The 288358-nt window shown below is 44.6% G+C and overlaps 3 protein-coding genes and 1 pseudogene across 5 annotated transcripts; 1 reads left to right on the top strand and 3 right to left on the bottom strand.

Moving 5' to 3' along the window:
- Positions 1-17602: 17602 nt before the first annotated feature.
- On the bottom strand, positions 17603-18753 carry LOC139274790 (protein FAM181B). Its single transcript, XM_070891486.1, has one exon. The coding sequence runs from the start codon at positions 18671-18673 to the stop codon at positions 17603-17605; it is 1071 nt and encodes a 356-aa protein (XP_070747587.1). The 5' UTR covers positions 18674-18753.
- Positions 18754-117179: 98426 nt separating this feature from the next.
- On the bottom strand, positions 117180-219092 carry prcp (prolylcarboxypeptidase (angiotensinase C)). 3 transcript variants are annotated; one of them, XM_070892060.1, is made up of 9 exons: positions 218850-219092; positions 214889-215029; positions 181218-181319; positions 178614-178795; positions 177114-177271; positions 157536-157705; positions 155902-156066; positions 151856-152043; positions 117180-123301 (listed from the first exon to the last, which is right to left on the bottom strand). In XM_070892060.1, the coding sequence occupies exons 1-9, from the start codon at positions 219006-219008 to the stop codon at positions 123088-123090; spliced, it is 1479 nt and encodes a 492-aa protein (XP_070748161.1). In that variant the 5' UTR covers positions 219009-219092; the 3' UTR covers positions 117180-123087. The 3 variants fall into 3 exon arrangements, with proteins under 3 accessions (XP_070748161.1, XP_070748162.1, XP_070748163.1); XM_070892061.1 differs by having other exon boundaries at positions 157536-157702; XM_070892062.1 differs by having other exon boundaries at positions 157536-157651.
- LOC139275433 (U2 spliceosomal RNA) lies at positions 217569-217799 on the bottom strand (annotated as a pseudogene).
- Positions 219093-224059: 4967 nt separating the features above from the next.
- ddias (DNA damage-induced apoptosis suppressor) lies at positions 224060-282329 on the top strand. Its single transcript, XM_070891293.1, has 5 exons — positions 224060-224105; positions 236362-236482; positions 252258-252419; positions 278184-278301; positions 279675-282329. Exons 1-5 carry the CDS (start codon positions 224090-224092, stop codon positions 282327-282329), a joined length of 3072 nt encoding a protein of 1023 aa, XP_070747394.1. The 5' UTR covers positions 224060-224089.
- Positions 282330-288358: the final 6029 nt, after the last annotated feature.

Below are 288358 nucleotides of genomic sequence, written 5' to 3'. Positions count from 1 at the left end.
TGCTGCCCCTCAGCAACATCATTCAAAAGCACGACATCAAATTTCACATGTACGGTGACAACACACTACTCTACCTCAACACCACCTCTTTCAACCACTCCACTTCCTTAATATTGTCAAACTGCTTGTCCAAGATCCAGTCCTGGAGGAGCCAAAATTTCCTCCAATTAATCATTGGGTTTACTGAAGCCATTGTCTTTTGTTCCAGCCACAAACTCTGTTCGTTAGCCACTGTTTGCATCCCCCAACCTAGCCACTATCTCGGGCTGAACCAGATCATTCACAACCTTAGTGTCCTATTTGTCACCATCACATAGACCTCCTACTTCCATCTCTGTATTATTGCCCATCTATACCCCTGCCTCAACCTATCTGCAATTGAAACCCGCATCCATGCATTTGCTACCTTAAGATTCTACTATTCCAATGCTCCCCTTGCCGGGCTCCCCTGTTCCACCCTCCATAAACTTAAGCTCCTCCAAAACTCTGTTTGTATTCTAAGAGATGGTATTGGGATGGTAAGGCTTTTCCGACCGGAGGCAGGCGGATGGTCTGATCCATCCGAAAGTGCCCCCAGGCGGGGGTTGGCGAAAACAGGTTTCTGCCCCGCCCGCTTGCTCGCCCCGTTGGGCACGTGCCGACCCCTTACCAGCAGACAACGTCCCCTTTCCACCCTGCAAGGGAAATTTCCCTGCAGGAGCGGAGCCACCGCCACTCAGTGCCCCCGACAGCTTTTCCTGGCAGGAAGCTGCCAGTGGCTGGGTGGCGTATCTGCCCTTAATGAGGAGGGTGCACTGCCGTGGTTGCCATTTTATTTTAATTGCCAGCCGACTCTCACGTTGGCTCAACAATAGCATCCACGGGTTCAGCCAGGCCGCCAACAGGCAGTGTTCAGCGTGCCAACGGACATGCTCAGCGCGGTGCTGATGATATTGCCCGCCTTCCGCCCCGCTCTTGATGCACTTCCGCCCCTCAGCTGCCGCAAACACTGCCGCAACTATTTTTAAAAGTTAAAGAGGCCATTTTCCCTGTATTCTCCACCCCATGGAGTCTGACGGAGAATATTTATTTAATTGGGGCGGAGGGCAATTTCTAGCCCTAAATGTCTTATTCTCTTATTCAAATCCCTCCATGGCCTTGCTCCTCCCTATCTCTGTAACCTCCTCCAGCCGTACAACCTTCTGGGATCTCTGCAATGCTCTAACTCTGGCCTATTGTGCATCCCCCACTTTCTTTGCCCGACCATTGGCGGCCATCTCCTCAGCTCTGAAATTCCCTCCCTAAACCTCTCCGCCTCTCTACTTCTTTCTCCTCCTTTACCATGCTCTTTAAAATCAACCTCTTTGACCAAGCTTTTGCTCACCATCCTAATGTCTCCTTCTTTGGCTCAGTGTCAATTTTTGTCTGATTATGTTCCTGTGAAATGCCTTAGGACATTTTACTTCGTTAAGAGCATGAATTTGCAGTACTTACCCAATAGATACCGATTAACCATGTCAGAAAAATTTAAGGCTTGTCCATTCAAGTGTAAGTGAATTATAATGTTGCAAAAAGTCTTAATTGCTGCCAAACAACCTCTCTGGCCCTGAAAATTTACTTTTAAAAGAATGGAATCTCATTCCTTCAAATTTTAATTATTGAAGATTTTTTTTAAATTCAAGTAATAATATATTTGTTTTACTTTTCCTTTCTGTCTCTTTTATCTCTCCCTTAATTCCATCCTTCTTTCCCTCTCTTTATTTTGCTTTCTGTGCATGATTTGGCATTGAATTAAATATTTTACTTACACTTCCTGGTTTAGACACCAGGGGGCAGAAATTGCCCCGCGGCTCGTCCGGGGGGGTGGTAACCTTCCGGGCCCGGGTCAGTTAACCCTGGGGTGGAAGTCCTGCCACCGGCGTGGAATTGCCCTTTGCACCCCTCAAATGAGGCATGGCGCTGTCTCAGGTGCTCCAGCTCGTTGGAGGGGCGCTCCCGAGGCATCAACGCCGCACCGAGGTCAGTGCCACACTGAACAGGTGAGCAATAGGTGGCTGCTCCGCTGCATGGCCCTTTGCTGGCCACCACTGGGCCACCAAGGACAATCTCGACCGGGCCAGCAGCCCAGCATGCAAAAAGGAGTGCTGGGCTGCATGATTGACGGCCCAATCGAGACGAGGGCCAGCATTGTTGGGCTGACGGAAAAATGGCAGCCCAGGGTGCCCATGGCCTCCTCTTTAAGGGGTACTCCGGCTGGATGTCCGTGGCCCACAGAACAGGCATGGACATCGGCCCGCGCCAGCCTCGCGTCCCGTGAGGCAATTTCCTCAGCAGAGCGCAAAGAGATCATTGCGGGGCGGCGAAGGGTCGCCATGCACGGCAATGATGTCATCGCTCGGTGTGCACCAGCCCAGGGCGCAAATTGCAGGATGTGCACAAACTCCAAATCACCCCCAAGATCTCGGGGACAATTTCACTTCGGGCACCATCGCCATCCGCCCACAGGCGAAAAGGCAATTGCACCCCATTAGTGCTTACCGGCAGTGCTAACGGGGCAATTTTGGCCCTTAGGTGTCTCAGTAAGGATTCTTCAACCTGATTGGTTAAGGAGACACACTATTGCTTGCCCTGTTCACATGTCCCAAATTCCCAGCAGAGGGTGGCGCACTATTTTTACTCTTGAATAACCTCAAGTTGCCGTGTAAAAGCGCGCAGAAAGTCTGTGGGTTAGTCTAAGTTTAATGAATGACGAGTGCCATTCGTTCGCTGCTGACCGCAAAATCAGGGTCAATGCTACTGTAAATGCAAGTTGTTGTTGTACTGGTGACCTGCTTAATGGAGCTATGGACGGCGCACTGGGATATGTGGGAGATGACTCCTGTAGCAGCCTGCGGCAAAGACGTTAAATGCTGAGGTAACTTTGTGTCATGTATGTACTTTTAGGATCACTAGATAGCATCACTGTTGGAGACCATTGGGCTGCACGCCCAATGTATGTTAGTCACTTTGGGCCTTAATAAAGCAGAGCCAAGGTCATATCTCTTGGAGTCAAACAGTACTCAGTCTAACAGTTATTGCATACATAACATTTGGCGATGAGGCAACAAGAACGTTTGCATGCAAAAATGAGCACAATTGGATTGTTGGAGCAACTCATGGAAGGAGAAGATTGGGCAGACGTTATGAGCCATTTGAGCCAGTTCTTTGTGGCCAACAAAATGGAGGAGGTCGGCGACGCAGATCGGCGTCGCAGAATTTGCAGTCCAAAAATTTATGGTCTGTAAAAGAATCTACTCCTGCCTGTGAGTCCAACTGAGAAGATGTATGAAGAATTGTGTACACTGGTACAGGACCACCTTAAGCCAGAAGAAGGCATCATCATCTCGAGATACAGATTTTACATGCAAGTTTGCTCAGAGGGTCAGAATGCGACAGAATTAATTGCCGACCTTAGACATCTAGCGGGACCGTGTAAGTTCGGGGCTGTCTTAGCAGACATGCAGCGGGACATCAATCACGAGGTGTTCCTGTGTAAATAATTGGAATTAAACAGGGACATCACAATCGCTCAGTCATGCATGACGATGAATAGAAGTATAAAGCAGATATCTGTGAAAAATCGAAACTCGGCAAGTACTGTAAATATGATTGATTTGACATTCGGCAAAGCGGCACATGGCAGAGCCCACCTGACTGCGTACACGAAACCTGTGGCTGCCCAAAGTCCGCCAGCGGGAATGCATCCGATTTCTCCGTATTGGCGTTGTGGGGGAAATCACCGGAACCAGCAGTGGTGATTTAACCAATATAGTTGCAAAGGCTGTCTGAGAGTGGGGCATCTACAGCGCAAGTGTCTGCAGATGAGCAAGCGTGCTGCGACACACCACATGGAGGATGATGGTCAGACTAGCGCGGATCCAGATACGCAATCCTAGATACCAGAGGAGGAAGTGAATGGACTGTACTCGTTCCTAACTAAGAGCAAACCAATAATGATCAAATTGTGAAATTTAGTGGGGTGCCAGTATTGATGGAACCGGACACGGGGGCGAGTCAATTGATAATGAGCCAGAGGGCATTCGACAAGCTGTGGGATACTAAGGCTGTGAGGCCCAGGCTGAGTCCAGTCAATGCCAAGTTGCGTGCGTACACCAAAGAACTCATAACGGTGATTGGCAGTGCCACAATTAAAGTGTTGTATGATGGTGCGGTTCACGAGTTACCGCTATGGATTGTCCCAGGCAATGGTCCAACGCTGTTCGGCAGGAACTGGCTTGAAAAAATCAGATGCGATTGCAACAACATCAAGGCGTTGTCGTCAGAGAAAGATACATGTGCCCAAGTACCGAGCAAGTTCCCCTCACTGTTCGAACCAGACATCGGCAACTTCACGGGAGCCAAGGTGCAGATCCACGTGGACTCGGATGCAAGACCCGTCCATCATAAAGCTCGGGCAGTTCCGTATATGATGAGGGAGAAGGTCGAAATAGAACTGGAAAGACTCCAACGTGAAGGGATCATAGCACTAGTTGAATTTACTGAATGGGCTAGCCCCATTGTTCCTGTGCTGAAAAGTGATGGCACAGTCAGAATCTGTAGAGACTACAAGGCTACGATCAACAGGGTTTCAAAACAGGATCAGTACCCGTTACCGAAGGCTGATGACTTGTTTGCCACGCTAGCCGGGGGAAGTTGTTCACCAAACTGGACTTGACGTCGGCCTACATGACACAGGAGCTGGTCGAGACATCAAAGAGTCATGCATTAACACGCATAAAGAACTGTTTATTTATCACAGGTGCCCTTTTGGAATTCGCTCAGCTGCAGCAATATTTCAGAGGAACATGGAGAGCCTACTCAAGTCCATTCACAGAACCGTCGTGTTCCAAAATGACATCCTAATCACAGGTCATGACTCCGAGGAAGATCTGAACAACCTAGAAGAGGTTCTACATCATCTGAACAAAGTGGGACTCAGACTGAAATGCTCAAAGCGCGTCTTCATGGCACCAGAGGTCGAATTTCTGGGGAGGAAAATTGGTGCTGACGGCATCAGGCTCACGGACGCAAAAACCAAGGTCATCAAGAATGCACCCAAGCCGCAGAATGTGACGGAGTTGCATTCGTTCCTGGGTCTACTCAACTACTTCAGTAACTTCCTACCTAAATTTAGCACCTTATTAGAACCACTGCACATGCTGCTAAGAAAAGGATGTGGGGTGCGTCTCAAGACAGAGCTTTTGAGAAAGCCACTAATCTGCTTTGCTTTAATACGTTGCTGGTACATTATGACCCATGTAAACGTTTAGTATTGGTCTGTGATGCTTCATCATATGGAATTGGTTGCGTACTCCAACAAGCTAATTAGTCGGGTAAACTTCAACCAGTCGCATTTGCTTCAAAAAGTTTGTCTAAAGTGGAAAGAGCCTACAGCATGGTAGAGAAAGAAGCACTAGCCTGTGTGTATGGGGTTAAAAAGATGCATCAGTACCTGTTTGGTCTTCGGTTTGAACTGGAGACAGATCACAAGCCGCTCATTTCACAGTTCTCTGAAAACAAAGGTATCAATACCAATGCTTCAGCCCACATCCAGAGGTGGGCGCTGACATTATCCGCTTATGATTATGTTATTTGCCATAGACCTGGCACCGAGGATTGTGCTGATGCTTTGAGCCATCTGCCGTTGCCCACACTGGAGATGGAAACGCCACATCCGCGGACCTATTGTTAGTTATGGATGCTTTTGAGAGTGAAGGAACCCCTGTCATGGCTCAACAAATTAAGACCTGGACCAGCCAGGACCCGATTTTATCGGTGGTGAAGAGTTGCATCCTGAAAGTTGATTGGTCTGCCATACCCAAGCAAATGTGCGAGGAGACCAAACCTTACATTCAGTCGGATTGTATACTGTGGGGCAATCGTATTGTTATGCCCAAGAAAGGAAGAGAGAAATTTGTACGGAAGCTACATAGCACACATCCCGGCATTGTAATGAAGAAAGCCATCGCCAGATCTCATATATGGTGGCCGGGAATGACTCTGAGCTGGAATCATGTGTGCATCAGTGCAACACTTGCATGCAGCTCAGCAAAACACCAGCAGAATCGCCGCTGAGTCTGTGGTAGTGGCTGTCCAAACCAAGATCCAGGATCCACATAGACTTTGCAGGTCCCCTCCTGGGGAAGATGTTTTTATTTGGGGTTGAATGCATATTCGAAGTGGATAGATTGTATAATCATGTCATCCAGCACATCCACAGCAGCCATTGAGAATCTCAGTGTCATGTTAGCGACCAATGGTCTGCCTGACATCGTTGTTAGCAACAACGGATCGTGCTTCACCAGTCACGAGTTCATGAAACTCAATGGTATCAAACATGTAAGGTCAGCACCATTCAAACCTGCATCCAATGGGAAAGCAGAACGTGCTGTCCAAATCATAAAGCAGAGTATGAAGCGAGTAACCCAAGGGTCACTGCATACCCACCTGTCATGCATACTGCTGAGTTACAGGACAAGACCACACACGCTTACCGGGGTCTCGCCTGCTGAACTAATGATGAAGAGAAGTCTTAAGACCAAGCTATCTCTTGTACACCCTGACTTGAATAATCATGTTGAATATAGAAGACAAAGTCAGCAATGGTATCACGATCGCGCAGCTGTGTCACGCGATATTTCTGTAAATGATCCTGTATATGTTCTGAATTATGGTCAGGGTCCCAAGTGTATTGCTGGCACTGTCGTGGTCAAGGAGGGCAACAGAGTATTTATTGTCAAAGCTCAAAAATGGGCAATCATGCAGGAAACATATGGATTAGATAAAGCTGCGGCACACAGACAAACCGGAACAGTCGGAGGAAGAGACAATCGACGACCAACCAACCTACCCCCCAGTCATCAGAGGACTCAGTGGTCATCAGTGAATCGGGACTTTCAATCACTGACATGTTCAATGAAAATGGACTTTAATCCCTGACATGGCCATTGTCACTCCCACCAGGTCAGCCACCCAGCCACCAGTCACAACAGACTCTGAACACTCACCCAAGGCTGGAGTTGAACTGAGATGGTCAACCCAGGAATGTAAAACACTGGACTGTTTCAATTTGTAAAAGACTGTGTTAATATCTCAGAGCGGGGTATTGTCATGTTTGTACTTTTGGGATCACTAGCCACTAGATGGCGTCACTGTTGGAAGCCATTGAGCTGCACGCACGTGTATGAAGCCCAAGTATAAAAGGCAAGCCATTTTGTATATTAGTCACTTTGGGCCTTAATAAAGCAGAGCTAAGGTCATATCTCAGAGTCAAACAGTACTCAGTCTAACAGTTATTGCATACACAACACTTTGAGAGCCACTGGCATAGCATGCCCACCTGGTCCTGTAGGCAGCAGAGGTCTGGAGCAACCTGCTTGGCGAAGCATGGCCTCCTGATGCAGTACTCTTCAGACATCCAGAAAAGTAACTCGGCCCATAGACCCTGTGTGCTAAGTTTGGCCTCCTTCGAGCAGCCCCCTCACCTGCTGTCTTTTATTAGGTGCAGTTGCTACCGGTGCTGGTTGCTAAGGCTTCTGCTGTTCCTGCTGCTGTTCCTCTTCCTCCATTTGAATCACTGTGGCTTTAATGGAACCCATGATAAGCTGCGAAATTTTGATTAGGGTAAATAAGGCAAAAAAAAATCTCAGAAATAAGTAATCTGGAAGCTGGAATCTCTCCTGGAAATCAAAACAGCACAATGGCACACAGATCCCTAATATCCAATTCCTGCAGCTAAGTGTCCTTTTAAACAGTGATTCCAGTGGTCCTGAGAGCCCAAGAGTTAGATTTTACTAGCGGGTTGGGCATTGGGCAGGACTTCAGCAATTTTGTGTTAAAATTACATTGGTATCCTAATGACCTCATGAATTCATAAAGCAGCCACCTGTTTCTGGTAGGCGTCTCAGCCACGTAAATAAGGTACGCAATTAAAATGGTGGCATCATGACAACTGCCTGGGAACCTTGGGTAAACTTGCATTATCCTGTTTCTGTGATCAGAGATGAGCTGCACATAAATTGAGTGGCAGTGGGAGAAAACCCCATGGCAGAACAAGCCGATAAGTACACTAAAGCAAGTATACCAGGCCCGGCCCATTCCCACCAGGCAGACATAGATGTTCAATGCACAGCTTACTGACATGGAAGCCTAGATTGCCAGTGTTATATATGTAAACTTGAATTTACTCTGTACAGCCACCAGAGGGCTCATCCCCTGGAGTCCCAATGGATCCCATAATCCCTTGGGAGCACAGCTATTTAAGGAGGCCTCACAGGTTGGAGAGGCACTCTGGAGACCTGCAATAAAAGACTACGGTCACACTTTACTTTGAGCTCACAATGTTCAGTCTGACTCTTTCTCCATACACAACAACTGGCGACGAGATACAGATAGCGAACCCAAAGATGCAGAGAATAGTGGGCATTCTGGAGAAATTCTCGGAGGGAGATGATTGGGAAACTTTTGTGGAGCAACTCGACCAATATTTTGTAGGCAACGAGCTAGATGGAGAAGAGAACGTATGGCCTCATGAAAAATCTGCTTACTCCAGCGAAACGCATGGAAAAATCATACCATGATTTGTGCACACTGGTCCGAGAGCATCTGAACCCAAAGGAAAGCGTTCTGATGACGAGGTACCGGTTCTACACCTACAAAAGATCTGAAGGCCAAGAAGTTATGTCGCCGAGCTAAGACGCCTTGCAAGACATTGCGAATTTGAAGGACATTTGGAGCACATGCTCAGAGACTTTTTCGTACTTGGCATTGGCCACGAAACCATACTTCGCAACCTTTTGACTGTAGAGACCTCAACCTTGAGTAAGGCCATAGCGATAGCCCAGGCGTTCATTGCCACAAGTGACAACACTAAGCAAATCTGTCAGCATACAAGTGTTGCTTCAAGTACTGTGAACAAAGTGATGTTGCTTTCAAATCGCAACACACAGGACAGATCACACATGCCTGCAGCTGCCCGTCCGCAGATGTCTCTGAGTCCACCATCAAGGGTGATGAATGCAAGGCCATTAACACCTTGTTGGCGCTGCGGGGGTGATCATCATTTCCATTCATGCCGATTCAAAGGGTACCTTTGCAAGGGCTGTGGAATAATGGGACACCTGCAATGAAGTCCTTACTACTAGGGGGATCAAGGGGTATGGCGAGAAAGCAGGAATGGGGTACTGAAGTTGCATGTTCAGCCATGAACTCATTGAATGGCGGTGCAAGCTAGATGGGCCGAATGGCCTACTCCTGCACCCATTTTCTATGTTTCTATGTTTCCAATGTATGTGCAGGCGAGCTGCAAATCCTGTTAAACCTGCAAACCACCATGTTGCAGAAGAGGACAGATCCATGCAGGATCACAACGAACCAGAGCCTCAGACAGAGGAGGCAGAGGTATATGGGGTGCACACTTTCACTACGAATTGTCCCCCGATAATGCTGAATGTTGAACTAAATGGACTCCCGGTGTCAATGGAGCTGGACACGGGCACGAGCCAGTCCATCATGGGCAAAAAGACTTTCGATAAGTTGTGGTGCAGCAAGGCCTCAGGGCCAGTCTTAACTCCAATTCGCACGAAACTAAGAACTTACACAAAGGAACTGATTCCCGTAATCGGCAGTGCTACCGTAAAGGGGCACAAGTTACCACTCTGGGTGGTACCGGGCGATGGTCCCACGCTGCTCAGCAGGAGCTGGCTGGGAAAGATACGCTGGAACTGGGACGACGTCCATGCGCTATCGTCCGCCGACGACACTGTGTGCCCAGGTCTTAAACAAGTTCCCTTCGCTATTTGAATCAGGAATCGGGAAATTCCAAGGAGCAAAAGTGAAGATCCACTTAATTCCGGGGGCGCAACCCATCCATCACAAGGCAAAAGCAGTACCGTACATGATGAGAGAAAGGGTAGAGATCGAGCTAGACCGGCTGCAAAGAGAAGGCATCATCTCAACGATCAAGTTCAACAAGTGGGCCAGTCCTATTGTCCCAGTCCTCAAGGGAGATGGCACCATCAGAATCTGTGGCGATTACAAAGTAACCATCAATCGTTTCTCCCTGCAGGACCAATACCCACTACCAAAGGCCGACGACCTCTTTTCAACATTGGTGGGAGGAAAGACGTTCACGAAGCTGGATTTGACTTCAGCCTACATGACGCAGGAACTGGAGGAATCATCGAAGGGCCTCACCTGCATCAACACGCACAAAGATCTTTTCATTTATAACAGATGCCTGTTTGGAATTTGATCAGCGGTAGCGATATTCCAGAGAAACATGGAAAGCTTACTGAAGTCGGTCCCGTGCACCGTGGTCTTCCAGGACGACATCTTGGTTACAGGTCGGGACACAGTCGAGCATCTGCAGAACCTGGAGAAGGTTCTTAGTCGATTCAACCGCGTGGAGCTCAGATTAAAACGCTCGAAGTGCATTTTCCTGGGGCCTGAAATGGAGTTCCTGGGGAGGAGGATCACGACGGACGGCATCAGGCCCACCGATTCGAAGACGGAGGCAATCAAGAACACACCGAGGCCACAGAATGTGACGGAGCTGTGGTCGTTTCTCGGACTCCTGAAATACTTGGTAACTTCTTACCGGGTGTCAGTACACTGTTAGAACCACTGCACGTCTTACTGCATAAAGGGGATGAATAGGCATGGGGCAAAAGCCAAGAAAATGCCTTTGTAAAAGCGAAAAAATTGTTATGCTCAAATTGCTTGTGTTGTATGATCCATGTAAGCGTTTGATACTAGCATGTGATGTATCGTCATATGGCGTCGGGTGTGTATTGCAATAAGCTAATGATTTGGGGAAATTGCAACCGGTTGCTTATGCATCCAGGAGTCTGTCTAAAGCTGAGCGAGCCTACAGCATGATTGAAAAAGAAGCGTTAGCATGCGTCTATAGGGTAAAGAATGTACATCAATATCTGTTTGGGCTAAAATTTTAATAGGAAACTGACCATAAGCCACTTATATCCCTGTTTTCAGAGAGTAAGGGGATAAATACCAACGCATGGCCCGCGTCCAGAGATGGGCACTCATGTTGTCCGCACACAACTGCACCATCCGCCACAGGCCAGGCACAGAAAACTGCGCCGATGCTCTCAGTAGGCAGCCATTGCCCATCACAGGAGTGGAAATGGCGCAGCCCACAGATCTAGCCATGGTTATGGAAGCATTTGAGAGTGAGCAATCGCCCGTCACAGCCCGGCAGATCAAAACCTGGACGAGCCAGGACCATTTATTGTCCCTAGTCAAAAACTGTGTGCTTCACGGGAACTGGTCCAGTGTCCCAGTGGAAATGCAGGAAGAGATAAAGCCGTTTCAGCGGCGCAAAGATGAAATGTCTCTCCAAGCAGACCATCTTCTGTGGGGTAATCGAGTAGTGGTTCCCAAGAAGGGCAGAGACACCTTCATCAGTGACCTCCATATTACCCACCCAGGCATTATAATGATGAAAGCGATAGCCAGATCCCACGTGTGGTGGCCCGGTATCGATGCAGACTTAGAGTCCTGCGTGCACAGATGTAATACATGCTCGCAGTTAAGCAATGTACCCAGGGAGGCGCTGCTAAGTTTATGGTCTTGGCCCTTCAAACTGTGGTCTAGGGTACATGTCGACTATGCAGGCCCGTTCTTGGGTAAAATGTTCCTTGTGGTTGTAGATGCGTACACCAAATGGATTGAATATGATATAATGTCAGCTAGCACGTCTGAAAGCCTGCGGGCCATGTTTCCCACACACGGCCTACCCGATGTGCTGGTGAGCGACAACAGACCATGTTTTACCAGTGCTGAGTTCAAAGAACTCATGACCCGCAACGGGATCAAACATGTCACATCTGCCCCGTTTAAACCAGTGTCCAATGGTCAGGCAGAGAGAGCAGTGCAAACCATCAAGCAAGGCTTGAAGAGGGTAACGGAAGGCTCACTGCAGACTCGCCTATCCCAAGTCCTGCTTAGCTACCGCACAAACCCCATTCGCTCACTGGGACCCCACCTGCTAAGCTGTTCATGAAAAGAGCACTTAAGACAAGGTTCTCGTTAGTTCACCCTGATCTACATGAACAGGTAGAGAGCAGGCGGCTTCAAAAAAATACATGCCATGATAGCGCAAATGTGTCACGCGAGATTGAAATCAATGATCCTGTATTTGTTTTGAATTAGTCCCAAGTGGCAAGGTCCCAAGTGGCTTCTCAGCGCTGTCGTGGCCAAAGATGGAAGCAGGGTGTTTCGGATCAAACTTTCAAATGGACTCATTCACCAGAAGCACTTGGACCAAATCAAACTCAGATTCACAGACTATCCTGAGCAACCCACTTTGGACCCTACCTTTTTTGGCCCCCCAACATACACACCAGTGGCAACCGGCACTGCGGTTGGCCATGAAGCAGAACCCATCATCCACAACAGCCCAGCAGAACCCACCACACCAGTCAGCCCAGCAAGACCAGCTGCACAGCAGCCCAGCGAGGGTCCAACAATTGTTCACCAATACCAGCTTTCACACTGAGATGATCAACCAGGGCAAGAAGGGCCCCAGATCAACTCACCTTGTAAATAGTTACACTGTTGACTTTGCCGGGGGGGGTGGGGTGGGGGGGAGTGCTGTTATATATGTAAACTTGTATTTACTCTGTACAGCCACCAGAGGGCTCATCCCCTGAAGTCCCAAGTGATCCCATAATCCCTTGGGAGCACAGGTATTTAAGGAGGCCTCACAGGTTGGAGAGGCACTCTGGAGACCTGCAATAAAAGACTAAGGTCACACTTTACTTTGAGCTCACAGTGTTGAGTCTGGCTCTTTCTCCATATATAACAGCCAGCAGAAATGCCTAGCCTGCCACTAAACCCACCAAAGTTTTGGGGATCCACCAAATTTAACATTTTGGGGCGAGATCCTGGTGTTATTCCCATTTATGCTTGAGAAATAACTGCTGCAGCAGGTAATGGATGCTTTCATTAACTTAAGCGGAAACGTTTCAAGGACACCCTCAATGCCTCCTTGATAAAGTGCAACATCCCCACTGGCACCGAGGAATCCCTGGCCAAAGACCACCCAAAATGGAGGAAGAGCATCCGGGAGGGCGCTGAGCACCTTGAGTCTTGTCGCCGAGAGCATGCAGAATCCAAACGCAGGCAGCGGAAGGCATGTGCGGCAAACCAGACTCCCCACCCACTCTTTCCTTCAACCACTGTCTGCCCCACCTGTGATAGAGACTGTAATTCCCGCATTGGACTGTACAGCCACCTGAGAACTCACTTTTAGAATGGAAGCAAGTCTTCCTTGATTTCGAGGGTCTGCCTACGAATGGAGCAGAGGGCCTCAAAGATTAAAAAAATGTTTGCTGGCTCCGATGCAGTGGCACATCCTTCCAATGTAGAACTATTAATCTATTGCCCCTCATCCTCCTTAGGCAATTTAAATTATTTGTGATGTGTGTCGCTTCTGAGTGCTGTAATTCCTAAAATCCACGGTTAGCAAGGCATTAAGAATGCTTGTATAACAACAGGAACAAATGACAGATGATATCAATCTATCATTAGCACTTCATTAGTATATTTAGATATGGACAGGTGCTTCTGGTTGAAAATTGGATGCATACAAAAATGGATAGGAATCTGATGTAGTGAGTCCCCATCCTATTTCCTGCATGGACTTACCTCAAAATACATTGGAGAATCCTGCCTGGAGTCTCCAGAGGGCACAAAGAAAGCTTTAGGACATATGGATGCAGGGTAACAATGAGAAATGAAGCAAATAAAAGGAATTAAGCAAAAACTACCTTGTAGTCTTACTGGATTAAAAATTTAAATCCCTGTTTGGGGAAAAATTTTATACATGTATCATATCCTCCCGTAACTTTTCCCTCCTGGCTGGTTTCCCTCCAGTGGTGCAAATTCTCCAAAGGCAGTGGGCCCAGTAGCACACCAAAAATGCAGCTGTTTCTGTCCCGGTCTGGCACATAATATTTACATTTTAATTTACCCTCCCAATTTCCTAACTACATTCCAGACACCAACTACTGGTTTAAAATGGGAGCATGCCCAGCAGGTGGCTAGAGGAAGATGGGCTTTAAAATCAGTAGTGGGCAGCCAGACAGAAGTTGGGAGGAAGAGTGGCCAATGGAGGAGTAGAGCAAGAGCTGATAGAAATGTACTAGAAAGAACAGAGAAAAGAGTATTTTTGGATGGCAGGGACATGAAGATGAGTATTTTGATTAATAAAATTTTAATGGTAACAACTAAAACTAAGGATCATTGGGTTTCTGCAAAGATTGGCATGCAAATATATTATAATATTAGTCTGTTCTACTGAAAGGAAAGTGATGGATCAACAGATCAAGTTGACCCGGTCTTATATCAGCGTTATGGTTTGGGGTGGAATTTAGGGTTCATCTTGTACTGACTTGCCCTAAACATACAAAATTATAGTAAGAACTATTGTTTCTGTTACAGCATGGGACAATTACAAATTGGACAAACTAAACTCCATTACTTCCCTAGTTAGCTTGTCACTCCACGCTCAGTCCCATCCCTCCTTTCATTTAATTGTTTACTTGCTGTTAACTTTCTTCACATTGGTGCAATTTACCTTCATGGTTTGGTTGGGCCTCATTAATGTTTTTAAAGCTTTGTTTCAAAATAATATTGCCAGAGTTGCATTCCAGAGGCAATCCTGAAACTTCCGCTGGTAGTATGAGTTTTTATTATTGTTACGATTTCCAATGTGTTTTTAACTTTTAAATAATTTCTCGAAATATATTGGTGTTTGTATATAAATACCGGAACTCAAAGCTACCTTTACTACAATGCATTGCACACGATGTGCAAGTATTTTTACAAAGCCTCAAAAACTCGGAAGAAACAAAAATTAAAATAACAGATACACGCAATAATGGGGGCATGGTTTGGCACTGTTTGCGGTGGGGACAGCTGTCTTTGTGCTGTAACAACAATATTGTCGTTCTGGGAAAATTTTAATTTTTAACTGCCTCCTTATACTTTGTAATTATACTCACCTTGTGTGAGAATTTAATAGCGCTCATTTGCCAAATGTCACCTTATCTGTGAACGTCTTATTTCCATCGCAAAACTTTTTCAGAATACTAAATTTAATTTAAAATGGTGACGTTGAGTAGCGTTCCAAATGCTGTACTAACAGGGAAATAACTGCACTGGGAAACGTACTGACTTTGTGGTACATTCCAGAGGGGAAAAAAACAAGATAGACTGTAATGTCACCATTCAAAAATGGGAGATGTATTGTGACAATTCCTACCCAGTAACAGAACTCTGGGGATCTGTCCAGATTGTCTCAGCAGTTTAATGTACCCTCCGTTCGGAAACTCGTGGTGGAGACGAATGTGATTTCCTTCTGAAACCCCTACCTCCAGTAAACGAGCGATCCCTGGGAATATAAACCTCGAGTGAAGTGCATTGATCGAGGACGTTCTTTGGAAAATCTGAGTAAAAAATGAAACTATTAAATAAGTTTTAAACATGTGTGAGCATTGGCGATGATGACGGTCACCCGTTGATACATGTTGGACTCGGAGCTATAGTTGGTCAAACTGGTTTTAAAACGTGGCAAAGAGAAAATGAGGTCAAGAATGCAACATTCTGAAAATATGTATTTAAAACTGCAGTACTGTATTAACGTCGGTAATGTTCTGCAAAATATTTTAACTGCATTGGTTACCAGAAGGAAATGGCATCCAGAAAACCATTCCCATCTAAAAAAAATGGAAACCTTGATATAAAGTCAAATATGGATTTAACTTTACTATCGCACTTTCTCAGCAACAGTCTAACGAAGCTCACTAAGCAGAAAGGATGACTTTTTATGATTCGTATTATTCTTCTAAAATGACCTTTCGAAAGTTGCCATTTCGCTTCGAAAGGGGTTTTAATTATTTTATGAACACATTATATTATTGGTGTGATATGACATTATATGACATTATAACATGGTGATACTTTAGTTAATAACATTTATTTTAATTACGTTTATTTTATCTTAATGTTTTCCTCAGTGAGGCGATTGACTGATGCAGAAAAACGGCTGTGATAAACGGGGCAACGCCTACATCTTTCCAAAGTAAGCCCCTGAACAGTGATAAGTCTTTGTGTGACCACGCACAGGACTGTGTTCGTTTTCCCACGATAGACTTGCAAATACATTATTATTTTGTTATGCAGTTAGTCTTATTCCACTAAAAGGAAAAACATATTGTAAGCGAAAATATCGAAAAAGCTGAGTAAAGTGTGTCTGATTGGTGAGTGTTACTTGACCTAAGTGTGGTACCCTCGCTCTGAGGTTGGTTGGTAGTGCATGGGAAATGTGGGGAACGGACCATTTCACCCAGCAGGTTTGCCGCTTCCTGAAGTCCTGTGTGACTTTTTTTCGGGAAAAGAAAACAAACTTCAAAACAGACCAGACGGTTTCCGAAAATAAAGACCAGCTTTATTTTGTCTGTTGACCTTTCACTCGAGACGTAGCTGCAACTAGTACCTTTCTCGATATAACACACAGATCAAGTGCTTTCTAAAAAGACAGAACACTAAAAACCAAATCACAGCAGGTACTAGGAGAAGATGAATATCCTGGTGAACAATTCTTGACACAGTTGTTTGTCTCTTTGGGAACTGAACAAAGATAACATCGGCAAACTAATATTGTAATCAGCAGGGTGCCAGGAATTTAGATTTATAAAATGGAAACCAAGACATAGAACAAACAAATATTTACGGTTAATGCGGGTGTTTGGCATTAACTAGTTTGCCTTTCATAACTATAAATAACATAATCTAGAAATGTTTATTTATTCAAAATCAGATGCTATTATGGTTCACTGTTAACCGTGTCGTATAATCTTAGTATCCTTTACATTATTTCAGCATGTTGTGTTTAGCTCCCCAGCATTTTGGTATATGCGTTCAAATTTATATCGTTTAAAACAGATTTTAACTACAATATACCTTATTATGTTGTTTGTGTCCTGGCAATGCGGGACTTGTCGTCCGTTGTCACGTACTGAATCAATAGAGAGTTACTCAGTCAAATCTTTCAATCCACAAAGTGCAATTGCATCTAAACGCCGTTTGAAAGGCAGCGCCCGTCTTAAAGTAGAAGTTTTTCTTTTTGACTTTCATGCAACATTGAAAGTTGAAATGACCCGTTTCGCACTTCAGCACGAGATTTATACATAATTACAGTGTGCTTGGTTATATTTTAGACAGCCTTTCTTGGACTAGACTAATTAATACACAATTATAACGGACCATCATGTTTAACCTAAAAAAGTAAGCAACCAAAATACTCCCTATCATCTGGTGCATTCAATGTAAAACACAGCGGAGGTGTGTGATTTATTTTTATAATGAATTAAAGCCGCCGTGCCTTATTCCAAAGTAATGCATACCTCGAGTGGATGCACGTTAGCGCCTGGTGTTCGGAAGCCCAAAAAGGGCCCATTGCCGATCTCTCTATCTGAACAGTTCACCTGTAATACTGGTCAAATAAAACAGGACCGAGTTCCAAAGTCTTTGTGTAGTAAGTACTGTTTCTAAAAGGGAATTAAAGACTCGGGAAGTTTTGTCTGCTGCAATTATACCCTGGGCTGTATTCGTAAGAGACCTGTGGCAGTGAACATTCAGGGAAAAACTGCGGGAAGGCTGCTAAACTGACTGGAGGCTCCTCCATGGGCGAAGTGTTTGCGGGCTGGTTGTTGGAGTAAAGCGGTGTCTGTACGGGCACTGTCCTGGCGTTTTCGCTGATGGCGAGGTTGCAGCCGGCTGTGGGGCTCTTTTTCGGGGGGTTGCATGCAAGCCAGGGATCCGGGAAGTGGGAAAAGCTCCCACTGAGAGCGGCGATCCCGCGGTACGAGTCGTAGGAGCCGAGATCGCAGCTGCCCTCCTGCTGGGTCCGCAGGGAGGAGCCCAGGAACGGCTCCTGTCCCGAGATCATGTTGCTGTAATCTGGCCCCAGCAGCTCGAAAAACTCGGCAGCCTCGGGATTGCCCCTCTCCAGGTCCTTGAGGGACATCCCGGAGGTGGAGGTGATTTTAACGTTGGCCGGCTCGGTGAAGAAGGACGGCGGCAGGTTGCGGTTCCTCAGCGGCACCTTCCTGCTGCTGCCCGCCGCCGCCGCCGCCGCCAGGGCTCGGTCTCCGGCCGCCGACCGACGGAGATCCCGGACCGAGTCGAAGAGAGCCGCCAGGGACTTGCTTTGAAGGCTCGACTGCGATCCGTCCTTCTTTGGCGGCGGTTTGCATTGGAAGTGTCCGGTGGTGGAGGAGGAGGAAGGGGGGGAAGCCTGTCTCTTGTTGGCTGTCTCTTGCCCAGGTCCGGGGCTGCTGCTGCTGCCGGAGATTATCCCCGTACACCTCTTGATCTGTTTCTGCAGGTATTTTCTGTGGTTGACTTTCCTCTTGGATTTGACGGGCTTGTCTAAAGCCAGCTTGATGTTGCTGGAGGCCGAGTCGATGAAGTTGAGGAGGGCGCTGGTCGTTTCCTTGACCTCCCCGGCGCTCTCCATCTCTCCCAACAGAGCCCCGCTGTAAGCACTTTCCATCTCGTACTCCATCGAGGAGCCGGGGAAACAGAAATGGATGAAGTGAGGATTCATGATGGCAGCCTGCACAGCCATCTCCCGTCCCCTTGTCTCGAGTGATAATAGTGACCAGTCCCTGTCGCTGCAAAGTGGCTACAAAGTTTTCGAGCGCATACTCCAGGTGGGAATCCTTGTCTGTGAGCCACCGCACGGTCCGCGGGCTGAGACTGGGGCGCGGAGGGAAATCCCTGTAAACGATCGAGCTCTCAAGCTTAAATCCAGCCCGGGGTTCAGTTCCTTAAAGATTGTTCCAAATAAACTGGGCAATACATCATCGCAACGTTTTGGCCGCACCCCGCCTCCCAAGCCCCTCGTGAATAGTGTTTTAATGAATGCGCTTCGCTATAGGCTCCGGCTGGAAAGAATATCCGTTTCCCGTCAGTCGAATCAGTGAGTCAAAAGCGTCCCAGATCCTATTATAGAGCTGTGAATTCATTAAATCGGACAGCTTAAGGAGGTTGGACACGGTTTGGAGAAGCACTTCATTACAGCAGTATAAAGTTCAACACCTACAAACTTCAGCCTCGGGAACAGAGATAAAAAAGTAGTTCATGTAGAAATATGTTGGATTTATTTGTGCAATTTTAACCTTGGATTTCCTATTCTAAATTATCCTTTTAATGTATTTAGGAGGATTGACAGTCTTAAGAAGATTCCATTATTCTATTACTCTATCTTGAATCGCTCTCTACGCTATTTCTTTCTAGGAATTCGTCCACCCATACAATTTTATGCCCTGTCTCCAAAGTTACAAAAATAGTGGGGTATGCGATCATTTATTTAAAAAAAACTTCTAAAACCATATTTATATCTCTAATGCAATCTAAACCCCGCGAATTTCAATTCATTAAAAGTCTTTTAACAGCGACAAATGTATTTTATAATTCAAGCGTGTTAATGAATAATGAATCTAAAACAGTTCATATTGTGGCATAAAGAGTCTCGTAAAGCTAGATTTAAAAAGAAGCTTCCTCTTGTATTCAGAGTACGGTGCAGCTTTGGAGAAGAATAAATTGTATTTTTATTATTGTCATGGGCCAGGAAGTTTAAATGAAGCTCGTGGCATTCCGGGAAATGTGACCATCCCGCCAAACTGCTCCAAATTTAGCAGAAAGGCCTGGACGGTACTCAAGAGCGGCGTCAAGTGTTCGCTTCTTGTACCCGGTTACCTTCAGCAGGTGCCACTGTGTTGCACATTAGAAGTCTGTCGCCTTATTCTGTCTACCTGCTATTTCGTAAGAGTTGATTTCTTAGCTGCAGGCGCAAATACACATTCCCATATCAGTGGGAATTTTCCCCAGCTTGACAAGTATTATGGTTAGCCTTTGACGTACAGCCGTAAGGGTCTAAATAGAGTCTATTCTTCCCTCCTCTGAAAGGACGCTTTGTGCCAAGGATTCATTAAAACTCACCACACAGCTCCGTAAATGGTGCTAAATAATGAACAGTCGATTTAACTGAAAAAGCTTCTGGAGCTATTAAGTTAAAGGAAAAGTCCAGTTCGGGCTCAATCTGCCAGAAGAAAATTTGACCTTAAAATGTTTCTTTTTAGTTTAATTTGGCAAATAGTTTTCACGTTATAGAAAACATTCGCAAAAGTTGGAAAATAGATTCCAATGAACACATTGGCTAAAACAGGTTACAGTCGCTTTTAATGCCCATTTCCTATTGTGTTTAATAATAGCGCTGGGAGAAATCCTGTAAATGTGATCTAATCGCCCGATGGGTATGACATGCCCAGTGGACGCTCTCCGTCGGGTGATAACATTATGTAAACAGCTCTATTTTGGATAAAGCGGCGATTTGTTTTCCCCAAGGGTCTGGGTATCCTTGCCAGTACATGGCAAGGTGATGTACTGAATCATTCACTGTTGAAGAAAGTGGAGCATCTAAAGGGAAACAGCAACCAGCATAAACTTCCTTTATCATGTAAATAGTAGTGAGAAAAAGGACAGTGAAACTGATAGCACTGATCTAATTATCTCAGCCCAATACAGCAAAGCCACTGAAAGAGACTCACAGAAAGGCTGACCTTCCAGCACAAAAACTGCGAGAAAACAATAAGAACCTTAGCAACAGTATAAAACGCGCTTCTTTTCCCGTACAAAGGGCGATTTTATGAGCATTTGGGGTTCGCATTTATATAGACGAATTTTGGAGTGTGTGATTTGTTGCTACAGGGTTGACTAAAATATGACTGTATTCATTTAAAATTGATTAATATACAATATTAATTGTTATCAAACTAAACGCTTAAGTTTAAAATATTGATATATGTAGATATGGATTATCATTTTTTTTCTCTGCGAGCAATAAATAAATATTGTTTTCCCAGGGAAACAGATGCAGTGAGTATCCAGTGAGCTTAGCCCATATTTCTAATATTTTCTTAACCGCAGTGTAAATGAATTCTGCTTCTGTTTTATTGACTATGTAAAACACGTCCTTGCCGCTTGTTAGCATGTTAGTAGTTTCCCATCAATTCGGTCCAGTTAAAATGACATCATCAGTGAAATATCTGACATCTTGGCTGCTCTAAATTCAAAGTACACTCTCTATTGTAGTGAAGGGCCAGAGGTGACTGACACTTACAGACAACTGCCAAATGCTACAGGGGGCATCAAGTTTCCCAATTCAGAAAAGTGTGCTTTTAAGCAACTAGGGACATCATTTAAGGACATAGGCATCTTTTCTAGTTACCTACAGGTACATGGTTTAAACCTCCTCCTCTTTTACCAGTATTAATTGTTAACTACTCTAACCACCACCTCCCACACAGACAGGCCGACACACACACACACACACACATAGTATTAAGTAGCTTGAGTGTTTGTGCACAACCCTGTTTTAGTGACAGTTTTAAATTGGCGAATATTAAAATGCTTCGGAACTGACTAATTCTGACAGGTTACTGTGAATAGGTGTTCAACTTTCCCAAAACATCAATTCAAGCTGTTGTATAAATCAATCAATAACTTAAAATTATGATCTGATTGTTTAAAATAATAAACTCATGCGTCTGGCTCTTGGTCCTAATTGATAGCTTTAGAGAAAATCAATTCAGGTTGTAGCTGTCTATGTTGCAGCATTCTGCAAAACATACAGAGTAAAAATGTTAATTTACTGAACAGCTCACGCGGTCAAGTGTATGGGCTGTGGTTAAGAAAGGAAGCAAACAGCTTATCTGATGTACTTAGAGAGTAAGAGTGAACAAGCGGTCAATCCGAGTAAAGGAATAGAGAGAACGAGCTTAGATTTACTAAATGACCTTCTGTAGTTGCATTTTGAATCTGAGACACGATTCTTCACTGATCCTAAAGACCCCAATGAGTTTATAACACCCCTTGAGAAACAGTAGACGAGCTGCTTAGTGCTTACAGTTGTAAAACGTCAGTCCCAACAGTACACATAGACTTAAAGGCCCGAAAATTACTCGGGTCAGACCAGGGTCACTACAGTGGGAGGGCACAACATTTGCATGGGTCAAGCAGGCAAAAACTTCACTTTGGGCCAATGTCTGGTGCCTACCAGCTTGGGCATGCCAGAAACTCCAAAATCTGGGCATGGCAACTGTTGGTGGGGTAGGTGCTAGGGGTTGCGGGGGTGCCTAGGTCACCACCAACTCCCCCCCCCCCCCCCCCCCGAGCAATGGAGATGATCCAGCAAAACATTTATGAATTGTTTTTAAATCCAGTGTGGGGTTAGGGGGCTCTGGGCTGCTTATCTGTTGGACACATGCCCTTGTAGAGTCATCCCACTACGGGCTACCACAGAAACACCCAGTCATAAATGGGCATCAGGAGTGGGACTCCCAGCTTAGGGAGTTCCAGCTTTGTAAGGGTCATTGGGAAACTTCCAGAAAATAGAAAAATAGGCACATGGTGCTTAGGCCACTACACCTTCCTCGAATTCAAAAACACATTCCTGAAAATCAACACAGCTCCTGCAGAAATAAACCTGAACCCCTACATGGTGCCTGCAACAGCACCTCCTTGTAACCCCACAGAGTGCCTGCAACAGCACCTCCTTGTAACCCCACAGAGTGCCTGCAACAGCACCTCCTTGTAACCCCACAGAGTGCCTGCAACAGCCTCCTCCCTGTAACCTCACAGAGTGCTTGCAACAGCACCTCCTTGTAACCCCACAGAGTGCCTGCAGCAGCTTCCTTCCTGTAACCCCACAGAGTGCTTGCAACAGCACCTCCCTGTAACCTCACAGAGTGCTTGCAACAGCTTCCTCCCTGTAACCTCACAGAGTGCTTGCAACAGCACCTCCCTGTAACCCCACAGAGTGCCTGCAACAGCACCTCCCTGTAACCCCACAGAGTGCCTGCAACAGCCTCCTCCCTGTAACCTCACAGGTGCCAGCCACCAAGATCTGTAGACCCAGGAGCACTTTCTAAGACCTTTACCAGGAGCTCTGTCTCAGGAGGTTGTGCTGCAGTTATGAAACTTTGGAGGAGCCGTGTTTGATGTTGCAGCCAAATCTGCAAGCAGGATGCATAGCATACACAGCTCTGACTGCGGCACAGAAAGTCACCACAGCTCTCAACGTTTATGCCACAGGATCATTCCAGGGAGCCACAGGGGACTATAGGTAGATCAGTCAATTTACAATAAGGCAAGTCACTAATGCTACCTTTGTCAGAGTAGCTCAATTTATATAATTCAACAGGGTTCCCATACAGTTGACTGAGAGGGCCAGCAAATTTTTCAGAATTGCTGGATTGCCCAGGGTTGTGGGGGTTATTAATTGGGACATGAGTTGCATTTCTCAAATGTAAACCTGGATATTTATATGAACCACAAAGACTTCCATTCCTTAAATGTGCAGATCTTTTTCCATGATAGACACAGCTTCCTGTACATGAATTCACAACATGCTGTGAACTATCATGGTGCATCAATCCAGTGTCTCAGCTCTCACAGCAGATGGAATGGGCAGGATGGCTGCCAGATGATAAGAGATACTCATGACTGCCATGGCTCATGATGCCTCTATGTAGGATTATCTGGGCTGCATGGAACATAATAATGATACACATTTGAAGACAAGAATAAGAATCGAGCAAACCATTGGGATGCTCAAAGAAAAGTTCTATGTCTAGTTAGGTCCAGGGGTGCCTTGCAGTGAACACAAAGCACAGTCTTCTGAATTATGGTAGCATGTTGTGCGCATCACAATTTTGCAATCAGGAAAGGGTTGATAATAAATGCCCCAGAGAATACCAGAGAGCCTGATGATGACACTGCTGATGCCGTAGATCTCATCTATTAAGAACATGAAGCAGGGTTAATGGCAATATCTGCTTGACATCTGCAAGACATCTGGGATGTTTTTCTACATTAAAGGCGATATATAAATGCAAATTGTTGTTGTTGTTGACAGAATCATTTGGCATAATTGTGAAGGAGTCCAAAACTAGTAGTCATAAATATAAGATAGTCACCAATAAATTCAACAGGGGATTCAGGAGAAACCTTTTTACCTGAAGAGTGGTAAGAATGTGAACGTGCTACCCCAAGGAGTAGTTGAGGCAAATAGCATAGATGCATTTAAGGGGAAGCTAGATCAGCACATGAGAGAGAAAGGAATAAAAAGATATGCTGATAGTGTCAGATGAAGAGGGATGAGAGGAGGCTTGCGTGGAGCATAAACATCGGCTTAACCAGTTGGGCCGAAAGGCCTGTTTCTGTGGTGTAGACTGTATGGGGGCAACATTGAGCTCAGTAGTACCTATTTTTATGGTGCTACAAGGGCCCTTGAGGTTCCAAAAATGGCATAGACAGCACATGCATGCACTTCTGATGTGAAGTACGGCAGACACTATATTGGTAAAGGGGATAGTGTGCATGCACTTAACGTCCGCCGGAAGTATGCAGAGCACACAGATCATGACATCAGTAAGCATGTAACTACCTGGGGAAGTTGCAGTTCTTGGGTAGGTGAAAGGAAAAAGAGCAAGAGTAGGTTTTTGGTGAGGGGAGAGGGGAAAGTAAGAAGTGCATGCTTACACCAACAGCAGCTTCTCCGTCAGAAGAGACTGTAGGATGAGGGAGAAGTGTGATGAGAGAAGGAGGATTAGGTATGCGGATACCCTCATCTTCAATGGCTTCAGTCCTGCTGGTGACCACTGTCTCAGCAATGGCCCGTCCCATAATGGCCAGCACCCTCTCCTCCATGGGGCTTAGAACATGCAGGCGCACCTCTCCCCCTCTGGTTAGTTCCTGCTGCCTCTGGTAGTGCACCACCTTCTCCTGAAAGAGAGAGGGAAGTGTGTCAGTGAATGTTGTGCAATCTGTATGGGTGATGTGGCTGTCATGGTTGAATAGCTGGCAGTGTGTGCATGCTGTGAGATGTGGACCTGAGACTTGCAATGTTGCTGAGTGTGTGAGGGTGAGGTGAAGCATATGAATGTTAGGTATGAGTCCTGATTGATAGAGGTTGTTGGTAGATGAGTGATGGTGGTGTGGTGATTTAACCAGTCGCTGAGACTAGTGGTGCAGTTGGTAGAATATGGCATTTGAAGATGCATTCATGGACCTTGACCACTCATGTGAGTTCATTAAACTTCCTCCTGAATTGAATCCATGTCCCTGGAGCTAAACTCCTTGCATTGACTTCCTCTGCTATCTCTTTCCACTACCTTCTGAGCCTGACTCCATCCTCAGCTGCACTTGGGCGGCAAGCACCTTTGCCGTCGAGATCGGGAGCTCCTGCCCGCTGCCGCCCAGATTGACGGCATGGGTCCCTCTTTTGCCGCCGGGCGCCCTTTCAAGGACCTTTTTGCCAAAACTCCTGCCCAAAGTACCGTCAGGTATCTCGGCGGCCCTTTGGGCGTCACTTAGGCGGCCCTTGGCCGTCAACAATTTTGGCCCCATAGGGTCTAAGATGTAGACAGCTGCTGCAAAATATTATGAGGCTTTTGGGGTGGTGGCCCTTCTCTTAGGATCCCCAAGTTTTGGGATGGACAGGGGACACATTGAATCTTTGTCATGGGCTCCTTGGCAGCTTGGTCCATCAAAGATGAAGGCTTCTCTGGTGAGCTGATGGAGTGCTCCTCTATGCTGCTTCCTTGAGGAGATGCAGCCTCTGAGGCACGCATGCTAGGTTCTCCACTGGTACTGGGGGCAGAATTCTGGGCGAGATCGATTATTGGGACAATGGACCTCACAGACGCAGAAAGTTCCTTACATCCCTGGAATAGAGTCAACTGAATATTCTTTAGTCCCTTTGAGATGCTGCTCTGTATACTTTGCAATCCAATTGACATTAACCTCTCCAGAATATCCCCATAATATCTGCACTCCTTCATTCAATGGGAAGTGGGAAAGCTTTACAAATGCTCCAGCAGCTGTCACTTTCTCCAGGCTGTCCTGTTATGAGTTGAACCCGTCTTGGATGTTGGTGCATTGCAAGGCAGTGAACTCCATCACTATTCCAGCCATTTTGCTGCACATCTTGGGAGTAGTCATGCAGAACCTCCATACGCCTAGTGCTGAGGTAGTGTCTGTTTTTTCATTGCAGGATCCCTGAGATCATCACTCATTTGCTCAGGACTTCAGAGTGCAAGGGAGAGGGTTTATGATGGGATGGGTGAGTGTGTGCCAGTGTTGCCAGAGCTAGAAGGGACTGCAATGGTCTTACTCTTCAGAAATAGAGATTATGGAGGAAAAATAACAGCACTGTTAATTGTATTGTGTTTGGACAGTATTCTATCATAATCAGTTAGTTAGTAGATTTTTTTAAAGGAAAAGTGGTAGCTGGTGAAGAAATTGAAGAATACATACAACATAAACAAGCTTTATACGTTTACACAAACCCAGTGAAGGCATAACGAGATTCCCATATCTCCATCCCCAACTGCCAGGCCAGAATGACCGCTGCTTCCTCTTCATCAGTTGTCAAATGCCACAGGTTGGCAGGTAGCCTGACATTCCCTGACATTGCATGTTGTCTGCTCCTGCAGGAGGAATGCATCGTGTTAATTGACTGCTGCAGTCTCCAGATCCTGCAGTCGCAAGCAGTCAGGATTCATCAAATGGATGGTAATAATGATAGTTGTAAAGGATCAAGGACCTAGGTTGTGAGACTTCAGTGTATTAGCATGCATTACAAAATGTGAAACACTGAACATGAGTACTGTCAAGAGACATTTCTTTTGGGAGAAGGGATATGATGCTGTGCAATAATCTAAAGTACAATGCTTAACTATTGTTCTAAGGAATACCAATATACTTCTCTCTAATTCAGTTATCTGTCCTGTTATTCATTTGAAAACACTCTTACCTGTGCTGACCTAGTGAAGTCATTAAACTTCTTTCGAGATAGCAGAGGGGGTCCTTGGAGTTATGGAGGTCTCACTCACAGCCGTAGCCTGCTCCTCCCATGTGGCCCAGGCTGCTGCACATGATGGTTTCTTCCCTGGTATTCCAACAATGGCAACCCTCTTCTCTCTAATTTGTGTAAGCAACACTTTCACCTAAGACTCTTAAATTAGAAGCTCGCCTTTTTTTTTTAGCTCCAGCCAGTTCAGTCCCTCTTCCAAGAGCCTGCTCATCCCTTTAATGGCATAGAGCGCTTTAAATAGGAAATTTACACTTTAGCTCCGCCCCTTACTGAATTTTCTGAGTTCCCTCTCTCCCCACCCCCCCTGCTCCCAACTCTCTCCTCCATGGTATCTGCCCCCTTGCCAGCAGGACTCCCATCCATATCCTGCCAGCATAATTTAACTGAGCTGGCATCAGGATTTCTGACAGGGTCAGCCTCCTCTGATTTCAGGGGCATAAATATTGCTCTCCATCATTACACTAAGAGTCTCCAGGCCAGTAACTTGCAAGGAGATACACCAAGAAAAGCAATGTATCTTTGAGAGCAAGGACCAAACTGAAAAAAAGAGGACTCCGTTATATATGGACACTTTATATGGACTTTTATTCTGAGGGGTGTCGTTCATGTGCTACTCTTGCATTATGGGCATATCCTCTCATTTGCATTGGAGTTAGGGTTTTACTCAGGCTAGCACTCAACTGACACACAAGTTTCAAGTACCTCAAGTACTTCAGGGTTGCATTATTGAGCAACATATACACTGGGCATTCCAAAGGCTCCAACGTCCCATAACATAGGGAGCTAGTGCCCAATGTGCAATAGCACTTTGGATGTTTGGATCACATTATCAGCTACTCAGCATTGATCCAAATAAAAATGCTGGCAATGTTATTCTGTAACTACACCATTTGAGCTCTCACCTGTAAGATGTTCAATTTGTCTACTTTGAGCACAGGAAAAAACAATTCCTTACAACATCCAACACAGCTTCCTTTTCTAATTTCTGCTTTTCTCCCCTATTTATATATTAATAAACCCTTCTATTTGTCCCCTATGCTCTATTTGGCATTCATTTAGAAACATAGAAACATAGAAAATAGATGCAGAAGTAGGCCATTCAGCCCTTTGAGCCTGCACCACCATTCAATAAGATTATGGCTGATCATTCACCTCAGTACCCCTTTCCTGCTTTCTCTCCATACCCCTTGATCCCTTTAGCCGTAAGGCCATATTTAACTCCCTCTTGAATATATCCAATGAACTGGCATCAACAACTCTCTGCGGTAGGGAATTCCACAGGTTAACAACTCTCTGAGTGAAGAAGTTTCTCCTCATCGCAGTCCTAAATGGCTTGCCCCTTATGCTTAGACTGTGTCCCCTGGTTCTGGACCTCCCCAACATCAGGAACATTCTTCCTGCATCTAACCTGTCCAGTCCCGTCAGAATTTTATATGTTTCTATGAGATCCCCTCTCATCCTTCTAAACTCCAGTGAATAAAGGCCCAGTCGATCCAGTCTCTCCTCATATGTCAGTCCAGCCATCCCGGGAATCAGTCTGGTGAACCTTCGCTGCACTCGCTCAATAGCAAGAACGTCCTTCCTCAGATTAGGAGACCAAAGTTGAACACAATATTCCAGGTGAGGCCTCACCAAGGCCCTGTACAACTGCAGTAAGACCTCCCTGCTCTTATACTCAAAACCCCTAGCTATGAAGGCCAACATACCATTTGCCTTCTTCACTGCCTGCTGTACCTGCATGCCAACTTTCAATGACTGATGTACCATGACACCCAGGGCTCATTGCACCTCCCCTTTTCCTAATCTGCCACCATTCAGATAATATTCTGCCTTCGTGTTTTTCCCCCCAAAGTGTATAACCTCACGTGTATCCACATTATACTGCATCTGCCATGCATTTGCCCACTCACCTAACCTCTAAGTCACCCTGCAGCCTCTTAGCATCCTCCTCACAGCTCACACCACCACCTAGTTTAGTGTCATCTGCAAACTTGGAGATATTACACTTAATTCCTTCATCTAAATTATTGATGTATATTGTAAATAGCTGGGTCCCAGCACTGAGCCCTGCGGCACCCCACTAGTCACTGCCTGCCATTCTGAAAAGAACCCGTTTATCCCGACTCTGCTTCCTGTCTGCCAACCAGTTCTCTATCCACATCAGCCCATTACCCCCAATACCATGTGCTTTAATTTTGCACACCAATCTCTTGTGTGGGCCCTTGCCAAAAGCCTTTTGGAAGTCCAAATACACCACATCCACTGGTTCTCCCTTTCCACTCTACTAGTTACATCCTCAAAAAATTCCAGAAGATTTGTCATGCATGATTTCCCTTTCATAAATCCATGTTGACTTGGACCGATCCTGTCACTGCTTTCCAAATGCGCTGCTATTTCATCTTTAATAATTGATTCTAACATTTTCCCCACCACTGATGTCAGGCTAACTGATCTATAATTACCGTTTTCTCTCTCCCTCCTTTTTTAAAAAGTGGTGTTACATTAGCTACCCTCCAGTCCATAGGAACTGACCCAAAGTCGATAGAAATGATCACCAATGCATCCACTATTTCTAGGGCCACTTCCTTAAGTACTCTGGGATGCAGACTATAAGACTCTGGGGATTTATCGGCCTTCAATCCCATCAATTTCCCTAACACAATTTCCCGTCTAATAAGGATATCCTTCAGTTCCTTCATATTAACATTTTTGTTCTGAGTGATCTTTTTGCTTCTCACGAGTATGAAGTGTAATTAAATGGTTTTTAAGAAGGTTTCCTTTAAAAAATAATGGACATTATTCTTCCTTTTGCTAATTTTAGCAAAAAAGTAGACACAACAACAACAAATTACATTTATATAGTGCCTTTAATGTACTAAGACATCCCAAGGCACTTTCACAACGAAACAATGAAACAACATGGGTAGAAAGTGGTAAGGGATTAAGATAGATTTTCCTCTATGGATACCCATTGGGTACCTGACAGAAACAGTGCAGCCTGAGAGGACGCATATTTCGTCTCCCCCAGGCTATCTGCATAGCTTGGGTAGATTCCAAACACAGTAAGGACAGTATAATAGGTGAGTGATCTTGATCTTTTATCCTCTCCTTCAGTCATCTAACCTATTTTAAGTATCACAATCTAATACGAGCCTATTATTAATTTATCACCTGAAAACATTCCTTGCACTTAATTTGAAATTAAAAATTACACACACCATCTTTCAGGATTTGCTGGAAGTTTGAAATCTTTCCACAATCATTCTGCTAGGTAAGCAGTACTACCTGAGGAATACTGACACTGCAAACTATCTTCTGTATACTCCACCTTGTGACTGTAATATCCATGGCCTCAGAATAAATAGAGGATTCTGCTCCTTATTCAGTTGCACTTTCAGCTGTCAGAGGATGTATTTGGGTCAGTTTCAGTGATTAGAATCAGAAAGCTGTACAAGTAAAATGAATGAAAAATAAAAACAACAGTTTATGCATGTCAGGTTATGGTAAGCATGTTCTGGGAAGAATCAACTTATTTGCAATGGTGTACATAGCAAGCAATCAATAAATGATTACAAAAACGGGACCTGCATATGCTGTAATGTTTTAAATAGGCCAGTTATCCAGCAGTTTCTGTATCAGTTCAATATAGTTTTCTGCCTTTTTAAGTCAGTTATCTGAAAATGTTTCCAACTTTATCAACTCGTGCAAGATCACCTTGAAGAGGCAATCTCACAAAGCTTGGGTTTCATATTAACTGCAGTATTACTGGATACTGCTCGTTCACACTGTTCTAAAGCATATACCTTTAATTGGCAGTATAAATGGACCATACTTCAAAATAGACTGCTGCTGAAGTCTGTCTGTTAGTTCCACCAGATATAGAATGACCAGCAAAAAATGACTAAGAAAGCAATAAAGAAAGGAAAGATAGATTACAAAGGTAAACTTGCGCAAAACATAAAAACGGATGGTAAAAGCTTTTACAGATATATAAAACGGAAAAGAGTGACTAAAGTAAATGTTGGTCCCTTTGAAGATGAGAAGGGGGATTTACTAATGGGAAATGTGGAAATGGCTGAGACCTTAAACAATTATTTTGCTTCGGTCTTCACAGTGGAAGACACAGAAACCATGCCAGAAATTGCTGGTCACAGGAATGTGGGAAGGGAGGACCTGGAGACAATCACTATCACTAGGGGGATAGTGCTGGACAGGCTAATGGGACTCAAGGTAGACAAGTCCCCTGGTCCTGATGAAATGCATCCCAGGGTATTAAAAGAGATGGCGGAAGTTATAGCAGATGCATTCGTTATAATCTACCAAAGTTCTCTGGATTCTGGGGAGGTACCAGCGGATTGGAAAGCAGCTAATGTAACACCTCTGTTTAAAAAAGGGGGCAGACAAAAGGCAGGTAACCATAGGCCGGTTAGTTTAACATCTGTAGTGGGGAAAATGCTTGAAGCTATCATTAAGGAAGAAATAGCGGGACATCTAGATAGGAATAGTGCAATCAAGCAGACGCAGCATGGATTCATGAAGGGGAAATCATGTTTAACTAATTTACTGGAATTCTTTGAGGCTATAACGAGCATGGTGGATAGAGGTGTACCAATGGATGTGGTGTATTTAGATTTTCAAAAGGCATTCGATAAGGTGCCACACAAAAGGTTACTGCAGAAGATAAAGGTACGCGGGGTCAGTGGAAATGTATTAGCATGGATCGAAAATTGGCTGGCTAACAGAAAGCAGAGAGTCGGGATAAATGGGTTCTTTTCAGATTGGAAGTCGGTGGTTAGTGATGTGCCACAGGGATCGGTGCTGGGACCACAACTGTTTACAATATACATAGATGACCTGGAAGAGGGGACAGAGTGTAGTGTAACAAAATTTGCAGCTGACACCAAGATTATTGGGAAAGCGGGTTGTGTAGAGGACACAGAGAGGCTGCAAAGAGATTTAGATAGGTTAAGCGAATGGGCTAAGGTTTGGCAGATGGAATACAATGTCAGAAATTGTGAGGTCATCCACCTTGGGAAAAAAAACAAAAAAAGGGAATACTATTTGAATGGGGAGAAATTACAACATGCTGCGGTGCAGAGGGACCTGGGGGTCCTTGTGCATGAATCCCAAAAAGTTAGTTTGCAGATGCAGCAGGTAATCAGGAAGGCAAATGGAATGTTGGCCTTCATTGCGAGAGGGATGGAGTACAAAAGCAGGGAGGTCCTTCTGCAACTGTATAGGGTATTGGTGAGGCTGCACCTGGAGTACTGCGTGCAGTTTTGGTCGCCTTACTTAAGGAAGGATATACTGGCTTTGGAGTGGGTACAGAGACGATTCACTAGGTTGATTCCGGAGATGAGGGGGTTACCTTATGATGATAGATTGAGTAGACTGGGTCTTTACTCATTGGAGTTCAGAAGGATGAGGGGTGATCTTATAGAAACATTTAAAATAATGAAAGGGATAGACAAGATAGAGGCAAAGAGGTTGTTTCCACTGGTTGGGGAGACTAGAACTAGGGGGCACAGCCTCAAAATACGGGGGAGCCAATTTAAAACCGAGTTGAGAAGGAATTTCTTCTCCCAGAGGGTTGTGAATCTGTGGAATTCTCTGCCCAAGGAAGCAGTTGAGGCTAGCTCATTGAATGTATTCAAGTCACAGATAGATAGATTTTTAACTAATAAGGGAATTAAGGGTTATGGGGAGCAGGCGGGTAAGTGGAGCTGAGTCCATGGCCAGATCAGCCATGATCTTGTTGAATGGCGGAGCAGGCTCGAGGGGCTAGATGGCCTACTCCTGTTCCTAATTATTATGTTCTTATGTTCTTAAACATAGAAACATAGTAAATAGGTTCAGGAATAGGCCATTTGGCCCTTCGAGCCTGTACCACCATTCAATAAGATCATGGCTGATCATTCATCTCAGTACCTCTTTCCTGCTTTCTCTCCATACCCCTTGATCCCTTTCGCTGTAAGGGCCATATCTAACTCCCTCTTGAATGCATCCAATGAACTGGCATCAACAACGCTCTGCGGTAAAGAATTCCACAGGTTAACAACTCTCTGAGTGAAGAAGTTTTTCCTCATCTCTGTCCTAAATGGCTTACCCCTTATCTTTAGACTGTGACCCCTGGTTCTGGACTTCCCCAACATCGGGAACATTCTTCCTGCATCTAACCTGTCCAGTCCCGTCAGTATTTTATATGTTTCTATGAGATCCCCTCTCATTCTTCTGAACTCCAGTGAATACAGGCCCAGTCGATCCAGTCTCTCCTCATATGTCAGTCCTGCCATCCCAGGAATCAGTCTGATGAACCTTCGCTGCACTCCCTCAAGAGCAAGAACGTCCTTCCTCAGATTAGGAGACTAAAACTGAACACAATATTCCAGGTGAGGCCTCACCAAGGCCCTGTACAACTGCAGTAAGACCTCCCTGCTCCTATACTCAAATCCCCTAGCTATGAAGGCCAACATGCCATTTGCCTTCTTCACCGTCTGCTGTACCTGCATGCCATATGAGCACAATATTCCATGTTTAGCGTTGCATTCTAATTTAAAGTGGGCAATGTAATTTTTGAATTTTACCTAAAATGCACAGATTATGTTAGGATTGTTCTTTATAATCAGAATAAATAATTACCGTCCCAGAATATAAGCATAAACAAAGAAAATAACACAATTGAGTTTATCCAAAAACGATTATATATAATGATGACAATATGATTAGAACTATCCTTTCCCACTTTCATCTTTCATCACCCTTTGCTACAATTTTTGATTATGGAGTCATCATCTAATATTACCTACAGTGGTTAACTTTTAATTCTGTGTGTTTATTCAATAATTCATGTTTGTTTGCTATTCATATGGTTGTGTCAAAGTCAGATTCCAGTAATAATTCATTCTTTTAATTGCCAGTTAGAATAGTAAAAGAAACATTGCATGTTATGGTTTCAATCTAGAATCGTCCAATAACATTCTTCTATTTTTAAACCTTGGAACCAAGCCTGGCTGCTCTGCAAAAGAAAGAATGAATCAGCCCAAACACAACAGTGATCATGTTTGCCTTTGAAGTCCCTCTGTGGTTGTTTGGAAAACTTGGTATTACAGGGGTGGTTTCTTCCAAAAATAGGAGTGGTGCAACCAGGAGCTTCCTTTAAAAGGACCCTTTAAACGGGCAGAAGTCATTAATTAACTGACACATTATTCAACTGACACTTTCATCAATCAGCTTTCTTATTAGTATTCTGCTGATCCCCTGACCCTGTGTCTCAGTACTGTCTGCATGAAGCTGCAGAAAACAGACCACACACCAGAGCAAGGAGATTATTCCTCAACTTATCCTGTATGGGACAAGGGAATGAAGTAGAAGACATGGGGGAAGGGTAAGACTGCATTTGTTTTTATTGAGCTTCAATAGCCAGGCATTCTTCCAACAATTGACATTACTATAGTCTTTAAGTTTACCATCCTTAATTTTTATTATATTGTGAAGCTGAATTATTAATAGATGCAATGTTTTGTGCAATGGTTTAAGTAATGGCGCTATCCTTTACAAACAACTCAAGTTTGTATCAAGTATATTGCAGAAAGTTTGTGGCAAACTTGAGACAAACTGACTTACCTTGTACAAATTTATTCTAAGCTACATTACCTTGCAGAAGTATGTGCTTATTAGTTCTAAATATCAGCTTGCTGGTAGCTTCCTAATTCACTGAGAACCTATGGTGCACTATCGTTATTATGAATTTATTTTTGATGGATTATGTAATAGTTTTTTTAACATTCTGTTAAAGACAATTAACAGATTAAAGAGCATGGGTTAACACCAACAATAAGAAAAATTTTCATTGCTCAATGTTAATAAGAAGATTCTGAAGTTAGACTTGCAGGTTACACACAGAGTTGTCTGTAATGGTTACATAGAATTACACAAAATATACAGCACAAACAGGCCATTTGGCCCAATTGGTCTATGCCGATGTTTATATTCCACACAAACTTCCTCCCACTCTAATTATCTTTTCGCACCCAGCCCCATTTTCCTCTATTCCCTTCTCCCTCATGTATGCATCAAGCCTCCCCTTAAATACATCAATGTTATCTGCTTCAACCACTCCATTTGGCAGCGAGTTCAACATTCTCTCCAGTCTCTTTGTGTAAAGAAATTCCTCCTAAATTGTTTACTTGATCTATTAGTGTCGATTTTATATTTATGCCCCTTTGTTCTGGGCTCATCCACAAGTGGGAACAATTTTTCCACATCCATCCTATTGAACCCCTTCATAATATTGAAGACCTCTATCAGGTCGTCTCTGGGTCTCTTTTTCAGAGAAAAGACCCCCAGTCTACTCGATCCTTCCTGATCATTGTATCTTCTCACTTCTGGTAACATCCTTGTAAATCTATTCTTCACTTTTTCCAGTCCTTTAATATCTTTTTGTAGTATAGAGATCAACTGCACACAGTATTCACAAATGTGGTTTAACCAAGATTCTGTGGGGGAGAATTTTGGCTGCTTTGCGCCCCCCGTTAGCACCTGTGGGGGGCAGTAACAGAGCACTAAGGGGTTACCGACCTGGCGCGGCAAATTCACCAACGCCCACGAACTTCCCTGGTGGTTTTGCGCTGGCGCCAACACTCACCGCCTCTCCCTCTTGCGCTCCATAGATCGTGATGTCATCATTCGTTGCGCAGCACTCCATTACCGCCCCAGATATGATATTCGATCCCGCCCCCTGCTACATCACCAGGCATTAACAACAGCAGCTTCACGAGGCATTGTCATCTCGGCTGGCTGCTTGGGGAGCGATATTTAAAGGCAGTGGTGGTCAGGTAGGGCAAAATTTATTCTTGGCACCAGTCTGGTGCCTGCTGATTGCTGCACAATTCCTCAGCCCTCCACTCTCTTAGAGTGCTTGGGACTGTAATGGAAGTCACGCATGTCCTGTGACTCCCCAGAAATAATAAGAATGTTGGAACCCAACATAGGCCCTTCCCTTTAAGCTATAGAAGGAGCCTGTGATGCCGGCAGCGCTGCACTGAACATTCTTCAGCACTCTGCTGCTACCGTCCCCTCACACACCTTAGCGCCCTAAGACAAGTGGCAGCGCTTGATTTAGCACTGCACTTCCCACTTGGTGCGCTAAAACTGAAGTTCCCAGGATGAAAAAAGGATTATTGCTTGGCGATACTTTTCTCACTTTTCAAAAGTTATTGCCCTAAATGGGGCGCAATGAAATTTCTAGCCCTATATAAATTTAGCATTACTTCCATGCTATTGTATCCTCTAGAAATTAACATCAGTACTTTGTCTGCACTCTTTATAGCCTTATCAACTTATATTCCCAAATCTTTTGTTCCTCAACCACTTTTCATTTCTTACCTTCCAAGGAATAAATGGCCTCCTTATTCCTCCTACCAAAATGAAACACCTCACACTTCGCTAGATTGAATTTAATTTGGCACTTATGTGTCCATTTTGCAAGAGTGTTTATGTCTTCCTATATTTTGACACATTATCAGCTATACCCCCTCGCCCAATTTGGTATCATCTGCAAATTTCAACATTAAGGGCCCAAGTTTCCACACGATAAAAAACGGGCGCCCCTCCGAGCTGGGCGCCCGTTTTTCGCACCTAAAACGGCGCCTAAAAAAAAACCTCGCGATTCTGGAGTGTTCTGCAGCTCCTTGTCTGCCTGGCGCGGCGCCCAGGGGGGCGGAGCCTACACTCGCGCCGATTTTGTAAGTGGGAGGGGGCGGGTACTATTTAAATTAGTTTTTTTCCTGCCGGCAACGCTGTGCGTGTGCGTTGGAGCGTTCACGCATGCTCAGTGTGAAAAAAACATTGGCACTCGGCCATTTTTGTAGTTTTTTGTAGCTATTTAATTTTTGAACATTTTTTAATAAAAGCACATTGCCATCAGCACATCAGCACTTGCAGCCTTCTTACTGTCTCCTTCCCCCCTCCCCCGCGGGAAGAACGGGCGCCTCCTCCCCCACCCGCGGGAAGAACGGGCGCCTCCCCCCCCACTCACGGGAAAGAACGGGCGCCTCCTCCCCCCCCCGCGGGAAGAACGGGCGCCTCCTCCCCCCCCCCCCGCGGGAAAGAACGGGCGCCTCCTTCTCCCCCCCCCCCCCCCGCGGGAAGAACGGGCGCCTCCTTCTCCCCGCCCCCCCCCCCCCCTGCGGGAAGAACGGGCGCCTCAGGCTGACTGCAGCATTCTCTGTGCCTGAAGCACTTTCACACAGGTAGGAAGATGGTTTATTTAATCTTTTCTTTGCTTATAAATGTTTATTCAGGTTGGATTTATTTGTATAATATTTGTAGAAGTATAAATAAGGATTTATTGTAGAATTTAATGACTTCCCTTCCCCCCCCCTCATTCTGGACGCCTAATTTGTAACCTGCGCCTGATTTTTTAATGTGTAGAACAGGTTTTTTCAGTTCTACAAAAATCTTCACTTGCTCCATTCTAAGTTAGTTTGGAGTACGTTTTCACTGTGGAAACTTTGAAATCAGGCGTCAGTGGCCGGACACGCCCCCTTTTGAAGAAAAAATTCTGTTCCAAAGTAGAATTGTTCTACCTGACTAGAACTGCAGAAAAAAAAATGTGGAGAATTGCGATTTCTAAGATAGTCCGTTCTCCACCAGTTGCTCCTAAAAATCAGGCGCAAATCATGTGGAAACTTGGGCCCCATATCTCTAATTTCTGAGTCCAAGGGCTAGACTTTCCACTTTTGTGCACATCGCCCAAAAATGAGTGTTATTTCCAGCGTGGGTGGTAAAAATGGGTTTTGAGATCGCCGGATTATCACCCATTTTCAAAACTCTATCCATTTTTGAAAATGGGCGTTACTGCGAGCAATCTGAAATGGGTGTTAGGGTTACATTTTTTTGACCTTCTGCCTTAAAGTGTCGCCAACCATAGCAACAGCATGGCAATGCTCGTTTCCCGCGTTTCAGGAGGTTAGGGGTCATCATTACATGCGCATAAGAGGGGACAGAGAGAGCGGGAGCAGAGAGGGACTGAAGGCATATGTGGGTGTGGTGTGTGCTTGTTTGGCTGTTGTGGGAGGCACGAGGGAGATTCACCAGCAGCAAAAAGCCTACTAAGCACAAAGAAGGTAGTTGGCACCTTCTTTTGTGGAAAAAAATAATATTTAGCATGGAAGGGATAGAGGAGACTGAGGACGCTGGCGAAAGCAATGAGCTGGAAGAAGAGCAATTGGGAGGACAAAAAAGAGCGAGGAGGTTCTCGGACGAGGCAAATGCCTCCCTCATGCAGGAAGACGAGTCACGCTGGGGTCAATTGACCCAGGGAGGGTGTGGGAAATCCACCCCAAAGGCCTACTCGAAGATAGTGTGGCATCTATTGACTTTACATCACGTAATGGTGTAAGCTTTAGTCACATGGCATCACGTCAGGGTCTGCAGATGCGTCTGTGGCTGTCCAGGGTTGCTTCCCCACGAGTGCTAGCACCCGCTCCTCCAGGTCTGTGATGTCGCTGGGGACTGGTGGCCCCCCACCTGTTCGCCTCTGCATGGACCTCATCGTCGAGAGCTTCTTCAGTAAAAGGTGACAGGACGACATGGCATAAGATCATTGCGTAATATCATTGCTAGGTACTGTCACAGAGACTGATACAACATATAACCGACAGATGTAATCATGATTATTATGATTATTATCCTTCTTTACCTAAAGATGTACACCGTGACCGCAGGCTTTGAGTAAAACATTCCCAGTAAAAGTGCAAGACCTCACATCTGCTGATAGTCACTCATGACTGTTACAAATCAAATTATATAAATATATAAGTACATGTAAATCAATGTAATACTTACTCTTGCAGATCCCACAAGGACGTTCTATTATTTGCGGCATTAGTTGCCCTCACGCACCTCATTGGGCGCCAACGAGACCACCTCTGCTACCTCGGTCCATATCCTCTGGTAAGCCTTTGGGGAGGGTTTCCCATGCCCTCTCTATGTCAAATCACCCCAACGTAACTTAACCTCCGGCAGGAGGGAGGCATTTGCCTCGTCCGAGAACCTCCTGGCTCTTTTGCAGCCTCCAATGTGCTCCTCTCCCACCTCACTGCTCTCTCCAGCGTCAGTCTCCACAGCGTGCTATGATGCCTTCTCCTCTCTCTCTATTATAGGGCAAATTCGGGCAAATATGTGGCTGTTAACAGATAATTTTTGTTTGCCTACTTGCTATGAAGCTCTAAAGTCTCCCTCCTTCCTCCCAAAGCAGCCACATCACACCCAGCCACGCTTTCAATCCCTCTGAGCTCCCTCTCTCTCTGTCTCCTCTTCTGCGCATGTCATGGTGACCCTTGACCTCCAGAAGCATGGGAATCGAGCATTGCCATGCCGTTGCTTAGGATGGTGACACTTTACAGCAGAAGGTCAAAAAGATTTTATGCTACCGCCCATTTGATATCGCTCATGGTAACGCCGATTTTTAAAAATGTAAACTAGGTGTTTTGAGAATGGCGAGAAGCCGGCGATCTGAAAACCCTTTTTTGCCAAAAATAACATGGAAACATAGAAACATAGAAACATAGAAAATAGGTGCAGGAGTAGGCCATTCGGCCCTTCTAGCCTGCACCGCCATTCAATGAGTTCATGGCTGAACATGCAACTTCAGTACCCCATTCCTGCTTTCTCGCCAAACCCCTTGATCCCCCTAGTAGTAAGGACTTCATCTAACTCCTTTTTGAATATATTTAGTGAATTGGCCTCAACAACTTTCTGTGGTAGAGAATTCCACAGGTTCACCACTCTCTGGGTGAAGACGCCAGAAATAACGCCCATTTTTGGGCAATAAGCTCAAAAGTGGAGGATCTAGCCCATGAAAACAGACAGTAAGAGCTTCTACAGGTATATGAAAAGGAAGTGAGTAGCTAAAGTAAACGTTGGTCCCTTAGGGGATGAGACTGGGGAATTAATAATGGGAAACAGGGAGATGAAAAAAATTTTACCAAAAATTTTGTATTGGTTTTCACGGTAGAGGATGCTAAAAACATCCCAATAATTGATAATCAAGGAGCTATTGGGTTGGAGTGGTGGTGGGGGGGGGGGGGGGCAGCTTAAAACTGGCTGTAGAAATAGTGGATACATTGGTTGTAAGCGATCAAAATTCCCTGAATTCTGAAGAGGTCCCAGCAGAGTGGAAAACCACAAATGTAACACCCTATTTAAGAAAGGAGGGAGACAGAAAACAGGCAACTATAGGCCAGTTAACCTAATATCTGTCATTGGGAAATGCTGGAGTCAATCATTAAGGAAGTAGTAGCAGGGCATTTAGAAAATCATAATGCAGTCAAGCAGAGTCAGCATGGTTTTCTGAAAGGGAAATCATGTTTGACAACTTTGCTGAAGTTCTTTGAGGATAGAAACATAGAAACATAGAAACATAGAAAATAGGTGCAGGAGCAGGCCATTCAGCCCTTCTAGCCTGCACCGCCATTCAATGAGATCATGGCTGAACATGAAACTTCAGTACCCACTTCCTGCTTTCTCGCCATAACCCTTGATCCCCCGAGTAGTAAGGACTTCATCTAACTCCCTTTTGAATATATTTAGTGAATTGGCCTCAACTACTTTCTGTGGTAGAGAATTCCACAGGTTCACCACTCTCTGGGTGAAGAAGTTTCTCCTCATCTCGGTCCTAAATGGCTTACCCCTTATCCTCAGACTGTGACCCCTGGTTCTGGACTTCCCCAACATTGCGAACATTCTTCCTGCATCTAACCTGTCTAAACCCGTCAGAATTTTAAACGTTTCCATGAGGTCCCCTCTCATTCTTCTGAACTCCAGTGAATACAAGCCCAGTTGATCCAGTCTTTCTTGATAGGTCAGTCCCGCCATCCCGGGAATCAGTCTGGTGAATCTTCGCTGCACTCCCTCAATAGCAAGAATGTCCTTCCTCAAGTTAGGAGACCAAAACTGTACACAATACCCCAGGTGTGGCCTCACCAAGGCCCTGTACAACTGTAGCAACACCTCCCTGCCCCTGTACTCAAATCCCCTCGCTATGAAGGCCAACATGCCATTTGCTTTCTTAACCACCTGCTGTACCTGCATGTCAACCTTCAATGACTGATGTACCATGACACCCAGGTCTCGTTGCACCTTCCCTTTTCCTAATCTGTCACCATTCAGATAATAGTCTGTCTCTCTGTTTTTACCACCAAAGTGGATAACCTGACATTTATCCACATTATACTTCATCTGCCATGCATTTGCCCACGTACCTAACCTATCCAAGTCACTCTGCAGCCTAATAGCATCCTCCTCGCAGCTCACACTGCCACCCAACTTAGTGTCATCCGCAAATTTGGAGATACTGCATTTAATCCCCTCGTCTAAATCATTAACATACAATGTAAACAGCTGGGGCCCCAGCACAGAACCTTGCGGCACCCCACTAGTCACTGCCTGCCATTCTGAAAAGTACCCGTTTACTCCTACTCTTTGCTTCCTGTCTGACAACCAGTTCTCAATCCACGTCAGCACACTACCCCCAATCCCATGTGCTTTAACTTTGCACATTAATCTCTTGTGTGGGACCTTGTCGAAAGCCTTCTGAAAGTCCAAATATACCACATCAACTGGTTCTCCTTTGTCCACTTTACTGGAAACATCCTCAAAAAATTCCAGAAGATTTGTCAAGCATGATTTCCCTTTCACAAATCCATGCTGACTTGGACCTATCATGTCACCATTTTCCAAATGCGCTGCTATGACATCCTTAATAATTGATTCCATCATTTTACCCACTACTGAGGTCAGGCTGACCGGTCTATAATTCCCTGTTTTCTCTCTCCCTCCTTTTTTAAAAAGTGGGGTTACATTGGCTACCCTCCACTCGATAGGAACTGATCCAGAGTCAATGGAATGTTGGAAAATGACTGTCAATGCATCTGCTATTTCCAAGGCCACCTCCTTAAATACTCTGGGATGCAGTCCATCAGGCCCTGGGGATTTATCGGCCTTCAATCCCATCAATTTCCCCAACACAATTTCCCGACTAATAAAGATTTCCCTCAGTTCCCCCTCCTTACTAGACCCTCTGACCCCTTTTATATCCGGAAGGTTGTTTGTGTCCTCCTTAGTGAATACCGAACCAAAGTACTTGTTCAATTGGTCTGCCATTTCTTTGTTCTCCGTTATGACTTCCCCTGATTCTGACTGCAGGGGACCTACGTTTGTCTTTACTAACATTTTTCTCTTTACATACCTATAGAAACTTTTGCAATCCGCCTTAATGTTCCCTGCAAGCTTCTTCTCGTACTCCATTTTCCCTGCCCTAATCAAACCCTTTGTCCTCCTCTGCTGAGTTCTAAATTTCTCCCAGTCCCCGGGTTCGCTGCTATTTCTGGCCAATTTGTATGCCACTTCCTTGGCTTTAATACTATCCCTGATTTCCCTTGATAGCCATGGTTGAGCCACCTTCCCTTTTTTATTTTTACGCCAGACAGGAATGTACAATTGTTGTAATTCATCCATGCGGTCTCTAAATGTCTGCCATTGCCCATCCACAGTCAACCCCCTAAGTATAATTCGCCAATCTATCCTAGCCAATTCATGCCTCATACCTTCAAAGTTACCCTTCTTTAAGTTCTGGACCATGGTCTCTGAATTAACTGTTTCATTCTCCATCCTAATGCAGAATTCCACCATATTATGGTCACTCTTCCCCAATGAGATTGCTAATTAATCCTCTCTCATTACACAACACCCAGTCTAAGATGGCCTCCCCCCTAGTTGGTTCCTCGACATATTGGTCTAGAAAACCATCCCTTATGCACTCCAGGAAATCCTCCACCGTATTGCTTCCAGTTTGGCTAGCCCAATCTATGTGCATATTAAAGTCACCCATTATAACTGCTACACCTTTATTGCATGCACTCCTAATTTCCTGTTTGATGCCCTCCCCAACATCCCTACTACTGTTTAGAGGTCTGTACACAACTCCTACTAACGTTTTTTGCCCTTTGGTGTTCTGCAGCTCTACCCATATAGATTCCACATCATTCAAGCTAATGTCTTTCCTAACTATTGCATTAATCTCCTCTTTAACCAGCAATGCTACCCCACCTCCTTTTCCTTTTATTCTATCCTTCCTGAATGTTGAATACCCCTGGATGTTGAGTTCCCAGCCCTGATCATCCTGGAGCCACGTCTCCGTAATCCCAATCACATCATATTTGTTAACATCTATTTGCACAGTTAATTCATCCACCTTATTGTGGATACTCCTTGAATTAAGACACAAAGCCTTCAGACTTGTTTTTTTAACACCCTTTGTCCTTTTAGAATTTTGCTGTACAGTGGCCCTTTTTGTTCTTTGCCTTGGGTTTCTCTGCCCTCCACTTTTCCTCATCTCCTTTCTGTCTTTTGCTTTTGCCTCCTTTTTGTTTCCCTCTGTCTCCCTGCATTGGTTCCCATCCCCCTGCCATATTAGTTTAAATCCTCCCCAACAGCACTAGCAAACACTCCCCCGAGGACATTGGTTCCAGTCCTGCCCAGGTGTAGACCGTCTGGTTTGTACTGGTCCCACCTCCCCCAGAACCGGTCCCAATGCCCCAAGAATTTGAATCCCTCCCTGCTGCACCACTGCTCAAGCCACGTATTCATCTGCGCTATCCTGCGATTCCTACTCTGACTATCACGTGGCACTGGTAGCAATCCCGAGATTACTACTTTTGAGGTCCTACTTTTTAATTTAGCTCCTCGCTCCTTAAATTCGTTTCGTAGGACCTCATCCCTTTTTTTACCTATATCGTTGGTAGCAATGTGCACCACGACAACTGGCTGTTCTCCCTCCCATTTCAGAATGTCCTGCACCCGCTCCGAGACATCCTTGACCCTTGCACCAGGGAGGCAACATATCATCCTGGAGTCTTGGTCGCGGCCGCAGAAACGCCTATCTATTCCCCTCACCATTGAATCCCCTATCACTATCGCGCTCCCACTCTTTTTCTTGCCCTCCTGTGCAGCAGAGCCAGCCACGGTGCCATGAACTTGGCTGCTGCTGCCCTCCCCTGATGAGTCATCCTCCCCAACAGTACTCAAAGCGGTGTATCTGTTTTGCAGGGGGATGACCACAGGGGATCCCTGCACTACTTTCCTTGTACTACTCTTCCTGCTGGTCTTCCATTCCCTATCTGGATGTAATGAGCAGAGTGGATAAAGGGGAACCAGTTGATGTCGTGTATTTGGATTTCTGGAAATCATTCGATAAGGTGCCACATAAAAGGTTGCTGTACAAGATAAGAGCTCATGGAGTTGGGGGTAATATATTAGCGTGGATAGAGGATTGGCTAATGAACAGAAAACAGAAAGTCAGGATAAATGGGTCATTTTCAGGTTGGCAAACTGTAACTAGTTGGGTGCCACAGAGATCTGTTGTGTATCTGTAAAGCATGCACTCCCATGTTCCGCCACCAGGAAGTGCATCCCCTGAAGTCCCAAGGGATCCCAGCATCCCTTGGGAGCACAGTATATAAGCCGGCCCCTAAGGCCTGTTCCTCACTCTGGAGTGTCTTATTAAAGACTGAGGTCACTGTTACTTTAACCTCCCTGTGTGCAGTCTCGTCTGTGTTCGAAACACAATAACTGGCGATGAGAATATGAATCCAACGCAAAGATGCAGCAAACTGTGGGCATCCTGGAGAAGTTCTCAGAGGGTGAGGACTGGGAAGCCTATGTCGAACGGCTAGACCAGTACTTTGTAGCCAACGAGCTGGACAGAGAAGGAAGTGCTGCAAAAAGGAGAGCGGTCCTCCTCACAGTCTGAGGGGCACCGACCTACAGCCCCATGAAGAATCTTCTGGCTCCGGTGAAACCCACAGATAAGTCGTATAAGGAGCTGTGTACACTAGTTTGGGAGCATCTTAACCCGAGGGAGAGCGTGCTGATGGCGAGGTATCGGTTCAACACGTGCCAGCGATCTCAAGGTCAGAAAGTGGTGAGCTACGTCGCCGAGCTAAGGTGACTTGCAGGACAATTTGAGTTTGATGGCTACCTGGAGCAAATGCTCAGAGACTTTTTTGTACTGGGTATTGGCCACGAGACCATCCTACGAAAACTTTTGACTGTAGAGACACCGACTCTCAGTAAGGCCATTGCGATAGCACAGCCGTTTATGTCCAACAGTGATAACACCAAACAAATCTCTCAGCACACAAGTGTTAGCAATGTTCATAAATTAACTGGAACTGTGTTTGTGAGCAGAAATGTACAGGGCAGAAACCACGAGTCTGCAACTGCCAACAGGCCTCAGGTGACCCAGATGACTCAGAGTCCCCAACAAAGGATGAATGCAAGGCAATTCACACCTTGTTGGTGTTGTGGATCCTTCCATTCAGCCTTTTCATGCCGCTTCAAAGGGTATGTTTGCAAGCGCTGTAGAACAATGGGGCACCTCCAACGAGCTTGCAAACGAGCTGCAAGCTCTGCAAAACCTGCTAATCACCACGTGGCAGAGGAAGATCGGTCCATGGTGGATCAAAGCAATTTCGACCCTCAGAGAGAGGAGGCAGAAGCTGAAGTACACGGGGTGCACACATTTTCAACAAAATGTCCACCTATAATGCTAAACATAAAATTGAATGGCTTACCCGTAGCCATGGAACTGGACACTGGCACTAGCCAATCCATCATGAGTAAAAAGATGTTTGCGAGACTGTGGTGCAACAAGACATTCAGACCAACCCTGAGCCCCATCCACACGAAACTGAGAACTTATCACTGTCCTGGGCAGCGCCATGGCCAAGGTCACCGATGAGGGCACGGTGCATGAACTGCCGCTCTGGATTGTCCCAGGCGATGGCCCCACACTGCTTGGAAAGAGCTGGCTGGGCAAAATCTGCTGGAACTGGGATGGCATCCGAGCGTTATCACATGTCGATGGGGTCTCATGTACCCAGGTTCTTAACAAATTTCCTTCCCTTTTTGAGCCAGGCATTGGAAACTTTTCCAGGGCGAAGGTGCGGATCCACTTGGTCTCAGAGGCACGACCCATTCACCACAAGGCGCGAGCGGTACCTCACATGATGGGGGAGAGAGTGGAAATCGAGCTGGACAAGCTTCAACGTGAGGGCATCATCTCCCCAGTGGAATTCAGCAAGTGGGCCAGCCCGATTGTTCCAGTCCTCAAAAGTGATGGCATGCTCAGGATTTGCAACGATTATAAAGTAACTATTAATCGTTTCTCACCACAGGACCAATACCCGCTACCTAAGGCAGACGACCTATTTGCGACGCTGGCAGGAGGCAAAATGTTCACCAAGCTCGACCTGACTTCGGCCTACATGACGCAGGAGCTGGAGGAGTCTTCAAAGGGCCTCACCTGCATCAACTCGCACAAGGGACTGTTCATCTACAACAGATGCCCGTTTGGAATTCGGTCTGCTGCAGCGATCTTCCAGAGAAACATGGAGAGCCTACTCAAGTCGGTACCACACACGGTGGTCTTTCAGGACGACATATTGGTCACGGGTCGGGAAACCTACAAAACCTGGAGGAGGTCCTCCAGCGACTGGATCGCGTAGGGCTGCGGCTGAAGAGGTCAAAATGCATCTTCGTGGCAGCAGAAGTGGAGTTTTTGGGGAGAAAGATCGCGGCGGACGGCATTCGGCCCACAGACACCAGAACATCACGGAGCTGCGGTCGTTCCTGGGACTCCTCAACTATTTTGGTAACTTCCTACCAGGGTTAAGCACCCTCTTAGAGCCCCTACATGTGTTATTGCGCAAAGATGAGAACTGGGTATGGGGAAAAAAACAAGTAATTGCTTTTGAGAAAGCCAGAAACATTTTATGCTCCAACAATCTGCTTGTATTGTATAACCCGTGTAAAAGACTTGTGCTAGCATGTGACGCATCATCGTACGGAGTCGGGTGTGTATTACATCAAGCTAACATTGCGGGGAAGTTGCAACCTGTCGCCTATGCTTCCAGGAGCTTGTCTAAGGCCGAGAGGGTCTACAGCATGATTAAGATAGAGGCATTAGCGTGTGTGTTCGGGGTAAAGAAAATGCATCAGTACCTGTTTGGCCTCAAATTTGAGGTGGAAACCAATCACAAGCCCCTCACATCCCTGTTCGCTGAAAACAAGGGGATAAATACTAATGCCTTAGCCCGCATACAAAGGTGGGCACTTGCGCTCTCAGCGTATAACTATACCATCCGCCACAGGCCAGGCACCGAAAACTGTGCGGATGCTCTCAGTCGGCTACCATTGCCCACGACGGGGGTGGAAATGGCACAGCCTGCAAACTTGTTGATGGTGGCACAGCCCGCAGACTTGTTGATGGTCATGGAAGCGTTTGAAAATGATAAATCACTTGTCACAGCCCGCCAGATTAGGACTTGGACCAGCCAAGATTCTCTGCTGTCTCTAGTAAAAAACTGTATACTGCATGGGAGTTGGGCCAGCATCCCCGTTGAAATGCATGAGCTAATCAAGCCATTCCAGCAGCGAAAGGACGAGCTGTCCATTCAGGCAGACTGCCTGTTGTGGGGTAACCATGTAGTGCTACCAAAAAAGGGCAGGGAGATGTTCATCTCGGATCTCCACAGCACACACCCGGGTATAGTAATGATGAAAGCGATAGCCAGATCCCATGTATGGTGGCCCGGTATCGACTCTGACTTAGAATCCTGTGTACGGCAATGCAGCATATGTGCTCAGTTGAGCAACGCGCCCAGAGAGGTATCACTAAATTTGTGGTCCTGGCCCTCCAGTCCATGGTCGAGGATCCATGTCGATTATGCGGGCCCATTTCTCGGTAAAATGTTCCTGGTGGTGGTGGATGCTTTTTCAAAATGGATTGAATGTGAAATAATGTCGGGAAGCACCGCCACCACCACCATTGAAAGCCTGAGGGCCATGTTTGCCACCCACGGTCTGCCTGACATACTGGTCAGTGACAACGGGCCATGTTTCACCAGTGCCGAATTTAAAGAATTCATGACCCGGATTGGGATCAAACATGTCACCTCGGCCCTGTTTAAACCAGCCTCCAATGGGCAGGCAGAGCGGGCAGTACAAATCATCAAACAGAGCCTTAAACGAGTCACAGAAGGTTCACTCCAAACCCACCTGTCCCGAGTACTGCTCAGCTACCGCACGAGACCCCACTCGCTCACAGGAGTGCCCCCGGCTGAGCTACTCATGAAAAGGACACTTAAAACCAGACTCTCGCTGGTTCACCCCAACCTGCATGATCAGATAGAGAGCAGGCGGCAGCAACAAAATATAAAACGATGGTCGCGCCACTGTGTCACAGGAAATTGATCTGAATGACCCTGTGTATGTGCGAAACTATGGACATGGTCCCAAGTGGATCGCAGGCACGGTGATAGCTAAAGTAGGGAATAGGGTATTTGTAGTCAGCTGTGGAGGCTGGGTCTTTGAATATATTTAAGGTGCAGATAGACAGATTTTTGAATGATAAAGGAATCAAGGATTATGGGGAGCGGGCAGGGAAGTGGAGTTGAGGCCAGGATCAGATCAGCCATGATCTTATTGAATGGCGGAGCAGGCTCCAGAGACTAAATGGCCTATTCCTGCTCCTATTTCTTATGATCTTATGACAAATAATAGTATTTTTTTTGTCACTCAGTGATATTAGTTGTAAACTAGATCAGTAACGTATTTATTTATTTTATAATAATTCCACACCATTGCATTTATATGGCAACTTTAACATAGAAAGATGTCTCAAGGCTCTTCACAGAGGATAAAAAATTATACTTAGCATAAATGGGGGAGTCAGGAGAGGTGCTCAAAAGACATGGTCGACTCAAAAGATATGGCCAAGACAGCTGAAAGCTCTACCAACAGGAGGGAGGAGATGCATAGGAGGCCAACGTTAAAGAAACAAGTGGCTCAAGATGGGGTAACAAGGTGGAAGAGGTCATGGAGGTATGTTGGGGGCAAAGTCATGGAAGGATTTATAGATAAGGATTAGGATTTTGATATATTGAGGATAGGCAACCAATGTCGATTGATGAGAATTGGAGTGATGAGCAAGCAGAATTTTGGACAAGTTGAAATTTGTGGAACATGGAGCTTGGGAGACTGGTGATGACTATGGTGGAGAAGTTACTTCGGAGGTAACAAAAGCATGGTTCAAGGTTTCAGCTACAGTGAGAATGAGACAGGAATGGAGAAGGGCAATGTTGCAGAACTAGAAGTAAACAATTTTGCTTTGTTTGATTCCTCATCTATTTTTCTATTAATCTTTACTCCTACAAAATTGTTTATCAAAATCCAGATTATAAAATAGTTAAGATCAAAATATTTTTACTCCGCTAAAGACTTACATTATTAGAATTCAGTAGGTTAAAATCTCTAATATCGAGCTTGTGACCACAGCTTTCCCTATGAAGAATTCCCTGCACTGGATATGAGTCAATTTTTTCGAACTTTCTTTCCAGTAGGGGGGAAAATCAAAGAGATTATTTATGGTTACCCATCACTGAGCAGCATTGTTACAGAAAGCAGAGGAGTTAGTCCATTTATGTCAAATAAGACAACCCACTGATGTGTGGTACCATAGCATATTCATTACTATTAAGTTATTACACCAAGGTAAGTCGTATATATTGAACAAAGTGAACCTGATCATAAATATTGCTTTGTACATCCACTTTTACTGTGGATAAAGCATTTTAATGATTCAAACTAAGCCTCACCTTTTTTACATTTAGGGTCAGCTATGGCTCAGTAGTCGCACATTCACCTCTGAGCCAGAAGGTTGTGGGATCAGTGCTGGGGCCTCAACTATTTATAATCTATATTAATGACTTGGATGAATGGACTGAGTGTAATGTAGCCAAATTTGCTGATGATTCAAAGATAAGTGGGAAAACAAGTTGTGAGGAGGATGCAAAAAATCTACTAAGGGATATAGATAGGCTAAGTGAGTGGGCAAAAAATTGGCAGATGGTGTATAATGTGGGAAAATGTGAAGTTACCACATTGGTAGGAGAGATAAAAAAGCAAATTATTATTTACATGGGGAGAGATTACAAAATGCTGTGGTACAGAGGGATCTGGGGGTCCCTGTACATGAAACACAAAAAGTTTATATGCAGATACAGCAAGTAATTAGGAAAGCAAATGGAATGTTGGCCTTTATTGCAAGGGGGATGGAGTATAAAAGTAGGGAAGTTCTGCTCCAACTGTACAAGGCATTGGTAAAACCACACCTGGAGTACTGCGTACAGTTTTGGTCTCCTTATTTCAGGAAGGATGTACTTGCATTGGAGGCAGTTCAGAGAAGGTTCACGAAGTTGCTTTCTGAGATGAAGGGGTTGTGATAAGAAGAAAGGTTGAGCAGGTTGGGCCTCTACTCATTGGAGCTCAGAAGACTGAGAGGTGATCTTATTGAAATGTAGAAGATACTGAGGGAGCTTGACAGGGTAGATGCAGAGAGGATGTTCCCCCTAATGGGGGAATCTAGAACTAGAGAGCATAGTTTCAGAATAAGGGGTCGCCCATTTAAAACGGAAACGAGGAGGAATTTCTTCTCTCAGAGGGTCATGAATCTTTGGAATTCTCTATCTTAGAGAGCTGTGGAGGCTGGGTCATTGAATGTATTTAAGGTGCAGGTAGACAGATTTTTGAATGATAATGGAATCAAGAGTTATGGGGAGTGGACGGGAAAGTGGAGTTGAGGCCAGGATCAAATCAGCCATGATCTTATTGAATGGCAGAGCAGGCTCCAGGGCCAAATAGCCTACTCCTGCTCCTATTTCTTATGTTCTTATGTATAAGTCCCACTCCAGAGACTTGAGAACATAATCGAGGGAGTTCTGCACTGCTGGTGGTGCCATCTTTCAGATGAGACATTAAACCACGGTCCCCTCTCAGTAAAAGATCCCATAGCACTATTTGAAGAAGAGCAGGAGAAGTTTCTTGATTTCCTGGCCAATATTTATCCTTCAACCAACATCACTAAAAAGCAGATTATCTAGTCATTTATCTCATTGCTGTTTGTGGGACCTTGCTGTGGAGAAATCGATTGCTGTGTTTCCCTACATTACACTACCTTCCATGTAACTGCACTTCAAAATTGGCTGTAAAGCGCTTTGGGATGCCTCAGGGTCATGAAAGGCTCTATATAAAAGCAAATTCTTTATTCTCCCTCTTTCTTTGCTGTTAACTCAGTCCACCTTTTAAGAGATTAAAGAAATATATGCGCGAGTGACATGGATATCTGGTTCGGGTCACAAGGTGGGTTCCAGTGTTATACTCCCGGGATCTGCTACCGTAAATGTAGGACTGTGTGAGTCAACTCACATAAAAGTAAGGCACTCAGACGCCTTACCTGAGCATCAGACATCACTTAATCTGAGAAGGCATCTACAGCAGATCCATATTTGTAATAATTGGTGGCAGCTACCTGGGATACTGAATTACACAGGTGATGAAGGCGATTTGAAATGGTTAACATTTAAAGGTGAACAGAACAGAAACCGTGATATCAAAAAATCTAAAGATTCTGATCTCACATCCATCACTGTGTGTAGCATTGAAAGACCAACAGAAAGAAAAAGAAGAAAATAATAAATAGCTTCCAATTGCTCAAAAATCCATTAGCTAGGATAGCGATGGACAGGTGATATTTCATCTGGGGAAAACAGTTTTTATTTCACTGATGTGGAGTGTCACCATCAAAGAATGAAAAAATAACAGCATGCCAATAAAATAGAAATAAATCTCAATTAACAGTCAGATTTCATTGGCCTGGTCACTCTCATGGGCATTCATGAATGGCTCATTGTAATTCCCCCCACAAATGGTAAATTAAGCTGGAAGACAATTAGGACTAAGCTGATTGTGCCAGAAACAGTATAAAACTCTAAATTTATCTCCAAAATAAATAATTCTGTTTATCCCAGTTTATTTAAATATGAATGCGTCACATGGAGTTGTAGCTATAATGGGGAGATATCAGCAGCAACATCTGTGTGTAAGTACAAAAGCAGAATGTATTCCACTGCTAGGTTTTTATCATTTTCGTGGTGATAATGTCAGTCTGTGTGCCAATGCCAAACTGCTGATGCAGATGCTGGCTCAGTAAATATCATTCCTGCCCATAATAAGCAAAACCACCAGGACATAGTGTGCTTCAGCCTGTAATGAAAAAAGCTCTCTTGCTGTGACAGTTTAAACTGCTACGCATATAAAAGACTGTGCCATGTTTTAAGTTTTGTTTTGAAGCAGGCTATTTAACAATATTAAGCTTACATCAACAAGTGGTAAAATTATGACCAGTAAACATGCCAGTTAATGGGACTGTTTGTTTAAAGAGGGTATTTGCTCTTGCACTGATTCATTCTCCATGCATTCAACAGTGTTTGCTTAATGGGGAACAATAGGAATGATTGAAAAACTGGAAGGTTTTCTTGGTTGAAGGGAGAATTAAGAGATGTCTACTGCATTTTACCATTATGGGTGCTTATGATCAGTCCTATGCATTGCTATCTTTTATATGTCCTTTATATTACAATGCTGTTCCCAATAGCAGACCTGACTTCGATAGCAGTGCTACAATATAAATGCAGTGGTACTGTTGCTGTCTCTGGCACCAAGAATCACCTCAGCCGTTTCTTTTCTGAGGCTCCTGCAGAGGCATCACTCATTTGTTCAGGAAATGTTGCTGATGCAGAGTACTCTTAAATTGCAATTTAAACTGCACATGCGCATGTGGGGTGATTTCTCAGTTACTTCAGTGCTCTGAATTCCACCCATTTTTCTAATGGGTAAATTCAAAGCATTGGAAGCCAACACAAATTGCCAAACTACGTAAAGCAGAACTGTTACTAGAATATAAATAAAGCATGGTATATGCAACCATTATTCTAATGCTATTTTTCATAAATTCATTCAATAGCACAACCATTCTGAGCTTTGAGAAAACTCACAATTATGATGCCGTTGGCTGTCTAAGGGACACAGACTTGAATGGATGTGGCAGACAACTGGTTTAGCCATTCACTTCCAGATCTGGCTGAACCATGTAAAGCAGTATCGGGTCCTGCTCTCATCTGCCAACATTGCTCACAATTCCAGAATCATTCTGGAATGTAAAGATAAACCCCAGCTTCTATTCTCCATTGTTAACCGTCTTTTTAAACCCCTCTCCCCAGTCTCCACCTTCACTTCCGACAACAAGTGTGAGGAGCTCATAGACTTCTTTGTCTCAAAGATTGAGACCATCCGTTAGGCCGCCTCTGCCTCTTCCTTTCCTTTCCCTTAGCCCACCGGACCAAACTTCCTCTAAGGATCCTCCCAGCCCAAGCCTTGACCTCACATCTTTCTCTGGTTTCTCTCCGATCTCCCATCATGACCTTTCCGAGCTCATCGAGTCCATGAGAGCCACTTCCTGCTCCATTGACCCTATTTCCACCAAACTGCTGACTACCCAACTTCTTTTTCTGGCTCCCATGTTAGCTGACATTGCTAACGGTTCTCTCTCCTCAGGTACTGTCCCCCTCTCAACTCAAATCTGCCATCATCACCCCTCTCCTCAAAAAAACAACCTTGACCCCTCCATCCTTGCAAACTACCACCCATCTCAAACCTCCCTTTCCTATCCAAAGTGCTTGAAAGTGTTGTTGCCTCACAAATCCATGTCCATCTTTCCCACAATTCCATGTTTGAATCCCTCCAATCCGGTTTCCACACCTGCCACAGTACTGAAATGGCTCTCATCAAAGTCACAAATGAAATCCTTTGTGAAAGTAGGGACCTGAGGAGGGAGAACCATAGGGTAGTAATAGTAGGGGATTTCAACTATCCTAATATTAACTGGGATAGAATTAGTCTGAAACGTATAGAGGGTGCAGAATTCCCAAAATGCATTCAAGAGAAATTTTTTAGCCAAAATGTAGCAAGCCCAACAAGGGAGGGGGCAGTTTTGGACATAGTTTTCGGCAATGAAGCTGGGCAAATGGAAGGGGTATCAGTGGGAGAGCATTTTGGTGCTAGTGATCATAATTCAGTTAGCTTTAAGGTAGTTATGGAAAAGGACAAAGTTAGACCAGGAATAAAAGTTCTCATTTGGGGGAAAGCCAATTTTACAAAGCTGAGATGTGATTTAGCCAAAGTGGACTGGAAACAACTACTTGAAGGTAAATCAGTGTTAGACCAGTGGAAGGCATTCACGGAAGAGATCTGGAGGATACAGAGCATGTATGTTCCCTTAAAGAAAAAGGGTGGTACGAACAAATCTAGAGCCCTCCCTCTGGATGTCAAGGCTGTAAAGTCCTGTCCCCTCAGTACAGATTCACACGAGGCATGTAGTGAAGTCAAGATCACTCTGGACCTGCACCTTTATTTCACAGCTCTGGAATGCTGCACTTGCCTGAGACCTGTCCTTATATACCTGTCTCTTGCAAGTGCACCCCTGGTGGTAAGGTATGCTGGTGGTTACAGGTCATATCTTATTACAGTCATGTATAGCATGTTAGGATACAGTTATATATAATAATGTAAGATACATGACATCAACGTCCTCCAAGGTCTTATTGTCTTTATAGGTTCAGTCTCTCAGGTGGTCTACGCTCTCGCGTGGAGCGTCTGAGTTGTGGTTCAGTTGTTTGCCTTGGTGTCTGTTTTTCTTTGGGTGTGGTTGCTGGTATCTCGCCTGGGCTGTCTGTTGGGATTTCCCTTTCCTCAGGTTGTTCCCTCTGTCTGTCCACCAGGTGTGGTACGAGTTCCACATTGTAGTCTGCCTCTGGTTCTGTAGTGTTGTTGGTAAATCTGCTTTTGACTTGGTCTACATGCCATCGGCAGGTTTTGCCATTGTCCATTTGTACTACCAGTAGCCTGTTTCCTTCCTTGCCCGTTACTGTCCCTGCAAGCCATTTGGGACCCCTGCCACAGTTTAGTACAAACACTTTGTCCCCTATCTCATTCCATCTCCCCCTCGAATTTCTGTCATGGTATTCAGACAGCTTACGGCACTTTGCCTCAACGATTTTGTGCATGTCTGGGAGGATTAATGAGAACCTTGTTTTTAAAGTCCTTTTCATCAACAGTTGCGCGGGGGGGGATCCCAGTCAATGAGTGCGGACGAGATCTGTATGCCAGCAGCAGTCCCGACAGGCGACCCTGCAGCATGGGACCTTGGATTTTAAGCATGCCTTGGTTAATGATTTGCACTGCTCTCCCCGCCTGGCCATTGGAGGCTGGCTTGAACGGTGCTGTCTTGATGTGATTTATGCCGTGGTCAATTATAAAGTCTTGGAATTCTGCGCTGGTGAAGCACGGACCATTGTCACTGACCAAAATGTTAGGGATTCCGTGCGTTGCAAACATGGTTGTGAGGCTCTCCACAGTGGTGGAGGTTGTGCTCGAGTTTAAAATGGTGCATTCGATCCACTTTGAAAATGCATCTACAACTACGAGGAACATTGTGCCCATGAATGGGCCCGCATAGTCGACGTGCACCCGCGACCACGGTTTGGTAGGCCAGGGCCAGGGGCTCAGTGGAGCCTCCCTGGGAGCATTGCTGAGTTGGGCACAAATGGTGCACCTTCGGACGCAGAGCTCCAAGTCCGCGACAATACCAGGCCACCAGACGTGGGATCTGGCTATGGCCTTCATGAGAACGATCCTCGGGTGCTCGCAGTGGAGCTCCCGGACAAATGCCTCTCTGCCTCGCAGAGGCATGATTACTCGGCTGCCCCACATCAGGCAGTCTGCTTGTAGTGATAGCTCATGCATGCGCCTGTGAAAGGGTTTTAATTCCTCGGGGCAGGCATCGCGAGCCTCTGCCCAGTCACCAGTTAGGACACATCTTTTTACTAAGGACAACGTGGGGTCGCTGGCCATCCAGGCTCTGATTTGGCGAGCCGACATGGGCGAACCTGTGGACTCAAAGGCATTGATTGCCATGACTATCTCACAGTCCTGTTCATCAGACCCTTCCGTGGTCGCCAGGGTAGCCTGCTGAGCGCGTCGGCACAGTTGTCTGTGCCTGGTCTGTGCCTTATGGTATAGTCGTAGGACGCCAGCATGAGTGCCCACCGTTGAATTCGCGCCAAGATGTTGGCATTTATTGCTTGCTCTCGGATAGGAGGGACGTGATGGGCTTGTGGTCGGTTTCTAATGCGAAATTGGCCCCGAAAAGGTATTGGTGCATCTTTTTGACACCGTACACGCACGCAACGCCTCCTTCTCTACCATTCCGCACCCGCGCTCCGCCCGCGAAAGTGACCTGGAGGCATAAGCTATGGGTTGTAATTTGCCCGCACTATTGACATGTTGCAAAACGCACCCGACCCCATATGCTGACGCATCGCATGTGAGAACTAGCTTTTTACCTGGGTCAAAGAAAGTCAAAACACTGTTGGAACACAGAAGGTTGCGTGCCTTATTGAAGGCGCGGTCCTGGGCGTCCCCCCAAAACCAATCGCACCCCTTCCTGAGTAGCACGTGGAGAGGCTCCAGCAGCGTGCTTAAGTTCTGCATGAAGTTCCCAAAGTAATTGAGTAGCCTGAGAAAGGCGCGCAGTTCTGAGACATTCTGGGGCCTGGGTGCCAGGCGAATTGCTTCTGTTTTGGACTCTATTTGGGCGGATTCCATCAGCGGCAATCCTTCTGCCCAAAAATTCAATCTCGGGTGCGAGAAACAGGCACTTGGATTTCTTGACTCGTAGGCCTACCTGATCCAACCGCTTTAGTACTTCCTCCAAATTACAGAGATGGGAGTCGGTGTCCCTGCCCGTGACAAGTATGTCATCTTGAAATACAACCGTCCCCGGGATGGACTTGAGCAGACTCTCCATGTTGCGCTGGAATATGGCAGCTGCTGACCTGATGCATTGATTGTACATGAAAAGGCCTCGATGTGTGTTGATGGTGGTGAGTAGCTTGGATTCCTCGGTCAATTCTTGCGTCATATACGCAGATGTGAGGTCTAGTTTTGAGAAAAGTTTACCTCCAGCCAATGTGGCAAATAAGTCCTCCGCTCTGGGCAGCGGTTACTGGTCCTGTAGGGAGACTCTATTTATGATAGATTTGTAGTCCCCACAGATTCGTACGGATCCATCAGGCTTCATGACTGGGACGATGGGACTTGCCCAGTCGCTAAATTCCACAGGTGATATAATGCCTTCCCGCAGAAGCCTGTCTAGTTCGTGTTCAATCTTTTCCCTCATCACATAGGGTACAGCTCTGGCCTTGTGATGGACCGGTCTAGCATCCTGTGTGATGTAGATTTTGACTTTGGCCCCTTTGAAAGTGCCCACACCTGGCTGAAAGAGATGTTCAAATTGCTTTATAACTGTTGAACAGGAGGTCCGTTCCTCTAATGACATGGCATGGACATCATCCCATTTCCAGTTTAGTTTGCCAGCCAGCTTCTCCCCAGCAGTGTTGGGGGGTCTCCGCGGACAATCTACAGGGGAAGTCGGTTCACTGTCCCTTTGTGTGTGACAGAGAGCATGGCGCTGCCGAGGACTGGTAAGATTTCTTTGGTATAGGTCCTTAGTTTGGTGTCAACCCTTGTGAGTTTTGGTCTGTCTCTTTTATGCGGCCACAGTTGTTCAAATTGTTGAGCGCCCATGAGAGATCGACTCTCTCCCGTATCCAGCTCCATGTTGACAGATATCCCGTTGAGCAGGACCCTCATCATTATGGGAGGCGTCCTGTTGTAGGAGCAGCGGCCATTGATCGTGTTGACCCGCTGTACATCGGTGTCCCGGGTACTGTCCCCACCATCTTCTGGTCCGCTTTCTGACCCATCCGATTCGTATACCAGCCGAGCTGCCATTTTTTTGCAAATGCGGGCCAGATGCCCTGTATATTCACAATTTCTGCAAACAGCCTGCTGAAATCGACATCCCCTTAACGAGTGCCCACCCCCACACCTCCAGCACAGACCTGTTCCATTGTTCAAAGTGTTGTCAAAGAATGAGCTGCGTCTGGCTGATCTCTCTTGAGCTTCTCTCAGTTTGTAGTTGATTGCTCGCAATGTGGGCTGATGAGGTGTGAACGGCCGTTCCTGTGGCCCTTGATGGCTTCTGCCTGCTGTCGAGAGCCTGTTCTCCCGGTTTTGTCTGTGTGTGGGGGTAGCAGCTTGTTTAGTGCTGTGAACTTCTTGTTCCAATATTTCGTTAGTTGTCGTACCTGCATTGTAAATCAACCTCGTTTCTTCTTCCCCTACCAAGAATGTCTGTGCAACCAGTGCTGCTGCCTCTAAGGTCAGGTTCTTGGTCTCTACGAGCTTTCGGAATATGCCTGCGTGGCCTATTCCTTCAATGAAAAAGTCTCTCAGCATTTCTTTCCTCAGTTCATCGGAGAACTCACATAAACTAGCCAACCTCCGAAGTTCCGCCACGAAGTCGGGTATGCGCTGGCCCACACAGCGTCTGTAGTTGTAGAACCTGTGTCTGGCCATGTGTAGGCTGCTCGCTGGCTTCAGGTGGTCTCTTACCAGTGTGCTCAATTCTTCAAACGACTTGCTTGCTGGTTTCTCGGGTGCCAACAGATCCTTCATTAAAGCGTATGTTTTCGAGCCACAGCTGGTCAAGATATGGGCTCTTCTCTTGTCTGCCTTATCGTGGCCTAACCAGTCTTTGGTTACAAAGCTTTGCTGGAGCCTTTCTATAAAGTCCTCCCAATTGTCTCCCGCATTGTACTTTTCATCTGATCCGTTGTTCGCCATTCTGTGGATTCTGTGATCCCGTAACTCGTCGCCACTGTAAAGTCCTGTCCCCTCAGTGCAGATTCACACGAGGCATGTAGTGAAGCCAAGGTCACTCTGGACCTGCACCTTTATTTCACAGCTCTGGAATGCTGCACTTGCCTGAGATCTGTCCTTATATACCTGTATCTTGCAAGTGTACACCTGGTGGTAAGGTATGCTGGTGGTTACAGGTCATATCTTATTACAGTCATGTATAGCATGTTAGGATACAGTTATATATAATAATGTAAGATACATGACACTTTGTGACTGTAGGGACCTGAGGAGGGAGAACCATAGGGTAGTAATAGTAGGGGATTTCAACTATCCTAATATTAACTGGGATAGAATTAGTCTGAAACATATAGAGGGTGCAGAATTCCCAAAATGCATTCAAGAGAAATTTTTTAGCCAAAATGTAGCAAGCCCAACAAGTTTTGGACATAGTTTTCGGCAATGAAGCTAGGCAAATGGAAGGGGTATCAGTGGGAGAGCATTTTGGTGCTAGTGATCATAATTCAATTAGCTTTAAGGTAGTTATGGAAAAGGACAAAGTTAGACCAGGAATAAAAGTTCTCATTTGGGGGAAAGCCAATTTTACTAAGCTGAGATGTGATTTAGCCAAAGTGGACTGGAAACAACTACTTGAAGGTAAATCAGTGTTAGACCAGTGGAAGGCATTCACGGAGAAGATGCAGAGGGTACAGAGCATGTATGTTCCCTTAAAGAAAAAGCTTAGTACTAACAAATCTAGAGCCCTCCTTCTTGATGTCAAGGTGCATAGAGGGTAGGATAAAGAAAAATAGGGAGGCTTATGACAATACTGCAGAAACCCTTGAGGAGTATAGAAAGTGCAGGGGTGAAATTAAAAAGGAAATTCGGAAAGCAAAGAGAGAGCATGAGAACATTTTGGCAAGTAAAATCAAGGAAACCCCAAAGATGTTTTGTAAATACATTAAGAGCAAGAGGAGAAGTAAAGAAAGAGTAGGGCTTATTAAAGACCATGGGCTAGACTTTCCATTATTTTTGCATGCATACCGCCCACTAAACGTCCATTTTACTGCTGAAATGAGATATAATGCCCAGATATCGCCCATTTAGCCACAAAATGGAAATTGATGCCCATTTTTCGGATGCTTATCATCGAGCGTTACTTTACCCATGTACGTAACGCCGTAATCATCAGAATGGGCGAAACCAATGCCCATAATATCGCCCAGCATTACTTTCCGCACGTAATTAACGGACAATACAATAATACCAACCGTCCACTTTATTTTGTCGTAAAGATCAAATTTGTCGAAACTAACGCCCAGGAGGTCGCCCCGCGTCACTTTCACCACCTCGCACACATCTCGCCCACAATATCACTCGCCCAAAACACTGCTCTGAAAAATTGGAACTGTTCTGAACGAATCACAGCGGTGTGGGCACCATTTTTCAAATTGCAGGTCGCTTCATTGAAAAGGCTGCTTCAACTTCGGGGGAGTTTGGATTGACTCTGGAGTTCTTCTCAGGTGAAGTGGCCATCTCGACAGACATCTTTTCAGACTCTGGATGATCGGGGTTTACTGTAGATGTATTTTATTGCTTCTGATCAATCGCTATTATATTTTCATTGGAATGGGACCAGCCATTTCTCAGCCTGCATCGATTAATACGCAGATGCAGTAGAGTGCAAATGGCACAACATCTAATGCACATCATTATGTGCCCAATCTAAAACGTGTCAGAATGAGGAGGAGGTTCAGACCATACACACCCCGCACTTACAGGGAGAAGGGATCTTACCTCGACGTGTCCGAGCACACCTGCCTTCGGAGACTGCGCTTCCACAAGGTGATGATCACTGAAATATGCGAGCTCATCAGGCCAGATATGCAGCCTGCCATCAGGACATCACTGTCGGTCGAGGTCAAGTTCACCGCAGCACCGTCTTTCTACGCGTCCGGTTCCTTTCGGGCCTCCGCGTTGGGGTTTCCCCTCTGTCTCATCATACCACACATCGCTGCATTAGACAGGTCACAGAGGCGTTGTACACGCGTAGGATGGACGTTATCAGCTTTCCCATGACCACGGAGGCTCAGACTGACAGGGCTGGAGCATTCTACCGCATTGCTAAGTTCCCCAGGGTGCAGGGAGCAATACAGTGCACTCACATCGTCATGCAGGCACCTTCTCAGGACCCGAACTTTTTCGTAACAGTAAAGGATTTCACTCCCTGAAGGTCCAACTAGTTGTCGACCACAACCAGATAATAATGGCAGTGAATGCCAAATGTCCGGGCAGCTTCGATGAGGCTCACATCCTGCATGAGAGCGCTGTCTCTGACATGTTTAAGAGTCAGCCACAAGGACAATGCTGGATGCTTGGTGACAACCGATATGGCCTAGTCACCTGGCTGATGACCCCCCTGCATGACACCTACACTGAGGCCGAGAAGTGATACAACCAAAGCCACAGAGACACACGCAAAGTGGTCCAGAAGACAATAACTGTGCTTAAGCAGCACTTTAGATGCCTGAAGCACTCAAGAGGGGAGCTACAATACAACCCTGAGCAAGTAGCTCAATTTGTGGTTGTGTGCTCCATGCTGCACAACCTGGTTATCAGGAGGAGACAAGAATTGCCAGAAGGGACTGATGGTCCACCTCAGGAGAGAGAAGAAGAATAGGACGAGGGGCTGGACGCTGAGCTAGGGCCAGACAATCAGGCTGATTATGCAACAATGCCCACGCCCCCCCCTCCAGACCACAGGAAAGGGCCCATAGTTGCTACATAGCTGCAAGACTCTTATGTCAGGAGTTCATAACTGAACGATTTGCCTGAAAGAACATTGCTGTGATTGACAAAGCTGACACACTGCTGTGTGTGCAGCTCAGACATCAATGGTGGGCATCACCTTGGTGCCAGTTAAAGTTTAAGTTGTTTCAAGTTAAGTTTTATTTAATCCTTTCATGTTAAGGAATCACCAGTGTGTAATGGTCCAGCTATCTGAGACAATGCGTAACAAGGTTATGTTGAATAAAAAACATTTTATACGACCATTGGTCTGAAATCATAAGTATCACGGGCAAAAACACTCCAACACCACCCCACTTTTCCGACCATTGACATCAATCAAATGGTCAACATGTCCAGCAACACAGAACACAAAAGCAAACCAGGAGGGTGGCCCCCAGCCCCCCCGCCCCCCCCTATACATTACAACAAATTGCATTCACCCAGATGGAGATATAACACAGCCATCACCTGCGGACATACACCTCACTTTCCTTCCCCCCTCCCCTTCTTCTCCCCACCTCTACCCCTTCCCCTCCTCACTCCAAGCCGTCTGGCCAAAGAGCTCTTCAGGCGGTGCCTCATTGGGGGGGATGAAGGCAGAGGAGGTGGTTGCACGGGTACGGGAGCAGGGGGTACCGAGGTGGGAACATTCTCGGATCCAGAAGCAGGATCTTGGACCTGCCTCTCATCTGTCATTGGCAGTGGTGGTGCGGAACCTAGGGGTGAAGTGTCGCGCTCTGGGACCACTGGGAGGCCTGTGCCAGCAATGTTCCTGTCTATCGCCTCCAGGGCTTTCGCTATCCGTGGAACGTACTCAGTCATGGTGGCCAGCTATCGGGATATGCGCCCCAATGCATCAAGGATCTGGTCACCAATGTCTACAGTTTTCCTGGACAACTTTATTATCTCTCTGCTCTCATCTGGCGCTCGTGGACCAGACCTGCCGCGCCCATGAAAGCTCCGCGGGGTCGGCGCCGTCCTGGGGACAAATGGGGTGCCCTGTGGTGAGGTGCTTGGACCTGGTACCTCCAGAGTGGAGGCGGGAATGGCCGGAGAAGCACTAGATGGCCTTGGGGTGGAATGGTATCTGGAGCATGATGATGCAGGTTCCTCGAAGTCCCGCTCACATCTGTAGAGAACAGACCCAGCGGATTGACGGACAAGAATCAGACCTCCTCAGCACCAGGTGTAGGATTGTCCGGCCCCACGACCCCACCTTCTGGCCTCTATGGTCTTGCCTGGGGCCGCGCCACTGGCTGAGCTACAAAACACAAATGAAGTTATTCGAGGAGAAGGGGCTGCTAGTGTCACGAGGTGATTCCAGCGCTACACACAGCATATGCACAACAAAAGCACCACCGCTATCAAAATCATCACAGACATCACATTTCATGACCATCAACACATTGTGCATTGCAATGATTTTCATTAGGCCAGCATTATTTATAGGACAATTTTAGAAATCATCGATCATATATTATTGTTCGGATATGAGTGAGCGTGGCATCTATTGACTTTACATCACGCAATGGTGTAAACTATACTCACGACACTTCAGAGTCTGCAGATGCTTGTGTGGCCATCCGGGGCTGCTTCCCCACGAATGTGAGCACCCGCTCCTCCATCTTAGTGATGTCGCTGGGGACTGGTGACTGGTGACTGGTGGCCCCCCCACCCGTTCGCCTCTGCACAGACCTCATCGTCGATAGCTTCTTCTGTAAAAGGTAACAGGTCAACATGGCATTAGATCATTGCATGAGATCATTGCTAGGTACTGTCACAGAGACTGAGACAACACATAACTGACATATGTAATTGTTATGTTCAGAATAACTCCACAAGACTGTAAACTGTAAGCTCAAACTGTTGTGACCTTGGTCTCTTTAATGTAACTCCAGATTGAGGAAGCAGCATGGTAGACTGCCTTTTATACCTGCTTGCCTGGGGTGTGCAGGTAATCCTTGGGTCTCCCACAGGTACACCCCCTGGTGACAAGTCTTACACACTAGTAAAGTTTACATACATAACATCACTCCCCCCCCCCCCCACCCCCAAGTCTTAAATGCAAGTTATTTACAAGTTGAGGCGATCCGGGGCTCTATGTTCCAGATTGATCACCTGAGTTGAAGTCCTGGCATGTGTGAGTTGGTCGGATCCTTGCTGCACTGCAGTGCAGCTGGTCTGATCGGACTGTCGGGCATGGTGGGTTCATCCTCATGATTGACCGCAAGGTCGGTTGCTGGTTGGGTGTGTGTTGGTGGATCAATGATGGTAATGTCCTCTTCAAACTGTTCTTGGTTGTCAGTGAATCGCAGTTTGGTCTGATCCAAATGCTTTCTGCATGTTTGCCCATTCAGAAGTTTGACAACAAACACTCTATTCCCCTCCTTGGCTAAAACAGTACCTGCAACCCACTTCGGACCATGACTGTAATTAAGAACAAACACAGGGTCATTAACCTCAATATCACGTGATACAGCCGTGCGATCATGGTACACGTTATGCCTGTGACGCCGGGTTTCTACATGATCGTTGCGATCTGGGTGGACCAAGGAGAGCCTAGTTTTGAGTGCTCTCTTCTTGAACAATTCTGCAGGAGAACACCAGTAAGTGAGTAGGATTGCATCTGGTAGCTGAGCAGAATCCGAGATAAGTGGGTCTGCAGGGAACCGTCCGTCACGCGTTTCAAGTTCTGCTTGATAGTTTGGACTGCCCGTTCCGCTTGACCATTGGATGCGGGCTTAAATGGGGCAGATCTGACATGCTTGATGCCATTGCGGGTCATGAACTCATTGAATTCCGAGCTGGTGAAACATGGTCCATTGTCACTAACAAGGACATCGGGCGAACCATGCATGGCGAACATGGCCCTGAGGCTTTCAATGGTGGCAGTGGACATACATGATGACATTATTATACATTCAATCCACTGAGAGTAAGCATCCACTGCTACTAGGAACATCTTTCCTAGAAAGTGTCCAGTGAAATCTACGTGGACCCTGGACCACGGTTTGGAGGGCCATGACCACAGGCTCAGTGGGGCCTCTCTTGGTGCATTGCTCAACTGTGAGTAAGTGTTACATTGGTGTACGCATTGGTGTACTCCAATTCCGAGTCAATGCCGGGCCACCAAACATGCGACCTGGCGATAGCCTTCATCATGACTATGCCTGGGTGGGTACTGTGTAGGTCGCGTATAAATGTTTCTGTCTTTTTTTGGCAAAACTACGCATTTCCCCCATAGGAGACAGTCCGAATGGATGGACATTTCATCCTTGCGTCGGTAAAATGGCTTAATTTCATCTTGCATTTCCCTGGGAACTTTTTACGAGTGATAGCACAGGGTCCTGGCTAGTCCAGGTCCTGATTTGGCGAGCCATGACAGGTGACGCCTCGCTCTCAAAAGCATCCATCACAAGGAGCAAGTCTGCCGGTTGTGCCATTTCCACCCCAGTGGTGGGCAATGGTAGCCGACTGAGGGCATCAGCACAGTTCTCAGTGCCTGGTCTGTGGTGGATTACATAATCATACATAGATAACGTTCGTGCCCATCTTTGGATGCGGGACGAAGCATTGGTGTTAATACCTTTGCTTTCTGAGAACAACAAAATGAGAGGTTTGTGGTCGGTTTCGAGCTTGAACCGGAGTCCAAATAGGTATTGGTGCATTTTCTTAACCCCATATACACATGCTAATGCTTCTTTCTCAACCATACTGTCGGCTCTTTCAGCCTTAGATAAACATCTGGACACATAAGCAACCGGTTGCAGTTTGCCTGACACATTGGCTTGCTGTAACACACAACCGACCCGTACGAAGATGCATCACAAGCTAGTACTAAATGTTTACACGGGTCATACAATACAAGTAACTTGTTAGAACATAGCAGGTTTCTGGTCTTATTAAAGGCTGTCTCTTGAGATTTATCCCAAACACAGTCGTCACTCTTGCATAACAATAAACGCAAGGGTTCCAGCAAAATGCTCAAACCCAGTAGAAAGTTACCAAAATAGTTGGAGTCCCAGGAACGAATGCAGCTCCGTCACCTTCTGTGATCTGGCTGCATTCTTGATGGCCTCTGTCTTGGAGTCCGTGGGTCTGATGCTGTCTGCCACAATCTTTTTCCCCAGAAATTCAACCTCTGGCAAAAGGAAAACACACTTGAAGCGTTTCAGGCTGAGTCCCACTCTGTCCAGTCGCTTTCGAACCTTTTCCAGGTTTTGCAAGTGTTTGTTGGTGTTGCGACCAGTGATCAGGATGTCGCCTTGGAACACCACTGTGCACGGAACTGATTTCAGCGGACTCTCCATGTTCCTCTGGAAGATGGCCGCAGCCGAGCGAATCCCAAAGGGCATCTGTGGTATATAAACAGTCCTTTTTGCGTGTTGATGCGCGTCAATTTTTTCGAAGGTTCAGCCAGCTCCTGTGTCATGTAAGCAGAGGTTAGATCCAGCTTGGTGAATGACTTCCCCCCTGCTAGCATTGCGAACAGGTGATCCGCTTTGGGTAGTGGGTACTGGTCCTGTAACGAGACTCGGTTGATCATTACCTTGTAGTCCCCGCAGATTCTGACCGTCTCATTGCTTTTCAGCACCGGAACAATTGGACGGGCCCACTCATTGAACTCGACTGGCGATATGATCCCCTCTCATTGAAGTCTGTCCAGCTCGATCTCGACTTTCTCTCGCATCATATATGGAACCGCTCAGGCCTTATGATGAACGGGTCGTGCATCAGGGACTAGATGGATCTGCACTTTGGCGCATGTGAAGTTGCCGATGCTTGGCTCAAATAACGACGGGAATTTGTTTAGCACCTGGGCGTATGAGGCGTCATCCACCGAAGACAGTGCTTTGATGTCGTCCCAGTTCCATTGGATCTTTCCTCGCCAGCTTCTGCCGAACAGCGTTGGGCCATCGCCTGGTACAATCCATAGTGATAAATCATGCACAGCTCCATCGTGCGAAAACTTCACTGCCGTACTGCCAATGACTGGTATGAGCTCTTTGGTGTAAGTGTAGCTTGGTGTGGATCGGACTTAGTTTTGGCCTTTGTACCTTGTTGCCCCACAGTTTCTCAAAAGCCTTCTGACTCATAATTGACTGCCTCGCCCCCGTGTCCAATTCCATGGAAACTGGAATGCCATTTAATTTGACTTTTAACATTATCGGAGGGCTTTTGGTGGTGAAGGTGTGTACCCCGTACACTTCCTCTTCAGCCTCGGGTTCAGCCTCTCTTACTCGTTAGCATGATCCGCGCCGAATCATTCATCTTCTGCCGACTCTGCCACGTGGTGAGTCGCAGCACGTTTGCACATTCGCTGGAGGTGCCCCATTGTTCCGCAGCCCTTGCACACGTAGTGCTTGAATCGACATTGATAGGCTCGATGATTACCCCTGCAGCGCCAACATGGTGTTAATGGATTTGCATTCACACCCCACAACGGACTCTGAGTCATCCTAGCTCTGATCTCTGCAGGCGTGTAGGCCCTGCCATGTACAGTTCTGCCTGCTGAAGGCATTATTTTATGCACAGTACTTGCCGGTGAGCTTTGATGTTGCAAAGATATCTGTTTAGTGTTATCGTTCGTGGACATAAAAGCCTGGGCTATCGTGATGGCCTTGCTCAGATCTCGGGATTCGACAGACAGCAGTTTGCGAAGAATGACGTCATGGCCGATTCCAAGCACGAAAAAGTCCCAAAAATCCAGCAAAGATGCACTGTCCCGCAAGGCGTCTGAGGTCGTTGACATAGCTTGCCACGTTCTGACCCTCGGAGCGATGGTGCGTGTAAAAGTGATACCTGGCCATTAAGATGCTCTCCTTCGGCTTGATGTATTCCCGAACCAGCATGCACAACTCTGCATATGTCTTCTCCGTTGGTTTCGTCGGTGCTAGCAGATTTTTGATGAGGCCATATATCGTGGACCCACAAACAGTGAGGAGAATCGCCCTGCGCTTGACCGCGGTCCCTTCCATATCCACCTAGTTGGCCACGAAGTACTGGTCAAGATGCTCAACGAAGGCTTCCCAATCACCACCTTCGACAAATCCCTCAAGAATACCAACAGCAGTCATGATGGCGTGAAAGTTTGTGATCTGTTACTCATCTCCAATTGTGATGTTCAGAATAACTCCACAAGACTGTACACTGTAAGCTCAAACTGTTGTGACCTTGTTCTCTTTAATGTAACTCCAGAGTGAGGAAGCAGCACTGTAGACTACTTTTTATACCTGCTTGCCCGTTGTGTGCAAGTGACCCTTGGGTCTCCCACATGTGCGCCCCCTGGTGGCAAGTCTTACACAATAGTAAAGTTTACATACATAACAGTAATCATGCTTATTATGATAATTATCATTCTTTACCTAAAAACGTACACCATGACCGCAGGCTTTGGGTACAACATTCCCGGTAAAAGTGCAAGACCTCACATGTGTTGATAGTCATTCATGACTGTTACAAATCAAATTATATAAAGACATAAGTACATGTAAATCAATGTAATACTTAGTCTTGCAGATCCCACAAGGTCGTTCCATCGTTTGCGGCATTGGTTGCCCTCACGCTCCTCGTTGGACAAGACCACCTCTGCTATCTCGGCCCATATCTTCTGGGAGGCCTTTGGGCCTTCTCATGCCCTCCCTGAGTCAAATCATCCCAGCGTGACTCAACCTCCTGCAGGAGGGAAACATTTGCCTCGTCCGAGAATCTCTTCGCTCTTTTGCGCCCTCCAATGTGCTCCTCTCCCAGCTCACTGCTCTCACCAGCGTCACCTCCTCCTCTCCCTCCATTATAAGCACCAAATTCGGGAAAATATCTGGCTGGTAACAGCTAATTTTTTTTGCACAATTTGCTCTAAAGCTCTAAACTCTCCCTCGTTCCTCCCAAAGCAGCCACACCACACCCACACAAGCCTTCACTCCCTCTCAGCTCCCTCTCTCTCTGTCTCCTCTTCTGCACTTGTCATGATGACCCTTGATCTACTGAATTGTGGGAATCGAGCATTGGCATACTGTTGCTAAGGACGATGACACTTTACGGCAGAAGGTCAGAGAGATTTAACGCTAATGCCCATTTCATATCGTTCGCGGTAACGCCCAATTTCAAAAATGGAGACTAGAAGCTTTGAGAATGGGTGACAAGCCGGCAATCTGAAAACCCATTTTTACCGCCCACGCCGGAAATAACGTCCATTTTTGGACGATCTGCACAAAAGTGTAATATCTAGCCCCATAAAGGTCATCTGTATGTGGTGGCGGAAGACGTGGCTATGGTTCTTAATGAATACTTTGCATCTGTTTTCAAAAAAGAGACAATGCAGATATTGCAATCAGGGAGGAGTGTGAAATATTACATTAAATAAACATAGTGAGAGAAGTAGTATTAAGGGGCTTAGCAGCTTTGAAAGTGGATAAATCCCCAGACCAAATGAAATGTATCCCAGACTGTTAAGAGAAGCAAAAAAGGAAATAGCAGAGCTCTGACCATCATTTTCGAAATTCTCTCTGGCTACAGGTGTGTTGCCAGAGGACTGGAGTACTGCTAGCATTGTACCTTTGTTTAAAAAGGGAAAAAGGGACAGACCGAGTAAGTTCAGGCCAGTCAGCCTTACCTTGGTGGTGGGAAATTTATTAGAAAAAATTCTGAGAGACAGGATAAGTCTTAATTTAGAAAGACACAGATTAATCAAGGAGTCAGCATGGATTTGTTCAGGGAAGGTCATGTCTGACTAACTTGACTGAATTTTTTGAGGAGGTAACAAAGAGGGTCAATTAGGGTAGTGCATTTGATGTAGTGGATTTTAGCAAAGCTTTTGATAAGGCAGACTGGTCACGAAAGTAAAAGCCCATTCCAAGATAAAGAGGCAAGTTGGATCCAAAACTGGCTCAGAGCCAGGAAACAAAAGGTAATGCTTGATGGATGTTTTTGTGACAGGAAGGCTGTATCCAGTAGGGTTCCACAGGGCCCAGTACTAGTTCCCTTGCTTTTTATGATATATATCAATGATTCAGACTTGAATGTAGGGGGTATGATTAAGAAGTTTGCAGATGTTGCTAAAATAGACTGTGTGGTTGATAATGAAGAAGAAAGCTGTAGACTGCAGGAAGATATCAATGAACTGGTCAGGTGGGCAGTGGCAGATGAAATTCAATCAGGAGAAGTTTGAGATAATGCATTTGGTGAGGGCTAATGAAGCAAAGGAATACACATAAATGGAAGAACACTGAGGTGTAGAGGAACAAATGCATGTTCAAAGATCCCTGAAGGTAGCAGGTAGATAAGGTGGTTAAGAAGGCATATGGAATACTTGCCTTTATTAGCCGAGGCATAGAATACAAGAGCAGGGAGGTTACGGTTAAACTGTATATAAAACACTAGTTCGGCCAAAGCTAGATTACTGCAAGCAGTTCTGGTCAGCACCCCACTGGGGGAGGTGGGACCAGTACAAACTGGCCGGTCTGCAGCTGGGCAGGACCGGAAGCAATGTCCTATGGGGAGTGTTTGCTAGTGCTGTTGGGGAGGGGTTAAACTAATATGGCAGGGGGATGGGAACCTATGCAGGGAGACAGAGGGAAGTAGAATGGGGGCAGAAGCAAACGATAGAAAGAAGAAAAGTAAAAGTGGAGGGCAGAGAAACCCAAGGCAATAATCAAAAAGGGCCACATGACACCAAAATTCTAAAGGGACAAAGTGTGTTCAAATGACAAGCCTGAAGGCTCTGTGCCTCAATGCGAAGAGTATTCGTAATAATGTGGACGAATTAACTGCACAGGCAGCAATTAACGAATATGATACAATTGGCATTACGGAGACATGGCACCAGGGTGACCAAGACTGGGAACTCAACATCCAGGGGTATTCAACATTCAAGAAGGATAGACAGAAAGGAAAAGGAGGTGGGGTAGCGTTGCTGGTTAAAGAGAAAATTAACGCAATAGTAAGGAACAACATTAGCTTGGATGATGTGGAATCTGTATGGGTAGAGCTGCGGAATACCAAGGGGTAGAAAACACTAGTGGGAGTTGTGTACAGACCAGCAAACAGTAGTAGTGAGGTTGGGGACAGCATCAAACAAGAAATTAGGGATGGGTGCAATAAAGGTACAGCAGTTACCATGGGCGAATTTAATCTACATATAGATTGGGCTAACCAAACTGGTAGCAATACGGTGGAGGAGGATTTCCTGGAGTGTATTAGGGGTGGTTTTCTAGACCAATATGTCAAGGAACCAACTAGAGGGCTGGCCATCCTAGACTGGGTGATGTGTAATGAGAAAGGACTAATTAGCAATCTTGTTGTGTGAGGCCCCTTGGGGACGAGTGACCATAATATGGTAGAATTCTTTATTAAGATGGAGACTAACACAGTTAATTAAGAGACTGGGGTCCTGAACTTAAGGAAAGGTAACTTCGATGGTATGAGACGTGAATTGGCTAGAATAGACTGGCGAATGATACTTAAAGGGTTGACGGTGGATAGGCAATGGCAAACATTTAAAGATCACATGGATGAATTTCAACAATGTACATCCCTGTCTGGAGTAAAAATAAAATGGGAAAGGTGGCTCAACCATGGCTAACAAGGGAAATTAAGGATAGTGTTAAATCCAAGGAAGAGGCACATAAATTGACCAGAAAAGCAGCAAACCTGAGGACTGTGAGAAATTTAGAATTCAACAGAGGAGGACAAAGGGTTTAATTAGGAGGGGGAAAATAGAGTATGAGAGGAAGCTTGCTGGGAACATAAAAACTGACTGCAAAAGCTTCTATAGATATGTGAAGAGAAAAAGATTAGTGAAGGCAAATGTCAGAATCAGGTGAATTTATAATGGGGAACAAAGAAATGGCAGACCAATTGAACAAATACTTTGGTCCTGTCTTCACGAAGGAAGACACAAATAACGTTCTGGAAATACTAGGGGACCGAGGGTCTAGTGAGAAGGAGGAACTGAAGGAAATCCTTATTAGTCGGGAAATTGTGTCAGGGAAATTGATAGGATTAAAAGCCAATAAACCCCAGGGCCTGATAGTCTGCATGCATCACAGAGTACTTAAGGAAGTGGCCCTAGAAATAATGGATGCATTGGTGATCATTTTCCAACAGTCTCTCGACTATGGATCAGTTCCTATAGACTGGAGGGTAGCTAATGTAACACCACTTTTTTAAAAAGGAGGGAGAGATAAAACGGGGAATTATAAACCGGGTTAGCCTGACATCAGTAGTGGGGAAAATGTTGGAATCAATTATTAAAGATGAAATAGCAGCGCATTTGGAAAGCAGTGACAGGATTGGTCCAAGTCAGCATGGATTTATGAAAGGGAAATCATGCTTGACAAATCTTCTAGAATTTTTTGAGGATGTAACTAGTAGAGTGGACAGGCGAGAACCAGTGGATGTGGTGTATTTGGACTTTCAAAAGGCTTTTGAAAAGAGATTGGTGTGCAAAATTAAAGCACATGGTATTGGGCGTAATGTACTGACGTGGATAGAGAACTGGTTGGCAGACAGGAAGCAGAGAATCGGGATAAATAGGTCCTTTTCAGAATGGCAGGCAGTGACTAGTGGGGTGTCGCAGGGCTCAGTGCTGGGACCCTAGCTATTTACAATATACATCAATGATTTAGATGAAGGAATTGAGTGTAATATCTCCAAGTTTGCAGATGACACTAAGCTGGGTGGTGGTGTGAGCTGTGAGGAGGATGCTGAGAGGCTGCAGGGTGACTTGGACAGGTTAGGTGAGTGGTCAAATGCATGGCAGATGCAGTATAATGTGGATAAATGTGAGGTTATCCACTTTGGTGGCAAAAAGATGAAGGCAGAATATTATCTGAATGGCGGCAGATTAGGAAAAGGGGAGGTGCAATGAGACCTGGGTGTCATGGTTCATCAATCATTGAAAGTTGGCATGCAGGTACAGCAGGCGGTGAAGAAGGCAAATGGCATGTTGGCCTTCATAGCTAGGGGATTTGAGTATGGGAGCAGGGAGGTCTTACTGCAGTTGTACAGGGCCTTGGTGAGGTCTCACCTGGAATATTGTGTTCAGTTTTGGTTTCCTAATCTGAGGAAGGACGTTCTTGCTATTGAGTGAGTGCAGCAAAGATTCACCAGGCTCATTCCCGATATGGCAGGACTGACATACGAGTAGAGATTGGATCGACTGGGCCTGTACTTACTGGAGTTTAGAATGTTGAGAGGGGATCTCATAGAAACATATAAAATTCTGACGGGACTGGACAGGTTAGATGCAGGAAGAATGTTCCCGATGTTGGGGAAGTCCAGAGCCAGGGGACACAGTCTAAGGATAAGGGGTAAGCCATTTAGGACTGGGATGAGGAGAAACTTCTTCACTCAGAGAGTTGTTAACCTGTGGAATTCCCTGCCGCAGAGTTGTTGATGCCAGTTTGTTGGATATATTCACGAGGGAGTTAGATATGGTCCTTACGGCTAAAGGGATCAAGAGGTATGGAGAGAAAGCAGGAAAGGGGTACTAAGGTGAATGATCAGCCATGATCGTATTGAATGGTGGTGCAGGCTCGAAGGGCCGAATGGCCTACTCCTGCACCTATTTTCTATGTTTCTATTGCAGGAAAGATGTGATTGCACTAGAGAGGGTACAGAGGTGATTTATGTGGATGTTGCCTGGACTGGAGAATTGTAGCTATGAGGAAAGATTGAATAGGCTGAGTTTGTTTTCTTTGGAACAAAGGAGTCTGAGGGGAGACCTTATTGAGGTGTATAAAATTATGAGGGGCGTAGAAAAGTGGATCGGAAGGACCTATTTCCCTTAGCAGAGGGGTCAACAACCAGGGAGCATAGATTTAAAGTAATTGGTAGGAGATTTAAGGGGATTTGAGGGGAAATGTTTTCACCTCAAGGGTGGTGGGGGTCTAGAACTCACTGCCTGAAAGGGTGGTAGAGGCAAAAACACTTACCACATTTAAAAAGTGCTTGGATGTGCACTTAAAGTGCCATAACCTACAAGGCTCCGACGAAGAGTTGGAAAGTGGGATTAGGCAGCATAGCTTTTTGTCGGCCGGCACAAACCCAATGTGCCGAAATGGCCTCCTTCCGTGCTATAAATTTCTATGAGTCTATGGAGCCGAAATTGCCCCTCTCGTTAAGACCTGTTGCCACCGCAAAACGGCGGCCACACTGCAGAGTGGAGTGGCCGCCGACTTTGCATGGAATGGCCGCTGATAGCCCAATTGCCCTTCTGAGGTTTCCCGGTTGTGCTCTGATCACTCCCCCCCACCATTGCGCTGCTGCCGATCCATTTTAAGTGCATCATCACCGTGCGCACCGCTTAAGTACCCCCCGACAGCGACATTTTCCTCTGAAATTCTTGTGTTCGCCAGGCGGTGCCAAAACCTGTTTTTTCCCAGTTGTCCAGTGCGGCTTTCCTTAAAGGGGAGGATGCACTGCCGCTGCCTCCATGTTTTTTTTTGTCGGCCGACTGCCGTGTTGGCCCGACAATTATGCCCCCAGGTTCAGCTGATCCGCCAACAGGCAGCCTGGCATCCCCTCTTGGGTGCCAGGCTGCTGGCCCGGCCGAAACCCTCCCTGTTTGTCCAGTGGACCGAAGTTTTAAAATCGGGAAGGCTCTCCCCTTTAAGAGAAGGGGAGAACCGTGGTGACGCGCGCCGTGATGACGGTATCACGGCGGTCACTCCGCACCGCCCCCAACTTCCGCCCCTCAGGTGTTGCCACCGCCGTGTATCCGCTGCTCTCGTGTAGTCACTGCCCCATTATGAGCGACTTCTGGATCCGAATTTAAAAAAACAACAAAGAGCAGAATTTCGCTCAAGAGCGACTTCAAACACAGCTGCAGTAAAAACCATTGAAGCGAGGTGCGTGCGCCCCATTTCGGGCAGGGGGCAATTTTGGCCTCTATGATTCTATGACTGTGACAAAGGCAAACTATCTCTTATCGTGATTCTGGACTTGTCTGCAGCCTTTGACACGGTTGACCATTCTATCCTTCTGGGTGCGACTGCACTCGCCTGGTTCCATTCTTATCTAATTGTAGGTGGAGAATCACCTGCAATGGCTTCTCTTCCCGCCCCTGCATCGTTACCTCTGGTATCCCACAAGGATCTATCCTTGGCCCCCTCCTAATTCTTATCTACATGTTGCTCCTTGGTGACATCATCTGAAAACACAGCATACGTGTCCACATTTACGCTGATGAAACCCAGCTCTGCCTCACTACCACTTCTCTCGACCCCTCCACGTTCTCCAGATTTTCAGACTGCTTGTCCAACATCCATTTCTGGATGAGCAGAAATTTTCTCCAATTGAATATTGGGAAGACGGAAGCCATTGTTTTCGGACCCTACCACAAATGCTGTTCCCTAGCCACTGACTCCATCCCTTTTTCCAACTTCTGTCTGAGGCTGAACCACACTGTTCACAACCTTAGTGTCATATTTGACCTTGAAATGAGCTTTTGACCACATTTCCACAGCATAACTAAGACTGCCTATTTTCATCTCCGTAATGTCGCCCGTCTGCGCCATTGCCTCAGCTCATCTGCTGCTGAAGCCCTCATCCATGCCTTTGTTACCTCTAGACTTGGCTAGTCCAACGTACTCCTAGCTGGCCTCCCATGTTCTATCTTACGTTAACTAGAGATGGTCCAAAACTCGGCAGCCCATGTCCTAACTCGCACCAAGTCCCGCTCACCCATCATCCCTGTGCTCGCTGACCTACATTGACTCCCGGTTAAGCAACGCCTCAATTTCAAAATTCTCATCCTTGTTTTCAAATCCCTCCATGGCTTCGCCCCTCCCTAGCTCTGTAATTTCCTCCAGCCCTGCAACTCCCCCGAGCAGTCTGCGCTCCTCTAATTCTGCCCTCTTGAACATCCCTGATTATAATCGCTCAACCATTGGTGGCCATGCCTTCTGTTGCCTAGGCCCTAAGCTCTGGAATTCCCTGCCTAAACCTCTCCATCTCTCTAACTCTATTTCCTCCTTCAAGATGCTCCTTAAAACCTACCTCACCTGCCCTAATTTCTCCTTATGGACTCAGTGTCAAATTTTTTATCCCATAATACCCCTGTGAAGCACCTTGGGACATTTCACTACGTTAAAGGCGCTACATAAATACAAGTTGTTGTTGCTATCGCAGATGTCATTCTGAGTATAAGGTTAATAGAGAAAAACAAATTAAATCAGAACTTCAGATAACTTTTACTGTGGCACCTAAAATTGACCCTGCATCTGTGCATTACCAAGTATATTCCTTTACTGCACAATTAGGTCTAATTCATTTCTTGTATTGTCAAAACATAATTGTGATACAGATGACTGCTACAAAGAAACCATCAGGCTCAGTAATCTTAGTGATTAATTTGCCTAATTCCTGCTATTTCATAACCATTCAGAAGATGGATAGCATCAACAGATTCCCTACTAGAGAGCTAGAAGAAAAACACAGCCTTTATGGCATAATTAATTTCGGTAAAGGGACCTTACCTGGCATACAATATATGGGGCTGGACAAAATAAATTATTCTCCACATTTTCTGGTAAGAACTCATTCTAAATCATCCTGATAATCTGTTTTTTGGTACCTTCTGCACATATTTCATGCCATTTGCTTTTGAGGTACAAGCCATTCTGAATTTGAATAGTCTAAAAGGACCTTTGATAATAGAAATATAAAAAAGCATGGAACAAGAAAAAAACATTCAGCCCCATCATGCTGCTCCTAATCCATCCTATTATGGATTCTACTCCACCTATTTAATCTCCTGAGTAAATGAGCATGGAGAATTTTTAGAAAACATTTGGAATTTAAAAATGGTGCTTACTAATCCTGAAGATTTAGGAGGTCCTTACTATTGTAATTTATACAGGTTACTTTTACTGATGCATTGCCCATATTCTGTTTACCTAGCTATGAGGTAGGGAAAACATAGAAGAAATACTAAATATATATGTTTAAGGAGGAAAATTAGATAAGAGGCCTGTCAGCTTTAACAAGGATTTTAACATTCATGTTTCCACCTCGCTGACCTTTTTCTGCTTAGCACATTGTCATGGATAACATGTTGAGTGCAAGAATACAACAAACCTTTAGTATTGTGGGATGGTATTTTCAAACTAGTATTAAAGCTCAGTGGACAATTTGTGCCTATTTGCCACATTTAACTGGTTTTAAAATGTTGCAGCCCAAAGTTTACTAAAGAAGAAAGAATTCAAAATGGGAAAGGGCTGCCCTTAGTTTCAGACAACCTGCTGGCTCTATTTTTATTCTCCCAATCTGTTCTTTAACAGCTAGTGGCTAAAGTAAAAGACAACAACGCATATCAGTGGACATCCCACAGAGAATGCCTGAGATGGTAGTTATTGGCTGGCTGGTTTCACAAGTCCCTTACAATTGTACAAGTCATAAAGCCATGCAAGAGACCACCTAACATCTTTTAAAATACTTTCTTCCATCACATTTTTCAGGATGTATTTTGTACTTTCTGCACTTTCCTCATCTCCTGCTGACTGTAACTACATTATTAATATTAATATCAGCAGGGCATCATACACCATGGGGTCCAAACCTGTCTGGATATAAACTTAATGACATTAGACGACTTCTGTAAATTGCTTTGTGACCCGAGGAATTCAGCAGGTTACCCATAGTTCTAACATTTATTCCAGTTCATTGCTCCTACCCCCTGCAGGCCACTATTCACTGGTCAAAGTCCAAATATAGAGCTTTATGTTTTTTATTGTTATTACTGTTCCTTATACATTTACAACATGTCCCTTGAAAATGTTGATTAAGAAAGATTATGATAAAGTATCAAAATGTTTTCAGATGCAAAATCATGGCACAAAGAAATATGATTATCATATGTTCTTGGAAATAATTACTGATTAAATGTAAATATATAGCTTTTTAAAAAATAATTACAAACTCAGGAAGATGTCCTCTCAACTGACCACGCATATACATTTGTAACTTTAACAGTTAGTGTGACATTTTAATTGGTTAGCTTGAATGTAAATCAGTAAATTGTGACAGATGTAAAATAATCATCATTAACAGGTGATTGTCAGTTAATGTATTCAATCCCAAGGAACAAGAGCAACTAGGGATGGGCAAGAAATGCTGGCTTTGCCATATCCTTAGAACTATAATTAATGCTACAAAATTAATAATATCTAACAGAGTAACCCATTAATGAATCTTAAACTAGGTGTGTGTAAACAAAATTCTAGACCCACAAAATCATTTTAATGAATTGTTTGTAATTAACAGTTCTTAAGGCTTTTGCATTTATGCAGCACTATAAACTTCAATATTTAATTTATCCCTCTCACTTTTATTGCACATTCTTCAGACTGCTGAGTTCAAAACAGAGGTAACGATGCTCTCTCGTGCTTTTTATAAAACTGTAATAATTTTCTAAAAACAAACTTAGAAAACCTTCAAAGTTTTGTAACAATTGCTGGAGCATGATTACCTGTTTTGAACCAAGTAGTCTAAGGATTGTGCAATGAAAGTGAAAGAGGAAATAGAATGTTGAATTTTATAGTGCTGCATAAATTCAAAAGCCTTAAGAACTAAATTAATAGCACAGCAGAGTGAAAGACAAGAGTGACAAAGACAGTTAAGCAGACATTCCCAAAGATTAATGGATGTTCGAGAGGGCTCCTGACCCTATCAATAAGACATGAGCAATCAAGGCAAAGAGAGAACAAAACTATTACGCAATAATTTTGGAAGAATATTGGAAGCAGGAAATGAAGAAAAATGTAAAGAAGGATTAAACTTGTTGGATCGATAAACAGATAGAGAAGGAGTAAGAACTCTGATGTGGAAAGCAGAAAATACTTTACAGTTGCAAGATGATTATCAAAAGAGAGAATGATAAACTGTGTTTTGAAGTTGACAGGGACATAATCTGACTCAGTCAAAGCAATGAAAGCAAAGATGGGTAGGCTATTTAACACATTGTTAAACTGACCAGCGCTGGTAAACCCCATTGTTTCACAGTCAGTAACATTTCAGCAAAGTATTATTCACAATAGATAACAACAACTTGCATTTATATAGCGCCTTTAATATAGCAAAATGTCCCAAGGCGCTTAACAACAGCGTCATCAATAAAAACATATTTGACACCGAGCAATCAGGACAGATGACCAAAAGCTTGGTCAAAGAGGTAGGTTTTAGGGAACATCTTAAGAGGCAGAGAGGTTTAGGGAGGGAATTCCAGAGCTTAGGGCCAAGGTAATCGAAAGCATGACCACAAATGGTGGAGCAATTAAAACTGGGGTTCTGCAAGAGGCCAGAATTAGAGAAGTGCAGATATCTTGAAGACTTGTAGAACTGGAGGAGGTTACAGAGATAGGGAGAGGCGAGGCCATGGATGGATTTGAAAACAAGGATGTGGATTCAGCGCTGGGGTCAAAGTTTGTGTTGGTGACATTAAGTTGTGTTGGTGACAATTGACGTCGCCGCACTGCTACTTTTTCTTTCAGGGCGCTAGTAGTTACCGGCAACACAAAGGGGGACACTAATATAGCGGCCGCCGCATAACCCACCACCAGCTGCCGAAAGAATGGCTGCCGCCATTTTATCGCAATTTCATGGTGCTACGGAGTGGCGCTCAACAGATGAATTTCTAGCCCCATATCTATAAAGTGGAAAAGATTATCGATCATCACTCCATTTTATTTGCACTAGAGATGGTACAGAGGAGATTTACGAGGATGTTGCCTGGACTGTAGAATTGTAACTATGAGGAAAGATTGGACAAGCTGGGGTGGTTTTCTTTGAAACAGAGGAGGCTGAGGGGAGACCTAATTGAGGTGTATAAAATTATGAGGGGGCTAGATAGAGTGGATAGGAAGGACCTATTTACCTTAGCAGAGGGGTCAATAACCAGGGGCATAGAATTTAAGTGGTATGGGATTTAGAAGGGATTTGAGGAGACCTTTTTCACCCAGAGGAGGGTGGGGTATGGACCACACTGCCTGAAAGGGTGGTAGAGACAGAAACCCTCATAATATTTTAAAAATACTTGGATATGCACTTGAAGTGCCGTAACCTACAAGTCTACGGACTAAGCTCAAAAGTGGGATTAGGCTGGATAGCTCTTTGTCAGCCAGCACGGACACGATGGGCCAAGTGGCCTTTCTGTGCTGTAAATTTCTATGATTCTATGATTAACTAGGAGCTGCCTACTCTTTCAAATTAGATGTTAAACCAAGGCTCCGTCTGCCCTCTCATGTGGACGTGAAAGAGGCGGGAGTTCCGGGGTCGATTCGTGAGAGGCCTACAAAAGGCCCAGAGTCGGTGGAGGAGCGTTGAGGAGAGGCGGGAGTTCAGGGGTCAGTTCGTGAGAGGCCAACAAAAGGCCCAGAGTCAGCGGAGGAGCATCGAGGAGAGGCGGGAGTTCAGGGGTCAGTTCGTGAGAGGCCGACTGGTGTAGCTGCAGCAGGGAGAAAAGGCAGAAAAGAAGTAGAAAGAAATCGAAAGGTGACGTCACAGCCAAGGGGGTAAGTGATTAGCTGGTGATTGGTAAGTAGTTTTTCCTTTTTTTTTATCAGTAAGTAACCTTTTAGCATTGTCGTTGCCCAATTAGGTTAATCTAAGGGTTAAGTCATGGCAGGAGAGCTCGGACACGTGTTATGCTCCTCCTGTACTATGTGGGAAGTCAGGGACGCTTCCTGTGTCCCTGATGACTACGTGTGCGGGAAGTGTATCTGCCTCCAGCTCCTGACGAACCACATTGCGGCACTGGAGCTGCGGGTGGTTGAACTCCGGAGCATCCACGATACTGAGAATGACGTGAATAGCACGTTCAGCGAGTTGGTCTTACCACAGGTAAAGTGTACACAGCCAGATAGGGAATGGAAGACCAGCAGGAAGAGCAGTGCAAGGAAGGTAGTGCAGGGGTCCCCTGCGGTCATCCCCCTGCAAAACAGATACACGCTTTGGATACTGTTGAGGAGGATGACTCATCAGGGGAGGGCAGCAGCAGCCAAGTTCATGGCACCATGGCTGGCTCTGTTGCACAGGAGGGCAGGAAAAAGAGTGGGAGAGCGATAGTGATAGGGGATTCAATTGTAAGGGGAATAGATAGGCGTTTCTGCGGCCGCAACTAAGACTCCAGGATGGTATGTTGCCTCCCTGGTGCAAGGGTCAAGGATATCTCGGAACGGGTGCAGGACATTCTGAAAAGGGAGGGTGAACAGCCAGTTGTCATGGTGCACATAGGTACCAACGATATAGGTAAAAAACGGGATGAGGTCCTACGAGGCGAATTTAGGGAGCTAGGAGTTAAATTAAAAAGTAGGACCTCAAAAGTAGTAATCTCAGGATTGCTACCAGTGCCACGTGCTACTCAGAGTGGGAATCGCAGGATAGCACAGATGAATACGTGGCTTGAGGAGTGGTGCAGAAGGGAGGGATTCAAATTCCTGGGACATTGGAACCGGTTCTGGGGGAGGTGGGACCAGTACAAACCGGACGGTCTGCACCTGGGCAGGATCGGAACCAATGTCCCAGGGGGAGTGTTTGCTAGTGCTGTTGGGGAGGAGTTAAACTAATATGGCAGGGGGATGGGAACCTATGCAGGGAGACAGAGGGAAATAAAATGGAGTCAGAAGCAAAAGATAGAAAGGAGAATAGTAAAAGTGGAGGGCAGAGAAACCCAAGGCAAAAAACAAAAAGGGCCACATTACAGCAAAATTCTAAAGAGTCAAAGTGTAATAAAAAGACAAGCCTGAAGGCTCTGTGCCTCAATGTGAGGAGTATTCGGAATAAGGTGGACTAATTAACTGCGCAGATAGCAGTTAATGGATATGATGTGATTGGCATCACGGAGACATGGCTCCAGGATGACCAAAGCTGGGAACTCAACATCCGGGGGTATTCAGCATTTAGGAAGAATAGACAGAAAGGAAAAGGAAGCGGGGTGGCGTTGCTGGTCAAAGAGGAAATTGATGCAATTGTAAGGAAGGACATTAGCTTGGATGATGTGGAATCGGTATGGGTGGAGCTACGGAATACCAATGGGCAGAAGACGCTAGTGGGAGTTGTGTACAGGCCACCAAATAGTCATAGTAAGGTGGGGACAGCATCAAACAAGAAATAAGGGATGTGTGCAATAAAGGTATAGCAGTTATCATGGGCGACTTTAATTTACATATTGATTGGACTTACCAAACTGGTAGCAATGCGGTGGAGGAGGATTTCTGGAGTGTATTAGGGATGGTTTTCTCGACCAATATGTCGAGGAACCAACCAGAGAGCTGGCCATCCTAGACTGGGTGATGTGCAATGAGAAGGGACTAATTAGCAATCTTGTTGTGCGAGGCCGCTTGGGGAAGAGTGACCATAACATGGTAGAATTTTTTATTCGGATGGAGAGTGACAAAGTTAATTCAGAAACTAGGGTCCAGAACTTAAGGAAAGGTAACTTTGACGGTATGAGACGCAAATTGGCTAGATTAGACTGGCAAATGATACTTAAAGGGATGATGGTGCATAGGCAGTGGCAAACCTTTAAAGATCATATGGATGAACTTCAACAATTGTACATCCCTGTCTGGAGTAAAAATTAAATGGGGAAGGTGGCTCAACCGTGGCTAACAAGGGAAATTAAGGATAGTGTTAAATCCAAGGAAGAGGCATATAAATTAGCCAGAAAAAGCAGCAAACCTGAGGACTGGGAGAAATTTAGAATTCAGCAGAGGAAGACAAAGGGTTTAATTAAGAGGGGGGAAATAGAGTACGAGAGGAAGCTTGCCGGGAACATAAAAACTGCAAAAGCTTCTACAGATATGTGAAGAGAAAAAGACTAGTGAAGACAAATGTAGGTCCCTTGCAGTCAGATTCAGGTGAATTTATAATGGGGAACAAAGAAATGGCAGACCAATTGAGCAAATACTTTGGTTCTGTCTTCACTAAGGAAGACACAAATAACCTTCCGGAAATACTCGGGGACCGAGGGTCTAGTGAGAAGGAGAAACTGAAGGATATCCTTATTAGGCAGGAAATTGTGCTAGGGAAATTGATGGGATCGAAGGCTGATAAAACCCCGGGGCCTGATAGTCTGCATCCCAGAGTACTTAAGGAGGTGGCCCTAGAAATAGTGGATGTGTTGATGATCATTTTCCAACTGTGTATCAACTCTGGATCAGTCCCTATGGACTGGAGGGTAGCTAATGTAACACCATTTTTTAAAAAAGGAGGAAGAGAGAAAATGGGTAATTATAGACCGGTTAGCCTGACATCAGTAGTGGGGAAAATGTTCAAATCAATCATTAAGGATGAAATAGCAGCGCATTTGGAAATCAGTGACAGGATTGGTCCAATTCAGCATGGATTTATGAAAGGGAAATCATGCTTGACAAATCTTCTGGAATTTTTTGAGGATGTAACTGGTAGAGTGGACAAGGGAGAACCAGTGGATGTGCTGTATTTGGACTTTCAAAAGACTTTTGACAAGGTCCCACACAAGAGATTGGTGTGCAAAATCAAAGCACATGGTATTGGGGATAACGTACTGATGTGGATAGAAAACTGGTTGGCAGACAGGAAGCAGAGAGTCGGGATAAACGGGGCCTTTTCAGAATGGCAGGCAGTGACTAGTGGAGTGCCGCAAGGCTCAGTGCTGGGACCCCAGCTCTTTACAATATATATTAATGATCTAGAGGATGGAATCGAGTGTAATATCTCCAAGTTTGCAGATGACATTAAACTGGGTGGCTGTGTGAGCTGTGAGGAGGACTCTAAGAGGCTGCAGGGTGACTTGGACAGGTTAGGCGAGTGGGCAAATGCATGTATAATGTGGATAAATGTGAGGTTATCCACTTAGGGGGTAAAAACACGAAGGCAGAATATTATCTGAATGGCGGCAGATTAGGAAAAGGGGAGGTGCAGTGAGACCTGGGTGTCATGGTTCATCAGTCATTGAAAGTTGGCATGCAGGTACAGCAGGTGGTGAAGAAGGCAAATGGTATGTTGGCCTTCATAGCTAGGGGATTTGAGTATTGGAGCAGGGAAGTCCTACTGCAGTTGTACAGGGCCTTGGTAAGGCCTCATCTGGAATATTGTGTTCAGTTTTGGTCTCCTAATCTGAGGAAGGACATTCTTGCTATTGAGGGAGTGCAGCGAAGATTCACCAGACTGATTCCAGGAATGGCTGGACTGACATATGAAGAGAGACTGGATCAACTGAGCCTTTATACACTGGAGTTTCGAAGGATGAGAGGGGATCTTATAGAAACATATAAGATTCTGACAGGGCTGGACAGGTTAGATGCGGGAAGAATGTTCCCGATGTTGGGGAAGTCTAGAACCAGCGGACACAGTCTTAGGATAAGGGGCAGGCCATTTAGGACTGAGATGAGGAGAAATGTCTTCACTCAGAGTTGTTACCCTGTGGTATTCCCTGCCACAGAGAGATGTTGGTGCCAGTTCATTGGATATATTCAAGAGGGAGTTAAATATGGCCCTTACGGCTAAAGGGATCAAGGGGTATGGAGAGAAAGCAGGAAAGGGGTACTGAAGGAATGATCAGCCATGATCTTATTGAATGGTAGTGCAGGCTTGAAGGGCCGAATGGCTTACTCCTGCACCTATGTTCTATGTTTCTATGTTTCTATGGCACTATTGAGAGAGTTCTGTGGTCTTTGGCCAATATTTATCCCTCAACGAAAATGATTAAAACAGATTATCTGGTCACTATTACATTGCTGTTTGAGAGACCTTGCTGTGAGAAATTGGCTGCCACATTTCCCTACATTACAGCAGTGACTACGGGCCCAAGTTTCGAGCCTCGCCTAGAACGGCGCAGTCCCGACCTGGACGCCCGTTTTTCGCGCCAAAAAGTGCGCCTAAAAAAACCCTCCAGATTCTCCAGCTCCCTGCAGGTCATTTGCAGCTCGGCGCAGCGCAGCACAAGCAGTGGGGGGGGGAGCGGAGCTAGGTCCCTGCACTGAAAACAGTGCCGGGACCTCTGCACATGCACGTTACAGTGGGCACGCAAGTGCAGTAGCTCCAGGCGCCCAAAACTGTGTGGAAGGGGCCTGAAGCACGCAGCCCCTAGCCCTGGCCGAATGGCCTCACTGGGGCTGCGTGCATAAGGCTGCCTCCCACGGCCAGCTCCTGCTTCCTCCCGACTCGACTCTCGCTTCTCCCCCCCGCCCCCGGACCTGACCCGACCCGACCCCCCGGACTGGACCCGACCTGACTCCCGCTTCCTCCCCCCCCCCCATTGACTGGACCCGACCTGACCTCCCTCCCCCCGACCTGACCTCCCTCTCCCTCCCTCCCCCCGACCCGAACCGAACCGACCTCCCTCCCACCACCCCCCCCAACCCCGACCCGACCCAACGCCACCTACTTGTAAATCTGGTGCTGGGGACGGGCCCTGCCCAAAGTCTCGGGCCCGGCTGGGCCCGGCCCGTTCAGCCTCCCTCCCCCTTCTCCTTCCCCCCCTATCTCCTTCCCCCCATCTCCTTTCCCCCCCTCTCCTTTCCCCCCCTCTCCTTTCCCCCCCTTTTTCTTTCACCCCCTTTTCCTCCTCCCCCTTCCCCCTTCTACTCCTCCCCCCCTCCCCCCCTTCTCCCCATCCCTCCCTCTGCTCCCCCCTCTCTCCCTCTACCCCCCTCCTCCCCCTCCCCTCGCTGTCAGAAACACAGACACTGACAGACAGAGAGCGAGAGACACACACAGACAGACAGAGTGATAGAGACACTGACAGAGACACACTGTGGGGGGGGCGGGCGGGCATCCCAGCACGCTGTTGGAGGGCTCCCAGTGCTGCAGTCGGTAAGTAGAAAATGTTTTATTTATTGATTTAAAAAAAAATTATTTCTTATTAATTTTTTTTGATTGATTTATTGGTTGATTTATTGATGTTTTTATCATTTATTATTGATGATGGCTCTTTATTTGTAAAACTCAAGTGTTTAATGTTTGTAAACTTCCCTTTAACCCCCCCCCCCACCCGCCCATTCCCTACGCCTGATTTGTAACCTACGCCTGATTTTCTAAAGTGTAGACAAGGTTTTTTCGAGCGTACAAAAATCTTCACTTACTCCATTCTAAGTTAGTTTGGAGTAAGTTTTCACTGACGAAACATTGAAAATAGGCGTAAGTGGCTGGACATGCCCCCTTTTGAAAAGAAAATTCTGTTCCAAAGTGAAACTGTTCTAACTGACTAGAACTGGAGCAAACTAAATGGCGAGAATTTGAATTTCTAAGATACTCCGTTCTACACCAGTTGCTCCTAAAAATCAGGAGCAAATCATGGCGAAACTTGGGGCCTACATGTCAAAAGTACTCAATTGGCAGTAAATTGCTTTGGGATATCTTGAGGTCATGAAAGGTGTTCTATAAAGTTCTTTCTTTCTACTTTCTAATTCCATTTTCCTGCCCTTTCCCTTCATCTTTTCATATTCTTACTTTTCAAATAATTATCAAATTTCCTTTTAAATTATGTGAAGCTGTCAGGATCCACCTCCTGCCCCCACCCCTCGCTCTCTGTAATAAGCACAGATCGTGTTGCACTCACAGTGGTAAATTAGATAGCAGCAAATCTCTACATTTGCCCCACATCCACTGCGTCACAAAAAATGAATATTGAATATGTTGGAGTCACATGATACCATTGATGAAATATGATGCATTATTATTTCTGATATTACTGTTTAAAACCAAATTGAACATGTTCCTCTGCCACAACCGCTGCCAGTTGCTTCTCTCTTCTACACCAGAAATTATGAGTAAATGAATCTTTTATGGGGTTTTTTCAAATAGAACAGTAATCCAGAAATATTTCCGTTTCAAAACTCCCCAGGCCACTGTGCATGGTGTGAGTCAATGCTTCTGCCTTTCCTGAGCTTAACAATCCTATTCCCTTAAGGGATCAATATTCAGACCAAGTGAAAACCATGTTAGATCCTGATATGCTTTAATGACGCCTCATTGAGATTGCGACATTGGGGTGGAAATTACTTTTGATTATATTACTGCACAAGCATTTAACAACCTTGTACCAATGTCCTCTCCGTTATATTCTTCGAGGTATTGACCTATTTATTAAAATAAGTGAGTTAACCTGGTAGATCATCAACTTGCTGCCTGGACGTTAAACAGGCGTGACGGATCGGCCGCCTGTTGTTGAAACGGCCCGATTTTCATTTCCATTGGAAATTGAGTGGTTTCTATAATTCGCAGACGTTTCACATGCCAGGCTTACACCTGGGTGGCAAGTTGCAAATCAATCCCAATGACTATCAAAATATTAAGGAGAGAAATCTGGTACAAACTTGTTAAGCATTTGTACAATTACATTTCTAACAGCAATGTCTATTCCCTGATGTTTAGGGAACAGTCTTATTTATTTCAAATTCTCCCAAAGACACTTCCTCTCTACTTTTAGAATTGTCAGCTGATTTGAGATAAAAGAGAGGAGGCAAATGAGCCATATTATAGAATATTAAAATCCCTACAGAAAGTACCATTAAATCCCACAGAAACCAAGATATATTCAAACAACATTATTACACTAATTCTGTTTGTTTGCAAATCATAGAAGTTTACAGCATGGAAGGAGGCCATTTCGGCCCATCGTGTCCGCACTGGCCAACAAGAGGCTATCCAGCCTAATCCCACTTTCCAGCTCTAGATCCGTAACCCTGCAGGTTACGGCACTTCAAGTGCACATCCAAGTACTTTTTAAATGTGGTGAGGGTTTCTACCTCTACCACCATTTCAGGCTTTTCAGAAACATTTTGTTGAACAGCATCTAGGTGAGATTCAACGTGGCACGTGAAATGTAAACACCACTTGCAGAAAACTAGCCAAAAGTTGTGAATCATTGGTGAAAAGGGGTCTTTGTTGGATCATTTTCATCAGTTATTTGCCAGTTTGCTTGAATGTCAGAGATGGGACTGGCGTTGCCCAGTTTTATACCTTAAATCGCATCTACTGCTGACTGATCCTGGAACATGGAGCAGCTCTGATGGTGGCCATGGATAAAGCCATGGTATGGATTACCCAGCTGGATAAGTATGTGATGCCATGTAGTCTTCAAGGGAGTCAACAATAGAGAAAAATACACATAATAAAATTACATTTTCATAATTGGTGCAACTTGCTTTGATTTGAGCAATTTACTCATTAATGATATTACATTGGTTGCCATAATGGTTTATCTCTGAGGATTCACATACCTTCATTTTAAAATTTACAAGATTCATGTTTGTTCAACCAAGTTTCTGCTACATTATTCAGGTGGAATTAAATTATTCAGTTTACTCATCAACACTCATAGAACCATGAAAGAGACACATAAATCAGATTTCAAATCCAGACAACATCCAACTAAATTAATGTAGTAAGGTTTGACCAATAGTTTTCTGATTATTGAATTAATCATCTGCTTCCATTACACATAGACACACACTGGATTTGAATGATTTCATAAACCTATGGGTTAAGAAAATGAAATCTGCAAGCTTCCAAATTAGAGAAAAGCTCCAGATTTTGCACTGAAAAAAGTTGAAAGGCTTTCTTCTCTTGGCCATAAGAGTTGTTCGCACAACGCTGTGCCAATGATACAACAAAAACGGGTAACAGCTCTGTTAATTTTTTCAAGCAGCTTGATCGAATTCAAGCACATAAATAGTCAAAAGAATCTATATATTTTTTTTTATAAATATGTCTTACTGATAACTCAACAAATAAAAATGTAATCTTAAAAGAAAAAGTTAGTGTGAAAATATACTGATTTATTTTTTGGCAACATACTAATGGCAGTCATCCCAGTTGTAAGACACTGCCAAGATAACTGAAAGTGTGTGTTGTCTAAATTGGCATATAATGAATCAGTATGCATGGAAGTCATCATAAACGTGAGAGTATTAGCAGAAAATTATATCTTGAAAAATAAAATTATTTCTGTGTACAGCTGCTTATAACATTCAGCTGATTTATTTTTCTACTCAAACTATTTTTTCATGTAATGACCTTTTAGATCCAAGGCTTTCAGGAGAGAGGGAGGATCATTGAGATTTTAAGATTTCCCCTTTGTAATTGCTATAGCAACCAAGGTGTCAGAAATTGGTGATTCGTCTCTCCTGCTGACCAGTGAGCCTAAAGAGAAGTAGAGTATCTGTAATTTAGAAAAGCCTCAAATGTCTTCAAATGAGTGAAGCTGGTTTATGGTCACCCCAGGCCAGGTTTTAGTGAAATAAGGTATTTAACACATAGTAAAAGATGGCTTTCTAAAATTAAATAACTCAAATTTTGGTGAATCCATCAAGCTAAATTGTATGAGATCTTTCACACAAGCTTTAATAATGTAGACCTGCCTAGAGAGTTTTTGACTTCTTGTCCTGCTGGGCAAGAGAAATGTCTTTAGCTTTCAGACTGAGCTGAAAGCTAAAGGCATTCAGCCAGATAATGCACAAGGTACAAAATTCAAGTTGTAACATTCCATATCTATCTCATAAACATTATTGTCCCAGTATTAAACACTTTACTTGCTTGTTCTTACCCATATCTAATTTACTTTATAATTTCTTGCCCTTTAGGGGTGCTCCATCAATACTTCTTTTTGGAGGGAGAGAGAATAGTATATTAGAAATATAGAAATTTATAGCGCAGGAGGCTGCCATTTCGGCCTATCGTGTCCACGCCGGCTGACAAAGAGCCACATGGCCCTCGGTCAGCAGCCCTGAAGGTTACATATAAATCTATGAACAATGAACAATGGCGGACAGGTAAAGAGCATCCGGCCCAACCAATCCGCCCCACACAACTGCGATACCCCATGTGTTATGTATGTAAACATTGTAACTGTGTAAGACTTGCCACCAGAGGGCGAAATTGTTGGAGGCCCAAGGGTCACTTGCACACCTCGTGCAAGGGAGTATAAAAGGTTGTCTGCTTGTTCTTACCCATATCTTAGGCACTCTGCTTAGACACTCTGGAGATGTATTAAAGAGACTAAGGTCACATCAGTTTTAGCTCACAGTACTCAGTCTTGTGGCGTTCCTCCATACTTAACAATTGGTGACGAGTAACAGATTACGAACTTTCACACGGTCATGGCTGCCGTTGGTATTTTAGAGAGATTTGTAAAGGGTGATGATTGGGAAGCCTTCGTTGAGCATCTCGACCAGTACTTCGTGGACAACGAGCTGGATGGGGGTGATAAAGTGATCAAGCGCAGGGTGATTCTCCTCACCGTGTGTGGGTCCACAATATACAGCCTCATCAAGAATCTGCTAGCACCGGAGAAACCAATGGAGAAGACATATACAGATTTGTGTACGCTGGTTCAGAACCACCTCAAGCCGAAGGAGAGTGTCTTAATGGCCAGGTATCGCTTCTACACGCACCACCGCTCCGAGGGCCAGGGCGTGGCGAGTTATGTCACCGACCTGAGAAGCCTTGCGGGAACTTGCGAATTTGCTGGATTTTTGGGGGAAATGCTGCAGGACTTTTTTGTGCTTGACATCGGCCACGAGGTCATTCTTCTCAAGCTGCTGTTAGAATCTGCGGAGACTACAAGGTAACGATCAACAGTCTCGTTACAGGACCAGTACCCGCTACCCAAGGCGAATGACCTGTTCACAACGTTAGCAAGGGGGAAGTCATTCACCAAGTTGGACCTAACCTCCGCCTACATGACACAGGAGCTGGCGGAATCTTCGAAAAGATTGACATGCATCAACACGCACAAAGGACTGTTTATATACCATAGGTACCCTTTGGGGATTCACTCGGCTGCTGCTATCTTCCAGAGGAACATGGAGAGTCTGCTGAAATCGGTTCTGCGCACTGTTGTGTTTCAAAACAACATCCTGATCACCGGTCGTGACACCGCCGAGCACCTGCACAACCTGGAAGAGGTTCTAAGTCGACTAGACAGAGTGGAACTGAAATGCCCAAAGTGTGTTTTCGTGGCACCAGAGGTCGAATTTTTGGGGAGAAAGATTGCGGCAGACGGCATCAGACCCACAGACTCAAAGACAGAGGCCATCAAGAATGCACCCAGACCACAGAATGTGACGGAGCTGCATTCGTTCCAGGGACTCAACTATTTTGGTAACTTTCTACCCGGGTTAAGCACTTTTCTGAAACCGTTGCACATGTTGCTATGTAAACGTGATGACTGGGTTTGGGGTAAATCTCAAGAGACAGCCTTTGAGAAGGCCAGAAAACTACTTTGTTCTAATACTTGTACTGTATGACTCTTGTAAACGATTAGTGCTAGCTTGTGATGCATCTTCGTACGGGGTCGGCTGTGTGTTACAGCAAACCAATGTATCGGGCAAACTTCAACCGGTTGCATACATGTCTAGAAGTCTGTCTAAGGCTGAAAGAGCCTACAGTATGGTTGAGAAAGAGGCGTTATCATGTGTATATGGGGTTAAAAAAATGCACCAATACCTATTCGGACTTCGGTTTGAGCTTGAAACCGACCACAAACCACTCATTTCGTTGTTTTCAGAAAACAAAGGTATAAACACCAATGCTTCGTCCTGCATCCAAAGATGGTCACTAATATTGTCCGCCTATGACTATGTTATCCGCCACAGATCAGGCACGGAGAACTGTGCTGATGTCCTCAGTCAGCTACCATCGCCCACTACCGGGGTAAAAATGGCGCAGCCCGGAGTCTTGCTTCTGGTCATGGATGTTTTTGAGAGTGAGGGGTCACCCGTCACCGCTCGCCAGATCAGGACCTGGACCAGCCAGGATCCTGTGCTATCACTTGTCAAAAGTTGCGTCCTCAATGGGAGCTGGTCGGCCGTTCCCGGGGAAATGCAAGATGAAATTAAGCCGTTTCACCGACGCAAAGATGAAATGTCCATCCAGTCGGTTTGTCTCTTATGGGGTAATCACATGGTTTTTCAAAAAAAAGGCAGGGAAACATTTATACATGACCTACACTGTACCCACCCAGGCATAGTCATGATGAAAGCTATAGCCAGGTCGCATGTTTGGTGGCCCGGCATTGACTTAGAGTCATGCGTACACCTGTGCAACACGTGCTCACAACTGAACAATGCACCAAGAGAGGCTCCATTGAGTCTGTGGTCATGGCCCTCCAAACCGTGGTTCAGGATCCATGTAAATTTTGCTGGCCCCCTTCTCGGAAAGATGTTTTTAGTTGTAGTGGACGCTTACTCTAAATGGATTGAATGTGTAATCATGTCATCCAGCACATCCACTGCCACCATTGAAAGCCTCCGGGCTATGTTCACCACCCATGGCTTGCCCGATGTCCTTGTCAGTGACAATGGACTGTGTTTCACCAGCTCGGAATTCAACGTGTTTATGACCCGCAATGGCATCAAGCATGTCAGGTCTGCCCCGTTTAAGCCCACATCCAACTGTCAAATGGAACGGGCAGTCCAAACTATCAAGCAGAGCTTGAAACGCGTGATGGAAGGCTCTTTGCAGACCCGCTTATCTCGGGTTCTGCTCAGCTCCCAGACGCAACCCCACTTGCTCACTGGGGTTCCCCTTGCAGAATTGTTAATGAAGAGAGCACTCAAAACCAGGCTCTCCCTAGTCCACCCGGATCTAAATGATCATATGGAAACCCGGAGTCACTGGTAAAGCATGTACCACGATTGCGCGGCTGTATCGCGTGACATAAATGTTAACGAATTACGGTCATAGTCCTAAATCGGTCGCTGGCACTGTCTTGGCCGAGGAGGGGAATAGAGTGTTTATAGTCAATCTATTGAATGGACAAACGTGCAGAAAGCATTTGGATCAGACCAAACTGCGGTTCACCGACAACCAGGAACAACCTGAAGAGGACATCATCATCATTGATCCACCAACACACACCCAACTAGCAATCGACCTTGCTGTCAATCAAGAGGATGAACCCACCATTCCCAACAGTCCTGTCAGACCAGTCACGCCGCAGTGCAGCAATGGTCCGACCAACTCACCCATGTCAGAGTTTGAACTCAGATGATCAACCAGGGAGCATAGGGCCCTGGATCATCTCAACTTGTAAATAATTTGTATCAAAGACTTTGGGGGGGTGGGGGGTGGTGGGAGTGATGTTATGTATGTAAACATTGCAACTGTGTAAGACTTGCCACCAGAGGACGCAACTGTTGGAGGCCCAAGGGTCACCTGCACACCTCGTGCAAGGGAGTATAAAAGGTTGTATGTCATGCTGCTTAGGCACTCTGGAATTGTATTGAAGAGACTAAGGTCACATCAGTTTTAGCTCACAGTACTGTCTTGTGGAGTTCTTCCATACTTAACACCATGTAACGCAACATTTTACACTCCACCCCACCCGGAGCTATGGAAGAGACAAAAAAAGATAAAAACCCAGGCCAATTGGGGGAAAAAAATCTGGGAAAATTCCTCTCCGACCCATCCAGGTGATCAAAACTAGTCCAGGAGACCACTCTGGCTGTGTTAGATTCCCTGAAGTACTTACCATTGTATCTGCGCCAGCCAACAAGAGGTTATCCAGTCTAATCCCACTTACCAGCTCTAGGTCCGTAACCCTGCAGGTTGTGGCACTTCAAATGTCCATCCAAGCACCTTTTAAATGTGGTGAGGGTTTCTGCCTCTACCACGTTTCCAGGTAGTGAGTTCCAGACCTCCACAACCCTCTGCGTGAAGAAGCTTCCCTTTAAATCCCCTCTAAAGCTTCCACCAACCACCTTAAACCTATGCCTCCTTGTAATTGACCCCTCCACCAAGGGAAATAGGCCCTTGCTATCCACTATATCCAGGCCCCTCAAAATTTTATACACCTCAATGAGGTCTCCCCTCAGCCTCCTCTGTTCCAAGGAGAACAAACCCAGCCTATCCAATCAGTCCTCATAGCTAAGATTCTCCATTCCAGGCAGCACGCTCATAAATCTCCTCTGCACCCTCTCCAGTGCAATCACATCCTTCCTATAATACGGCGACCAGAATTGCACGCAGTATCCCAGCTGTGGCCTAACCAGTGTATTATACAATTTAAGCATAACCTCCCTGCTCTTGTTTTCTATGCCTCGGCCAATAAAGGCAAGCATGACACTAAACTGGGTGGTGGTGTGAGCTGTCAGGAGGACTCTAAGAGGCTGCAGGGTGACTTGGACAGATTAGGTGAGTGGGCAAATACATGGCAGATGCAGTATAATGTGGATAAATGTGAGGTTATCCATTTTGGGGGCAAAAACACAAAGGCAGAATATTATCTGAATGGTGGCAGACTAGAAAAAGGGGAGGTGCAACGAGACCTGGGTGTCATGGTTCATCAGTCACTGATGTATGCAGGTACAGCAGGCGGTAAAGAATGGTATGTTGGCCTTCATAGCTAGGGGATTTGAATATAGGAGCAGGGAGGTCTTACTGCAGTTGTACAGGGCCTTAGTGAGGCCTCACCTGGAATATTGTGTTCAGTTTTGGTCTCCTAGTCTGAGGAAGGACGTTTTTGCTATTGAGGGAGTGCAGCGAAGGTTCACTAGACTGATTCCAGGGATGGCTGGGCTGTCATATGAGGAGAGACTGGATCAACTGGGCCTTTATTCACTGGCGTTTAGAAGGATGAGAGGGGATCTCATAGAAACATATACGATTCTGATGGGACTGGACAGGTTAGATGTGGGAAGAATGTTCTCGATGTTGGGGGAAGTCCAGAACCAGGGGACATAGTCTTAGGTTAAGGGGTAAGCCATTTAGGACTGAGATGAGGAGAAACTTCTTCACTCAGAGTTGTTGACCTGTGGAATTCCCTGCCGCAGAGAGTTGTTGATGCTAGTTCATTGGATATATTCAAGAGGGAGTTAGATATGGCCCTTACGGTTAAGGGGATCAAGGGGTCTGGAGAGAAAGCAGGAAAGGGGTACTGAAGGAATGATCAGCCATGATCTTTTGAATGGTGGTGCAGACTCGAAAGGCCGAATGGCCTACTCCTGCACCTATTTTCTATGTTTCTATTAACCACCTTATCCACCTGGCCTGCTACTTTCAGGGATTTGTGAACAAGCACTCCTTTGTTCATCTACACTTCTAAGTGGCCTACCGTTTAATGTTTATACTCTCCTTATAAACCCTCCCCAAGTGCATTACCTCACACTTCTCCGAATTAAATTCCATTTGCCACTGTTCTGCCCACCTGACCAGTAGATTGATATCCTCCTGCAGTCCATGACTTTCCTCTTCACTATCAACCACACAGCCAATTTTAGTGTCATCTGCAAATTTTCTAATCATATCCACTATACTCAAATCTAGATCATTGATGTATACCACAAAAAGCAAGGGACCCAGTACTGAGCCCTGCGGAACCCCACTGAAAACATCCTTCCAGTCACAAAAACATCCATCAACCATTACCCTTTGCTTCCTACCTCTGAGCCAATTTTGGATCCAACTTGCCACTTTGCTCTGGATCCCATGGGCTTTTACCTTCGTGACCAGTCTGCCATGTGGGACCTTATCAAAAGCTTTGCTAAAGTCCATAGACACGATCTTACCTTAATAAATCCATGCTGACTGTCCCTAATTAATCCTTGCCTTTCTAAATGTAGATTTATCTTGTCCTTCAGGATTTTTTCCAATAATGTTTCCACCACTGAGGTTAGGCTGACTGGCCTGTAATTACTCGGCCTATCCCTTTCTCCCTTCTTCAACAAGGGTACCACATTAGCAGTCCTCCAGCACCATGCATGAATCCAAAGAGGACTGGAAAATGATGGTCAAGGCCTCTGCTATTTCCTCTTTTGCTTCGCTCAACAGCCTGAGATGCATTTCATCCGGGCCTGGGGACTTATCCACTCTCAAAGCTGCTAAACCCCTGAATACCTCCTCTCTCACTATGGTTATTTCATCCAGAATTTCACACTCCTCCTCGATAGCAGTATCTGCATTGTCCCTTGGGTTGACTGAAAAATAAAAAAGGGGTGATCACACTGCTGGACGTGTATTATAGACCCCCAAATAGTGGGAGGGAGATAAAAGAGCAAATATGTAGGCAAATTTCTGTGAAGTCCAAAAACCATAGGCCAGTAATAGTTGGGGATTTCAACTATCCTAATATTGATTGGGACAAATATAGTGTGAAGGGTATAGAGGATGCAGAATTTCTAAAATGCATTCATAAGAAATAGGAGCAGGAGTCGGCCATTGTATTATTGACGTGGTGTGTCAGGCCACCGCGTCGCAATGTCCCTCTCCTCTTAAAGGGGAGGGCCGCTGCGATCTGAGCAGCATCTTTAGTGCTGCTCAGGCAGGATGTCGGCCACGCCAATGGTCCGGCACCCAAAAGGGGGTGCTGGACTGCTTGTTGCTGGCCCGACTGAACCAGTGGCTGGCATTGTCGGGCCGACTGAAAATTCGTCCATCACAAAAAAAGTGCCGGCCGCCACATCGGCACCATCCCTTTAAGGGCCACCGGGGCGCCACAGCCACCGCAGATTCTTGCACTGAGAAGCTGTCAGTGGCATCGCCCCGCACAGACCTCGTTCCTGCGGGGCACAAAGGGATCGGTGCGGGGTGATAACGGGTCATCACACACGGCGATGAAGTATTCGCCAGAGCGCAGTGCATACCCCTTTTTGCCCATGACCCCTAGGGGCAATTCCGGGAGAGAGTGTCTGTACGCAACGCCTGGGCGAAAACCCTTTAGTGCACTTTTATCGCCAGCCACTGGCACTAACTGGTCCAGCGCAAAGGGGCAATTTCAGCCCCAAGAAGTATTACTATAATTATATAGGGCCTTGGTGGGACCACACCTGGAGTAGTGTGTACAATTTTGGTCTCTTTACCTAAGGATATATTTGTCTCAGAGGGAGTGCAACGAAGATTCACCAGACTGATTCTTGGGATGGGGGAGGGGCGGGGGGTGCGGGGGGATTATCCTGAGGTGAGATTGAGTAGACTAGGCCCATATTCTCTAGGGTTTAGAAGGAGAGGTGATCTCATTGAAATATACAAATTTCTTACAGGGCTTGACAGGGTAGATGCAGGGAGGATGTTTCCCTTGGCTGGGGAGTCTAGAACCAGGGGTCACAGTTTCAGAATAAGGGGTCAGCCATTTAGGACTGAGATGAGAAGAGATTTCTTCACTCAGAGGGTGGTGAATCTTTAGAATTTTCTACCCCAAAGGGCTGTGGTTGCTCAGTCATTGAGTATATTCGAGACAGAGATTGATAGACTTTTGGACATTAAGGGAATCAAGGGAGTTGAGGTAGAAGCTCAGCCATGATATTGAATGACAGAGCAGGCTTGAAGGGCCAAATGGCCTCCTGTGCTCCTATTTCTTCTGTTCTTATTAAGAAGTGAACCCAAGAACAGTATGGCTGTTAGTTTATTTGTCTCACATTTACTGTGATTTCAGGTTTAAATCCTAGCCATTTAATTAGATTATTTAAAAAGCAATATTTGATTAATGGGCTCCTATGCCTCTTAAAACTGACAGTTTGGCACATTGTGACTATGTTTAACATATAAAATTAAATAATACTCATTTATAAACTGTTTGACACTCAGGCTAATTTATAAGACATTGCATCATATTTTTCAGTCTTGAAAATGACAGCAGAACAAAAGTACTGCAATTGCACGGCTATAACTTTAACTTAATAATTTCCTAATCGATGCTGAGATTATGCAACAACCAAGGGGAAGGAAGTTACAGCTCCCATATTCACATATGTGTCAGATTTCCATAATATATATTTTATAGTTTATAAGGTAAATCTTATAAATGTTACAGGTTGTGTAACCTTTATCAGAGAAAGCAAAGTAGGGATAAATGGAATATTTCTCAGATTGGCAGGATATGTGCTCCAGGGACCTGTGCTGGGACTTATTTTATTTACCATTTTCATAAATGATTGGGACATAAGCACATCTTGAAATTTGTTGATGATACCAAATAAGGGGGCATGACAAACTTTGAGGAAAAAAAGCAGGAGATTCTAGAAGGACATAGGCAAGTTAGTGGAATTGGCAAACAGGTGATACAGTTAAACAATGAAACAATAGAACGTTGTTACGTTTATATAGCACTACTGATGTCCCAAAGTGTGTTACAAACATTAAATTGTCTTTGAAATATAGTCACTGCTGTTTCGTAAGCAAACACTGCAGCCAAAATTGTGCACAGAAAGATCCCACAAACAGCAATGAGATAAATAACCAGTGAAACTGTTTAAGTGATGTTGGTTAAGGGATAATTGTTGACTAGAACAGTTGGAAAACGCCTCTTCTTGTCTTCAAATAATGCCATAGAATATTTTATACCCACTTGAAGCAGGGAATTGCACCTTCAGTTTTAACATTTCATCCAAAAGACAGCACCTCTGACAATGCAGTGCCCCCTCAAGTACTGCAGAGAAATGTGAAGTAACACAGTTTGGGAAACAATCAGTAGCAAAATTCTGTAGTAACTACATGGAAATACCTCAGTCTCTCGTTACAGTCAGCTCTGTGTAGTTATTTGAGCCAGCTTTGGACCTTATAACTCATTCCCAGGTATCTTTTGTGTATTCAATTGCATTAAAATAGGTAACCTGTGAGAAATAGGGTACATACCAGAACATTACAACTAAATGTTAGGATGAGCACACAACCAAACTTATCTACAGTGATCCCAGTAGGATTGACAAAGTTTTTGTATCATGCCCACTGTGAAAATTGCCCAGGCAAGTTTTTCCAAACTTGGGTGTGCCTGGAAAGATCATTTTGAGTTATATAAAACTAGGGTGAAGAATTGAGGGTTACTACTCCTTCACCGTTGGGTGGGAATGGTGGGAAACATTTGGTGTGATGAATTAAGATTATTACACAATAAAAACTTTGTACAATGTAAGGCATATAGGGTAAAGTGCAATTTTTCCTATAACATTGTTATCAATGCATTAAATAATCCGAGTGATGGCACTGGCAACTTTGATGACTGTAATTGGGACAAATTTTGTTTTAGATTTCTGGTAACATTTTCCAACCTACAGGACATCCAGACCCAAAGCAACAAAAAAATCTTGGAGCAGAATGATTTTCACTTTGACGCAGTAATTTCAATCATTCAGATTGGATTCTGAACTTGCAAGGCTGAGGATTTGACTGGGAATTTGATCTGAAATCTTAATTAAGAAAGTTTCACTCATTCTTTCTAAACATACCAGTAAACATGAACCATGGCTGAAGAATTAAAAAAATACTAAAGTTGTTTTTCCACTTTTGTTTTAGATTGCTATAAATAGTTATTTACTAAGCACCAACCTACGTTCAATGATATCCACTGAATTTACTGGCTATTTTCAATAGTAAAGAAACAATTTTGCATAATAAAATTAAATATTCTGTTTGTGCACTAAACAATCAAAAGAGCTGCCAGGTCTTGGCAATATACCAAGAAGTATTTTATTGGGAAAATTTTAGGCCTCAAAGACTCTCTCCAGTGCTTTTGTACTGTTTTGAAATAAAAGGCCAATGGGTGACTAAAGCTGCAAATAGTCCCTGCCTCCAGAGACTGGTGATTTACACCATAAAACAGCAATTGCTCCTTGGAGCATCTTCCACCCATATTAGAGAAGGGATTAAGCAGATACATTCGGTTCTGCCAACAGATTTCTCTTCTCTAAGCCTTCAATAACCCTCTCACAGTCACTAAGATAATCTCATTAGTTTTGTCATTAAATAAGCTCTTTTAGCCACTGTTTAAACTGCTTAAACCACCCATAGAGGTGGCATATATTTAAAAAAAAGATGAATATCAGTATTTTATGCTGTGACTTTCACTGCTGCTTTCACAAGTTGGAACTTTGCAAAGTGAAACAACTTAGATAAAATATTTGAATTGCTGACATTTCTAACATTGGTCACATAACATGATCAAAATATATATTTTTAAATGTCTCTAAACAACTTCTTGCCTCATTGTGCTGCAATAGAAGCAGTTAATTCTGGGTTTTGTACATTTTGAAGGGAAAATAAGTCAGTCAAGCACAGATTTCAAAAGGGAGAGGCATTACTAATTTAGTTAGTAAGCTTTGATGTAAAGTCACACTTCTATTTTACTTTGGTTTTTACAAAGTGATTTCAATGAACACATCTTTTTCGAAAATTGCATTTATTGCACATGCACATTATACTATCAAGATGTACCATAAAATATGTTGCATAAATAATGAGGAGGCAGTAATGTGCACTAATTTATTGGTTGGTGTTACCAAGGGGTCCTTTTTCTTTACACCTAAATATACAGTTGTACTATTTAGGGGTCCAAGGACTTGTACTGCCAATGAAACAAAGGTTTTAAGAAGCTGCAGCAAGTTTCAATGGGCCTTACCTGAAATATGTATTTCTCACAACTGTGAAATATGTTCAAAAATGCAATGCCATCCATTACATTTATATGAATTAAAAACAATGACCAGTCTTGCAGTTAATGGGGTTGTTTCTTTACAGAGTGATTACCGCAATCAAGAACCAGTTGATTCCTGATAAATTCAAAATCAGTATTGATGAATCGTGCTTGATTGAGACATTCTGGTAAATTGGATATTCTTGTTTTCAGTTACCTCTCTAATTAATAGGCTCCAATTTAACTTTTTGCGAATGTAGAATATTGTTTGAAAAGATAATATTGCTGCAGTAGAAAAGATAATATTGCTGCGGTAGAATTTTATCTTATCCAAGTAATAATACGTTAATTGTAACATCTGGTAGGAACAGGTTGAAAAAACGATGGGGTTGAAATTCCCTTTATAAGGCCACCCATTAGCACCGGTGCTAGGCGGCTAACGGCAGCAAAGGCTTACCATCGGTATTAAGCAGCATCCATGGCTCAGGAGAAATTCAGTAGGCTCTTGGGTAGAGGCGCTAAGAGGTAACGTTGCACCGTCTAATGCCACCCACGTGGTGACATCATCCAGCGTGCAATGCCCCCTTGGCGCAGCTCCCGCGATATTTGGTTTGTATGGATGCCTAACGGCAAGGCATCCGCACTGCCTGGGAAAAGTGGAGCGAAGATTGCAGTGCTCGAATGTATTTGCCCAGAGATCAAGGTAAGTTTTTTTCTTTATTTATTTCATCTTCTTTTCATTAGTTGTAACAGTGGGGAAGTTTGTGTATCGGTCGGAGAAGTTTGAGGTTTTTTTTTCTTCCCTTTTCCTCCGGTTTTCAGCAAACATAGTGGCGAAAGTCAATAGGCCTCCTGAGCTCCTGCCTGTGGATGAGTGTGCAACGCCACTTTTTAGCGCTACTCTCTCATCTTTGGGTGTAAAAACTGAATTTGCCAGTTGGAGCCTGCACCTAATGCCTGGCGATAAAATCAGCACTCCTCAAAAACGGTGGCACCGAATTTCGAACCCTACATTCTTCTTATCAGCAAAACCTGTCTTAAAAACTCCAAACAAGTAACTATTGGTTTCAAATGTATCAATTAAGGGACCTCTTCCCTTCAATAAAGTCAAATAGATGCTTTTAGAGGCAGGTACATTACATTGTACAGCTAACATCTAATGTACTGTGAATTATAAATCATTTCACAGGGTCCACAGTAACTTGAGAGAGATACAGTAAGAGATCATCTGGTCGGAAATAATCATTGTGATTCTTTCATGTTATTTGAACAGGTTTTACATTACTATTTAATTGACTGTTCATCACTCATGTTGGGAAAACACAAGTCCCTCTCAACAATGATTGTAAACTCACAAATAGCAACTTACAAACATTTAGCACCTATAACGTAGAAAACTGTCCCAAGACGTTTCACAGAGGTATAATCAGAGAAAAATCTATATAGAGCCAAAGAAGGAGATATAGGAGGTGTGACAAAAAGCTTAGCCAAAAAAGTGGGTGTTAAGATGGGTCTTAAAGGAACAGAATGAGGTGGAGAGGCAGAGGGATTTAGGCAGCCACTTAAAGAAAATGGGGCTTAGTCGACTGAAGTCAAGACCGCCAATGGTGGGACAAAGGAAGGAAGAATGCACAAGAGGCCAGGTATAACTGCATACAATGTATAACAGCCGTTTTTTTGGAGCAGGCTGCTTTTTCTGGCCTAACAAAAATCCACAGTTTCCCCAATCAATTTGCACTAGCGTAACTCATTTAGTTATGATTTTTTTTAGATAGGATTTTTTTTCATCCAATTCTGGCCATTTCGTGAACTTTGGCCAGCTGATAGTTACTCCATTTCTGCTTAGGCCAGCATATGTGGCCTCTCCAGAAAACCCTTGCATGGAGTTAAAGAAATCGGCGCAGGTAAGTAAATCGGAGGCCATTCGGCCTGGGCTAGGGGCAGGAAGCGGAGCGTGAAGGCACTCGAGCCCATGAGAGGGTCGGCGGGGGAGGGAGTGGACAGACCGGCAAGCCCTTTGGCCTGGGCTTGGGGCGAGGAGCGAAGCGGATCGGGAAGGCACTCGGGGCTAGGGTCCGCGGGGGAGGGAGTGCTTCTCTGTAAACTCCGTAGAATAGAAATAAAAAAATGCGCACTTACCTTAAGCTGCTGCGCCCGCTTGAGATCCCGGTCCTGGTCTGGAGGCCTCTCGATTGCCAACTCGTAGCAGTACTGCGCATGCGCGTCCATTGCAGCGACGTAAAAAATGTAAGGTTTTTTTCCCGCGGATGCGCAGAAGGCCCAGCTGTGTTTTTCAGCACAGACAGCAGGCTCCACCCCCCGAGGCGACTGGTCACGCTGCGCGGCTCCGGATTGCAGTATAAAGATCGGGGAAAGTTAGTACAACAATTTGTGGTGCATTTCTGGACCTAAAAACCCGGCGTAACTCTGGCAATACGCCAGAAAACAGGCTTGGGCAAAATTGAGCCCTATATAACTATGCCATATAGGGCATTTTGTGTGAAATCCACTAAAAAAAACTCTGACCACCCATTGTACCAACATTAATTTTTTTAAGTTAGATGTAGCTGACTATTCAAGTATCAGCTCTTCTCAATCATCTAGTGGTTAGAGGCTACTGAGCAACAATCCTGTGTGTGTGTTTGACTACACATATTCTGAGCTCAGCCTTCTCCAGCACCACAGTGACACAAGCAGGTGGTATAACTGTTGCTCCTCACTAGCCTCATTCCTAGCATTGGTGTGTGTACTCCAAAAATTGGAGCAGTAGAAAAGCATCAAGTTATGGGTGTATGGAGAATTTTTTTCAACATACTATGTCAGAATTTCGCAGCACGTGACCAACATATTTGATGACATTATATTTGGACCTATATCATATGTGAAGATTCTGAAAAAGTGAACATCTTAAAAACACACCAATGTTATAATAACAGAAAAAGATGGACGATCCTGAAATACTGAATTTTCAGATACATTGGCATTTAATAGCATAATGTAAATACTGATACTTGACATTGCTGAAACAGCAATCAACTTGTTTTCAAAGTAACATAGATCAAAGGGAGTTAGAGCATGTAATTTACTTAGTAATATAGTCTAAAGCAAGAAAAAAACCTGTACTTAAAAAGAACCTATCAAATCACTGAAAAAGTACAAAGCACTTAAAGTAATGAATTACTTAATTGCAGTGACTATTATGTAGGGAAGGGTCCTTGGTGATTCTTGGGATATATTTTCCAATTGGCAAATATTTAACATACATTTCACTGCAAACTAATTTCACTCTACCCTACGTAAACTAGAGGAGATCAAAAATTCGGCAGCCCGTGTTCTAACTCGCACCAAGTCCCGCTCACCCATCACCCCTATGCTCGCTGACCTACATTGGCTCCCAGTTAAGCAAATACTCATCCTTGTTTTCAAATCCCTCCATGGCCTCGCCCCTCCCTATCTCTATAATCTCCTCCAGCCCCACGATGTCTGCGCTCCTCTAATTCTGCCCTCTTGAACAGCCCTGATTATAATCATTCAACCATTGGTGGCTGTGCCTTATATTGCCTAAGCTCTAAGCTTTGGAATTCCCTGCCGAAAACTCTCCACCTCTCTACCTCTCTTTCCTCCTTCAAGACGCTCCTTAAAACCTACCTCTTTGACCAAGCTTTTGGTCACCTGCCCTAATTTCTCCTTATGCGGCTCGGTGTCAAATTTTTTATCTCATAATACTCCTGTGAAACGCCTTGGGACATTTCACTACATTAAATGCACTATATAAGTACTTGTTGTTGTTATAATCTCATTTAATGGCATAATGACCTGTCTAAAAATCACCTGTTTTAATCACCTGTCTAAAATTAGTGCAAAGAAACATTGGGCTGGATTTTCATGAGGAAGGTGGGTTGGGTTTGGGGGGGATTCTGATGTGGGTGGGAAACCCAGGAGAACAAGTTTCCCGCAGGCCCTGCTGAATTTGATGATTTGCATCTGAAGCCTGTTTCCCACCTGCAGCAAGCCAGATGGAAAAGGCTGGCTGGCTCCAGACAGGTAGGCCTGTGGCCCTAGGCCGCACAGAATAGGGAGGATGGATCGGGTGCTGGCCTTCGAAGGATTGGGTGGGGACAAGGAAGATCGGGACCTCTGGAGGATCAGGGGATTGGGATCAGGAAGATTGGGAACTCCGTAGGATTCGGGGGGGGCGGGTGGGAAGGTAGATCGGAGCCTCCGGAGGATAGCGGGGGGGGGGGTCGGGGGGAGAAGGTAGATCGGGGCCTCCGAGGGTGGAAGGAAGATAGGGGCCACCGGAGGATAGCCGAGGGGGGCGGGGAGAAGGAAGATCGGGGACTCGGGGTGGGGGGGGTGGGGGAGAAGTAGATCGGGGACTCGGGGTGGGGCGGGGGGGGGGAGAGGTAGATCGGGGCTGGCCATCAGATGATCATGACCAGCCTCAGGATATTTGGAGCCCCCCTGTCAGAGGGCCTTGTAAGGTCTCCGATCGTGAGGGGTGGGTCTGGCAGGGACCCTGGATCCAAGAGGTAGGTATAAAGGCACTTACCTCCTGGATGCAGCAGTCCTCGCCTTGCTGTAACTGCCGTGTTTTACGAGGTGTGTAAAACCCAACCAACTACAGTTAAAAACAAAATGGAGGTTAAAGAAACGGCTTCCAGCCTCGTTAAAATATTTAAATTGACATCCTGCCTCCTGGCAGCGGGTTGGCTGCCCATCCCGTTCCATCCCCATCCCATCTCGGTTAAAACCGGAAATGGGCGGGTTCAGGTCGGGATTCCGATTTTTAATAACTTAACTACCCCCACGCTCCAAACCCAACCTTTTTTTTAGATTAAAATTCCACCCGTTGTGTGAGCATGTTAATCACTCATATCTAATCTTTGCCAATTGCAAAATATATTCCTTAATTTCATATGTTTAAAATAAAACACAATTAACTTTTTTCTATTAATGGTGGTGTCCCATATTGTTATTGCTTTCCATAAATAAATATTATACTTTACAAAAGGTCACAGACCTGACTTGAAAGTTCGAAGCAATAGCTCCTCCCACTGACTTGGCTGGTTGCACTTCAGCTTGGCAATAGTGCTAAATAAGTGAATTGTCCGTTAGTAACTTTGTAGCAAGATTTGCAATTCTTTTCTAATTCTGTAATTTCTTTGGTAATTATTTAGATTTTTTTTTAAGCAACAGTAAACGTTATTTGCCAATTTGCTCAAATTAGTTTTGTTATATTTTCTTCACTTTGTGAGAGATTGTGGCTTTCACATAATGATGAGCAGATAGAAAAGCACAGAGTGCAAAATCCCAGCTAATGGGATACAATGTGAGGTCTTTGGGCTAGAGTTTCCCGAACCTGTTTTTCTGGTGCCCTCACCTGAGGTGCGCCGCTTTTGTCAGCCTCCAAGCGTGCCGAAAAAAGACGTCGGTATTCTGGCTGCTCCCCAGTCTCTCTTCGGTCATGGCGCAACATGGCCCAATGGATTAGGGGCGGAGCCAGGTCCCGGCGCTGTTTTCTGCACATGCGCGCTAGAGTCTGCGCGCATGTGCAGTAGCTCCTGGCAGGCCAAATCTGTGAGTACGTGTTGCAGGCTGCGTGGGAGGGGCCCGAAGCATGCTGTCCCCAGCCCTGGCTGAATAGGCTCCCTCATTGACGGCCCACTGCGTTCCCGAAGGTAGGACTTCTATTTTTTATTTGTTATTTACTGATTGATTTTGGTGCTTTAGGGGCAGGGTTCCTTCTATTTTTTTTGTTTATTATTTATTGATTGCTTAGTGCTTTAGGGGCAGGGTTCCTTCTATTTTTTTTGTTTATTATTTATTGATTGCTTATTACTTTGGTCTAGGTGCCTTAGGTGCAGGGTTCCTTCTATTTTATTAAATTAATTTCTGATTCCTTTTTGTGCTTTGTTTGGTGCTTAGTGGTGCTTTAAGTGTAGTTACTTGCGCCGATTCCTTAACTCTTAAGGTTTTTCTGTGCGGACAAAAGTGGACACATACGCTGCCCTAAGTTAGTTTGGAGCAACTATTTGCTGGCCAAACACCAAAAACTGGGCTGGGAACGCCCCCTTTTGAAAAATAAATTGAACTAAAAAAAAACCTAACTAACTCACTTACACTGGCGTAAATTAAATGGCCAGAATTGCATCTAAAAAGATAGTCCAGAAAAATCAAGTTGCTCCAAAAAAAAGGAGCAACTCCTGGGGAAACTTGGGCCCATATAAAACTGTCACAGGATGTGTTTGAATGAGATTATTCCAGATCAAAAAATCCAAAAGCTGTAAGTTTGCAATTTTAAATGAACAACTACACAGTTCTTACCCGCAGGGCAAGTCCTCCAGGCGTGGGATCATTACAGCTGTGCTCTAATGCCTCCTCTACCATGGCAGACTTGTACTGTACTGAACTGGCAAGTACATTAAACCTCTGTCTCCTCAAATGCTTCCCACATGAAAAATTGAAATAATTTAAAAGATAAGACATGTCGCAGTAAGAAGCGGAAGAAGATACAATGTTTAGGATTAAAAAGAAATACAATGTATGTGGTTGGCTCAATTATAAAGAATAAAACTGCAATTAATAATCTTTATTTTATCCACTTGCTACCAATTCATAGCTTAAAGCTATCATTTGACTTTAATTTCCTGGTTATTCAGGTTTATAATGCTTTTTTCAATGTGGTAATTCAGTTCTACAAAGTTAACCAAACATCACTTACACTTCGATCATTCACTCTTGTATATACCCTTTTCACTCTGAGGTGTAATGTGCCACCTAGTGGATTGACTGAGAATCAGCACACCATGTGGCAGGGTGGATTTCCAGCCTCCACTTTGACTCATTCTGGAAATGATGGGTAACAGATTTTGTTAAATTAGGATAGAGTTGACATTGTTGGTGACCAGAACATAGTCTAACCTAACCACACCATAGAATAGTACGTGCATCAGAATTCATGAGGTAATGCTTCTGGTTAAAGTAAATCACAGAGGTATGCAATTCTATTTTTTTTAAAGGATTGAAAAAACAGCAGTTATTTTCAGAATATTTAAAGACATTGTGCCACATTCCTTGGGACAACATAGTGGTGAGGTACCACTGAAAAATGAAACACACCCCGATTCTCACTGCTAAACTCCCCAGAAATCTTTGGTAAAAGGCTAAAGATTTAGACTATCTGAAGAGAAATCAGATTGTACCTGTCTCAGCTGTATAGTAAACAAACAGAAACATTGTAGAAACTTGCTAACGTAATAAAACAAGTAGGTAAAGCATACTATGGTATCCATACACAAGAAATAAGCAGGAAACTTATAACAAGTACATTAAAAACAAACTAAGGATAAGATAATACAGCATAGGATTACATATGATATACGGCACAGAAACAGGCCATTCAGCCCAACCAGTCCATGCGACGTTTATGCTCCACTCGAGTCTAGCATATTAACCTAATTACTAATGGAGAATGTGAGGAGACAATTCAAAAAATAATTGAGAGGACATGCTGGTGCCACAGTAACACATTAAAAGTACCTCAGTGATAGGATGACATGGGATAATGTCCCTGATTCCCTATGTTAAGTTTCCTTATCTCATCCAGAATATTTGATAGAAAGAAATTGAGGATATATTAACCTATGCTACTTGCTTCCACTGACACTTGTTGAATGGCACAGGTAAAGGCCTGGGAGCAGGCACATTTGCTTCTCAGCATGAGAACAGCATGTGGTCTAGGATAAAAGTTAGAGAAACATCAAGTAACCCACATCTCTTCTAGCTTTGAATCTGGGTTTGAACTACTATGCTGTACTGATTGTATATTCCAAATGGGAATCTTCCCAATTATAGCAAAAGCACATACAGTATAATCACTGTCCATTTTTCAGATCAAGATCGAGGAACACTCATTTTGAGTGCATCGTTTGCATTTGTTTGCACCTTTGGCAATCAAGATTTGAGAGACCAGCAGAACAAGGAGGCAGCTGAAGGAGTAGTTTGGCCACAACTGACATTTGGCATTGTATGGTGTAATTGGCTTGAAACTACTTTGTTATTTGAGTTTCTGATTCTTTTGTGTTCATTAATCATGACAGGAGTGGAAACCAGTGCCTTGAACTTTCAACTTTGGTGGAGGCATAAAACAGGCGGTAGCGGATAGGCCGCCCGATACGCTCCGATTTTCTTTCCCACTGATTCAATAGAAAGGAAATCGGGTGGGGTGAGTAACAAGCAGCCGATCCGCTACCGCCTGTTATGCTCCCCCTATGAAATTGAAAGTTTTGGTGTGTGAGTGTCCAGGACAGCCACAGGTGCAAGAAGGTAGGCTTGCTCAAGCTCAGTGTTATTCAGTTTGAGAAAGTTGGTGGCACCCTGCACTTTACCAGAGAAGGAAGGGTGCCTAGAGCAGGGGCCCCCTAGGGGTCCAAGAGACGGTTTCAAGGGATCCAGTAAAAATAAGTAGGAAAAAACAGTAAGTTTTCATGCATGTTTATTACATGTTGAAAGCGCAGAAATTAACACATTCTCAGGTTATGTAATATATTCTTGCTTTACATAAGATGTAATAGAGCTATTTCAGTGGGAGCAAGATAAATTACAAAGAACAGGAAAAATCGCACACAATACCAGATATGGATACATTTTTAATTCGACCATCAGCTTCAAAACATCAAAACTCACAGAGCCATGATACAGAACATCCTTCATCAAGTTCAACTATAAGGACTGAAGAACACTAAGGAGGTGGAGGTTGAGTAAAAAACATAAAGCCGCCATTAATCCTGCAAAATTAAGGAAATAAGAAGACAGCTACTTGAATTTTGTTCTTTTGGTACTGGAAGTGGAGATATACTTCAACCGCAGTGTCTAATTTGTGCACAAGTACTGTCCAATGAATCTTTGAAACCCTCCCAATTACAGAGACATTTAATTACCAAGCATGAAATAGATAATGAAATAGATAAGCAATGTTCATTTTTTGAGCGAATGTCGAAGGAACTGCTTGGTACTAAAGCCGTAATGAAATCCACAACTACCACTGATAAATCGCTTGTAGTGGCACAGAAAATTGCTAAAGCAAAAAAATCACATACGATTGCGAAGGAGTTGATAATGCCGTGTGCCATTGAACTTGTAAGGGAAAAGTTTGGAGAGCAGAAAGCCAACAAACTGGAAAAAATACTAATGTCAAGTGACACTTTCAAATGACGGATTGATTTAATGTCGGAAAACATAATTTTGCATTTCATTGATCAGTTGCGTGACAATGACTGTTTTATGAATCCACAGGCATTTCTAAAATGTTCCATTTACTAACCTATGTTCGGTATGTGTGGAATAAGGAAATAAAATACTTTTTGTTTTGCAAAGAGTTCAAAGAGCTCAAGGCAACAACAAAGTCAGACGATATTTTCAAATTCTTAGATGGTTTCATAACTTCAGCAGAAATCACCTGAACAAATTGCATTGGGGTCTGCACTGATGGGGCTGCAGCAAGCATTCTGGTGTTGTGCAATAAATAAAAGTGACTGCACTCGCTCTATTAGGACACATTGCTCTTTACATCAAGAGGCGCTTGCTGCAAAAGATATTGAGCCAGGAAGTAGATGCAGAGCAGAGGGCTCAATTTTTCCCAAGCCCGTTTTCTGGTGTATTGCCAGAGTTACGCCCATTTTTCTCAGCCAGAAATAATTTACCAAAGTTTCCCCAATGTATAATTCGAATTTGGCACCGCGCAGCATGTCCAGTCACATCAGGGGGGGGTGGAGCCTGCTGTCTGCGCCAAAAAACAATGCCGCACCTTCTGCATGTGTGAAAAAAAAGTTACTTTTTTGACGTTGTTTCAATGGACGCGCATGCTCAGTACCGCTCCGATTTGGCAATCGGCCATTTTTAAAGAGCCAGTTGTGTGCGTGAGAACATTGAGTGCTGTGTGAGATCATCGTAAAAATCGCAGCTGCAGCAGTACAAGATGCAACGCGGTGCAAGGACCAAGAATACAGGAAGAAGTGGAGGGACTAGTTACTGTGATTGAGAACAGATGGCAGGAGCTGGACATCAGCAGAGGTCACATAAAAATTCCACCCAAAGAAATGAAGCAACGCTGGAATCAAGTTGCAGAAGATCACTGTGCAATGGTGAACACCACGAGATCTGGAAATCAGTGTAAAAAGAAGTGGCAGGACCTTGGTCAAGTAGTTAGTGTAAGTAATATTTTCATTTATTCTACACAATTACAATTGTAAATGTGACCATCTGTAAGTCCCACCCAGCAGAAAGACACCCTCTTTAAAAAGTTAGGTTTTCATATCTTTGCAGAGGAAGCTGGCACATAATAAAAGGGAAAACCCTCGGACAGGAGGAGGCCTGGCAAATCTGCAGCCACTGACATCCTTGGGAGAGGGTCGCTGCTTTGATGGGTCCTGCCTGGAAAAAAGCAATCAGTACTGCACAAGCTGGGCCCACACTCGAGGGAGAGGGCAAGTCCTGCAAATTCATCGTGGTCCTTCAAATCAGCCTGCTGCCTGGTCTGCGATGTGTAAGCCTACTCATGCCACCCACCCTGACCCCTCCTCCGCTGCTAACTATTTGACTGTTCTGTTATATTGTTCAGAACTTGAGGCCAACCCTGACGATGCAGAAGATTCAGGTGTGGACGAGCCTGAAGAGAAGAACACCTTCCAATCCATCCATGGGGGTGAGGAGGAGGGAGAGGGGATGGAGCTGGATGAAGCTCCCACTGTTGCACTGACTTTGGAGGAACTGCGGCTCACGGAGGTGACAGCCCCTTCCGTGACTAGTGGTTTGTGTGTTGGTGGGACATTCCATGGTTTCACACCTTCTGAGGTTGTGGGTCTCAGTGGTGTGGTGCAGCGAGGCACACCCAGGGCCCCACTTTCCGAGGTTGTGGGTCCCAGTGGTGTGGTGCAGCGAGGCACACCCAGGGCCTCACCTTCCGAGGTTGTGGGGCCCAGTGGTGTGGTGCAGCGAGGCACACCCAGGGCCCCACTTTCCGAGGTTGTGGGTCCCAGTGGTGTGGTGCAGCGAGGCACACCCAGGGCCTCACCTTCCGAGGTTGTGGGGCCCAGTGGTGTGGTGCAGCGAGGCACACCCAGGGCCCCACTTTCCAAGGTTGTGGGTCCCAGTGGTGTGGTGCAGTGAGGCACACCCGTGGGGAGGAGGAGAAGGAGAGTTCAACTGCGCTCTCCTGAGGTGCAGGATCTAACAGATGTGGTTCAGATGATGTCATTGAATGCGGAGAGCATTGACCTTACCCGATCACTCCTGGATCTGATCAGTGGCGTAAGTGATGAGGTAGCAGGACTGTCGGGAGAAGCAACAGCAATGACACGAGAAAGGGGAACGATATCCGGGACCATCAGTGAGGGAATAGCGGCCATGAGGGAGGGAATATCAGAGGTAGTGCAAACCATGAGGGAGGGTATGTTGCAGGTAGTTCAGACAGTTTTGCTCAACATGAGGGAGGGAATGTTGCAGGTCATTGAGACACTGTCAGGGTACATGAGGGACGGCATGTTGGAGTTAGCTGCTGCAATAAGGGAACACGCCCAGACCCCGCGCCCATTGACAGAATCAACTGTCACTCCCACTCCAATCCCCAGACCAGCCTCTGAAGAGCCCAAAGCCAGGCCCTCTAACTTGCCGCCTGATACTGTCGAGGTGCGCAGTACCCGAGATGTAAGAAAGAATAGGCTTGGTACCAAGCCCAGAACAATGCGCCACGCGCCTGTGGGCAGGGGTGATGGGGTGTCCAAGACCAAGCGCAGCGAGCGGTCTTAGAATAAGGGGGAGGAGAGATGGGTGCAGCCTTTCTTTGCTGTTGTTGTTATTCTTATTGTTGTTACTATTGTAACTGTTCTCAAATTATATTTTTTTGTAAGTTATGTAAATTTACAAGTTTATAAGTGATCTTCAAGTTTTTAAGTGATCTTAAAGAGTGATCTTAAAGTAAAGTTTGATACAAGAATAATTTTATTAAAGTTAAGTTCATTGTAAACTATTGAATAAAATATATTTTACATTAAAACTGAATCATGTTCCATTAACACAACACAACATTACGGAACAGCGCCAAACAGTAAACATGTCCATGTGAAATAGTTGTCGCTGAGCCCTCAGGCATCAGTAAAGTGTTCACGGATGAGCTGCTGGCGCAAGGCTCGAGCAATCGTTAAAGGGGAACGATGGCCCGCCCTCCTCCATCGTCGTGCTCTGGCTTCAGGCACTTGCATGGCTTCCTCACCTTGTCCTCCTCCTCCTCCTGCTCGTCATCTGCATCTTCCACATCATTATCATCAGTCACTCTCACCGCAGGTGGGTCTTCCACTACCAGGTGCTGCTGCCTCATGATGACTAAGTTATGCAGCATGCAGCACACAACAGTGAACTGACCGACAATCTCAGGGGAGTATAGCAAGTAGCCTCCGGAATGGTCCAGGCATCGGAAACGCTGTTTTATGCCAATGGTCCTCTCTATGATGCTGCATGTCGCAATGTGCGACATGTTGTATTGACGGTCACCTTCTGTCCGGGTTACCCGTAGGAGCGTCATGAGCCAGCTGTACCCTTTGTCTCCCAGTAGCTAGCTCTGCCCTTCTCGCTGCTGCTGCTGAAACATGGCAGATATAACGCTGTCGTGTAGGATGAAGCTCAGACAGAAAGGAAAAGGAGGTGGAGTAGCTCTATTGATAAAGGATGGAATCACTGCAATAGTGAGAAATGATATTTGCTCAAATGATCAGGATGTTGAAACAGTTTAGGTGGAGATAAGGAATAATAAGGGGGAAAAGTCACTGGTGGGCATAGTCTATAGGCCCCCTAACGTTAGCAACTCTGTTGGTCGGAGTAAAACCAGGTAATAGTGGGGGCTTGTAAAAAGGGAACAGCAATAATCATGGGTGATTTTACCCACCACATTGATTGAACATATCAAATTGGTCAGCATAGCCTTGAGGAAGAGTTCATAGAGTGCAAATGTTCCTTGAGCAGTATGTAACAGAACCAACCAGGGGGCAGGCTAGCATGGATCTGGTCCTGTGTAATGAGACAGGATTAATAAATAATCACCTAGTAAAGGATCCCCTTGGAATGAGTGATCATAGCATAGTTGGATTTCAAATTCAGATGGAGGGTGAGAAAGTTGGATCTCAAACCAGCGTACTAAGCTTAAATAAAGGAAACTATGAAGGTATGAGGGCAGAGTTGGCTAAAGTGGACTGGGAAAATAGATTAAAGTGTAGGACGGTTGATGAACAGTGGTGTACATTTAAGGAGCTATTTCACAACTCTCAAGAAAAATATATTCCAAGGAGAACAGGATAGAAACATAGAAAACAGATGCAGGAGTAGGCCATTCGGCCCTTTCAACCTGCACCACCATTCAATAAGATCATGGCTGATCATTCCCTCAGTACCCCTTTCCTGCTTTCTCTCCGTACTCCCTGATCCCCCTAGCTGTAAGGGCCATATCTAACTCCCTTTTGAATATATCCAATGAACTGGCATCAACAACTCTGCGGCAGGGAATTCCACAGGTTAACAACTCTCTGAGTGAAGAAGTTTCTCCTCATCTCAGTCCTAACTGGCATAGCCCTTATCCTAAGACTGTGTGCCCTGGTTCTGGACTTCCCCAACATCGGGAACATTCTACCCGCATCTAACCTGACCCGTCCCGTCAGAATCGTATATGTTTCTATGAGATCCTCTCTCATCCTTCTAAACTCCAGTGTTTAAAGACCCAGGTGATCCAGTCTCTCTTCATATGTCAGTCCTGCCATCCCGGGAATCAGTCTGGTGAATCTTCGCTGCACTCCTTCAATAGCAAGAACATCCTTCCTCAGATTAGGAGACCAAAACTGAACACAATATTCCAGGTAAGGCCTCACCAAGGCCCTGTACAACTGCAGTAAGACCTCCCTGCTCCTATACTCAAATCCTCTAGCTATGAAGACCAACATACCATTTGCCTTCTTCACCGCCTGCTGTACCTGTATGCCAACTTTCAATAACTGATGAACCATGACACCCAGGTCTCGTTGCACCTCCCCTTTTCCTAATCTGCCGCCATTCAGATAATATTCTGTCATCGCATTTTTGCCCCCAAAGTGTATAACCTCACATTTATCCACATTATACTGCATCTGCCATGCATTTGCCCACTCACCTAACCTGTCCAAGTCACCCTGCAGCCTTCTAGCGTCCCCTCACAGCTCACACCGCCATCCAGTTTAGTGTCATCTGCAAACATGGAGATATTACACTCAATTCCTGCATCCAAATCATTGATGTATATTGTAGAGCTGGGGTCCCAGGATGTAAAAGAAAAGGTAGCCATCCGTGGCTAACTAAAGAAATGAAGGACGGTATCCAATTAAAAACAAGGGTATACAAAATGGCCAAAACTTGAGAGTGGAGAGAAGATTGGGAAGCTTTTGAAAGCCAGCAAAGAATGACTAAAAAAATGATTAAGAAAGGGAAGATGGACTATGAAAGTAAACTAGCACAAAATATAAAAACAGATAGCAAGAGTTTCTATAGGTATATAAAAAGGAAAAGAGTGGCTCAAGTAAATGTTGGTCCCTTAGAGGACGAAACCAGGGAATTAGTATTGGGGAACATGGAGATGGCAGAAACTCTGAACAAATATTGTGTATCAGTCTTTATGGTAGAGGAAACTAACAATATTCCAACAGTGAACAGTCAAGGGGCTATAGGGGTGGAGGGGGGGGGGTGGGGAAGGAACTTAACACAATCACAATCACTAAGGAGGTGGTACTCAGTAAGATAATGGGACTAAAGGCAGATAAATCCCTTGCACTTGATGGCTTGCATCCTCCGGTCTTAAGAGAAGTAGCGGCAGGGATAGTGGATGCATTGGTTGTAATTTACCAAAATTCTCTGGATTCTGCGGAGGTCACAGCAGATTGGGAAACTGCAAATGTAGTTCCCCTAGTTAAAAAAGGAGGCAGACAAAAAGCAGGAAACTATAGACCAGTTAGCCTAGCATCTGTGGTTGGAAACATTTGGAATCCATTATTAAAGAAGCAGTAGCAGGACATTTGGAAAAGCATAATTCAGTCAGGCAGTGCCCACATGGATTTATGAAAGGGAAGTCATGTTTGATAAATTTGCTGGAATTCTTTGAGGATGTAACAAACAAGGTGGATAAAGTGAAACCAGTGGATGTGGTGTATTTAGACTTCCAGAAGGCAATTGACAAGGTGCCACATAAAAGGTTACTGCACAAAAGTTCACGGTGTTGGGGGTAATATATTAGCATGGATAGAGGATTGGCTAACGAACAGAAAACAGAGAGTTGGGATAATGGTTCATTCTCGGGTTGGCAATCAGTAACTAGTGGGGTGCCGCAGGGATCAGTGCTGGGACCCCAACTATTTACAGTCTATATTAACGACTTGGAGGAAGGGACTGAGTATAACATAGCCAAGTTTGTTGACGATACAAAGATGGGAGGAAAAACAATGTGTGAGGAGGACACACAAAATCTGCATAAGGACATAGACAGGCTAAGTGAGTGGGCAAAAATTTGGCAGATGGAGTATAATGTTGGAAAGTGTGAGGTCATGCACTTTGGCAGAAAAAAATCAAAGAGCAAGTTATTATTTAAACGGAGAAAAATTGCAAAGTGCAAATTGCAAATGGAATCTTGGCCTTTATTGCAAAGGGGATGGAGTATAAAAGCAGGGAAGTCTTGCTACAGTTATACAGGGTATTAGTGAGGCCACACCTGGAATACTGCATGCAATTTTGGTTTCCATATTTACAAAAGGATATACTTGCTTTGGAGGCAGTTCAGAGAAGGTTCACTCGGTTGATTTCAGAGTTGAGGGGGTTGACTTATGAGGAAAGGTTGAGTAGGTTGGGCCTCTACTCATTGGAATTCAGAAGAATGAGAGGTGATCTTATTGAAACATATAAGATTATGAGGGGGCTTGACAAGGTGGATGCAGAGAGGATGTTTCCACTGATAGGGGAGAATAGAAGTAGGGGGCATAATCTTAGAATAAGGGGCCGCCCATTTAAAACAGATGAGGAAGAATTTCTTTTCTCAGAGGGTTGTAAATCTGTGGGATTCGCTGCCTCAGAGAGCTGTGGAAACCGGGATATTGAATAAATTTAAGACAGAAATAGACAGTTTCTTAATCGATAAGGGATTATGGGGAACAGGCAGGGAAGTAGACTTGAGTCTATGATCAGAGCAGCCATGATCGTATTAAATGGTGGAGCAGGCTCGAGGGGCCATATGGCCTACTCCTGCTTCTATTTCTTATGTTCTTATCATGGGTGTTCCCAGGGTATCTTGCATTGACTGACATGATATGATGCATATCATCACACACGAACTGTACATTAATGGAGTGGAAGCCTTTTCTGTTCCTGTACATCTCGGAATCCTCCAAAGGTGCTCACAAGGCGATGTGGGTACAATCAATGCAGCCCTGTACCTTTGGGAAGCCAGCAATCCTGGAGAAGCCTGCAGCCCTGACATGGATTGCTTGGGCGGTCATGGGGAACTTTATGAAGTAATTCCTCCGCGCATACAGTGCAGCTATCACCTGGCGAATGAAGACATGTGTTGCATTTTGAGAGATGATGCACACATCACCAGTTGTACCTTGAAATGATCCGGAGGCATAGAATGAAAGTGCAGCTGTAACCTTCACTTCAACTGACAAAGCAGTCCTCCTGATGCTTCTAGGTTGCAGGTCTGCTTTGACCAACTCACAGATCTCAGTTACAACTTCTCACTCAGGTGGAGGTACGAATGCCTGTCTCGATATAGCCGAGGTGGGTAAGGCCTCCTGCCCAGCACCCTTCAGGCTCTGATATTCCTGGTGCGATGAAATCGAATCAATTGTCTCCTACAGAGCACCATGATGCAGAAGGCTCGCACAAAGTACGGCACTGTCAGTATTACCCCCATACTTAAATTTAACTTTTGAAAGAAGCAAAGAAGCTCAAAACGGCAGGAAAGCAGGCAGGACAGGTTCACAGTTCTCTCTCCCCAAGGTCTGTATGGATGGACCACACCCAAAGGTCTTATGACTTTTTTCTTCCTCTCCCCCCCCCCCCCCCCCCTTAACTAATTGCAGTCTCGTGACTTCTCCCCTTCTCTCTCACCCTCCCATCCCCCCGCTGCCACTCATTGCAGTATTCAGTGCAGAAGGCTTCTGATCGGCACCTCCCTCCCCGGGCTCGAAACCTTCTGATCGGCACCTCACTCTCTCTCTCCTTCGCCCCCCCGCCCCCCACGGCTTGTTTTGTAGCCTAGCCCCGAGCCGCTGTGTCCGAGCGCGGGGCCAATTCTGCCGGCCAAAGCTACAACTCTCCAGCCCTGCTTCAAGACGTTCGATGGTGGCGTGTGAGTGAGTGAGTAAAAAAAGAGAAAACTTCTGAAATCCAATAAATGTACACTTCTATGTTTACAGGTAAAAAGAAGTTTCACTTTATTATTGATTTTGACAGTGTTCTTGACTCCCTCCAAAATCTTCAATTTAAAAACAATGGCCTCTTTCAGCGCCAATTTGTGAATGTGCGCTGGTTTTAAGTGCCCGGAAGGTTTTGCGGGAGTGGCTAGATACGCCGACCTAGGAGGAAAAAAATTTGGCCAAACGGCAAAAAGTTGAAAAAAAACGGAGCAGATATGAGGGAACGCTCCTATGACGTAAAAAGAAAAACTGGCCTAGAAAAATCGTAACTAAGTCAGTTACGCCGGGGCAGATCGCAGAGGGAAACTTTGAAAAAAATATGCCAGAAAAAACGTTTGCCAGACAAAAAAACAACGCACATGACCAGGGAAAATTGAGCCCAGAATTTCTTGCTTATTCATACAGAGGTGAGACGGCTATCTCGATGCAGAATGCTTACCCCTATAGTTAATCTCAAGGAAGAGGTATGTACTTCCTTCGCTCATAAGAAACCTGAGCCAAGGTGCTGAATGATGACGTGACTGGCCTAAACTCAGTTACCTCGCAGACATATTCAATGAAATGATTAAGCTGAATAAAACTAAGTAAGGTGCGAGAACTTTTTTTTGCCCAGCATGAAAGAATTGATGCATTCCAAGGGAAACTGCAAGTCTGGAAAGGTCTTGTCTGTGAGGGGTCTATGGATATGTTTGAGCTCTTACATTCTTTCATTCAAGAAAGAAACATTGAGCTAGAAATTATGTATCGCCCCATTTAGGAGCGGTAACATTCTGAAGGCACGAATCTTAGCAGCAGGCGCAGAAGTCCCGTCCCTCGCAATAAATTCGGATTACCACCTGCCTTCCTTCCTGGGCGGTGACGGGGCGGACGCCTCAGTAGCGCTACGCACTTGACTGTGTAGCGCGACCACGTCTGAGGGGCTCTTCCCTCAATTAAAGGGATGGGCCCATGCTGCCGATGCAGCAAAAGAAGGTGGCACCTACTTGGAGCGGGGTGCCGTGCGTTCGACCCGGCACTCAAGCAGAGTGCCAGGCTGAGCGATCGCGGACACAACCCTGCAAAGAAACCGCGTCAGCAGCGGCAACAAAAAGGTAAGGGTTTTTTTCTGCAGTCGGCCACCTCGCCTTTAATTTTCACCTGGTAGCGGCCGACTGCCCGATAAAAATCTCCTGAAGCTGTCGGTGTTATCGCCCGGAACAGCTGTAGGGGACGAAAGCCAATTTCGGGGCTGGGGCACTAATGGGGCGATGATGTTGCAATCTCCAGGCGCAGGAGATCAAGGTGCAACGCTGTAGCGCGGCCGCTAAACTCCCGCCATGTCGCCAGCGTCGCACCTGAGCAGTAAGCCATTTGCACTTTGTTAGCGTCTCCTCGTCCTGCGCTGACCCCTTTGCGCCCACGGGAGAAATTACCGCATGGGTCACGAAGCTGGCGGACGTCTACCGCCAGGCTGCTCCTTAAAGGGAAGGTCTTTATCACCCCGGACCGCCATTTTATTTTGTCGGCTGACTCTTGGGTCGGCCCGACAATGGCAGCCTTCGCGTCGACGGGTCGCCATCATGCAGCCTGGCACTCTGTTTTGGCTGCCGGGCCCTGGTGGTCCAGTGGCGGCCATCAAAGGGCCCACAGAGTGCACAGCAGCCCTCCCCTTTAACTGAAGGGAAGGGGCATTGTAGAGCGTTAGCGCTACGCGGAGTGGAGCACCGGAGACAGCACTCCGCTTCGTTTCAGGGGCGCATGGCCCAATTCCGTATCGGGGGTGGGACTTCCGGGCCGGGCGCAGGAAGTCCCGGTCCCGGAAGGTTATCGCCCTCCAATCAGGGAACTGGTCAATTTCGGCCCCAAAGACATGTCTGCAGCTGCGACTATAAGTACCAAATGATTTGTTGCCTCCCAGGTCTCAAAAGTTAATGGATGTTATGGAACGGGAGAAGATTCATAAAGCGGGTTGAACATCCTTAAGTTGTGGTTTATGTTGGTGCTCATGACATATAGAATAATTGGATGGGTATCTTACAAAAGGAAATTGAGGAGTTGGGTGTTAAATTACATTAGTAACCTCAAGATTTCTTCTGTGACACAGGCTGACCAGTTAGGCAGAAGCAAATTAGATAATGCGTGCATCAAGAAATGAGGTTGGAGACAGGGTTTCAGATTTTTAGGGCACTGAGGACAGCTTTGGAGCAATAAAAAGCTCTATTGGAGAGAAAGATTGTGGCAGACGGCATCAGACCTACGGATTCAAAGACAGAAGCCATCATGAATGCACCCAGACCACAGAGTGTGACGGAGCAGCGTTCATTCCTGGGACTCCTCAACCATTTTGGTAATTTTCTACCCGGGTTAAGCATTTTGTTGGAACCATTGCACATGTTGCTATGTAAGGGTGCCGACTGGGTTTGAGGTAAATCTCAAAAGACAGCCTTTGAGAAGGCCAGAAAACTACTTTGTTCTAATAAGTTACTCGTACTGTATGACCCGTGTAAACGATTAGTGCTCGCTTGTGATGTATCTTCGTACGGGGTCAGCTGTGTGTTACAGCAAACTCCAACCGGTTGCATGCACGTCTAGAAGTCTGTCTAAGGCTGAAAGAGCCTATAGTATGGTCGAGAAAGAGGCATTAAACATGTGTATATGGGGTTAAGAAAATGCACCAATACCTATTTGGACTTCGGTTTGAGCTTGAAACCGACCATAAACCGCTCATTTCGCTGTTTTCAGGAAACAACGGTATAAACACCAATGCTTCGTCCCGCATCCAAAGATGGGCACTAACATTGTCCGCTTATGACTATGTTATCTGTCACGGACCAGGCACAGAGAACTGTGCTGATGCTCTCAGTCGGCTACCCACTACCGGGGTGGAAATGGCACAGCCCGCAGACTTACTTCTGGTCATGGATGTTTTTGAGAGTGAGGGGTCACCCGTCACCGCTCGCTAGATCAGGACCTGGACCAGCCAGGATCCTGTGCTATCACTTGTAAAAAGTTGCGTCCTCAATGGGAGCTGTTCGGCCGTTCCTGGGGAAATGCAAGATGAAATTAAGCTATTTCACCGACGCAAAGATGAAATGTCCATCCAGTCGGATTGTCTCTTATGGGGTAATCACTTGGTTTTGCCAAAAAAAGGCAGGGAAACGTTTATTCGTGACCTACACAATACCCACCCAGGCATAGTCATGATGAAGGCTATAGCCAGGTCGCATGTTTGGTGGCCCGGCATTGACTCGGACTTAGAGTCATGCGTACACCAGTGCAACACATGCTCACAACTGAGCAATGCACCAAGGGAGGCTCCATTGAGTCTGTGGTCATGGCCCTCCAAACCTTGGTCCAGGATCCACGTAGATTTTGCTGGCCCCCTTCTCGGAAAGATGTTTTTAGTTGTAGTGGACGCTTACTCTAAATGGATTGAATGCGTAATCATGTCATCCAGCACGTCCACTGCCACCATTGAAAGCCTCCGGGCCATGTTCGCCACCCATGGCTTGCCCGACGTCCTTGTCAGTGACAATGGACCGTGTTTTCACCAGCTCGGAATTCAATGAGTTTATGACCCGCAATGGCATGAAGCATGTCAGGTCTGTCCCGTTTAAGCCCGCATCCAACGGTCAAGTGGAACAGGCAGTCCAAACTATCAAGCAGAGCTTGAAACGCGTAACAGAAGGGTTCTGCTCAGCTACCGGATGCAATCCCACTCGCTCACTGAGGTTCCCCCTGCAGAATTGTTAATGAAGAGAGCACTCAAAACCAGGCTCTCCCTTGTCCACCTGGATCTAAATGATCATGTGGAAACCTGGCGTCTCTGGCAAAGCATGTACCACGATCGTGCGGCTGTATCGCGTGACATTGATGTTAACGACCCTGAGTTTGTCCTGAATTACGGTCATGGTCCTAAATGGGTCGCTGGCATTATCTTGGCCAAGGAGGGGAATAGAGTGTTTATAGTCAGACTACTGAATGGACAAACGTGCAGAAAGTGTTTCGATCAGACGAAACTACAGTTCACCGACAACCAGGAACAACCTGAAGAGGACATCACCATCATCGATCCAACACACACCCAACTAGCAATCGACCTCGCTGTCAATCAAGAGGATGAACCCACCATTCCCAAGAGCAGCAATGGTCCGATCAACCAGGAAGCGTAGGGCCCCGGATCATCTCAACTTGTAAATCATTTGTATCAAAGACTTTGGGGGGAGGGGGGAGTGGTGTTATGTATGTAAACATTGTAACTGTGCAAGACATGCCACCAGAGGGCGCAACTGTTGGAGGCCCAAGGGTCACCTGCATACCTCGTTCAAGGGAGTATAAAAGGTTGTCTGCCATGCTGGTTAGGCACTCTGGAGTTGTATTAAAGGGACTACGGTCACATCAGTTTTAGCTCACAGTACTCAGTCTTGTGGAGTTCTTCCATACTTAACATATATAGTGCTTTTAACCTGGTGAAAGGTCCCAAGGCACTTCACCGGAGTAAAATGGGATAAGAAGTTTGACACTGAGCTGCATAAGTAGAAATTAGCACAGGTGATCAAAAGCTTGGTGAAAGAGGTATATTTTAAGAAGCGTATTGAAGGAGGAGAGGTAGAGAGGCAGAGAGGTTTAGGCAAGGCATTCCACAGCTTGGGGCCGAGGCAACAGAAGGCACAGCTACCAATGGTTGAGTGATTATAATCAAGGATGCTCAAGAGGGCAGAATGAGAGGAGCACAGACATTTTGGGGGGGTTGCAGGGCTGAAGGAGATTACAGAGATAGGGAGGGACGAGGCCATGGAGCGATTTAAAAATAAGGATGAGAATTTTGAAATCGGGGAGTTGCTTAACCGGAAGCCAATGTCGGTCAGCGAGCACAGGGGTGCTGGGTGAGCAGGACTTGGTGCGAGTTAGGACACGGGCAGCCGAGTTTTGGATCACCTCTAGTTTACATAGGGTAGAATCTAGGCCAACACATGAAGAATGACCACTTGAGCAAGGTAATAGAGGATGCCTGGCACACGTGAAACCATATTCTAGCATGAGTCAGCACAGGAAGGAAAAAGGTAAAGCATCAGAGGTCTCAAAATTCAGTTGTGTATCAGAAGATGCACAGATTACTTAGAAAATTTTCCAAAGTTATAAGTGAAAGATAGCACACAAGACAAATTGACTTTCTGCTTAATGCATGCAATTTGTTTAAATAAAACATGATGATGGGAACAGAAATCTTTAAGACCTTTTAACAATGGATAAATGTAACATCAAAGGACATACATGTGAAATGAAAGAGGAAGGCAATAACAAAAGACAAGTTTGTTTTCAGTTACCAGTCCAGTACATTCTTAAATTGGCAAACATGGAGTCATTGAACTTTCAATTATAGGGGAATGGAATTATTCACAAATACAGTGAAACACAACTTATGTTTGAATCAGGTAGGCCTGACCAGCAAACCACAATTCAGAGATGTAATTTAACACAAGTCCACAAGTTAATAATCTTATCAAAGCCATGGATCATATTAGCACATATAGATATCAAATTTACAGGGTGTGATTTGAATTACAAAACAAGATACATTAGATTTTTTAACAAGCTTTCCCTTGGTTATTAGATAGTGCAACCAGCATTACCAAGTAGAGACTTTCTTAAATACAAAATGTTAAATTTCTCTTCTGGGCAACACGAGGACATCAGTTGTAAATTATTCAAAGCAAATTATGCTGTGAAAGGAATATGCAGCCAATCAAGTAGAAAATCAGGAACTATAAACGATATAGAATATAGTTTAATGATTAAGAGAAGTGTATGTTTCATCTAATCACTGGTTCAATTTTTGCCTCTTCAATCCACTTTTTAATGTACTTAACTTCCAGAGCTCGTGCTTTCCGGACAGAGGAAGGGTCCTTAGCATTACTGGAGCGCAGATCCAAATGATGAGCTCCCTCAGGAATACTTATGGCAATCAAGGTGTCAGAGATTGATTTAGTCACCCCTCCACCTGCCCATGGATCCAGACCACCATTGCTGTGAAAAACAAACAGTACCATAAAGCTCAAAAACCTTGATACAAAATAAAGTAATAAACTAAGCTTGTCTTAGGGTGAGCAAAACATTAAATACAAGTGTGTACATTAAGTACAAAGTTCTGACTCCTTTCATCTATAAATTTGCAGCGATCAAAGCAAATACCAAGAGATCTGTTACATGGACAGTATTGGGTCGAAAATTGTGGCCTTGCCGGGTGTGTACGATGTGTGCAAGCACCTGGCGAGGCCTCGCATAAGCCGGTTCTTGGCGCGCAATGCACATGCACCGAGAACCAGCTTTTGCAATCTGTCAAAATTTCTTTTGACAGATCCTAGTCATCCCCGCTGGAAGGACATCCGCAGGGCAGAGATTGGGCTATCTGTCCAACTCTTGCCCAGCGAATGTCCTTCAAATTCTTTCGCCTGGTAAAAGCAGGCATATACTTGCATTTACCAGCGTAAGAGTTGTAAAACACAGAAAAATTAAATGTAACCACTCATTTTTATATTAAAAGTCCTGTCCAAAGGTAGATTTATTTTTAACCCTATTAAAACATTAAAAACAATTCCCCAAAATATATTTTTTTCTAAAACATTCAATTTCAATTAATTTTAAATATGTGAGGTGCTTTTTTATTTATTGTGTTGTTTCTCTCGTTTTAGGGGGTTATTCTCATTGATAGGAATGGGAGGTCCGTACAAATAGCTGCCATTATTATCAATGAGAATACTAGATAGTGATTGGTGATCCAGGATAAGTTTATGTATCTCGAGGACAGGTTCCCGTACGCTGCACAGCGAATGAAGGCCTCCAACCAGTATCCTGCGTTCCTCCGGGACCACCAGGTATTTTTGTAGATTTTTTGGGGGGGGGGGGGGGGGGGGGGCGGAGGTGTTCGTCCGAAGGAAGCCTCCGACTGCAATTTTCCCCCTATTAGCTCCTATTACGTTAAAGCTTAGACAGCAAAACTCAGACTTTAAGAGATTATTACTGTTAATTATCAAAATTTACGGCACAGAAAGAGGCCATTCGGTCCATTGTGTCTGTGTTGGCTGAAAAACAGCTATCCAGCCGAATCCCACTTTCCAGCTCTTGATCTGTAGCCCTGTAGGTTATGGCACTTCAAGTGCATAGCCAAGTACTTTTTAAATGTGATGAGGATTTCTGCCTCCACCACTCTTTCAGTCAGTGAGTTCCCGACCCCCATCACCCTCTGGTTAAAAAAGTTCTCCTTAACTTTCTTCTAATTAATGGATTCCCTTTATTTACCTGTTGCCCTGTGTATGCATATTTTTTTCTGTATACTGGAGTGTCCTTACAAAAATACTACCGCAGTTGAAGGATGAATGAAGTGATTGGTCTGACAGGAAATGTGGAAATATGTAAAAATTCAAATACTAATGGCAGGTGATATATAACATTATTGATCCAAAATGTTGAAATGTGTTAGACAGACATTATTGCAATTTAGAACCTGTAATTACCTTAAGAGGAAATAGGTTTCTGTTTTGTTTTGGGGAGGCTTTAGCCCATGCACTATGAAGAAACTGGCCACTAAGTATAATTCCCACTCACACGCAAAGATCATTCCCCACAGTTCTGATGAAAGGTCATTGATCTGAAACGTTAACTCTCGCCGCAGATGTTGCCTAACCTTCTTAGTGTTTGCAGCATTTTGTTTTTATTTCAGATTTCCATTTTTTCAGACAGCAAGTGCTGGTAATGATTCTGCTTTTGCCATTTACAGCTCCTCAATGTTCTGCAGGCAGGAAACACCCTGTTTGTACACAGTGCGAGCACCATCGGAGCAGGCCGGGGAGTGGAAGGAGCAGTGTGGCGGCATACCACTCCAGGGAGCAGCACGTGCTGGAGCAGGAGAGCAACGGCAGTGAAGAATGACGTCACCAAAATCCAGGTCGGTGATTGGAGCATGGGCAGGTACAGCAGGAGCGGTGAGGTCGGGGCAAAGGTGCGGCGAGAGATTGTAGAAGGTCGTGATCGGGGCCCAGGAGAGGCGTGAGTTTGGGGCCCAGAAGAGGAGAGGGCCCGGGGCAGCACAGGCCAGCCCACACTGCGATAAGTGTGCGCACTAGGTCCGTGAGCAGAGCTGGTCTCTAGTCGTCTTCGTTAATCTTTGCCACTGGACCAAGACCTAGCTCTGTCAAGCCTGTGTGGTGGCTGGTGTGCAACGGCCACCACACGTTAAAAAAAATCCACGCACAGACATCTTCCACCCTTCAACATGTAGTTCTGGACCTGGAATATTAGGTGCTTCATTGAAACACCTGTGAACCTTTTGACGTGGAAGCAAGTCATCCTCAATTCGAGGGACTGCCTATGATGATGAGACACATCTTGTGTTTTACTTGTGCCATTATCATCCCCTTTGGCCTTGCCCTATCATCTCTTTTGTCATTTAAATCATTCCTGCCTTCCACTTTATCACAGACCTTCCCTTCTGTTTTTCACACCTCCCACCCACATCCCTCGCCCCCCGCCCCCCCACTCGCTCCGCCTTGCCTCCGCCACACCCTTCCCTGAGCCTGTATATGCTTAAAATCTGTAATATTTGCCAATTCTGATGAAAACATGTTAACTCGGCTTCTCTCTCCACAGATGCTGCCTGACCTTACTTGGTGTTTCTAGCATTTTCTGTTTAAATTTCAGATTTCCAGCATCTGCAGTATTGTGCTTCTGTTTCAGAAAAGGTGTTTTAAGAAGCAATGGATCAGTAACGAGGCACAGAAGAAACTCTGTTGCGCTTTGCAAACTGACCTCCAAACATTCTCTCAATATTAAAAAAAAGACATACTTCAGAACATTGGACTTCATATCATAAAGTGGTCTTACTGTACACATATATATTTTTAGCACCGTGTCAGCCCCTGTAGTGTTCTTAAACCTATCCTGGTGCTTTGCCAAGGTGATACCTGAGAGACACACAAACAGTGGTGCTTGGCTGTGCTGTGGTATTGTGATATTACTGGGACCGAGGCAACTCTCTCAGGACTTGTGTGTCCCAGGACTCGGTTGCAACCTGTGTTGCCCCTGCCGATACATGGGCAGTCTGATCCTGTATCCTAATACCTACATCAGCAGGCATCTAAGAGGACTCTCTAGAAATTAGCTGCTTTAAGCCCCAATTAAGCCGCTTTCCATCTCCAAACAGTCCCTGAAGGCCAGTGGTCAAAGCATCCATTTTGAATGCACTTACTGGTCTGGATTCCTCTCTGTCACAGGTACAGATGGTTGTGGTGCCAACGTCTGCTCTAAGTACCACTGCATTGTATCAAATCCTTCTACGATATCAGCACTGAGGATGGCATTTGAATCAGGCGTAGTCCTTGACATCTGTCTCAGGTCCTCCAAGATGGTCATTGACTCCATGTGAGTGCAATGGTCCTCCAGCATGCTTTTTAGAGCAGGACCCCAGAGATTTGAGACCGTAGGCTTGGGGGCTGACTTCTGCAGAACCTCTGCTCCCCTGCTCCCCACTGTGACCTCTGGCACGGTGGGGGTAAGGAGTGAAACACATATAAAGAGACAACAAAGAATGGTATGGGGAAGCAGTAGTGATTTCCCTTGCCCCACCATTGGCAGCCATGCTTTCAACTGTCTAGGCCCCAAGCTCTGGAATTCACTCCCTAAACCTCTCTGCTCCTTTAAGACACACCTTAAAACCAACGTCTTTGACCAAGATTTTCTCACCTGTCCTGATATCTCCTTATGGGACTCGGTGTTAAATTTTGCCTGATGACGCTCCTGTGAAGTGTGTTGGGACATTTTACTACATTAAAGGTGCTATTTAAATACAAGTTGTTGTTTTTGGCTGCTCTGGTGAGGTCATTAAATCACTTCCTGCATTGCAGGGTAGTCCAAAGGGTCAACAAGATGGCACTCATTGCCACAGCTACTTCCCTTCACAAAATGCTAAGTTCCTCCATAATATAATCTTCACGGACCTCCAGACCCCAACCCAAACAAATCTCCACATTACCATTAAGAGGGCAACTCCATGAAGTTTGCCACTTGTTTCCTTTATCTGGCTGCCATCCTTTGCCCACAAGTTACTTGCTTTCTCCAGTAACGTTGTTACCCCTTTAAACCAAAGTAGATCCCTTGCCTCTTCTCCAAATACTTTAGTCCTACTCCCTGGAATTCCCTCCCTGTGCATCAGAGTGAGAAAACAAGAGTTTGGTAAGTCTTAAGGGTTAATTTTATACCATTGGAGGCTGGTGGCAAGTGCTAGTAGCCTCTAAGTAAAATTAACAGCTAAATATTTAGGATTCTTTCATGCTGAAGTAGAGACAAACTAGCTAGATAGCTCTCCAACAGTTTGCTTACCAGCCAGTTACTTAAAACTAGTTACAACCGGTTCTTTGAGCAGCTGACCAGTGGTGACTCATCTGAGATACAAACAGTTTAAAAACCAAGAGCTAGTGCTGGGAGCTCGGAGTGCATCAGCTCAGAATGAGAAAACAAGAGTTTGATAAGTGGGAAAGTTCGGTGAAGTGGGGGCAGGAGGTGTTGCTTTGCCTCGTTTTTCCCAACTTTTTCCACAGAGTGGTGGCGTACCTGAGCAGGAGCAGACCGAGGCCAGAGAGTGGGAATAAAAGCCACAGCAGACCACAGCATATGGCCTGTTATATATCTAAACTTGTATTTACTCTGTACAGCCACCAGAGGGCTCATCCCCTGGAGTCCCAAGGGATCCCATAATCCCTTGGGAGCACAAGTATTTAAGGAGGCTTCACAGGTATGAGAGGCACTCTGGAGACCTGCAATAAAGGACTACGGTCCCAGTTTACTTTGAGCTCACAGTGTTCAGTCTGACTCTTTCTCCATACACAACAACTGGCGACGAGATACAGATAGCGAACCCAAAGATGCAGAGAACAGTAGGCATCCTGGAGAAATTTTCGGAGGGAGATAATTGGGAAACTTTTGTGGAGTGACTCGACCAATACTTCGTGGCCAACGAGCTAGATGGGGAAGAGAGCGCTGCCAAACAAAGGGCGATCCTCCTCACCATCTGTGAGGCACCAACGTATGGCCTCATGAAGAATCTGCTCACTCCAGCGAAACCCATGGAGAAATCATACGATGATTTGTGCACACTGGTCCAAGAGCATTTGAACTCGAAGGAAAGTGTTCTGATGACGAGGTACCGGTTCTACACCTACAAAAGGTCTGAAGGCCAGGAAGTGGCGAGTTATGTCGCCGAGCTAAGACGCCTTGCAGGACATTGCGAATTTGAAGGATATTTGGAGTACATGCTCAGAGACTTTTTCGTACTGGGCAGTGCCACGAAACCATACTTCGCAAACGTTTGACTGTCGAGACCCCAACCTTGAGTAAGGCCATAGCGATAGCCCAGGCATTCATTGCCACCAGTGACAATACTAAGCAAATCTCTCAGCACACCAGTGCTGCTACAAGTACTGTGAACAAAGTGATGTTGTTTTCCAATCGTAACGTACAGGGCAGGTCACACATACCTGCAGCTACACGTCCGCAGATGTCTAAGTCCACCATCAAGTGTGATGAATGCAAGACCATTAACACCTTTGTTGGCGTTGCGGGGGTGACCATCGTTTCCATTCATGCCGATTCAAAGAATACGTTTGCAAGGGCTGTGGAACAATGGGACACATCCAACGAATGTACAGGTGAGCTGCAAAGCCTGTTAAACCTGCAAACCACCATGTTGCAGAGAAGGACAGATCCACAGAGGATCACGACGAACCAGAGCCTCAGATCGAGGAGGCAGAGGTACATAGGGTGCACACATTCACCATGAATTGCCCCCCGATAATGCGGACAGTTGAACTAAATGGACACCCAGTGTCAATGGAGCTGGACAGGGCGCGACCAGTCCATCATGGGCAAAAAGACTTTTGAAAGGTTGTGGTGCAACAAGGCCTCAAGGCCAGTCTTAACGAAATGAAGAACTTACACGAAAGAAATGATTCCTGTAATCGGCAGTGCTACCGTAAAGGTCTCCTATGATGGACTAGTGCACAAGCTATCACTCTGGGTGGTACCGGGTGATGGTCCCACGCTGCTCGGCAGGAGCTGGCTGGGAAAGATACGCTGGAACTGGGACGACGTCCGAGCGCTATCGCCCGCTGACGACACTTTGTGTGCCCACGTCTTAAACAAATTTCCTTCGCTGTTCGCACCAGGCATCGGGAAATTCCAAGGAGCAAAAGTGCAGATCCATCTAATTCCGGGGGCGCGATCCATCCATCACAAGGCGAGAGCAGTACCATACATGATGAGAGAAAGGGCAGAGCTCGAGCTCGACCGGCTGGTGCACAAATCATTTCCCCGATCGAGTTCAATGAGTGGGCCAGTCCTATCGTCCCAGTCCTCAAGGGAGACAGCACCATCAGAATCTGTGGCGATTACAAAGTCACTGTCAATCGTTTCTCCCTGCAGGACCAAGACCCACTACCTCTTTGCAATGCTGGCGGGAGGAAAGACGTTCACGAAGCTGGATCTGACTTCAGCCTACATGACGCTGGAACTGGAGGAATCATTGAAGGCCCTCACCTGCATCAACACGCACAAAGGTCTTTTTGTTTATAACAGATGCCCGTTTGGAATCCGATCGGCAGCGGCGATATTCCAGAGAAACATGGAAAGCTTACTGAAGTCAGTCCCGCACACCGTGGTCTTCCAGGACAACATCATGGTCACAGGTCGGAACACAGTCGATCATCTGCAGAACCTGGAGGAGGTTCTTCGTCGACCTAACCGCGTGGGGCTCAGGTTAAAACGCTCGAAGTGCGTTTTCTTAGTGCCCGAAGTGGAGTTCCTGAGAAGCAGGATTGCAGCGGACGGCATCAAGCCCACCAACGCGAAGACGGAGGCAATCGAGAACGCACCGAGGCCACAGAATGTGACAGAGCTGCGGTCGTTTCTGGGATTCCTGAACTACTTTGGTAACTTCTTACCGGGTCTCAGCACGCTGTTAGAACCACTGTATTACGACGAAAAGGGGACGAATGGGTTTGGGGCAAAAGCCAAGAAAATGCCTTTGTTAAAGCGAGAAAATTGTTGCGCTCAAACAAATTGCTTGGGTTGTATGATCCATGTAAGCATTTGGTACTAGCACGTGATGCGTCGCCATATGGCGTCGGGTGTGCATTGCAACAAGCTAATAATTTCAGGAAACTGCAACCGGTTGTTTATGCATCCAGGAGTCTGTCTAAGGCTGAGAGAGCCTACAGCATGATTGAAAAAGAAGCGTTTGCATGTGTTTATGGGGTAAAGAAAATGCACCAATACCTTTTTGGGCTAAAATTCGAATCGGAAACTGACCATAAGCCACTTATATTCCTGTTCTCTGAGAGTACATAAGAACATAAGAATTAGCAACAGGAGTAGGCCATCTAGTCCCTCGAGCCTGCTCCGTCATTCAAAAAGATCATGGTTGATCTGGCTGTGGATTCAGTTCCATTTACTCGCCCGCTCCCCATAACCCTTAATTCCCTTATTGGTTAAAAATCTATCTATCTGTAATTTGAATACATTCAATGAGCTAGCCTCAACTGCTTCCTTGGGCAGAGAATTCCACAGATTCACAACCCTCTGGGAGAAGCAATTCCTTCTCAACTCGGTTTTAAGTAGTCTCCCCCGTATTTTGAGGCTGTGCCCCCTAGTTCTAGTCTCCCCGACCAGTGGAAACAACCTCTCTGCCTCTATCTTGTCTATCCCTTACATTATTTTAAATGTTTCTATAAGATCACCCCTCATCCTTCTGAACTCCAACGAGTAAAGACCCAGTCTACTCAATCTATCATCATAAGGTAACCCCCTCATCTCCGGAATCAGCTTAGTGAATCGTCTCTGTACCCACTCCAAGGCTAGTATATCCTTCCTTAAGTAAGGTGACCAAAACTGCACGCAGTACTCCAGGTGCGGCCTCACCAATACCCTGTACAGTTGCAGCAGGACCTCCCTGCTTTTGTTCTCCATCCCTCTCGCAATGAAGGCCAACATTCCATTCGCCTTCCTGATTACCTGTTGCACCTGCAAACTAACTTTTTGGGATTCATACAGAAGGACCCCCAGGTCCCTCTGCACCGCAGCATGTTGTAATTTCTCCCCATTCAAATAATATTCCCTTTTACTGTTTTTTTCCAAGGTGGATGACCTCACATTTTCCGACATTGTATTCCACCTGCCAAACCTTAGCCCATTCGCTTAACCTATCTAAATCTCTTTGCAGCCTTTCTGTGTCCTCTACACAACCCGCTTTCCCAATAATCTTTGTGTCATCTGCAAATTTTGTTCCACTACACTCTGTCCCCTCTTCCAGCTCATCTATGTATATTGTAAACAGTTGTGGTCCCAGCACCAATCCCTGTGGCACACCACTAACCACCGATTTCCAACCTGAAAAGGACCCATTTATCCCGACTCTCTGCTTTCTGTTAGCCAGCCAATTCTCTATCCATGCTGATACACTTCCACTGACTCCGCGTACCTTTATCTTCTGCAGTAACCTTTTGTGTGGCACCTTATCGAATGCCTTTTGGAAATCTAAATACACCACATCCATCGGTACACCTCTATCCACCATGCTCGTTATATCCTCAAAGAATTCCAGTAAATTAGTTAAACATGATTTCCCCTTCATGAATCCATGTTGCGTCTGCTTGATTGCACTATTCCTATCTAGATGTCCTGCTATTTCTTCCTTAATGATAGCTTCAAGCATTTTCCCCACTACAGATGTCAAACTAACCGGCCTATAGTTACCTGCCTTTTGTCTGCCCCTTTTTAAAACAGAGGCATTACATTAGCTGCTTTCCAATCCGCTGGTACCTCCCCAGAGTCCAGAGAATTTTGGTAGATTATAACAAATGCATCTGCTATAACTTCCGCCATCTCTTTTAATACCCTGGGATGCATTTCATCAGGACCGGGGACTTGTCTACCTCGAGTCCCATTAGCCTGTCCAGCACTACCTCCCTAGTGATAGTGATTGTCTCAAGGTCCTCCCTTCCCAGCAATTTTTGGCATGGTTTTTGTGTCTTCCACTGTGAAGACCGAAGCAAAATAATTGTTTAAGGTCTTAGCCATTTCCACATTTCCCATTATTAAATCCCCCTTCTCATCTTCAAAGGGACCAACATTTACTTCAGTCACTCTCTTCCGTTTTATATATCGAATTGTCAGATACCCCTGTATGTTTAATTCTCAGTCTTGGCCACTCTGCAACCATGTTTCTGTAATGGCCACCAAATCATACCCATTTGTAATGATTTGTGCTGTCAACTCATTTGCTTTATTTCGAATGCTTCGTGCGTTGAGGTAGAGTGTTTTAATACTAGTTTTTAAACCATGACTTTTGACCCCTCCTGCAGCCCCTTTATATTCATACATGTTGTCCCTTCCTATCACCTTGTGGTTTACACTTACCCCAGTGCTACTCTGCTCTGTTGCCTCCTGCCTTTTGCATTCTTCCTTGGGGTCCTGTTCATCTGCGCTCTCACCCACTCTAACTAGCTCAGAGCCCTCTCCTGGGTTCCGAATACTCCTCGCATTGAGGCACCGAGCTTTCAGGCTTGCCGTTTCATTACACTTTGACCATTTAGAATTTTGCTGTACATTGGCCCTTTTTGTTTTTTGCCTTGGGTTTCTCTGCCCTCCACTTTTACTATTCTCCTTTCTGTCTTTTGCTTCTGTCTCCATTTTGTTTCCCTCTGTCTCCCTGCATTGGTTCCCATCCCCCTGCCATATTAGTTTAACCCCTCCCCAACAGCACCAGCAAACACTCCCCCCAGAACATTGGTTCCAGTCCTGCTCAGGTGCAGACCGTCCGGTTTGTACTGGACCCACCTCCCCCAGAACCGGTTCCAATGCCCCAGGAATTTGAATCCCTCCCTGCTGCACCACTGCTCAAGCCACGTATTCATCTGCGCTATCCTGCGATTCCTACTCTGACTAGCACGTGGCACTGGTAGCAATCCCGAGATTACTACTTTTGAGGTCTACTTTTTAATTTAACTCCTAGCTCCTTAAATTCGTCTCGTAGGACCTCATCTCATTTTTTACCTATGTCGTTGGTACCAATGTGCACGACAATTGGCTGTTCTCCCTCCCTTTTCAGAATGTCCTGCACCCGCTCCGAGACATCCTTGACCCTTGCACCAGGGAGGCAACATACTATCCTGGAGTCTCGGTTGCGGCTGCAGAAACGCCTATCTATTCCCCTTACAATTGAATCCCCTATCACTATCGCTCTCCCATTCTTTTTCCTGCCCTCCTGTGCAACAGAGCCAGCCACGGTGCCATGAACTTGGCTGCTGCTGCCCTCCCCTGATGAGTCATCCCCCTCAACAGTACTCAAAGCGGTGTATCTGTTTTGCAGGGGGATGACCGCAGGGGACCCCTGCACTACCTTCCTTGCACTGCTCTTCCTGCTGGTCTTCTATTCCCTATCTGGCTGTGGACCCTTCACCTGCGGTAAGAGCAGTAAAGGAATAAATACCAACGCATCGGCCCGCATCTAGAGATGGGCGCTCACATTGTCCGCATACAACTACGCCATCCACCACAGGCCAGGCACAGAAAACTGCGCCGATTCTCTCAGTAGGCTGCTATTGTCCACCACGGGGGTGGAAATGGTGCAGCCCACAGATTTAGCCATGGTTACGGAAGCATTTGAGAGTGAGCAATCACTCGTCACTGCCCGGCAGATCAAAACCTGGATAAGCCAGGACCCCTTATTATCTCTAGTCAAAAGCTGTGTGCTTCACGGGAGCTGGTCCAGTGTCCCAGTGGAAATGCAGGAAGCGATAAAGCTGTTCCAACGGCGCAAAGATGAAATATTTATTCAGGCAGACTGCCTTCTGCGGGACAATCGAGTAGTGGTCCCCAAGAAGGGACACCTTCATCAAAGACCCACCCAGGCATCGTAATGATGAAAGCGATAGCCAGACCCACGTGTGGTGGCCCGGTATCGATGCGGAGTTAGAGTCCTGGGTTCACAGATGTAATACATGCTCGTAATTAAGCAATGTACCCAGAGAAGCACCGCTAAGTTTATGGTCTTGGCCCTCCAACCGTGGTCTAGGGTACACGTCGACTATGCAGGCCCATTCTTGGATAAAATGTTCCTTGTGGTTGTACTCCAAGTGGATTGAATGTGAGATAATATCGGCTAGCACTACTGAAAGCCTGCGGGCCATGTTTGCCACACACTGCCTACCCGATGTCCTGGTGAGCGAAAACGGGCCATGTTTTACCAGTGTTGAGTTCAAAGAACTCATGACCCGCAACGGGATCAAACATGTCACATCTGCCCCGTTTAAACCAGCGTCCAATGGTAAGGCAGAGAGAGCAGTGCACACCATCAAGCAAGGCTTGAAGAGAGTAACTGAGGGCTCACTGCAGACTCGCCTATCCAGAGTCCTGCTTAGCTACCGCATGAGACCCCACTCACTCACTGGGATCCCACCTGCTGAACTGCTCATGAAAAGAGCACTTAAGACAAGGCTCTCGTTAGTTCACCCTGCTCTACATGAACAGGTAGAGAGCAGGCGGCTTCAACAAAGTGCATACCATGATAGCGCAAATGTGTCACGCGAGATTGAAATCAATGATCCTGTATTTGTATTAAATTATGGACAAGATCCCAAGTAGCTTCCCGGCACTGTCGTGGCCAAAGAGGGGAGCAGGGTGTTTCGGGTCAAACTTTCAAATGGACTCATTCACCGGAAACACTTGGACCAAATCAAACTTCGATTCACAGGCTAACCTGAGCAACCCACCTTGGACCCTACCTTTTTTGATCCCCCAACATACACACCAGTGGTAACCAGCACCAAGGTTGACCACGAAGCAGAATCCATCATGCACAGCAGCCCAGCAGGGCCCAACACACCAGTCAGGCCAGCTGCACAGCAGCCCAACAAGGGCCCAACAAATGATTCAACAACACCAGCTTTCACACCGAGATGATCAACCAGGGCAAGAAAGGCCCCAGATCGACTCACATTGTAAATAGTTACACTATTGACTTTGGCGGGGGAGGGGGAAGTGTTGTTCTCGATGTAAACTTGTATTTACTCTGTACAGCCACCAGAGGGCTCATCCCCTGAAGTTCCAAGGGAGCCCTTGGGAGCACATGTATTTTAAGGAGGCTTCACAGGTTGGAGAGGCACTCTGGAGCCCTGCATTAAAGGACTAAGGTCACACTTTACTTTGAGCTCAGAGTGTTCAGTCTGACTCTTTCTCCATACACTACACGGCCAGTGTGATCTCCTCGACTAGTTTCGATCGCCTGCTTGGGTCGGAGAGTAATTTTCCCAGATTGTTTCCTCAATTGGCCTGGGTTTTAAAATCTGTATTTTTTTCCTCTCCCAGGAGATCGCACAGCTCCGGGTGAGGAGAACTCTGCTGTGTGACATCACAGTAAGGCAGGTAAGTGACTGGCAGTGATTGTGGGCTAAGTTTTTCTTGTTTCTTTTAAATTAACGCATAGTATATAACTAAATACTAAAAACTAACCTTTATTTGTTTAACAAATTTAATAAACTATATAGGGTAAATACTTGATTAACACTAAACTAATTAATTCAATAAAATAATGGGAAAACAGGAGATGTGTTGCTGCTGCAATATGTGGGAGCTTCTGGACATTTTGGTCCAGGGTGACCACATCTGCGGTAAGTGTCTGCGGCTCGACGAACTTCGGCTCAGAGTTGAGGAGCTGGAGTCCAAGCTACAGACATTGCGAGACATCAGGGAGGGAGAAAGTTACCTGGACCTTTTGTTCCAGGAGGCAGCCACACCCTCTAGATTAAATACTTTAGAATTGACACGTGGTCAGGGACAGGAGGGTGTGACTGCGAGTGAAGCAGTTAAGGGGATCCAGGAGGGTAGTATTGCAGGAGCCTCAGTCCCTGCACTTGTTCAATAGATTTGCAGTTCTTGCAACCCTTGAGGATAAGTATGCAGACTGCGGGGTGGATGAGCAGACTGACCAAGGCACCGGGGTGCAGAAAGCCATTCAAGTGGGGGAAAGTAAAGAGGCAGGTGGTTGTAACATAAAATCATAAGAAATAGGAACAGGAGTAGGCCATACGGCCCCTCGAGCCTGCTCCGCCTTTCAATAAGATCATGGCTGATCTGATCATGGACTCAGCTCCACTTCCCCGCCCGCTCCCCATAACCCCTTATCGTTTAAGAAACTGTCTATTTCTGTCTTAAATTTATTCAACGTCCCAGCTTCCACAGCTCTCTGAGGCAGCGAATTGCACAGATTTACAACCATCTGAGAGAAGAAATTTCTCCTCATCTGTTTTAAATGGGCGGCCCCTTATTCTAAGATCATGCCCTCTAGTTCTAGTCTCCCCCATCAGTGGAAACATCCTCTCTGCATCCATCGTGTCAAGCCCTCTCATAATCTTATACATTTCGATAAGATCACCTCTCATTCTTCTGAATTCCAATGAGTAGAGGCCCAACCTACTCAACCTTTCCTCATAAGTCAACACCCTCATCCCAGGAATCAACATAGTGAATCTTCTCTGAACTGCCTCCAAAGCAAGTATATCCTTTCACAAATATGGAAACCAAAACTGCATGCAGTATTCCAGGTGTGGACTCGCCAATACCTTATATAGCTGTTTCTCTGCTTTTAGACTCCATCCCCTTTGCAATAAAGGCCAAGATTCCATTGGCCTTCCTGATCACTTGCTGTACCTGCATACTATCCTTTTGTGTTCCATGCACAAGTACCCCCAGGTCCCGCTGTACTGCGGCACTTTGCAACATTTAAATAATAACTTGCTCTTTTGAGTTTTTTCTGCCAGAGTGCATGACCTCACATTTTCCAACATTATACTCCATCTGCCAAATTTGTGCCCACTTACTTAGCCTGTCTATGTCCTTTTGTAGATTTTTTTCCTCCTCTCACGTTGCTTTTCCTCCCATCTTTGTATCGTCAGCAAACTTGACTACGTTACACTCAGTCCCTTCTTCCAAGTCGTTAATATAGACTGTAAATAGTTGGGGTCCCAGCACTGATCCTTGCGGCACCCCACTAGTTACTGGTTGCCAACCAGAGAATGAACCATTTATCCTGACTCTCTGTTCTGTTAGTTAGCCAATCCTCTATCCATGCTAATATATTACCCCCAACCCCGTGAATTTTTATCTTGTGCAATAACCTTTTATGTGGCACGATGTCAAATGCCTTCTGGAAGTCCAAATACACCACATCCACTGGATCCCCTTTATCGACCCTGTTCATTACATCCTCAAAGAACTCCAGCAAATTTGTCTAACATGACTTCCCCTTCATAAATCCATGCTGACTCTGTCTGATCGAATTTTGCTTTTCCAAATGTCCTGCTACTGCTTCTTTAGTAATGGACTCCAACATTTTCCCAACCACAGATGTTAGGCTAACTGGTCTGCTTTTTCCTGCTTTTTGTCCACCTCCTTTTTTTAAATAGGGGCGTTACAATTGCAGTTTTCCAATCTGCTTGGACCTCCCCAGAATCCAGGGAATTTTGGTAAATTATAACCAATGCATCCACAATCCCTGCCACTAATTTTCTTAAGACCCTAGGATGCAAGCCATCAGGTCCAGAGGATTTATCTGCCTTTAGTCCCATTATCTTACTGAGTACCAGCTCCTTAGTGATTGTGTTAAGTTCCCTCCCCTCGCCCCCCCCCTCATAGCCCCAAGACTATCCACTGTCGGAATATTGTTAGTGTCTTCTACCGTAAAGACTGATACTAAATATTTGTTCAGAGATTCTGCCATCTCCATGTTCCTCATTACTAATTCCAGGTCTCGTCCACTAAGAGATCAACATTTACTTTAGCCACCTTTTTCCTTTTTATATACCGAAACTCTTGATATCTGTTTTTATATTTTGCGCTAGTTTACTTTAATAGTCTATCTTCGCTTTCTTAATAATTTTTTTAGTCGTTCTTTGATGGCTTTTAAAAGCTTCCCAGACTTCTGCCCTTCCACTAGTTTTGGCCACTTTATATGCCCTCGTTTTTAATTGGATACCATCCTTTATTTCTTTAGTTAGCCACGGATGGCTATCTTTTCTTTTACACCTTTTCTTCCTCGCTGGAATATGTTTTTATTGAGAGTTGTGAAATATTTCCTTAAATGTACACCACTGTTCATCAACTGTCCTACAGTTTAATCTTTTTTCCTCATCCACTTTACCCAACTCCGTCCTCATACCTTCATAGTCTCCTTTATTTAAGCTTTGTACGCTGGTTAGAGATCCAACTTTCTTATCCTCCATCTGAATTTGAAATTCAATCATGCTATTATCACTCATTCCGAGGGGATCCTTTACTATGAGATTGTTTATTAATCCTGTCTCATTACACAGGACCATGTCGGTTCCATTACGTGCTGCTCGTAGTAGGGGACAGTATAGTTAGGGGGATAAATAGGGTTCTCTGCAGCCAAGAGCGTGCATCCCGAAGGCTGTGCTGCCTACCCGGTGCCAGGATAAAGGACATCTCCTCCGGGCTGGAGAAGAACTTAGAGTGGGAGAGGGAAGATCCAGTTGTCATGGTACACGTAGGTACCAATGACACAGGTAGGACTAAGAAAGAGGTTCTGCTAAGAGAGTTTGAACAGCTAGGGACTAATTTGAAAAGCAGAACCACAAAAGGTAATAATCTCTGCATTATTACCTGAGCCACAAGCAAATTGGCATAGGATCAATAGAATCAGGGAGATGAATGTGTGGCTCAGAGGTTGGTGTGGGAGAAATGGGTTTCGATTCGTGGGGCACTGGCACCGATACTCGGGAAAGAGACAGCTGTTCTGTGGAGATGGACTACACCTGAACGATGCTGGGACCAGAGTTCTAGCGAACCGAATAACTAGGGAAGTAGACAGGGCTTTAAACTAAATAAGGGGGGAGGACAGTCACAGTCGAGAGCAATCTAGAATGTAAAGAGAAAAGAAAAGGAAGCAATGCAGGAAAGTGATTGTGTTAAGAATAACCAGATTATGTCAGGAAGGGACAGAGCATACAAACACAAGAGAGCACTAACAAATTGGGTCCAGGTAAGAAAAAATAGCAATAAGACAAATAGGGCTATAGTACAAAATAATGTTAAGATGTCTAATAATGTTAAAAAGACAAATTTAAAAGTATTGTATCTGAATGCATGAAGCATCTGTAATAAGGTAGACGAATTAACAGCGCAAATAGATGTAAACGGATATGATATAGTTTCAATTACGGAGACATGGTTGCAGGGTGACCCAGGGTTGGAAACTGAATATCCAAGGATATTCGATATTTAGGAAGGACAGGCAAAAAGGAAGAGGGGGTGGTGTGGCGTTGCTAGTAAAGGATGAAATAAGAGCAATAGTGAGAAAGGATATTGGCTCAGAAAATCAAGATGTAGAATCAGTCTGGATGGAGCTAAGGAGCACCAAGAGGCAGAAAACATTGGTGGGAGTTGTCTATAGGCCTCCCAACAGTAGGGGATGGCATCAAACAGGAAATTAGAGATGCATGTAGCAAGGGTATTACAGTAATCATAGGTGACTTTAATCTACATATAGACTGGCCAAACCAAATTAGTAATAATACTGTGGCAGATGAATTCCTGGAGTATGTACGAGATGATTTTTTAGACCAGTATGTTGAGGAGCCTACTAGGAAACAGGCTATCCTAGATTGGGTATTGTGTATGAGAAGAGATTAATTAACAGTCTTGTTGTGCGGGGGTCCTTTAGGGAAGAGTGACCATAACATGATTAAATTCTCTATTAAGATGGAAAGTGAAGCAGTCCAATCCGAAACTAGGGTCCTAAATCTAAACAAAGGAAACTACGAAGTTATGAGGAATGAATTGGCTATGATAGATTGGGAAGATTCATTAAAAGGCATGACGGTGGATAGGCAATGGCTAATATTTAAGGAACGAATGCATGAATTGCAACAGTTATACGTAAAAACACAAAAGGAAAAGTGGCCCAACCATGGCTAACAAAAGAAATTAAGGATAGTATTAGATCCAAAGAGGAGTTATACAAAGTTGCCAGAAAAAGTAGTAAGCCTGAGGATTGGGAGCAGTTTAGAATTCAGCAAAAAAGGACCAAGAGATTGATTAAGAGGGGAAAAATAGAGTGAGAGTAAACTTGCAAGGAACATAAAAACCGACTACAAGTACGTAAAAAGAAAAAGATTAGTGAAGACAAGTGTAGGTCCTTTACAGACAGAAATGGAAGAATTTATAATGGGGAACAAGGAAATGGCAGAACAATTAAATAAATACTTCAGTTCTGTCTTCACAGAAGAGGACACAAATAACGTCCCAGAAATGCTAGGGAACCAAGGGTTTAGTGAGCAAGAGGAATTAAAAGAAATGGTTATTAGTAAGAAAATAGTGCAGAGAAACTAATGGGACTGAAGGCCGATAAATCCCCAGCGCCTGATGATTTGCATCCCAGAGTACTAAAAGAGGTAGCCATGGAAATAGTAGATGCATTAATTGTCATCTTCCAAAATTCTGTAGATTATGGAACAGTTCCTGCAAATTGGAGGGGCAAATGTAACCTCACTATTTAAAAAAGGAGGGAGAGAGAAAACAGGGAACTACAGACCGGTTAGCCTAACATCAGTAGTAGGGAAAATGCTAGAGTCTATTATAAAGGATGTGATAACGGCTCACTTAGATAATATCAACGGGATTAAACAAAGTTAACATGGATTTAGGAAAGGAAAATCATGTTTGACAAATCTACTGCAGTTTTTTTTGAGGATGTAACTGATAGAATAGATAAGGGAGAACCCGTGGATGTAGTGTATTTGGATTTTCAGAAGGCCTTTGATAAAGTCCCACATAAGAGGTTAGTGTGCAAAATTAAAGCTGATAGGATTGGGGTAATATATTGGCATGGATTGAAAATTGGTTAACTGACAGGAAACAGAGAGCAAGAATAAACGGGTCTTTTTCGGGATTGTGGGCAGTGACTAGTGGGGTACCACAGGGAACAGTGCTTGGGCTCCAACTATTCACTATATAAATGATTTAGATGAGGAAACCAAATGTAATATTTCTAAGTTTGCTGACAACACACAACTAGGTGGGATTATGGGTTGTGAGGAGGATGCGAAAATGCTGCAAGGCGATTTCGATAGGTTGAGTGAGTGAGCAAATATATGGCAGATGCAGTATAACGTGGATAAATATGAAGTTATCCACTTTGGTAGAAATAATATAAGGACAAAGTATTATTTAAATGCAGATGCTTGGGAAGTGTCGATGTACAGAGGGACCTGGGTGTCCTTGTACACCAGTCATTGAAAGCAAACACGCAGTGCAGCAAGCAGTTAGGAAGGCAAATGATATGTTGGCCTTCATTGCAAGAGGATTTGAGTACAGGAGCAAGGATGTCTTACTACAGTTATACAGGGCCTTGGTGAGATCGCACCTGGAGTATTGTGTGCAGTTTTGGTCTCCTTACCTAAGAAAGGATATACTTACCATAGAGGGAGTGCAGCGAAGGTTCACCAGACTGATTCCTGGGATGCCAGGACTGTCGTATGGAGAGAGGTTGGGTCGACTAGACCTGGATTCACTACAGTTTAGAAGAATGAGAGGGGATCTCATTGAAACGTATAAAATTCTGACTGGGTTGGATAAACTGGATGCGGGAGAATGTTTTCCCTGGCTGGGAAGTCTAGAACAAGAAGTAATTAGAGTAAGAGGAAGCTGTGGGACGGGCTTCACATGAACCGTGCTGGGACTAGTATCCTGGTGAATCAAATAACAAGGGCTGTAGAGAGGGCTTTAAACTAATTAGTGGGGGGGGTTCAGATGAGTGGAAATTTAAAAAGTCAAAGAGCAAGGAGAAGGCAATAAAGCAGGGTAGCACTGGGGGAAATGATAACCAGAGCATGACAGGAAGGGACAGAATGTATAAACATAAGCGTGTATCAGAAAGTGGGGTTAAAGCAGGGAAAAATGGTAAAAAAACTAAATTAGAAGCTCTTTATCTGAATGCACGCAGCATTTGTAATAAAATAGAAGAGTTGACTGCACAAATAGATATAAATGGATATGATCTGGTAGCCATTACAGAGACCTGGTTGCAAGATGACCAAGGCTGGGAACTAAGTATTCAGGGGTATTTGACAATTCGGAAGAACAGACAGAAAGAAAAAGGAGGTGGGGTAGCTCTGTTAATAAAGGATGAGATCAGTGCACTAGTGAGAAATGATATTGGCTCAGAAGATCAAGATGTTGAATCAGTTTGGGTGGAGATAAAGAATAATAAGGGGGGAAAGTCACTGGTGGGTGTAGTCTATAGACCCCCTAACAGTAGCCACACTGTTGGACGGCGTATAAACCAAGAAATAATGGAGGCTTGTAAAAAAGGAACGGTAATAATCATGGGCGATTTTAATCTTCATATTGATTGGACAAATCAAACTGGCCAGGGCAGTCTTGAGGAAGAGTTCATAGAGTGTATCCGGGATAGTTTCCCTGAATAGTACGTGGAACCAACTAGGGAGCAGGCTATCTTAGATCTGGTACTGTGTAATGAGACAGGATTAATAAATGATCTCCTAGTAAAGGATCCTCCAGGAAAGAGTGATCATAGCGCAGTTAAATTTCAAGTTCAGTTGGAGGGTGAGAGAGTTGGATCTCAAACCAGAATCCTAAGCTTTAATAAAGGAGACTACAAGGGTATGAAGGCAGAGTTAGCTAAAGTGGACTGGGAAAATAGATTAACTTGTAAGACGGTTGATGAGCAGTGGTGGACATTTAAGGAGATATTTCATAACTCTCAACAAAAATATATCCCAATGAGAAGGAAAGACTTTCAGAGAAGGGATAACCATCCATGGCTAACTAAGGAAATAAAGGTTGGTATCAAATTGAAAACAAGGGCAGACAAAGTAGCCAAGACTAGTGGGAGGCCAGAGGATTGGGAAACTTTTAAAAACCAGCAAAGAACAATTAAAACAATAATAACGAGAGGGGAGATAGATTATGAAAGTAAACTAGCAAGAAATATAAAAACAGATAGTAAGAATTTCTACAGGTATAAAGGGCCCAAGTTTCCACAAGAAAAAAAACGGGCGCCCCTCCGAGCTGGGCGCCCGTTTTTCGCGCCTAAAACGGCGCCTAAAAAAATCCTCGGTATTCTCCACCAACTTGCAGGTCCTCTGGCCCTCGGCGCAGCCAGCACGAGCTGTGGGGGGGCGGAGCCAGGTCCCTGCGCTGAAAACAGTGCCGGGACCTCTGCACATGCGCGCTACAGTGGGCACGCAAGTGCAATAGCTCCAGGTGCCGAACTGTGTGGGAGGGGCCCGAAGCACGCAGCCCCTAGCCCTGGCTGAATGGCCTCACTGGGGCTGCGTGAATAAGGCTCCTCCCACGGCCAGCTCCTGCTTCCCCAACCCCCCCCCCCGCGCCCCCAACCGGACCCGACACCCGCTTCCCCCTGCCTCCGGACCACACCCGACACCTGCTCCCCCCCACCCCCCCCGGACCAGACCAGACCCGACACCCGCTCCCCCCCACCCCCCCCGGACCAGACCCGACCCGACACCCGCTCCCCCCCCCTCTCCCCCTCCCCCTCCCCTCTCTCTCTCCCTCCCTCCCCCCCTCTCTCTCTCTCTCCCCCTCTCTCCCTCTCCCCCTCCCTCCCGCTCAGCGGCACGAACTGCTGCAGAATTCTCCCTGGCTGAAGCACTTTCACACAGGTAGGAAGATGGTTTATTTGATCTTTTCTTGGCTTATAAATGTTTATTCAGGTTGGATTTATTTGTATAATATTTGTGGAAGTATAAATAAGGATTTATTGTAGAATTTAATGAGTTCCCTTCACCCCCCTCCCCCCCCACCTCGTTCTGGACGCCTAATTTGTAACCTGCGCCTGATTTTTTAATGTGTAGAACAGGTTTTTTCAGTTCTACAAAAATCTTCACTGGCTCCATTCTACTTTAGTTTGGAGTACATTTTCACTGTGGAAACTTTCAAATCAGGCGTCAGTGGCTGGACACGCCCCCTTTTGAAGAAAAAATTCTGTTCCAAAGTAGAACTGTTCTACCTGACCAGAACTGCAGAAAAAAAAATGTGGAGAATTGCAATTTCTAAGATAGTCCGTTCTCCATCAGTTGCTCCTAAAAATCAGGCGCAAATCATGTGGAAACTTGGGCCCATAAAGAGGAAGAGAGTGGCTAAAGTAAATGTCGGTCCCTTAGAGGATGAGACTGGGTAATTAATAATGGAAAACAGAGAAATGGCAGAGACTTTGAATTAATATTTTGTATCGGTCTTCGTGGTAGAAGACAGTAAAAACATCCCAATAATGGATAATCAAGGGGCTACTGGGATGGAGGAACTTAAAACAATCACCTTCACTAAAGAAGTAGTACTCGGTAAAATAGTGGGACTAAAGGGGGACAAGTCCCCTGGACCTGATGGCTTGCATCCTAGGGTCATAAAAGAAGTGGCTGCAGAGATAGTGGATGCAGTGGTTGTAATCTACCAAAATTCCCTGGATTCTGGTGAGATCCCAGCGGATTGGAAAACCGCAAATATAACACCACTATTTATAAAAGGAGGCAGACAGAAAGCAGGAAACTATAAACCAGTTAGCCCAACATCTGTTGTCGGGAAAATAAGAACATAAGAACATAAGAATTAGGAACAGGAGTAGGCCATCTAGCCCCTCGAGCCTGCTCCGCCATTTAACAAGATCATGGCTGATCTGGAGTCCGTTATTAAGGAAGCAGTAGCAGGACATTTGGAAAAGCTTAATTTAGTCAAGCAGAGTCAGCATGGTTTTACGAAAGGGAAATCATGTTTTGACAAATTTGTTGGAGTTCTTTGAGGATGTAATGAGCAGGGTGAATAAGGAGGAAGCAGTGGATGTGGTGTATTTGGATTTCCAGAAGGCATTTGATAAGGTGCCACATAAAAGGTTACTGCACAAGATGAAAATTCACAGGGTTGGGGGTAATATATTAGCATGGATGGAGGATTGGCTAACTAACAGAAAACAGAGTCAGGATAAATGGGTCATTTTCCAGTTGGCAAACAGTAACTCGTGGGGTGCCACAGGGATCGGTGCTGGGGCCTCAACTATTTATAATTTATATTAATGATTTGAATGAAGGGACCGAGTATAATGTAGCCAAGTTTGCTGATGATACAAAGATGGGTGGGAAAGCAAGTTGTGAGGTGGTCGCAACAAATCTGCAAAGGGATGTAGACAGGCTCGGTGAGTGGGCAAACATTTGGCAAATGGAGTATAATGTGGGAAAGTGTGAGGTTATCCACTTTGGCGGAAAAAATAAAAAAGCAAATTCTTATTTAAATGGAGAAAAATTACAAATTGCAGCAGTGCAGAGGGACCTGTGGCACCTTGTGCATGAAACACAAAACATTAGTATGCAGGTACAGCAAGTAATCAGGAAGGCAAATGGAATGTTGGCCTTTATTGCAAGGGGGATGGAGTATAAAAGCAGAGAAGTCCTGCTACAAATGTACAGGGGTATTGGTGAGGCCACACCTAGAGTACTGCACACAGTTTTGGTCTCCTTATATAGGGAGGGATATACTTGCATTGGAAGCAGTTCAGAGAAGGTTCACTCGGTTGATTCCTGAGATGAAGGGGTTGACTTACGAAGAAAGGTTGAGCAGGTTGGGCCTGTACTTGTTGGACTTCAGAAGAATGAGAGGTGATCTTATTGACACATATAAGATAATGAGGGGGCTCGACAAGGTAGATGTAGAGAGAATGTTTTCACTGATGGGGGAATCTAGAACTCGAGTCCATAGTCTCAGAATAAGGGGCCGCCCATTTGAAACTGAGATGAGGAGGAATTTCTTCTCTCAGACGGTTGTAAATCTATGGAATTCTCTGTCCCTTAGAGCTGTGGAGGCTGGGTCATTGAATATATTTAACGCAGACATAGAAAGATTTTTGAGCGATAAAGGGAGTGAAGGGTTACGGGGAGCGGATAGAGAAGTGGAGCTGAGCCCAGGATCAGATCAGCCATGATCTTATTGAATGGCGGAGCAGGCTCGAGGGGCCAAATGGCTTACTCCTGCTCCTATTTCTTATGCTCTTATGAAAGAAATTAGTATTGGTAAAAAAAATGGTACTGGAGAAATTAATGGGACTGAAAGCTGAGAAATCCCCCGGACCTAGGGTTTTGAAAGAGGTGGCTATAGAAATAGTGGCTGCATTGGGTGTCATCTTCCATAGATTCTAGAATGGTTCCTGCGGATTGGAAGGTAGCAAATGTAACCCCGCTATTTATGAAAGGAGGAAGAGAGAAAACGTGAAATTACAGACCAGTTAGCCCGGCATCAGTAGTAGGGAACATGCTAGAATTTGTTATTAAGGACGTGGTAACAGGGCACTTAGAAAAGAATAATAGGATTGGGCAGAGATTTATGAAAGGGAAATCACGTTTGATAATTCTGTTAGAGCTTTTTGAGGTAGTAACTAACAGAATAGATAAGGAGAACCAGTAGATGTGGTGTATTTAGATTTTCAGAAGGCATTCGATAAAGTGCCACACAAGAGGTTATTAAGCAAAATTAGGGCTCATGGGATTATGGGTAATATACGAGCATGGATTGAGGATTGGTTAACGGACAGAAAACAGAGAGTAGGAATAAACGGGTCATTTTCGGGTTGGCCAGCTGGAACTAGTGGGGTACCGCCAGGATCGGCGCTTGGGCCTCAGCTATTCACAATGTGTATCAATGATTTGGATGAGGCAACCAAATGTAATGTATCCAAGTTCGCTGATGATACAAAGCTAGGTGGGAATGTAAGTTGTGAGGAGGATGCAAAAAGGCTTCAAGTGGATATAGACAGGCTAAGTAAGTGGACAAGAACATGGCAAATGGAATATAATGTGGAGAAATGTGAAGTTATCCACTTTGGTGGGAAAAGTAGAAAAGCAGCGGATTTTTTTAAATGGTGAGAGATTGGGAAATGTTGGTGTTCAGAGGGACCTGGGTGTCCTTGTACACAAATCACTGAAAGTTAACATGCAGGTACAGCAAGCAATTAAGAAAGCAAATGGTATGTTGGTCTTTATTATAAGAGAATTTGAGTAGAAGAGTAAAGACGTCTTACTGCAATTATATAGGGCCCTGGTGAGACCACACCTGGAAATTGTATACAGTTTTGGTCTCCTTACCTAACGAAGGATATACTTGCTATAGAGGGAGTGCAACTAAGGTTCACCAGACCGATTCCTGGGAGGGGGGGATTGTCCTATGAGGAGAGATTGAGTAGACTAGGCCTATATTCTTCAGAGTTTAGAAGAATGAAAGGTGATTTCATTGAGCCATACAAAATTCTTATAGGGCTTGACAGAGTAGGTGCAAGGAGGATGTTTCCCCTGGCTGGGGAGTGTGAAACCAGGGGTCACAGTCTCAGAATAAGAGTTCAGCAATTTAGGACTGCAATGAGAAACTTCTCCACTTAGAGGGTCATGAATCTTTGGAATTCTCTACCCCAGAGGGCTGTGAAAGCTCAATCGTTGAGTATATTCAAAACAGAGATCGATAGATTTTTGGATATTAATGGAATCAAGGGATATGGGAATAATGCAGGCAAGTGGAATTGAGAAATAAGATTGGCCATGATCTCATTGACTAGCAGAGCAGGCTCGAGGGGCCAAATGGCCTACTCCTGCCCCTATTTCTTATGTTCTTATGTTGGAGGAGATCACTTACCAGGGGAAGGCACCAGCAGCCAGGTTCATGGCACTGTGGGTGGCTCTGTTGCACAGAAGGGTGGGAAAAAGAGTGGGAGAGCTATAGTGATAGGGGACTCTATTGTAAGGGGAATAGATAGGAGTTTCTGCGGCTGCAACCGAGACTCCAGGATGGTATGTTGCCTCCCTGGTGCAAGGGTCAAGGATGTCTCGGAGAGGCTGCAGAGCATTCTGGAGAGGGAGGGTGAACAGCCAGTTGTCGTGGTACATGTAGGTACCAACGATATAGGTAAGAAGCAGGAAGAGGTCCTACAAGCTGAATTTAGGGAGCTAGGAGTTAAATTTAAAAGTAGGACCTCAAAGGTAGTAATCTCTGGATTGCTACCAGTGCCACATGCTAATCAGAGTAGAGGGAGCAGGATAGTTAGAATAAATACGTGGCTTGAGTAGTGGTGCAAGAGGGAGGGATTCAAATTCCTGAGACATTGGAACCAGTTCTGGGGGAAGTGGGACCTGTACAAAAGGGACGGTCTGCACTTGGGCAGGACTGGAACTGATGTCCTAGGGGTAACATTTGCTAATGCAGTTCGGGAGTGTTTAAACTAATATGGCAGGGGGGTGGGAACCTATGCTGCGAAATAGGGCGAAGTAATATGGAGTTAGAAACAAATGGTAGAAAGGTAAAAAGCAATAGTGGAAGGCCGAGAAAACAAAGGCAAGAAACAAAAAGGGCCACACTACATCATCATTCTAAAAGGACAAAGGGTGTTAAAAAAAACAAGCCTGAAGGCTTTGTGTCTTCATGCAAGGAGTATCCGTAATAAGGTGGATGAATTAACTGTGCAAATAGATGTTAACAGATATGATGTGATTGGGATTACAGAGACGTGGCTCCAGGATGATCAGGGCTGGGAACTCAACATCCAGGGGTATTCAACATTCAGGAAGGATAGAATAAAAGAAAAAGGAGGTTGGGTAGCATTTCTGGTTAAAGAGGAAATTAATGCAATAGTTAGGAAGGACATTAGCTTGGATGATGTGGAATCTATATGGGTAGAGCTGTAGAACACCAAAGGACAAAAAACGTTAGTGGGAGTTATGTACAGACCTCCAAACAGTAGTAGTGATGTTGGGGAGGGCATCAAACAGGAAATTAGGGGTGCATGCAATAAAGGTGCAGCAGTTCAATGGTGACTTTAATATGCATATAGACTGGGCTAACCAAACTGGAAGCAATACGGTGGAGGAGGATTTCCTGGAGTGCATAAGGGATGGTTTTCTAGACCAATATGTTGAGGAACCAACTAGGGGGGAGGCCATCTTAGACTGTGTAATGAGAGAGGATTAATTAGCAATCTCGTTGTGCGAGGTCCCTTGGGAAAGAGTGACCATAATATGGTGGAATTCTACATTAGGATGGAGAATGAAACACTTAATTCAGAGACCATGGTCCAGAACTTAAAGAAGGATAACTTTGAAGATATGAGGCGTGAATTGGCTAGGATAGATTGCCGAATGATACTTAAGGGGTTGACTGTGGATGGGCAATGGCAGACATTTAGAGACCGCATGGATGAACTATTGTACATCCCTGTCTGGCGTAAAAATAAAAAAGGGAAGTTGGCTCAACCGTGGCTATTAAGGGCAATCAGGGATAATATTAAAGCCAAGGAAGTGGCATACAAATTGGCCAGAAATAGCAGTGAACCCAGGGACTGGGAGAAATTTAGAACTCAGCAGAGGAGGACAAGGGGTTTGATTAGGGCAGGAAAAATAGAGTACGAGAGGAAGCTTGCAGAGAACATTAAGACGGACTGCAAAAGTTTCTATAGATATGTAAAGAGAAAAAGGTTAGTAAAGACAAACATAGGTCCCCTGCAGTCAGAATCAGGGGAAGTCATAATGGGGAACAAAGAAATGGCAGACCAATTGAACAAGTACTTTGGTTCGCTATTCACTAAGGAGGACACAAACAACCTTCCAAACATAAAAGGGGTCAGACAGTCTAGTAAGAAGGAGGAACTGAGGGAAATCCTTATTAGTCAAGAAATTGTGTTGGGGAAATTGATGGGATTGAAGGCCGATAAATCCCCAGGGCCTGATGGACTGCATCCCAGAGTACTTAAGGAGGTGGCCTTGGAAATAGCGGATGCAGTGACAGTCATTTTCCAACATTCCATAGACTCTGGATCAGTTCCTATGGCGTGGAGGGTAGCCAATGTAACCCCACTTTTTAAAAAAGGAGGGCGAGAGAAAACAGGGAATTATAGACCGGTCAGCCTGACATCGGTCGTGGGTAAAATGATGGAATCAATTATTAAGGATGTCATAGCAGCGCATTTGGAAAGAGGTGACATGATAGGTCCAAGTCAGCATGGATTTGTGAAAGGGAAATCATGCTCGACAAATCTTCTGGAATTTTTTGAGGATGTTTCCAGTAGAGTGGACAAGGGAGAACCAGTTGATGTGGTGCATTTGGACTTTCAGAAGGCTTTCGACAAGGTCCCACACAAGAGATTAATGTGCAAAGTTAAAGTACATAGGATTGGAGGTAATGTGCTGATGTGGATTGAGAACTGGTTGGCAGACAGGAAGCAAAGAGTAGGCGTAAATGGGTACTTTTCAGAATGGCAGGCAGTGACTAGTGGGGTTCTGTGCTGGGGCCTCAGCTGTTTACATTGTACATTAATGATTTAGACGAGGGGATTAAATGTAGTATCTCCAAATTTACGAATGGCACTAAGTTGGGTGGCAGTGTGAGATGCGAGGAGGATGCTATGAGGCTGCAGAGTGACTTGGATAGGTTAGGTGAGTGGGCAAATGCATGGCAGATGAAGTATAATGTGGATAAATGTGAGGTTATCCACTTTGGTGGTAAAAACAAAGAGACAGACTATTTGAATGGTGACAGATTAGGAAAAGGGGAGGTGCAACGAGACCTGGGTGTCATGGTACATCAGTCATTGAAGGTTGGCATGCAGGTACAGCAGGCGGTTAAGAAGGCAAATGGCATGTTGGCCTTCATAGCGAGGGGATTTGAGTACAGGGGCAGGGAGGTGTTACTACAGTTGTACAGGGCCTTGGTGAGGCCACACCTGTAGTATTGTGTACAGTTTTGGTCTCCTAACTTGAGGAAGGACATTCTTGCTATTGAGGGAGTGCAGCGAAGGTTCACCAGACTGATTCCCGGGATGGCGGGACTGACATATCAAGAAAGACTGGATCAACTGGGCTTGTATTCACTGGAGTTCAGAAGAATGAGAGGGGATCTCATAGAAACGTTTAAAATTCTGATGGGTTTAGACAGGTTAGATGCAGGAAGAATGTTCCCAATGTTGGGGAAGTCCAGAACCAGGGGTCACAGTCTAAGGATAAGGGCTAAGCCATTTAGGACTGAGATGAGGAGAAACTTCTTCACCCAGAGAGTGGTGAACCTGTGGAATTCTCTACCACAGAAAGTTGTTGAGGCCAATTCACTAAATATATTCAAAAAGGAGTTCGATGTAGTCCTTACTACTAGGGGGATCAAGGGGTATGGTGAGAAAGCAGGAATGGGGTACTGAAGTTGCATGTTCAGCCATGAACTCATTGAATGGCGGTGCAGGCTAAAAGGGCCGAATGGCCTACTCCTGCACCTAATTTCTATGTTTCTATGTTGCTATACCGAGAGGTTGTCTCCATGCACCACTGCCACCAAGATGGCTGTAATAAGATTTATTTATTTCTTCCCAAAAAGTTCTCTACTTTCACTCTAAACTAGCAAGTGTACTCTTATTTTAAATATATGCTTTGGTTTCCAGATAATGCTTCAAAAGTCTACCAAAAAACCCACCTGAAGACAATATTGCTGTGTGAACTGATATTTTTCCCACCATAGACTGTAGTAATCCAGTCAGGTCTAGGACGCAATCCCCAGTCTTTCTTACAGTTATCAGAAAATACTTGGAAGTCCCAGGGCACCGATTCAAACATGTCATTGACGCCATCTGTACATGAAGGCATCACCATTTCTGTACAGGTCTGAAAAAAAAAGTGACAAAAATGTAAATCTGTGACCAGTAGTTTCTTCAGACAGCTTAGCTTAAATTGTATGTACATTAGAAACTCACACACCCCAAAAGTGATAAAGTTGAAACCTTGTTGGAAAATAAAAATATTTCCCCATTAATCTGTTAAGATGAAAACCATAACCTTGTAGGTCCCGATGTTCATGAACTTAGAAATATGGTAGACTCAGAGATCTTTCACTTAATCATAAATATATGATTTTGTATTGGGAAAAAATTTAATACCTCACAGTTAGTGAGAATTTACTTAAAGTTGCAGGTTTTATTATATGTGCTAATCAGGCTTGTCAACGCCATGTTGTTTAGAAGTGCTCTGCTGTATTCTTAAGGTAAATTACAACATTTTATAGAAGCCAAGATTATTTTTCCTCTTTAATGAATTTCAAGTATTTAACAAAATAACTCAGGTTTAGCCTGTCACTACAGAACTTGAAGACTGCTTATTATTTTGTTTAGCTTGTGTCACCAACTGGCATAGAAAAAAAAAATCACTGTTCTAATGTGAAGAAATTTGAGAGCCAGTTTGTGCACAGCAATGTCCCACAAACAGCAATGAGATAAATGGCTAGATAATCTGTTTTAGTGATGTTAGTCAAGGGATAAATATTGGCTATCGTGGGCCGTCTCGACCTGAGAGAGGTCGGGGCTATACACAGAGCTGGAGTGCCGGGCCCTGGAACATCATGGTGGAGGTGCGGCGAATGAGGGTACAGGGCCCAGGGGCAGCACGAGCATGCCCACACTGCGATGTGCGCGCGCACTAGGTCCGTACAGCAGAGCAGGTCTCCAGTCGTCCTGGTTCAACCCTTGCCACTGGATAAAGGCCTAGCTCTGTCGAGCACATGAGGTGGCTGATGTGCAACGGTCACCACATGTTAAAACAATCCACGCACAAGCATCTTCCACCCCCTCAATTGGAGTTCAGGACTGGAACATCGGACTTGAAACATCTGTGAACTCTTGTGGAAGCAAGTCAACCTCGTTCAAGGGACCGCCTATGATGATGATGAAAAATTGGCCAGAATACCATGGAAAACTCCCCTACTCTTCTTTGAATCGTGCCATCGGATCTTTTACATCCACCAAAGGGGGCAAACGGGCCCACAGATTTACATTTCATCCAAAAGGCAATGCCTCTGACAGTGCAACACTCAATAGAGCAATAGAGTGTCAGTTTGGATTATGTGCTCAAGTCTCTGGAATGGGACTAGAACTGACAACCTTCTTACTCAGAGGCAAAGGTGCTACCACTGAGCCAACACTGAGACCTGCTAAAATATCACTCACCAATGTTTCTCAAGATTGTGCCAAGACTATAATAAAATTTACATGTGCTAATTTAAAGGAACAGTGCTACATTTGTGAAACGCAGCATTTTTTAAAAAAACGTAAACTCTTCAGAAGGTAGTGCAAATCTGAAAATAGAAAACACTTATCATATTTCCTTCAGGAAAGTCATACTCTGGTTACAAAAGACACAACACAAGTATATGGATAAGAAAATAGTTTGAAATAATGTTGAAGTGCAAGTTCGAGATGAGAAATTTCTAACTGTGCCTTCATTTTTATTATTCCTGATATATAAAATGTTAGACGGTCTCTCTTCAGAGCAGATATTACCAATCAGATGCCGAGAGGCTGTTTCTCCTTGCTGGACAGTCTCGAACTAGGGGTTGGGATAAGGGGTCAGCCATTTAAGACTGAGAAGGCGAAATTTCTTCACTCAAGGGGTTGTGAATCTTTGGAATTCTCTACCCCAATAGGCTGCGGATACTAAGTAATTCAGTATATTCAAGGCTGAGATAGATACATTTTTGGGCACTAAGGAAAACAAGGGAACATGACATGCCCTGCAACAAATCCCGGAAGTTCGCCTATGCCAATGACATAGCACTGCTGACACAGGGATAGACACTAGAGGACGCTCACAAGCGACCTGCACCTACTAAAATGCTACTTCCAGACCTGGTACTTCCTCCCCAATCCAGAGAAGGCAGTTGTGTTGCCGTTCCATCGGAACAACAAAGCCGCCGGGAAAGAATTCAATGTTTTCTTCTGCAGAAGACAACTTACCCATGAACCCCACCCAAAATATCTGGACATTACCTGTGACAGGACTCTCACCTATTGGCCTCATCTCATCAACACCAGTCAAAAAGTAAAAACCAGGGTGAACCTGATCCGAAAATTCATTGGGCAGCATCGTCCAAATACATTGCACCACAACAATGGTCCTAGTCTACTCTGCAGAATAGTGTTCTGTCTCATGGTCCTGCAGCCACCACGCAAAGATCGTGAACATGCAGCTAAACGCCACCATTGGGGCGGTGTCAGAGGCACTTAAGTCCATTCTAACTCAGTCGCTCCTGGTACTGTCCCACAGTCCCCCGCCTTCCATTCGCCGCAATGCTACCATGCTCCGTGAGGTGAAAATAATCATGAGCAACATGACCTTCTCATTCACAAAGACTTGAAAAAGTCACCACGAAAGCGCTTAAAATCACGTCGGCCATTCTGTGGAACAGCAGCTAACATTCATGCAACAGGTATCAACCCACTAACCAGATGGATGGAATCGTGGAACGCATACAACATAAAAGAACCAACACCTCAGCACTGACCCAACAGCAGAGGTCCCTGGCTTCGATCTCCCTCGAAGACAATGGACAGTGCTCACCGAATCCTCACAGGGCATGGACGATGTGGCTACCTGCTCCACAAGTGGAAGATGAGGGGTGACCCGAAGTGTGACTGTGGCCATGAATCCCAGACCATGAAACACATCACATCAACCTGCCACTAAAATCAGTTGCGCAAGGTACCTCATTTCTCCATTCAGCCTCTCGGAATTGTTAGCCAAACTAGACATTTCAGTATAAGGCTTTTAATGTCATACAAAAGTAGAAGATAGTAAAAGCAGCAATAATAGAATCAAGGGAGTAAGATCAGCCATGATCTTATTGAATGGCGGAGCAGGCTCAAGGGGCCACATGGCTATTCCTGCTTCTATTTCTTGTTAGCCCATGGAATTAATGTATGAAGTGTTTTCAAAACTAGACTGGTTTCAAGGAGAACAATTTAGTGAACACTTGAAAATTGTGGAAGATCCGGATATTCTTAAGCATTGAAGATTTATTTGAAATTTGTTCTCCGGGTGTGGCTGTCATTGGCAAGAACACATTTACTGCCCAGCTCTCTTTGCCCGGAGATGGTGGTGGTCGGTCTTCTTGAACTGCTGGAGTCCTTCTGGTTAACTTTTCTTCAAAGTGCATTCAAAGGGCATTTAACTCTTTAAATTATTCCTCCCACATCGTAACGTAATACACCTTCAACGTGGCCAGACTCATCTACCTCAGAAGGCATCTACTGTTACGTACAGTGATGAATGTGACGCTGAATCCATGCTAAACATTACTTGAAAGGTCAGGTCTGGCGGGATGAGGTGGGAGACAGAACAAGCCTATGACATGTCCTTTTTAGTTAATTTATTTTTTTTAACTGCTAAGTTTTACCATCAGAATCAAACTAGAAGAAGAATTTTACACATTTCTAGCATATAATGCAATCTTGCATGGAAACCTTATATAGTGGGACACAGGAAGGCCTAGCTGTAAGAACTTGAAAGTCAGCAGAAAGACCAGGTCGCTGTAGGGAAGCACCAAAACTAAAATGACAGAACGTTCCTAGCACGTGCACTATTATCTGTTGTCGCTGCATAGAAGAGAAAATTGTCCTTATTAGAATACAGTTTATTAATATGTTCATCATGTTACACCACTATCACAAATAATGCTTGACATGTAACATTTACCTGGTAATACCAGCCTTGATCATCGAGATTAGAAGTTGCAGTCTGGGATATATTCAGGCACTCTGCATTGCCTGTGTAGTTATAATATATATTCACAGCTTGAAATATATTTTTCAGTAGTGCTTCTGCTGATAGTGAGGGATCCTGAAGAAAGGTGCAAACAACCTGAGAAGAAATAATTTAAAAAATGGATTATCTAACATGTCTTAGATAATAGATTTGTCAGATTTTAAGCAAACTTTCAGATTCACCTTTGATAAGATTCATGAAATACAGGCAAATGCACAGACAAACTTTAAAATGTGTCTACTTCATTCCTTCCCCACTCCCACCCAGTATCCCCACTGAGCTGTAAAATGCTGGATCATTTTAATTTTCCAAAAGCTAGGACTTAATGTACTCCTCTGCACATAATGTTTTAAAAGACCTTGACAGGTTACAGCAACCCCAGCTGCACACAGAATGTACAGCATCACTTAGCTTGTTCTGTTCCTTGGACTATTTTGGAATCACAATAGTGGTCATAACTCCATTAACCAAATGAATAAAATAGACTGTTTTGTTCATTGCTGGCCCTATATTTATAGATGGCAATGAAATGACAATATTCACAAAATATAATTTTTTGTATTAAGCTAATCATATTGGTGTTAAAGCTTATCTTTAGTGGTTCTTATATCATCAAGTGCATCCCACTGTCTCTATTATTATATGGGTCATCAATCAGTGTAAAAAAATAGTTTACATCAAACTCCACTAGCACTTTATGAATCTTCAACATGATACTATGAGTTTACACAAACTGCAAATATACAAAGTCAGAACAAAGAACGTTAGTCAGTAATCAAAAGGTGCATAGAGTCAAAGAAATTTCAGCTCTGAAGATGACCACTCAGTTCATTGAGCCATGTTGGTGCAAGCTCTACATCACGGCTGATTATTCTTTTACCCTGCTCTTTACACATCATTTTTCTTCACCGTCATAGCCATCTTCAAATATTTATCCAATTCTTTCTTAAATGTTTTGATTGACTCGGCTTTAATAACTATGATAAAAATGCATATCATATTCTAATAAACCCCATATGAAAATATTTCTTCTGCACTGTATTTTAGTACCTATCCAGCAGTTTAATTTTCTTTAAAAAATACACACAACAGTGTTACTTATTAGCTATGAAGAGGTTAAATGTGTGCTAACTAAATATGCATAAAATCAATGTGTTCCACTATCTCCTGTAAGGCATCGTGTCATAACCACTTGTCAAAATGCATTTCATATTCTAATAACCCTCTGCGCAAAATAAACAAACACAAACAGATACTGGGCATGGCAAATTGTTTGCAAATCATCCTCGTCATCTAGAGTTACAACACCTTGATATGCCTAGTCACATCTGTTCTCAGAAGTTAAGTCAGGTCAGGCCCGGTTAGCACTTGAATTGCAGAGATCATTCAGGCCGAGACAGTGAGACATCACTTCACCAATCAAAGCAGGGTATAAAGAGAATGGTCAGATTTCAGATTTGAAGATTTCTCTCAGCTAGTACAGGGATCTGTTTTTCTCTTTCCATTCCCCCCTCCCCCCACATACGTGAAATAAATGGGTTTAAAATTGAAAAAACATTAATTACCTCAATAGGCCATGCAGGAAGAGGTTGTAAAAAGTTGGCCTTATAAGGGTAGTCCACCATAGCCAGACTAACCCAAGTCTCACTTAGCCACGATTTGAAGGATGCCACATCAGATGCTTGTAATGGTGAACAGAGATTGAAAGTACGGGAAAGAAATGTTAAGTCTTCTGCTAAAAATAGGAACCAAAAAAAGTGATCAAATGTCAAAGACGTATTTAAATGTCACATTAATTAAGAGATCATTTCGATATGATAACATAGTGGTTATGTTACTGGACTAATGATCTGGAGACACGAGTTCAAATCCCCCCCACGGCAGCTGGGGAATTTAAAATCAGTTAATTAAATAAATCTGGAATTTTAAAAAGCTAGTACAGTTAGACCTCTCTGGTCCGGCACCCTCGGGACTTGACCTGTGCCAGAACAGAGAATTATCCGAACCACGGGAGGTCACTGCAACCACCATATCTGACATCTAATAGAAGATAAAGGCTGGTTAATACAAAATCAGCAAAAAGAGTATGTTGTTATAAATCATTTATTCACACTTCTTTAGCAGTCACCTGAAAGCACTCCAAATGGAAATCTCTAGGTGTAATTTTAACCTCCTTGCGAATTGCAGAAAACCCTTTCTTTTTAGGCTGTGTGTATACCAGAAAAGATGAAAAGCTGAATTCAAAGTGAAAGCAAGTGATTCTCATTCAAATCCTAGCAATTTCTGTATAAAACATTGCTCCAAATATGAAACCTTTGGATCATTAACATCCAGACTATCACACATTTCAAAGACAAAGCAAAATCAGTGCATGGACCATACTGAAAGCTACATTCCAATAATATTGGACTGACCATATTACAAGACCATGTCAACAGCCCCCGGGCTCCTGTGTGCGTGTGCTGGAAGCCTGTGGGCGGCTCCCTCAGCCGAATACAATGGCTGACTGACAGCCATTCCAGCTGATCACTGAACACAATGGCTGATTCCAGACGATCAAACCTTTTTAAAAAAATAAACCTTCCTTGCCCAACTAATGCCGAACCACGGATGTTTCCGGATGAGAGTATCCTGGACTGAAGAGATACAACCTGTATCAGTAAAGGTGACCATGAAACTACCGGATTGTCATAAAATTCAGCTGGTTCACAAATGTCCCTTAGGGATGGAAATCTGTCTTCTATACCTGATCTGGCCTACTTGTGACTCCAGACCCACAGCAATATGGTTGACTCTTAACTGCCCTCTGAAATGGCCTATCAAGCCATTCAGTTGTACCAAACAGCTACAAAAAGGTATACATGGACTGCCGCGGTTCAAGAAGGTGGCTCACCACCACCTTCTCAAGGGCAATTAGGGATGGGCAATAAATGCTGGCCTTGCCAGCGATGCCCACATCCCATGAACGAATAAAAAAAAATCAATAGTTACAGCTTAGAAATCATAAAATTTGTTTTAAGTCCACAAGGCAACTGTTTAGCATTTTTTGCAATGAGTGTGTGGGCGGCAACACTGGAACAAGTCTCGACAGACGGAAGGAGAGTTTAACAGTCGGGTAAAGATGCTTGTGGGGGTGTTGGGAGGGATTGGTGGCCTGTATTGCAGTCTGCTATTGCATTATGTCGAAGGATATTATAAAGTCACACCCAAGACTCAACACAGATGGTTTCCAAATCAACAGATAAAGTTTCCCCGTGTACCTGAAACTCCATTCAATAGCGTCAATGTGCCTGCTACAACATCTTCAGGTTGTAAAGAAACTGTATTACTTCACATGTACAAGGTTAGTAGATAAAATGGACCAAAACTAGAAATTATTAAGAATAAATAATGCTGATTATCTTAACCCAAAAGATTTTGTTATAAACTGTTGACATATGTATCACTACAAGGATACCAGGATATTATAAACAAAGAAGATAATGCAATGTTCTCTCACTTCTGAGAGAAGAAAAAAATTGAAGATCTTAATGTTAGGAAAGCAAAATTAATTTTAACAGTTAGAACATAAGAACTAGGAGCTGGAGTAGGTCATTTGACCCTTTGAGCCTGCTCCACCATTCAACAAGATCATGGCTGATCTTCTACCTCAATTCCACCTTCCTGCCCGAGCCCCATATCCCTTAATTACCTTCTTCCTAAAAATGTATTGACCTTTGTGTTGAATATACTCAACAACTGAGCATCCATGGCTCTCTGGGGTAGAGAATTCCAAAGATTCACAACCCTTTGAGTGAAGAAATTTCTCCTCATCTCAGTCCTAAATGGCTGACCCTTTATTTTGAGACTGTGACCCCGTGTTCTCGATTCCCCAGCCAGGGAGACATCTTCTCAGCATTAACCCAGTCAAGCCCCTTAAGAACTTTATATGTTTCAATTAGTTGATTTGGCAAAATTAAAACCTAAAAAGGTTTAGATCTCTTAATTTCCAATGAAATACAAACTCCGATTGTAGTTTTAATGTCACTTTATTTCTTGGCAGACAGCAACAAGCTCTTGGCTTTAAGCCAGGTCTTTGTCCTTCTGAGACCACATGGTCAAAATGGCTGTACTTAAACCTGGATCAATTTACAGAAAAGAACTCGCCTTCTTTGACCTTATTGGCTCAATTAATAGTCTTTTAACCTTTTAATTGGCTCGCTACCCAAAGTCCTAAAATGTCAAGTTGATTGATGACTTAATGCAACATGCTCCCACTCACGTAGCATCTCTGACTTGTTGTCTGTGAATTTTCACAGCCTGTCTAAATGTAGCCTGTTTGAATTCTCTATCAATCCCCCCTTTGATTCTTTCACAAACTGAATCATAAAACATCAGGTATCACTGGTTAAACATTCTACAAAATAATTTCATACATGTTAATAGAGTTTCCTTCTAAAATTTGTTGATGTGTTTCGACACATGTCCGGACTAGTAGCTTCCACACAAGTTTACACCAACCCGAGTTCCATCGTGGCCACAATGGAAGTCTGGTTTTAGTAGGTTAATTAACCTTATTCCAATTTAATCCAAATCAATATCTTAGTTCAACCAGTAAACAACCTTCCCTTAAGCATAACATACCCCTGTGCCACGTACAGATGGTCTGCTCGGGCCTGCAAGGTGTCCCACATGCGATACAGCAGCTACAGCAGCTACAGCCGCCTGGTCGCAACAACATTCAATCAACATCAACAAACAATATAAAAGTAAAACAGATACACTGCTTTGGGTACTGTTGAGGGGGATGACTCATCAGGGGAGGGCAGCAGCAGCCAAGTTCATGGCACCGTAGGTGCCTCTGCTGCAAAGGAGGGCAGGAAAAAGAGTGGGAGCGCGATAGTGATAGGGGATTCGATGGTGAGGGGAATAGATAGGCGTTTCTGCGGATGCAACCGAGACTCCAGGATGGTATGTTGCCTCCCTGGTGCAAGGGTCAAGGATGTCTCGGAGCGGGTGCAGGACATTCTGAAATGGGAGGGAGAACAGCCAGTTGTCGTGGTGCACATTGGTACCAACGACATAGGTAAAAAAAGGGATGAGGTCCTACGAAAAGAATTTAAGGAGCTAGGAGCTAAATTAAAAAGTAGGACCTCAAAAGTAGTAATCTCGGGATTGCTACCAGTGCCACGTGCTAGTCAGAGTAGGAATCGCAGGATAGTGCAGATGAATACATGGCTTGAGCAGTGGTGCAGCAGGGAGGGATTCAAATTCTTGGGGCATTGGAACCGGTTCTGGGGGAGGTGGGACCAGTACAAACCGGACGGTCTGCACCTGGGCAGGTCCGGAACCAATGTCCTAGGGGGAGTGTTTGCTAGTGCTGTTGGGGAGGAGTTAAACTAATATTGCAGGGGGATGGGAACCTATGCAGGGAGACAGAGGGAGACAAAAATGAGGCAAAAGCAAAAGACAGAAAGGAGATGAGGAAAAGTGGAGGGCAGAGAAACCCAAGGCAAAGAACAAAAAGGGCCACTGTACAGCAAAATTCTAGAAGGACAAAGGGTGTTAAAAAAGCAAGCCTGAAGGCTTTGTGTCTTAATGCAAGGAGTATCCGCAATAAGGTGGATGAATTAACTGTGCAAATAGATGTTAACAAATATGATGTGATTGGGATTACGGAGACGTGGCTCCAGGATGATCAGGGCTGGGAACTCAACATCCAGGGGTATTCAACATTCAGGAAGGATAGAATAAAAGGAAAAGGAGGTGGGGTAGCATTGCTGGTTAAAGAGGAGATTAATGCAATAGTTAGGAAAGACATTAGCTTGGATGATGTGGAATCTATATGGGTAGAGCTGCAGAACACTAAAGGGCAAAAATCGTTAGTGGGAGTTGTGTACAGACCTCCAAACAGTAGTAGTGATGTTGGGGAGGGCATCAAACAGGAAATTAGGAGTGCATGCAATAAAGGTGCAGCAGTTATAATGGGTGACTTTAATATGCACATAGATTGGGCTAGCCAAACTGGAAGCAATACGGTGGAGGAGGATTTCCTGGAATGCATAAGGGATGGTTTTCTAGACCAATATGTCGAGGAACCAACTAGGGGGGAGGCCATCTTAGACTGGGTGTTGTGTAATGAGAGAGGATTAATTAGCAATCTCATTGTGCGAGGCCCCTTGGGGAAGAGTGACCATAATATGGTGGAATTCTGCATTAGGATGGAGAATGAAACAGTTAATTCAGAGACCATGGTCCAGAACTTAAAGAAGGATAACTTTGAAGGTATGAGGCATGAATTGGCTAAGATAGATTGGCTAATGATACTTAAGGGGTTGACTGTGGATGGGCAATGGCAGACATTTAGAGACCGCATGGATGAATTACAACAATTGTACATTCCTGTCTGGCGTAAAAATAAAAAAGGGAAGGTGGCTCAACCGTGGCTATCTAGGGAAATCAGGGATAGTATTAAAGCCAAGGAAATGGCATACAAATTGGCCAGAAATAGCAGCGAACCTGGGGATTGGGAGAAATTTAGAACTCAGCAGAGGAGGACAAAGGGTTTGATTAGGGCAGGGAAAATGGAGTACGAGAAGAAGCTTGCAGGGAACATTAAAGCGGATTGCAAAAGTTTCTATAGGTATGTAAAGAGAAAAAGGTTAGTAAAGACAAACGTAGGTCCCCTGCAGTCAGAATCAGGGGAAGTCATAACGGGGAACAAAGAAATGGCAGACCAATTGAACAAGTACTTTGGTTCAGTATTCACTAAGGAGGACACAAACAACCTTCCGGATATAAAAGTGGTCAGAGGGTCTATTAAGGAGGAGGAACTGAGGGAAATCTTTATTAGTCGGGAAATTGTGTTGGGGAAATTGATGGGATTGAAGGCCGATAAATCCCCAGGGCCTGATGGACTGCATCCCAGAGTACTTAAGGAGATGGCCTTGGAAATAGCGGATGCATTGACAGTCATTTTCCAACATTCCATTGACTCTGGATCAGTTCCTATGGAGTGGAGGGTAGCCAATGTAACCCCACTTTTTAAAAAAGGAGGGAGAGAGAAAGCAGGGAATTATAGACCGGTCAGCCTGACCTCAGTAGTGGGTAAAATGATGGAATCAATTATTAAGGATGTCATAGCAGCGCATTTGGAAAATGGTGACATGATAGGTCCAAGTCAGCATGGATTTGTGAAAGGGAGATCATGCTTGACAAATCTTCTGGAATTTTTTGAGGATGTTTCCAATAAAGTGGACAAAGGAGTACCAGTTGATGTGGTATATTTGGACTTTCAGAAGGCTTTCGACAAGGTCACAGGAGATTAATGTGCAAAGTTAAAGCACATGGGATTGGGGGTAGTGTGCTGACGTGGATTGAGAACTGGTTGTCAGACAGGAAGCAAAGAGTAGGAGTAAATGGGTACTTTTCGGAATGGCAGGCAGTGACTAGTGGGGTACCGCAGGGTTCTGTGCTGGGGCCCCAGCTGTTTACATTGTACATTAATGATTTAGACGAGGGGATTAAATGTAGTATCTCCAAATTTGCGGATGACACTAAGTTGGGTGGCAGTGTGAGCTGCGAGGAGGATGCTATGAGGATACAGAGTGACTTGGATAGGTTAGGTGAGTGGGCAAATGCGTGGCAGATGAAGTATAATGTGGATAAATGTGAGGTTATCCACTTTGGTGGTAAAAACAGAGAGACAGACTATTATCTGAATGGTGACAGATTAGGAAAAGGGAAGGTGCAACGAGACCTGGGTGTCATGGTACATCAGTCATTGAAGGTTGGCATGCAGGTACAGCAGGCGGTTAAGAAAGCAAATGGCATGTTGGCCTTCATAGCGAGGGGATTTGAGTACAGGGGCAGGGAGGTGTTGCTACAGTTGTACAGGGCCTTGGTGAGGCCACACCTGGAGTATTGTGTACAGTTTTGGTCTCCTAACTTGAGGAAGGACATTCTTGCTATTGAGGGAGTGCAGCTAAGATTCACCAGACTGATTCCCGGGATGGTGGGACTGACCTATCAAGAAAGACTGGATCAACTGGGCTTGTATTCACTGGAGTTCAGAAGAGTGAGAGGGGACCTCATAGAAACGTTTAAAATTCTGACGGGTTTGGACAGGTTGGATGCAGGAAGAATGTTCTCAATGTTGGGGAAGTCCAGAACCAGGGGTCACAGTCTAAGGATAAGGGGTAAGCCATTTAGGACCGAGATGAGGAGAAACTTTTTCACCCAGAGAGTGGTGAACCTGTGGAATTCTCTACCACAGAAAGTAGTTGAGGCCAATTCACTAAATATATTCAAAAGGGAGTTAGATGAAGTCCTTACTACTCGGGGGATCAAGGGGTATGGCGTGAAAGCAGGAATGGGGTACTGAAGTTGCATGTTCAGCCATGAACTCATTGAATGGCGGTGCAGGCTAGAAGGGCTGAATGGCCTGCTCCTGCACCTATTTTCTATGTTTCTATGTTTCTAAAACAATTACAACAAATAGAATTAAACCTTCCACCAGTGAAGTTCCTATTGAACCTAGCCATTTAGTGGCTCCACTCCACAAAGTGAATGATGGGGGTTGCTTAAGTTTTTCGACCTCCTTTTGGATATGCTCCGCTAAGTGGGTAATTTCTTCGGAGCTATCTGGGATATATGTGCAGCACTCAATTCCGAGTAGGGTGCAAGTACCTCCCTTTTCAGCCAGGATGTAGTTAAGGGCCAGTCTATTCTGTAGGGCTACTGTGCGGATTGCTACCATTTCTGCATTGATTTTAACTAGGTCCTCTGAGGTATCATTGGCTACCACAACGGATGCCATGTTAATGGATTCCCTTGCCAGTCTGGCGGTCCCATACCTGGGGATCAGAATGGCAAAGAACCTCTCTGTTTCTTTCTTAGGACGGTGTAAATGTTCCAACAGTGACTTTATATGATACATATAAGGCACAATGTAGGCTAAATAGCAGGATCCCGTCCAATTCTGGGGCAACCTTGTGCCACACACCCAATAGGTGCCATTATAGGCAATGAATGTTAGCTGTTTCTTTGTCAGCAACACTCTGGGGCCTGTCCAGGCTTTTCCATCTGTTTTATTCAGAATCTCCGTTACGTTAAGAATTCCCATATCGGCCCAGTTTGGACGGTTCCATGGCTTGATTATATTATAATTCCGGGAGCAGTTACTATACCCCATATTTTGGCCTCCTTTGATGTTTCTAATCAGACAGACCGATTCCCCCGGTCTTCCTATTCCCGTTGTATTAGTGATAACAAAAAATGGGGGCCGTTTGGAATTATTGTAGCACGGTTCAAAGGTAGTCAGATTGTAACCTGCTGACTCCCATTTACGTGCCCAGTTTTCCGTATCCTGAAACGCATTGCTATTTTGTTTTGATTAATTATCCATTCAGCCATTTCCGAGATATTCAAGGGAACTGGCCTCAAGGGAATCTCTCCCTTTGAGTGAATAGGAATATGCGCACACATCCAACAACTAGAAATGTTACTTTGTTTGGCATAAATGTATGACATATATAAAAAGGTATTTACATGTAATTCCCTTGTTACCCTACTATTTCCCTTTGGTGCAGAGGGTCGGCTAGTAAGAAGTAGGCATATGCCTAGAATATGCCCAGTAGGCATATGCCCAGTAAATTTATACATTTTCGCAAAAAGTAATTGTCCTTATTAGATTTCAGCTTCAGTTACGGGTGCTCGTTTAACATGTGAAGCGTGGATCCAGGCTTTCTTTCCTTGGACTTTAACAGCTGCCTGGGTGGTCAATAACACTTGATAAGGTCCCTCCCACTTGGCACCCAAAGGTTCTTTATGCAACTTTTTCACATACACCCAGACTCCCGGGATTATGTCATGTCCTCCTTCGGGTGGATTACTCCAAGCTGCCGATACCTGTCGGGAAACAGAACTAATAGCATTGGTTAGGTTCTGACAGTATGATAACAAAGTGTCACTCATTAAGTGAACATCAGCTTTGTAAATCGATAGTTCCTGGCAGCGACATGGGTCTTCCGGTTATAATTTCAAATGGGCTTAGACCTGTAGTTCTGTTCGGGGTTGCCCTAATGCTACATAGCACTATTGGTAGTGCCTGGGGCCATGGTGTTCCTTCTTGGTGATATTTGGCAAGCCGTTGTTTCAGAGTTCGATTCATTCGTTCTACTTGTTCTGATGATTGTGGGCGATAAGGACAGTGTAAATCCCACGTAATGTTCAGTAACCTACAGACTTCTTGGCAGATAGCACCTGTGAAGTGTGTTCCCTGATCTGAGTCAATGCTACTCGGGACTCCCCATCGGGGAATGTAATCCTTACACAAGACCTTTGCAGTGTGATTGGCTGTGTGTCTTTCTGCTATTCGACATGCTTCCGACACGGCCTGTAACTCGGCCTGTTGTGCTGACGTTCCTGAGGGTAAACATCCTTTTGCCACCACCTCATATAAGGTTGTAACTGCCCATCCTGCTTTTCTGGTACCATTGTCAACAAAGGAGGAACCATCTGTAAACAGGATGAGGTCTGGGTTGTGCAGAGGCTCCTCTGCTGCTAAGGCTGCTTCTTCTGTTTCTTTTAAAATCTCCACGCAGTCATGCTCTTCACATTCTCCCCTCTCTTGCTCCCTCGATTCTGACATCGGGAGCATAGTTGCGGGATGAACCGGGCTGGCCCGGATGATATGGAGATTAGGAGCTTCCAAAACTGCTGTCCAGCGGGTCCATCTAGCTGCCGTCACCTGAGACATTCTAGTCATAGACAGCAAAGCATGTACGGTGTGGGGACACTTGACAATCAGCTTTTGGTCGAGGACTAGACCCGCAGTGGTCATTACCGCTCGACATGTAGCTTCCATGGCCCTTAGGCAACTTCCCCATCCGAGGGCTACCGCATCCAGTTTTGCCGAATAATAGCCAATAGGTCTTTGCCGATCCCCATGTTCTTGTGTCAGTATAGCTGTCATATATCCTTCTTTCTCATGGACAAACAGGGTAAATGGCTTACCACTGTTGGGGATTCCCAGAGCCGGTGCCGAACACAAAGTCTTTTTCAAACTCAGGAAGGCCTCTTGCTGTTCCTTAGTGAGGCTGATGGCTTCTTTAGAGGCACGTTTCCCCTTTAAAATACCATTCAATGGCTGAGCAAGCTGTGTGAAGGAGTCAATCCAATTTCTGTTAAAGTTACACAATCCCAAAAAAGACCGTAGTTCCTGAATAGTGGTGGGTTTTTAGCAGCCCGAATGGCTGCAGTTCTATCCTGGGTAAGTTCTCTCTTTCCTTGTGAAATCTTTTGTCCCAGGTATACAACCTCTTCTTGGGATATTTGTGCTTTGTCGATGCTGGCTTTATGTCCTTTCAGCCGAAGGTGGTCCAGCAAAGCTCGTAAATCTTGTTCATGCTGTTCCTCAGTGTTTGAAGCTAGCAAGATATCGTCTATACATATTGGATGACTGTGGATGACAGGGGAGGTAATTCTCGCAAATGGCTTTGTAAAGCCATGTGGAATACCGTAGGGCTGTTGTGGAAACCCTGCGGTAACCGGGTCCAAGTATACTGTTGTCCTTGAACCTTGAAAGCAAACCACTGTCGAACCTCCACTGCCAGAGGCACCGACCAAAATCCGTTGGCCATATCTATAACCGAGAAATATTTATGTTCTGGTTTGAGGGCATTAAAAATGGTGGAGGGATCTGCGACCAAAGGAGCTTTTTGATCAATACACTGGTTAGCTTTCCTATAATCGACAGTCAAACGCCAAGTCTCATTAGATTTCTGTACCGGCCACACGGGGCTATTGGAGGAGCTATGCGTTTTAATAAGCACCCCTTGTTTCTCCAATTGCTGAATAACCGGTAAGATTTCCGCGATGGCAGTTGGACTGATGGGATACTGTTTAGTGCATGGAGGCTTGGTCCAGGTAAATGACGCAGGCTCCATCTGGAGTAGGACACAATCGTTCTTATCTTTAGCCCATATCGGGTGTTCCTTCAATTCTTCTTTCTTCAAAGTTCTAATTGACCATGTCACCCGACCATCCTTGAAATGCAACGATGAATCTATTTGGATTAGAACGTCCATTCCCAAAAGGGGTTGATCTACTGGGCCTATCCAGACCGGCGTGGTTAGTTCATGTGGACCCAGCCCTATAAGTACCGGCGTTGGCCTTTTAATTTCCATTTTATGGCCCCCAACTCCATAGGCTGTACGTGCCCTACCATCCAACGGCAAAAAGTCTCCATATTGTAGGGGTAAGCATGTTAATTCCTCACCTGTGTCTAAAAGACAGTCCACATCCTTATCGCCCACCCTCACAGTTATATATAGCCCATCTCCCCTTTCTTGTATTAGTGCGAGGAGGGGGCCAGGGTGGGCTCTAATCGTTTTTCTATCCCAAGTAACTCCTTCTGTTGTTGTATTGTCAGTCGCTTAAATGCTTCTATGAGGTCGTTATCTTGTGAGAAGCCTGATTTGTTGGCTGAATTGTATCCCTGGCTGCATCCTCTTCCCCAGCCACGACCTTTCTGTTTTGCCCTGCACGTCTTGGCCCAGTGACCTTCTTTCCCACAATAATGACATTTTCCGGGTAATTTTCCTAATGACTGTTTATCGGAATCCTAGGATTTCCATCCCATAGCCTGTACAGCTCAGACTTTAGCTCCCATATTCCGATCTAATTGGTTACATCGATCCACCAATGCTGCAAAGATAGTTCCTCTCCCTTCCCAGTCCGGTAACACTACCTTAAGCATTTTGGACAGTTTTGGCTTTAGACCTGCCACGAAAGCTGCTTTCAGGGGTCCAAACACTTGTTCATCCATTTCCTCATCCGTATTATTCATACCCGAATGTTCTAGCCACGTGCATCTAAACCGCTCGTCATACTCCAGGACCTCCTCTGTTCCTTTCTGTTGGCAGGCTGCAATTTTTCCCCAGTCTGTCTTAGCTGGACTGAAGGCTTGCAGCCAGTGTTTAATCGCCTCCCATCCTGCATCTAATTCTTGCTCATCCTGCCCCAAAGCTTCTTCTACCTTGTCGTGCAATTTTCTTCCCTGTGTTTTTGGCACCATTATGGTCAAAATTTGCACTCCGTCCCAGGGATGAAGTTGATATATATTTCTTAAGCGGTCCAATTGGTCCCACGTTTTCACTCCCCCTTTCTTTGGATTGGGCAATTCCTTGGACCATTTATCAATTTTCTCTGGGTCTGCCGGATCATGAACCAAGTATTTTTCGTACACCCTTTTCCTCGTTTTTTTGGTTCCGCCCTCATCCGCAGTCTCTTCTGATTTGACTACAACTCGAGAGCTATCCAGCCTAATCTCACTTTACAGCTCTTGGTCCGGAGCCTTGTAGGTTACGGCACTTCAAGTCCACGTTCAAGTACTTTTTAAATGTGGTGAGGGTTTCTGCCTCTACCTCCCTTTCCAGCAGTGAGTTCCAGAACCCCATTCCCCTCAAATCCTTTCTAAACCTCCTACCAAATACTTTAAATCTATTCCCCCTGGTTGTTGACCCCACTGCTGAGGGAAATAGATCCTTCCTATCCACTCTATTTAGGCACTTCATAATTTTATACATCTCAATAAGATCTCCCCTCAGCCTCCTCTGTTCCAAAGAAAACCCCAGCCTATCCAATCTTTCCTCATAGCTAAAATTCTTTAGTCCAGGAAGCATCCTCATGAATCCGCTCTGTACCCTCTCCAGTGCAATCACATCTTTCCTGTAATGTGGTGACCAGAACTGCACGCAGTACTCTAGCTGTGGCCTAACTAGTGTTTTATACAGTTTAAGCATAACCTCCCTGCGCTTATATTCTATGCCTCGGCTAATAAAGGCAAGTATTCTGCATACCTTTTTAACCAACTTATCTACCTCGCCTGCTACTTTCACGGATCTGTGGACCTGCACTCCAAGGTTCCTTTTTTCCTCTACACTTCTCAGTGACCTACCATTTAATGTCTATTCCCTTGCTTTGTTAGCCCTCCCCAAATGCATTACCTCACACTTCTCCGGATTGAATTCCATTTGCCACTGTTCTGCCCACCTGACAAATTCATTGATATCTTGCTGCAGTCTACAGCTTTCTTCTTCATTATCAACCACACAGCCAACTTTTGTATCATTTGCAAACTTCTTAATCATACACCCTTCATTCAAGTCTAAATCAGTGATATACATCACAAAAAGCAAGGGACCTAGTACTGAGCCCTGCGGAACCCCACTGAAAACAGCCTTCCAGTCACAAAAACACCCATCAACCATTACCCTTTGCTTCCTGCCTCTGAGCCAATTTTTGGATCCAACTTGCCACTTTGCCTTGGATCCCATGGGCTTTTACTTTCATGACCAATCTGCCATGTGGGACCTTATCATCAAAAGCCTTGCTAAAATCCATATACACTACATCAAACGCACTACCCTCATCGACCCTCCTTGTTACCTGCTCAAAAAATTGAATCAAGTTAGTTAAACACGACCTTCCCTTAACAAATCCATGCTGACTGTCCTTGATTAACCCATGTCTTTCTAAACGAAGATTTATCCTGTCCCTCAGAACTTTTTCTCCTTATTTTCCAACCATCGAGGTTAGGCTGACTGGCTTGTAATTGCTTGGTCTATCCCTTTCTCCCTTTTTAAACAAGGGAAATGAGGAGAAATCTTTTTTCCCCCCCACACACACAGAGGGTTGTTAAGATCTGGAACACACTACCTGAAAGGGTGGTGGAATCAGATTCCATAGGAACTTTCAAAAGGCAATTGGACATGTCCTAGAAGAGGTATGCAGGGTTATGGTGAAAAAGCTGGGATATGGGACTAAATTAGGCAGTTCTTTCTAAGAATCGGCACAGGCACAACAGGCCGAATGGCCTCCTTCTGTACTGTAAAATTCTATGGGCTTGAAATTTGTGGCCTTAGGTGGCAGTCACACTTTTGTTAGCTGCAGTTTTCGTCCTTACCATTACGCTGCCAGTAACTGATAGCGCCATACTGAACAAAATGGCGGGGTTTTGACATAAAGTGGCGTGCAACACCGATTTAATATCACAAGCACAAACTTTGACCCTAGCGCTGAACTCAGTGCAGGTGACAGCGGTGATGTCTGCACCTTTTAAAAAGGACACAGACATCATTCCAGTAAGTTTGGATTTATGGTTTTGGACTGGGTTTTTTTATTTTTATTGAAATGATGGATTGTTGCAATAGATGTGAATATATTTTTTAAGTGTGTGGAGATTGCTGCTGGATGCTTGCAAGGGCTCGGTTGGTACATGAAGGCCTTTGAGAAGACAGAACATGCTGCAAATACTCAGCAGGTGACAACATCCGTGGAGAGAAAAACAGAATTTACGTCTCAGGTCGAGATGCTGCCGGAGCAGCTGAGTATTTCCAGCATTTTATGCTATCATTTCACATTGCACAGAAGAGAAGGAATCAGAGGGAAGGTTGCATCCCAAACAGCCCCTTTTGTGACCGGAATATCCGGGATGGAATCATCTGCTTGCGGTCCCAGTGACCTTTCAACAATAGTCCCACACCTTACCGTCCCTCTGTTACTGACCATCACAACGTCCTCTTGGCCACGATGCTGAAATAAAAGCCACCATAAAGCAAACTTTCCAATCCACCTATCTACATCTAGCCATCCAATGTGACATCAAGAAATCAACTCATCACCTGTATGCATTCTCTTAGTGACTGTCGTGTACGTGCCTTTATCTATCCTACTGATGTTACGCAGTCCTACTCCAGTGGCTGCAGCATGGCTGGTGGAAGGCTGCTGCCTTTCAGTGGGGGACACTGTAAATATCCTTGCTGGTTAACCTTGAGGAGCTTGGAGTGTCAAATCAATCATCATCATCTTGTTCTTCTTCACTCTTATCTCCCTCTTCATGTTCACCCACTAGCTGGGCAGGCTGTATTTCTTGGGTGTGTGAAATGAGGAAGGCACAAGGGTGGAGTTGTGGTGATGGGAGGGTAGGAAAATATGAGGTGCATGCCAGAAAGACAATAATGTATGAGAATACCAGCAGCTTGTATCCTTTCAGCCCCGTGGCTGGCCAAGGGCTCAGCCATGCTCCTGCCAAGAATGGCCTGCACCATCTCCTCCAAGGAGGTGAGTTGAGGCGAGGCTAGGAATGGGAGATGTGCCTCGTAATTGATGCAGATTGTTGGTAGATGAATGATTGGAGGTGGCGGTTGTGCATTGGGCAGTGTGTGAGGCCAGTGGTGAGGTTAGTAGGAGATATCTTTTGAAGATGCATTCACTGAATCTGACCAGTGGTCTGAGGTTATGAAGTTTCTTTAGGCACTGGAGCTAGGTGGTGGGGGTGACACAGCTGGTAGTCACGGCCTTGGTGATGTGCTCCCACATCGTTCTTTCTGGAGGGACGTTTGCAACACCTAAAACTCTGATTGGGTTCCCTTGATCACGAGACTTGATTGCTAATTGGTCGCCTCGGACGATAAGACATACGCAGCAGTTTCTCAAGAATGTGTAATTGGAACCGCCCTGCCTAGGTAATCAGTGACTTTGCAAAGTATAATTCGAGCCATTCTGACTGCTGACTCCAGACAGAACAGAGCTCAGTTGGAACAGACAGAGTTCACTCTCACAGGTTAAGATCTTCTCCAAACTCCCCAAACAAGTTCCTGCCCCCACCCCTCACCACCCAAATGCCTGACTTTCCCCTCCCCACCCCCAGCCAAAGTTTCTGATATTCTCCTCCCACCCAAGTGTCTGACCTTCCCCACCCTCCAACCGGCCCAAGTTCTAGAACTCCTCTCCCCCCCACTCAAGTTCCTGTCCTTCTTCCCCTGCCCCGCCATAGATGGGACATTATGTGTGGGTCACAGATTGTTGATCGGTTTATTGGGCATGAAATGAATAGTGACAATGTCATGACTTCCGGATATAGTCCAGTCCAATGATGTTACTTGCCACACGCACCAAGCTTTCCAAGAAATCAACCAAGGTAGGGGGAGGAGAGGGAGAACGTGGTGTGGATGTAAAGGGGGTGGGGTTGGAAGAACATGATCCGTCTTACCATCGGGATCACGTTCAAGCTCTCAACTCCCTCCCGCCCCTCTCCCCTTTAGACCTGGATCATGTTATTCCTACATCCCCACTGTGCTCTCCATGCTCTTTACATCTCCCTCCCCCCACCCTCATAGTTCCTGACCTCCTCTCCTCGAGTTCCCTCTCTCCTCTCTGATCCCCTCTCTCTCTTTGCCTCCTACCAGTCTCTGTATCCCTCTCTCCCCCAGTCTCTCTCCCTCAGCCCCCTCACTCTCTTTGCACCCCCGTCACTCTCTCTCACTCTCTCCCCACTCTCCCTCTCTCTTCCAGTGTCTCTCCCTCCCCTCCGATTTCCTCTCTCTCTCAGAAGGCCGTGAAAATGTTCGTGTAGATAATCACAGCGATGTTCCAGGTAACCCAAAAGTTCCAGTAGCAGGCTCAGACTAGAGCAGCAGCTCCACGCGGTTCAGCCCCACTTCCGGCTTCCTCATATGTCGTACTGCGCATACGCGACTGGATCGAGCACGCATGCGCAAAAAGGGGCAGAGTCCACGGTGCACATGCGCAGAAGGACACAAAAATGTTCATGCACATAATCACACCATTTCTGGACAGCCTCCTAGCCCTTGTGGGTAAAGGGCCTGGCTTGCAATGTTGACCCTCTGCACAAAGATAGAGTGCTGTGTGCGAGACCCTGGATGCCCCTTCCCTGGCTTGCTGAGCCATTTGTGCTGGTGCTCAGACATTTTTCCCATTTTTTGAGGTAAGGAAAGGAATTCCGCTTTAAGAGCTGAATATTCACATTTGGGACTTCTTTTTAAAGTTAAATATATTTTTAAAAGGCAGAAAATGCTCAAAACTGCATTGTTTCACCATATTAATTTGTATTGCTTCAGTGTGCATGGCCCCTTTAATTCTCAGACCTCTTCATTTCCCACAATTCCTCGCTTCCAGAGGCTGTGCGAAGCTCCAATGCCACTCCTGCACACGAACTTCAGATCAGATGCATCCAGTAATGCCAACAGGACGGCGTTGCATGCCGCTGTGCGACAGTTAAACACTGCGCCAACATTCTCCATCCACCGCCCCCTCCTGCCCAAAAGAATGTTGCTCCGTTAGCATTGCGGCCATTTTCAGTGGCCGTTAATGCCATTGGCAACTTTATTGGCTAAAATGAATTCCTCCCCCAATGATTCTAAAACCATTCAGAATTTCACAAAAAGCCCACAGTATTCATGAAACAAGGCACGAGTCTCATTATCCTTCTGGTGTAGGGTCATCAACCTGAAACTTTAACTCTGTTTCTCTCTCCACAGATGCTGCCTGATCTGCTGAGTATTTCCAGCATTTTCTGTTTTTATCTCATTATCCACTACCTGACAAAGGTTCTTACATCCACACACAAGCACACACATGCAGAAGTTCAATCCTTCATGCTTGTGAAAGACCAACTTACTCAATGGGGTAAAGTTTCTGAGGTACCTTGTAGCCAATACATATTGGAAAATCGTAGGCTAGTATCCCCTACAAAGTAATCTCTGTTCAAATATGTCTTTGCAAGTGTTGGGTTCCAGTCAAAATCTTTTTTTATCTAAAAATAAATGAATTAAGATGGGAAAGGAAAGGATAATTCTTTTAGAATTTTCTGAACATTTATTTTTGTTCAAAATAGAAATCATTTGCTTATTTCAGAAGAAATTTGCAACATCCAATCATCAAAGCTATTATCTATCCTTACCTCTCCTCTTTCCCCATACACATGCTGTTCATTGATGACATCATCCATAGGCATGGGGTCAGCTTTCAGAACATCGAGCTTTACCTCTCCACCACTTCCTTCAACCCTACAACCATGTCTGTGCTGAAACACTGCCTGTCCAATATCAATCATTGATGCATCCAAACTTCCTCTAATTGAACAAAGGGACGACCAAAACCATCATTTTCGGCCCCTGCCACAAATTCCCTTACATGTCATTAATTTCATCCTCATTGGCCGTATACACAACCCGAGCTGAGATTCATACCCATCACCAAGATCATTTATTTTCACCTCCGCAACATTGCTTACTTTCTCCCCTCCTTCTGCTCCAAAGAAGATGAAATCTTCTCAAAACCATTTGATTTACCCTTCTTAATCTCTATTTCCATAACTCAGCAACCTTTCCCTTACTTTCTGTAAAGTACTTTGGATTGTTTGCTATGTTGGAAGTGCTATATGAATGCAAGTCTATTTTGTTGTTGTCATTAATAGTTTTCATTAAGCAGATACTCCTCGGCAAGTCTTCGAAGGACAGTGATAGCTTAGACTATGTGAAAATAGTACGGACTGGCAAATGACTTAGTAAAAATCAATCTACTCTCAACCATCAGCAAAGTGAAGGAAGGGGTCATCAACAGTGCTTTCAAGCGGCGCTTACTCTCCAAAAACCTGCACATCAAAGTTCAGTTTGGGTTCCACCAGGACTACTCGGTTCCAGACATCATTACAGCCTTGGTTCAAATATGGACAAAAAAAGCTGAATTCCAGAGGTGAGGTGAGAGTGACTGTCCTTGACATCAAGGCAGCATTTGACCAAGTGTGGCATTAAGCAAATTGCCAAGGCTTCTTCAACAGCATCTCCCAAACCCGCGACTTCTATCCCCTAGAAGGACATGGGCAGCAGGCACATGGGAACACCACCACCGCCAAGTTCCCCTCCAAATCACACACCATCCTGACTTGGAAATATTTTGCTGTTCCTTCATCGTTGCCAGGTTAAAATCCTGGAATTCCCTACCTAACATCACTGTCAGAGTACCTTCACCACATGGACTACAGCCGTTCATGAAGGCGATTCATCACCGTCTTCTCAAAGGCAATTAGAGATGGGCAATAAATGCTGGCTTTGCCAGCAATGCCTACATCCTGTGAATAATTTTAAAAAGTCAACAAATTGGTATCACCTACAAGGTGAATATAATGGCCCGGATTTAACTGTGGTAATGACGGTGAAACTGTCAGCGTTCGCCGACATTACGCGCTGAAACTGACAGCAACTTCAGGATTTAGCACATGCGCAAATAAACGTGGAAATCCAGAAGTTGAGGTCAGTCTTTCCCTGTGCTGCCACAGGTTGCACTGTGGAACTCCCCAGAGCCGGCAATCAATTCCAATCACACTAAGGGATGAAAACTTCCACTATTATGCTGGAATATTACTGCTATACCCCCCTGAAAAAGTTACGCCTTGTTGAAAAAGGTGTAACTGGGTTTTTAACGACATATTGATGGCTGAACAACTACCTGGCCCTGCTAAACTCATTTTATATTTGTGGAATGTCAAATTTTTCCATTAATATGATTAAGAATTACATGGTTTTTAAAATAATATGTTTTAAAAATTTCTTGATATTTCAGCTTCTATCTCAATCCTACGTGTACATCCCAATCTTTATTTCGCTCTCTAAAATTTATAAAAATTAAATTTGAATCTGTGGATTTTACTTTCTGGTTTGCTGTCTGAGAATCCTTCAATGTGATTGGCTGCTCAGCCGCTTGATGACATCATGGTTGCTGGACACTGGATATTTGCTTGATTTGGCACCAGATTCAAGCCAATGTCAGGAGAGCTAAAATTCATGACACAGAGATTGGTAGATCTTTGTGGGTAGCTTTCTTCAAAGTCAGCGCCGTCGCTTCACCATTGACCCCAAATTCTGAGCCAATGACTGTATTTGTAATGTTATTTTGGTCAGGAATTGGGGCAATGCAGGTTCTTAAATAAATACTCAAAAATATGATGGTATACCAAGAAATAACAGCACCTTCTCATCAGATTTACAGCTAGCAATTGGTGTATTTTTGCAGGGGAACAATTCTATGCAAACAGTATATTCTGGTGGCACGTATTGTACAATACATATATAATTCTTCTTTTACATTTTTTTTTTCACTTCAGTGAATTATTTGGAAGTGTAGTGATTTTATGTGGGCAAACATCATATTGCAGAAATTATTCTGTTCCACAAGTTACCTTCTCAGAACTAGAGTATAGGGCAGGGAAATTGAAGTTAAATTATTTAAGATTTAATCCTTTAAACCAATAATAAATAAAAACTGTAATAGTTGTCAAATCTCAGACAGGGCTTCGTTACCTCTTGATGACAAGTTATTTATTGCATCCCAAGAATTCCTGATGCTTTCAACACAGCCTTTTCCACTCTTCAAGAAGTCATTGGTTACAATAGTGTAGAAAACTCCACATGGGGTCAAATCTTCAAACTGCCAGATTGGGGCAGAAGCAGCAAGAGCTCTACAACACAAACACAAATGGCTTAAAATTCTGTTGTGCAAATATTAGCGAACAATAATGCTTAATGCGTTTGAATAAAAATTGTCCACTATTTTAACAAAAATGTTAGGCCATTTATTTTAATGCTATCATTAAAACAGCATGAAATGAATGTCATATGAACATATTTAGCATCTGTACAGTAATATTCATAACACAAATTCAAAGCCAACCTAATTACGCAGAGAATAATCATCACTTATTCTTTTCCCAGATTTCAATATTACAAAAAAAAATTTGCTAGTGCATAGGTCTACAAACACAACGTATTCACATCCAGATTTAAAAATTGCTAATATAAAACGTTAGGATGGCTTAGATTTCTGTGGAAGCAATAAGATTTCATTTTTTTTTAATTCAGATTGTATATGCAAGTATCCATATAGGAACATTACCACGTTTTCATTTAAAATTTGGTTTGGATCAAACTGCACAATACTTATTTAAGCAGTCATTGCGATACCAAGTTTTATTTGTACCATAGAATTATAATAAGTGACTATAGAAAGTGACGACAAGTAGATATAGAAGCTAAGTTAATTATGACATTTAAAAACACGTGAAAACAAAATAGACTTTAAAAAAAAAGAGTATGGAAAGGAGAAAATGAGTTTGAAGTAGGTTCTCTGATATAGCTCTACAACTAACTCCGTGTTGACAATTCATGTTTGGATCTTATCTTTCCCCAGCTCCTTTTGCAAACTTCTAATTTTATATCTGGTACTGTTGTGAGTCTCTTCCTTTGAACCACTGCCAACACTTCCATGTCTTTTTACAAACAATTACCAAAGCGAGACATAATACTATATGTAGGGTCTTGCCAATGTTTAGCAATTATGGTGGTAATTTTATACCCAAGCAATAGGTCATGAAAATCATCTGGTTAACTATTACACCCAAAAATCTGTTTTTCTACAGGATTTTCTTCCACAAAAACTATACAAAGATAATTAGAATCCATACTGGAATGTTTTTCAAGTGTACCTTATATTTTAACAAAGCTATGATATTCCTTTGTGTCTACATATAAACACAATTTGTACTGTAATATGTTTGCCTCAGTTATCGGCCATAAATTCATTACTTTAAAAATGGAGCATTTGAACCAAAAGAAAATTGTTTAAAGACCAAATGGAGTACAAAATGGAAGCCAATTATTTTCCTTCAAAACTGTACATTCAAAAACAGTTATAAATTCTGGGCTATTTTAAATTATATTCAAGTGTTAAACCTGAAGTCAAGTATTGCCTCCCGTTAATGATTTCGTGATTTCTTTCCCTTCCCCTCTCAAACTAATACTCACCCAACAACAATGTTTGGATACTTCATCCTAAACCAGGCTGCTAACATTCCTCCATAGGAACCTCCTATAGCAATAACAGGACTGTTCTGAGCTCCAGGGATGGTCTGTTTGAGACTCCTAATAAGAACTGCAAAATCAGCCAAAGCCTGCTCAGAGGTGAAGTAATTCAAGTACTTAGGATTCTAAAAGAGAAGCATTGGTAAAACTTAATTACAACTAAACAACTGAACGTGAACATGACATTTCCTAATAACCTCTACATATTTCAAAATATGTCCATGTGAACAAAATTATTTTTATAAATAGCTAAACAGTATAAAGAGCACAATTAGGGAATCAACACAAAATGAGCTCATACATATGCTTGGGCACATTCACCACACACACACAGCATCGGACAATTTGGGAAGATGGCTGAAATGCAGAATATCAGAGCAGGAACACCTCTTGCCAGTGGATTTGAAGATTGTTGTGACTTTATCTTGTTTATGCTGTACCAACGACATTGGTCCCACACCCAAGGCAGCACAAGCACCAGCAGAAAAAGTAGAGCATATAAATAACAGAAGAATGTTGTAAACAGGTTAAGATCACTGTGCAGTTCTAATGTGTTACAGCTGGCCATTTTAAAAGGCTCACACCAATCTACACTGTAAATATCAAAGTCTTCAGTGGTGAAAGAGTTAAAACACTGGTTATATCAATTCAATGTCTGCAGCATTATTTTACATCCCACGTACTAAGCATTTGGACTGTTTCCAGTGAAACAATTTTACTGTAATCCTTTGAATATGGCTTTGAACGCAGGCTCATTCTTTGAAAATGCAAAAAATATAATCAAGTACTTAATTACTGAAAGTCACAATATTCATAACATGAGGGTGGTAGAAGCAGCATTTGTCTGATTAAATAAACTGGGATGGAAACATTATTTTTAAAAGCATACGAATCCTGACTTGATCACTTTCCACTTCTCCCAGACTACTTTACAAGTTGTTCTCATGGACTGTGACTTATGGATTTACTTCCCTAGTCATGTACCTCAGTTATATAACGGCCCAGAGTTCTAACCCAGGCTCACCATTTACCACCAACTGCTTCATGAAATTGCCCCATTCATACTCCAAGATGTGTTAAAAAGAAAGGATAAGAAACACAGATGGCTGTCCATATCCGCAGTGCTCTTGTATCATGTTCCTTCCCGACTTATTCCACCACTTCTGCGCTGCATACAAAGTTTCAAAATCAAAACCAACAAAAGAACATTTATATTTGTGCGACTGCATGCCTGCACAGATTTCCTTCTCCCATCCGTGCCTGCTCTCTTTCACTCCCCCCTCTCATTTCATTCACTTGAGTGTTATTTTAAAATTTACTGCCTTGAGAATAGAAGCAGAAGCAGTCAGAAAATCTTTTTGAGGCTGTGGGAATTTGGCAGTGAAACCTGCCCGGCTCCACATGCCTCTTCTGATGGGTTTCACCGACTCAATTCAAACATGGTTAATTCAGGAAGTTTATAGCAGTAGCAGGAATTGAGTTTTCTGTACATTCAACTCACATTTGTCACCATAAACAGGCCGACAACCACACAGAAGTGCCTTAGCTGTTCCTTTCCATCTGCCTAATTCAGTTTTCAATTCTTCCCAACAGACTATTTTGGAATTGTTTGATCCTTCCTCGCCAGCACACAAAGGCTGAGTCAAATGCAAAAGGCATAGAGCCCTGCTAAAATTTGCATTATAAATCACATCTAGAAACTGAACAAGCATTCTTTCTGTATTTTACATACTTTTGCATTTCATATTACTTGTCATCAATTCCAACATCTCGCCCTTTCTTTGTCTGATGCATTTTAAACATCCTCCTAGTCCCTTTATTTTGTTGATTTTTACAAAATTAATATTAAAAAAAAGTGCTGATGACAAAGAACTAACTTGGAGTTACTGTGCCTGGCAGAGAGCCAACTGAATTATAAATACAGAGCTGAGATTATAGGCTACTGAAGCAAACTCAAAGTTAACTACAACTTGCATTTATATAGCACCATTAATGTAAAGAAACGTCTCAAGGCAATTCACAAATAGGTGATGACTACTGAGTATTCGACTGCCTCACCCGGTTATGCTCAGGAACTTCACCAAGCTGGATGTGTGGATGAGACTCTATGAAATAGCTGATAAGGACTAAGTAGTGAACCCACAGAATATTTTTCTAATGAGCACTGTCAACTATTGAACAGCTCCAACCTCTGAAATCTAAACCCTAAACCCCCGATGAGAGTTATTTTAACACCGATGGTAACTCACTTATAGTATTTATTTTAAATAGATTACCCTCACATTAAAATAAGACCAATTGGAAAATCTACACTTACATTTCCTTATCTAAAGATAATTAACTATATTGTATAGATTTAATGGCATGAATTGAACATCCCAACAGTACTGCAATAGTGCTCAATACATACCACTAAATCTCTACTGCATTTAAACATAGCAGGAACAGAAGACAATGGTAGCTCAGAATTGAATAGACCAAAACATGTGTCTCTGAAATATACCAGACAAAAAAGTTACATTTGTAAAGTGTTTTTTTCCAACTCACACTGAATGATTTTTTCCCAAACGGCATAGACTCTCCATAATATCTATGTTCGGCAAACACCAACATGGCTCCCAGTTCCTTTGATACATCCCACATAAAACCCTAAAAAAATATATAAAACCTGTTATTTTAACATTGGTTGTAAAAGAAAGGAAGCAAGAAATACAAAAACAGATTGTGATCAAGGAAGTTAAAGAGAATAACTTAGAGGAAAAATACTAAATTACCTACCTTACAGATGGTTTTCAGCATTTCAACTTTCACCTAGAGTTAGGATTTGCCATCATCCACTTTTTTTTTTGAGAGAGAATGGGAAGGAGGAAAGAAAGATAACCATCTAAGGCCAATGACCCTTTAAGAACTCTATGTGCCTGCACTGGAACCTAGCCAGGTAACTTCTCTTTAAATTACCATTAGTTTTTTGGCCATGGAAGGCAGCAAAGCCAACACAAAAAGTGTAACTTAACCATCATCATCATCATCTTAGGCAGCCCCTCGAAATCGAGGAAGACTTGCTTCCATTCCAAAAGTGAGTTCTTAGGTGACTGTACAGTCCAATACAGGAATTACAGTCTCTGTCACAGGTGGGACAGAAAGTTGTTGAAGGAAAGGGTGGGTGGGAGTCTGGTTTGCCGACGCTCCTTCCGCTGCCTGCGCTTGTTTTCTGCATGCTCTCGGCGACAAGACTCGAGGTACTCAGCGCCCTCCCAGATGCTCTTCCTCCACTTAAGGCGGTCTTTGGCCAGGGATTCCCAGGTGTCGGTGGGGATGTTGCAATTTATCAAGGAGGCATTGAGAAACATTTCCTCAGCCCACCTGGGAATTGCTTGCCATGTAGGAGTTCCGAGTAGAGCGCTTGCTTTGGGAGTCTTGTGTCGGATATACGGACAATGTGGCCCGCCCAACGGAGCTGGTCGAGCGTGGTCAGTGCTTCGATGCTGGGGATGTTGGTCTGTTCGAGAACACTGACATTGGTGCGTCTATCCTCCCAGGGGATTTGCAGCACTAGGTCAGAGGAAGAACAGATAAGTAAATTAGAAGGAAGAAAGGAAAAGCAAGAAATGGAGAAAGAGAAACATAGAAACATAGAAACATAGAAAATAGGTGCAGGAGTAGGCCATTCGGCCCTTCTAGCCTGCACCGCCATTCAATGAGTTCATGGCTGAACATTCAACTTCAGTACCCCATTCCTGCTTTCTCGCCATACCCCTTGATCCCCCTAGCAGTAAGGACCTCATCTAACTCCTTTTTGAATATATTTAGTGAATTGGCCTCAACAACTTTCTGTGGTAGAGAATTCCACAGGTTCACCACTCTCTGGGTGAAGAAGTTCCTCCGCATCTCGGTCCTAAATGGCTTACCCCTTATCCTTAGACTGTGACCCCTGGTTCTGGACTTCCCCAACATTGGGAACATTCTTCCTGCATCTAACCTGTCTAACCCCGTCAGAATTTTATATGTTTCTATGAGGTCCCCTCTCATTCTTCTGAACTCCAGTGAATACAAGCCCAGTTGATCCAGTCTTTCTTGATAGGTCAGTCCCGCCATCCCGGGAATCAGTCTGGTGAACCTTCGCTGCACTCCCTCAATAGCAAGAATGTCCTTCCTCAGGTTAGGAGACCAAAACTGTACACAATACTCCAGGTGTGGCCTCACCAATGCCCTGTACAACTGTAGCAACACCTCCCTGCCCCTGTACTCAAATCCCCTTGCTATGAAGGCCAACATGCCATTTGCTTTCTTAACCACCTGCTGCACCTGCATGCCAACCTTCAATGACTGATGTACCATGACACCCAGGTCTCTTTGCACCTCCCCTTTTCCTAATCTGTCACCATTCAGATAATAGTCTGTCTCTCTGTTTTTACCACCAAAGTGGATAACCTCACATTTATCCACATTATACTTCATCTGCCATGCATTTGCCCACTCACCTAACCTATCCAAGTCGCTCTGCAGCCTCACAGCATCCTCCTCGCAGCTCACACTGCCACCCAACTTAGTGTCATCCGCAAATTTGGAGATACTACATTTAATCCCCTCATCTAAATCATTAATGTACAGTGTAAACAGCTGGGGCCCCAGCACAGAACCTTGCGGTACCCCACTAGTCACTGCCTGCCATTCTGAAAAGTACCCATTTACTCCTACTCTTTGCTTCCTGTCTGACAACCAGTTCTCAATCCATGTCAGTACACTACCCCCAATCCCATGTGCTCTAACTTTGCACATCAATCTCTTGTGTGGGACCTTGTCGAACGCCTTCTGAAAGTCCAAATATACCACATCAACTGGTTCTCCCTTATCCACTCTACTGGAAACATCCTCAAAAAATTCCAGAAGATTTGTCAAGCATGATTTCCCTTTAGCATGAAATCCGAGAAAGATTTTAAGAAAAACAAAGAGAACAAGAATAGAAAGAAAACGCAAGAGAGAAAGGAAAGAAGGAAGAAAGGAAAACTCTCCCCAAGCACTTTAAATACAAAATTAATTTTGAAAAGATGTCATTGTTGTTATATAAGTAAATGCAGAAGCTAATTTGTGCACAGCAAGGGTCCTACAAACAGCAAGGAGATCAATGATCAGTTCACCTGTTTTTCATCCTCTTAACTAATGGAATGTGCTTTTGTTCTTTCAATGCCTTTTCACTACCTTACTGGGCTTTTATATCATTTAACAGTTGGCATTAAGTAGGTCATTCAATCCATGATTTAAGTATCTGTTGTTCCTCTTCCCTCCTTATTTTTTTCTCTCTTGGTCTTAACCTTACTGAAATGTTTTGTTTATCTTTTAGTTTTCAGTTCTGATGAAGGGTATCTGAAACATTAATACAAAAGCAAAATACTGTGGATGCTGGAAATCTGAAATAAGAACAGAAAATGGTGGAAACAGACTTAGGGCTAGAAATTTGCTGACTTTGCGACTGGGTTTTTGGTGATATTTCACTATATTTGGCTAAATCCAGTTGGCGGGAATTTCGGGCATCTTTCTGTGGCGCGCTTTCCACGTACTGCTGGAGAGAGGAGCGCCACTGTGCAAGACTCGAAATAGCGTTTTTGCCCAGAAATATGGCTCTCTCAGCACCCATATTCTGTGCTCAGAATACCGACAAGGTAAAACCTGTCATGTAGCCCTGTAAATTAAAGTTTTTATTTTTTTAATTCTTTTTCAGCGATTTAGTAGGTAACTGTTCTGACAAAAGGTCATCGACCTGAAACATTGGGTTGGAAATCTCGGCCTCCCCAGGTCCGTATTGAGTGTCTACGGATCCGAGAAGGCATCGCAAAAGCTAGTTTTCAGCGCACAATGCGCATGCGCTGAAAACCAGCTGGAGTTTAACAGATCCAATGCATATCGGGTGCCAGGACATTTGCAAGGGCAAGATTGCGGGATTTACACATATCTTGCCCAGCAAATGTCCTCAAAATTGTTGCGCCTGATAAAAGCAGGCGTATAGCCTACTTTTACAGGCGTAAGAGTTTAAAAACATACAAAAATATAATAAAATTAAATTTAACACATTAGTTTTAAAAACCTTGCCCACTACATTACATTTATTTTAAACCATAATTAAAAAAACTTTTTAAAGACTCTGAAAAAAAAATTTCTAAGATATTTATTAACTTTAATTTTAATTATGAGGTGTGTTTTTTGTTTTTTTATTAAATGTGTTTAGTTTGTTTGTGTGCTTTTTCTCATTAATAGCAATGAGAACTTGTAGATACGGAGTTCTCATTGCTATGAATGAGAAAGCTGTGGAATACTGTACCCGATTGGCTGAGCAGTCACACTTGACTGCATCTTCTGCGTGGGAACCAGGAGGACGGGAGCGTGCTTTGCAGCGTGGGAAGAGGTGGCCTCCCCATCAGAATCCCACGCTCCTCTCGGACCACCAGCTAAATTCGTAGAAATGTTTCAGTCGGAGGCAATTGCCCACGGGAAACCTCCGATTGCAATTTCAGCCCCACTAACTCGGTTTCTCTCTCCAAAGATACTGCCTGACCTGCTGAGTATTTCCAGCGTTTTCTGTTTTTATATCTGAAACGTTAACTTGTTTTTTGTTCTTTACAGATGGTATGTATTTCCATCTGTATTTCCATTTGTATTTTTAGCTTTCTCTGATGCTTCCAGCCTCGATGAGGAAAACACAAAGCAACACATCCTATTACCCAATTTCCATAACCTCTATTTAGTGATGGATTTGCCAAGGCTTTGTTCGCATAGCAAAAACAACTGTCTGATTTGATAAATACCATTGGTTCTGTACAAATAGAAGGATAAAGTTCTGCACACATCAAAGTGATACTCCCATTCAATGGAAGAAGAATAATTTGCATTTATATAGCACACTTAAAGTAGAAAAACATCGCACGGCAGTTCACCGAGGCACAAGGAAAATGGACACCAGCCAAAGCAGGAGAGATTAGAAGGTGTGACCAAAACGGTAGCCAAATAAGTGGGTTTAAAGGGGAGTCTTAAAGGAAGAGAGGGAGGTGGAGGGGTAGATAGGTTTAGGGAAAGAATTCCAGAGTGTGGGACCCTAAGTGACTGAAGACATTACTATCAATGGTGGGGTGAGAAGGAATGGGAACGCATGAGGCTGGAATCAGAGGAAGAGAAAATATGAAGGATGGGGTTTCATAGGGCTGAAAGAAGTTATAGAAATAGAGAGGATAAGTGTAAAAACCCAAAAAGCATAACACAGACTTCAATGAGTTGATATTGAAATTCTAGAATGTGATGCTGGCAAACTTTTGAAATCAACCTAGCTGAAAACTACATAGAACTTTCAAAACAAACATTACTTTTACTGGGCCTCTATGAAAGTCATCATCATCATAGGCAGTCCCTCGGAATCGAGGAAGACTTGCTTCCACTCTAAAAATGAGCCCTTTGGTGGCTGAAAATAAGGGGTCTGGGGCAAAGACGGGTATATGCATTTAGTTGCACATCAGCCATGACCTCATTGAATGACGGAACAGGTTCGAGGCGGCTAAATGGCCTACTCCTCTTTCTATAAAACTGTATATCACTATGGTCATTTTTAAAATGGTGAAAAAATATCTTTGTCTTGTTTAATAGCCACTGGTTAAGACACCAAGCAATAGCAGAAAGAAAAAGCTGTTCAAAATGACACTGCATAAAATGGAGTAGGGAAAGATCAAAACCAAAATGGCTGCACAAAGTCACAAAAGTCTTGAGGACACAGTATCTCGAGGGTTTCATAGTACATCCCAATTGTACATGGAAGCTGAATGAATGAGGCAGAAATTAAATAGTAAGGTGGGAAAGAGGGAAGCAGAGCAAATCACCAGCTAAAGAAAATTACGGAAGATAAAATAAGGATTACAAAGATTGACCTAACTTCTGTTTATAAGAATGCAAGTGTCATGTATGCATGCTTGGGTTTACTAGCCACCAGGTGGTGCCACTGTCGGAGGTCATTGGGCTGTGTGCACATGTGCGTGGCCCAGGTATAAAAGGCCAGCCATCTTGTAATGTAATCACTTTGGCCCCAAATAAAGTAGAGCCAGGTTTGTACCTGTTCGGAGTTTACAGTATTCAGTCTATTGAGTTATTGCATACACAACATTTGGCGACGAGATACAAGAACCTTCGCATGCAAAAATGAGCACAATTGAAATTCTGAAGCGATTCGTGGAGGGAGAAGATTGGGCAGATTTTGTAACCCGCTTAAACCAGTACTTTGTGGCCAAGAAAATGGAGAAAGAGGCAGATGCAGTTCGGCGCTGGGCGGTCCTCCTCACAGTTTGCGGTCCAAAAATCTATGAACTCAAAGAATCTCCTCTCGCCCTGAAGTCCAACGGACAAGGACTATGAAACATCGTGTGCTCTGGTACGTGACCATCTCAAACCAGATAAAGGCATCATCATCTCAAGATATCGATTCTATACGCACTTTGTTCTGAGGGCTAGGATGTATCGTAATTTGTTGCCGACCTAAGATGTCTAGCTGGACCGTGTAAATTCGAAACTGTGTTGACAGATATGCTGTGGGACTTCTTTGTAACTGGCATCAACCACAAGTTGATCCTGCGTAAGCAACTAGCAGCAGAGCCACTGGATTTGAGCAAGGCCATCACAATTGCCCAATCATGCATGATGGACAAAAGCTTAAAGGAGATATCATTGAAAAATCGGAACTCGACAAGTATTGTAAACAAGATAGTATCGTCGTTTGGCAGAGCTGCACATGGCAGGGCGAACCCAACTGCGTACGCAAAACCTGTGGCTGCTCAAAATCCGCCACGGGAATGAATCCGCTATCACCGTGTTGACCTTGTGGGGGAAATCATCGGCATAATCAGTGTCGGTTTAAACAGTATATTTGTAAAGGCTGTTCGAGAGTGAACCATCTCGAGCGCATATGTCCGTAACTGAGTAAGCGTGCTACAACATACCACGTGGAGGATGATGACCAGTCCAGCGTGGATCCGGATATGCAATCCGAGATACCAGAGGAGGAAGTGTATGGACTGTATTCATTCCTAACAAAGAGCCAACCGATAATGATTAATGTAAAACTTAATGGTGTGCCAGTATCGATGGAATTGGACACGGGTGCGAGTCAATCAATAATGAGCCAGAGGACATTCGACAGACTGTGGGATGCTAAGGCTGCGAGGCCTAAGCTGAGTCCAGTCAATGCCAAGTTGCGTACGTACACGAAAGAACTCATAACAGTGATTGGCAGTGCAGTAATCAAGGTGTCGTATGATGGTACGGTTCACGATTTACCGTTATGGATTGTTCCAGGCAATGGTCCAACGCTGCTCGGTAGGAACCGGTTAGAAAAAAAAAAATGGAACTGGAACGAGGTCAAAGCGTTGTTGTTGGAGGCGGATACTCCATGTGCTCAAGTGCTAAGCAAGTTCCCCTCGCTGTTTGAACCAGGCATCGGCAATTTCACGGGAGCCAAGGTGCAGATCCACGTGGACTCGGATGCAAGACCTGTCCATCATAAAGCTCGAGCAGTTCCATACATGATGAGGGAGAAGGTCGAAATCGAACTGGACAGACTCCAGTGTGAAGGGATCATATCACCGGTAAAATTTAACGAATGGGCCAGCTCCATTGTTCCCGTGTTGAAAAGTGATGGCAGTGTCAGGATTTGTGGCGACTACAAGGTTACGATCAACCGAGTTTCGAAACAGGATCAATACCCATTACCGAAGGCTGATGACCTGTTTGCAACGCTAGCCGGGGGGAAGTCGTTCACAAAACTGGATCTGACGTCGGCCTACATGACACAGGAGCTGGTCGACATGTCGAAGAAATTTATGTGCATCAAAACTAATAAACGACTGTTTATCTACAACAGGTGCCCTTTTGGAATTCGCTCGGCTGCAGCCATATTTCAGAGCAACATGTAGAGTGTACTGAAGTCCGTCCTCAGAACCGTTGTGTTTCATGATGACATACTGGTCACAGGTCGTGACTCCACCGAACATCTGAACAATCTGGAAGAGGTTCTACATCATCTGGACAAAGTGAGACTCAGACTGAAACACTCGAAGTATGTCTTCATGGCACCGGAAGTCGAATTTCTGTGGAGGAAAATTGCTGCTGACAATATCAGGCTTGCAGACTCGAAAACCAAGGCCATTAAAAATGCACCCAAGCCTCAGAATGTGACGGAGCTGCGGTCATTCCTTGGTCTACTCAACTACTTCGATAATTTCTTACCTAAATTGAGCACCTTATTAGAGCCACTGCTCTTGCTGCTAAGAAAAGGCGACAACTGGGTTTGGTGTGCATCTCAAGATAGAGCTTTTGAGAAAGCTATTAATCTGCTTTGCTCTAACAAGCTGCTGGTACATTATGATCCGTGTAAGCGTCTAGTATTGGCCTGTGATGCTTCGTCATATGGAATTGGTTGCATGCTCCAACAAGCTAATGAGTCGAGCAAATTACAACCTGGTGCATATGTTTCAAAAAATTTGTCCAAGGCGGAAAGAGCCTACAGCATGGTAGAGAAAGAAGCACTAGCCTGTGTGTATGGGGTTAAAAGGATGCATCAGTACCTGTTTGGTCTTCAGTTTGAACTGGAAACAGATCACAAGCCACTCATTGCATTGTTTTCAGAAAACAAAGGTATCAATACCAATGCATCGTCCCGCATTCAGAGGTGGGCGCTGACATTATCTGCCTATGATTATGTCATTCGCTATAGACCTGGCACTGAGAATTGTGCCGATGCATTGAGCCGTCTGCCGATGCCCACACCGGAGGTGGAAACGCCACAACCAGCAGACCTACTGTTAGTCATGGATGCTTTTGAAAATGAAGGAACCCCTGTCATGGCCCAACAAGTTAAGACCTGGATCAACCAGGACCCGATATTATCGGTTGTGAAACGTTGTATCCTTAGTGGAGATTGGTCTGCCATACCCAAGCAAATGTGTGAGAAGACCAAACCTTACATCCATCGCAAAGACGAACAATTCATTCAATCAGATTGTATACGGTGGGGTAAATGTGTTGATATGCCCAAGAAACGCAGAGAGAAATTTGTGCATGATCTACATAGCACACATCCCAGTATTGTCATGATGAAAGCCATTGCCAGGTCTCATGTATGGTGGCCTGGAATTGACTCTGATCTGGAATCATGTGTGCATCAGTGCAAAACTAGCATGCAGCTTAGTAAAGCACCAGCGGAATCGCTGCTGAGTCTGTGGTCGTGGCCATCTAAACCATGGTCCAGGATCCACATCGACTTTGCAGGTCCCTTCCTGGGAAAGATGTTCTTAGTTGTGGTGGATGCTTATTCCAAGTGGATAGAGTGTACAATCATGTCATCCAGCACATCCACAGCTACCAGAGAGCCTTCGTGTCATGTTTGCTACGCATAGTCTGCCTGACATCGTTGTAAGCGACAACGGATCTAGCTTCACCAGTATGGAGTTTCAAGAGTTCATGAAACTCAATGGTATCAAACTTGTGAGGTCAGCATCATTCAAACCCACATCCAATGAACAAGCAGAGCGTGCTGTCCAAACCATCAAGTTAAGTATGAAACGTGTAACTCAAGGTTCACTGCAAACTCGCTTGTCACGCATATTGCTTAGTTACAGGACAAGACCCCATACGCTTACCGGGGTCTCCCCTGCTGAACTATTGATGAAGAGAGGTCTCAAGACCAGGTTCTCTCTTGGCCACCCTGACTTGAATAATCGTGTCAAATACAAACGTCAAAGTCAGCAAGGGTATCATGATTGCGCTCCTGTGTCACGCGACATTTCTATCAATGATCCTGGGTATGTATTGAGTTATGGTCAAGGTCCCAAATGGATCGCCGGTACTGTTACGGCCAAGAAGGGTAAAAGAGTGTTTATCGTTCAGTTCAAGAATGGGCAGACATGCAGGAAACATGTCGATCAGATAAAGCTGTGGCACACGGATGAACCGGCCAGATCAGCCATGATCTTGTTGAATGGTGGAGCAGGCTCGAGGGGCTAGATGGCCTACTCCTGTTCCTAATTCTTATGTTCTTAACTATGAGTAAGACACAATCAGTGACAAACCAACCTACCCTCAGTCATCAGAGGACTCCGCTTCATCAATGAATCTGGACTTTCAATCACTGACATGGTCAATGAATCTGGACTTTCAATCCCTGACGTAGTCATTGCCACTCCCATCAGATCGGCTACCCAGGCCCCAGTCATAACAGACTCAGAACACTCAACCGAGGCTGGAGTTGAACTGAGACGTTCAACTCAGAAGCGGAAAGCCCCGGACCGTCTCAATTTGTAAAAAGACTGTTACTAATATCTTAAAGGGGGATATTGTCATGTATATATGTTTGGGGTTACTAGCCACCAGGTGGCGCCACTGTCGGAGGTCATTGGGCTGTGCGCATGTGTGCGCTGCCCAGGTATAAAAGGCCAGCCATCTTGTAATGTAATCACTTTGGGCCCTAATAAAGTAGAGCCAGGTTTGGACCTGTTCGGAGTTTACAGTCTATTAAGTTGTTGCATAAACAACAGCAAGGAACAATATGGTTGAACTGGAAGCGATGTCAAATAGAGAGAAAATAAACATCACAGCAGTAACTAGAAGCTGGACTAATGAAGTATGAGGAGTGGAGAATGAACCTACAAGGCTTGTGTGTGCTTTAGGAAGAAGGAAAGAAAGGAGGTCAGATGGCATTACTTGTCATGGAGGGATCATGTGTAACAACAAAATGAATGCTGGAAATGGTATTGAGTCTCTTTGGTAAGATTTAGAAGACAGAAAAGGCAATGCAGTGATCGGGACATGCTATGAGACAAACAACATAAGGAAGTCGTTATATACTGCTTTGAAAGACCATGAAATGGATGAATGCCATGTTCTCAGTTGTGATCATGGGGATTTCAATCTTCCTCATCATAGGCAGTCCCTCGAAACGAGGATGACTTGCTTCCACGCCAAAAAAAAAGGATGAGTTCACAGATGTTTCGAATGAAGAACCCAAACTATATCCTCATGGGTGGAAGATGCCTATGCGTGGATTTTTTTTAACGAGTGGTAACATGTTGCACACCAGCCACCACACAGGCTTTACAGAGCTAGGTCTTGGTCCAGTGGCAAGGATTACCCAAGACAACTGGAGACCTGCTCTGCTGCACCGACCTAGTGCGCACACTTATCACAATCTTCCTAATATTCAGTTGGATGTACAATGGGGACAGTCTACATGAGTGGCAATGTCTTGATGTTATGTGGACTAATTTCTAAAACAGCATGTGAGAGAACCTGAAGGGAAGGTTTGGTTTCCGCAAATGAAAAGGAGCCGATAAGCCAAGTAGTAGTAAGGCAACACCTGGCATCTTTTGTGACTATAATGTTATTACTTTCACAGTCAAGAACAGAACATAAAAGGAAACCTGTTAAGTTAAATGTTAGACACTGAGTGCATCAACGAATATCTGAAACATCAAAATGGGAGAAAACAGGAGATAAGGATGTGGAAGAGATTTTTTTTTGATCAGCAAAAGCAATTTAAATAAGTCATGAGTGAAATAAAAATGAAAGAGTAACGCCGTTGTGGGTAACTAAAAAAGTTACAGAAGGCATTGAGGATGAGGAATAAGTACAACATTTTACAACAATCGATAGGGAGATCTATAAAGACAAACTGAGAAATGCAAAATTTTGATGAGAAGCCCAGAGAACATAAGCAAAATATAAAAAGGTGCATGGTAAAGCCTTTTTCAAATATTGCAGATGTGAGCAGAGTGCAGAGAAATCTTGGATTATTAAGAAGTAACAATGAGAATGTGCTGTCTGAGAACAGAGAAGTTCCCAAAATACTAAACCTCTACTTTGCAACAATGTTCACAAATGAAAGAGAATGCTCAAAATAAGAAATCAGTTTAAGGGCAAGTGTAGACCAGAAACCTTTAAATTCACAAGGGAAGATATACTGGGGAGGTTGCAGAAACTCAAGTAGATAAGGCCCTGGGCTCTGACAAATTCTCTCTCAGGGTTCTGAAGGAATTAACTCAGGAAATTGCAAAGCCTCCCACCAATATTTTCCAAAGCTCACTGGGCTCAGGTCATATCCCAGAAAATAAAATAGCAAGTCACTCCTATGTTTTAAGTAGAGAACTAAAGACAAACCATCAAACTGCAGACCTACAAAAAAAGCAAAATACTACAGATGCTGGAAATCTGAAATAAAAACAGAAAGTGCTGGAAATGCTCAGCAGGTAAAGCAGAATCTGTGGAGAGAGAAACCGTGTTACCGTTTCAGGTCGATGACCCTTCATCAGAACTACAGACCTATAAGCCTTTCATGGATTGTGGGAAAATTGTTCAAAACCATAATGCGGGCACCTTGAGTGACAGGGGTTAATTAGAGGTAGCCAGCATGGCTTTCGGAATGGTAGGTCTTGCTTAATTATTTGGATTTATTTGCGATTATGGTAGGGTGACCATATTTTCTAAACCAAATCCGGGGACACACAGGGTGGGTGCACAGCAAAGTAGCCTGGCATGATGACTTTGTTGCTTCTGCTAGTGGAATACGCATAGAGACGCCATTTCCACTTTACACCGAATCTCAAATCTTGCACGTAGACTGAGATTTTCCATATAAGGTGTGAAACACCCTTCGTCTCAGAAACCTCTTCCCAGTGGGAAAATTTAGAGCTTGCCTTGTTTCGGAAACAAAAAACACGATGCACCATATTAATCTGAGGTAAACTCACCCACCAGCTCTCACTACGCCCTTGTCTTCTCCTGCGCATTTTAAAGGCTCCGTCCTCTGGCCAGTCACTATTGACCGATACACAGGATCAGGTGACTCAATCCCCCAGAGCGCAGTACGGCCCGAGCTATCGATGGGGCCGTTTCTCCGCCACGCTGCATTGTAGGAAGGCGGGGCCACCATCGTCTTCTCCATTCAATCGGCTCCTGAAATCTGTTCCTAAGCTCAAACCGGGTGGGAATGGGCCAAGAATTTCCTCCAGGGTTTCTGTACATTCATGTTTAAAAAAAACAAAGACTCTAATACAGGGACTAGTTTTTTGAACCAGGGATTCTTCCTGGAACATTGTCTGCTCAGGGGCACAGTACCTAATCCGGGGACGCATGGTCAGCCTAGATTATAGACCTAATGGGTAGAAGTGAAACAGTGACTAATGTCCTGCTGGATTATAGAAAGGCATTTAACACTGTCCCACATAATATACTACTAAATTCTGACTCATGCAATAGATAGCAATATATTAGATTGGATTAGGAATTGACTGTTTGATAGAAATTTCCTACCTAACACTGCAAGAATGCAATAATTAAAAAAGCCCAACATTACCTTCTCAGGGCAAATAGGGATTATAATACCATGCATTAACAGCTTGGCATAGGTATCTGAATGGTGACAGATTAAGAAAAGGGGAGGTGCAAAGAGACCTGGGTGTCATGGTACATCAGTCATTGAAGGTTGGCATGCAGGTACAGCAGGCGGTTAAGAAAGCAAATGGCATGTTGGCCTTCAGAGCGAGGGGATTTGAGTACAGGGCAGGGAGGTGTTGCTACAGTTGTATAGGGCCTTGATGAGGCCACACCTGGAGTATTGTGTATAGTTTTGGTCTCCTAACCTGAGGAAGGACATTCTTGCTATTGAGGGAGTGCAGCGAAGGTTCACCAGACTGATTCCCGAGATGGCGGGACTGACCTATCAAGAAAAACTGGATCAACTTGGCTTGTATTCACTGGAGTTCAGAAGAATGAGAGGGGACCTCATAGAAACGTTTAAAATTCTGACGGGGTTAGACAGGTTAGATGCAGGAAGAATGTTCCCAATGTTGGGGAAGTCCAGAACCAGGGGACACAGTCTAAGGATAATGGGTAAGCCATTTAGGACCGAGATGAGGAGGAATTTCTTCACCCAGAGAGTGGTGAACCTGTGGAATTCTCTACCACAGAAAGTTGTTGAGGCCAATTCACTAAATATATATTCAAAAAGGAGTTAGATGAAGTCCTTACTACTAGGGGGATCAAGGGGTATGGTGAGAAAGCAGGAATGGGATACTGAAGTTGCATGTTCAGCCATGAACTCACTGAATGGCGGTGCAGGCTAGAAGGGCCGAATGGCCTACTCCTGCACCTATTTTCTATGTTTCTATGTAAGGGTCATTGTGGGACCATTAGCCGAGCAGGTTACAGTGAAGGAGGATGTTTAGAAATTGCAGGGGTGCATAGAGCTTGATTCGGTAAAAGACTCAAAACATCCAGTACGAAATGAGGAAAAAATAGCTTAAGAATACAAAAGTCAGTACAAATATCTTTGTATTAGGAGAACTTATTTTGTCTGATAGAGGCTTACATTGCTTAGATTAGGTCATTCGGATTCTGCAAACCAAACAAGACAGAGGTGATCATGTGGAGTTCATGGCACATTAAAGCAGAATTCATAAAGACATCTGTGTAAAGAATTAGGACCTAATTTGGAAACAGCATGTCTGAGTTCAATTATGGATATTCTGAGAAAGGATGAATGGCAACACTAAATTACCTCATCTCCTATTGATAAGAACCGAGGCCATTTACATTCCAGCCAGAATGAAGTACAGTGAAAACTGTGACTTGCATCAGGTGTCCTTTATTTTCATGTGTCCTCATTTTAAAATTTGTCAGTGCAAACCGGATGAGAAATATCCCAGAATTGGCTGTGCTTCTTGCAGCATTCCTTCTTTTTTCACCCTCACCTGTGATTGTGCCGAATTCCACAGCCGTGTTAGCGGGATGTGATTTCAGTTCATCTTCTGAACATTAGGTTTCCCAGTTAATTGCCATCCTGGGATCCTTTACCATTGAGGGAGGGATGTTCTGATCCTGGGATATGTTACTTTGGCAGCCTGCAACTGGTGAAGTGGTTGCTGTAGGCCAAAGTGCCTGACAGATTCCAGCCAAATTGAACATAACATAAGAACATAAAAAATAGGAGCAGGAGTAGGCCATACGGCCCCTCGAGCCTGCTCCGCCATTTAATACGATCATGGCTGATCTGATCATGGACTCAGGTCCACTTCCCTGCCCGCTCCCCATAACCCCTTATCGGTTAAGAAACTGTCTATTTCTGTCTTAAATTTATTCAACGTCCCAGCTTCCACAGCTCTCTGAGGCAGCGAATTCCAGATTTATAACCCTCAGAGAAGAAATTCCTCATCTGTTTTAAATGGGCGGCCCCTTATTCTAAGATCGTGCCCTCTAGTTCTAGTCTCCCCCATCAGTGAAAACATCCTCTCTGCAATCACCTTGTCAAGCCCCCTCATAATCTTATACATTTCAAGAGGCGGGGGTTCGTGGCGTTGGTGAGGCCTACAAAAGGCCCAGCAGCAGCGAGAGTCGGCGGCAGTCCGAGAGGCGGGAGTGCGTGGTGTTGGGAGGCCTATAAAGGCCCAGCGGCAGTCCGAGAGGCGGGAGTGCGTGGTGTCGGGAGGCCTACAAAAGGCCCAGCTTGTACAGCTCCAGCTGGGAGAAAAAACAAAAAAGTAGAAAGAAATGAAAAGGTGATGTCACAGCCAAAGGGGTAAGTGATTGGTGAGTAGCTTTTCTTTTTCTTTCTTATATCAGTAAGTAACCTGTTAAAATTGTTGTCGCCAAATTAAGTGTATCTAAAGGTTAAGTCATGGCAGGAGAGCTCGGACACGTGATATGCTCCTCCTGTACCATGTGGGAACTCAGGGACACTTCCGGTGTCCCTGACAACTACGTGTGCGGGAAGTGTATTCGCCTCCAGCTCCTGACGGACCGCATTGCGGAATTGGAGCTGAGGGTGGATTCACTCTGGAGCATTCACGATGCTAAGAATGACGTGAATAGCACGTGTAGCGAGTTGGTCTTACCGCAGGTGAAGGGTCCACAGCCAGATAGGGAATGGAAGACCAACAGGAAGAGCAGTGCAAGGAAGGTAGTGCAGGGGTCCCCTGCGGTCATCCCCCTGCAAAACAGATACACCGCTTTGAGTACTGTTGGGGGGGATGACTTACCAGGGGAGGGCAGCAGCAGCCAAGTTCAAGGCACCGTGGCTGGCTCTGCTGCACAGGAGGGCAGGAAAAAGAGTGGGAGAGCGATAGTGATAGGGGATTCGATTGTAAGGTGAATAGATAGGCGTTTCTATGACCACAACCGAGACTCCAGGATGGTATGTTGCCTCCCTGGTGCAAGGGTCAAGGATGTCTCTGAGCGGGTGCAAGACATTCTGAAAAGGGAGGGTGAACAGCCAGTTGTCTTGGTGCACATTGGTACCAATGATATAGGTAAAAAACGGGATGAGGTCCTACGAGACGAATTTAAGGAGCTAGGAGCTAAATTAAAAAGTAGAACCTCAAAAGTAGTAATCTCGGGATTGCTACCAGTGCCATGTGCTAGTCAGAGTACGAATCAGAGGATAGCTCAGATGAATACGTGGCTTGAGCAGTGGTGCAGCAGGGAGGGATTCAAATTCCTGGGGCATTGGAACCGGTTCTGGGGGAGGTGGGAACAGTACAAACCGGACGGTCTGCACCTGGGCAGGACCGGAACCAATGTCCTAGGGGGAGTGTTTGCTGGTGCTGTTGTGGAGGAGTTAAACTAATATGGCAGGGGGATGGGAACCAATGCAGCGAGACAGAGGAAAACGAAATGAAGCAAAAGACAGAGAGGAGATGAGTAAAAGTGGAGGGCAGAGAAACGCAAGGCAAAAAACAAAAAAGACCACTTTACAGCAAAATTCTAAAGGGTCAAAGTGTAATAAAAAGGCAAGCTTGAAAGCTCTGTGCCTCAATGCGAGGAGTATTCTGGATAAGGTGGACGAATTAACTGTGCAGATAGCAGATAACGGATACGATGTGGTTGGCATCATGGAGACATGGCTCCAGGGTGACCAAGGCTGGGAACTCAACATCCAAGGGTATTCAACATTTAGGAAAGATAGACAGAAAGGAAAAAGGAGGTGGGGTGGCGTTGCTGGTTAAAGAGGAAATTAATGCAATTGTAAGGAAGGACATTAGCTTAGATGATGTGGAATCAGTATGGATGGAGCTACGGAATACCAAAGGGCAGAAAACACTAGTGGGAGTTGTGTACAGACCTCCAAACAGTAGTAGTGATGTTGGGGAGGGCATCAAACAGGAAATTAGGAGCGCATGCAATAAAGGTGCAGCAGTTATCATGGGTGACTTTAATATGCATATAGATTGGGCTAACCAAACTGGAAACAATACGGTGGAGGGGGATTTCCTGGAGTGCATAAGGGATGGTTTTCTAGACCAATATGTCGAGGAACCAACTAGTGGGGAGGCCATTTTAGACTGGGTGTTGTGTAATGAGAGAGGATTAATTAACAATCTTGTTGTGCGAGGCCCCTTGGGGAAGAGTGACCATAATATGGTGGAATTCTACATTAGGATGGAGAAGAAAACAGTTAATTCAGAGACCATGGTCCAGAACTTAAAGAAGGGTAACTTTGAAGGTATGAGGCGTGAATTGGCTCGGATAGATTGGCGAATGATACTTAAGGGGTTGACTGTGGATGGGCAATGACAGACATTTAGAGACCGCATGGATGAACTACAACAATTGTACATCCCTGTCTGGTGTAAAAATAAAAAAGGGAAGTTGGCTCAACCGTGGCTATCAAGGGAAATCAGGGATAATATTAAAGCCAAGGAAGTGGCATACAAATTGGCCAGAAATAGCAGCGAACCCAGGGACTGGGAGAAATTTAGAACTCAGCAGAGGAGGACAAAGCGTTTGATTAGGGCAGGGAAAATAGAGTACGAGAGGAAGCTTGCAGGGAACATTAGAATGGACTGCAAAAGCTTCTATAGATATGTAAAGAGAAAAAGGTTAGTAAAGACAAAAGTAGGTCCCCTGCAGTCAGAATCAGGGGAAGTCATAACTGGGAACAAAGAAATGGCAGACCAATTGAACAAGTACTTTGGTTCGGTATTCACTAAGGAGGACACAAACAACCTTCCGGATAGAAAAGGGGTCAGAGGGTCTAGTAAGAAGGAGGAACTGAAGGAAGTCCTTATTAGTCAGAAAATTGTGTTGGGGAAATTGATGGGATTGAAGGCCGATAAATCGCCAGGGACTGATGGTATGCATCCCAGAGTACTCAAGGAGGTAGCCTTGGAAATAGCGGATGCATTGACAGTCATTTTCCAACATTCCATAGACTCTGGATCAGTTCCTATGGAGTGGAGGGTAGCCAATGTAACCCCACTTTTTCAAAAAGGAGGGAGAGAGAAAACAGGGAATTATAGACCGGTCAGCCTGACATCAGTAGTGGGTAAAATGATGGAATCAATTATTAAGGATGTCACAGCAGCGCATTTGGAAGAGGTGACATGATAGGTCCAAGTCAGCATGGATTTGTGAAAGGGAAATCATGCTTGACAAATCTTCTGGAATGTTTTGAGGATGTTTCCAGTAGAGTAGACAAGGGAGAACCAGTTGATGTGGTGTATTTGGACTTTCAGAAGGCTTTCGACAAGGTCCCACACAAGAGATTAATGTGCAAAGTTAAAGCACATGGGATTGGGGGTAGTGTGCTGACTTGGATTGAGAACTGATTGGCAGACAGGAAGCAAAGAGTAGGAGTAAATGGGTACTTTTCAGAGTGGCAGGCAGTGACTAGTGGGGTACCGCAAGGTTCTGTGCTGGGGCCCCAGCTGTTTACACTGTACATTAATGATTTAGACGAGGGGATTAAATGTAGTATCTCCAAATTTGCAGATGACACTAAGTTGGGTGGCAGTGTGAGCTGCGAGGAGGATGCTATGAGGCTGCAGAGTGACTTGGATAGGTTAGGTGAGTGGGCAAATGCATGGCAGATGAAGTATAATGTGGATAAATGTCAGGTTGTCCACTTTGGTGGTAAAAACAGAGAGACAGACTATTATCTGAATGGTGACAGATTAGGCAAAGGGGAGGTGCAACGAGACCTGGGTGTCATGGTACATCATTCATTGAAGGTTGGCATGCAGGTACAGCAGGCGGTTAAGAAAGCATATGGAATGTTGGCCTGCATAGCGAGGGGATTTGAGTACAGGGGCAGGGAGGTATTACTACAGTTGTACAGGGCCTTGGTGAGGCCACACCTGGAGTATTGTGTACAGTTTTGGTCTCCTAACTTGAGGAAGGACATTCTTGCTATTGAGGGAGTGCAGCATAGGTTCACCAGACTGATTCCCGGGATGGCGGGACTGACCTATCAAGAAAGACTGGATCAACTGGGCTTGTATTCACTGGAGTTCAGAAGAATGAGAGGGGATCTCATAGAAACGTTTAAAATTCTGACGGGTTTAGACAAGTTAGATGCAGGAATATTGTTCCCAATGTTGGGGAAGTCCAGAACCAGGGGTCACAGTCTAAGGATAAGGGGTAAGCCATTTTGGACCGAGATGAGGAGAAACTTCTTCACCCAGAGAGTGGTGAACCTGTGGAATTCTCTACCACAGAAAGTTGTTGAGACCAATTCACTAAATATATTCAAGAAAGAGTTGGATGTCGTCCTTACTACTAGGGGGATCAAGGGGTATGGCGAGAAAGCAGGAATGGGGTACTGAAGTTGCATGTTCAGCCATGAACTCATTGAATGGCGGTGCAGGCTCAAACAGCCGAATGGCCTACTCCTGCACCTATTTTCTATGTTTCTATGATAAGATCAACTCTCATTCTTCTGAATTCCAATGAGTATCGGCCCAACCTACTCAACCTTTCCTCATGTCAACCCCCTCATCTCCGGAATCAACCGAGTGAACCTTCTCTGAACTGCCTCCAAAGCAATTATATCCTTTCTTAAATATGGAAACCAAAATTGGACGCATTATTTCAGGTGTGGCCCACTCACTGAGCCAGTCTACGTCCTTTTGCAGATTTATTTGTGTCCTCCTCACAAGTTGCTTTTCCTCCCATCTTTGTATCGTCAGCAAACTTGGCTACGTTACACTCAGTCCCTTCTTCCAAGTCATTAATATAGATTGTATATAGTTGGGGTCCCAGCACTGATCCCTGTAGCACCTCACTAGTTACTGATTACCAACCAGAGAATGAACCTGTTAAGTATCAAATAACTCCACGAGGCTAAGTATGGTGAGCTAGTTCAGGCATGACCTTACTCCAGTTTATTCATTCTCAAAGTGAGGATTCAACATGGCTGCCTACATTATATACACGGCTTGCATGTGTCTGCCAGTGACCATTAGGACTCCGACAGTCGTGCCCTCCGGTGGCAGGTAAAACACAGTTAAAATACATAACATAATTCCCTCCAAAGTCCTTGGTACAGATTGTATTGACAAGTTGAGACAGTCCGGGGTATTCCGCTCCCTGGTTGATCTTCTCAGTTCGAACCCATGCTTGGGCGAGTTAGTAGGACCATTGCTGCATTGCGGAGCAGTCGGTCTGACAGGACTGTCGGGGATGATAGGTTCGTCTTCGTGAATGACACAAGGGTCAACTGATGGTTGGATGTGTGTTGGTTGGTCAATGATGATGTCATCTTCAATGTGTTCTGGGTTGTCTGTGAATCGCAGTTTGGTTTGGTCGATGTGCCTCTTGCACATTTGGCCATTTAACAGTTTGTCTACAAACACCCTGTTCCCCTCCTTGGCCAAAACCGTGCCAGCAACCCACTTTGGACCATGACCATAATTCAGGACAAACAGAGTCATGACAGCAATGTCACGTGATACGGCCGTGTGATCGTGGTACCATTGCTGCCGTTGCCTTCTGGTTTCGGCATGATCATTGAGGTCCGGATGTACAAGGGAGAGCCTGGTTTTGAGGCCTCTCTTCATTAACAGCTCAGCAGGAGGGACCTCGGTGAGCGAGTGGGTTCTCGTCTGGTAATTGAGCAGAATGCGGGACAAGCAGGTCTGTAGGGAGCCGTCAGTCACGTGTTTTAGGTTCTGCTTAATGGTTTGGACAGCCCGCTCCACTTGACCGTTAGACGCGGGTTTGAAAGGGGCAGACCTGACATGCTTGATGCCATTACGGGTCATAAACGCATGGAACTCCGAACTGGTGAATCACGGTCCGTTGTCGTTGACAAGGATGTCAGGCAGGCCATGAGTGGCGAACATGGCCCGGAGGCTTTCAATAGTGGCTGTGAGCCTGCTGGATGACATGATTACACATTCAATCCATTTGGAGTAAGCATCCACTACCACTAAAAATATTTTGCCGAGAAAGGGGCCGGCAAAGTCTATGTGGATCCTCGACCACGGTTTGGATGGCCATGACCACAGTCTGCGGGCTGCGGCATTTCCACCCCGGTTGTGGGCAATGGTAGCCAGCTAAGCGCATCAGCACAGTTTTCAGTGCCTGGTCTGTGGCGGATGATATAATCATAAGCAGATAATGTCAGTGCCCATCATTGGATGCGGCTCGAGGCATTGGTGTTTATATCTTTGCTCTCAGAAAACAATGAAATGAGCGACTTGTGGTCTGTTTCAAGCTCAAACCGAAGCGCAAACAGGTATTGGTGCATTTTCCTAACCCCATATGCGCATGCTAAAGCCTCTTTCTCTACCATAGAATAGGCTCTTTCAGCCTTAGACAGACTTCTGGACGCATATGCAACTGGTTGGACTTTGCCTGATACATTGGCTTGCTGTAACACACAACCGATCCCATATGATGAGGCGTCGCAGGCCAGCACTAACCGCTTACATGGGTCATAGTGTACCAGTAATTAATTGGAACATAGCAGGTTCCTGGCCTTCTCAAAGGCTCTGTCTTGAGATTTGCCCCAAACCCAGTCGTTACCCTTTCTCAGCAACATGTGCAAGGGCTCTAGCAATGTGCTCAAACTAGGTAAAAAGTTACCAAAATAGTTGAGAAGACCCAGGAACGAACGCAGCTCCATCACACTCTGGGGTCTGGGTGCATTCCTGATGGCCGCTGTCTTCAAGTCCGTAGGCCTGATGCCGTCTTCTGCAATCTTTCTCCTCGGGAATTCGACCTGGTGCCATGAAAACGCACTTGGATCATTTTAGCCTGAGTCCCACTCTGTCCAGACAACGTAGAACCTCTTCCAGGTTGTGCAGGTCGCGTCGCGACCGGTGATACGGATGTCATCTTAGAACACGACGGTTCTTGGGACGGACTTCAGCAAACTCTCCATGTTTCTCGGAAATATGGCTGCCGCCGAGCGAATTCCGAAAGGGCATCTGTGGTACATAAACAGTCCTTTGTGCGTGTTGATGCACATCAGTTTTTTGCAAAGATTCGACCAGGTCCTGTGTCATGTAAGCGGAGGTCAGGTCCAATTTGGTGAACGACTTCCCCCACCCCGCTAGCGTTGCAAACAGGTCGTCAGCCTTGGGTAATGGGTACTGATCCTGTATCGAGACTCGGTTGATCGTTACCTTGTAGTCGCCGCAGATCCTGACCGTGCCATCACTTTTCAACACCGGGACAATTGGACTGGCCCATTCGCTGAACTCGACTGGTGATATGATTCCTTCCCGTTGAAATCTGTCCAGTTCAATCTCGACCTTCTCCCTCATCATAAACGGAGTCGCCCGAGCCTTGTGATGGACGGGTTTTGCATCCAGGCCTAGGCAGAGCTACACGTTAACTCCCGTGAAGTTGCCGATGCCTGGATCGAACAACGAGGGAAACTTGCTCAGCATCTGTGCACACGAAGCGTCATCCACTGATGCTAGGGCTTTAATATCATTCCAGTTCCATTTGATTTTCTCAAGCCAACTCCTGCCGAACAGCATTGAGCCATTGCCTGGAACGATTCACAACGATAAATCATGCACAGCTCCATCGTACGATACCTTTAATGCCGTGCTACCAATGACTGGTATGAGCTCTTTGGTGTAGGTACGCAGCTTCGCATTGATTGGGCTCAGTTTGGGTCTTTTTGCCTTAGCGTGCCACAGCTTTTTGAAAGCCCTCTGGCTCATTGTTGACTGACTTGCACCCATGTCCAATTCCATGGATACTGGAACCCCATTTAATTTAACTTCCGGCATTATCGGAGGACTTTGGTAAAAGAATGTACCCCATACACTTCTTCGTCCTGTACCTCGGGTTGAGTTGTCTGTGCCACTTGATCCACGCTGGATCGATCATCCGTAGACACGTCGTGTGTCGCAGCACGCTTGCTCGGTTGCGGACACATTCGCTGAAGGTGCCCCATTGTTGCACAGCTTTTGCACAGGTAGTGCTTGAATCGACATTGATGGGCCTGATGATAGCCCCGCAATGCCAACAAGGCGAGATTTGATTCACCCCCGATGAGCAGTTACAGGTCATACGAACGTGGACGAGTAGGCCCTGCCATGTGCAGCTCTGCCTGCCGACGATATTATTTTATGCACAGTACTTGCCAGTGAGTTTCGATGCTAGGAAGATATCTGTTTCGAGTTTTCGTACGTGGACATGCATGCCTGGGCGATCGTGATGGCCCTGCTCAGGTCTAGAGATTCAGCAGCCAGCAGCTTTCGAAGGATGACCTCGTGGCCAATGCCAAGCACGAAAAGGTCCTGCAGCATTTCCTCCAACGCAGCTTCGATGTTGCACGGCCCAGTGAGACGTCTCGGGTCGACAACAAATTCCGCCACATCCTAGCCCTCAGAGCGATTGTGCGTATAGAAACAATACCTTGCCATGATGATGCTTTCCTTTGGTTTAAAGTGGTTCCGAACCAGTGTACACAATTCATCATAAGTCAATGATTCTTGATAAGGCCATAGATTTTTGACCCACAAACGGTGAGGAGAACCGCCCTGCGCTTAATTGTGTTATCGGTTCCTTCCAATCCGTTGGCTACGAAGTACTGGTCGAGGTGATCAGTGAAATCCTCCCAGTCTTCCCCTTCCACGAATCTCTCAAAAATTCCAACAGAAATGGTTGCGTGAAAGGTCGTATTTTTAACTCGTCGCCAATTGTTAAGTATCGAATAACTCCACGAGGCTAAGTACAGTGAGCTAGTTCAGGCATGACGTTACTCCAGTTTATTTACTCTCAAAGTGAGGATTCAACATGGATGCCAACATTATATACACAGCTTGCACGTGTCTGCCAGTGACCATTAGGACTCCGACAGTCGCGCCCTCCTGTGGCAGGTAAAACCCAGTTCACATACATAACAGAACCATTTATCCCAACTCTGTTTTCTGTTAGTTAGTCAATTCTCTATCCATGCTAATATATTACCCCCAACCCCATGAACTTTTATCTTGTGCAGTAACCTTTTATGTGGCACCTTGTCAAATGCCTTCTGGAAGTCCAAATACACCACATCCACTGGTTCCCCTTTATCCACCCTGTTCGTTACATCCTCAAAGAATTCCAGCAAATTTGTCAAACATGACTTCCCTTTTATAAATCCAAGCTGACTCTGCCTGACTGAATTATGTTTTTCTAAATGTCCTGCTACTGCTTCTTTAATAATGGACTCCAACATTTTCCCAACCACAGATGTTAGGCTAACTGGTCTATATTTTCCTGCTTTTAGTCTGCCTCCTTTTTTAAATAGGAGTGTTACATTTGCAGTTCTCCAATTTGCTGGGACCTCCCCAGAATCCAGGGAATTTTGGTAAATTACAACCAATGCATCCACTATTCCTGCCGCTACTTCTCTTAAGAGCCTAGGATACAAGCCATCAGGTCCAGGGGATTTATCTGCCTTTAGTCCCATTATCTTACTGAGTACCACTTCCTTAGTGATTGTGATTGTTAAGTTCCTCCCCCGCCCCTCCCCCCTCCCCCCCCCCCCCCACCACCACCATAGCCCCTTGACTATCCACTGTTGGAATATTGCTAGTGTCCTCTACCGTAAAGATTGATACAAAATATTTGTTGAGTTTCTGCCATCTCCATGTTCCACATTATTAATTCCCTGGTCTCAACCTCTAAGGGACCAACATTTACTTTGGCCACTCTTTTCCTTTTTATATACCTATAGAAACTCTTGCTATCTGTTTTTATACTTCGTGCTAGTTTACTTTCATAGTCTATTCAACATTCAGGAAGGATAGACAGAAAGGAAAAGGTGGGGTAGCGTTGCTGTTTAAAGATGAAATTAACGCAATAGTAAGGAAGGACACTGACTTGGATGATGTGGAATCTGTATGGGTAGAGCTGCAGAATACCAAAGGGAAGAAAACACTAGTGGGAGCTGTGTACAGACCACCAAACAGTAGTAGTGAGGTTGGGGACAGCATCAGACAAGAAATTAGGGATGCATGCAATAAGGGTACAGCAGTTATCATGGGCGACTTTAATCTACATATAGATTGGGCGAACCAAATTGATAGCAATGCGATGGAGGAGGATTTCCTGGAGTGTATTAGGGATGGTTTTCTAGACCAATATGTCGAGGAACCAACTAGAGGGCTGGCCATCCTAGACTGACTGATGTGTAATGAGAAAGGAATTAGCAATCTTGTTGTGCAAGGCTGCTTGGGAAAGAGTGACCATAATATGGTGGAATTCTTTATTAAGGTAGAGAGTGACACAGTTAATTCAGAGACTAGGGTCCTGAACTTAAGGAAAGGTAACTTCGATGGTATGAGATGTGAACTGGCTAGAATAGACTGGCGAATGATACTTAAAGGGTTGACGGTGGATAGGCAAACATTTAAAGATCACATGGATGAACTACAACAATTGTACATCCCGGACTGGAGTAAAAATAAAACGGGGAAGGTGGCTCAACGGTGGCTAACAAGGGAAATTAGGGATAGTGTTAAATCCAAGGAAGAGGCATATAAATTGACCAGAAAAAGCAGCAAACCTGAGGACTGGGAGAAATTTAGAATTCAGCAGAGGAGATCAAAGGGTTTAATTAGGAGGGGGGGGGGGGATAGAGTATGAGAGGAAGCTTGCTGGGAACTGACTGCAAAAGCTTCTATAGATATGTGAAGAGAAAAAGATTAGTGAAGACAAACGTAGGTCCCTTGCAGTCAGAATCAGGTGAATTTATAATGGGGAACAAAGAAATGGCAGACCAACTGAACAAATACTTTGGTTCTGTCTTCACAAAGGAAGACACAAATAACCTTCTGGAAATACTAGGGGACAGAGGGTCTAGTGAGAAGGAGGAACTGAAGGAAATCCTTATTAGTCAGGAAATTGTGTTAGGGAAATTGATGGGATTGAAGGCCGATAAATCCCCAGGGCCTGATAGTCTGCATCCCAGAGTACTTAAGTAACTGGCCCTAGAAATAATGGATGCATTGGTGATCATTTTCCAGCAGTCTATCGACTGGATCAGTTCCTATGGACTGGAGGATAGCTGATGTAATACCACTTTTTAAGAAAGGAGGGAGAGAGAAAACAGGGAATTATAGACCAGTTAGCCTGACATCAGTGGTGGGGAAAATGTTGGAATCAATTATTAAAGATGAAATAGCAGCGCATTTGGAAAGCAGTGACAGGATCGGTCCAAGTCAGCATGGATTTACGAAAGGGAAATGATGCTTGACAAATCTTCTAGAATTTTTTTGAGGATATAACTAGTAGAGTGGACAGGGGAGAACCAGTGGATGTGGTGTATTTGGACTTTCAAAAGGTTTTTGACAAGGTCCCACACAAGAGATTGGTGTGCAAAATTAAAGCACATGGTATTGGAGGCAATGTATTGAAGTGGATAGAGAACTGGTTGGCAGATAGGAAGCAGAGAGTAGGGATAAACGGGTCCTTTTCAGAATGGCTAGTGACTAGTGGGGTGCCGCAGGGCTCAGTGCTGGGACCCCAGCTATTTAGAATATGCATCAATGATTTAGATGAAGGAATTGAGTGTAATATCTCCAGGTTTGCAGATGACTCTAAGCTGGGTGGCGGTGTGAGCTGTGAGGAGGATGCTAAGAGGCTGCAGGGTGACTTGGACAGGTTAGGTGAGTGGGCAAATGCATGGCAGATGCAGTATAATGTGGATAAATGTGAGGTTATCTACTTTGGTGGCAAAAACACGAGGACAGAATATTATCTGAATGACGGTAGGAGAAAAATAGAGGTGCAACGAGACCTGGGTGTCATGGTACATCAGTCATTGAAAGTTGGCATGCAGGTACAGCAGACGGTGAAGAAGGCAAATGGCATGTAGGTCTTCATAGATAGGGGATTTGAGTATAGGAGCAGGGAGGTCTTACTGCAGTTGTACAGTAAGGCCTCAACTGGAATATTGTGTTCAGTTTTGGTCTCCTAATCTGAGGAAGGACGTTCTTGCTATTGAGGGAATGCAGCGAAGGTTCACCAGACTGATCCCGGGATGGCAGGACTGACATATGAGGAGAGACTGGATTGTCTGGGCCTGTATTCACTGGAGTTTAGAAGAATGAGAGGGGATCTCATAGAAACATATAAAATACTGACGGGACTGGACAGGTTAGATACAGGAAGAATGTTCCCAATGTTGGGGGAAGTCCAGAAACAGGGGACATAGTCTAAGGATAAGGGGTAAGCCATTTAGGACCGAGATGAGGAGAAACTTCTTCACTCAAAGAGTTGTTCACCTGTGGAATTCTCTACCACAGAGAGTTATTGATGTCAGTTCGTTGAATATATTCAAGAGGGAGTTAGATATGGTCCTTACGGCTAAAGGGATCAAGGGGTATGGAGAGAAAGCAGGAAAGGGATACTGTGGTGATGATCAGCCATGATCTTATTGAATGTTGGTGCAGGCTCAAAGAGCCGAATGGCCTACTCCTGCAACTATTTTCTATGCTTCTATCTTCCCTTTCTTCATCATTTTTTTGGTCATTCTTTGCTGGCTTTTAAAAACTTCCCAATCCTCTGTCATCCCACTAGTATGCCCTTGTTTTTAAATTGGATACTGTCCTTTATTTCTTTAGTTAGCCACGGATTTTGCTATCTTATCTTTTACATCCTTTCCTCTTCACTGGCATATATTTTTCTTGAGAGTTGTGAAATATCTCCTTAAATGTACGCCACTATCTTACACTTTAATCTATTTGCCCAGTCCACTTTAGTCAACTCTGCCCTCATACCTTTGTAGTCTCCTTTGTTTCAGCTCGGTATGCTGGTTTGAGATCCAACTTTCTCACCCTCCATCTGAATTGAAATTCAACCATGCTATGATCACTTATTCCAAGGAGATCCTTTACTAGGAGATTGTTTATTAATCCTGTCTCATTACACAGAATTAGATCTAAGATAGCCTTGGTTCCGTTACATACTGCTCAAGGAACCCGTCCCTTATGCACTATATGAACTCTTCCTTAAGACTACCCTGACCAATTTGATTTGTCCAATCAACGTGGAGGTTAAAATCACCCATGATTATTGCTGTTCCCTTTTTACAAGCCCCCAATATTTCCTGGTTTATACTCCGACCAACAGAGTTGCTACTGTTAGGGAACCTATAGACTATGCCCACCAGTGACTTTTTCCCCTTATTATTCCTTATCTCCACCCAAACTGTTTCAACATCCTAATCATTTGAGCCAATATAATTTCTCACTATTGCAGTGATTCCATCCTTTATCAACAGAGCTACCCAACCTCCTTTTCCTTTCTGTCTATACTTCCGGATTGTCAAATACCCCTGAATATTTAGTTCCTAGTCCTGGTCACCTTGCAACCACATCTCTGTAATGGCTATCAGATCATACCCATTTGTCTCAATTTGTGCCGTCAACTCATCTATTTCTTACGAATGCTATGTGCATTTAGACAAGGAGCCTTTAAATTTGTTTTTTTTACCCTTTTTTCCTACTTGTTTCCTTTCTCCTTCAAACTCACTTTTTTTATTTTTGTTTTCTAATTCTAGCTTTACTCCCCTCACTACTGAATCTATTTTCAGGTTCCCATCCCCCTGCCAAGCTAGTTTAAACCCTCCCCAACAGCACCAGCAAACCCCCCCCGCCCCCGCCACATGGATATTCGTCCCGGCTCTGTTGAGGTGCAACCCGTCCGGCTTGTACAGGTCCCACCTCCCCCAGAAGCGGTCCCAATGCCTCAGGAAACTAAAGCCCTCCCGCCTGCACCATCTCTCCAGCCACACATTCATCTGCTCTCTCCTCTTGTTTCTGTACTCACTAGCTCATGGCACCGGGAGTAATCCGGAGATTACTACCTTTGAGGTCCTGCTTTTTAATTTCTCTCCTAACTCCCTAAACTCTGCCTGAGCAGGTTTATGTTCTGCAGACCACTGTCAGGTACAACCTCACGCCACATGCTGCAGCTGCTAATGTTTGAAATGCTGGGGGTGGGTAGGAGGCTGTTAGGAGCTCATCAGTATCTGATGTACTCTGGAGTAGGGTTGCCATTTCTGGTTGGAGACATTCCTGGAGGTTTTATCCCCTGATGTTCTGATTGCATGACATCTGACCATGCAACGTCAGATCATGACATCGGTTCAAATGACGTCAACAAATCTTATTGGACTTACCTTAAAAAGGTGCCCTGCAGTTGAGAATCCTTATTTGTTGTTTTGTGCCAGCAGCTGTTGTGTGAGATGTTCCAAAAACTAGGAGGCCGCCTGTGAGCAGGCGAAGAGGGATAACTGAGGGCAGGGAAAATGGGAAACCATTTTCTCCATCTCGCCCTCCAAGCATGCCCCCTCCCCCAGGGCAGGGCAGGGCACCCCATTTCCGACTATTCCCCCCCCCTCCCACACCAGCCACTTGCGGCTCTCTGTCAGTGACGGCTTTGAGCACCTGACGATGACAAGTTCCTTGGAAAAGGTGGGAAATGATTGTTTAAAATTAATGCGGTTTAACCACGCTCTGACTCTCGAAGTCAAGCTAACAATTAGTCATTATTTACGGTACCTCACATGTGCCTGTTTTTCATGTGGCCGAGGGAAAAATAAATCACTCATCCCCAAACTGCTGGAGGCATGATTCCGGGAAAATATGGAGTGAGATATGATGTTGCACAGTGCAGTTCCTGGCTTTTGTGAAGTGGGGAGTTCTTTACCCGGTTTAAATAAAAAATAATTGTGGAATGGAGATCTTTTTACCCTGGGGTACACTCACAGAAAGAGAGTATTTTCTCTGCCACAATGGCTTCTGGGTAAAGAGATCTCCATTCCACAAAAAAAATGTTCTTTTATCCGCTGCCTCCTCACACTTGCCTGTGTGTTCCGTGTTTTAAGTTGTAAATGGATTTGATCTGTTAAAGACTGTGTGTAATTTGCGAGTGTCTGTGGTTTCAAGGTGCAGCTTGTATCCACTGGAATGCAAGTTATTTGGACTGTCAATAAGTGTCCATTTGTCCAGGTTTCACTGTATTTATGGTGGAACATTGCCACCTATTGGTACAGTTGCATCATCTTCTTCTTCTGAGACGGTCCCTCGTATCGAGGATGACTTGCTTCCACCATAAAAGGAATGAGTTCAAAAGGTGTTTCAATGAAGGACCTGATATTCCATCTCTCTTATCTGGAAGGAAGAGAGCATGCCGGGAAATCTCAGAGATGCCGTAATCGTGACCAGCTTCAAAAAGGGGGACAAGTCTGACTGAGGCAACTACAGAGGAATCTCCCTGCTGCGGGCCATTGGGAAAGTCATTGCAAGAATCCTCCTCAACCATCTTGTCCCTGTGGCTGAAGAGCTCCTCCCAGAGTCACAATGCGGATTCCGTCCACTAAGGGGTACAATGGACATGATCTTCACCGCGCGACAACTACAAGAGAAATTCAGGGAACAGCACCAACCCTTGTACATGGCCTTCTTTGACCTTACAAAGGCCTTTGACACTGTCAGCCATGAGGGACTATGGAGCGTCCACCTCCATTTCGGCTGCCCCCAAAAGTTTGTCACCATCCTCCGTCTGCTCCACGACAACATGCAAGCCGTGATTCTGACCAGCGGATCCACGTCCGGACTGGGGTCAAGCAGGACTGCATCATCGCACCAACGCTCTTCTCAATCTTCCTCGCTGCAATGCTCCATCTCACTCTCAACAAGTTCCCCGCTGGAGTGAAACTAAACTATAGAACCAATGGGAACCTGTTCAATCTTCGTCGCCACCAGACTAGATCCAAAGTCATCCCATCCTCTGTCATCGAACTACAGTACGTGGACGACGCTTGCATCTGCGCACATTCAGAGGCCGATCTCTAAACCGTCGTCAACATCTTCACCGACGCGTACGAAAGCATGGGCCTTACACTAAACATCCGTAAGACAAAGGTCCTTCATCAACCTGACCCCATCTCACAGCACTGCCCCCCAGTCATCAAAATCCTCTGCGCGGCCTTGGACAACATGGACCATTTTCCATACCTCGGGAGCCTACTATCAGCAAGGGCAGACATCGACGACGAGGTCCAACGCTGCCTCCAGTGTGCCAGCGCAGCCTTCAGTCACCTGAGGAAGAGAGTGTTTAAAGACCAGGACCTCAAATCTAGCACCAAGCTTATGGTCTACATAAACCCTCCTGTATAGCTCAGAGACATGGACCATATACAGTCGACACCTCAAAGCGCTGGAGAATTACCACCAACGCTGCCTTCACAAGATCCTGCAAATCTACTCGGAGGATAGACGCACTAACATCAGTGTTCTCGATCAGGCCAACATCCCCAGCATCGAAGCACTGACTACACTCGACCAGCTCTGTTGGGCAAGCCACATCATCCACATGCCCGACACGAGACTCCCAAATCAAGCGCTCTACTCGGAACTCCGACATGGTAGAGGAAACGTTTCAAGGACACCCTTAAAGCCTCCTTGATAAAGTGCAACATCCCCACTGGCACCTGGAAATCCCTGGCCCAAGACCGCCCTAAGTGGAGGAAGAGCATCCGGGAGGGCGCTGAGCACCTCGAGTCTCGTCACCAAGAGCATGCAGAAACCAAACGCAGACAGCGGAAGGAGTATGCATAAAACCAGACTACCCACCCACCCTTTCCTTCAACCACTGTCTGCCCCACCTGTGACAGAGACTGTAATTCCCGTATTGGACTGTACAGTCACCTGAGAACTCATTTTTAGAGTGGAAGCAAGTATTCCTCGATTTCGAGGGACTGTCTATGATGATGATATTCCAGGTCCCGAACTGCATATTTAAGGGTGGAAGATGCCTGTGTGTGGATTTTTTTTTAAAACACGTGGTGGACGTTGCACACTAGTCACCACACGCGCTTGACACAGAGCTAGGTCTTGTTCCTGTGGCAAGGATTAACCAAAACGACTGGAGACCAGCTCTGCTGCATGGACCTAGTGCGCACACATATCGCAGTGTGCAGTTGCATATGACACATATGGATCACATGACAACAGTCTCAGAATTGATAGGTTCAGAGCAAGTCACCTGAAATTGCTTAGGAACCATCCAGCTAGGTGCATAAATATGACTATTATCAGGAGTTAGTTGGTATTCAGCACCGAGAAATCTCCTGGAGAGGAGGCGTCCGTGGATCCCGATGGGTATCCTACTTGTGAGAATATAGACGTATAAACTTGCTTGTATTTTCTGTCAATATTCAATAAACCAACAAATTAATTTATCTCTGGAGTTCCAACCTGTATAATTTGGATTGACCTACTCAATCATCTAACCTATATGCAACCTATATTGCCCAAATCTCAAGTACAATTATTTTAAATTTAGAAATGCATCAGGGGAGTCCCTGCTTTGCTCCTATCTGAAATTATTTCTTTAGTTATTTGTAACTGTATGATCTATCATTGTTCAAAAGGCTATGTTTGTTGATGTTGAGCTTAAATGTTTTAAGTTTTTTTTAAATCCAATTTTGGCAAATTCGTTTATACGCCCTACACCTAATCTGAGATTTTCCAGTTAGTGTTGTACAATTACAATAACTTGTGATTATCTCAACATTACACTTTAGAAATACCATCATTGCACACATATATTACAGCACAGCTTTTTACTGCTGTTGCTGGAATAGGTTGAGTACTGGAACCTTACAGCTTTTGAGCAAAGCCTGATCCTTCATTTGCTCAGCCATAACTCTTTATATTCCCCCATGTATGCCATTATACGTCTGCAATCTCTCTGATCACAAACAACATCAAGAAAAGTGAAAAATTGATAAAAATGCAAAAAGAAAAGTGAAAGCACAAAGCAGAGTAATCATAAAAGCCGATGAGTAACACAGCAAGGAGATCGTAAACCAGAGGAGGAAGTAAAAGCACAGGAAGAAACAGAAGAGAACAATTGCAGGAAACTAAAAACTGAAAGCATGAAAAGAGAAATCACAGCCTGGCTGATCAATTTTAAAAAAACAATTATATATCCCATGTATTGATAAATACACCATTAAAAATGATAACATTCTATGACTATTCCTTCGCACAAAAGATAGTAGTTGTAAACTAGTTTCAATGTAAACATTTTCACCCTACTGAAAAATATGGCTCAGCAAATTCAACTATATAAAATGGCGTGTGTTTGTTAACACAGCTTGATAGTAAATTAGTAACTCTATAAACATATTATAGATCCAAACTTAAAATGTTTTTGAAACTGCTGTAATCGTCACAGTAGGCTGTTATATTCAAATAATTAACATTCTCTGACTTGGAAATTCTTTAGTAGACTTATGAAGTGTTAAAATCAAATTACAGTACCATCATTGTAGACACGGAAGTACTTACAGGGGAGACTTTCCTGGGTCTGTGCCCAGGAAAACTGGATCAGCTGAGCACAGTGAATATCGGAAAATCACAGTGCATGCCTATAAAAGAACCCGCCCAATGTTCTGATATTCACTGCGTTCGTGTGATCCAGTTGGGTGTCGAACCCAGATAAATCTCCCCTTCTAGCTCATAAAATAAGCAAACACTACATAAAATTGTCTAGTTATTTTACATTGGACAAATTATGCAATAAACTCAGCACTGTGCTCAGCCAACTCAGCAATACTTTGGTGCATTAATAGTTTCAATTTTATTGTTTAATATTATCAAATCTATAGTAAGACAAAATTACTGGGGTGACAACAATTAACCTCATTTCCTGAATGCTGTCCAATAATCCCTCCTGGGAAGTATGCATGTGAATTTCCGGCGAGGACAGGATTGGGCTCAGCGGACCCCAGCTCAGGCCAACACTCACTGTCTATGCTCACACCTGAAGAGTGGGCATGTGGGTGGAGGAGGGGGAAGGGAAACACCACACACATACAACTGTGGCAGCAGAAGTCAATGATTTCAGCAGAGTAACGGAAGAGAAAAGGAAAGAAAACTTCCAAAGTAAATTGTTTTTACCGTATTGTTGCAGAACCATGTGATGTCTCCCTCATTTCCTGTATAGAAAAGAATGGGGCCTCCATCTTGATTCCAATATCTGTCTCCTATCAGGTACCTTTGTTTGAATGTAGAATCTTCAGCAAATCCGAAGTGATCAACCTGCAGAAAATATTTAGCCAGCTATATTTCATGAAGATTTAATGGATTTGTTTGTCTGATTCTAATCAGGTTGAGCATCCGAAATCCGGAGTTCCAAAACTTCGGAATGTTTCGAAATCCGGATATCTCATGATCCGTGGAGCGGCCGTATGGAATCCGGAAAATGTTCCGAAATCCGGACTCTTTTTTTTTAAACCGATTACTACTGCGAGTTGGGCCTAGGGAGGGGGCAAAACACCAAGAAATAAAAATTCCAAAAACAAAAAATAAAAATTCACAAAACCCTTACTACCAAATCACTGAAAAATAATTTTTAAATAAAAACTTTAACTTACCTTTTTTGCAGGTCTTCAACGTAGTTTTTTCCCGGCCACCGATGCTGCCGAACCCGGACCCGCAGCACCACTGCCCCACCGCCCGCTCCCCCGCCGCCCCGGACCCCGCGCCCACCCCACCGCCCGTCCCTGGACCCTCCACCGTCGCCCTCCCCCTCCACTGCCCGGACCCTGCGCCGACCCCCCACCCCCGAACCCTCCGCCGACCCTCCACCACTGCCCTCTCCCTTCCCTGCCCGGACCTTCCGCCGACCCAGTGCGCTCACCCACCCCCCTCCCTCCCCGCCACCCTGGACCCTCCGCTGACCTCCCCCTCCACCCCAGACCCTCCGTCAACACAGTACACTTAACTCAGCCCAGGTGTTTCCGGATTCAGGACATCAGAAAGACATTCCGAAATCCGGAAATACCCGAACCTTAGCCTGGGCATTTCTGGATTTGGGACGTCAGAAAGACATCCCAAAATCCAGAAATACCCAAAATCCAGAACGGCCTCGGTCCTGAGGTTTCCAGATTTCGGACGCTCTACCTGTACAGTATAATAATAGCTTCAAGTATTTGTATGGAATAATAGATTTCCCATGGCGTTGCTCATGGAAAATCTGGAACGTAGAGTGCAATTTCTATGGTTACCTTGGTCCTCTTGTAGCCTAAATGCAACAGCAATTCATCCATCATTGTAATACAGCAAATTTACTAAAGCTAAAATATATTATATGCATTACATACTCTGGGTATGATTGTCCACAGAAGCAAGATGAGAACTACAGCACAAACTCAGGATTATTACCAGAAGAATGAAGGGGGAAGTTAGCAGAAATGTTTTCACATAATTATTAGAACATGGAATGCTTTACCAAAAGTGACTGTTGAGGTAAGCAAGACAACATCATTTAATAGGGAATTAGAGAAGTACTGAAAAAGGATAAATATAAAAAGATGCAGAGAAAAAGATTAGAGTAAATTGTTCCAGTTGAAGAACTCGTATCAGAATAGCTTTGTGGCCCAAATGGTCTTTTTCTGTGCTATTATAATTATAATCCGACGAACTCCCAAGAATCTTCACAAACATATATATACCCCAAAGTTGTCCATGGTAGTATAACTACTTAGTTACATGTAACCTGACATGGGCATTCTGGATATTGTTGTTTTCATTATACTCCCACCAAACTGCAACTCCCATATTGCAGTCTGTCTTTCTTTCTCTCTCTCTCTCTGGGGCTCATTTTAATTTTATCGCCCATTTTACATAAAATTGAAAGCCCATTATACACTTCACCAGATTTTCCTTTTCTTTAAAGTCAGGTTGTTTTACATAGTAACCCAAGTTTAAATTACGCCCCCCACCACCCCACATAGACTTGAGTTATACTCTGTTTCACATTGATGCGTATCTGAAGCGACTTTGCATCAAATCAAATCAAAATGTATGACAGACCTGTAAGATTCAGCTCTTTTATTCTATTGTAACCAAACTATGCTAATAATTTCCATATGTGCCTATTGAGTAAAGTCATCATCATAGGCAGTCCCTCGGAATCGAGGAAGACTTGCTTCCACTCTAAAAATGAGTTCTTAGGTGGCTGAACAGTCCAATATGAGAACCACAGTCCCTGCGTTGAGGGAAAGGGTGGTGGGATTGGTTTGCCGCACGCTCTTTCCGCTGCCTGCGCTTGGTTTTTGCATGCTCTTAGCGATGAGGCTCGAAGTGCTCAGCGCCCTCCTGGATGCACTTCCTCCACTTAGGGCGGTCTTTGGCCAGGGACTCCCAGGTGTCGGTGGGGATGTTGCAATTTATCAAGGAGGCTTTGAGGGTGCCCTTGAAAACTTTGGGGTGTATATATGTTCATTGAATAAAGTAGCATGAAGGTTAATAGCATTCACTGCCCTGTCAAGATATGTAGCTTAGACCTAATGATTACTGTTAAGCCTATAAAGAACACTCGTAAAAAAAGTCACTAACAGCTTTAATTTCTTCAGTTCACAGCTGTAGTGAGATTTAAGAAATGTATGTTTCTGTCACAATATCCTTTCACAAGTTGTTCCCAGGCTTCTTACTATTACCCCTTTTGGCCCATTTATTTTTTTTTATAAATTCGTAGCCAATCGTTTCCAATTCTTTGTCAAGTCACAAACGCCAGAGGTCACCCTGCACCAGTCAAGGATCACTCTGCGCCAATGCTCTTAGCCAAAAGGCCTAGAGCCACTGCACCGTTCCTGGAAGTACTGCAATACCAGGTTCGTGCCATGGAGGTGGATGGGTCAGGTCCCCCACACACCTCCGTGGAGGTGGATGGGTCAAGCCATCCCACCCACCTCCTGTTTACAAAAATGTAAGCATATACCTTCCTGACCAGGGAGAAACCACCCGGAGGTCATGGTGGCTGGTCAGGTTAGTTATGCAGATCTTAGCCAAAAGGCCGAGAAGCATAAATGCTGCAAGTATCGGTCTCACTTGTGAGGAGTAATTAAGAGAATCATGCTGAAGGCTGCGTGCAATAATCAGCAAAATGTGTTTTTTTTTATATAACGTCAACCTTTGTGAAAACTCAGTTACAAAAAGCCAGTATTTAGTATCAAAACGTTTGTCAGATCATACACTTCCTGTAGTCACAAGGAAAAGTCAAACTTAGATTTGTGAACTCAGAAGGGATCAAATCTGTGACTCTTTGCCCTGTGCGTTAACGATCCAGTGTGCCATGTTGTGATTCAAGTCTATTAATGAACCTAGAGGGTCAGCAACATGTGGGATCGAGTTCCAGATTTAAGATGTATTCCGAGGATGAGGCGGAAACTGGATGACAAACTCTTCTGCACAGAATGTGCAGGTCACCCGAGGGCGTTCCTCTGCACCTCCTAATAGATAATACCACTGTGTGTGTTTCCTTGTGACTACAGGAAGTGTATGATCTGACAAACATTTTGACACTAAATACTGGCTTTTTGAAACGGAGTTTCACAAAGGCTGAAGTTATAATAAATCTCATTTTGCGGATTATTGCGAGCAGCTTTCATAAACAGCGTGATTGAAGCAAGTTTACTGATTTAAATTTATATGGCGAAATATGTTGCTGCTCATTTGTAGTTTAAACATAAACTGGGGGAGGATTATACAGAAAAAAATAGTCCGATCTTGATTTAAACAAAGAATTAGACTCAGTCACAGATCAGAAGGCAATGATTAATTTGAAATGACTAAAGGTGGTATGAGGAAGGCAACTCCCTGAAGTGCATTGCTGACCACCGCTTTTTGTGGGGAGCACCAGTCAGCAGCTGCAATGGGAAAGCGGGAAGTGGTGCAATTCACAGAGGGAGAAGTGAAGATCTGCGTCCCCGGTCTGCTGAAAGTTCTCTCCGACACTCGCTCGGGTCAGAGATTTACCATCAAATTCAATCGGGCGGCATCGACACTTTGCACATTTACTATTTCAATGGCAACTCCAGACACTGCGCTTAAAGCTAACGGCTAAAGGCTCGCTCACCTTCTGCTCGAAGTACCGGGTTTTATAATCAAATCGGGCCGTGTGCCCTGGCTGGGCGCGCAGGGTTCCGTGGTGAGGGTGGGAGCCAAGGGCCAGGGCCGCCAGGGCCGCGGTCGCCATGGTGACTGCCGCAATCGGCAGCTTCAACTCCGCCGCCATCGATACTCGAGTAAAGTGATAGGGAAATGGGGGAGGAGTGTGACTGGCAGGGAAGGGGAGTGACTGGTGGGGGGAAGGGAGTGACTGATGGGCGGGGGGGAGGTGTGTGACTGACGGGGGGAGGGGGAGGGGAGGGAGTGACGGGGAGAGGGAGGGGGGGGAGTGACGGGGAGAGGGAGGGGGAGGAGTGACGGCGAGAGGGAGGGGGGGGGAGTGACGGCGAGAGGGAGGGGGGGGGAGTGACGGCGAGAGGGAGGGGGGGGGAGTGACGGCGAGAGGGAGGGGGGGGGAGTGACGGCGAGAGGGAGGGGGGATGGAGTGCACCTGACGGGGTGCTGGGGTGAGGATTGCGACTAATGGGGTGGGGGGTGAGGATTGCGACGGACGGTGGGGGCGGAGAGGAGTGCGACTGACACGAGAGGGGGGGGAAGGAGTGCAACTGACGGGGGGAGGGTTGTGACGGATGGGGGAGGAGCGCGACTGACCGGGGAGTGGGGGGAAGGAGTGCCTGTTGGATAAGGGCAAAGGCTGAGGCTCCTCCAGCACTGCACCTGGGGTCCCCATACCTGCCTGACTAGCAGTCACACTCTCCTGTCCCTGACCACTAACCAGACATGTACCACTACCTAAACTAAGGGGTGTGACTGCCTCCTAGATCAAAGTGTCCAGGTAACTCTCCCTCTCCCTGATGCCCCACAATGTCTGCATCTCAGACTCCAGCTCAACAACTCTGAGCCGAATTTCTTTGAGATGCAGGCACTTACTGCAGATGTGGTTATTCGGGATTACGATGCTGTCCACAAACTTCCACTTGCTACAGTTGAGGCACAGCTGCCGTCCCTATATAACCTTGCTTTATTTATTTAATTAATTAAACTGTCAGTATCTAATCAACTTTTATATTTTTAGTTTCTTAAAAACTTATTTGATCTAGTTAAAGTTACAGATTAAATTAAAGATTTACCTGTAACGTACCCCTGCCGCCCCACTGTGTGCTGTGATGCCACTCTGCGATTTTTTTCCCCCACTCCACTCTCGGCCTCGTCCTTTCCTGTCTTTCTTGACAATTTATTACCTCTCAGGTCGCTCTCTCTCTCGACGCTTTATAATCTTGGGCTTCTCTCTCTCACCACTTTATAATCTCAAGCCTCTCTCTCTCTCTTGTGTCTTGCCACGTATCTTCAAGGTATAAGTACTGTCCATATTCTCCCTTAATTTCTTCAATTTGTGTTGTACACTTCAGGCATTAAATCATTCTCCCCAAGAATATCACTTTACAATAACATGTTCTGTGCTATCGGCACAATTGATTTGAGAAAACACCATGATCATTTTCTGCTTAGTGACATCGTGAGTTAGCTGCCTATTTATATTTGTCCCACTTGTGGTGACCAGCTAACAATTCAAATGTCCAGTGAAAGCTATCAATATCATCCCCTTTTAAATTTGGAATAAAGAACAACTTACATTTATATAACACCGTAAGCAATTTTCAGCAATGAAGTACTTTTGAAGTTTAGTCACTGTTATAATGTCGGCATAAGCAGCAGCCAATTTATGCACAGCAAGGTCCTACAAACAGCACCAATTAATCTCTTTTGGTAGTGGTCATGTTGGTTGAGGGTGATTTAAGAAAGGAGGGAGAGAGAAAACGGAACTACAGACCAGTTAGCCTGACATCAGTAGTAGGGAAAATGCTAGAATCTATTATTAAGGACGTGGTAACAGGGCACTTAGAAAGTAATAATAGGATTGGGCAGAGTCAACATGGATTTATGAAAGGGAAATCGTGTTGACAAACCTATTAGAGTTGTTTGAGGTTGTAACTAGCAGAATAGATAAGGGAAAGCCAGTGGGTGTAGTGTATTTGGATTTTGAAATGGCATTCAATAAGGTGCCACACAAGTGGTTATTAAACAAAATTAGGGCTCATGGAATTGGGGGTTATATACTAGTATGGATTAAGGATTGATTAATGGACAGAAAACAGAGAGTAGAAATAAACGAGTCATTTTCGGGTTGGCAGGTTGTAACTAGTGGAGTACCACAAGGATTAGTGCTTGGGCCTCAGTTATAAACAAGCTATATCAATGATTTGGATGACAGGACCAAATGTAATATATCCAAAGATCTGCTTTCCTTTGGAAGGATATACTTGCCACAAAGGGAGTGCAACGAAGGTTCACCAGACTGATTCCTGAGATGGGGGATTGTCATATGAGGAGAGATTAGGTCTAGGTCTACAGACTAGGCCTGTATTCTCTAGAGTTTAGAAGAATGAGAGGTGATCTCATTATAATATATAAAATTATTACAGGGCTTGACAGGGTAGATGCAGGTAGAACGTTTTGCCTGGCTGGGGAGTCTAGAACCAGGGGTCACAGTCTCAGAATAAGGGGTCGGCCATTTAGGACTGAGATGAGGAGAAATTTATTCACTCAGAGAGTGGTGAATATTTGGAATTGTCAACCCCAGAAGGCTGGATGCTCAGTCGTTGAGTATATTTAAGGTAGAAATTGATAGATTTTTGGATATTAAGGGAATCAAACGATATGGGGACAGTGCAGGAAAATGGAGTTAAGGTAGATCAGCAATGATCAAATGGCCTACTCCTGCTCCTATTCCTTATGTTCTTAATGTGCGCCAGGACACCAGGAGAACGTCCCTGCTCTTTTAATTCTACCATTGGTATTTTTTTTATGTCCATTTGAGCAGGCAGCCAAGGCATTAGTTTAACATCTCATCCAAAACATAAAAGCCGGAGTTTTCGCTCGATTGCGCTGGTTTTTTCGGCACAATTCGCCCGATATCGGTGTAACCAGCGCAAAAGATCGTGGAATTTTAAGCTCAAATTGCGTTCAGAACAACTCGAGTTTGTGCAATCTTTTGTGTGAGTTTTAAAAACATCACGGTAGAAGCAGGCCCTGCCCACAAAACTGGCCAAGCCTCCAGGGTGAATTAATCACCATTAGGAGTTTCCACGAATTGCACTTGTTTGCAGACCTTCGAGGAGGCTCCAAATATTAAGCTGGATCTTTTGAGCACAAGGACACTAATAGGTACGTTTTGAAAGGTTTCGTATGATTTTTAAAAATTTACTAAGGAACTGACTACTGTACCCCAATGTAACTAGAAATAGTTTTGCATATTTTTTTTGTCATTTTCAGTCATTTAAAATTGGGTTACTCACAGGTGGTGAACTGACATCGATTTAAAATTATTATTCTTTGTGATAAATCCATTTTTAGTTATATTGATCAAAGTTTACCAAGATACCATTCTTAATATCAAAGAATATTTTTAAGCATAATTTTAAATTTGGGGCCGGTTCATGGGAGATTTTGCATTTGACAATATGCAAATGAGTTTGAGGAGAAACTCGGGGGGAAAACTTTTAAAAACGGGCACAGTTCGCGCCAGAATTGTCAATTGCGCCCAAAGCGAAAACTCTACCTTCAACTACTATCTCTAATGATATATTTTGAGCATCTTAGCTATTACTGAAGGAGATTTAATACAGGTAGTACTGTTTAAAATTACAAAAGGTTTTGATAGAGTGAATGGGTAAGACTAAATCTCTGCTTGGGTAGTTAATGATAAAGTTTCAACAATTTAAAATAGTCACCAAGAAAGTGAGGAACTAGGTTAGGCGAAACGCTTTAATGCAAAGGCATTTTAAAGCATAAATGCTTTATCACAGCGAGAGGTTGAAGAGACTACAGCTTTTTTTAAGGGACAAGTGAATAACGATTTGAAGGGGAGGATACAGAACTGTGGGAGAACGTAGCTGGAGTAGGATTTTGGATTACACTATTTAAGAGCTGGTCAAATGTCCTGCAAATGTTTACAGTTCTACGGTTGATTGAAAAGGCCCAGATTCTCTGGTCTTTTTTCAGTAATCAATCCTTTGATAATAGGGATCAATTTTTTGCATGTTCTCCACACTGCTGCTAGGAATGTGCCGTGGTAATGTGTGATCCAAGAAGAGCACTGTACAATTTAAGCATGACTACTGCAACTTCTATTCTACTATTTGACCGTTCCATTTACTTTGTTGAGTGGTGTTTCTCTGTAATTGAATGCTAACAGTAAGTGAACGAATATTCCAAGATCTCATTCAACTTCCTGACAGCATTCAAGGTGCATGTATTTTGCCCATTTTTCCCCGTCTGTGCAAATTTTATTTGCCAGTGTTACAACTATTGACATATTTTATCCAGTTGTGTGGATCTCCGACTATCTCATCCGCTAATTTCCACCCTCTTACAGTTGGCATGCCCAAATGGAAATCAGCAGGGGCCCAGTAATAATCCCCGCTCACTCAGTCCCTCCCTGACTGAGGGCCCGGTGTTTCCCATCCTCCTGTGTCCACCTTCAATCCCTGCACTGTAACTGGCAAAGGCGTTTGAAACTGAGAAAATAGGCGTAGTAGTAGGCCGTTCGGCCCTTCGAGTCTGCACCGCCATTCAATATGATCATTGCTGATCCTCTATCTCCAGTGACTAACAGTAAAGATGTCCACAGGTGGCGACCGAGATTTGAGTGTTGAGAGGCGCCGATGCCGGGTTTTTAGTGTCCCCCTCCCCTTTTATAGGGGGCACTTGAAAATTATGGTTTTAGAGCCCCCCCCAAAAAACACAAAAAAAAACTACAAAAAAGGGCCTTGTGAAATGTTTGGACTCTCCCCCAGATCGGGGGGCACGATTTAATGTTTATGATTTAATGTTTATTGTTAACTCCAAAAGAGTTGAGAGGCGCCGAGTGAAGGAGGCCCGGGGGCCCCGGCAGCAAACGTCCTTCAGAAGCAGCACTTTGGCGCTTAACACCAACCGATCACCGGATGCACCAGAACCATCTCTCCAAACTCAAAGTGCCACTTCAGTCGATACCTTTGTAAATGAAAAGGTCAGGACCCAGAACCGACCCAGCCCAGGCTTTTGGCACCGAGCACTGAGCCTTCGGGGGACCGACAAAGCGACGGACAAAAGTGCAACTTCATTGGAGGAGCCCACTTCCGGCGGGACTTTCAAATTCACAAAACACCGGAAAAGGTTCATTCATAGAAACCGGCGGCTAAACAAATGTACAAGAATCACAGTGAGTACCGCCTGCTGTCTGAAGGAGCAGCGACCGGTGGCTAATCGTAGAAATTTATAATGGGAAAGAGTTGACACAAAAATATAAAGAAAAGGGTGTAAGCAGGAAGTATGGTTGTGTAGACAGGGTGTGCTTGCAGGCCTAAAGGGGTCGGGTATACGTTTGTTATATCAGCGTATTCCGCGTGGATTGGCCGAGTCAAATCGAAAGATCGCAAAATTTTAAACGTAAGTGAGTTACGCCAAAAAATAATTTACACTCGTGTTTTCTGTGAGCTTTTATGCTGGTTCAAGATTCAGAGTAGCCCCGCCCACAACACTGGCCCTTCCAGGTTGAAATTGTAAGATTGCGCTCGTTTGGGAACACTTCTCATTGCGCTCATTGTCTTAAGCGCACAGGCACTTGTAGGGACGTATTCAAAGTTTTTTTTAATAAAATATTTTATTTACCTAAAAACTGACTACTATACGCAAGTTAAACTATTAATGGTTTAGTAAAGTTTTAAGTACTTAAGTGATTTTAAGTCGGGTTACTCACAGGTGACCATCTTTTAAAAAGGGGATAAGTCCACTGCGGCAACTACAGAGGAATCTCCCTGTGGCTGAGGAGCTCCTCCCGTAGTCACAGTGCGGATTTCGTCCAGTACAGGGCACAACGGACATGATTTTTACAGCGCGACATCTGCAGGAAAAATGCAGCCAACAGCATCAGCCCTTATACATGTCTGCCTTCGACCATACAAAGGCCTTTGACAGTGTCAACCGCGAGGGTCTATGGAGCATCCTCCTCCGTTTTGGTGACCCCCAAAAGTTCGTCACCATCCACCGCCTGCTCCACGACGACATGCAGGCCGTGATCCATTACAGACCCAATCCACGTCCGGACCAGTGTCATGGCCCCGACCTCTTCTCAATCTTCCTCGCTGCTATGCTTCAGTCAACAAGCTCCCCGCTGGAGTGAAACTATAAACTACAGAACCAGTGAGAACCTGTCTCGAGGCCAGATCCAAGACCACCCCAACCTCTGTCGTCGAGCTACAATACACGGACAACGCCTGCGCACATACAGAGGCCAAACTCCAAGTCATAGTCAACATATTTACTGAGGCGTACGAAAGCATAGGCCTTACGCTAAACATCCATAAGACAAAGGTCCTCCACCAACCTGTCCCCACTGTACAGCACTCCGCCTGCCCCGCCCGCAGTCATCAAGATCCACGGCGCGGCCCTGGACAGCATGGACCATTTCCCATACCTCGGGAGCCTCTTACCAACGAACAGACATTGACGACGAGATTCAACACCGCCTCCAGTGCAGCCTTCTGCCGCCTGAGAAAAAGAGTGTTTGAAAACCAGGCCGTCAAATCTACCACCAAGCTCATGGTCTACAAGGCTGTAGTAATACCCACCCTCCTGTATGGCTCAGGAACATGGACCATGTACAGTAGACACCAAGTTACTGGAGAAATACCACCAACGATGTCTCCACAAGATCCTACAAATCTCCTGGGAGGAGAGACGCACCGACATGAGCATCCTCGACCAGGCCAACAGCGCCAGCATTGAAGCACTGACCACACTCGATCAGCTCCACTGGGCAGGCCACATTGTTCGCATGCCAGACACGAGACTGCCAAAGTAAGTGCTCTACTCTGAACTCCTTGGAATGAGTTTACGGCACAAATCGTTACAAATGGGTATGATTTGGTGGCCATTACAGAAACGTGGTTGCAGGGGGGCCAAGACTGGGAATTAAACATACAGGGGTATCTGACAATTTGGAAAGATAGACAAGAATGGAAAGGAGGTGGGGTAGCTCTGTTAATAAAGGATGATATCAGGGCAGTTGTGAGAGATGATATTGGCTCTAATGAACACAATGTTGAATCATTGTGGGTGGAGATTAGAGATAGTAAGGGGAAAAAGTCACTGGTGGGCGTAGTTTATAGGCCCCCAAATAATAACTTCATGGTGGGGCGGGCAATAATCAAGGGAATAATGGAGGCATGTGAAAAAGGAAAGGCAGTAATCATGGGGGATTTTAACCTACATGTCGATTGGTCAAATCAAATCGCACGGGGTAGCCTTGAGGAATTCGTAGAATGCATACGGGATTGTTTCTTAGAACATTTTGTTACAGAACCTACAAGGGAGCAAGCTATCTTAGATCTGGTCCTGTGTAATGAGACAGGAAAAATAAACGATCTCCTAGTAAAAGATTCTCTCGGAATGAGTGATCACAGTATGGTTGAATTTGTAATACAGATTGAGGGTGAGGAAGTAGTGTCTCAAATGAGCGTACTATGCTTAAACAAAGGGGACTACAGTGGGATGAGGGCAGAGTTGGCTAAAATAGACTGGAAACACAGACTAAACGGTGGCACAATTGAGGAACAGTGGAGGACTTTTAAGGAGCTCTTTCATAGTGCTCAACAAAAATATATTCCAGTGAAAAAGAAGGGCGGTAAGAGAAGGGATAACCAAGGAAATAAGGGAGAGTATCAAATTAAAAACCAATGCGTATAAGGTGGCCAAGATTAGTGGGAAACTAGAAGATTGGGAACATTTTAAACGACCGCAAAGAATGACTAAGAAAGCAATAAAGAAAGGAAAGATAGATTACGAAAGTAAACTTGTGCAAAACATAAAAACAGATAGTAAAAGCTTTTACTGATATATAAAACAGAAAAGAGTGACTAAAGTAAATGTTGGTCCCTTACAAGATGAGAAGGGTGATTTAATAATGGGAAATGTGGAAATGGCTGAGACTTTAAACAATTATTTTGCTTCGGTCTTCACAGTGGAAGACACAAAAACCATGCCAAAAATTGCTGGTCACGGGAATGTGGGAAGGGAGGACCTTGAGATAATCACTATCACTAGGGGGGGTAGTGCTGGATAGGCTAATGGGCCTCAAGGTAGACAAGTCCCCTGGTCCGGATGAAATGCATCCCAGGGTATTAAAAGAGATGGCGGAAGTTATAGCAGATGCATTCGTTATAATCTACCAACATTTTCTGGACTCTGGGGAGGTACCAGCGGATTGGAAAGCAGCTAATGTAACGCCTCTGTTTAAAAAAGGGGGCAGACAAAAGGCAGGTAACTATAGGCCGGTTAGTTTAACATCTGTAGTGGGGAAAATGCTTGAAGCTATCATTTAGGAAGAAATAGCGGAACATCTAGATAGGAATAGTGCAATCAAGCAGACGCAACATGGATTCATGAAGGGCAAATCATGTTTAATTTACTGGAATTCTTTGAGAATATAACGAGCATGGAGGATAGAGGTGTACCGATGGATGTGGTGTATTTAGATTTCCAAAAGGCATTCGATAAGGTGCCACACAAAAGGTTACTGCAGAAGATAAAGGTACGCGGAGTCACAGGGAATGTATTATCATGGATAGAGAATTGGCTGGCTAACAGAAAGCAGAGAGTCGGGATAAATGGGTCCTTTTCGGGTTGGAAATCGGTGGTTAGTGGTGTGCCACAGGGATCGGTGCTGGTACCACAACTGTTTACAATATACATAGATGACCTGGAAGAGGGGACAGAGTGTAGTGTAACAAAATTTGCAGATGACACAAAGATTAGTGGGAAAGCGGGTTGTGTAGAGGACACAGAGAGCTGCAAAGAGATTTAGATAGGTTAAGTGAATGGGCTAAGGTTTGGCAGATGGAATACAATGTCGGAAAGTGTGAGGTCATCCACCTTGGGGAAAAAAACAGTAAAAGGGAATATTATTTGAATGGGGAGAAATTAGAACATGCTGCGGTGCAGAGGGACCTGGGGGTCCTTGTGCATGAATCCCAAAAAGTTAGTTTGCAGGTGCAGCAGGTAATCAGGAAGGCGAACGGAATGTTGGCCTTCATTGCGAGAGGGATGGAGTACAAAAGCAGGGAGGTCCTGCTGCAACTGTACAGGGTATTAGTGAGGCCGCACCTGGAGTACTGCGTGCAGTTTTGGTCACCTTACTTAAGGAAGGATATACTAGCTTTGGAGGGGGTACAGAGACGATTCACTCGGCTGATTCCGGAGATGAGAGGGTTACCTTATGATGATAGATTGAGTAGACTGGGTCTTTACTCGTTGGAGTTCAGAAGGATGAGGGGTGATCTTATAGAAACATTTAAAATAATGAAAGGGATAGACAAGATAGAGGCAAAGAGGTTGTTTCCACTGGTCGGGGAGACTAGAACTAGGGGGCACAGCCTCAAAAATACGGGGGGAGCCAATTTAAAACCGAGTTGAGAAGGAATTTCTTCTCCCAGAGGGTTGTGAATCTGTGGAATTCTCTGCCCAAGGAAGCAGTTGAGGCTAGCTCATTGAATGTCTTCAAATTACAGATAGATAGATTTTTAACCGATAAGGGAATTAAGCGTTACGGGGAGCAGGTGGGTAAGTGGAGCTGAGTCCATGGCCAGATCAGCCATGATCTTGTTGAATGGCGGAGCAGGCTCGAGGGGCTAGATGGCCTACTCCTGTTCCTAATTCTTATGTTCTTATGTTCACGGCAAACGAGCCAAAGGTGAGCAGAGGATACGTTACAAGGACACCCTCAAAGCCTACCTGACAAAGTGCAACCTCCCCACTGACACCTGGGAGGCCCTGGTCAAAGACCGCCCTAAGTGGAGGAAGTGCATCTGGGAGGGCGCTGAGCACCTCGAGTGTCATCGCCGAGAGCATGCAGAAATCAAGTGCAGGCAGCGGAAAGAGCGTGCGGCAAACAAGTCCCTACCACTTTTTCCCTCAACGACTATCTGTCCCACCTGTGACGGAGACTGTGGTTCTCGTATTGGACTGTTCAGTCAGCTAAGGACTCATTTTAAGAGTGGAAGCAAGTCTTCCTCGATTCCGAGTGACTGCTATGATGATGACTCAGGTGGAGGACCTTATTAAATGCTCTTTTTTTTGGTGTATTAATAAAACTGCATTTTTTAAGCAAGGAATACTTTTAAATAGAAAAAAATTATTATGCTGCCCGGTTCATGAAGATTTCCATTTGTGATTATGTAATTGAATTGCAGCAGAAACAGAAGTGTAACCTAACACAGTACAATTTCAAGCGCATTTTGGGCGCAAATACCCGGTTGCACTATAAACAGAAACTCTACCCCAAGATTTTTAATAAGATGTAGCTGTATTATATTGTTATTGTTATGTTTAGAATAACTCCACAAGACTGTATATCTTAAGCTCAAACTGTTGTGACCTTGGTCTCTTTATTGTAACTCCAGAGTGAGGAAGCTTCATAGTAGACTGTCTTTTATACCTGCTTGTCCAGGGTGTACAGGTGACCCTTGGGTCTCCTACAGGTGCGCCATCTGGTGGCAAATCTTACATATTGATAATGTTTACATACATAACATCACCCCCCCCCCCCCAAAGACTTATGTACAAGTTGAGGCGATCCGGGGCTCTACGTTCCCGAGTTGATCGCCTGAGTTGAAGTCCTGGCATGGTGAGTCGGTCGGATCCTTGCTGCGCTGCAGCGCGGCTGGTCTGATCGAACTGTCGGGCATGGTGGGTCCATTCTCGTGGTTGACTGCGAGGTCGGTTGCTGGTTGGGTGTGTGTGGATGGATCAATGATGGTAATGTCCTCTTCAAACTGTTCTTGGTTGTCAGTGAACCGCAGTTTGGTCTGATCCAAGTGCTTTCTGCAGTTTTGTCCATTCAAAAGTTTGACAACAAACACTCTTCCCCTCCTTGGCTAACAGTGCCAGCAACCCATTTGGGATCATGACCATAATTGAGAACAAACACAGGGTCATTAACTTCAATGTCGCGTGATACAGCCGTGCGATCGTGATGCATGTTATGCCGGTGACGCCGGGTTACTACATGATCATTGAGATCCGGGTGGACTAAGGAGAGCCTGGTTTTGAGTGCTCTCTTTATTAGCAATTCTGCAGAGGGCACCCCGGTAAGCGCGTGGGGTCACGTGCAGTAGCTGAGCAGAATACGAGATAGCCGAGTCTGCCGGGAACCGTCTGTCATGCGTTTCAAGCTCTGCTTGATGGTTTGGACTGGCCGTTCCGCTTGATCATTGCTTGCAGGCTTAAACAGCGCAGACCTGACATGTTTGATGCCATTGCGGGTCATGAACTCATTGAATTCCGAGCTGGTGAAGCATGGTTCATTGTCACTAACAAGGACGTCGGGCAAATCTTGGGTGGTGAATATGGCCCGGAAGGCTTTCAGTGGTGGCAGTGGACGTACATGACGACATTATTGTACATTCAATCCATTTAGAGTAAGCGTCCACTGCTACTACGAACATCTTTCCTAGAAAGGGGCCAGCGAAATCGACGTGAACTCTTGACCACAGTTTGGCGGGCCATGACCACAGACTCAGTGGGGCCTCCCTTGGAGCATTGCTCAACTGTGAGCAAGTGTTACATTGGTGTACGCATGACTCCAATTCCGAAACAATGCCGGGCCACCAACAGTACGACCTGGCGATAGCCTTCTTCATGACTATGCTTGGGTCGGTACTGTGAAGGTCACGTATAAACGTTTCCCTGCCTTTTTTTGGCAAAATTACATGATTTCCCCCATAGGAGGCAGTCCGAATGGATGGACATTTCAACCTTGCTTCAGTGGAATGGCTTAATTTCGTCTTGCATTTCCCCTGGGAACGCTGACCAGCTTCCATTGAGGACACGGCTTTTTCCTAGTGACAGTACTGGGTCCTGGCTAGTCCAGGTCCTGATCTGGCGAGCCGTGATGGGTGACCCCTCGCTCGCAAAAGCATCCATTACAAGGAGCAAGTCTGCAGGTTGTGCCATTTCCACCCGTGGTGGGCAATGGTAGCCGACTGAGGCCATCCGCACAGTTCTCCGTGCCTGGTCTGTGGCGGATTACATAATCGTACGCAGATAACGTTAGTGCCCATCTTTGGATGCGGGACGAAGCATTGGTGTTAATACCTTTGCTTTCTGAGAACAACAAAATGAGCGGCTTGTGGTCGGTTTCGAGCTCGAACTGGAGCCCAAATCGGTATTGGTGCATTTTCTTAACCCCGTATATGCATGCTAATGCTTCTTTTTCAACCATACTGTAGGCTCTTTCAGCCTTAGATAAGCTTCTGGACGCATATGCAACCGGTTGATGTTTGCCTGACCCATTGGCTTGCTGTAACACACAACCGACCCCATACAAAGATGCATCACAAACTAGTACTAAACGTTTACACGGGTCATACAATACTAGTAACTTGTTGGAACATAGCAGGTTTCTGGCCTTGTTAAAGGCTGTCTTTTGAGCTTTACCCCAAACACAGTCATCGCCCTTGCGTAGCAATAAATGCAATGGTTCCAGCAAAGTGCTCAACCCCAGTAGAAAGTTACCAAAATAGTTGAGTCCCAGGAACGAATGCAGCTCCGTCACATTCTGTGGTCTGGGTGCATTCTTGATGGCCTCCGTTTTGGAGTCCATGGGTCTGATGCCGTCTGCCGCAATCTTTCTCCCCAGAAATTCGACCTCTGGTGCCAGAAAAACACACTTGGAGCGTTTCAACCTGAGTCCCACTCTGTCCAGTCGCTTGAGAACCTCTTCCAGGTTGTGCAAGTGTTCGGTGGTGTTGTGGCCAGTGATCAAGATGTCGCCTTGGAACACCACGCTGTGCGGAACCGATTTCAACAGACTCTCCATGTTCCTCTGGAAGATGGCCGCCGCCGAACAGTCCTCTGTGCGTGTTGATGCACGTCAATTTCTTTTGAAGGTTCAGCCAGCTCCTGTGTCATGTAAGCAGAGGTTAGATCCAACTTGGTGAACGACTTCCCCCGCCAACCACCCCCCCCCCCCTCGTGTTGCAAACAGGTCATCCGCTTTGGGTAGTGGGTACTGGTCCTGTAACGAGACTCGATTGATCGTTACATTTTAGTTCCTGCAGATTCTGACCGTTCCATCGCTCTTCAATAACGGAACAATTGGACTGGCCCACTCATTGAACTCGACTGGCAATATAATCCCCTCTCGTCGAAGTCTGTCTAGCTCGATCTCGACTTTCTCTCGCATCATGTGTGGAACCGCTCGGGCCTTGTGATGAACGGGTCGTGCATTGGGGACTAGATGGATTTGCATTTTGGCCTCTGTGAAGTTGCCGATGCTTGGCTTGAATAACGACGGTAATTTGTTTAGCACTTGAGCGCGAGGCGTCATCCTCCGAAGACAGTGCGTTTGATGTCGTCCCAGTTCCATCGGATCTTTCCTAGCCAGCTTCTGCCAAACAGCGTTGGGCCATCGCCTGGTACAATCCATAGTGGTAAATCATGCACAGCTCCATCATACGATACCTTCACTGCTGCACTGCCAATGACTGGTATGAGCTCTTTGGTGTAAGTGCGCAGCTTGGTGTGTATCAGTCTTAGTTTTGGCCTTTGTGCCTTGTTGCCCCATAGTTTCTTAAAAGCCTTCTGGCTCATAATTGACTGACTCGCCCCCATGTCCAATTCCATGGAAACTGGAATGCTGTTTAATTTGACTTTTAATATTATCGGAGGGCTTTTGGTGGTGAAGGTGTGTACCCCATACACTTCCTCTTCAGCCTCGGGTTGAGTTGCCTCTCTTACTTGTTCAGCGTGATCCGCGCCAAATCAGTCGCTTTCTGACGACTTCGCCGCGTGGTGAGTCGCAGCACGTCTGCACATTCGCTGGAGGTGCCCATTGTTCCACAGCCCTTGCACCCGTAATACTTGAATCGCCATTGATGGGCTCGATGATTACCCCCGCAGCGCCAACATGATAATGGATTCGCATTCACGGCCCATGGCGGACTCTGAGTCATCCTAGGTCTGACCTCTGCGGGCATGTAGGCCCTGCCATGTACCGTTCTGCCTGCTGAAGGCGTTATTTTACGCGCAGTACTTGTCGGTGAGTTCCGATGCTGCAATGATATCTGTTTAGTGTTATCGTTCGTGGACATAAAAGCCTGGGCTATCGTGATGGCCTTGCTCAGATCTAGGGATTCGGCAGATAGCAGTTTGCGAAGAATGACCTCGTGGCCGATTCAAAAAGTCCCGCAGCACTTCCCCCAAAATCCAGCAAATACACACGATCCCGCAAGGCGTCTTAGGTCGGCGACATCGCTCGCCACGTACTGGCCCTCGGAGCGGTGGTGCGTATAAAAGCAATACCTGGCCATCAAGATGCTCTCCTTCAGCTTGAGGTGTTCCCGAACCAGCGTGCACAACTCTTCATATGTCGTCTCCGTTGGTTTCGTCGGTGCTAGCAGATTTTTGATGAGGCCATATATCGTGGACCCGCAAACGGTGAGGAGAATCGGCCTGCGCTTGATCGCGGTTTCTGTCTTTTCCAGCTCGTTGGCCACGAAGTAATGATCAAGACGCACAACGACGGCTTCCCAATCATCACCCTCAACAAATCTCTCGAATACCAACGGCCGCCATAATTGCATGAAAGTTCGTGATCTGTTACTCGTTGCCAATTGTTACGTTTAGAATAACTCCACAAGACTATATATCTTAAGCTCAAACTGTTGTGACCTTGGTCTCTTTATTGTAACTCCGGAGTGAGGAGGCAGCATGGTAGACTGCCTTTTATACCTGCTTGCCCCGGGTGTGCAGGTGACCCTTGGGTCTCCCACAGGTGCGCCCCCTAGTGGCAAGTCTTACACAGTGGTAATGTTTACATACGTAACAGTTATTATGTAGATAGATGTGGAACCAACCCATGGTCCCATGGTGTAGTAGACTAGAAATCTCTGACAGTGAAACCTCACACAGTTCTTGGTCTCTGCTGTGTTATTGTGGGGAGGCAATGTGGATTGAAATTGCTTACCTACAGGGTGAAGAACAATTGAAAGAAGATCTATTGTTAGCCTATTCTCATATATCTCTTACTGGCTTGCTCATAATGGCATTTACAGAAGGCTCATCTGGCATCTTGGTTGCAGTTGGTGCATGGCAAAGAAAGCCAAGGAAAAGGTGGAGAGAAATGTAGTGTGCTTTCAAACACACAAACTCTTCATCTCCCAGAAATAAAGGAAGGAAAAAGTACAGCGATGTTGAAGTTGACCTGGGACAATGCATTAACCTAATCCCTTGGCCATCATGTCATTAATGGCCCCTTGATTTCTATGTACAGAATATTTATTGCATAAGTGTTCAAAATAGATTTAAGTATACTTAAAATCTTGTGGCATGCATATATATTTATCAAATATTTCTGTTCATTATTATAATATGCTAAGCAAACATATACAAATTATGAGGTCCTTGAGAAAGGCAATAACTATAAACTGCATCAGTCTGATAATATCTAATCCTAAAACAGTAATGTGCAGAGGGCTTCAGATTCCCGAAACAGTGAGAACAAATTTTGAACAATCTAATCAGTCCTTTTGAACCTCTGAGATAATGGGGCATAATTTGCTGTGGCAGGGCATTTAACGGCATCTGCCATTAGTTAGACTTGCCCTTGCATGTTTAAGATTTTAAAAATTTGGTGTAGCAAGTTGTTGAACGTGCAAGCTGATGAACAGGATAAGCAACTGTGCATCTCATTAACCAGTCTGATTAAAGGACTGTGAAATTAACCAGGACTGAGAAAGAATTGTAACATAGAATGTTTGAATTCAATGTGAAAATCAAGTACAGAAAGGGAAAGGGAAACTGCATTGAGAGAGAGAAAAAAAAGAGACAGAAAAGAAAAGTTTTTTAAAAAAAAAGTAATTTAAAATTTTACATTTTTAAACTCCCCAACAATAATTAACACCTGAAGGAATGAGACTCTACACTTGTAGTAGTTATTTTTCAGTGCCAGAGAGATTAGCAGTAATTAACACATCACACCGTTAAAAAGGTACTTCGACTTGAAATTATTGACTTAACTTTCTGTGCCAAGTTTAGTTCAGATCAACCATGCAAGTACAGGAACTTCGCTATTCAATGCATTTCAATTGTGAGGCAGACAACGAGATGCCGTTTTCGCGAATCTAACAGCGGAGCATCTGGGACAGCAACTTTTGGATTTTGGCGCTTAACCTCGTATCTGCCCTCACCTGAAATTGCTGTAGCATTTTTGCATAATACCATTCTTCTCACCGTTATTTTGTCAACAGATTATGGGCTAATGCTACTTCAGGTATCAGCTGGGCTCAGTCAGAATGTTCAAGCCCTACTGCAGAGTTGAGCACATGGTCTAGGGTGACACTTCAGTGCAGTACTGTAGGAGTATTGCATTATTGCTGTCTTTCCGATGAGACATTCATCTCGGGCACCATTCTCTATAAACGATCCAATGACACTTTTCAAAGAACACAGTTTCAACACCACCAAAAACAATTAACTAGTCATTTAGAAACATAGAAAATAGGTGCAGGAGTAGGCCATTCGGCCCTCTGAACCTGCACCACCATTCAGTAAGATCATGGCTCATTGCTGTTTGTGGGACCTTGTGCACAATTGCCTGCCATATTTGCCTACAAAACAACAGTGATTACACGTGTGAAGTGCTTTGGGATGTCCTGCTAAAGGTACTTGTAAATTTACAAGTTACAAGGCCCAGAAGAGCTGAGGGCCCAGGGGCAGCACGGGCTAGCCCACACTGCGATATGTGTGCGCGCTAGGTCCGTGCAGCATAGCAGGTCTCCAGTCGTCCTGGTTAATCCTTGCCGCTGGACCAAGACCTAGCTCTGTCAAGCCCTTGTGGCTGCTGTGCAGCAGTTACCACATGTTAAAAAAAAAATTCACGCACAGGCATCTTCCACCCCTTCAATTAGAGTTCAGGATTGGAACATCGGGTCCTTCATCAAAACACCTGCAAGTCAGTTTGAGGGACTGCCGATGATGACTCGTAAATGAAAGTGACTGTTTTCTTAAAAACAGTGTTTCACCTGTGTTTTGTTCCTTTATGCCATAAATGTATTTCTTATGATTCTTTTTTTACAAAATAGTTTACTGTTCAGAGAAAGTAGTTTTATTTCAAATGGATAGTGGCTTCAGCAATCATATTGCGGTTCCTTCTGCTGTTTTCATCCACTGTTGCAGGAAAATAGCATTGGTCATCTGAGGTTTGTAACCATGAAATTCATGGCCAAGGCTTTGTAACCTGAACAGTTTTGTACTGAAGACAAATCCAAACGGATATTTGTCTCTTCAATTGACCAACTACAAACATTGTTATCCATTCCATATTTTAACATTTTCATTAAAGCATTTCAACTATATTGACTCTGACTCTAATACAAACACATTATTAACTCTATGTTCTTGTGTTGCATTCTTGTCCTTAGGAAACCACATGAATGTGAAGAGATCCTTTGTTGTTGGCTCAATATTGTGTCTTCATGACACTTGTTTTCTGTATCCAGCTTGTCAGAAATGTGGATCTCGGTTACTTTTTAATCTTGGCAGGTATGAAGTTAAGGTGGCTAAATGTTTTCAGATGAAAATAATATTATAGTACATCGCAGAATTTCATGTTTTTTTTTTCTATATTTGTCTAAATCTCCGCCATTTATTTTAAAATATATCTTCCTTCCTTCCTTTAGCTTTCTCTGACACCTAACACTATTTAGAAGCTATGAGGATGGACACAACTTATTTATGGGCCTCTATAATGCTTGGCTTAGAGTGGCATTTGAGAATATTGAAAGGATGTCTCTGGTGACTGTGCATGTTCTTCCCTGTGGGAAATTCCTCATCTTGGTAATTGGATTGAGATTGGCAACTTGCTGTATGGGAATCCTGGGATTAAGCCTGTGTTTTATCACTTGTGACAAAGCAAATTGACACATCAACACATTGTATAATCATTCCTATTGTGTAGCATCGTGGAGAATCCATAATGACCTGTGGATATCGTTTATAATTAATTTATAAGCTGTCCCAATAAGTCACGAGAAACAATGCAAGATATAAATCATATACTGTGAGTTCAAGCCCCCAGCAGGAGGAAGATCGGGAAAGCAATAGTGATAGGAGATTCGATAGTTAGGGAACAGACAGGCATTTCTGCAGCCACAGACGTGGCTCCAGGATGGTATGTTGCCTCCCTGGTGCCAGGGTCAAGGATGTCACTGAGCGGCTGCGGATCATTTTGAGGGGGTGAGGGTCAACAGCCAGAGGTCATGGTTCATATTGGAATCAACGACATAGGTAAAAAGAGCGATTGAGGTCCTGCAAGCATATTTTAGGGAGCTAGGAAAGAGATTAAAAAGCAGGACCTCGAAGGTAGTAATCTCCAGATTACTCCGGTGCCATGAGCTAGTGAGTATAGAAATAAGAGGATAGAGCAGATGAATGCGTGGCTGGAGAGATGCTGCAGGAACGAAGGCTTTAGATTCCTGGGACATTGGGACTGGTTCTGGGGGAGGTGGGACCTGTACAGGCCAGACGGGTTGCACCTCAACAGAGCCAGGACCAATGTCCTTGCGGGGCGGGGTGGGGGGGTGGTGAGTGTTGCTAGTGCTGTTGGGGAGGGTTTAAACTAATTTGGCAGTGAGACGGGCACCAGAATGTAGCATTAGAAAGGAGGAACAAGGTGCATAAAGGATTGGGAGAGACAGATGGCACAAGAGTAAGAAATAGATGGCATTAGGTGGGATCAGACTAAGAGAGAATGCAAGAAGGTCTAAGATAGGTTTACAGAGCATGTGTGTAAATGCACGAAGCATAAAAACATAGAAATTAGATGCAGGAGTAGGCCATTCGGCTCTTCGAGCCTGCACCACCATTCAATAAGATTATGGCTGATCATTCATCTCAGTATTCCTTTCCTGCTTTCTCTCCATACCCCTTGATCCCTTTAGCCGTATCTAACTCCCTCTTGAATATATCCAATGAACTGGCATCAACAACTCTCTGCGGCAGGGAATTCCACAGCTTAACAACTCTTTGAGTGAAGAAGTTTCTCCTCATCTCAGTCCTAAATGGCTTACCCCTTATCCTTAGACTGTATCCCCTGGTTCTGGACTTCCCCAACATCAGGAACATTCTTCCTGCATCTAACCTGTCCAGTCCCGTCAGAATTTTATATGTTTCTATGAGATCACCTCTCATCCTTCTAAACTCCAGTGAATACAAGCCCAGTCGATCCAGCCTCTCCTCATATGTCAGTCCTGCCATCCCGGGAATCAGTCTGGTGAACCTTTGCTGAACTCTCTCAATAGCAAGAACGTCCTTCCTCAGATTGGGAGACAAAAACGGAAAAAACTATTCCAGGTGAGGCCTCACCAAGGCCCTGTACAACTGCGGTAAGACCTCCCTGTTCCTATACTCAAATCCCCTAGCTACGAAGGCCAAAATCACATTTGCCGCCTTCACTGCCTGCTGTACCTGCATGCCAACTTTCAGTGACTGATGTACCATGACACCCAGGTCTCATTGCACCTCCCCTTTTCCTAATCTGCCGCCATTCAGATAATATTCTGTCTTCCTGTTTTTGCCACAAAAGTGGATAACCTCACATTTATCCACATTATACTACATCTGCCATGCATTTGCCCACTCACCTAACCTGTCTAAGTCACCCTGCAGCCTCTTAGCATCCTCCTCACAGCTCACACCGCCACCTTCTTAGTGTCATCTGCAAACTTGGAGATATTACACTCAATTCCTTCATCTAAATCATTGATGTATATTGTAAATAGCTGGGGTCCCAGCACTTAGCCCTGCGGCACCCCACTAGTCACTGCCTGCCATTCTGAAAAGGTCCCGTTTATCCCGACTCTCTGCTTCCTGTCTGCCAACCAGTTCTCTATCCACGTCAGTACATTACCCCCAATATCATGTAATTTAATTTTTCACACCAATCTCTTGTGTGGGACCGTGTCAAAAGCCTTTTGAAAGTCCAAATACACCACATCCACAGGTTCTCCCCTGTCCACTCTACGAGTTACATCCTCAAAAAATTCCAGAAGGTTTGTCAAGCATGATTTCCCTTTCATAAATCCATGCTGACTTGGACCGATCCTGTCACTGCTTTCCAAATGCGCTGCTATTTCATCTTTAATAATTGATTCCAACATTTTCCCCACTACTGATGTCAGGCTAACTGGTCTATAATTACCTGTTTTCTCTCTCCCTCCTTTTTTAAAAAGTGGTGTTACATTAGCTACCCTCCAGTCTATAGGAACTGGTCCAGAGTTGATAGACTGTTGGAGAATGATCACCAATGCATCCACTATTTCTAGGGCCACTTCCTTAAGTACTCTGGGATGCAGACTATCAGGCCCCGGGGATTTATCGGCCTTCAATCCCAGCAATTTCCCTAACACAATTTCCTGCCTAATAAGGATTTCCTTCAGTTCCTCCTTCTTACCAGACCCTCGATCCCCAATATTTCCGGAAGGTTATTTGTATAAATAAGGTTAGTAAGCTGCAGGCACAAATCGCAACATCGGAATATGATGTAATGGAGACCTGGCTCAGAAAAGGGTAGGATTGTTTACTAAATATTCCTGGTTATAAGGTGTTCAGGAAAGATGGGGAAGGAAAGAAAGGAGGTGGGGTGGCTGTATTGATTAAGGAGAATATTACAGTGCTGGAGAGAGATGATGTCCTGGAGGGGTCAAGGACAGAATCTATTTGGTTAGAGTTAAGAAACATTAGAGGTGCCATTACATTGCTAGGTATATTCTATAGGCTACCAACTAGTGGGAAGAATATACAGGAGCAATTTGCAGGGAAATTACGTAGAGGTGCAAGAACGACAGCAGTGATAATGAGGACTTCAACTATCCTAATATAGACTGAGCTAGTAATAGTGTAAAGGGCAGAGAGGGGGGAGAATTTCTGAAGTGTGTTCAAGAGAACTTTCTTGATCAGTACATTTCCGGCCAAACGAGGAAGGGGGCGTTGCTGGATCTAGTTTTAGGGGATGAGGTGGGTCAAGTGGAGCAAGTATCAGTGGGGGAACATTTAGGGAACAGTGATCATAGTATCATAAGGTTTAGATTAGCTATAGAAAAGGACAGGGAGCAATCTAGAGTAAAATACTTAATTGGAGGAAGGCCAATGGGTTGAGAATCGATCTGGTTTGAGTAAATTGGAATCCAAGAAGATTGGCAGACAAAACTGAAATCTAACTATGGGCTGCCTTTAAAGAGAAGATGGTTCAGGTACAGTCGAGGTACATTCCCACGAGGGAAAAAATGTAGGACAACCAAAGTCAGAGCTCCTTGGATGATGAAAGAGATAGAGAGTAAGATGAAGCAGAAAAAGGGGGCATATGACAGATGTCAGATTGAGAATACAAGTGAGAACCAGGCTGAATATAGAAAGTTCAGAGGGAAGTGAAAAAGGAAATAAGAGGCACAAAGAGAGAGTATGAGAATAGATTGGCAGCTAACATAAAAGGGAATCCAAAAGTCTATGTAGGCACATAAATAGTCAATAGGTAGTAAGAGGAAGGGTGGGGCTGATTAGGGACCAAAAAGGAGACCTGCACTTGGAGGCATGGCTGAGGTACTAAATGAGTACTTTGCATCTGTCTTTACCAAGGAAGAAGATGCTGCCAAAGTCATAGTGAAAGAGGAGGTAGTTGAGATACTGGATGGGATAAAAATTGATTGAGGAGATACTAGAAAAGCTGTCTGTACTTAAAGTAGATACATCACCAGGACCGGATGAGATGCATCCAAGGATGCTGAGGAAAGTAAAGATGGAAATTGCGGCAGTACTGGCCAATCCTCCTTAGATACGGGGGTGGTGCCAGTGGACTGGAGAATTGCAAATGTTACACCTTTGTGCAAAAAAGGGTGCAAGTATAAATCCAGCAACTACAGGCCAGTCAGTTTAACCTCGGCAGTGGGGAAGCTTTTAGAAACAATTTTTTCCCACGTTATTAACAGTCACTTGGACAAGAGTGGATTAATTAAGGAAAGCTAGCACGGATTTATTAAAGGCTTAACTAACTTCATTGAGTCTTTTGATGAGGTAACAGTGTGTTGATGAGGGCAATGCGGTTGCTGTGGTGTACATGCACTTCCAAAAGGTGTTTGATAAAGTGCCACATAATAGGCTTGCCAGCAAAGTTGAAGTACACGGAATAAAAGGGATAATGGTAGCATGAATACAAAATTGCCTAGGTGACGGGAAACAGAGTGGTGGTGAACGGTTGTTTATTGGATTGGAGGACGGTACACAGTGGTGTTCCCTAGGGGTCGGTACTAGATATAATAATGACTTGGACTTGGGTGTACAGGGCACAATTTCAAAATTTGCTGATGCACAAAACTTGGAAGTATGGTGAACAGTGAGGAGGATAGTGATAGACTTGAAGAGGACATAAAGAGGCTGGTGGAATGGGCAGACATGTGGCAGATGAAATTTAACGCAGAAAATGCAAAATGATACATTTTGGTAGAAAGACCGAGGAGAGAGAATGTAAACTAAAGGATACAATTCTAAAGGTGGTGCATGAACAGAGAGACCTGGGAGTATATGTGCACAAATAATTGAAGGTGGCAGTGCATGTTAAGAAAGTGGTTAAAAAAGCAAACAGGATCCTGGGCTTCATAAATGGAGGAATAGAGTACAAAAGCAAGGAAATTATGAACCTTTATAAAAGACTGGTCTGGCCTCAACTGGAGTATTGTGTCCAATTCTGGACACCACACTTTAGGAAGGAAATGAAGAGAGGGTGCAGAAAAAATTTACAAGAATGGCTCCAGGCATGAGGGACTTCAGTTACGTGGATAGACTGGAGAAACTGGGGTTGTTCTCCTTAGAGCAGAGAAGCTTGAGAAGAGATTTGATAGAGGTGTTCAAAATCATGAGGGGTCTAGACAGAGTAGATAGAGAGAAACTATTCCCATTGGCGGAAAGGTCGAGAACCAGCGGAGACAGATTTAAGCAGCAGAAGAACCAAAGGCGACATGAGGAAACCTTTTTGTAACCAGCGAGTGGTTAGGATCCGGAATGCACTGCTTGACGGGGTGGTGGAAGCAGATTCAATTGTGCTTTTCAAAAGGGAATTTGATGAGTACCTGAAGGAAAAAAAATTACAGGGCTACGGGGGGCAAGGGTGGGTGAGTGGGACTAGCTAAAGTGCTCTTGCAGAGCGTCCGCATGGGCTCGATGGGCCGAATGGCCTCCTGTGCTATGATTCAATGACTGGCACATAATCTAGTCTGGCATTTCAGTGCGGTACTGAGGGAATGCTGTTTATTATAGATGGCATCTTTCAGATGAGTCGTTATACCAAAATAAATGTCTGCTCAGGTGGGAGTAAAAGATCCTATGGCATTATTCAAATAAGTCCAGAGATTTACTTTGGTTTCCTAACCAACACACTATTCTCAACCAAAACCATTTCAAAACAAGCGCTGTATAACCGCGCATTTGGCGCTTTTAACATAGTACAATGCTTCAAGGCGCTTCACAAGAGTGTTATCAGACAAAATTTGACATCGCCACATAAAGGAGATATTGGAATATGTGATCAATACCTTGGTCAATGAGGTAGCTTTTAAGGAGCATCTTAAAGGAGGAGAGAGAGGTAGAGGCAGATGGGTTTAGGGAGCAAACTCCAGAAGTTGGGGCTTAGATAGCTAAAGGTACAGCCACCAATGAAGGGCAAAGGAAATTGGGAATGTACAAGTGGCCAGAATTGGAGGAACACAGAGTTCTCAGAGGATTGTAGGCAATGTTCTCTCTCTTTTTTGGGGGGTGCGATTCCCTTTGTGGCCCATTCACAGTTTCATGCATGCGCAAAACTTAACATTGATAAAGCTGGTCCCGCGCAGCCCAGAATATATAAATGCAAGTGCTGTCATACTCTAATCTTTGTAACATCTTGTTTTGAATTAGTTAAATATATATATTGAGCTCTATTGATAAGTCTGTGATACTTTTCACGGACCTGTTTTCAGGTTGCACTATTTACAGTAACACTAAGTTCTCTCAGTACCTGATTTATACCAAGTACATCAACATTTCATCCTTTTTATTTGCTAGTTGACGTCCTGTGGCATTGCAAAATAAAAGTTAAAAGTCATTATTTTTGTATATCTCCATGATATTTAAGAAAACACATCACACACCTGCCTGATATAAAATTTATCAATGTATGAGTGACAAAGTTTTTGCCAAGTCTGTCTTGGATAAATATTGTCTCCAAAGGCTCCTCAGCTATATAATCACTTAGTAAAATGGCTAAAAATGAGTGAAGGAAAAGCAAAGGCTGGAGGAGTATTTATGTACGAAGTACTCGCCCCAACGGCCCCTTTAAAACAATATTTCTAGCCTTGTGGGTCTCAACTGATGGATATTATTTCTCACTCAGTTGCTCCCCTGTGCCAGTCCAAAGGAGTGGCTTCCAGTGACATCAGTGGAGCTGTTCTAAAGTACGAGTTCACCAAAACAACTGAAGAAAATTCAAAACCAACATATTGTATAAATATGAGGATGTCTCATAATGGGTAGGAGGTATTGTAATCATTTCATTTTTGAAAATAGAGAGATGGGGAATACCATGTACAGAAAGTATTCTCCATGGATGGTGTTATATTGTGCTTCCAGTTTTTTGCTGTGTGGTGTGACCTTAGAATTCCTGCACTTCAAAAATTTGTGTTGGATAAAATGTTCAAAGGAAAATATTTCCAGTAATTAGAATGTGATGCAATATCTTTGAAATATGAAATTAATCTTGGCTACAGCATAAACTAACTTTCCAGAGAGTTCTCAATATATTCTATTAGCATTTCCCATATCAAAGACCTGGCTGAAATGTTTTTATTTTATTTCTGTGCCTATGGAAGCTTCCAAGTGAATTGTAAATAAGCATCTTGACAAGAGCTTTCGTTACATAAGAACATAAGAATTAGGAGCAGGAGTAAGCCATTCGGCCCCTTGAGCCTGCTCTGCCATTCAGTGAATAATGGTTGATCTTCTACCTCAGCTCCACTTTGCTGCACTATCCCCATATCCTTTGTTTCCCTCAATATCCAAAAATCTGTCGATTTCTGTCTTGAATATACTCAAAGACTCCACAGCCCTCTGGGGTAGAGAATTCCAGAGATTCACCACCCTCTGAGTGAAGATGTTTCTCCTCATCTCAGTCCTAAATGGCCAACCCCTTATTTTGAGACTGTGACCCCTGATTCTAGATAATTCAGCCAGAGTAAACATCCTCCCTGCATCTACCATGTCAAATCCTGTAAGAATTTTGTACGTTTCAGTGAGATCACCTCTCAAAACCCTAGAGAATATAGGCCTAGTCTACTCAATCTCTCCTCATAGGACAATCCCCCCATCCTAGGAATAAGTCTGGTGAACCTTTGTTGCACTCCCTCTATGGCAAGTATATCCTTTGTTAGGTAAGGAGACCAAAACCGTGCACAATATCCAGGTGCGGTCTCACCAGGGCCCTATATAATTGCAGTAAGACGTCTTTACTTTTATACTCAAATCCTCTAGTAATAAAGGCCAACATTCCATTTGCTTTCTTAATTGCTTGCTATACTTGCATGTTAATTTTCAGTGATTTGTGTACAAGGATACCCAGGTCCCTCTGAACACCAACACTCCCAATCTCTATCCATTTAAAAAATACACTGCTTTTCTATTTTTTCTACCAAAGTGGATAACTTCACGTTTCTCCATATTATATTCAATTTGCCATGTTCTTGCCCATTCACTTAGCCTGTCTGTGGCCCCTATTTTCCACTTGCTGGATTTTAGGCACCTGCGCATGTTAACGTACGATTTTTTTGTGTACATTCGCGGCAGGAAAAAAAAATCGGGACTTTCGCCAAGCAAATATTTGAATTTGGCGCTGTGCTGTCCGAAGTTGTCTTGGGGGTGGGGGGGGGGGGTGGGGTGGGGGGGGGGGTGGCTTCAAGTCTGCGCTAAAAACTCTCTGGGCATGTGCAAAAAAAGAAACTTCCCGGTCTGGATCATTCCTTTTGTGATCGGATCGTTTTTCCTTTTTTGTGCACAAAACGTCCCATTTCGGATACTGACCGAGCTTGAGGCACGGGTCGAAGGAGTGCTGGCCAGGCAGGATCACAAGCTCAGCTGTACATGAGCACAACAACTCGACGCTCGGCTTCAAAAGCAGCCCGGGCTCTGGTGCTGGTGTCCGGCCGAGCTTGCGATCCTGCCCGGCTGGCACTCCTTCAACCCGTGCCTGGAGCCCGGTCAGCAACAATTGCGTTGGGGTGAACAGTCGCAATTTGGGTGAAAAAGAACCCAGCCAGACAGTTATTTCAGTTCCTTCTGTAAAAATTATAAATTTGTTTTTTTACATTGTCTCGCTCCACAAACTCGGAAATTACTTTCCGAGTTATTTTCAGAGTACCCTGTCAAAAACAATCCATGCATTTGTACTTTATTTTGTCGTCTTTTGCCTGGCCCCAATGTCCTTTTGTGAGCCGCGCCGATTTCTTTAAGTTCACAGTAGCTTTTTCTTTTCAGGGCTTTTGAACAGTGTCCGCCACGCTAAAAATAATCATGGATGGCCAAAATCACTTAACTGCACAAAAACGGCGCCCAATCTCGTTTTCAGTCGTGTCTGCGACAACATTTTTTAAACTGCCGCACGTGGTCGGCGCCGGCGTATAAATGTTGGCGAGAAGTTAGAAACCGAGGATTTCACGCCAAAAAACGGCGTACACCAAAACAACGGCGCACAATCATGGTGAAAATAGGGGCCTATATCCCCTTGAAGTCTCTTTGCATCCTCCTCACAAGTTGCATTCTCACCTAGCTTTGTATCATCAGCAAACTTGGATAGCTTGCATTTGGTCCTGTCATCCAAACCATTGATGTAGATTGTGAATAGCTGAGGCCTTGCGGCACGGCTCTAGTTACAGCCTGCCAACCTGAAAATTACCCGTTTATTCCTACTCTCTGTTTTCTGTCCGTTAACCAATCCTCAATCCATGCAAGTATATTACCCCCAATCCCATGAGCTCTAATTTTGTTCAATAACCTCTTGTGTGGCACCTTATCGAATGCCTTCTGAAAATCTAAATACATCACATCCACTGATTTCCCCCCCCCCCCCCCTTATCTATTCTACGAGTTATACCCTCAAAAAACAGATTTGTCAAACATGATTTCCCTTTCATAAATCCGTGTTGACTCTGCCCAATCCTATTATTATTTTCTAGGTGCCCAGTTACCATATCCTTAATAATAGATCGAGCATTTTCTTTACTACTGATGTCAGGCTAACTGGTCTGTAGTTCCCTGTTTTCTCTCTCCCTCGTTTCTTCAATAGTGGGGTTACATTAGCTACCTTCCAATCTGCGGGAACCGTTCTAGAATTTATGGAAGATGACAACCACTATCTCTATAACCATCTCTTTCAAAACCTAGGATGCAGGCCATCAGGTCCAGGGGATTTATCGGCTTTGAGTCCCATTATTTTCTTCAGTACTATTTTTTTATTAATACTAATTTCTTTCAATTGCTCATTCTCGCTAGACCCCTGATACTCTCCTATTTCCAGGAGGTTTGTTTAATTTCTCTGCCATTTCCTTATTCCCCATTATAATTTCTCCTGTCTCAGCCTGTAGGGGACCCACATTTACTTTCGCTAATCTTTTCCTTTTTACATACCTATAGAAGCTTTTACAGTCTGTTTGTATGTCTCTTGCTAGTTTACTCTCATATTCTATTTTCCCTTTCTTCATCAATTTCTTGGTCCTCCTTTGTTGAATTTTAAAATCCTCCCAATCCTCAGGCTTACTGTTCTTTTTTGCAACATTATAAGCCTCTTTAACTTCTCTTGTTAGCCACGGTTTTTGTGCCTTAAAGGAATGTATGTTTATTGTAAATAATGTATTAATTCTTTAAATGCTAGCCATTGCTTGTCTACCGTCATACCTTTTTAATGTAGTTTCCCAATCTACCTTGGCCAACTTGCCCCTCATGACTATGGAATTTCCTTTGTTTAGATTTAAGACCCTAGTTTCGGATTTAACTAAATCACTTTCAAACTTAATATAAAATTCAACATATTATGGTCACTCTTCCCGAAAGGGCCTTTTACAACAAGGTTATTAATTAACCCTTTCTAATTGCACAATACTTGATCTAAAATAGCCTGTTCTCTAGTTGATACCTCAACATCCTGATCTAGAAAACCATGAATTCGTCCTCCACACTATTACTGCAAATTTGGTTTGCCCAGTCTATATGTAGATTAAAGTCCCTCATGATTATTATATTACCTTTGTTACATGGACCTCTAATTTTGTGATTTAATTACCCTACATTACCATTATTGTTTGGGGGCCTATAAACAGCTCGCAACAATGTTTTCTGTCCTTTGCTGTTTCTTAGCTCCACCCAAACTGATTCTACTTCTTGATTTTCCGAACTAAGACCCTTTGGGCTAGAAATTCAAAAAGATACGCCACCGCCGGATTGCCGCCCACAAGACCGCTAATATTTTAAAATTACTGCGGGTGAAAATTTCCACAAAGAAAGGGAAAAAATTCCGCCCAACAAAAAGAAATGGACCGTACACCCCGATTCTCGGTGGAAAACGCAATCTTGGGCCAATTGGGCGGTTCATAAACAAAATGGGCGGTAATTACTAAAATTTAGACCGAGGCTGCGGGTTGGGCCTAGGAGGGGGAAAACACAAAAAATATTTTTTCCAAAAAATAAAAAAAATCAGAAAACATTCTCGGGATCCTTTTTCTACTTAATCACTGTAAAAGAATTTTAAAATAATAATTAAAAACTCATTACTTACCTTTTTTTTGCCGTGCTACTTACCTACCGCCCAGCTCCCGCTGCTTCTCGTCGGCGTTTTTTTCCTACTTGCCTACGGGTCACCGCTAAGTCAAAAATCGGGTGATAGCAGTCTTTGGATGGTGCATGTGGGCGGTCCACTCCCCAGCGCTATTTCGAAACTGCCAGCGGAACTCTTTATGGAAATTTTCGCCGACCCGGTTTTTGTCCAAACCGACCAATACCGGCGAGAAACCGGGCGGAGATGCAGTGCAAATTCTAGCCCTTTCTCTGTACTGTCTTTATCCCATCCTTTTGCATTTTGCCTATCTCTTTCTGAAAGTTAAGTATCCTGGAATATTTTGCAACCATGTCTCCGTAATGGCTATTAGGTCAAACCTATTAATTTCTGGAAATTGGGGCGGTCCCGGCCTGCAAGACCATCAGCAGGCCGGGGCCATTAGAGGGAGCAACGTGCAGCGGAATACCACTGCAGGGAGCAGCACGTGCTGCTGCAGGAGGCGACGGCTGCGAAGTGGGTGACTGGATTGGACATCATCAAGATCTAGGTCGCTGATTGTAGTGCGGGTAGGTACAGCAGGAGTGGCACGGTCGGGGTGGAGGAGCAGCAAGAGTTCGTAGAAGGACATGATCAGGACCCAGGAGAGGTGAGGACCCAGGGGCAGCACAGGCCAGCGCACACTGCGATATGTGTGCGCGCTAGGTCCATGCAGCAGAGCTTGTCTCCAGTCGTTGTGGTTAATCCTTGCCACTGGACCAAGACCTAGCTCTGTGAAGCCCATGTGGTGGCTGGTGTGCAACGGTCATCACACATTAAAAAAATCCACGCACAGGCATCTTCCACCCTTCAAGATGCCATTCAGGACCTGGAATATTAGGTTCTTCATTGAAACATCTGTGAACTCGTCCCTTTTTGGCGTGGAAGCAAGTCATCCTCATTTCGAGGGACTGCCTATGACGATGATGATTAATTTCTATCTGTGCTATTAATTCATCTTTTTTGCGCGAAGCATTCGCAACAATCAGATGTAGTGCCTTTAGCTTTGGCTTTTTTCTATTCTTCCCTGATGTTACCTTAGTCAGTAATGCCCTCTTACCTTTGTTCCTCTCCCTAACTGACCCACTCTGCTTATTTTTACACAAAACTCTGCTCTGCTCTAGAACCTTGACATTACTTTTGCTGCTTTTAAATTTCCTCTTTCCTGAATCCTCCCTCTCCCCACCACTTCATTAGTTTAAAGTCCTGTATACTTGCCCTAGTTATTCGATTCACCAGGACACTGGTTCCAGCCCGGTTCAATTGGAGCCCATTCCAACAGAACTGTTCCCTCTTTCCCCAATGCTGGTGTCAGTGCCCCTTGAAGCAAAATCCCTGCCTCCCACAACACTCTTTGAGCCACGCATTTAAGTTTCAAATCTGCTTATCACTATACCAGTTGGCGCATGGCTCAGGTAACAATCCAGAAATTATTACCTTTTGAGGTTCTGCTTTTTAATTTGGATCCCAACTTCTCAAATTCTTTCAGCAGTGCCTCATTCCTAGCTCTACCTATGCCGTGATTCATACATGGACCACGACAATTGGATCCCCCTTCCCACTCCAAATTCTTCTCCAGCCGCGAGGAGATGTCTTTAACCTTGGCATCGAGCAGGCAACACGACCTTCGAAACGCCCGGTCGTGGCTGCAGAGAACAGTATCTATCCCTCTGACAATACTGTCCTCTACCACAAAAACAATCCCTTTCACTCCGCTCACTTGAATGGTCTCCTGCACCATCATCATCATAGGCAGTCCCTCCAAATCGAGGAAGACTTGCTTCCACTCTAAAAGTGAGTTCTCAGGTGACTGTACAGTCCAATACGGGAATTACAGTCTTTGTCACAGGTGGGACTGGGACAGACAGTGGTTGAAGGAAAAGGTGGGTGGGGAGTCTGGTTTGCTGCACGCTCCTTCCGCTGTCTGCGCTTGTTTTCTGCATGCTCTCTACAACGAGACTCGAGGTGCTCAACGCCCTCCCGGATGCTCTTCCTCCACTTAGGGTGGTCTTGAGCCAGGGATTCCCAGGTGCCGGTGGGGATGTTGCAATTTATCAAGGAGGCTTTGAGGGTGTCCTTGAAACGTTTCCTCTGCCCACCTGAGGCTTGCTTGCCGTGTAGGAGTTCCGAGTAGAGCGCTTGCTTTGGGAGTCTCGTGTCGGGCATGCGAATGATGTGGCCCGCCCAATGAAATTGGTCGAGTGTGGTCAGTGCTTCGATGCTGGGGATGTTGACCTGAGCGAGATGTTGGTGCATCTATCCTCCCAGTGGATTTGCAGGATCTTGCGGAGGCAGCGCTGGTGTACTTCTCCAGCGCTTTGAGGTGTCTAGTGTATATGGTCCACGTGTCTGAGCTATAGAGGAGGGCGGGTATCACTACTGCACTTAGACATTAAGCTTGGTGCCAGATTTGAGGTCCTGGTCTTCAAACACACACTTCCTCAGGCAACCGAAGGCTGCGCTGACACACTGGAGGCAGCGTTGGACCTCGTCGTCGATGTCTGCCCTTGCTGATAGTCGGCTCCCGAGGTATGGAAAATGGTCCAAGTTGTCTAAGACCGTGCCATGGATTTTGATGACGGGGGCAGTACTGTGTGGTGGGGTCAGGTTGGTGGAGGACCTTTGTCTTATGGGTGTTTAGTGTAAGGCCCATGCTTTCGTAGTTGTGGTCGGGGACTATACTGTCCCCTACCACAACTACAATCGCTTTCACACCTCCCACTTGAATGGCGTCCTGCACCATGGTGTCATGTTCAACCTGCTCATCCATCCTGCAGGCTTTTCCCTCATCCACACAGGTAGCAAAAACCTCATATCTGTTGGATAAGGGCAAAGGCTGAGGCTCCTCCAGCACGGCACCTGGGGTCCTCTTACCTATCTGAGTTGCAGTCACACTCTCCTGTCCCTGACCACTAACCAGACCTGCACCACTACCTAACCTAAGTGGTGTGACTGCCTTCTGGATCAAAGTGTCCAGGTAACACTCCCCCTTCCCTGATGCCCTGCAATGTTTGCACCTCAGATCCAGCTCAGCAACTCTGAGCTGAAGTTCCTCAAGATGCAGGCATTTACTGCAAACGTGGTTGTCCGGGATCACAATGCTCTTCACAATCTCCCACATGCTGCACATCACCTGCACTGCTGTCCCTATATGGTCTTGTTCCATTTAATCAAATGTAATTATATTTGTATTTAAGTAACGTAGTTTACAGTTTAGTTCCTTGACTTCTTAATTGATCTGGATTAAGTAATGGGTAATTAAATTAAATATCTACCTGTAACACAAAGCATTATAAATAGTGTGGGCAAAAAGCTGCAACTCCTTCACCCTCTTCTCCGAATTCCCACTCTTTCCAAATTCCCAAATAAACCAATCTTTAAGTCCACTCTGTGCAGACAACTGCTCTAGAAAAGCTGTTGACTTTTATACTCTTAAGAGCTACATCCAATTTACAAGTGTTGACTCAGCTCCCCTATTCTCTGTGATTAACACCTATTCAAGACTAACACTTACAGCTGACTGACAATTAACTGCCACTGACAGGCAACTTCTGCTAACTACAGTTTTAAAGTTCTAGGTTTAAATCAAAATGTTAAACTAAATTTCACTTTTTACAGCTTCTACCTGCCCAATACAAGTTGAGCCTCTCTTATCCGGGATTCCCTTATCAGGCACCACCCCTCGTCCGGCACCATTCCGGGTGGCGTATGCACAGAACTCCGACTCACCCCCCAAGTTTCCCATTCCCTTTTTAGGCACAACGGTGATACCTTTCCTTTATTATTTAATTAAATAATTTGCCTAAACAGAAAATCCACACACTTACTAGAAAGAAAGTGATCAACAGTAGCAGAAGCCCCTCAACCTAGAACACCTCGGGACCCGTCGACACCTTGGGGGCCCGCGCGGCCCGTCGACACCACACTGATGGAAATTCCAATAAAAATTGTTCAGAAAATGTTTTCAACATACTTACCTTTTTAATATTTTAGATCAGCTAATCATTCCATCGATTTTGAGAATAGAATAGTTTAGTCTCCAATGTGAGCTGAGACTGACCGACTGTCTGACTGACAGTCGTTCCAGCCATTCGGCGCGCGCACACACTGAAAACACGTGACCTCCACTTATCCGGAAATATCCCTCATTCGGAACAGGTCAGGTGCCGGATAAGGGAGGTTTAACCTGTACTTACCAGAAATTCCCACTCTTTCTCAATTCCCAAATAAACCACTCTTTTTAAGTCCACTCTGCAGATTATAGTTTTTTCTAGTGAAAGTTTTATTGTCTTTGGCAGTGCTGTGAGTGTGTACGTGTGCAATCAATTATCCTAGTTGCATGATGTATGATGCAGTTTTCTATTTTCTGCCTGAAGTAAATGCGTGTCTTGTGAAAACTGAATTATAGTGACCTTCTGTCTGTCAATTTTTTTTCTGTAGATTCCAGTGCCCAAAACGTGATTGTGTTTCCAAAGCACAGAATATGAATTACAGGTACAGACTTTCTGTAAAGGTTGCAGGAAAAAGTGATGTATTTAATATAACTGTCTTCGGGAGCTGTCTTGAACCGTATTTTGGAGCAGCAGCAGGATTTCTACACCGGTAAATATTAAAAATTTTAAGATGTCTTGGTAACACCATCTGTATTGTTAAGATCATAAGCCCTGCTTATAAATCCGAGAGATTTGTTTATTATATTCAAAGAATAAGCTGTTATTGAAGTATGATAATTAGATCCCTTTAACAATTAGTTTAAGTAAAACCCAAAAGGGCTGGATTTTCGGTTCTGCTAATTTCGGAGCGGTAATGGCGACGGGGCGGTAAAGTTTGCGTCTAGGAACAGTTTGCGCCTCAGTCAGCAAAATTCATCAGCTGCACCCGGAGTGTGGGGCGGAGCACTAAGGGAGACGTTACACACCTCTTGGAGCGCAAGGCCGACTGAGCAACTGAAAATCCCAAACTAAACAGCCGGCCTCGGAGCGCTGTAAGAGAGGTCTGGGAGGGAAAAAAGCTGTAAAAGAAAAAAAAACACCAAAAACATTCCCAATAAATAACTCATGCCACCACAACATAAATCGCAAAAACATAAAATAAAAAACAATTACACTTACCTAAGGTCGACAGTACTTGCCTCACTGCAGCCACTACAGCTTGGACTGCCAGCTTTCACAGTTGATCCCAGCAGGGCGCTCTACGGAGTGCTGCGGGTCGGGCGGCAGCCAAAAATCGAGGCGTTGTCGCAACCAGGAGCGTTGCACATCAGCTCACTTTTTCCGGGTGGTAATGCTTCGTGCCCTGACGAAACCGGCACTGAATGTCCCGGTTGGAAGCTGGCCGTCCGCCCGGAAATGCTTACCGCCGCCATTGCTGCCCCTCCGGGGGCTAACGGGGTGGCAAAAGACCGAAAATTCAGCTTAAAGTATGATGGATGTTTTTGCGACTGGAAGGATGTTTCCAGTGGGGTTCCGCAGAGGTCGATACTAGGTCCCTTGCTTTTTGTGATATACATCAATGATCTAGACTTGAATATGGGGGTATGATTAAGAAGTTTGCAGATGATACTAAAATCAGCTGTGTTGTTGATAATGAAGAAGAAAGCTGCAGACTGCAGGAAGATATCAATCAGGTGGGCAGAACAGTGGCAAATGGAATTTAATCCAGAGAAGTGTGAGGTAATGCATTCCGGGAGGGCTAACAAGGAAAGGGCATACACATTAAATGGTAGGATACTGAGAAGTGTAGAGGAACAAAGGGACTTTGAAGTGCATATCCACAAATCCCTGAAAGTAGCAGGACAGGTAGATAAGGTGGTTAAGAAGGCATACGGAATGCTTGCCTTTATTAGCCGAGGCATAGAATACAAGAGCAGGGGGATTATGCTTGAACTATATAAAACACTGGTTAGGCCACAGCTGGAGTACTGCATGCAGTTCTGGTCACCGCATTACAGGAAGGACGTGATTGCACTGGAGAGGGTACAGAGGAGATTTACGAGGGTGTTGCCAGGAGTGGAGAATCTAAGCTATGAGGACAGATTGGATAGGCTAGATTTGTTTTCATTGGACCAGAGGAGGCTGAGGGGAGACCTCATTGAGGTGTATAAAAATTATGAGGGGCCTTAATATAGTGGATAAAAAGGGTCTATTTCCCTTCGCAGAGGGGTTAACAACCAGGGGGGCATAAATTTTAGGTAATTGGTAGAAGGGGAAATATCTTCACGCAGAGGGTTGTGGGAGTCTGGAACTCGCTGCCTGAAAGGGTGGTAGAGGCAGAAACCCTCGCCACGTTTAAATAGTATTTGGATGTGCACCTGAAATGCCGTAACCTGCAGGGTTATGGACCTAGAGCTGGAAGGTGGGATTAGGCTGGATAGCCTCTTGTTGGGCGGCATGGACACGATGGGCTGAAATGGCCTCCTTCCATGCTGTAAACTTCTATGATTCTATGAAGTAATTTTGAATGCTGAAAGAAATGAGACCTCCTCCCTTTCTCTGGGGTCAGGGTGGGGAAGAAATTACAAAACTATTTTATAGCATGTGTTACATTCAGAACCAAGAAACTGGTTGACCCCGAATACAGAAATATATTATCAATTGCATTTCTATTGTTCAATCTGTAAAATCTCAGAAACTTAAATAATTGACCGTATTCAAAGTTGAAACTGAAGAGGCAAAGATCAAGTTGCATTTTTCATTGGGATGAAGTTTGTCGTTTAGAACATGTATTTGACCAGGTAGCTCATTAAATACTGTTACTTTCATACAATACTTTTTTGCCAGATTAATCAAGTCAAAACCTACATAGCTGCATATAGCCAGTATGGTACTAATATTTGGCAAGTAGATTAAGCAGTTTTAGAAGACTGTAAAATGGTAACATTTTTCTTTTTTGAACTTGTTAGATTCATGCATCACTCTAGTCCCGCAAAAAATTGAGAATTTTTTATCTGGTATGTTGTCTCTTTTAGTCTGTATTTCCTATACTCACCAGCACTCGGATATAAATAACATCTGTGATGTTTCACTGCCACACCTTACCCCAGTCACATTTGGAGTAAGTAACGGCTAACTGCTGGTACAGTAATCAGCTGGTGCTGCAGTCACACATTCCAGTGTGCGGCGTGTTTGAATGCAATAACTGGTTCCTGTTCTAGATGATGAGTTCCTTCATGCGAAGGCAGCCAGCTTCCAGCATGGTTTGTCACTAAATTACAATATACTGGCCTCTAGTGGTTAAAGAGCAGTATTACCACATGTTTTTAAAATCTTGTAGTTAAAAATGCAAATGAAAGTTGACCATTCAGAATGGTTTTGTGAAGGTAGGGGATATTAATATAGTGACCATTTAAATTATATCTCTGTGTTCGGAACCATCTGTGTTAGATCCACATTAAATGAATGATTGTATGTATAATATAATTACAGTGGGATTAATACTTCAAGGTTACTGCACAAGATAAAAGATCACGGGGTTGGGGGTAATATATTAGCATGGATAGAGGATTGGATAACGAACAGAAAACAGAGAGGGATAAATGGTTCATTCTCTGGTTGGCAATCAGTAACCAGTGGGGTGCCGCAGGGATCAATGCTGGGACCCCAACTATTTACAATCTATATTAACGACTTGCAAGAAGGGATGAGTGTAACATAGCCAAGTTTGCTGACGATACAAAGATGGGAGGAAAAGCAATGTGTGAGGAGGACACACACAATCTGCATAAGGACATAGACAGGCTAAGTGAGTGGGCAAAAATTTGGCAGATGGTGTATAATGTTGGAAAGTGTGAGGTCATGCACTTTGGCAGAGAAAAATCAAAGAGCGAGTTATTATTTAAATGGAGAAAGATTGCAAAGTGCTGCAGTACAGTGGGACCTGGGGGTACTTGTGCATGAAACACAAAAGGTTAGTATGCAGGTATAGCAAGTGATCAGGAAGGCCAATGGAATCTTGGCCTTTATTGCAAAGGGGATGCAGTATAAAAGCAGGGAAGTCTTGCTACAGTTGTACAGGGTATTGGTGAGGCCACACCTGGAATACTGCATGCAGTTTTGGTTTCCATACTTATGAAAGGATATGCTTGCTTTGGAGGCAGTTCAGAGAAGGTTCAAAAGGTTGATTCCAGAGATGAAGGGGTTGACTTATGAGGAAAGGTTGAGTAAGTTGGGCCTCTACTCATTGGCATTCAGAAGAATGAGAGGTGATGTTATCGAAATGTATAAGATTATGAGGGGGCTTGACGAGGTGGATGCAGAGAGGATGTTTCCACTGATAGGGGAGACTAGAACTAGAGGGCATAATCTTAGAATAAGGGGCTGCCCGTTTAAAACTGAGATGAGGAGCAATTTCTTCTCTGAGGATTGTGGATCTTGGAATTTGTTGCCTCAGAGTTGTGGAAGCTGGGACATTGAATAAATTTAAGACAGAAATAGATAGTTTCTTAAACGATAAGGGGTTATGGGGAGCGGGCAGGGAAGTGGACCTGAGTCCATGATCGGATCAACCATGATCGTATTAAGTGGCGGAGCAGGCTCGAGGGGTCCTATGGCCTTCTGCTCCTATTTCTTATAAGAACATAAGAATTAGGAACAGGAGTAGGCCATCTAGCCCCTTGAGCCTGCTCCACCATTCAACAAGATCATGGCTGATCTGGCTGTGGACTCAGCTCCACTTACCCGCCCGCTCCCCGTAACCCTTAATTCCCTTATTGGTTAAAAATCTATCTATCTGTGATTTGAATACATTCAATGAGCTAGCCTCAATTGCTTCCTTGGGCAGAGAATTCCACAGATTCACAACCCTCTGGGAGAAGAAATTCCTTCTCAACTCGGTTTTAAATTGGCTCCCCCGTATTTTGAGGCTGTGCCCCCTAGTTCTAGTCTCTCCGAACAGTGGAAACAACCTCTCTGCCTCTATCTTGTCTATCCCTTTCATTATTTTAAATGTTTCTATAAGATCACCCCTCATCCTTCTGAACTCCAACAAGTAAAGGCCCAGTCTACTCAATCTATCATCATAAGGTAACCCCCTCATCTCCGGAATCAGCCCAGTGAATCGTCTCTGTACCCTCTCCAAAGCTAGTATATCCTTAAGTAAGGTGACCAAAACTGCACGCAGTACTCCAGGTGCGGCCTCTCCAATACCGTGTAAAGTTGCAGCAGGACCTCCCTGCTTTTGTACCCCATCCCTCTCGCAATGATGGCCAACATTCCATTTGCCTTCCTGATTACCTGCTGCACCTGCAAACTAACTTTTTGGGATTCATGCACAAGGACCCCCAGGTCCCTCTGCACCGCAGCATGTTGTAATTTCTCCCCATTCAAATAATATTCCCTTTTACTGTTTTTTTTTTTTTCCCCAAGGTGGATGACCTCACACTTTCCGACATTGTATTCCATCTGCCAAACCTCAGCCCATTCGCTTAACCTATCTAAATCTCTTTGCATCTGTTCTTATGTTCTTTATATAACCTCAATAACCCAAACTACATCTCAAAAACAAGATCAAATGAAAGGACTTTATTACGTTCATAAAAATAATAAAAACAATATATTCAAAACCATGCACTTGTGTTGTACTTCCAAGTAACTCTTCCTTACTGTACTATAATACATACATACATATCAGCCACTAGTGCTTTGGGCTGCAGAGCTTCATATTCTCTCTTCGCCCAGTGTGAACTGTGTATATCGATGCACCAGAAGCTCTTTTAATACTTTTACTTGTGCACATCATCATCTGCAGACATTGCATCATTTTCCACATGTGTATGACGACACCCAGCTCTACATCTCCATCACCTCTCTTGATCCCTGTTCCTGATGTATGGGAAATGGTCCAGTGCCGCGCCGTGGATCTTGATGACTGGGTGGCAGTGCTGTGCGGCGGGGACAGGTTGATGGAGGACTTTTGTCTTATGGATGTTTAGCGTAAGGCCCATGCTTTCGTACACCTCACTAAATACGTTGACTATGACTTGGAGTTCAGCCTCTGTATGTGTGCAGACGCAGGCGTTGTCCGCGTATTCTAGCTCGACGACAGAGGTTGGGGTGGTCTTGGACTTGGCCTGAGACGACGAAGGTAGTTTAGTTCCACTCCAACGGGGAGCTTGTTGACACGGCTGTAGTGAAAACCGCCCTCCTGTATGGCTCAGAGACGTGGACCATGTACAGTAGACACCTCAAGTCGCTGGACAAATACCACCAACGATGTCTCCAAGATCCTGCAAATCCCCTGGGAGGACAGACGCACGAATGTTAGCGTCCTCGACCAGGCCAACATCTCCAGCATTGAAGCACTGACAACACTTGATCAGCTCTGCTGGGATGACCACATTGTTCGCATGCCAGACATGAGACTCCCAAAGCAAGCGCTCTTCTCGGAACTCCTTCAAGGCAAATGAGCCAAAGGTGGGCAGAGGAAACATTACAAGGGCACCCTCAAAGCCTTCCTAATAAAGTGCAACATCCCCACTGACACCCGGGAGTCCCTGGCCAAAGACCTTCCTAAGTGAACGAAGTACATCCGGGAGGGCGCCGAGCTCCTCGAGTCTCATCACCGAGAGCATGCAGAAATCAAGTGTAGGCAGCGGAAAGAGCGTGTGGCAAACCTGTCCTACTCACCCTTTCCCACAACGACTATCTGTCCCACCTGTGACAGGGACTGTGGCTCTTGTATTGGACTGTTCAGCCACCTAAGAAATTTCTCCTCATTTCTTTTTCTAAATGGGCGGCCTCTTATTCTAAGATCGTGCCCTCCAGTTCTAGTCTCCCCCATCAGTGGAAACATCCTCTCTGCATCCACCTTGTCAAACCCGCTCATATTTCTATACGTTTCGATAAGATCACCTCTCATTCTTCTGAATTCCAATGAGCAGAGGCCCAACCTACTCAACCTTTCCTCATAAGTCAACCCCCTCATCTCCGGAATCAACCTAGTGAATCTTCTCTGAACTGCCTCCAAAGCAAGTATATCCTTTCATAAATATGGAAACCAAAACTGCATGCAGTATTCCAGGTGTGGCCTCACCAATGCCCTGTATAGCTATAGCAAGACTTCTCTGCTTTTATACTGCATCCCCTTTGCAATAAAGGCCAAGATTCCATTGGCCTTCCTGATCACTTGCTGTATCTGCATACTATCCTTTTGTGTTTCATGCACAAGTACCCCCAGGTCTCACTGTACTGCAGCACTTTGCAATCTTTCTCCATTTAAATAAAAACTTGCTCTTTGATTTTTTTCTGCCATAGTGCATGACCTCACACTTTCCAACATTATACTCCATCTGCCAAATGTTTGCCCGCTCACTTAGCCTGTCTATGTCCTTTTGCAGATTTTTTGTGTCCTCACACATTGCTTTTCCTCCCATCTTTATATCATCAGCAAACTTGGCTACGTTACACTCAGTCCCTTCTTCTATTTCGTTAATATAGATTGTAAATAGTTGGGATCCCAGCACTGATTCCTGCGGCACCCCACTAGTTACTGATTGCCAACCAAGAATGAACCATTTATCCCGACTCTCTGTTTTCTGTTCTACGTTGTCCAAGGCCTCGTCGTGGATTTTGATCATCGGTGGGGCAGTACTGTGTGGCGGGGGCAGGTTGGTAGAGGACCTTTGTCTTAGGGATGTTTAGTGTAAGGCCCATGCTCTCGTACGCTTTGGTGAAGGTGTTGACAATAGTTTGGAGTTTGACCTCCGAGTGTGCGCAGACGCAAGCGTCATCTGCATACTATAATTCAGTGACCGAGGATGGGACGACCTTGGATCTGGACTGAAGGCGACGCAGGTTGAACAATTTCCCGTTTGTTCTGCAGATTAGTTCCACTCCAGCGGGCAGCTTATTGAGGGTGAGATGGAGCATTGCAGCAAGGAAGATGGGGAAAGCGTTGGTGCAGTGACACAGCCTTGCTTGACCCCGGTCCCGACGTGAATTGGGTCTGTGGTGGATTTGTTGGTCAGGATCACGGCTTGCATGTCATCGTGAAGCAGACGGAGGATCGTGACGAACTTTTGAGAGCAGCCGAATTTGCGGAGGACACTCCATAATCCCTCATTAAGGTCAAAGAAGGCCATGTACAGAGGTCGGTGCTATTCCTTGCATTTCTCTTGAATTTGATGTGTGGCGAAGATCATGTCCATTGTGCCCCTTAGTGGGCGGAATCCGCATTGCGACTCTGGGAGGAGTTTTTCAGCCACTGGGAGAAGACTATTCAGGAGGATTCTTGCGATGACTTTCCCTATGGTAGACAGCAGGGAAACTCCTCTAATTACTGCAATCGGACTTGTCACCTTTCTTGAAAATGGTCACGATTACGCATCTCTGAGATCCCCTGGCATGCTCTCCTCCTTCCAAATAAAAGAAATGAGTTAATGGATTCACGCCAATAGTGCTTCTCCGTCATGCTTTAGTGCTTCGGAGGGGATTCCATCTGCTCCCGAGGTCTTGTTGTGCTTCAGTTGTCGGATGGCTTATTCAACCTCGTGCCAGGCTGGGGTTGTGCTGAGGTGGAGGCGGGGTAGCATGCTGCAGGATAGAGTCGAGGAGACTTACGTCGAAGACAGAGTCTCGGTTAAGGAGATCTTCGAAGTTCTTCCAGCGGGCAGTGACTGCCCCTCTGTCTTTGACGAGTACCTCTCCGTTCTTGGCCCGCAGTGGGGTAGGACCTTGGATGCTTGGGCCATAGGCGGCCTTGATTGCGCTAAAGAATCCACGCATGTCGGTGGTTGTCGGCCAGTTTCTGAATCTCCAATGCTTTCTCCACCCACCATCTGTTCTTTAGGCCGTGAGTTTTATGTTGGACCTCTGCCTTCAGACGTCTGCTTTCTTGCTCTCGAGTTGTGTTGCTGTTTCCAGTTCAAGAATGCCTTGCTCTTGTGGCTTATTAGCTCCTGGATCTCCTGGTCGTTCTCGTCGAATCAGTCTTGATGTTTCCTGGTGAAGTGACCAAGCATCTCTTCACAGGTGCTAATTATGGAGGTCTTGAGGGCAGACCAGGTGCTGTGGACACTCTGCGTCTCTGGATCACTGGGATTCGTCAGGTTGGTTGTGAGGCGCTGGCTGAATAGGGGCTTTCTTCGCAGGGTCTTTGAGTGCTCCAGCGTTGATTTTTCTGCAGCATCGTTTCTGTTGCCGTCGCTGTTTTCGGGCGACATTGATGGAGATGACAGAGCGGATTAGGCAGTGGTCCGTCCAGCAGTCATCAGCTCCTGTCATGGCAGAGATGATGCAGATGTCCTTGCGGACTCTCGCTTGGACGATGACATAGTCTAGCAGATATCAGTGCTTGGAGTGAGGGTGTTGCCACGATGCCTTGTACTTGCCTCTCTGACGGAACAAGATGTTGGTTATGACAAGGCCATGTTCTAAGCATTTTGTCAGGAGGAGGGTACCACTGGAGTTGGTTTTCCCTACCCCCTCTCTGCCAATCACACCTCCCCAGAGGTCTGTGTCCTTTTCAACTCTGGCGTTAAAGTCGTCGAGGAGGATCAGCTTGTCACCTGATGGGGCTTGGGACAGGAATCATTCAAGGCTGGAGTAGAATTCCTCTTTGGTCTCGTCTGTAGCTTCCAGTGTTGGGGCATACGCACTGATGACCATAGGGCACTGGTTCCGGCTATGGTGAAGGGTCATGAGGCGTTTGTTTATTCCGCAACGGAGTCTCTGAGATGCCCAACTAGCTCTTTTTCTTAATGGCGAAGCCGACCCCATGGAGGTGGCGTTCTTCTGGTTTACCTTTCCAGAAGAAGATGTAACCACCAACTTGTTCCTTGAACAGGCCTTCCCCTGCCCGCCGAGTCTTGCTTAGGGCGGCGATGTCTACGTCGAAACGTTTGATTTCCCAAGCAACGATAGCAGTACGGCGTTCCGGTCTGTTGCTGTTGGGGTTGCTGAAGAGATTGGTAGAGCAACCAAACGTGACCCAGTGATGTCAAAGGTGTATGAGTATATTGCAAATGGATGGCCAAACCAGGTAACAGACACACATATTCATCCATTCTTCATTCGTAGGAATGAATTATCAGTCGATAAAGATTGTATCATGTGGGGTGCAAGAGTGGTTATACCAAATAAATTCAGGTCCAAATTATTCGCAGACCTCCATGGCCAGCACCTGGGAATGTGTTTGACCAAGAGTTTTGCACGCAGTTATTTATGGTGGCCAGGTCTTGATAAAGATATAGAGTACATCGTGAGTCAATGTACGACATGTCAATCGGTAAGCAAGCAATCACCATCAGTACCATTTCAACTCTTTTAGTTGAAGACAAATAAACAATTGAATCAAGTGCTCCCCTCAACAGCCCTACAACTCTTTTGGGGGGGAACAAAATAAACATTAGATCAAGTGCCCCCCCCCCGATCTGGGGGATACTCCAGCCACTTTTAACTGCCCTCTTTTTTTATATTTTTTGTTTTTATTTGGTTTTTTTTGTGATTTTTTTTTTTTGGGAGGGCATTAAAATTATATATTTTACAAGTGCCCCCTATAAAAAGGGAGGGGGACACTAAAAACCCGGCAATTAAAACAAATTAAACTTTAAAAAATGTAAAATCAAATTAAAATTTGGTTGCCGGGGGTGATAATGCACTCCAGTCCCTCCGGCGCCCACCTCTCGCGGAAGGCCACGAGTGTACTGCTGGACACCGCGTGCTCCATCTCTCGGGACACCCTGGCCCGGATGTAAGCATGGAAGAGAGGCAGGCAGTCGGGCTGAACGACTCCCTCGACCGCCCGCTGCCTGGACTGGCTGATGGCACCCTTGGCCGTGCCCAGGAGCAGTCCTACAAGGAGGCCCTCGGACCTACCCGCTCCCCTCCGCACAAGGTGCCCAAAGATCAGGAGTGTGAGACTGAAGTGCAGCCAGAAATTGAGGAGCAGCCCCTTTAAATAATGGAACAGGGGCTGCAACCTCGTGCATTCAATAAAAACATGGAACACGGCAGCCTGGGAGCCCGTGAACTGGCTTAAAAATTTGTTGCATGGGACTGCTCCATGCACCACCCTCCATCAGTACCATTACAGCCATAGAAATGGCCTCCCAGGTGTGACAAAGGCTACATATTGATTTTGCTGAGCTAGAAGGACAACAATTGTTCATTGTGATTGATAGCCTTTCGAAGTAGGTCAAGGTGTTTCCAATGTGGAAAATAACAACAAGTAAAACATTATACATTTTGCGAAGTTTATTTTCTTCATTTGGCCTCCCAGAAGAAATTGTTTCGGATAATAGACTACAATTCCGTTCAGAAGAATTTGCACAGTTCACGAGCAAAAATGGTGTGAAACATACCATGGTTCCACCGTAACACCCTGCTTTGAATGGTGCAGCAGAGCACATTGTACAAATTGTAAAACGTGCCCTCATAAAACAAATGTTCGATCCACATCCAAAGAAACAACAGTTGTCATTGGATCACAAATTGGCTAATTTTTTGATTACATATCGTAATACTCCTCACACTACTGGTAGAACACCGGCAGAGTTGTTTCTCAAACGACAGCCATGAACCAGATTCTCATTGTTAAAACCAAATTTGGCACAGTCCGTAGAAGAGACACAATTAAGACAGAAAGAGAATCATAATAGAGGTAGAGTAAAAGAGAGAAGTTATTTCTGACTCATCAGATAGTTTTGATACATATCCTATATCTAGTGTACTGAAAACAAATCCAAGAGAAAATCAGAACTTAAGTCTGATACTGAGTCAAGAAACCCAACAGTCTGAAGTTTGGAGTGAGTTCAATTGGCAATCAAGGGCGTCTCTTAGAGGAAAACGTTCCTCAGGATCAGCCTCGAATGTGTTTCGATTCAATACCATGTTTGGAAGGTTCTGTTCGAGAGCGAAGATATCCTCTTCGAAACAGAAAACAAGTGGTTGTTAAATTTGTAAATATGGCAAAATAAGTCCATATCCTTTGTTATATATAAAGATGCAAGTTATGTATGATGTTTGTTATAATAACTTCTTCATTAAGGAGGGAGAAGTGTAATGTCTGTAAGCTTGTAATGTTGTAGCGCTACACTGTGTTACTGCAACTAAAGGTGAATAAATGAGTCAGCTGACCAGAAGCTTCCGGAACTTCTGAGATGCTGTCTGCCATTATAGAAAGCTGTGTGTGCTGTGCTCTGTGAATATATCACAGGGTTGTCCATGAGGCTCCTGATGTTCCAGGTCCAGAACTTCACTTTAAAGGGTGGAAGATGCTTGTGTGTGAATTCTTCTATCGTGGGGTGGCCGTTGCGCACCAGCTACCACACAGGCTTGACAGAGCAAAGTCTTGGTCCATTGGCTTGGAGATCAGGCCCTGCTGCATAGGCCTAGTACACACACACACAAACATACTCCTACTGTCCTCCTACCTCCTTCCCACAGGTCCTCTCTCCCTGGGTTTCATAGGATGCAGCTGTGATTTTTATGCTGGGTCAGTAGATGACAGGTGCCTAGGCCGATACATTTTATAGTACACCTGTAATCATTTGAGCAATATAGTTAGTTGTATTGGATGTGGAGTCTTCCTGAGAGACATCGCCATCATTCGTGCCCGTCATTCTCCTGCAACTTTCACTCACTCAGTACGGCTATGGATCTGTGTGGCAACGACTTTTGGTAACAGTAAGGTTGTTCAAGCCCTTGGTTATGGCGATCTCAATCTGATTCCCGAACATGGTGAATCTAGTGAAGACATCCATTGAAGCTCAGCGTATTCAGAACACTAATCAAATCATTCATGATTGAAGCTAAGCCTGAGCTTAGGATTTCTGTCAGGGGGTGTTGAGCAAATTCTCCATGGAGGTCCTTCGCTCAGTCAAGCAGTCATGCAGCTCGGCACAGATGCAAGTTGCATACTCCTCCTTAGATGCCACGAAACTATGCAGTCTACTTGGCACAATCTCAAATGGCTCCTTGAAAGGTTCACAATGATCTATCAAAGTACGTTTCTAGACGGGCCCTGTAAGGTCTGACTCTAGGCACAACAGCTGAAGGAGCCTTCAAGCTGACTCTGGGCTACAGATTGCATCTCCTGCAATTCTACCTCCTCTTGCTCCAGCTCACTTGTGCTTTGTACTTCACCCTCCTGTAACTTATTTAAAAGAGTCCCTCCCTGGAGTAGAGATAATTGTGATGCTTGCCACTTCGGACCAGGTAACGAAAGGTACTGAGAGATGCTTGGTTATGGTTGTGTATTAGGCTTTCCCATTCATCTTTTGGGCACTTGAAGCAGTAAAATAACATTATTTTCTAGGCTTGCAGTAAAACATCTATGAAACATAGGATCATTTCAGTTTTGCCATGTGCAACAATGTCTGCCTGCTTGAGGAAATGAATGAATAAGATGATGAGTGAAAAATAGAGGACACTAGCCATGAGCTTGGGAGGTCTTTGTTTTCACATTTGCTCTCTTGTCTCGATCTCATAGTCTTAATGGCCCACTCCTAAGGAGCTAAAGATCACGGGGAAGAAATTGGTCAGCCTTGTGCACATTTTATCGCCGATATTTTGCCTTTTTTGCCAGGTAAAAGATATTTACCTAAATTGGCCAAAGTTGACGAACGGCAGTTTTGAAATATCACCGAAAAGCAAATTGATCACTTGCAAGGCCAAAAAAAAACGCACTGCTTAAAATTAGCCATTCAGGGAACCCGAAAAAAACGCCTGAAAAAGCCTGCATTGTAGCCCCAGAAACAGCGGTAGATATGAAGACCTACAAAAAGGTAAGTTGAAGTTTTTATTTCTATTTTTTGAGCAATTCATTAGTTAAGTGTATAGTGAATGTTTGTTAATTTTTGCAATTTTTTAAAAATGTTTTTTTTTGGTGGTGGTAGGCCTCAGGCTAAAGTTGGCGAGGACCGTGCAACACCGATTTTTACCGACTGTCGCATTTTTTTTGCCAGTTTTACCCCCTTAAAAATGGTGACGTTTTTAGTGGTATTTTGTCTGTAAAATAATGGGGGGGGAAACGATATCGCCATATTGCCAAAAAACTGAATTTCTAGCCCCATGCAAGAGCTCCTTGTTTTGTGCAGTTTTGTTTTGCGCGGAGATGTAAAAGGGACATATGTCAGAAAAAGGATTCAGAGATGAGTACGCAAGCCATCTTAAATAAGTGTATGAACATGTAGCATGAAGGAACTTTTTGCTAGCATAGTAGTTGGTGCTTGGGCAAATCTGTTAATGGGTAAAACAACAGAAAATCAGGGGGAAGTATTCAAAAAATAATTTAATGTGATACAGAACCAGTTTGTACCCCAAGGGGCGAGAGCTCTACTTGCCAAAAAACTCACCATGGATAACTAAAGAGGTAAGGGACAGCATAAGACTAAAGAAAAAGCATACAAAAATGCAAAAAGTAGCACAGATCCTGGCAAATGGGAAAGATACAAAGTACAGCAACGGGTCACAAAACAGAGAGTACGAGCTATAAAAAGGGAGTATGAAAAGAAACTTACAAGGGATATCAAAATCAATATGAAGAATTTTTACAATTACATTAAGAAAAAGAAGGTAGCCAGGAACAATGTTGGTCCCTTAAAAACTGAAAATGGTGATACTGTCAATGATAGAGAGGAAATGGCGCACAAGTTGAACAATTACTTTGCGTCAGTATTTATAGTAGAAGAAGCAGCATGCCAGAAACCCCAAGGAAACTAACTTTGAATCGGGGACAGGGACTCAAAAAAATTAATGTAAGTAAAATAACAGTAATGAAGAAAATAATAGCACTAAAGAGTGAGAAATCCCCAGATGGTTTCTGTTATGTTTGTAAACTTGTACAGCCACCAGAGGGCTCATCCCCTGGAGTCCCAAGGGATCCCACAATCCCTTGGGAGCACAGGTACTTAAGGTGGCCTCACAGGCTGGAGAGGCACTCTGGAGACCTGCAATAAAAGACTACGGTCACACTTTACTTTGAGCTCTCAGTATCCAGTCAGACTCGTTATTCATACATAACAACTGGCGATGAGATACAGATGACGAACCCAACGATGCAGAGAACAGTGAGCATCTTGGAGAAATTCTCGGAGGGAGGTAATTGGGAAATCTTCGTGGAGCGACTCGACCAATACTTCATGGCCAACGAGCAGGAACGAGAAGTGAACGCTGCCAAATGAAGGGCGATTCTCTTCACTGTCTGCGGGGCACTAACGTATGGCCTCATGAAAAATCTGCTTATTCCAGGGAAAACCCACAGAGAAATCAAATGATGATTTGTGCACACTGGTCCGGGAGCATCTGAACTCGAAGGAAAGCGTTCTGATGGCGAGGTACCGGTTCTACACCTACAAAAGGTCTGAAGGCTAGGAAGTGGCGAGTTATGTCGCCAAGCTAAGATGCCGAGGAGGACATTGCGAATTTGAAGGACGTTTGGAGCACATGCTCAGAGACTTTTTCGTACTTGGCATTGGCCATGAAGTGATAATTCACAAACTTTTGGCTGTAGAGACCCCAACCTTGAATAAGGCCATAGCGATAGCCCAGGCGTTCATTGCCACCAGTGACAATACTAAGCAAATCTCTCCGCACACGAGTGCTGCAACAAGTACTGTGAACAAAGTGGTGATGTTTTCAAATCGCAACATACAGGGCAGGCCCCACTTGCCTGCAGCTGTACGTCTGCAGATGTCTGAGTCCACCATCAAAGGTAATGAATGTAAGGCCATTAACACCTTGTTGGCACTGCGGGGGTGATCATCGTTTCCATTCATGCCACTTCAAAGGGTACGTTTGCAAGGGCTGTGGAACAATGGGATACCTCCAACATATGGGCAGGTGAGCTGCAAATCCTGTTAATCCTGCAAACCACCATGTTGCAGAGGAGGACAGATCCACAGCGGATCACGACGAACCAGGGACCCAGACCGAGGAGGCAGAGATATATGGTGTGCACACATTTACCACAAAGTGTCCCCCGATAATGCTGAAGGTTGAATTAAATGGACTCTCTGTGTCAGTGGAGCTGGACACTGGCGCGAGCCAATCCATTATGAGCAAAAAGATTTTCGAAAAATTGTGGTGCAGCAAGGCCTCAAGGCCAGTCCTGACTCCCATTCGCACGAAACTGAGAACTTACACAAAGGAACTGATTCCCGTAATCGGCAGTGCTACTGTAAAGGTCTCCTACGATGGGGCGGTGCACAAGCTACCACTCTGGGTGGTACCGGGCAATGGTCCCATGCTGCTCGGCAGGAGCTGGCTGCAAAAGATACGCTGGAACTGGGACGACGTCCAAGCACTCTCGTCTGCTGACGACACTTTGTGTGCCCAGATCTTAAACAAGTTCCCTTCGCTGTTCGAACCAGGCATCGGGAAGTTCCAAGGAGCAAAAGTGCAGATCCACCTAATTCCGGGGGCACGACCCATCCATCACAAGGCGAGAGCAGTACTGTACATGATGAGAGAAAGGGTAGAGATCGAGTTGACCGGCTGTAACAAGAGGGCATCATTTCGCCGATCGAATTCAACGAGTGGGCCAGTCCGATTGTTCCAGTCCTAATGGGAGACGGCACCGTCAGAATCTGTGGTTATTACAAAGTAACTAACAATTGTTTCTCCCTGCAGGATCAGTACCCACTACCAAAGGCTGACGACCTTTTCGCTACACTAGCGGGAGGAAAGACGTTCACGAAGCTGGACTTGACCTCGGCTTACATGATGCATGAGCTGGAGGAATCATCGAAGGGCCTCACCTGCATCAACACGCACAAGGGTCTCTTCATTTATAACAGATGCCCGTTTTGGAATTCAATCAGCCGCGGCGATATTCCAGAGAAACATGGAAAGCTTACTGAAGTCAGTCCCGCACACGGTGGTCTTCCAGGACGACATCTTGGTTACAGGTCGGGACACAGTCGAGCATCTACAGAACCTGGAGGATGTTCTTAGTCGACTCAACTGCGTGGGGCTCAGGTTGAAACGCTCGAAGTGCGTTTTCCTGGCGCCTGAAGTGGGGTTCCTGGGGAGAAGAATCGCGGCGGACGACATCAGGCCCACCGATTCGAAGACGGAGGCAATCAAGAATGCACTGAGGCCACAGAACATGATGGAACTGCAGTCGTTTCTAGGACTCCTGAACTACTTTGGTAACTTCTTACTGGGTCTCAGCACACTGTTAGAACCACTGCACACCTTACTGCGTAAAGGAGACGAATGGATATGGGGCAAAAGCCAAGAAAATGCCTTTGTAAAAGCTAAAAAATTGTTATGCTCAAACAAATTGCTTGTGTTGTATGATCCATGTAAGCGTTTGGTACTAGCATGTGATGTGTCATCATACGGTGTCGGGTGTGTGTATTGCAACAAGCTAATGAATCTGGGAAATTGCAACCGGTTGCTTATGCATCCAAAAGTCTGTCTACGGCTGAGAGAGCCTACAGCATGATTGAAAAAGAAGCGTTAGCGTGTGTCTATGGGGTAAAGAAAATGCATCAATATCTGTTTAGGCTAAAATTTGAATTGGAAACAGACCATAAGCCACTAATATCCCTGTTTTCCGAGAGTAAGTGGATAAATAAAAAATACATCGGCCCGCATCCAGAGCTGGGCGCTCACGTCCACATACAACTACGCCATCCACCACAGGCCAGGCACAGAAAACTGTCGGTGCTCTCAGTAGGCTGCCATTACCCACCAAAAGGGTGGAAATGGCGCAGCCCGCAGATCTAGCCATGGTTATGGAAGCATTTGAGAGTGAGCAATCACCCGTCACAGCCCGACAGATTAGAACCTGGACGAGCCAGGACCCCTTACTGTCCCTAGTAAAAAATATTGTGCGCTTCACGGGAGCTGGTCCAGTGTCCCCGTGGAAATGCAGGAAGAGATAAAGCCGTATCAGCGGCGCAAAGCTGAAATGTCTGTACAGGCAGACTGCCTTCTGTGGGGCAATCGAGTAGTAGTCCCCAAGAAGGGCAGAGACACTTTCATCAGTGACCTCCACAGTACCCACCCAGGCATCGTAATGATGAAAGCGATAGCCAGATCCCACGTGTGGTGGCCCAGTATCGATGCGGACTTAGAGTCCTGCTGCACAGATGCTCGCAGTTAAGCAATGCACCCAGGGAGGTGCCACTAAGTTTATGGTCTTGGCCCTCCAAACCGTGGTCCAGGGTCCATGTCGACTATGCAGGCCCGTTTTTGGGTAAAATGTTCCTTGTGGTTGTAGATGCCTACTCCAAATGGATTGAATGTGAGATAATGTCGGCAAGCACATCCGCTGCCACCACTGAAAGCCTGCGGGCCATGTTTGCCACACACAGACTACCTGATGTCCTTGTGAGTGACAACGGGCCATGTTTTACCAGTGCTGAGTTCAAAGAGTTCATGACCCGTAACGGGATCAAACATGTTACATCTGCCCCGTTCAAACCAGCATCCAATGGTCAGGCAGAGAGAGCAGTGCAAACTATCAAGCAGGACTTGAAGAGGGTAACTGAAGGCTCACTGCAGACTCGCCTATCCAGAGTTCTGCTTAGCTACTGCACGAGACCCCACTCGCTCACTGGGATTCCACCTGCTGAACTGCTCATGAAAAGGGCACTTAAGACAAGGCTCTCGTTAATTCACCCTGATCTACATGAACAGGTAGAGAGCAGGCGGCTTCAACAAAGTACATATGATAGCGCTAATGTGTCACGCGAAATTGAAATCAATGATTCTGTATTTGTATTGAATTATGGACAAGGCCCCAAGTGGCTTCCGGCACTGTCGTGGCCAAAGAGGGAAGCAGGGTGTTTCGGGTCAAACTTTCAAATGGACTCATTCACCAGAAACACTTGGACCAAATCAGACTCAGATTCACAGACTATCCTGAGCAACCAACTTTGGACCTTACCTCCTTTTGACCCCCAACATACACACCAGTGGCAACCGACACCGCGGTTGGCCACGAAGCAGAACCCATCACCCGCAGCAACCCAGCAGGACTCACCACACCAGGCAGCCCAGCAAGGTCAGCTGCACAGCAGCCCAGCGAGGACCCAACAAACGATTCACCAAAACCAGCATTTGCACCGAGACGATCAACCAGGTAAAGAAAGGCCCCAGATCGACTCACCTTGTAAATAGATACACTGTTGATTTTGGGCGGTGGTGGTGGTGGGGGGGGCGGGGGGGGAATGCTGTTATGTATGTAAACTTGTATATACCTTGTACAGCCACCAGAGGGCTCATCCCCTGGAGTCCCAAGGGAGCGCAGCGTAGGTTTACCAGAATTATACCTGGACTTTAAGGGTTAAGTTACGAGGAGAGATTACAGAAATTAGGGATGTATTCTCTAGAATTTAGAAGGTTAAGGGGTGATCTAATCAAAGGTTTCAAGATATTAAGGGGAACCGATAGAGTAGATCAAGGGAAACTATTTCCGCTGGTTGGGGATTCTCAGACTAGGGGGCATAGTCTAAAACTTAGAGCCAGACCTTTCACGAGTGAAATTATTAAACACTTCTACACACACAGTTCGAGAAGTTTGGAACTCTCTTCCACAAATGGCAGTTGGTGCTCGATCAATTGTTAATTTTAAATCTGAGGTTGATAGTTGGGCCAAAGGCATTCATGATCTCATTGAATGTCAGAACAGGCTCGAGGGGCTGAATGGCCTACTCCTGTTCCGATGTTGTCCCAGCACCCCTTTAAAGAATGCCCCCTCACTGATTATTTGCTTGAAATACCCTCTGAATATGTTAATTAGATGACTCAATAGATAAAATCACTTTGGTGCCCCATATGTGCAGGATGTGCCTGAAGTACAGTGGTCCTGACATTCTTGGCTCCATTCCTCTATATTTCCTATAAATGAAGTAATGATTATACAGTTAATATTTTAATACCATCATTTAGGCACATCAACATACCGAGAACTGCTGTTGACAGGAAAAGGAACCAAAACTACATGTTCATACTAAATATTAATAGAACAAGTGGAGACTTTGTAGTGATTTTGAGGATGTAAAGTCTTGCCTCTATTAACAATTGTAAATCTCATTCTTGTGGGTTATAATGTCTTCTGAAACTGTTTGATTTTTTTGTAATCTCACTCTATAATGAGTTTCCTGGAACGTGTCTAACTTCAGGTTGTGCCAGTGTGCATATGTAGTGGTTTTGACCGTAGGATTGCTTTGGCTAGAATTTAGAGGGTTAAGGAATGATCTGATCAAATTTTTCAGGATATTAAGAGCAACGGATAGATAGAAACTATTTCTGCTGATTGGGGATTCTAGGATGAGGGATCATTAGTCTAAAAAGGAGTGAAATTAGGAAACAATTCTACAAATCTTGGCCGGAATCTTCCCAGCCCTGTGAGTGTGGGTTTGGAGGTGGGCTCACTGTCAAAATGGCCATGATTGACAGCAGGGCAGGATCCCACTCTGAACCCGCCTCCTTGCGAGTTTAGAAAGTGCCGGGTCTGGCTGCGGTTCACAGACTCGACACCATGCAACGGGCCAGTCAATTAACATAATTGAGAGGTACTTGAAAGGTTTTTTAAAAGAATTTTACCAGGTACTTACCATTTTTCCAAGTTTTTCAGGAGATTCGGGCTTCACGTCAGGTAAGTGTGTCGGGTTCTCAGTGACTCTCCATTCCTTTGACTAGTTGACAGCTGCAGAAGTGGTATAAAAGCTACCATTTCACAGGTGTTCACTTTCCAATCTCAGAAGCTGAAGCCTTCAGAATTTGGAAGACACTTTTGAGTTGTATGCAGGTTGGAAGTATTTGCAGTGAACTCTCTATCCACTGTCACCTCCTTGGAGCAACCTCTCTCACCACTGACAGATCATTTCTGTCATCTCAACTTCAGCTGCCACCTATTCCATTAGCATTGGCGGTGCCCTTGAAAAATGTCACCTTGGTCCTCAGAATCCCACCACGATCAACCCCAACACCAACATCACTAAACACACCAGCATTACCACCAACACCAAATTTCTCCACAATCATTTGATGCTGCACAGGGCATCAACACCCAACCAGATTGCTGCCTGGAACGCCAGGGATGGCCTCACCATGGCCATATTTACTTCACTTCACGCTGTACACCTGATGTGCCAGGTTGGTACCACCCCACACCAGCACCATAAAGCATCCCTACAATGCCCAAGCCATTCCTTTCACACTCATCACCATTGTGGGGGGTACCCTTGTGTCTCACCATTCATGACAACTCATTAAACCACTTCCAAAAGTTCACATAAATATGTCCAAGAACGCAAAGTGTTCAAAATAAAGATTTCAGTGTTTGACAACATATTAGCAGAAACTTTACATGAACATTGGCTAAAAGACCCAAGTGCCTATACTTATGTGTTAGTTGGTATGATTGAACAAGGGTGAATGTGAGATGTGGCCAATGAAATGGAGATGTGATAATGTAGATTTAGAGGGATGGGTGGAGGTGCAAGGTAAATTGGTGTGAGTAAGGATGTGCAGGAGAAGGGTAGGGAAAAGTGATGGGGATGTGATGAGTGGCACAGCATGATGAGGTTGATTGTGGCTTTGCAGTAACATTTTGTGATCTACTGAGATCACAAAAGCTTCTATAGATATGTGAAGAGAAAAAGATTAGTGAAGACAAACGTAGGTCCCTTGCAGTCGGATTCATGTGAATTTATAATGGGGAACAAAGAAATGGCAGACCAATTGAACAAATACTTTGGTTCTGTCTTCACGAAGGAAGACACAAATAACCTTCCGGATGTACTAGGGGACCGAGGGTCTAGTGAGAAGGAGGAACTGAAGGATATCCTTATTAGGCGGGAAATTGTGTCAGAGAAATTGATGGGATTGAAGGCCGATAAATCCCCGCCCCAGAGTACTTAAGGAAGTGGCCCTAGAAATAGTGGATGCATTGGTGAGCATTTTCCAACAGTCTATCGACTCTGGATCAGTTCCTATGGACTGGAGGGTAGCTAATGTAACAGCACTTTTTAAAAAGGGAGGGAGAGAGAAAGCGGGTAATTATAGACCGGTTAGTCTGACGTCAGTAGTGGGGAAAATGTTGAAATCAATTATTAAGGATGAAATAGCAACGCATTTGGAAAGCAGTGACAGAATTGCTCCAAGTCAGCATAGATTTATGAAAGGGAAATCATGCTTGACCAATCTTCTGGAATTTTTTGAGGATGTAACTAGTAGAGTGGACACGGGAGAACCAGTGGATGTGGTGTATTTAGACTTTCAAAAGGTTTTTGACAAGGTCCCACACAAGAGATTGGTGTGCAAGATCAAAGCACATGGTATTGGGGGTAATATACTGACGTGGATAGAGAGCTGGTTGTCAGACAGGAAACAGTCGGGATAAATGGGTCCTTTTCAGAATGGCAGGCAGTGACTGATGGAGTGCCGCAGGGCTTAGTGCTGGGACCCCAGCTCTTTACAATATACATCATTGATTTGGATGAAGGAATTGTGTAATATCTCCAAGTTTGCAGATGACACTAAACTGGGTGGCGGTGTGAGCTGTGAGGGGGACGCTAGGAGGCTGCAGGGTGACTTGGACAGATTGGGTGAGTGGGCAAATGCATGGCAGACGCAGTATAATGCGGATAAATATGAGGCTATCCACTTTGGGGGCAAAAACGCGAAGACAGAATATTATCTGAATGGCGGCAGATTAGGAAAAGGGGAGGTGCAACGAGACCTGGGTGTCATGGTTCATCAGTTTTTGAAAGTTGGCATGCAGGTACAGCAGGCGGTGAAGAAGGCAAATGGTATGTTGGCCTTCATAGCTAGGGGATTTGAGTATAGGAGCAGGGAGGTTTTACTGCAGTTGTACAGGGCCTTGGTGAGGCCTCACCTGGAATATTGTGTTCAGTTTTGGTCTCCTAATCTGAGGAAGAACGTTCTTGCTATTGAGGGAGTGCAGCGAAAGTTCACCAGACTGATTCCCGGGATGGCAGGACTGACATATGAGGAGAGACTGGATCAACTGGGCCTTTATACATTGGAGTTTAGAAGGATGAGAGGGGATCTCATAGAAACATATAAGATTCTGACGGGATGTTACAGTTTAGATGCGGGTAGAATTTTCCCGATGTTAGGATAAGGGGTAGGCCATTTAGGACTGAGATGAAGAGAAACTTCTTCACTCAGAGTTGTTAACCTGTGGAATTCCCTGCCGCAGAGAGTTGATGCCATTTCATTGGATATATTCAAGAGGGAGTTAGATATGGCCCTTATGGCTAAGGGGATCAAGGGGTATGGAGAGAAAACAGGAAAGGGGTGCTGAGGGAATGATCAGCCATGATATTGAATGGTGGTGCCGGCTCGAAGGGCTGAATGGCCTACTCCTGCACCTATTTTCTATGTTTCTATTGGAGGTTTGCGCCACTGCAGCCAACTCCTGACGACATCCCTGCTTGTGCCCTCCTGTGCAATGTGCAACCAGGCTATATTGGTATCCTGGAGAAGTCTATTCCGCCCATTGGAACAGAAGAGAACCACACTGCGTGTTGTTACTCCCTCCGTAAGCATCTGGAAGGAGTCGAGGGACAGCCTGGGTGCAGGCATTCTCCTTTGTGCAGTGCTTGTCAGTGTTTGCATCACTTCCATGCTGCAGCACACTGACTGACCAATTGTCAAAATAAATGTGACGATGGCCCCTTTAAGAAAACTGGCTGATGACATGTCATCAAATGACATCATCAGTCCCGCTTCCTTCAATTGGCCAAGAACCTCAGAGGGCGGGCATAACAAGCCCCAGCAACGGAAGATTCTTCACACAGTGCAGGCCACCTGCCATCGAACCCGGCCAAAGGGTGCTATAAGTTTGGAACACACTTCTACAAACAGCAACTGATGCTTGATCAATTGTTAATTTTAAATCGGCGATCAAAAGCTTTTTGTTAACCAAAGGTATTAAGGAATATGGGCCAAAGGCAGGTATATGGAGTTAGGTCGCAGATCAGCCATGATCTAATTGAATGGTAGAACAGGCTCAAGGGGCTGAATGGCCATAATATGGTGGAATTCTGCATTAGGATGCAGAATAAAACAGTTAATTCAGAAACCATGGTCCAGAACTTAAAGAAGGCTAACTTTGAAGGTATGAGGCGTGAATTGGCTAGGATAGATTGGCGAATGATACTTAAGGGGTTGACTGTGGATGGGCAATGGCAGACATTTAGAGACCGGCTGGATGAACTACAACAATTGTACATTCCTGTCTGGCGTAAAAATAAAAAAGGGAAGGTGGCTCAACCGTGGCTATCAAGGGAAATCAGGGATAGTATTAAAGCCAAGGAAGTGGCATACAAATTGGCCAGAAATAGCAGCGAACCCGGGGACTGGGAGAAATTTAGAACTCGGCAGAAGAGGACAAAGGGTTTGATTAGGGCAGGGAAAATGGAGTACGAGAAGAAGCTTGCAGGGAACATTAAGACGGATTGCAAAAGTTTCTATAGATATGTAAAGAGAAAAAGGTTAGTAAAGACAAACGTAGGTCCCCTGCAGTCAGAATCAGGGGAAGTCATAACGGGGAACAAAGAAATGGCGGACCAATTGAACAAGTACTTTGGTTCGGTATTCACTAAGGAGGACACAAACAACCTTCCGGATATAAAAGGGATCAGAGGGTCTAGTAAGGAGGAGGAACTGAGGGAAATTCTTATTAGTCGGGAAATTGTGTTGGGGAAATTGATGGGATTGAAGGCCGATAAATCCCCAGGGCCTGATGGACTGCATCCCAGAGTACTTAAGGAGGTGGCCTTGGAAATAGCGGATGCATTGACAGTCATTTTCCAACATTCCATTGACTCTGGATCAGTTCCTATCGAGTGGAGGGTAGCCAATGTAACCCCACTTTTTAAAAAAGGAGGGAGAGAGAAAACAGGGAATTATAGACCGGTCAGCCTGACATCGGTAGTGGGTAAAATGATGGAATCAATTATTAAGGATGTCATAGCAGTGCATTTGGAAAGAGGTGACATGATAGGTCCAAGTCAGCATGGATTTGTGAAAGTTGAGATCATGCTTGACAAATCTTCTGGAATTTTTTGAGGATGTTTCCAGTAGAGTGGACAAGGGAGAACCAGTTGATGTAGTATATTTGGACTTTCAGAAGGCTTTCGACAAGGTCCCACACAAAAGATTAATGTGCAAAGTTAAAGCACATGGGATTGGGGGTAGTGTGCTGACATGGATTGAGAACTGGTTGTCAGACAGGAAGCAAAGAGTAGGAGTAAATGGGTACTTTTCAGAATGGCAGGCAGTGACTAGTGGTGTACCGCAAGGTTCTGTGCTGGGGCCCCAGCTGTTTACACTGTACATTAATGATTTAGACGAGGGGATTAAATGTAGTATCTCCAAATTTGCGGATGACACTAAGTTGGGTGGCAGTGTGAGCTGCGAGGAGGGTGCTATGAGGCTGCAGAGCGACTTGGATAGGTTAGGTGAGTGGGCAAATGCATGGCAGATGAAGTATAATGTGGGTAAATGTGAGGTTATCCACTTTGGTGGTAAAAACAGAGACAGACTATTATCTGAATGGTGACAGATTAGGAAAAGGGGAGGTACAACGAGACCTGGGTGTCATGGTACATCAGTCATTGAAGGTTGGCATGCAGGTACAGCAGGCGGTTAAGAAAGCAAATGGCATGTTGGCCTTCATAGCGAGGGGATTTGAGTACAGGGGCAGGGAGGTATTACTACAGTTGTACAGGGCCTTGGTGAGGCCACACCTGGAGTATTGTGTACAGTTTTGGTCTCCTAACCTGAGGAAGGACATTCTTGCTATTGAGGGAGTGCAGCGAAGGTTCACCAGACTGATTCCCGGGATGGCGGGACTGACCTATCAAGAAAGACTGGATCAACTGGGCTTGTCTTCACTGGAGTTCAGAAGAATGAGAGGGGACCTCAGAAACGTTTAAAATTCTGACGGGTTTAGACAGGTTAGATGCAGGAAGAATGTTCCCAATGTTGGGGAAGTCCAGAACCAGTGGTCACAGTCTAAGGATAAGGGGTAAGCCATTTAGGACCGAGATGAGGAGAAACTTCTTCACCCAGAGAGTGGTGAACCTGTGGAATTCTCTACCACAGAAAGTAGTTGAGGCCAATTCACTAAATATATTCAAAAAGGAGTTAGATGAAGTCCTTACTACTAGGGGGATCAAGGGGTATGGCGAGAAAGCAGGAATGGGGTACTGAAGTTGCATGTTCAGCTATGAACTCATTGAATGGCGGTGCAGGCTAGAAGGGCCGAATGGCCTACTCCTGCACCTATTTTCAATGTTTCTATGTTTACTTCTGTTCCTATCTTCCACGGTGGTAAAAGCCCTAACTACTCTGCCTGACTTTCTACATGTAGCTCTGCCAGGTTATACACATCATCTACCCACCCTCCTACTACTCATGCACCATGTTCAATTCCAAATAGGTTCTGTGAAGATTTGAAGAAGGAATTGCAAGAGCCAGAGGAAGAGAAAGTTCAGGATTTGCTGGTGCAGGCTGTAGAACACTGCTTTATTGGGAGAAGCTTTATCTTTGGAGTGAAGGTAATTTCTGTGGGAGTTTTTGTACTGGAATGGGCTTTTCTAAAAATGAAGAGCCATATATTGCATTTTCCTACCTCTGGTTACAAAACAAATTATTTCAGCCAATAATTTGATAGTGATTAATAATACTTATTATTCATATATTTGGACACCATAAAATGGTACAAACATCCTGGTAAACTGGATTATACATCTTGCAGAATAATATAGAATGCAATTTTTAAGGGAGCTGGTAAAATTTGTATGATGAACAAAGACAGAACCACTGTTGCATGACCTCCTGCATTTGACTTTACCAAAAAAGCTTTATAATATTGAAGAGCAGCTTTTATATTAATATTATGCTAAATTACCTCCGGTTCATTTATGTTTCATTTGTCACTTGCTATAGCTAATGAAAACTCCATAATATTTAAAATGTGAACATTAATTAAGGAGTTTCTATTTTAATAAAAACAATTTTCTCCTGCCTGTATTTTTTTTTAAATATTTAAAATAGTCTTTTCTTAAGTCTGCTGAAGATCTTCTGAGTTGGTATGTGTCCCAAACACATCAGTGAGTGTCTCTGATTGTAGGAATGCAGATCAACATTATTCCCAGTTCCAGAGGACAATCCTAAAGCTTCAAAACAAGTTTAAAAAATCCAGCACCAGCCAGGACACTTAAGTCCCACCTTCACTCCACTTTTGTTATGATCGTCGATATGATGTTGTTGTTCCTGCTACCTATTAATGCTTCTTAAGACAAGAAAAATCTCTAAGGCTACAGAAATTCAAAAACATCAGATAGGAAAAAAAACAGCTGCTCCATCTAGCCTGTTGCTTACAGTTGCGATGCCTTATGCATCACATCAAGAGACTCCTTACCTCCTAGATGCCATGTAGTGTCCTCCTAAGAAATATCAAAAACCCATGGCCAATTAAGGAAAACAAATATGTAAATTTCCCTCCAGGCAATTGAAACTAGTCTGGAAGACCACACTCACCATTACTTGCTACCTCACTCTTGTATGATGCGATCTCCACCTCAGCTAAGAACAGGTTCAGCTCACTTGAAGGTACATCGTGAATCAGCACTCAATTGAGATAAACACTACTGCCATTTTGACTTGAAATCATTTATTTAGAATGAAGATAGCAGGCCCTGTATTTGTGAGGTGAATCAGCTATATACAGGTGGAATTTGCAGATCCAATTTTTTTGCAGGTCAGTCAATTTTACATTGAGGGCTTTTGAAATGGATATGAATGTGAGAAATGATTGCAAACTTCAGCTGCAATTTAACGTCTTTGTTCGTTGTATTTATCTAATATTTAAGAATGTATATTTATATAATCTATAACTATTTAAGAATTTTTTTTTTTTTATTCACAGGCATCTGAATCTCAAACTGGTGGACTGTCATTTTGTAAGAGTCTCTTACAAACGACCGCTAACAAGAGTAGATATAAAAAAGACCTGGCAGCCTGCCAGATTACAGTGCCAAACACTGCAGTCTATGGGTGTACTGTGATCAATTATTACAAAAAGCTTTTGGATTCAGCCAGTCTCAAATATTTATCTCCCATTTCACTGCTATCTGATAGTCCTTTAATTACTGTTGACCAATCTAGTGACATGATCAACAACTTGACGAGCTTGTTGTCTGGTAACACTCAATCCTACACACAGATAAATGGTGCTCACCGATTATCAAACTCTTGGCAGCAGGATTTTGCTCTTACTTTATCCTCTATTGATTGCATTACAGTTGAAGAGTTTTCAACAGCAGAAACTAGCCGAGCTGGTTCAAAGTGGAACATCAGACCCCCTGACCAAGTAGAGGAAGCAACCCAGAATAGGAAGTGTAATAAAAGTACCTTGTCAGCTTTTGCTACTTCAACTTCTCAAAATAGCAGTGATATCAATGTCTGTAGTACAAATACAATGGTGAGTCTCCCATCTAGTTTAGAAGTACAAAGTTTACTGAATAATGACTGTAGAAGTCAATATTATATTACTAGTTTTGATGAGTTACAGGAAGACTGCCTCAAGTCAAGCTTCAATACCCAATCTAATGGCAAAGACAGTGATGTGTTTCAGTCTGCGAATAAATCTTGTAGTCTACTAGAAGACAGCTTGGATTACATTGACTCTACATTATGGAATGACTTGCTGTTTTCAGAAAGTCTAGGGGAATTTATAGCAAAAGTGAAAGCAAATCGGGAGAGATGTGATGAGGAAATTGGATTGCTTGCTAGTGCGACTGCTGATGATGGTTCCATACATTCCTGCAGTTTGATAAAAGTAGAAACTGATAGTCGTCAGAATGGAGCTCAAGGGCAGAATACAAGATCCAGAGAAGTGAGTACAGATTCTACTAACTGCAATTTAACAGGCTTCAGAAAAACTGGAAATAAAGAAAACTTCTATTGTGTTGATTCTAATAATCCAAAGAATGTCGTAGATGGGCTAGTGCTTGTGGATGGTTTCAAAAGTGATGATGTCACAGAAAAGGAGGTTTCTCTAGCAACAGCATCACTCCTTTGGTCAGGTGATGACTCTGACATTGAGCACACTCCCAGTCAGGAGGCAGTTGTACAGATTTGCAGTACCTTCATAAACCCTGCAAGTGCAGGCAATTGCAGCACCCAGCCTGTTCAGTCATGTGAACCAAAGCTGCACAACAATCAGGAGGAACAGATGGGTGAATGTTCAAGTTTTCTGCCTAAATGTAAAGCTACTAAAGTTAACAAACTCACTGACTCCTTTTACACTACAAATGAATCTTATTTATTGAATAGTGTTAACTTTCAAACACAATTGGCTTTTGCCAAACAGCTTCTAAAAATGAAAAAAATTGACACTGAGTTTCAAGCTCAAATGTGCATTAAAGGACACAACTTAGATAAATGTGACATGGAACCTGTAAGTAGATCTCAACTGTCGTATGTTCTTAACCTCTATAAAAATAGCGCATTCCAAAATTTGTGTACCAGTCCTACTGAGCAAGAGTACAACATTTCTGGAGATCTCTTCAACGATACAGGAGGCAATAAAGAGGAACCATCATTATGTCTCAGTACAAAATGTATTTTATCTAAACCGACATCTGCATCTAAAGCGTTCTGTAAAACGAACTTTAAGCCCAATGAGCAGCAGTGTAATATTTCCCTGTGCTTAAAAGGAGCTGCTGATGCTTTGGAAAACCAGAACAATAATAGTTCTCCAGAGAATGATTCGCAGAACTTGTCTGAACATGACTTTTCAGACTCTCAGGACTTTGTTCCATTTTCTCAGTCTACTCCTGTTTCAAGATTTCAAAGTTTAAAATCTTTCAGGGGGAGAAAAAATAAAGCGCTCAAGATGTCACCCTATGTTAGCACAAGTCCAATGCCAGCTGCTTTTAGACAAAGGCAAGTAGGTTTATTTAAAAATGGTCAACTTGAGCAGCAATCACTTCAAATTCAAAATGTGTTTCAACAGCAGTCTGGGAGCAATCAAACCTCTGTTTCATCAAATTCCTCTCTGTTAAGCAACAGCTTAATTAGCAAATCTTATGAGAATGATTCTGATGAATGGATTCCACCTTCAGCAACCAAAACTCGAAGAATGTCGTCTAATTTATCTTCTTGTGTCTTTAATATACACAAATCACGAGGTGTTAAACTGTTTACACATGTGTTATATGCCAATGCTGCTATGGAAACTGCTGACTCAAAGACTACAACAGAGGGCAACAAAGAGAATGACAGTAGCAACCAGTGCAGGGGGGACCCATACATGAAAAGGCCACCGGCAGGAATGCATACCAAACCATCAGTACAGCAAAAAGTATTCAACTCAACAAAGGTTCTTCAGGACAAAACAGAAAAACTTGGGCCACTTGTTTCTAGTGAAATTCAGATTAGGAAATGTTTAAAAGTGAATGACTTCACCCCAGCTGCTTTTCATTCATTTTATGCAAAGAGTGAGACACCAAGTTGGTGCTCACCAGAACTATTTACAGCAAGTGCAGAGCTTTTTGAAGATGAGTACCAGTCACTTTAAAAGAGTTTCTGACCAGTGCTAAACTAAAAGAGATCTACAGCCAGTTTCTTTTCAATAAGGAAGAAAATGAGTTACTACTTAATGCACTTTGCACTTTTTGTAATACAGATATAATGGTGAATTTCTGGGGATGTTCTTCTGATCGTCCCCTGTAACTTTGGAGGAAGAGCTACAAAAAAGCCCTGAAAAAACTTCCCTGCAGCCGAGCGGGACTGTCGCTGCGGAAATTGATTCCATGGTGTCCCTTTTGATCAGTCTATTAATTCTTTATATTAAAAGATAATCTGAACTATACAAACCTGCAGCTAGTACTGGCTTAAAGGAATTTTTCACTAACCCTTAAAAAAGATGACTCTTGTTTAATGATGATTTCTTGATTACCTTCAAAACTGCTTGAAATTTATTGGTTCTAGGGGTAAAAGTTTTTTCCAGATCTCTCTCTGCTGGGGAATTGGGCCTGTGATTGCAAATTGTTGTTTTTAAATGTAATTTGCCATTTATATAGCACCTTTTTAAAGTAGTAAAATGTTCCAAGGCACTTCACAGGAGCATTATCAAAAACAATTTGACACCGAACCACATAAGGCGATGTTGGGGCAGATGAGTAAAAGCTTGGTCAAAGAGGTAGGTATTAAGGAGCATCTTAAAGCAGGAAAGAGAGGTGGAAAGGCGGAAAGATTTCGGCAGGTAAATCCAGAGCTTGGGGCCAAGGCTGCTGTAGGCACGGCCACCAATGGTGGAGCGATTTAAAATTGGGGATGCACAAGAGGCCAGAATTGAAGGAGCGCAGATATCTTGGAGGGTTGTAGGGCTGGAGGTAGTTACAGAGATGGGGAGGGGTGAGGCCATGGAGGATTTTGAAAACCAGGATAAGAATTTTAAAATCGAAGCGTTAAAATTTAACTAAGAAAAATGCAGTGGTAAGCGTGTGGGCAGGTTTAAGGCTGAACTATCTTGCACCCTTTAGGCAAAATAACTAAAACTAGTGATAAAAGAAAGAGATCTGGGTGTTGTTTTACATCTCTAAAGATCCATGACCAATGCCATGCCATTATAGCTAAAGCGAATAGGGTGTATTTACAGGGCAATTCACTATAAAGCAAAGCATATACTAGGACAAAAGGGTAAGATCTTGGTTAGGTGTTCAAATTTGGTCTCACTTGTTGGGTGACATTGAGGCTTTGGAAAGGGTGCAGGGCAGGTCCACATGATTAATTCCCAGTTTGAAGCATCTTACTTACCGAGATAGTTTCAAAGAGCTGATAAGTGGCAAGTAACATTTGCGTCGTACAAGTGCCAGGCAATGACCATCTTCCACAAGAGTGAGCCTAACCACCTTACCTTGACATTCAATGGCATTAGTATCACCGAGTCCCCCACCAGCAAAATCCTAGTGGTCACTATTGACCAGAAACTTAGAGGGTTCAACTACATAAATGCTGTCGATACTGGAGGAATTCAGAGGTGGGATATTCTGCAGCAGGTGGCTCACCACTTGACTTCGCAAAGTCAGGAGAGTGATGGAATATTCACCACTTGGCTGGATGGGTGCAGTTGCAACAATATTCAAGAAGCTCGACGCCATTTAAGACAAAAGCGTCTGCTTGATTTACACCTCGCCCACTAGTTTAAACATTGATCCCCCTCCACCTCTGGCGTACAGTGGCTGCCGTGTGTTCTACCTGCAGGATGCATTGCAACAACTCGCCAAGGCTTCTTCGATAGCATCTCCCAAACCTGTGGCCTCCACCAACTGGAAGGACGAGGGCAACAAGTGCTTGGGAACAGCAACACCTCCAAGTTTCCCTCCAAGTCATACACCATTCTGACCTATATTGCCGGTCCTTCATGGCCACTGGGTTAAAATCCTGAAACTCTCAACTTACCAACATTATGGGAGTACATTCCCCACATGGACTGTAAAGGTTCAAGAAGGTGGCCCACCACCATCTTCTGAGGTCAACTAGAAATGGGCAATAAATTCCAGTCTTGCCAGTGACGCCCAAATCTCGAGAGCTTAAATAACTAGCGTGATTATATTATGACATGCATAACTCAAATTTCTGTCGCAAATTGTGAAAACTACTAATACTTGTACGAGGAGATAGGCGGAATTAGTTTTTACTTAAAATGTGTTCAGGCATTTCACACCAGGTGGCAGCAGAAACATATGGAGTATCATTCTAATTCAAGAGGATAAAAGTATAAAAACTAGCATGTAGTACTAAGTCAGTAAAATGCCATGTAATTGGTGGTTCTTTGGATTTAAAAACTAGATCTGGCATGACTGAGACCTTTCCATTTCATCACACAAGTCACAGCTACTACTAGCTGATTGTTTTTATTCATTCATGGGATGTGGGTATCGCTGGCAAGGCCAGCATTTATTGCTCATTCCTAATTGCCCTTAAGAAGGTGGTAGTGAGCCTGCTGCCTTCTTGAACCGCTGCAGTCCATGAGGTGCAGGTACTCCCACGGTGCTGTTAGGAAGGGAGTTCCAGGATTTTGACCAGCGACAATAAAGGAACGGTGATATAATTCCAAGTCAGGATGGTGTATAACTTGGAGGGGAACTTGCAGGTGGTGGTAGTCCCATGCGCCTGCTGCCCTTGTCCGTCAAGGTGGTAGAGGTCACAGATTTGGGAGGTGGCTGTTGAAGAAGCCTTGGCGAGTTGCTGTAGTGCATCTTGTAGATGGTACACATTGCAGCCACAGTACGCCCATGGTGGAGGGAGTGAATGTTTAAGCTGGTGGATCGCGTGTCAATCAAGTGGGCTGCTTTGCCCTGAATGTTGTTGAGCTTCTTGAGTGTTGTTGGAGCTGCACTCATCCAGGCAAGTGGCAAGTATTTTGTCACACTCCTGACTTGTGCCTTGTAGATGATAGAAAGGCTTTGGGGAGTGAGGAGGTCGGTCACAGAATACCCAGCCTCTGACCTGCTCTTGTAGCCACAATACTTACGTGGCTAGTCCAGTTAAGTTTCTGGTCAATAGTGACTCCCAGGTTGATAGGATTCAGCGATGGTAATCCCGTTGAATGTCAAGGAGAGATGGCAAAACATTGAAGTCCCCCACTCAGAGTACATTCTATGTACTTGCTGCCCTCAGTGCTTCCTCTAAGTGGTGGAGTACTGATTCATCAACTGAGGGAGGACATTAGGTGGTAATCAGCAGGACATTTCCTTGCCCTTTTTTGACTTGATGCTATGAGACTTCATGGGGTCCGGAGTCAATGTTGAGGACTCCCAAGGTCACTCCTTCCTGACTATATACCTCTGTGCTGCTGCCTCAGGATAGTGATGGAGGAGTCTGGGACATTGGTGGAAAGGTATGACTCTGTCATGCTGTTGCGTGACTAGCCTGTGGTATAGTTCTAGTAATTTTGGTACAAGTCCCCAGATATTAGTAAGGAGGACTTCTTTGCAGGGTTGACTGGGCTGGGTGGGTTGACTGGGCTGGGTGTGCCGTTGTCGTGTCCGAGTCCGGTACCTAGGCCAATGCTGGGTGGTCCGTCCGGTTTTGTTGTTTTTCGTAGCAGTTTGATGCAACTGAGTGGCTTGCTAGGGCAATTAAGAGTCAACCATATTGCTGTAAGCCTGGAGTCATATATAGACCAGACCAGGTAAGAACAGCAGATTTCCTTCCCTAATAGACATTAGTGAACTAGATGGTTTTTATGACAATTTGGTAGTTCCATGACCACCATTATTGATATTAGCTTTTTATTCCAGATTTATTTAATTAACTGAATTTAAATTCCACAGCTGCCGTGGTGGGATTTGCACTCGTGTCTCCAGATCATTAGTCCAGGCCTCTGGATTATTAGTCCAATAACATAATCACTATACTACACTGCCACAAGTAAAGTGTAAGGTCATTATGGCCAATTTACCATATCAAAATAGAGTTTATATGATCGGGCAATACCCACCTGCAAGAGCATTACCGCAACAGTTTCTTCCCCTCCCACAAATTACTTCTTTACACATAATTTCCCTGCTTGTTGGTGCTTATGATTTTCAAATACAAATAAAATTAGCATTTCAAAACCAGTGGCAGCAGAGATGCTACCTGGCAAAGCCAGCTCCTTCACAATGGCCAAATTATACCCTTCCAACTACTGGGAGACAAAGTTCCACAGTCCCCAGCATGACGTGCACCACTACCTCCAAATGAATCATGGAGACCTACACAATGCAAGCTCCTGCCTCATCTTGTACTTAGACCACCACCCAAGGAAATTAACAGCATAATGAGTGTCACCAAGTTAATCCCAAGAACTGTACTTAAATTAGCTTCACTTTCAAACAGGGCACTCCCCAGAATGTGGGCAACTGTATTGACGATCCTGTAAATACCTTGTGACAAAACTATACAGTGACTTTACTAAATATGTTTCTATGCTATTAATGCTATGTAATATGTAAAAATTTAATAAATTAGAAAAAAAAATACCAGTCAGAAATTACTAACAATGGTAATAGTAGATATGAATTCATTGACAACTTTCGACCTCCTATTCTTTCCATGACCAAGTGCCAACTTCCACTTCCGTAACATCACCCGTCTCCGCCTCTGCCTCCGTTCATCTGCTGCTGAAACCCTCGTCCATACCTTTGTTACCTGTAGACTCGACTGTTCCAATGCTCTTTTGGCCAGCCTCCCACCTTGCACCTGCCATAAATTTAAGTTCATTCAAAATTCTGTATCCTAACTCACATTGAGACCTGTTCACCCATCACCCCAGTGATCGATGACTTACATTGGCTACTGGTTCAGCAATGCCTTGATTTTCTTGTCCCTTCAGCAGTCTAACTTGGTCCCCATTGGGAAATTGTTCTGTGTGAATCTCCAACTGGCCCTTAATGCCAGTATATAATATTGTTACTGAGGACATTTCTGTGGTCCAATATTCTACCCTCCTCCTGGAAGCACTGATTTGTGCTGGGATATGGTTCTACCAGCAGCCCTCTGCTTCCACCATAAGTTTCATGTGGGCTCCTAGATAGTGAATATCAGGCTATTCACCAGGGAGGGGATCACAACTGTCCTCACTTTTTTCACCCCTAGCCCATTGTAACATCTCAACTGCATATCCAGCTCTAATCAGTCAAGTCACCACAGATCAATTATCAATTGAGAAAAGTTTTTTTACAATTACATTATTTTTGTAAGACATGAGTGGATTTGTAAATATAGATAATTTAATACAATGGGGACAGGGTTGATGGGTGAATATAGAGTGCCATATATATTACAAATAAAAACAAAAAGAGATAGGTGCACATAAACACCAGCAAAGATCATGGACAGCAATCAGAAGCAGAAACTACAGATGATTGCCCCCCCAGTCCATTGTAACACCTCAACTGCTTATCAGTGCAGTGCTGAGGGAATGCTGCACTGTCGGAGGTGCCGTCTTTCGGATGAGACATTAAACCAAGGCCCCGTCTGCCCTCTCGGGTGGACGTAAAAGATCTCATGACACTATTTCGAAGAAGAGTCGGGGAGTTATCCCCGGTGTCCTGGGGCCAATATTTATCCCTCAATCAACATAACAAAAAAAAAGATTATCTGATCATTATCACATTGCTGTTTGTGGGAGCTTGCTTGTGCGCAGATTGGCTGCCACATTACAACAATGACTATACTCCAAAAAGTACTTCATTGGCTGTAAAGTGCTTTGAGATGTCCGATGGTCATGAAAGGTGCTATATAAATCCAAGTCTTTCTTTCTTATCCAGCTCGAATCAGTTAAGTCACCACATACCAATTATCAATTGAGAAAAACATTTTAAAATTACATTATTTTTGTAAGACATGATTGGATCCATTTGTAGCAATATTCTAGACTTTAAGGGTAAAAATATGTAGGTCATTGTTTTATAAGAAATCCTGTCACTGCTAGTAATGCTTTGCACTTAATCTTTATTCTGTACTGTATGTTCAGTTTGTCAAAAGTAAAATTCGGATTGGACTCAATATAAAGAAGAAACATAAGCGAATAGTAGTAGGACAGTTAGATGAGAT

The sequence above is a fragment of the Pristiophorus japonicus genome, chromosome 10, assembly GCF_044704955.1.
Source record: "Pristiophorus japonicus isolate sPriJap1 chromosome 10, sPriJap1.hap1, whole genome shotgun sequence".
Taxonomy (NCBI): domain Eukaryota; kingdom Metazoa; phylum Chordata; class Chondrichthyes; family Pristiophoridae; genus Pristiophorus; species Pristiophorus japonicus.
This window is presented reverse-complemented; position numbering and strand designations above follow the sequence as displayed.

Bases quoted from the DNA above. Each gene is read 5' to 3' on its own strand.
- ddias (XM_070891293.1), top strand. The intron at 236,483-252,257 runs GTATGAAGTTAA...TTTTTTCTGTAG, and splicing joins TTACTTTTTAATCTTGGCAG to ATTCCAGTGCCCAAAACGTG. The intron at 252,420-278,183 runs GTAAATATTAAA...AATTCCAAATAG, and splicing joins GCAGCAGGATTTCTACACCG to GTTCTGTGAAGATTTGAAGA.
- LOC139274790 (XM_070891486.1), bottom strand. From the start codon at position 18,673: ATGGCTGTGCAGGCTGCCATCATGAATCCTCACTTCATCCATTTCTGT.
- prcp (XM_070892060.1), bottom strand. From the start codon at position 219,008: ATGGCGGCGGAGTTGAAGCTGCCGATTGCGGCAGTCACCATGGCGACC. The intron at 181,320-214,888 runs GTAAAAACAATT...ATATTTTTTTAG, and splicing joins CATGGTTCTGCAACAATACG to GGTTTTATGTGGGATGTATC. The intron at 178,796-181,217 runs GTGAGTTGGAAA...CTTCTCTTTTAG, and splicing joins TTGGGAAAAAATCATTCAGT to AATCCTAAGTACTTGAATTA.